Source organism: Anabrus simplex, chromosome 2, assembly GCF_040414725.1.
Source record: "Anabrus simplex isolate iqAnaSimp1 chromosome 2, ASM4041472v1, whole genome shotgun sequence".
Classification (NCBI taxonomy): domain Eukaryota; kingdom Metazoa; phylum Arthropoda; class Insecta; order Orthoptera; family Tettigoniidae; genus Anabrus; species Anabrus simplex.
The window spans coordinates 128,321,165-128,533,474 of record NC_090266.1 but is presented as its reverse complement, the minus strand read 5'-3'; the positions used below and the strand labels follow the sequence as shown (position 1 = coordinate 128,533,474).

Sequence of the window (212,310 nt, the reverse complement as noted above, 5' to 3'; positions counted from 1 at the left end):
CTCAGAGCTGCACGCCCGTAACCCCACCGCCACCTCGCCCGGTATAATTACACAGAAGTAGAAGTACGGCATGATTATGCAATTAAAAATAATTTAGTATTTGAATACTCACTAAGAAACTAACAGACACTAAAGAGACTGCCAGACTGAGGAATGCGCACGACAAGTGGGTGAATTATAACTCAGTGGCCACAACCTCGGCAAAAACTATATACCCCTACTACCCTTCCTCACGGCACAGGCAAAGTCTCCATTACTGGCCGTAGTGCTATACAAATTGGTTAGCAGCGACGAACAGCATTTTGAGCGTATTTCCGTCAATAATTATGTTAATAATTAAAGAAAATAAACGAAGGAAATAGCAGATAAGATAACAAGGTTTGTACAAACAGCTTTTTAAAATAATTCCTAGTTCCAGCTGGCTAATGTAGAATGAAAATGTAATGTGTACTCCACAAAGTGGAGGGGGGGCGACTGTCCCTCCTCGCCGCACCCCCTAATCGCCGTTACTGTTTGTAGACACGCCAAAGATGTAGAAAAGGAAATTGAATAATTTATTTATACACGTGTAGACATTCCACTCAATGGAAGGGTTGCATGTATGAAACAAAAACTAATACTGTTCGGTGAAGTACGTATGTAGAAGGCATACGTCAGTTTGGAGCTTCTGTTGCATTCCGACCAGATTGTCCAGATTAAAATAATGTCTGTGTATTCACCGCTGCTGATCACAGTAGCTACTGCCGATATGCAGACAGCAAATATAGTGCGGCTGTAGCACACACCAGCCTAGAACTATGCGGTCGAAAACGATGTTTACTAATGCAAGGGGTGCAATCGACCGGCAGCGCTGAGTAACATGCAGCGAGTGTGACTCTGTTTCTTATCTCTTCATATTCTGATGTAACCTACCCGCTGGCAGTAGTTCCCCTGTTAAAATCAGTTGGTAGACACCCCACACATCACTTATGCATGCGGGACATTTATAAGTAGAAAGTACGGCGTCCGTGAGCCACCTGGTATATACATACTGTATATGTACATGTACAATACTGTACTGTTTACCTTGCAGAACCTTGTCAATAACTGTGAAAGGGTGATATGAACAAGTGAAATGAATTATATGAATGTTGAAGTCCATTATGGACACCTTAATAGATCTGAGAATGTTTTCTGTACTCAAATTCAGCTCTGGTTACAAATGCTTTATCTCATGTGTCCATTCCTGGACTGATTTCAGAACACAAGCCTTGATTGTGGCTTGCTCACACAGACCTGTCTTTGAGGGAGAGATATATTTAGTGCTACAATGAACTGAGATAATTAAAGAGTTGACTTTGAAAAGAAAAAACCCCCCTCGAAAATACCCAAATAGGACTAACTATGACCCCAGCCAGCAGCTTCTAATTTGAAAGCCCTGAAGGTAATCTCCATTTGCATCACATGGCCTCACTATCTGTATTATGTCAAATCAGATTAAATATACCATTTTAACTAATTAAATAATTTTTACTGTACTCTATACAATACAATTACTAAAAATAGCATGTACTGTATGTATGTATACATGCATGATACGTACACATTTTGTGTTAAACTAGTGAACAATTGAATCTTGTGGCTGAATAAGGTTCTATGTTAGATCTTACTCCATGCTGAGTATTTGCTGGAGTAAAAGTCTATGGACTCTCCTACATGCTTTCCACAAGTTGTTTAGAGATATTCCGGCAGATGACTGGGCAATGCAGCTTTAATGCTCGGGTGAACATCAGATTTTCTTTGTGGAATATGCGTCTATGTGTGGCATTGTCCTTGAACCAGAACATGATGAGCATGTTATTTTAGTATCTTGTCTCTGAAATAAACAAAGAGGAGGTTTCAGACCCTGGAGGAGCTGTCCTGATCAGATCATGAATCTTAAGTTGATAATGGACTATAACAGGAGAAGAAACAGAGATAAGGTGATAACATTTGTAGATTTCAAGAAAGCTTATGATTGCATCCATAGAGAATCTCTGTTTAAAATTTTAAGACACCTTGGACTACACCCCAAATTAATAAACATGATAAAATTGACTCTCACCAACACCAAATCAAAAGTGAAGTTTAGGGGTGAAACATCAGAGACATTTGAAATTAAAACTGGACTACAGCAGGGAGATGGGCTCTCACCACTATTATTTAACTATGCTCTAGAAATGGTAATGAGGGAATGGTTTAGGAAATGTCCCCCCAAAATAAAGATTGGCCGAAAAATCAAAACAAATTGTCTGGGTTTTGCTGACGATTTAGCATTACTAGCAGTGGACATGTCGCTTAATTGCGGCCAGTATCCAGTATTCGGGAGATAGTGGGTTCGAGCCTCACTGTCGGCAGCCCTGAAGATGGTTTTCCGTGGTTTCCCATTTTCACACCAGGCAAATGCTGGAGCTGTACCTAATTAAGGCCACGGCCACTTCCTTCCCACTCCTAGCTTCTTCCTGTCCCATTGTCGCCATAAGACCTGTCTGTGTCGGTGTGACGTAAAACAAATAGCAAAAAAAAGCAGTGGACATAAAAGCAAAAACCCAGATATCAGAACATCAAAACATTGCAAATAAAATTGGCCTCAAAATATCATTTGAAAAAACAGAAATTATGCCCCAAAAACCAACACAGCAAAAAGAAGTCACCATAAATGGCAATAAAATCAAAATAGTAACTCAATTTAAATATCTTGGAGAAGTAATAACACATAACCTAAATGAAAAAATCTCAATCCAAATAAGAACAAATAGATTAGCTAAAGCACAAAAATTAACATGGGATATCTACAAAAAGAAATGTCTACCAATAAATACAAAAATAAAACACTACAACACAGTTATAAAACCGGAAGCTACATATGCAGCAGAAACACTCTTTTACCTGAATAAACAATCAAAGACTGACAGACTTCAGAAAATTGAAAGGAGGATTGGAAGAACCTGCATCAACAAAAAATACCAGAAAGATGGACAGTGGCGGTTAATACCTAACAAAGTCGTGTACAAAGAGCTAGAACCCATTACAGATACTATGCATAAGAGGAGACTGGGATTCTTTGGACATATCATGAGGATGCAGGATTCAAGACTTCTGAAACAACTAGTACAACACAATCTCGTCTCAAAAAATACCACAACAGGATGTAAATGGATCAGAGAAGTAAGAGAGGATCTGAAGGAAATAGGCCTTACAACAGAAGACACCACAAATAATTTAAAATTGAATACAAAACTCAAGAATACAAACCTCCACTTTACCCTTACACAAAACAAAACAACAACACGCACATTTTCAACTGAGGAAAGGGCACGAAGATCGGAGCGTCTGACGAAGTACTGGAAGGACCGCAAAGCCCGAACAATCCCTTCAAAGAGACCTAAACGACGGACTGACTAAAGTGATCCTACGTGGTCACAAAAGAAGAAGAAGAAGAAGAAGAAGAAGAAGAAGAAACAAAGAGTATTGCATTGCAAGGTTTTGTTTCTGCTGGCAATGCAAAGGGCTTATGTTTTAGAAATGAGTGATAATGAAAGTAATAACAGTGCTTTAGACAGTGAAAACATATAAATTTCACCTAATGATTTGTGACACGTTAACAAAGTGAAACGAAGGAAGGAGAATATGACCAAATGTGAGGACATAAAGTGGAAACAGTTAAGAAGTGCCCGTAACCAATGTATTAACAGGAAAGGTAAAGTTGTACAGGTCAGAAGTAAACTATACGGAACTTACAATTGTGGATGTAGAAGTCACGATGTAAAGTGGTCACAATAGAACAGAAACTGTCACTATATATAGACTATAATACACTTACAGACATGATGTAGGCTTTTGGACTTATGCCATGTCAAGAAAATAAGGTGAAATTCTTTACGTTTCGCAGAGGACAGATTGAATTGCCAAGGTCCTATGCAAACACAATATAAAAACCGTGTTTGGCACTGCCACTAAAATTGCTCACAGTCTGGGTAAAACCAAGGACAAATTGTCCCCACTTTTACACCCTGGGGTATACGAAATTCCCTGTACTTGTGGTAAGGTATACATTGGCCAAACATGCCGGTCCATTGGTACTCGTATCAAGGAACATGAACGAAATATTCGTCTCAACCAATCAGACAAATCAGCAATAGCTGAGCACGCTCTATCATTGGGTCACGATGTCGTGTTCCAAGATGCTCGAGTTCTTACCTACACTAGACCCTACAGGTCCAAGATTATACGAGAAGCTGTGGAAATACATAGAAATCCTAACAATTTCAACAGGGACACTATCAATTAAGTAATACATGGTGCAAGCCATTTACGTAGGTAGTTCCCTTCCCTGTCCCTTCACTATTGTTATTTTATTTTGGTGTTTTCCAAATTCGTACGTTCCTCATTGCCAAATGTTTCATTCCAGGCTTGTGTCAATGTCATACTTTTATATGCCCATACACCTGTTATGTTATGTGATCCTCTCAGACCGATTCTGATGGTTCCATCAGCTTCTGTTTCGAACGCTAGCGTTTTACCATGTCTGGGGAGCCATCTGGTGACAAATGAACGTAACTTCCACTCCTATAATAAGTTTAAATTCAAACCTCATTGTTTGAGAGGCCTTTCTTGTGAACAGTTGAAATTTTATTCTGAAGACGCAGAGCAAGTTCTCTGCAATATGTGAAGAATTTCACCTTATTTTCTTGACATGGCATAATCCCAAAAGTCTATATCGTGTCTATAAGTACGGGCCGTGAAAGCATCAATGGCAATATAATACACTTGGCTCCTATGATGAGCAGACTTTTTCTTATGATGTGTGTTAACTTAAAGGAAGTACTGTCCTTACGTTATATCTCTGCTGCTGCATGATGTTGCATTTCTAAGAAATATGACATTTCTCCATATTGTGGGACTCGGGAATAGGAACAGAAGCGCTGACAGCAAATAGACCTTTCACATTCTTAGAAATGCAACAGTTACACAGTGGCGGAGTATAATGTGAGGAGAGTAACTCTATGGAGAAGAGGCAAAACCAACACAACTTCACAAAAGCATGCAAGTTTTTCTTACTACTTGAATGGACAGGCAGTGTGTATGGAAACATTCTTGAATATGTTTCCTATTTGTACAAGATAACATGAAATATGGTGTCACCACTCCAAAAGGCAAGTGTGGCAAAAACCAAAATCGACCACATGTTATTTCTAATGATGCTGGCAATCTGGTAAGAGAAATATTAATAGCTTTTCCCAGGCAACCGAGCCACTATAGTAGAAGTAAGCCAAATAGACAATGCAGTAGATTTATTGGCATGTAAAAGAACTCTTGCGGAACGACATTCTAGTACCTCGATGTCTCCAAAAAAATTAAAAATTTAGTTAGTGGGTTGGAAAACAAATAACCTATCGTTGGTAAAAATGTATTGGTTATTCATTGAAAAATACCCGAATAATACTGTAAATTAAACATTATTATTTTGCTTTACGTTGGACCGACACAGATAGGTCTTATGGCGACAATGGGACGGGAAAGGCCTAGGAATGGGAAGGAAGCAGCCGTGGCCTTAATTAAAGTACAGCCCCAGCATTTGCCTGGTGTGAAATTGGGAAACCACGGAAAACCATCTTCAGGGCTGCCAACAGTGCGGGTCGAACCCACTATCTCCCGGATATCAGCACACAGCTGTAAACTGTACATTTCTTCTCAGTGGAAGTATGTAATTGCAGATGCATTTGTAACCAGAAAATTTTCAATAGCTGAAATGGAAAATAGAGACTTTAGAAACTCTGAGAAGATACATATTCATTAATATTATTATTATTATTATCTCTACTTACCAGATAATCTAGAAAATTAGGGAGATGTATAATAACTAATTGGCAGTGCTAGTGGTAAATATGTCTTAGTACGGAAACCAATTACAACTTACAAAACTATTTTAAATAACTGAGCAACCCTTAAGTTAAGCTAATACAGTAGAATCATTCTAACATTTTGCTATAGTTGTGGTGTGTAGTTTCCTTGCCCTTGTGATTTTGCATCTTCTTAAAATATACAGTGGTATATTGAGACATTTAAATAATTACAACCATTTTAATGCATTTATCTGTTTCATTTGGCCAAAAGCTCTTCCAAATAACCCAGCACACACACGTTACATCTTTAATTTGTAATTTCACCAGTGAATATGAAACCTACTTCTGTTACCACTGCAAACCTGTTCAAGAGACTGAAAAACTTTAAAATTTGAAACCATTTAAAAAATTTTTTTTATCTGAAGCCATCTCATTTCAGTTTCGACTCAATTAATTTATAACTGTTAGTTTACCAAAACTAATTTTGAAAAAATAAATGTATAAACTACCTGAAAAAGAAAACATGGTAACAGAATTATACATGAAAAAGAAACAGCTTTAACTTATATAAAATTAAAATAATTATAGATATTATGTATTGAAAAAAAGGTGGATCAATCACATTTCCCTCTCCTTTCAATACAGACCAGATATGAAGTTTTTAATGTTGAACAAATAAAATAGAATAACATGTTTCATTCTTGAAAGAACATCATCAGATTCTATCAAATCACACTCAAAAATATTTAGAAATATATAAACATTTATTTCTGTTTAAAATCAATCAATCAATCAATCAATCAATCAATCAATCAATCAATCAATCAATCAATCAATCAATCAATCAATCAATCAATCAATCAATCAATCAATCAATCAATCCTGATCAGTATTTAGGGCAGTCGCCCAGGTGGCAGATTCCCTGTCTGTTGCTTTCCTAGCCTTTTCCTAAATTATTTCAAAGAAATTGGAAATTTATTGAACGTCTCCTTTGGTAAGTTATTCCATTCCCTAACTCCCCTTCCTATAAATGAATATTTGCCCCAGTTTGTCCTCTTGAATTCCAACTTTATCTTCATATTGTGATCTTTCCTACTTTTATAAACACCACTCAAACTTATTCGTCTACTAATGTCATTCCACGCCATCTCTCCGCTGACAGCTCGGAACATACCACTTATTACAAGTGATGAAAATCATTTTTCGTCTGTATTGAAAGTTTCATAAACTGTATATAGGATAATATCTTTTGTTTATTTCCACCTATTCAATACATTACAAGAAGTTGGCATTTACTTTAAAACATTATTCAGATGAGACATGTTTCGCCTCTCACTGTGAGGCATCTTCAGTCATTATCAAAAACCTTATTATTTTACCAGGCATCTGGTTAAAGATATTCAAAAAAGTGTTTGATGATTATAAGAGAGGTAAGATTTACGTTAGTTATAAACATGTTCATGAAGTAACTAAAAATCTAATATATTGATAAAAACATATGTAGTTCTTTGTTGAATAGGACTTGTTTGATTGTACTATAGTAAAAGAAGGTGGCTTGAAGCCGTAGTCATTAATAGATGTCTAATACATAGTGGAAGGCATAAAATATCAGTTCTATGAGAATATACATTACATTCAAATGATACTAAAAACTAGTGGATTCAAAGGTAGTACATATAAAATGTTCAATGAAATAACTATAGATCTAATAAAATGATAAACACATATGTAGTTCTTTGTTAATTAGGACGTCGTAAGATTGTACGGCTTAAAGCCGTAGACATTAATAGATGTCTAATACATAGTGGAAGGCATATGAAATCAGTTCAATGGGAATATATAGATGCCTGGTAAAATAATAAGGTTTTTGATAATGACTGAAGATGCCTCACAGTGAGAGGCGAAACATGTCTCATCTGAATAATGTTTTAAAGTAAATGCCAACTTCTTGTAATGTATTGAATAGGTGGAAATAAACAAAAGATATTATCCTATATACAGTTTACATACCACTTAGTCGAGCAGCTCTTCTTCTTTCTCTCAATTCTTTCCAACCCAAACACTGCAAGGTAACGCTACTCTTTTGTCGGAAATCACCCAGAACAAATCGAGCTGCTTTTCTTTGGATTTTTTCCAGTTCTTGAATCAGGTAATCCTGGTGAGGGTCCCATACACTGGAACCATACTCTAGTTGGGGTCTTACCAGAGACTTATATGCCCTCTCCTTTACATACTTACTACAACCCCTAAACACCCTCATAACCATGTGCAGAGATCTGTACCCTTTATTTACAATCCCATTTATATGATTACCCCAATGAAGATCTTTCCTTATATTAACACCTAGATACTTACAATGATCCCCAAAAGAAACTTTCACCCCATCAACGCAGTAATTAAAACTGAGAGGACTTTTCCTATTTGTACAACTCACAACCTGACTTTTAACCCCGTTTATCAACATACCATTGCCTGCTGTCCATCTCACAACATTTTCGAGGTCACGTTGCAGTTGCTCACAATCTTGTAACTTATTTATCACTCTATAGAGAATAACATCATCCGCAAAAAGCCTTACCTCTGATTACACTCCTTTACTCATATCATTTATATATATAAGAAAACATAAAGGTCCGATAATACTGCCTTGAGGAATTCCCCTCTTAATTATTACAGGGTCAGATAAAGCTTCACCTCCTCTAATTCTCTGAGATCTATTTTCTAGAAATATAGCAACCCATTCAGTCACTCTTTTGTCTAGTCCAATTGCACTCATTTTTGCCAGTAGTCTCCCATGATCCACCCTATCAAATGCTTTAGACAGGTCAATCGCGATACAGTCCATTTGACCTCCAGAATCCAAGATATCTGCTATATCTTGCTGGAATCCTACAAGTTGAGCTTCAGTGGAATAACCTTTCCTAAAACTGAATTGCCTTCTATCGAACCAGTTATTAATTTCACAAACATGTCTAATATAATCAGAAAGAATGAATTCCCAAAGCTTACATACAATGCATGTTAAACTTACTGGCCTGTAATTTTCAGCTTTATGTCTATCACCCTTTCCTTTATACACCGGGGCTACTATAGGAATTCTCCATTCATCTGGTATAGCTCCTCCGACCAAACAATAATCAAATAAGTACTTCAGATATGGTACTATATCCCAACCCATTGTCTTTAGTATATCCCCAGAAATCTGATCAATTCCAGCCGCTTTTCTAGTTTTCAACTTTTGTATCTTATTGTAAATGTCATTGTTAACATATGTAAATTTTATTACTGCTTTGGCCTTAGTCTCCTCTTCTATCTCGACATTATCCTTGTAACCAACAATCTTTACATACTGCTGACTGAATACTTCTGCCTTTTGAAGATCATCACATACACACTCCCCTTGTTCATTAATTATTCCTGGAATGTCCTTCTTGGAACCTGTTTCTGCCTAAAAATACCTATACATACCCTTCCATTTTTCACTAAAATTTGTATGACTGCCAATTATGCTTGCCATCATGTTATCCTTAGCTGCCTTCTTTGCTAGATTCAATTTTCTAGTAAGTTCCTTCAATTTCTCCTTACTTCCACAGCCATTTCTAACTCTATTTCTTTTCGGTCTGCACCTCCTTCTTAGTCTCTTTATTTCTCAATTGTAATAAGGTGGGTCTTTACCATTCCTTACCACCCTTAAAGGTACAAACCTGTTTTCGCATTCCTCAACAATTTCTTTAAGCCCATCCCAGAGTCTGTTTACATTTTTGTTTACCGTTTTCCACCGATCATAGTTACATTTTAGGAACTGTCTCATGCCTGCTTTATCAGCCATATGGTACTGTCTAATAGTCCTACTTTTAAGACCTTCCTTTCTATCACATTTATTTTTAACTACCACAAAAACAGCTTCATGATCACTAATACCATCTATTACTTCAGTTTTCCTATAGAGCTCATCTGGTTTTATCAGCACCACATCCAGGATATTTTCCCCTCTGGTTGGTTCCATCACTTTCTGAATCAGCTGTCCTTCCCATATTAACTTATTTGCCATTTGTTGGTCATGCTTCCTGTGGTTCGCATTTCCTTCCCAGTTGACATCTGGTAAATTCAGATCTCCCGCTACAATCACATTTCTTTCCATGTCGTTTCCCTCATAGCTGACTGTCCTATCAAATAATTCCGAATCCGCGTCAGTGCTACCCTTTCCCGATCTGTACACTCCAAATATATCAAGTTGCCTATTATCTTTAGAAATGAGCCTTACACCTAGAGTTTCATGTGTCTCACCTTTAACTTTTTCGTAGCTTACAAATTCTTCTTTCACCAGAATGAACACTCCCTCTCCCCCCCATTCCTATCCTATCTCTACGATACACACTCCAGTGCCATGAGAAAATTTCTGCATCCATTATATCATTTCTCAGCCATGATTCAACTCCTATTACAATATCTGGTAAATATATATCTATTAAATTACTTAATTCTATTTCTTTCTTTACAATACTTCTACAGTTCAATACTAACAATTTTATGTCATCCCTACTTGATTTCCAGTTCCCTGTTCCCTTATCACCGCTCCCTAGGCCATCCCATTCTGGTCGGAGCCTGAATATGCCTAACAAAGGTTCTGGACTGGGCATTTTCAAAGATTTAACAAAAATTATCTCTGTACCTATAGGATATATTTGCATGATTCCTTTTTTCTTTGTGCTTGTTTGAGCATATAGAAATGAAAAATGTTGTTTGTTTCACATCAGCTAGCACTTGAGATTTTTAAATTGTTTATATATTATAATCATGTTTTTTTGGTTTTTTTTTCTATTTGCTTTACGTTGCAGGGGCTGCCTGGCCGAGGCGGTAAAGGTGTGCTCGATTCGCCCAGAAGGACATGGGTTCGAATCCCCGTCAGGAAGTCGTAAAATTTAAGAAATGAGATTTCCACTTCTGGGGGTGCATATGGCCCTGAGGTTCACTCAGCCTACACCAAAAATGAGTACCAGGTTGATTCCTGGGGACAAAGGCGGCCGGGCATAGAGCTAACCACTCTACCCCCATCACGTGCCGCGGTTAACAATGGTGGAAGCCTTTACCTTCCACTCTTCCAAGGGCCTTCATGGCCTGTACGGATGTGACTTTGTCTTTTGTTTGCTTTACGTTGCATCAACACAGATATGTCTTATGGTGACGATGGGATAGGAAAGGCCTAGGAATGGGAAGGAAGCGGCCGTGGCCTTAATTAAAATGTATTGGCTGCCGACTGTGTGGCTTGTGTCTCGAACCCACTATCTCCCGATTACTGGACACTGGCTGCACTTAAGCGACTGCAGCTATCGAGCTCAGTATATATATCACGTTTTGCGAATTTAAAAAATCTGATGGTGTACTAAGTACAGTTTTCTAAAATATAAGGTATGATCAAAAAGTTTCTGTTTGAGGGTGTTGCTGCAGTGGACATGCAAGCAGGGACATGTAAGTAAAGGGATTAGTGTGGCAGTCGTGTTATGCCGAGGTGTGTGCGTTAAATGTGGCCACGTGAACTATGGCAATGTTATTACCAAATACGTCCAAACCGGACCTTCGTGCTATTGTTCTGTTCTTGGCTGCCGAAGGACAAACACCGGTGGACATCACTCAGTGAATGAAGACTCTGTATGGGTAGCAAGTCTATCAAAAACCACCATTGTGGAATGGTGCACCAAGTTCCTTGCCGGTTGCGTTTCGACACAAGACCTCTGTCGGTCTGGGAGGACAGCCTCTTTCCATTACGGACAACAAAAAGTGGGCAGTAGATGAGGCAATTAGGGTGGACCAGCGCATAACAATTCGTGCGCTAGCAATGGATCTCGACATCAACTTTGGCAGTGTGCAGCACATTATCCGGCAGGAGTTAAGCTACTGGAAGGTCTGCAGCTAGTGGATACCCCGGGCACTGAATGCCGAACAAAAAAAGCACACCGGATGGCTGTTTGCCTGCAGCACGTGATGCGTTTCAATGTGGAAGGCAACATATTCCCGGAGTGCATTTTTGGAGGCAACGAAAGCTGGTGTCATCACCGGGAACTGGAATCGAAAGCGTCAATGATGCAATGGTGTCATCCATTGTCCCCTCGTCCAGAGAAGTTCAAGAGCCAACTACCAGCAGGAAAGGTGATGCTCACCCTATTCTTTGATTACCGGGGCCCATTGCTGATTGATTTCAAGGAACCTGGAGTCTCCAACACTGGGGAGTGGTACTGCACAACACTGTAGAAATTACAGCGGGCAATTAAGACAAACCGTCTGGGAAAACTACTGAAGGGGTCCTGCTGCTTCATGATAACGCCCATCCCCATACCGCAAAGGTTGTCATGCAGAAGGTACGCCAACTCAAGTGGAAGGCACTCGAGCACCCATCCTCCCCATGCGATAATCATGCCTACGGTTCTCTCAAAAAGGCCTTGAGAAGTCGATACTTCCTGTCGGACGAGGATGTGCAGCAGGCGGTTACGGGCTTCTTCACACAGCAGGGCATGGTGTTTTACCACATAGGGATCTTCAACCTAGTGCGGTGGTGGATGAGTGCCTCAATGCTCACGGCGATTTTACCTGACTGGCATCCCGATTCAGGACTGTACAGCTGTTGAACGGAAATGTTTTGATCGCCCCTTATACTATTATATTTACGCTATTTTGATCATGTAACATGTGCATTGCAATTTCAGTACAACAACACTAATGAAAATGATATAAAAATAATAACTGTTCAATAATAATAGTAATAACAATAACAAAAATGGAAGCTTGTATGAAATTTTATTTATGTATTTTTATGTGACGATAGTGGCTTGGAAGGTGATGTTATTGAAGATGATATTGAAGGTTGTAATTATAATTCTATGCACAAACAGATATATTATTATTGTTATTCTTGACATGGCATAAGCCCAAAAGCCTATACAGTATCATGTCTAGATATATTATTGACATCCGAAAAAACTTCTTACATTTCATTATAACTGGAATTCATTTTACAGCCTATCACTATGTTACCGTGCATTTCATATTTGCGTGAATACGTTAGAATGTCTACATATTAGTAAAGTTTTTCTGGTTTTTTTTCTGGATATGAGGGATTACGATTACATAAAAAATTGAAAATATAATTTTCATCAATCCCTTGTTTGCCATGAGAAGCCATATTTTAGAGCACATTGAGTGACAGCTATGAGCTTACATCTGGGAGATAGTGGGTTCAAACACCACTGTCGGCAGCCCTGAAGATGGTTTTCCACGGTTTCCCATTTTCACACGCATGCTATAACCCACCCCCGTCATGGCTACGTCAATGACATGCTGTGTTTTATTTTTAGTGCTTCCCTTGTTGTTATTATTATACTAAAACTGATAATCAGCATTTAATAGGCTGCCCATTATACTGGTTATTCTCCATTACTATATGTTATTTTCCGCTTCTGCTGACACTTTTGGAACTGTACTTGCAGTTTTATTATTGTTATTATTATCACCATCATAAATTTTTCGAAAATCTGGTTTGGAAAATTAGTTTTGCCTTGCCTATATACACTGACTGACAGAGCAAATGCAACACCAAGGAGGAGTGGTTCGAAAGGGATGAAAGTTGGGGAAAAAACAGAGATGGCACGGACGAATAATTGATGTTTATTTCAAACCGATATGCAGGTTACACAATGCGCACGGCACCGACTCAGTAGGATGTAGGACCACCGTGAGCGGCGATGCACGCAGAAACACGTCGAGGTACAGAGTCAATAAGAGTGCGGATGGTGTCCTGAGGGATGGTTCTCCATTCTCTGTCAACCATTTGCCACAGTTGGTCGTCCGTACGAGGCTGGGGCAGAGTTTGCAAACGGCGTCCAATGAGATCCCACACGTGTTCGATTGGTGAGAGATCCGGAGAGTACGCTGGCCACGGAAGCATCTGTACACCTCGTAGAGCCTGTTGGGAGATGCGAGCAGTGTGTGGGCGGGCATTATCCTGCTGAAACAGAGCATTGGGCAGCCCCTGAAGGTACGGGAGTGCCACCGGCCGCAGCACATGCTGTACGTAGCGGTGGGCATTTAACGTGCCTTGAATACGCACTAGAGGTGACGTGGAATCATACGCAATAGCGCCCCAAACCATGATGCTGCGTTGTCTAGCGGTAGGGCGCTCCACAGTTACTGCCGGATTTGACCTTTCTCCACGCCGACGCCACACTCGTCTGCGGTGACTATCACTGACAGAACAGAAGCGTGACTTATCGGAGAACACGACGTTCCGCCATTCCCTCATCCAAGTCGCTCTAGCCCGGCACCATGCCAGGCGTGCACGTCCATGCTGTGGAGTCAATGGTAGTCTTCTGAGCGGACGCCGGGAGTGCAGGCCTCCTTCAACCAATCGACAGGAAATTGTTCTGGTCGATATTGGAACAGCCAGGGCGTCTTGCACATGCTGAAGAATGGCGGTTGACGTGCCGTGCGGGGCTGCCACCGCTTGGCGGCAGATGCGCCGATCCTCGCGTGCTGACGTCACTCGGGCTGCGCCTGGACCCCTCGCACGTGCCACATGTCCCCGCGCCAACCATCTTCGCCCCAGGCGCTGCACCGTGGACACATCCCTATGGGTATCGGCTGCGATTTGACGAAGCGACCAACCTGTCCTTCTCAGCCCGATCACCATACCCCTCGTAAAGTCGTCTGTCTGCTGAAAATGCCTCCGTTGACGGCGGCCTGGCATTCTTAGCTATACACGTGTCCTGTGGCACACGACAACACGTTCTACAATGACTGTTGGCTGAGAAATCACGGTACGAAGTGGGCCATTCGCCAACGCCGTGTCCCATTTATCGTTCGCTACGTGCGCAGCACAGCGGCGCATTTCACATCATGAGCATACCTCAGTGACGTCAGTCTACCCTGCAATTGGCATAAAGTTCTGACCACTCCTTCTTGGTGTTGCATTTGCTCTGTCAGTCAGTGTACATATTGTTGCAGTTTGTTACATGTGAGTTTGTTCAAATTACACTATCATTTTCATTGTTATTATTGTTACATTATTATCCTCATTTACATTGTTTTAGAAAAATATTTAAGGGTTTTCTAGAAAGCTTTTAATGGGCTGGCTAGTTTTCCTTAAATTTTCCATTACCTATATAAATTTGTTTACTTGGAACTGCATTCGTAGTTTTATCATTATTATTATTATTGTTGTTGTGTATTTGAGATTAAAGTTATGTTAATGATTTGACTGAGCAAAGTATGAAATCCTGTAAGACATTTTTATTAATAAATGATAACCTATTAAAATGTCTGGAGTGGCTAAGTAAATTCAGAGAATTTACTACACTCCATTTATTGCAGATAAGAACATCCTAAACCACATTCCAGACCTTCATGTCAGAATAACCTTCTGTGGGATTCTTTAAGCGTTAATGCAAAAAGTATGGAATGTTGTCCAGAAATTAAGTAGTGCAAATAGGGGGAGTTTCTAAAATATGTATGGTCATTCAGGTTGTCTTGGTTAGTCTTTTTGCGATATAAATTTCAATACTTTCTTTAATATATAATTATTTGGTTTTATTTTCGATGTGTAAAAGTTTTAGATATGTGTTGATGATGTCTGCGAGTTGTCGAGTGTGTTCGATAAATGCTGTGTTTTGTATCTAATTGTTTGTGTTCTTTGAACCTGGTGGGGAAATTACGTTTTGTCTGATCTATATATTTGGCATTACAGTTTGGTTCTTGGCATTTGAGTTCTTAAATTCCTGATTTACAAAAAGGGTCTTTATTTAGATTACATTTACCATTTTGTTTTTGTAATGTGTCGTTTCTTCTGAATACTATTTTAAATCTTTCCTTTTGGAACACATTAGTTATTTTGTACTTTTTTATTTTTGAACAAAATTAAGAACCACATATTTATTGTTTACGGGTAAGGGTTTGTTTCTGTTTTTCCATTTTTTTTTTTTTTTTAGTAGCTGGTATACTGTGTTGGGAAGATGGTTGTTTTAGAAAGTGATTTGTTTTATTATTTGTGTTTTGTTGTAAAAATTAGTTTGGCTCTGGTATAGTTTTACCTCTGTGTATCATCGTGTTCGGTCCTGCTAATTTGTGAGAGGTTGGTGGAATCGTCTATTGTGCGGTGTGTGAAGTTTGAGTAGGTTTCTATTTTACGGTAATTAAGTTATTTATTTTTCAGGTATAATTCTGTACCATATGTTTTCTTTTCCAGGTATCTACTGTAGTTAATTTACTTATTCAAAATTAGTTTCAGTAGACTGAAGAACATAACAGTTATAAAATAAAAATGAAATGAAAATGGCTTCCACTATAACAAAAAATATTGGCTGAGTGTGTGTTTTTGGTGAAAAACTGCTGGATATCAAACTTCCTCACTGCTACACAAAGGCCATTTTGAAGAGAATACAATGCATGCATTCCTCTGAAGGGAGATTCAAACCCGACCTCATTTAGGAAGTTGGTAACAACAGGTTCTTTGGTAAGTGATACTGGCAAGCATTGCACATCTCGTTTGCAAACAGCAGAAAAAGATGTCTGGGCTCGTTGAGAGCAGTCTCCTTGTAAAGCATTATGTCATTTGCCTCGGGGGACAGGTTCTTTTTGCTTACACTATATGTAAAAAAGTGTCAAAAGTAGCCAAAACACACGCTTACAGGATTACTGTTGTTCATGCGTTGCCAGAGCCAGATTAAGAAAACAAAGTTTGTTATTGCAGGGGTTCATGGATTTCACAGGATGGCTACCTGACATCCTAAACATCACCTGGTTTATAGAGGCAGCCTGGTTCCACCTCTCTGTATTTAAGAATTCCCAGAACTCATATATATTCCTTTTTTAATTTTTTTATGGGTACATACATCTTAATTAGAGACTATTTCACTGCTAACAAGTTAGCAAGGTGCTGCGACTAATCAAGTGTATTGTGGCTTACTCTGAAACTTACCGATTCCTACCTGCATTAGGGTGGGAATGAGCAAAGGGGCTGCTGTGCTGAATACTTTTTCTTGTCTCCTTGCCTGTGCAGATGTGTGCAACAATCTTTCACAGAATAAAACTGGAAGAAACTGAGAAAGCTATTCAACACGACCGGCAACACTTTGTTGAATACATTTTCTGTCCATAAACCCTATTTTAAGATGAAATTCAGGAAACCTAGTTATTTAAAATTATGAACGGCTGCAGGGACATAAATGCATATTATTAAATTGCTTCATAAAAATGTTATTTGGCTTTACATCCCACTAATTACTTTTACAGTTTTCGGAGATGCCGAGGTGCCGGAATTTAGTCCCACAGGAGTTCTTTTGCGTGCCAGTATATCTACTGACATATTTGAGCACCTTTGAATACCGCCGGACTGAGCAAGGATCGAACCTGCCAAGTTAGGGTCAAAAGGCCAGCGACTCACCATCTGAGCCGCTCAGCCTGACTAATTTGATTCAGTTTCAATCTCAATTCAAATGATTATATATTATTATGCAGTTGACTATCTTCACATTGTAAAATTCTTCATGAAGTTCTTGAGTGATTCAAAACAATTTTCAAGATGATGATCCGATTCTTATGTAGTACTCAGCGTAGAAATGGTTGACTGATCAGTTGTGCTGCAGTCTACATTACTATTTCCATCAGAAGATATTTTATCCTCAAAAGCACTGTTAATGAGCATATGTCTCACTTTGTTCAAAGTATAAATGTGTCCACTCATTTCCTTTTTGGAGCTCACACACACTACGCAAAACAATACATATTCAAACTTGCAAATTTACTAATGTACAGACAGACCATGTGCTCATAAGCATGGGCACAAAGAGGCTGGAATACTTAAGAAGTGACAGTTTTATGACATCACCTGATATACTGTACATGGAATAAATTATTATCTATATCACTGGATGTAAAGATTGATTCACTATTGTGGTTTACAGCAGGCAAAGCGGAAAGGATGTACAGCTATCACAGTGGCTCTTAGCATGGAAAGCATATTTTCCTTGTGCCACTCTACTGACACATAGCAGTAGAGTAGCTGAAGGTGATGAGCCACTATAGAGTGGTCCAAAGCACTTACAGCACAAATATCATAACTCACTACAGTGGCTTGCAGTAGTGAAAGGAAATTTTCCTTACATATTTCTAACATGAATGCAATATTGGGTTGTATAGTGAAGTTCTGAGAGTTCTCTGAGGACGGAATTAAACAACTGTATAATGCTTGAGGTAAAACCTATTCATGCAAGTATCCTATATTTTCAAGACTTAATACACTTTCTATCAAATTTAAAATTCTACCCATATAGAAAATGATGTAAACCAGGAAATTGTCCACATGCTTTTTTTTTTTTGCTAGGGGCTTTACGTCGCGCCGACACAGATAGGTCTTATGGCGACGATGGGACAGGAAAGGGCTAGGAATGTGAAGGAAGCGGCCGTGGCCTTAATTAAGGTACAGCCCCAGCATTTGCCTGGTGTGAAAATGGGAAACCACGGAAAACCATTTTCAGGGCTGCCGTTAGTGGGATTCGAACCTACTATCTCCCGGATGCAAGCTCACAACCGCGCGCCTCTACGTGCACGGCCAACTCGCCCGGTCCACATGCTTTCTGACTGTAGCAATCACATTATTTTCTGTTCAAGGAAGCATGCCAACCAAAAACATATTATTATTATTATTATTATTATTATTATTATTATTATTATTATTATTAGTTTAATATTCCTTCAATTACTATGGATTTTAAGAGATGCCAGGGTGTCAAAATTTTGTCTAGCAGTTCTTTTACACACTGAAAGCCAACTAAATGAAGTTATCACATTAAAACACCTTCAAATGCCACTGACCTCAGTTGGGTTCGAGTCTGCAGTCTTGGGAACAGAAGGACCTATGATTAACCCATGGTGCCAGTGAGGATGATGGACCATAACAATGAAATATCAAGTTAATATAGTGGCTAATTCTATTTACCAGATTTGACTTCAGCTGTTGAATGTTTTGAAATATCATAACCAGTTGGATATAATATGCATCCAAAATGATCAGTAATGAATGATTCTGAAATTCCACACAAGACACAGAGCTTAACCTCCTTTCTGTCAATATTATGCAAAACACTCTCAAGCCACTGACACACGGACACACCGAAAATTGCTTGCCTCTTCCTCGTAGTTGGAACTCTTGTTCCATGGCTGTGCAGAGATAACGATTGATACATTGTGACAAGGACAGAATGCAAACGTGAGTACAGCTATCAAGGGAAAATTTATGGTTGCATTGTTCAGACAACAGTTAGGCACTGTTGTTTGATCAGTACAGTGATGAATTTAAGAGCAGCACATACCTATAAGATCTTTTTGGAAATGTACACATTATGTGACCTGTATGGAGAGGATGCTACATTACAAACCCAGGTTTAAGACTGACACAAGTGATTCAACAATGGCAACATTTCCAAGGAAGACAATCAATATCCTAGCAGATCCACATCAGTGCAACAAGTAAACACGATCACCACAGTTGATACTGAAATCCAACTAGACCCACATACAGGTAACAGATAAATTGGTACACTTGTTTAAGTACATCTCATAGTTCATATATGCCATTCTCCATAATGGTTCAAAGATAAGCCCTATCTGGCAGCATGCTATAAGGACATTTACACAGAGCAACAGGATCAGTGAGAACTGGTTACTGATGACTTTAATGACAAGGTGCGCAAAGACCAAATATATTTTGAAAGGAGTGATTACAGGTAAAAAGTACATTTTGCTTTCCTTACATCCTGCAAATCCAGAAAGTAATCATCAATGCAGAAATCTTCAAGCTCGCAAAAACAACAACATTTTTGTGCCGAAAGATCGATAGGAAAGATTATTATTAAAGGAAGCTAAGAAAGATCAGCTGGTCTGTACTATTTGTGAAAAAATATTAATTAGGAATTAATTCATCACACAGTGATTATTATCATACATAATGATTTATAATTTTGTGTGGCTATTGCTAGCCTGGTTTGGCCCTTTTAAGGCAGATCATCTGCCAAAGATGGGAGGCACCTGCCATGTATAGGTAACTGCGTGTTATGTAATGAAGGATAGTAGTGTGTGCAGTTTATAAGTTGCAGAGATGTTGCGGGCAGCACACGCACCCAGTTCCCGAGCTGAGGGAATTAACCACAAAGGTTAAAATCTCTAACCTGCTGGGAAATCGCACCTGGGGCCCTCTGAACCAAAGACCATTACGCTGACCATTCAGCCCCATAAATGCCATCACAAATACTTTATACATGCAAATATTTTTTTCAAAATTTGGCGGCGTTAATTTGGGGTGTGAGTATTATTTGCTTCAAGGCTGGTACAGTACTCCCGAGATACAGAAATCTGGAAGTTGGTATTTTTCCACCCACTCTGTTGGCAACTCTGTTACCACCACAACCAAGAAGCGTGCCACACAAATATTATGACATCAGTTTAAGTAGTATGTTTAGGATGGCTGGTGTGAGATCTCATTATAGGTCATTCAAGGCTAAAGAAAAGCTCCACGTTATTGAAGAAGCAGAGCTAACAGGCAATCACACTGCACGAAGAAAGTATGACGAGAGCAAGAGTTGCAGTAAGTGATTTGAGGAAAAATAAAGCTCATCTTGGACAGACCAGGTATCCTCAAAAAGTGAAGTCTCCAGACATTGAAAATAGTATATGCAAATGCGACTGAAAAGAGACAGTTTGGATGTGTGGACACAAGTGAAATGCATCAGTTGAAAGCTAAATTACGGAGTGTAAGGCTAGCTGTGGATGTCTCACATGTGTTTATTAATGAAAATATAAACTAAAATTGCACTCTATCTTCCAGCCAATTATGAAGAAAAGATTGTGAAGTTCCACAGACATTTTATCAGTTTTTGCCAGAGAAATTCAGATTTACACCAATAAATTGGTAATGCAGACCAGATATTAGGATATCTTGAAATGCTGCTGGACTATACTGATGAAGATTATGACAAGACAAGTTGCTTCATAATTTTATAATTTATTGTAGTAGTATTTATGGTTTTCAATATAAATATTTAAAGAAGCTACACAAACACATTTTTTTTTTTTTAATTTCCCCTCCCAAAATTAGGGTGCAGGGATTATTTGCATATATATGGTATTGGCTTAATTTTTACTCCACTCTATAGAAGAACAGCATCACTTGCCAAAATTGCAGTTTTGCTTATCCATACTTGAAAATCAATAAAAATAGAAAGTTTGTAGTGACTGTGACTGGACCTAGCTCTGAAAAAAAAAAAAGAGTGTCATCCTGCAGTCCTGTTTTCAAACAGTATGACTGCATACAGGGTACTCAAATAACACTACTCTGAGCAACCGAAGTGAAATACAGTACTTGAATGAATATTATTTATTTATGACAGGAGAGCGTTCATGTCGGGAAATAACACATCAATACAGTTCTGAGAAAATATCAGGCATATTATAACCAATTTACAAGGTGGAAGTGCAATACTTGAATGGAATATTAACTATTTATCACATGGTAAGATTCATATGTGTTGCCATACTTGGTTGATGCCCAATTTTCAAGGTGACAATGTCTATCAAAATGTAGGAAGTAAAACTTCCACAAGGAAAAGATTTTGGAAACAGAGGCATGTAACAATTCGTTGCCAATATATGCAAACAATTTTAGTGTTTTTGATATGGGTCTCTGATTATATGTAATCCCAAAATCAAATCAGCACTATTCAACTTGTAGCCTTTATCAACACCAGCATATTTTCAGAATGAATCATACTGGCTGTTAACAGTTAGCTTAGGGAAAAAAGTTATATTTCCCAAAACCCTAATCTGTTTCTTAAAAGTAAACAGTTCATCAGCAGTTAAAATGTGCATACAAAGGTATTGTTAAGAAGGATTATTATCCATGCACCAAGCGAGTTGGCCATGCTGTTAGGGTTGCGTAGCTGTGAGCTTGCCTTAGGAGATGGTAGTTCGAATTCCACTATTGGCAGTCCTGGAGATGGTTGCCCGTGGCTTCCCATTTTCACATCAGGCAGATGCTGGGGCTGTACCTTAATAAAGGCCACAGCCACAACCTTCTCAATCCAAGCCCTTTCCCACCCTTGCATCGCCAAAATCCTTCAATGTGACAGTGTAATGTATGGTTTCAATAAAAGACTTAACAAAAACAGATCTGCTACTTTTGCAGTATATAGCATGTATTGGTATTTTATGCACAGATTTTAGTACAATTTATATTTAATAAAAATTTCAGATACTACCTGGCCAAACATGGAGAAAGCAGCCCCACAAGCTCTTAACTTGGGAGCATTGGTTGGTAACCATGGAGCCCTTAGCTGAGTCCTGACATTGCTTCCACTTACTTGTTCCAGGCTTCTCGCTTTCATCTATCGTATCTGACCTCACTTGGTTAACTCTTGTTCTTATGCAATCCCTACAGTATTAGAGCATTCGAGGTCCAGAGTGTCTTTCATTTTCATGCCCTCCATGGCCCTTGACTTTCCTTGGGGGATACCTTCGATTTTCAAAGTGTTGGATCCCTTTCATTATTTTTTTTTGCTCTGATTAGTGTTAATAGAGGAAGGCTGCCCAGTTATACTTCCTCTTAAAATAATACTCACCACCACCACCACCACCACCACCACCACCATGGAGAGAGCAGATATGATATGTTAACAGACTGAGCATTAGAGCTCCAAGTACGAGCCATATGAAGTAGAAGTTATGCTGCACTTAGATGATATTTCTTTCATTTCTCAGGGGATATTTCCCCTAGGTTTCTTATTTTCCATTAAAATATACTCCTTCCAAACAAAATTTCTGAAATTTCCAGGCAGAAGTTTCTTCGGCAAAGCTTAATTATGCAACTGCTCTCTTATTACACATTTGTTCACATTTTAATTGAGGCTCCGACATGGAGAAGACAGTAAATCACAAAATATCAATTATTTTTCTCTTCATGGAAAGAACAGTAAATGATCAGGCTGATAGCATTGAATGAACAGCGGAATGGTTTAGGTCCTACGTGCAACAGAAGATGACATTTGCAAGTCAGTGATACTTGGTCCCTGGGGAAGGTTACTGTATCTGGGTTTGTTGATGTAGTCTTCGACTTTGACGCGGTGGTACTGTCGGTTTCTTATTGTTTCTCTGTTCTGTCAGTGAAATTTCATTCACCAAAATGCCTCCGAATCCAGTTCCATATAAAATAGTGTCTCCACAATAGTATTATTTTACTACCAACACATGACCTATTCAACCATGGTAACTTGTCAATGTGTTGGTCCTTTCTACTTTCCAGACTACATGTAAATGCCGATACTACTGTCGTGAACTCTTCGAGGCTGAGATAGATCAACTACACACAGAATTTTGTCACTATCTCCAGAAAATCAGGATATCTATCTGCTTGATTTGATTAACGTTCCGGTCAAGCGAATATAGCTGTGTAAAGGTGATGACCGCACACTGAGCAGAAGACAAGTTACTGCCACATATTCAATACCTTAAAAAAAAAAAAAAAAGGCCAATTTCACGTGTGCAGCAAGGCAAACATTGGTATCCTAGGCTCACATAGTCGACGTGTCCACACTATTATCGAAAAGCAGCAGGGTGGGGATTCTGTTTTCACAATCTCAAGGGAAAAATCTGATGGTGCATGCCCACAAGTACAAAATTAATACACTCAGCAGGACAAAGAACTCATAAAAGTTTATGTCAATTCGTTTACTACCAAAGAAAACCACTGTTCGTGGCCTAAATTGTCAAAGCGGTATCCAAGTCCAGATATCAACATCCAAAGAATATTCCATGCTATCATAAAGGCGAATACTGGCTTCAACATTGATCAGTGGTTTTACCACAGAGTGTTCAATAGCTTTCATTTCATCATCCACAGACAGAAACTTGTGCGATGTGTGATATACTTTAAAATAAATGTGGCAAAGGGTAGTGATAAATTCCAACTGATTGTAAAAAAAACCATGAATAATGCTTTTGCCTTTTACATCCCAGTAACTACTTTTAAGGTTTTTGGAGATGCCAAAGGGCCAGAATTCAGTCCAGCAGGAGTTCCTTTACGTGCCAGTAAATCTACCGACAAGAGGCTGAAATATTTGAGCACCTTCAAACACCACCGGACTGAGCCAGGATCAAAGGAAAAAAGAAAAAAAGGAAATTGCTCTTACAACATGCCGAGAAGGTAGCAAAACATCTTGACAACAATAATGCTAAATGTCATAGGCCTTCAAGTACGAGCACTACTGTGTGCAAGGATATGAAACTTTAATATGTTTTACAGCCGTCAGGTTTCAAATTACAACCTGAGCACTTATGTTGGTGATACAGGACAGAGTTTTATGTGCATGTGGCATAAAGGAATTTCTGGACGTGGGGAAAATGAGATAGCTTCTTGTGTTTTGAAAGTTCAGTATCATTACAAAGAGGAGTTTGACTACATGGTGTGACAACTGCATTGGACAAAACATGAATCACATGGTTCTTATGGTGTTGGTGTATCTTGTTGGAAAAAAACATCCACTTAACTTTTTACAGTAGAATCTGGACACACTTTTATGCCGAGTGATCGTGACTTCAACGTAACTGAAAAGAGGTAGAAAGTTTGCCCAACAGTGGTTCTGGAGGAACCTGTGTTAGGCATTTCTTTCCATTTCAAGTTATTTTGATGACAAAGGAGGATTTTTTTTCTGAGGAAAGAGAGATTATTAAACACTGCACCTCTCTAAACCAGCACCTAGTCATGGATAAATATTTCACGAGCTGTGTTATCACTGATCATTCAATGAAATGGAGGAGTGGAAGGATCACAACATACCTCTTTTTTTTCTTAAAAAGGACAATCTCACAGTGGTGCCAAGAAAAAGAACTTACTGGCTATGTTGGATTATTTAGATGAGAAATACCATAAGTTTGGGGTGTAAGGAGTAGGTTGCTTGATGATGATGCTTGTTGTTTTAAGGGACCTAACATCGAAGGTCATCAGCCCCTAAGGGCTAGGTTCTCCTACTCAAATGTCAACCTCACCTACACATGGTGCACCCTGCTTTCAACTGATGAGACTCCGGCAACCGAGTGACTCCCGGGATAAGGAGTCCCCCGTCTGCTATGCCAACGGCTCCCTATGAAGGTGGATGAGCTGGCAGGGGCTGGGGCACTCTCTTGCCCTTGAGGTGGAAAACCACCTCTAAAGGCAGAAGAACCATATATGGTGAACGGCATAGAAAGTCCTTAACGGTGGACCAGGCGTAGGGACAACTAAAGCTTCCCTGCGAATGAAGGCTGCAGCAGTCTCAGAGCCTCCAGTCCTCGTAACTCTCATGCCACTGGGGACAGGTTCTGAATCTGTTAAGAAATATGCGATTGTTGATGTGCAGCAACATTCCCACACTAAAAGATGTCACTCACAAGCGTCTTCTGAAGAACTCAGCACATACACTACAAGTCCTGCGCTGATTGAGGAGTTGTGATGGGAGCAGGATTGTGTAGTCTGGGAGCTCCTAGTGACAAACCGTCATGTAGGCGACAAATATGTGATAGCCATTTCGCTTGAGGAGAGGCTGTAAAGCAACTCGTGTGCTGCATTCATGACTGAGCAGGCCTATTCGGGAACCACTCTGTTCATCCTGAACGGGGAGGGGGCTATAAAAGGTGCCCTAAACATAGTCAGCCTCAACACAACTTGACTGGGAAAATGCGCCCAGAGGGTACACCATAAGCGGTCAGAAGAAAATAAAGATGAATTTTGCAACCTGGACCATCCGTACCCTATTGGAGAATGATGCAGCTAATCAGCCAGAAAGGAGAACAGCTATCGTGGCTCGTGAACTAAAAAGATTTAACATCGATATTGCAGCACTGAGTAAAACTAGAAGGACAAATTAAAGAACAAGGAGGCGGACACACTTTCTTTTGGAAAGGTAAAAACATTCATGAGCCCCGCATTCATGGTGTTGGTTTTGCCATTGCAAATGACTTGTTCCTCACCTTGATAAACTTCCTACTGGCATAAATGAAAGACTCATGAGCTCACCAACAATCAACGAGTTACAGTAAATAGTGCATATGCCCCGACCCTTAGTTGTGAAAAAGATGAAAAGGAAGCATTGTATTGCCAACTCGACATACTGCTAACAAGAATATCTCAAGCTGACAAAATCATTCTCTTCGGCGACTTCAATGCACGAGTTGGTAGATACTCAATACTATGGTCCAAAGTAATTGGAAAAGAGGGAGTGGGGAATTGCAACTCTAATGGAACCCTCCTGCTCACGAAGTGCTCAGAGCACAATCTAGTTATCACTAATACCCTCTTCAGACAGAAGGATAAATTTAAAACATTATGGCAACATCCACGTTCAAAACACTGGCATCTAATTGATTACATAACTGGACGTGCCCGAGACCAACACGATGTGTTAATCACAAAGGCTCTAACAAGTGCTGACGACTGCTGGACGGACCACCGGCTTACACAGTCGATGATGACCCTTCAGATCCACGTGCAGCGAAGGAAACAGAAAACTTATGAGACCTAAAATGAACATAGACCATCTTAAGGATTACAGCACTAAAGCAAAATTTCAACAACTCCTGGGTGATAAACTGCCGGATGAATACCCTGAAAGAACTGAAGAACACTGGGTAACACTGAAGACTGCAATACAATCAGCTGGTGAAGAATCAGCTGGACACCGTAGGGTCAAACACCAACACTGGTTTGATGAAAATGACCAAGAAATTCAGACTCCAATAGACAAAAGGAGAGCAGCACACCAAGCTTGGCAGATCAATCCTAGTTCACTCTCTAAGAAACGAGAATATCAAGAAGAAAACGCAGATGTAATAAGGAAGTCGTGAAGAATATTGGATTTCTCGGAAATTTCATTTAAGTTTAAATTAGGGTTAAAAAACTGATCAAGCTGTATAAAGCAATTTTTGGTGACGTCCAGGAGAGGGCCTCTTCCTAATGTTCTAAGGATCTCCAAGTCTTGGTCTACTGTAGTAAAAGTATGTTTTGCATTTTCCGAGAAATCCAATATTCTTCACGACTTCCTTATTACGGTTCTTAAACATGTTAAGTTTACGGAAAAGCGTTCGATCTTCCACGCATTACATAACACCCTACCTTGCCACACGTTCCCACCACATAGCCCTCCAGACCCACCCCCAACACCTCCCCCGTAGGCGTTTCCTCTCCAAGCCTCTCCCCTCCCTTAACCACCTTTATTCGCTAACCTGCTTCAGTCGCCAACTCCTTCCCGGCACGCTGCAGCAAGGTGAGTCTCCATTCTTTGATTCTCTATATCCATGCTTCATTTGACTTACCCTCTACACAACTCCACACTCAAATCAGCCCTCTGTTTTCTTTAGGTTTTACGTTCCGATTGAACCGAGGAACCTCGGTCCTACACAATACAATAGGACCTACATGCACATTCTAATACCCACAGCACAACTTCAAATTAAGAAGACCATGCCACCAGCAGTGACCGGAGTATTCCTCAGTACCGTATTATGAACAAGATTTTAACGTGTTCACAATTTTTTATCATATCAAAGCATAAATTCACATAAAGTGCTCCAGCTCATGTACAAGACTAATTCGCCGCTAACGCGTAGCTATCTGTAGACATTTTGCATGAACTATTTTAAATGTGACAATTTACGAATTTTATCTAGTCTGTGTGTCTTGTTGCTATATGCAGATCTATTCACTTGTTTGGTTTTATCTATGGCTGATGATGACATGTTATACGTGTCGAAACCGGTACCATTATAATTAAAATGTTGTAACATAACCTATGTGCAACAGTTGTGTATTGAAAAGGTGGATTCTATTATATTAAATTACTTTTGTAAGTCTCATCTTGGTGAAGTTCCTTCTTTAAGAAGTTGAAAATGCTATTAAACAGCTCAAAAACAATAAAGCTGCCAGATCAGATGGAATTCCTGCTGAATGTTTCAAGGAAGGTGGACAAATTCTTGCTGAACATACACTAATGTTCAAAGGCAAAATATGGAACACTGAAGCAATACCTCCTGATCTCAGAGATGCTCTGATGTTTACAATCTTCAAAAAAGTAGGCAGAAGTGACTGTGGTAACTACTGTGGAATAACCCTTCTGTCTATTGCTGGAAAAATACTTGCTCGAATTCTATCCAACCGCCTGATGCCTCTCGCTGAAGACTGCTTACCTGAAACTCAGTGTGGATTTCGACCCAATCGCAGCACAACAGATACGATTTTCTGTGCTAGACAAATGCAGGAGAAATGCAGAGAACAACTTCTCCCTCTGTACATGGCATTCATGGATCTTGGCAAAGCCTTTGATTCAGTTAAAGAGATGCCTTGTGGAAGTTCCTAGCAAGGCTAGGCTATCCTCAGAAGTATATACATATTCTTAAGATTGCTGCATGATAATACGAAGGGCATGGTTCTTGTCAACAATAACCCTGGAGAAAATTTTGAAATCACAGTAGGTGTGAAGCAAGGTTGTGATAACTCCCACTCTGTTCTCAATATTTGTTGGGACTAAACTTCATCTTGTTGATGGGGAAACTACCAAAAGGCATAGAAATTAAATACAGGGCTGATGGAGGTCTATTCAATCTCAGTAGACTACGAGCCAAGACCAAAAAATCCACTACATCCACAATTGAACTTCAGTATGCTGATGACAATGTTGTTCTAGCAAACTCAGAACAAGATTTACAAGCAATCTTAAACACATTTGATGAAGCGTATACAAGTATTGGTCTAAGCCTTAACATCCAGAAGACGCAGATCCTTCACCAGTCTGCATCCAATTCCACCTCTGTATGTCCGACAATCACAGTCCAAGGCAAAGTTCGGAAGAACAGAGAACATTTCCCATACCTTGGCAGTCATCTCTCAGCAAATGCAAATATTGATGCTGAGGTTCAACACCACCTCAAATGTGCTAGTATGGCTTTTGGTCGTCTTCGGGTAAGAGTCTTTGATAATCTTCATATCAGCAGTCAGACCAAGCTTTATGTGTACAAAGCTACCGTTACACCATCTCTTACATATGGATGCAAAACGTGGACTACCTACAGAACGCACATACGATGCCTGGAAAAATATCATCAACGTTGCCTGAGAAGGATCCTGAGGGTGAAATGGCAAGATCGATGCACTAACATCAGTGTTCTGGAAGAAGCTAACTCCACTACCATTGAGGCCATGATTATCAAGCAACAACTCCGCTGGACAGGCCACATCGTTTGCATGCCTGAATTCCTTCTCCCAAAACAAATTATGTACTCCCAGCCAGAGGATGGAAAACCACAAAAGCATTACAAGGATGCGCTAAAAACCAACAAGAAAAAGGGTCAAATCAAAACAAATAACTGGGAAACTATTGCACGCAACTGCACAGTTTGGTGTCGTAATGTCTGGGAAGGAACTCAGCGCTTCGAGCAAGAAAGGCGGAGAACAGAAACTGACAAGCGCAGTGCAAGAAAACAACGGAAGCTCTTTCAGAAAAACCAAACTACACAGCCAGTGCCTAACAGAACAAATGTGTGTCAAAAATGCAGAAAAATCTGCGGTTCTAGGATTGGCCTCTACAGTCACTAAAGATCTCATAAAAACTAACATTTTTAGGAAGACAATCATACTCGTCAATGAGAGATAGCTGATCACATCACAGTAGGTTTACCCATGAAATCTGTGCATGAATGTTCATGATGATATGATCTGACAAGAAACTGGTGTCGGCAGCCTTAAAGATGGTTTTCCGTAGTTTCCCATTTTCACACCAAGCAAATCCTGGGGCTGTGCCTTAATTAAGGCCACGGCCGCTTCCTTCCAACTCCAAGGCCTTTCCTATCCCATTGTCGCCATAAGACCTATCTGCGTCGGTGTGACGTAAAGCCAATAGCAAAAAAGTTTTGTTACAAATTAAATGTTTATAGGTATAGTCGCCACGTTGCTAAAAGAATGGACATTTTTTGTTTATACAGTTGAACCTACCCTAACGGACACCCTTATTCAGCGGACACCTCGCCATACGGACAATTTTCCTCGGAACCGATTTTATTTTACATAAGACAAGTGTTAAATTGACCTCGTTTAAGCGGACACTTAACACGTTGCAGGGCAATTTATTACGCCGGACCACATCATCCTTTCTTTTAAAACCCTTCTTCAGACATAAGGGAATCCGTTTTGAATGTTTGTACTATTTCAAGTGCAAGGGGAGGGAAGGTACATCGGAATGCAGTTCTACCTAGTGGTGTATAGGCCTATTCCGAGAATTCTAATTGCCCAGAAATGCTGCCAGAGACTGTTGACTCACAAGTTACCTGGAGATTTTCTTCCCTTCTTGCATCATTCTATTCATAACTCTGATTGTCGCTGATAAGGTCAAGCTCAGGCAGTTAACTTGAGAAGGAAAAGACAGTACAGGCGCTAAGTAGAGAGACAGAAATACCATAGCATTTCGGTTGTCTATTAAAGTCCGGCTCCATGACTAAATGATTAGCGTGCTGGCCTTTGGTCCCAGGGGACCTGAGTGCGATTCCTGGCAGGGTCGGGAATTTTAACCTTAATTGGTTAATTTCTCTGGCACGGGGACTGGGTGTATGTGTCGTCTTCATCATCATTTCATCCTCATCACGACACGCAGGTCACCTACGGGTGTCAAATCACAAGACCTGCATCTGGCGAGCCCAACTTGTCCTCAGATGCTCCCGGCACTAAAAGCCATACGCCATTTCATTTGTCTGTTGAACATGAGTAATAAGGGACGATCGTGTTTAGATCTCGAGGCAAGAAGAAATGTGATTATAGAAAGTGACAAGGGACTTTCAGTGAGAAAGCTTACCGAAAAATTCCACTGCGGGAAAACTCAAATAAACACTATTGTGAAGAATAGAACTGAAATGTTAAAGGAGTGGGAGGAAAATAGGAATCGAGGAGAGAAAAGAAAGCGGGAGTCAGTCTCTTCAGAAGTGAACGTTGCGGTATATGAGTCGTTCAAGTGTGCTCGAGTGAAGAAACTGTGTGTGAGTGGACCAATGATACAAGAAAAAGCTCAAGAAATCGCAAATAATCTGAAAGTTGAGAATTTTGTAGCTAGCAATGGTTGGTTAGATTGTTTTAGAAAACGTCATAACGTTAGTTTCTAAACAGTCTATGGAGAAGGTGGTGATGTGTCTGCGACTGAAGTAGGGGATTGGAAAGATAGTTTACCAGACATTTTGAATAGTTATGAACTGAAAGACATTTTGAATGTTGATGAAACTGGTCTGTTCTTTAGGGCGATCCTGAAGAAGTCACTAACTTTGCCGAATGAAAGTTGCAAGGGTGGGAAAATGTCAAAAGAAAGAATCACCATCATGTTTTGTTGTAATGCACTCGGTGAAAAGGAAAATCCTCTAATAATCGGTAAATCCTTGAGACTTAGGTGCTCTAAAAACATGGACATAAATTGTCTTGGTGTCGAATGGCATGCGAATAAAAAGGCATGGATGACGTCAGCAATATTCGAGAATTGGCTCTTAAGCTTTGGATTCCAAGATGAAGGCCAGAAACCATAACGTGATCTTATTGCTAGATACTGCTACGTGTCATCCAGAAATACGGCCTTCAAATGTAAAACTCTTGTTCCTTCCACCCAATACCACTTCTCATCTTCAGCCATTGGATCAAGGAATCATTCAAGCATTCAAATTAGACTATCATAAGAGGGTTTTACAGTCATTAGTGGCACACATGGATAAAGCAGACTCAGCTTTTGATTTGATGAAGAAGATCAATGTTGGCGATGCAATTTTGTGGACAAAGGCAGCCTGGAATGCAGTCAGCGAAACCACAATCAGGAAATGCTTTGCAAAATGCGGCATTGCTAATTCTACAGTTGAAGGACAAGCAGAGGTAGAGGTTCGAAATTAATATGATGAACGTCAGACTTTAGCAACAACAGCTGGATTGACGTATGATATTGAAGCCGAAGAAGAGAATATTCCTTGCTGTGACGATCTCGAGGGCGACTGGCAGTCCCGTTTCCAGGACACACTTTACGGTAAGCTTTCTATGTTATCAAGTTATACAGTACTTGTGTGTTGCACGTATCGTAAGATCCATGTTCGTTTGCACCTCAAGTCCTCATTCATTTTCTTCTTGTGATAGACAACATTTAATTCTTTTAAGCTAAATTTTCAGCTTTAATTTAATTCACTGCACTTTGTAAAGATTTCTAGCTATCCATAGCAGCCTTCATTAGTCGTACAAAAGGACCATTTTGAATTACACTTATTGTTTTACAGAGCCCGAATCAGGAACGAAAAGTGACGATGCCGGTGAGGCGGAAGAAGAACAAGAAGTTCAGTCAATGAAGTAGGGACTAAATACGCTTAAACAGATAAAGAATTTGTGTGTCACGCTGGACCGCAAGTACGGCGAGATCACTGTGGAGCCATTCAACAGACCTTATTCCGTTTTCGAGAATATCGCAGTTAAGAAAACATGTGCTAAATTTACACAGGCAAAGCTTCACGATTACTTCATGAAGCTGTAATGTTTGTAAATGATGTAAAATCACTTACAATAACTCTCCATGAAATACTAACACAGAAATGACTTAGAATAATAAAAATAAAGATATGTATGCTTATATTTAAGTTGGATGTTCTTTGATGTTAAAATGTTTCATTATCTCTACAAACTTGTATTAGTGGACACCTCTCGTAACAGACATTTTTCCTCAGAACCGACGGTGTCCGCAGAAGGGAGGTTCGACTGTACAACACAGTTTACTTTTATACTGATTGTGGAAGCGCTTTTGTTAATAAACTTACTGTTATTGTCTACTTTGTAAAACATTTTGTTGCTTCTTCTACACTTTCAGTCAATCAATCAATCAATCAATCAATCAATCAATCAATCAATCAATCAATCAATCAATCAATCAATCAATCAATCAATCAATCGATCAATCAATCAGTCGTCAATCAGTCAGTCAATCAATCAATCACTACTGATCTGCATTTAGAGCAGTCGCCCAGGTGGCAGATTCCCTATCTGTTGTTTTCCTAGCCTTTTCTTAAATGATTGCAAAGAAATTGGAAATTTATTGAACATCTCCCTTGGTAAGTTATTCCAATCCCTAACTCCCCTTCCTACTTGTTTTGACTTACAGATCAGATGGAATTCCTGCTGAATTTTTCAAGGAAGGTGGACGAATTTTTGCTGAACATACACTATTGCTCATAGTCAAAATATGGAACATTGAAACAATACCTCCTGATCTCAGAGATGCTCTGATAGTTACAATCTTCAAAAAAAGTAGGCAGAACTGACTGTGGTAACTACTGTGGAATAACCCTTCTGTCCATTGCTGGGAAACTACTCGCCAATGCCTCAATTGTATGTAATTTTTTTTTTTTTTTTTTTAAATTTCATTCCTTATCCTGAAGGGGTAAGGTGGGCGACTTAGAGGGTGATGCCCTCTCTCTGGCCAGGAGATGTGTGGTGATGATTTGAGGTGAGGTGAAGGGTGAGAAGGGATCGACTGTGGCCTATGAATAGGAACTGTTCCAGAATTTGCCTGGAAGTGAGAATGGAAACCCACAGAAAACCATTCTCAGGACAGCCAAAGGTGGGATTTAACCCACTTATCTCCTGAATGCAGAGCATGGCTCTAGAGCCACACTGCTCGGGAAATGTTTTATTGTTTACTAACAGCTAGGTTGCCTTACTTCCGAATTTTACCAAATTGTGTCATGCTTTTGCTGAATCTGATACTGTCCTCTCCAGACCACAACATTTCTCCTTAGCAAAAGACACACCACAAAAATGTAGATAAAATTGTATGCAAATGTTTAAGAGAGGTAAACAGGACATTCCGAGCTTTCACTACCTGGCCAGGTAGTATTTCTTGAGAATGGTAATGTAACTGATTATTGTCGAAGACAATAGAATTTTAAATCAAGAAAGTAATAGCATTACTTCAGGATTACATTAAACTAAAATAGAGAAAACTTTGACTTCAAAGAGAGATGAAGAAAATAATGAAACTTTTGAAAGACAAATGAGAAAGTTAATACAGATAACTCCAATTTAGAAAATTTTACTGCAAATAACACTATCTTAAAATTTGTACTTGAATATGTGTGTGTGAACATAAATTCAGTAAGTTTTTTAATATGTACCTCAAACTCCAGTTTTCAAAACAGGAGTCTTTATTTGTTTCCCCACAAACATTTTTTTGAATTTTACACATGAAATCCTTATTGAACTCTCAAATCAATGTATCATTTCCATCAATCCAAAAAAGGGAACCATGAACATTGTTAGCAAATGTATCAACATTTAGTAGAAATAGGAACAGAAGAACACAATAAATAACTTCCCAAATACAATATTTAATAACTTAACGAAATATTTCATCTGTATTCACAGAATTTAATAATTAAATAATAGTATATAAAATTACACATTTTTTCATTAGAAATAAAAAGTATACAAGTCATTACGTAGGGATATGTGTCTATATAAACTGCATAACATGCATAAAGCTATTCCATTCATCACATGCAATGTCATGTTCACTTCTTCTCCCTTAAACAACTCTTACTTCACAATGTACGCGTATGACTATATGACTAGTCAGAGCATTTATATCCAAGCAGGATGTTTATTGTAATAGCTGCTATCAAATCAGTAATAACATTTTATTTCATATATTTCTTCGCAATTCACTGCATCAATTTATTCCCAGTAAAGTAGGTAACGTGGACTGTTTTACAAACACCAAACAGGAAGATGGTAAACGAAAACTTACTCCTATGAATACAGTCAACTTGAGTATCAGTGGTACAAAATTCCCTGATTTTGATGTTATTGCAAGGTATCCACTGGGTTCATGTTTGCCACACCTTCAGTTAGGTGAGCTAGTTGTTATAGCAATGTTAAAGAAGATAAACTGTGAACAGATATAAAAATATGCATTATTACTCTGTTTTAAATTAGCACAGCTATACAGAATTTATTTCTGTGAGTGATTCCATATCACTGATAGGCTTGCAGCTTCTATACAGTAATTCACATAAGAAAAATTATTTGCAATATAGCCATTTATAAATGGCTTCAAAAGAGTTAAATTTAAATTTCATCTAAGAAATGCCTTGATATTAGTAAAAATTGACAATGATTTGCTTCATTATACAGAGGATTTTACAATGAAAAACTATGAACAAAATGTCTGCTTGATAGGCATTTTATGATTCAAATATTAAATAATTTTCTTCATATAAGATATAATTCTATAATGCTTGATAACTGACTGAAAGGCCACTAATGCCACATCAGTTCAAAATATAAAGAGTTTAAAAAAAATCTTAACCAACACAGTTTCCTAGATAACAAATATCAAGCCAATGAAAATTATTAATCCACTTATGCACTGTGTTATAATTATTATGGCACTACCCTTAACAGTAATGGAATTCACTGTGCTTGACCTCTAAGAGATATATGCTAATACATCAACTTTGCTACAGAATCTTTGGTCACAAAAACACTCCACAACTAGTTAAAGACTATTTGTATTTGTCATACAATATATTTATTTCAGGGATGGATGTGTCAACTACAGAGTCCTTCTTTCAAAGCTTGATAGAAGATTAGGCCCAAGGAAAAAGTTCTAAATGGAGTTTACAGGGCCATCGCTTAAGCTGAAGTAAAGCAGATCTCGCATAATACCAAAACATAATTGCACAAGTTTCTGCTGCAAGTTATTTCAATTATATCATTATTACTACTCTCCTATACTTGTTGGTTACTTTAAAAAATACCAGTCTGAAATACCACCAGGAAAGTGTAGACAATGTGGTGAAAATTTCATGTATGTATTATAATGTAGGTATGTAGAGCATGCTCAGCTAAACAGACCCTTCATATTACCTCACAGTTAATAAATAGTGATGGTACATTATTGTCTATTTACATAATGTGCATCTCTTAGTAAAGTTCACCTGCTTGAATTTAACAGACTACCAGTACTTCTGAGATTTATCTGAGCATATACATTGCATTAAATACATTTAAAATGCTATCAACTTTCTTCAAGTCAAGAGGAGGATCAATCACATCATACACACGGAACAGTGGTAGTAACAATTTCTGGAATTTCAAAAATACAGCACACAGTGAAATATATATAGTAAACAAACTATCTGAAGTCCAATACCACACTGTGCTCAGTAGTTAGGAACAGTCTTCAACATTTAATAGGTAACTCAACTTTTACCAATTACATTTTTCCAAATATAGTGTCATAGTTTTCATCACTGAATGGACTTTGGTTTCACTTTCACAACACTCACTGTAACTGCAGAACTATCCTCTCATTGTATAACTAAAATATAGAAAAAATGTATCGCTAGGCAAAATTTGATTACTGTTACACAATATCAGGATATAGACTGTCTAATTATGCAATATGCAGTAGCATCTGGAAAATAATTATGATAATGTGCCAATATCCACAAAAATCTTCAAGAGAATCTCTCTTCTCTCTAATGCTCTACTTTACCAAAGAAACTCACAAAACTGGACATAAAAATTCAACTCCTTTCTGAGAAGAAATTGATTTTATTCATGCAGAAATTATAAACAATGGAAATACCATATGTATCACATTAAAAATCATATTTTACCAGTCTCTGAGCCATTTGACCTGAGAAATGATATGTGATGAATTGAATACCTAACTTCAAATAGCATAACAAATGCAGGAGCCATGCCTATATCTAAGACATTCACATCATCAGTCACCAAGTGTACACAGATCAGAGACAACATCCAATCTGATATAAATAAAATACAGATCAGGAATCTTTTGCTGAAGGAAGGTAAGAAAATTGGCAGCATCTATAGCAGTATATACAATACAAAGTTCCTCATTGACTGTACATGAAATAACAGTTCTAACATTCTAATAATAATGTTTGTCATCATAGATAAAATAAAAGGAAAATTATAAGCCAATACATAGCCCATGGATGTACAAGTTATAATCAACTAACTTATGGTTAACAAATACTGAATTGCTTCTAGTCAGTAAATAGCCCATGGATGTACAGGGTCTTCCATATAAACCAAGACCGTCCAAGTGGTGTTTTTTACTCTCCGATACGTAAGCTGCAGTATTGGGGTGTGAGCATAGTTCTTGACCTTGCAAGCATCAGTCACCAGTCTGAATCTTGGCTATTAACAGGGTGAGACAGTTATCATTGAAACACCATATTTTGATATGTAAAAGTGATTTTAAGTACGAGTCGGCTCAATGGATACGCAATTTCCTGGTGAAGTGCCACCTTAACGAGCACAGATTCACATACTTGTAAATAAATTTAAAACTACTGGCTCAGTGCTCAATAAAAAAAACATGTGCGCACACAAGCAGTTTTAACAGAGGAAAAGCTAGATGACATTGGTGCATATCTTGAACAGTTACTGAGTAAATCACTCATAAAGTTAGCATAACAAGTAGGGGTTTCGGTTTCTTCTGCACACAGACCTACAAAGCTGTTGCACATCAATCCATACAGATTCACACGGGCCTATTGTTTAAAACCTGCTGATCCAGTCACAAGGGTGAGATACTCTGAGTGGTATCTTGCATCACTGAATGATCATTTATCCGACCCACAGCTTGTGTTCTTTTCGGATGGGGCCAGGTTTTATCTTAATAGTTCTGTGAACAGTCAGTCATAACTCTTGCTATTGGTGTGCAGAAAATCCTAATGGTGTTTATGAAGTCCCTCATTATGATAGGAAGATTGGTGTTGGGTGTGCTTGCTTCTTTTTTTTTTTTTTTTTTTGCTAGTTGCTTTACGTCGCATCGACACAGATAGGTCTTATGGCGACGAGGGGACAGGAAAGGCCTAGGAATGGGAAGGAAGCGGCCGTGGCCTTAATTAAGGTACAGCCCCAGCATTTGCCTGGTGTGAAAATGGGAAACCACAGAAAAAGATCTTCAGGGCTGCCGGCAGTGGGGTTTGAACACACTATCTCCCGGATGCGAGCTCACAGCCGCACGCTCCTAACCGCATGACCAACTCGCCCGATGCCCATTTTTTTCAAGACGACAGTAAATGCAGACAGGTACCAAGATGTTTTGATGCCGATCTTCCACTAGTTAAAATCTCGTGGGTGGTTTCAACAAGATTCAGCCTCAGCTCATACAGCAGAAGATTCCCTTCTTATAATCTTGTAAGTGTTTGAAGACAGAGTGATCAGTGCTGTTCTACTTCCTCCTTGTTCTCCCGATCTAACAGTGTGTGATTTTTACTTGTGGAGTAAACTGAAAGAAAAGTGTATCAAAAAAACCCTCAAACATTCGAGGAACTGAAAGAAAATGTCATGAATGAAATCAGAAACATTGCAGTGGCAGAACTCACTCGCGTCAGCCAGAATGTGGTTACTAGATACAATGCCTGTATAAACCAGGAAAGACAACACTTCTAGCATCTTTTATAAGGTAGGTTTTCATATAAGACTGTTTGGCTGAGGCAACTGCCGTAGCACAGAATACAAACACAGTGCATTTGGTCTTATTTTATATGGAAGACCCTGTATAGGTGTTATGAGAGCAAACTTGTGGTTAACAAATGCTGAAGGGGTTCTATCACGTGTACACTTAAAACATATTACCACTCTGAAGTTAAAACCTTTCTCTTTTATTCTTTTGTTTCATTGTGCACTTTATCAGGGATACAGGAGAAATAACATATTTGATACAAGATTTTTTTCCATTTCATAGAAGTAGGAAGGCAACTTCTCAGCTAGTCACATCTAAACAACATAAAAAAGTATCAGCCCAATTCTCAACAGTTCAATATTCTTTAATAACTTGGTAAAACTTATTTACAGCCCAGTATCTAGTGCACTAGTACAGACTATCAACTGGATATAGTGTTGTTAATTATGTTCCAAATTACGTTATCTCTAACTAATAAACATTAATTAAAATAATTAATGTATTTTCATCAAGGAATCATCTACAAGAGGCAAAATATCTACCAATATTTAAAAAAACAGCATTACTCTCAGGTATTATGCAAAAATTTATTTAATTTAAACTTCATACCTATGTCAATACTGAATGAAAGGAATGAGATACATGCACCACAGGCAAGAATGAATCAGGAACACACATGAAACAGCATTATGTCTTTACCAATGAAGAAAGATGATAAACATTCCAGAGATTTTTGACAGAGGAAAGAGTGGGCCCAAAGGTGGTTAGGAATGACCAATAAGGAAATACGGGCCAGGGATGGGCAAATGGAAGAAAATGAAGAAGTTCAGTTCTGGATCTTATTAATACTTATGCAGGGTGTATCAGAAATACTTGGACAAATAATGGAGCCAAATTCCTCACAGCAAAAAGAGAAAATGTCTTATAAACATACACCCTGAAATGCTTCCTTTTTGAGTTTTTATTTTTTTATTTTTACAATTATTGAAACGCAAGAGTTGGAATAATTCACTTTGTCAAATAATCGAGTGATGTTAGCGATAGCTGGCGCTGATGGGTGTATGGTTAGCGTACTGGACCCATAAGCCAATATTGTGGGGTTTGATTCCGACCGACGTCGGTGAAGTTAACATGGTGGCAAAAATATAATGTGCCAAGTTGCACAGGGTAAAACAGCAGTAGGCCATTCCTATGCAGCAACTTTAATTTGACAATACACCAACGCCCGCCCCCAGGTGTCGCCACTGTGGCTGTGCCTACATTAGGTGTTGGCTGGAAACACTTGCAAACGGCATCCTAAGCTATACACTATGACTACTACTGTTGAAACAAGTCAGTTTGCTGATGCACACATTGTATCCTAGGTGGTGCTGCATTGTCATGAGGAACTGTTTACATATGTCAGCTATCCATTGTGCAGGCCTGCAGTTGTGATTTGTGGTGCAACTATCACTCGTGTGAGTTGTGTACAGCTACTACTGTTACATGGCAGGATATTCATTGTGTGATTAGGTAGATATGATTTTTATGTAAGGTTGCATGAATGGCAATAGATGCGAGGTTGCACGTCTGTATCAAATGGGTTTTCCAGATTGCCAGGTCATCAAACATCTGCTGCTGTTTATTGCTGTGTTGTTGAGACTGGATCCTTAGTACCACAAACTGTAGATCAAAGAAAACCGAGAGTCTCTCATATGCCTGCCCACGAAGAACATGTTCTTCACATTATCGAAGAAAATCCAGGTACCAGAAAAGGAAAAAAAAAAAAAAAAAAAAAAAAAAAGACGACGATTGGCCCGAGCATGTTGTTCATCGCATGGTACTGCATGGTGGGTACTTTACATGCAGCTTCTCTATCTGTATCATCTTTAATGAGTGGATATCATCAGAGGATTTCTGCCAAAGGTTTTTTGCGGAAATGGCTGAGCCGCTGTTTGTGTCTTCAGTCTTGTTTACCTATGAGGCAAGATTTGGACGAATGATATTACAAATTTACACAACCAACATTTGTGAGCTGATGCGAAACCTCATGGTACAAGCTAGACACCAGCATCAATTTAAAATTGTGTGGGCTGGAATTGATGATTAATTTTCAATATATTTTTCATTCCTCTGAAAAGCTGTTACCAGTTTCTTTGTCATTCTTTGCAACTTCTTAAAATTCTTAGCACAAAACTAGTGACTGACTGGTAGGTCTGTATGTTCTCCCAGCACGTCCTACAGGCAATGTCTACAGACTTTACAGATAATTTACTTCCAGGTCTTCATCAGGCAATACAACAAATTGAGTGGTTTACACACGATTGGGGATCCATTACAGTTTAGTCACACTGTTCGCAATGCACTGGCCGATATCTACCATGACCAACGGATAGGTAGAGGAAGACCAGTTCCATGTCCCGACAGTTCGTCTGACCCACATCCTTTGTATTTCTACCTAAGGGGACACATAAAATCATTAGTTTATGCAATGGAAATTCCAAATGCAGAGTCGCTGTATCAACACGTTGTGAAAGCTCGCAAAACAATTCGACACCATGTGGTAGTCTTTGAACGGGAATGACAGTCTATGATACAAACCGTTCGCGCGCGTGCGTGCGCGCGTGTGTGTATGTGTAGGTAGACACACAAGGATATTTTGAACATTTTCTTTGAGTTGCTACAAGTTAAACACTTCCCATGAGCTTCCAATGTCAGACAGGTAATGTGTCATTGTAAAATGTTCTTTACCGGGCGAGTTGGCCGTGCGCGTAGAGGCGCGCGGCTGTGAGCTTGCATCCGGGAGATAATAGGTTCGAATCCTACTATCGGCAGCCCTGAAGATGGTTTTCCGTGGTTTCCCATTTTCACACCAGGCAAATGCTGGGGCTGTACCTTAATTAAGGCCACGTTCACTTCCTTCCAACTCCTAGGCCTTTCCTATCCTTTCGTCGCCATAAGACCTATCTGTGTCGGTGCGACTTAAAGCCCTTAGCAAAAAAAAGAATAAAAAATGTTCTTTCAACAATATCTTCTAAACAAAGCATTTAACCGAGCAAGTGGCTGTATGGTTTGGGTCATGCAGCTATCAACTTGCGTTCGGGAGATAGTAGGTTCAGACCCCAGCAGCCCTGAAAATGGTTTTCCGTGGTTTCCCATTTTCACATCAGGCAAATGCTGGGGCTGTACCTTAATTAAGACCACTGTTGCTTCCTCCCCACTGCTAGCCCTCCCCTATCCCATCGCTGCCATAAGACCTATCTGTGTCGGTGTGATGTACAGCAGATTTGGGAGCGAAAAAAAAAAGGCATTTATGAATGTATATCTGTAAGACATTTTCCCTTGTTTTGTTGTGAGGAATCTGCCCCCACCATTTGACCAAGTATTTCTGATGAAATGAAATGTCGTATGGCTTTTAGTGCTGGGATATCCCAGGATGGGTTTGGCTATCCAGGTACAGGTCTTTCTATTTGACTCCCGTAGGCGACCTGCGCATCGTGATGATGAAGACAATACATACACCCAGCCCCCGTGCCATTGGAATTAACCAATTAAGGTTAAAATCCACGACCTGGCCGGGAATCGAACCCGGGACCCTCTGAACCGAAGGCCATTACGCTGACCATTCAGCCAACGAGTCGGACAGTATTTCTGATAAACCCAGTATATGACAAATCTCTTGGGGAATTGTTCATAAAAGATACAAAGTGCAATGGCATGCGCTACTTGGAAGTTACTGCCAAGGCAGTAAACCAAATATACAGAATTTCAGTCAAACGCCCACAAATGCCATTGACCTCAGCTGGGACTGAACTAGCTATCTTGGAACCAAAGACAAACACTGACTGACTGTATTTGGCTTCCAAAAAGGAAACGAGTCCTTCATATATGGCCTTTAAGTTTTTTATATTGGAAAGGAACAATGTTGACCCCCATGCAATGCAAATGATTAAACCATTTCAAGAAATTGAATATTATTATGCAAAGCTTGAAATGATCACAATGGAAGATGTGTAAATAAAGATAAGACAGTATAGAGTGGCTCAAGCATGATTCCAATAGGATGATTCCACTTATTAAGTTTAATGAATTAACAGGTTAAAGAAAAAAAGCATTCTAAGTTATATAATATTATAAAACCTGAGCCACCAGGCTTTTATAGACATATTTTGTCAGCTCCAATGGTACAAGGATACCAGACACCTAAGGTATTTTTCAATATCACACAGTTAATTGCCTTATCTTTTCTAATTTGATACCCTCGTCTTTCGATTGATCATTTGACCCTTTTCTTTCTTTCTTTCTTTCTTTCTTTCTTTCCTTCTTTCTCTACAGGGTGGTTCAAATATACTGCACATACTGGGGTCCCAGTTTGTTATAATCTTTTAGGATCCTTTTCTCCTTTTGTGTTTTCTCCCACTAGTAGAAGTCATCAAACCAACACTACCCTCTTCAGTGGGCAACATTTTCATCTAACAGGTGGCAATGGGCCTATAGTTCAATTTTACAAATAATAACATTATTGGTATTGCGTCCCACTAACTACTTTCTAGGCTTTTGAAGATGATGACCTGTTCAATTTTATTATATACTTTCCTGATATTAACAAAGGTACTAAATCGACAGGGTTTTCTGAGTCTACTTCATACAGTTTTATTTTCCTGGTATTGCTGGAAGAGACTTTCCTTCCTTTCATCTTCACATAGCCCTAATTTATTATTTGGGAAGATAGTACGTTCGAACCCCACTGTCGGCAGCCCTGAAGATGGGTTTCCGTGGTTTCCCATTTTCACACCAGGCATATATACCTTAATTGAGGCCATGGCCGCTTCCTTCCCACTCCTAGACCTTTCCTGTCCCATTGTCGCCATAGGACGGTGTTGGTGCGACGTAAAGCAACTTACAAAAAAAAAATGTTCCAAGTTTGAGGATAAAAGATATATATATATTTTACAAGCTGCTTCATGCTACGCCGATACAGATAGGTCTTATGCAATGATGGGATAGGAAAGGGCTAGAAGTGGGAAGGAACCGTCCAGAATTTTCCTGGTGTGAAAATGGGAAACCACTGAAAACCATCTTTAGGGCTGCCAACAGTGGAGTTCGAACCCACAATCTCCCGAATGCAAGCTCACAGCTGCGCGTCCCTAACCACGTGCCCGACTCGCTTGGTAAAAAAAAAAAAAAAAAAGACATTTCCATTCCATCACTTTTTATCCTAGAACCCATGACCACAACCAGTGAATGATAACTGTGTAGTTAGCTTTTTTTTTTTTTTTTTTGCTAATTGCTTTACGTCACACTGACACAGATAGGTCTTATGGCGACGATACAAACTGTGTAGTTAAGTATAACAAAATAGTCATCAACAACTGCAGGAAAAATCAAATTTTCATAATTTCATCCAATCACCAATTTCAAAAATTTAGTTTCTGAAAATAAAATGAAGGAATAAACTATTTTTTTAAGTTTTCATAAACAAAATACAAATGTCAACTTGTGTACTCTCCAAATAGCTCCGTTTAGAAAAAGTCAACACGTCAACACTACCCTTTCAAGTGGGCAACATTTTTATCTAATAATACATTATACTTATAGGAACCCTCAAAACCAGGACATTATCGCAATGAGCCCAAAACCAGGCTGAATTTTGTCCTAAAGGAAATTTTTTCCAAGCCAGTGAATTTATTGATCTAACACTATTGTATTCAAACCCACTCAAAAACCGCAAAAAATAGGTCAGTATCATACTCCATGATAGAACTGGGTAGCAAGAATGAGATGGCAGGAAGTATAGTTTTCTCTCAGGTTTTTCCTCACCCACTGTAAGCAAATACTTCAGAATATTTACCAGTAGAAATGATTTCTGATGATACTGTTGAGTTACCAAAAGAAGATTATATACGGTAAGAACAACTATAATCGTTCTCAACTGCTCAAGCAGTTCAAAAATTTTAACAAAATAAAGTTGAAGGACAGTATAGAGAGCATTATTAAGGATCAAATTCTGAATGAAATAGATAATTCACTAGCAAATTCATCTTTTTCTCCATGAATGCAATATTTGGGCCTCAACAAGTTAGCTGTGAAATACTTAAACATTCTACCATCTACATAACAAAATTATATATCTATGCACGGCATATGTACTGTATATACAGGTGGATAATAATCAATTCCACATTCGGATTCACACTTGCCTGCGGAAGCACCATACTTTTATATGCTGAAGTGACTGGCATGGAAGTTGATATTCGAGTAGAAAGATCTAGGCCATTACAATATTCCTAAGTACAGGGGTCTCCAAAGTGTTTCTGCATATATTTCCACAAGGGTTAATTTTGGAAAATGGAGAAAAGAGATGCAGGAAAAGGAAAATTGAGCTTTTTAAGTTCAATTCATTTTCTGGAAAGTATTGGTAAGAAACAAACAAGTGTCAAATCAAGTCATGATATTTCTATTCCTTTCCAATACATGTATTATCCTTTTGTGTTTGTCTTGTGTTCCTAATCTTTCACTACATATTTTTATCTTCGTCTTATGCTTCTTGCCTTTTCCCGTACTTATCCAGTTTTCTTCTTATCCTACACTTCCCACATGAAGACTGAAGATCTGTCAAGATCACCCGTCAAATGAGTCTTGATCCCAGCCGTCCAGAAGGAACTGTGAAGCAGAAATGAGCTTGTTCCGGGCTGAGAAGGAATGGATGTGGAAGAACTGGGATTGAAGACATCAGTGTATGAAGATGTGGTGAATGTCCTTGTCTTGTGTCCTCTTTTGTTGATCCCTCTTCACACTCTAACCTGGCATTGTGTTCATCCTGTTATGTTCTTTTTCTTGTTCCTGTGACTTCATTTTCTGGGAAGATACCAGTGATATATCTACAGAAAACTATTTCTGACAAGTTCCACATTGGGAACTACGAATAATGATAATCGTTAGTAATTTGGCTGTATTGTGTGTGATTTTTCTGAAGGTATTCGAACACAGAGAAAAAATTCCAGGACAAATCCTGGAGCAACTACCCATCATACCGAACAATTATTCTTTCCAGTCAATTCTCAAACTGTGCCTCCTTTGCAATGACTATTAAGAAGCCACAAGGTTAGATGCTATAGAAAAGCTAGTCTGGAACTTTGTAAAGGGTTCATTTCTCACAGCCAGTTTTATGTACATTGCTCCACGATCATATTGATGATGATGATGATGATTGTTGTTGTTTTAAAAAGGCCTAACAGCTAGGTCATCGACCCCTAATGGTAAGAGGTGAACGAACGAAAATTAAAACTTCAAAATTCATCCACTGACTAGAATCTAAAACAAATAATGACGAAAAAATGATAGTCAAACAAAAATAATCAGTGGATCCAATTCACAAAGCCTGAATTACTGGGATGATGCATTATTATCTACGGGGGTCCAAAATCCAGGTCGCCGGCCCCTCAAAATGATACTAATCATTGGGAGGTAGAACCATGGTGTTCCTCCTATAGTGGTACTAAATCACAGGTAATGAAGACTCATGGTGGTACTAATCACAGGAAATGTAGACCTATCGTATGTCGCACACAATGCCGTCACTCACAGGTAACACAAACCCATAGTGTTCCGCGCATAAGGGTACTACTCACAAGCAACGCAGATAGTGGGACTAATCACAGGTGCCGGAATTCCCGTGGTGTCCCTCACTAAGGGGAACTTTTTTTTTTTTTGCTAGTGGCTTTACGTCGCACCGACAGGGAAGGCCTAGGAGTTGGAAGGAGGCGGCCGTGGCCTTAATTAAGGTACAACCCAAGCATTTGCCTGGTGTGAAAATGGGAAACCACAGAAAACCATCTTCAGGGCTGCCGACAGTGGGATTAGAACCCACTATCTCCCGAATGCAAGCTCACAGCCGCGCGTCTCTCAGGTAACGCACACCCATGGTTTTTGCCAACAGTAGTACTTATAACAGGCACCAGCCAAGCCCGTGTTTTATGTCACGTAATGGTACTAATCACAGGCAACGTACAACCATGGTGTTTCTCGTAAAGTGGTACTACTCATAGGAAGCGCAGATCTATAATGAACCCAGGGGAACTGACATATTCCAGCACAACGTTACGGCACATGGACATTAGTTTGCGTAGCCGAATGCCCGCTACCCCGCTTCGGTGGAATACACATGATCGTAGACCCTACTAACCACAGAACGGTGTTGTTCCTCACAAGAAGGCACTACTCATTGGTAACGTAGATCCATGGTGTTCCTCAAAGGGTTGTACTAACTGCAAGTAATATCGACCCATGGTGTCCCTCATGTAATGGTACTAAGCACAAGTAGTTTCATGGTTCTAATGTCATAATCACTTGGTTGCCCCTTTTAGTCACCTCTTATGACAGGCAGGGGATACCTTGGGTTTATTCTTCATCTGCGTCCCCTACCCACAGGGGGTACGATCAGATTAGCCAGTTCTTTCTTAATGCATGCTCCTTGGAGAAAGACTACAAATTTTCTTTTCCAAGAAGCACTCTACTAAATGAATTACGAAGAGATGTTTTCTGCAACTGTACGAAAACTAATCTGGTAATGAATGGTACAACAACTAATCAGAAAGAAGAAGGAACAGTTAAAATAGACTTACAAAGTTGCATATCTTTACAAATTATAACAGAAGATTTTAAACTCAAAAACAATTTTTCTTTCTAATGGGCTGTATAAATAACTAAATAAACAAACAACCCAACCTTCCCTCCTCAACAGAAACAGGAGTCCCTGAAGACAGTCTCGTACTACTGGGCAGTCATTAAAGTGATAATGTGATTATGAAGTTGGCAAAATACATTAATTTAGTAGCAGATAGGCTATATTAAGCAACTTGCTTGTCTTTTCCTTCCAATTAAAAAAACCCACACAAAAGCTGTATGTTGAATGTCACTTCAATTGCTCAAATTTAAGATGACCATGGTAGAATTCTGTCGTGAAAGGAGTTATTTAAAATGCTAGTAAATCCACAAATCCAGGTCTCGTGCATTCAAGCAATCATGTATACAAGGTGAGCATCTAAATAGACTGTGCACCCTGTCAAATACAATATGAGAGAGAGAGAGAGAGAGAGAGAGAGAGAGAGAGAGAGAGAGAGGAGAGAGAGAGGAGAGAGAGAGAGAGAGAGAGAGAGAGAGAGAGAGAGAGAGAGAGAGAGAGAGAGAGAGAGAGAGAGAGAGAGGAGAGAGAGAGAGAGAGAGAGAGGAGAGAGAGAGAGAGAGAGAGAGAGAGAGAGAGAGAGAGAGAGAGGAGAGAGAGAGAGAGAGAGAGAGAGAGAGAGAGAGAGAGAGAGAGAGAGAGAGGAGAGAGAGAGAGAGAGAGAGAGAGAGAGGGAGAGAGAGAGTGAGAGAGAGAGAGAGAGAGAGGAGAGAGAGAGAGAGAGAGAGAGAGAGAGAGAGAGAGAGAGAGAGAGAGAGAGAGAGAGAGAGAGAGAGAGAGAGAGAATATATATATACTTACAAGAATAAACATATCACATATTTTGAAAAAAATTCACAACAAAATGGTGTTTAATTTGACAGTTATGAGAAAAAAAATAAGCAAATTTAAATTTTATGCAACAACAGACCAGGTCATAAATATTGATATGCTTTGTAGTCCACTATTTCTGAAGATCAACTGAAAGTTCTTGATCACTACCCTAAGTTTGTTAAGATCTGACGGTATAAGCACCATGTGAATTTCACACCTTTGTTATCAGGAAAGTCACAAGGGAGGCTTTCACTCAAAATATTTGTAATCATCTGCTTCCCATTACCTGATCCACCACCATTCCATCAGATAAATGCACAGTGAGAAACTAAAAATCGTGAAGAAATAATAATAGTAATGTTATTAATTTTATGTGCCACTAACTGCATTTTCAGTTTTTGGAGATCCTGAGGTGCCAGAATTTTGTCCTGCAGGAGTTTTTACATACCAGTAAATCTACCAACACAGGGCTGACGTATTTGAACACTTTCAAATACCACTGGACTGAGCGAGGATAGAACCTGCCAACTTGAGCTCAGAAAACCAGCACCATAACCATCTGAGCCACTCAGCTCAGCATCATGAAGAAACTAAGCAGTAGTGACCTGTATGATGACCAACGGTCAATAAGGTCAATAAGGATAGTCCTGATAAAGAAGATGGTTTTCCGTGGTTTCCGATTTGCACACCTGGCAAATGTTGGGGTTGTACCTTAATTAAGGCCACAATTGCTTCCTTCCCCGTCCTGGCTATTATTTCAGTAGTACTGATCCCTTTTGCGGTGCTCATAAGTAACTGATCGTGTCAAATGAACATTCAAAAGAAAGAGAAGAGACATTACCAGCGAAGAATTGCACTTTCATTTTATAAATATCGATAATTTCTTTAAAAAGGAGTTTAAAAAAATTGTACTAAGTGTGCGATTTGCAAATACGCTGTAGGAAAATACGTGCCATCATTGCTGTCCATTTCACATTTTGGCCGCTGGGACGACTGTTTTATGTCGTTATAATATGCTCAAATTATCGGTTAAGAAAAGAATGATATTACAAGATTTTAGAATCATTCCGTATTGATGGTTTTCACTTCACAAAGGAAAAATTTAATGTATCTTCCTAATTCAATACAAAACATAATTCCATCATTAGATGGATCAAAGTGAAAAGAATGATGGTAAAACAAAAATTACTTCCGGAACATTTGTCAGTATAATAATTCACTTGCATTTGCGTCCATTCAAGTGGATGTCATAAATGTTAAAGATTACATTTTCTTCTTTTGGTATTTGCTTTACGTCGCACCGACACAGATAGGTCTTATGGCGACGATGGGATAGAAAAGGCTTCGGAATGGGAAGGAAGCGGCCACGGCCTTAAGGTGTGAAAATGGGAAACCATGGAAAACCATCGTCAGGGCTGCCGACAGTGCGGTTTGAACCCACTATCTCCTGGATGCAAGCTCACAGCTGCGCGCTCCTAACCGCATGGCCAACTCGCCCGGTAAAGATTACATTAAGTGGTAAGTAAGACTGTCTAATACTGTACTCATTTGTGTATTCCTTAGTTCACCAGGGGGCTACTCCACCACATACCTTTTTTTTTTTTTACTAGCTGCTTTACGTCGCACCGACACAGATAGGTCTTATGGCGACGATGGGACAGGAAATGGCTAGGAGAGGAAAGGAAGCGGCCGTGGCCTTAATTAAGGTACAGCCCCAGCATTTGCCTGGTGTGAAAATGGGAAACAACAGAAAACCATTTTCAGGGCTGCCGACAGTGGGGGTTCGAACCTACTATCTCCCAACTACTGGATACTGGTCGCACTTAAGTGACTGCAGCGATCAAGCTCGGTACCACATACTTTATGAACATGCGAGATTTCTCGCATGGGTCACCTATTTTTTTTTTTTTTTAAACACAATTCAAAAGGAAATAGCTGTACAGGTATACAGACTGTTCTAAAATTTCAAAGTAATTTACCAAAATAAGATAATGCAATCTGAATAGACAAATTACCTCAACATGTTCTGCAAAGTCTCAGTAAACTGAGCAGTCACTGTCAGAAACATAAGGACAATTTGTTAATGTAAGTCAAACTGGTATTGGGACTGATATTCTACCAAAATGCACACTTGTATTCTTTCACAGTGGTGAATTAAAATGAACAGTACCACTGCTACTTCTCTACTCGGAGTATCTATGAAAATCACTATACCACATCAAACTTCCACATGATTTATCGAAAGTGAGAACATTGTAACAAGTGGTGATAAATATACCTATCTTCTTCAAAGCACACAGGGCAAACACAGGACACAAATGATGAAAAGATGGAAAACCTTTGAATCGTGCACCTCACATTGAAATGGAACATACAAATAAATTCCCGAAAGATTACCAGAAATAAATAGGGCTGCCTTTCTGGTAATTGTGGTATAAAAAAATAATTGTATTTGTGGTGTGGACCAGCTTCCCATTAGATGGCAGAAAAAAATTCACAGCGAATATACCAATAATCTGTAGGTATTTTGATCACCATATCTAACCTACTAGTCATTAAAAAGAATGGTAATGTTGTAATGTACGATACTCATGAGACTTAATATTTTGTTCTATGTTCTAAATATTTTACTTCCTTTTACAAGCAGTATAAATATTACCCACATATTATACAATCAGGACTGCTAACTATCTTATATTTCAAACTTATTTTGATCCAAAATCCGGGCCCCATATAATATAGCATTTAACCTGTATTTGTCTTTAAAATAGTTTGTTCCTTTTCTTCTTCTTTCATTATTAATTTCCAATTCTCTGTTAGCTCTGACTGACTATGTATGTAAATGTAAAAGCAGCAAGTGGTGGAATATGGACTGGTGGTGGATATTTATTCATTTAGTTAGTGGTCATGATTGTAATAGAAATTATTAATTGAACATGAATAGTGACAAACTCAATGTCACCGCCAAGGAAGAAAACCAAAAATCTTGTGATTACTGCACTCACTAGGAGACTTTTTTTTTGCTTGTTGTTTTAAGGGGCCTAACATCGAAGGTCATCGGCCCAGAAGGATACCTGTTTTTTTTTTTTTTTTTTTCAATCTGCTTTATGTTGTACCGACACAGATAGGTCTTATGGCGATGATGGAATAGGAAAGAGCCAGGACTGGGAAGTGACTGTGGCCTTAAGGTACAACCCCACCATTTGCCAGGTGTGCAAATGGGAAACCACAGTAAAACCATCTTCAGTGCTGCCAACAGTGGGGTTTGAACCCACTATCTCCCGAGCTACGTGACCGAAACTGCACAGCCACTTGCTCAGTAGATTTATTCGTGGATTGGACCTGGTGGCAATACAGATTGTTTTCCACTTATAAAAACGTTAGTTATGTTGCTTACTCAGGCAGAGGTATGAATAGCTCTGCCATGATCTCAGCTATTATTCATCACAAAATGAATCAAATACAGCAGTTGCAACAGATACAGCTAATCACTAAAATAGGAAGATGTTCCTAGCACTGGAATTCAAAATACATTTTTAGATGTAACTGAACAAAACTATGAAACACTGGTTGTAATACATAGCTTGTTGACCAGTTCTCTTAAATCTAACAGCTTAGACATTACCAATTAATCATAGTTCCTATTTAGTAGACAATGCTAATGTAAACTTTGGCAATTACAATTGTCATGGAACTGTCAAAGGATGTTACAATAAAAATTCTATAGGCTAATTGATCCAATCATGTTTTTTTTTTTACATAATGCAGTGAATGTAGCACGTGAAACTTTAGAAAATTTAGTCTTAAAACTGTAGGGGTCATTTTTGCAAATCTGCAAAAAAGAAGGGATCTTCTGAAGTTATTTTTTTGAATTTTTGTATACAGAAGAGTGAAATCCTCAAGTATGTCCCTACTGGGTGGCTGTCACTAACTGGAGCAGTTGACAAAATCATTAAAATCTGGGATCCTATAAATGAATGAAAATTCACGGCCTGTTTCCAGTCACTTGACCGGGTCAGGAATGGAATGACAGATGAAATGAAATGATACTGAGAGTGTTGCTGGAATGAATTATGACAGGGAAAACCGGAGTACCAGGAGAAAAGCCTCTCCGGCCTCCACTTTGTCCAACACAAATCTCACATGGAGTGACTGGGATTTGAACACGGAACCCAGCGGTGAGAGGCCGGCGCGCTGCCGCCTGAGCCACAGAGGCTCGATCCTATAAAGAGTTACCATATTTCAAAAAGTATTAATGACTGTCTAAGAGCAATGGAAATTTATTTCAATGATTCTGATGATCCAGGTAAGAAACCGATGCTAGAGGCGTACTCTTTTTCTCTCACTCTGGTAACATGATTTTAAAATATTGTAAGAAATAATAATTTTCTGATTTAAGTATTATGCAAACTTTTGAAGAAATAAAAACTTAAATCAGCAAAATCAAAGAATAGCTGATACATTTTTTGGCAGCGGAACACAAAGTTTTAAGTAAACTGACATGTTCCATAACCACGAGTCTCACGTAAGAAAATTAAGTCTCCTTGTACTGGTGAAGACATTTAAACCAACACTTCAGATTTGAAGAAAAATTGTCAACAGCGTCTTGGATGCCCCTCATATTAAGAACAGAGCTTTATTTTTAAAAACTTCCATCATACCTTCTTAAGTACCCTGCCTGAAAGAATTGAAGCACTCAGAAGATAGGGTCAGATGTCAATGTAACTTCATATATGTACACACCATCAATGGGTATGTAAAAGGTTAGAGTTGCAATTCTCTGTGACAGGTAGAACAGCCACCAGAGTGCATGAGTATTGTTACAAGACCTGGTAAGACATATAAGAGGCGAGAACAGCATCAGATGTTGAATGATCAGTGTGAAGGACACTGAGATGCCATTTACTCATGTGAGACAGAGTTTGAACGGGGCCTCATTTTGGGTCTCCATTTGACTGGCTGGTCGAATTGTGTAATATCGAGATTTATGGGACATTTGGATGTGCATTGGAACGTGCAGGCAGGCATACTCGATGTCAAGGTTCGGGTCGACCATGTCTGATCTCCACAAGGGAGAATCCAGCACATCATAACCCTTAACATCTGTGCCTGCCATCTAAGGGCAAGTAATAGACTCCCCAGGGCAAAAGATCTTCATAGGTCGATGCCCCGAACAGATTTAAAAAAAAAAGACTCCCTGCAACATTCTGTGTCATTCTGCACCATTGGTCAGAGACTAGTATCAGTTGGACTAGGGAATTACCATCTCATGTGTAGGCTGCCGTTAACACCACAATGCAAAAAGGCTGTGTCTGGAGTGGTGCCATGACCGCCGAGAAGCATGGACTGCTGATGAACGGTGCCGCACTGTAATCAGCGATGAATCGCGATTCTGCAGTACCCCGAAAGATCATCTTTAAGTATGGCAGCAACATGGGGAGATGTCCCTTTCTTCCAATGTTTTGGAAACGCACAACAGTGTTACTCCTGGTGTCATGGTACGAGGAGCCATCGGGTATGACTTCAGGTCACAGCTGGTAGTGATCGACGTAACTCTGACGGCACAATGGTGCGTCACGGACATCCTGCGGCCTCGTGTGTTACCTCTCATGCGATAGTATCTTGGTGCTATTTTTCAACAGGATATCAAGGACCAGTTACAACAGTTGTGGGCCAGCTTGCCTCAGGAGAGGATACAATGGCTTTATGACACCCCTACGAACCGAATCAGTGCATGCATCCAGACCATAAGGGTGCAATGTCATAGTGATAAGTAGGCTTGTACTGCCAAGTTCTTTGTAAATTTGACTATTTTGTAATCACTGAAATTACATCACATACCCTCTCAACACATGAAGTTTCATTTTGTTTCCTCCTCTCCTCCTGGGTGCTGCAATTTTTTTTGTCAGGCAGTGTATATTCAAGTAGATATAGATGAAGATACCTTGTATAAGGAATTTTGTAGTTCTAAAGATGTACTGATAGATGTTATATCTCAGGAAGGGAAGACAGATAAACAATGGGTTAAGTTTTCATAGCTTTGGAAAAAAAAAAAAAAAGTGTGTAAATAATCTCTCTAGAGTAGCTGAATTTGTACTTGGTGTGTCACAAATGTGGAAACAGAAAGAATTTTCTCTTTAGTGATCAATAAGTGGACCGAGACACGTAACTGAATTGGTATACGCCTCATAAAAGCAGAGCTTCACGTACAGTAAATTTTACTTGCTCATATAAAGAGTGTTTTAAAACTTTTGTAAAAACAGATGAAGCCACACAAAGAGAGGTGCATTCTGTTAACAAGTACCAACAGCCATTTTAACAGGGGGAATAACAATAATATTGCTACTGGTTTTTACATCCCACTAACTACTTTTAAGGTTTTCAGAGATGCCAAGGTGCCAGAATTTTGTTTCACAGGAGTTCTTTAATGCACCAGTAAATCTAATTTGAGTACCTTCAAATACCACCGGACTGAGCCGAGACCAAACCCACCAACTTGAACTCAGAAGGCCAGCGCTCTACACCTGAGATACTTAGCACGGCAGGAGGCAGAATGTAAGGTAATTATTTTACAGCAAAAAAAATTGTGGTATAATACAATCAAGTTTAATTCTTAGAATAAAGTATTGATTCTTTGGGTCATTAGAGGACATACCCACCCAATATTTTAATTTCTGAAAGCTGGCGGCCTTATATTCCATTTATTTCACTTTAATTTTGTTATGCTTATACTTCTGTGCTTTATTTATTATTACTGATACACAGAAGATACTTCCCTTAATCTGACTGACTGACTGATTCATCATCGCAGAGCCAAAACTTCGGACATAAAGGAATGAAATTTTGAGGATACATTTATATTACACTGTAGGTGCTCGCTAAGGGAGGATTTTTGGATATTCCGTCGCTAAGGGGGTGAAAAGGGGTGTGTGTGTGTGTGTGTGTGAATATTTAAAATTAGTGTATCTATATCTCAAAACTTCAAAAATTTACAGATGTAAAAATTTGTATTTAGAATCTCCATTAAAAATAAAGAAATACGTATTTTTTTGTTTTTGGAAAATCCCAATAGGAGGGTTGAAAAAGAGCAAAAAGGGGTTGAATGCCTTTAATGAGGCTACTTATATTTCAGAAACTGAAGATATTACAGACCTGAAAATTGGTATCTGGGATCTCCTTTAAAAATAAACACACATTTTTTTTCTTTTCGGAAAATCCAATTAATGGGGTTAAACAGGAATGACAAATTGGGGTGAACTTTTAGAAAGACTATATTTACAGTATATCTCAGAAACGTAAAACATTACAGACGTAAAAATTGGTATTTGGAATATCCTGTAAAAGTAAAGAAACATAGGTGATTTGTTTTTGGAAATTCCACTTAAGGGGAACTAAAAAGGGGGTGAAATTTTAAAATTAGATTTTCTACAGTATGTGACAGAAATGAAAAAATGGTATTTTTTATCTCTATTAAAAATAAAGAAATGTGTATTTTTTTTGTTTTCGGTAAAAGTACTTGGGTGGGTCGGTGGGTGGGTAGGTGGGGGGTAAAAGTGACCGAGCATGGGGTTGAATTCTTTTAATTAGGTTCATGTTTGTGGGTTACTGTAGTCACGTCCTAGTTCGTGAACCATGGGCAACGGCTGAGTGGCCAAGTAAGTGGTCCTGAGAGTCGGGATACCAGTTGCTATGGAATGGGAGAGGGCATTTCGGACATATTCTGAGTCGTGGCCCTCCTTGTGCTCAGGTGGCTAGGACTATACAATTCACCGGTGGTCCATAAGCCGTTAGAGGAGAGATCCTCACTTGGACTATGTGCAAGTAGGGCAGCATCCTGCTTCATGAATTTACCGAGCTCAGAACACTTTAAGCAAGCCTCGGACCTATGGGAGTAATGGAGTCCCACTCCCATTTGACAGGCGAGGGACTCCTTGGAAACAACTTGGCGAACGAAATGGAATTCGATGGGGAGCTATCAATATTAATGGGACTTATGGAAGAAAGAAGGTAGAACTGGCTGAGTCAGCAAAGAGGATGCATCTGGATGTGCTAGGAGTAAGTGATATTCGGGTAAGGGGAGATAATGAGGAAGAGATAGGAGATTATAAAGTGTACTTGACGGGTGTTAGAAAGGGAAGAGCAGAGTCTGGGGTAGGGCTCTTTATCAGGAATACCATTGCACGGAACATAGTTTCTGTTAGGCACATAAATGAGCGAATGATGTGGGTAGATTTGTCAGTGGGAGGAATTAAGACAAGAATTGTGTCCGTGTATTCACCATGTGAGGGTGCAGATGAGGATGAAGTTGACAAGTTTTATGAAGCATTGAGTGACATCGTGGTCAGGGTGAACAGCAAGGATAGAATAGTGCTAATCGGCGATTTCAATGCGAGAGTTGGGAATAGAACTGAAGGATACGAAAGGGTGATTGGTAAATGTGGGGAAGATATGGAAGCTAATGGGAATGGGAAGCGTTTGCTGGACTTCTGTGCTAGTATGGGTTTAGCTGTTACGAATACATTCTTCAAGCATAAGGCTATTCACCGCTACACATGGGAGGCTAGGGGTACCAGATCCACAATAGACTATATCTTAACAGACTTTGAATTCAGGAAATCTGTTAGCAATGTAAGAGTTTTTCGGGGATTTTTCGATGATACAGACCACTATCTGATCTGTAGTGAACTAAGTATCTCTAGGCCTAAGGTAGAGAAAGTGAAATCTGTCTGCAAACGAATAAGAGTAGAAAATCTCCAGGACGAGGAAATTAGACAGAAGTACATGGATATGATTAGTGAGAAGTTTCGAACAGTAGACAGTAAGCAGGTTCAGGATATAGAAAGTGAATGGGTGGCATACAGGGATGCTGTAGTAGAAACAGCAAGGGAAAGCCTAGGAACAACTGTGTGTAAAGATGGGAAAAGGCGAACATCTTGGTGGAATGATGAAGTGAGAGCAGCCTGTAAACGTAAAAAGAAGGCTCAGGGAATCACTGGAGAGGTGGAGGGAATCTTTTGAACATCTTCTCAATGTAAAAGGAAATCATCATGGTGGTGTTGCAAACAGCCAAGCTCATGGGGAGGAGGAAAATGATGTTGGTGAAATTATGCTTGAGGAAGTGGAAAGGATAGTAAATAAACTCCATTGTCATAAGGCAGCAGGAATAGATGAAATTAGACCTGAAATGGTGAAGTATAGTGGGAAGGCAGGGATGAAATGGCTTCATAGAGTAGTAAAATTAGCGTGGAGTGTTGGTAAGGTACCTTCAGATTGGACAAAAGCAGTAATTGCACCTATCTACAAGCAAGGGAACAGGAAGGATTGCAACAACTATCGAGGTATCTCATTGATTAGTATACCAGGCAAAGTATTCACTGGCATGTTGGAAGGGAGGGTGCGATCAGTTGTTGAGAGGAAGTTGGATGAAAACCAGTGTGGTTTCAGACCACAGAGAGGCTGTCAGGATCAGATTTTCAGTATGCGCCAGGTAATTGAAAAATGCTACGAGAGGAATAGGCAGTTGTGTTTATGTTTCGTAGATCTAGAGAAAGCATATGACAGGGTACCGAGGGAAAAGATGTTCGCCATACTGGGGGACTATGGTATTAAAGGTAGATTATTAAAATCAATCAAAGGCATTGATGTTGACAATTGGGCTTCAGTGAGAATTGATAGTAGAATGAGTTCTTGGTTCAGGGTACTTACAGGAGTTAGACAAGGCTGTAATCTTTCACCTTTGCTGTTTGTAGTTTACATAGATCATATGCTGAAAGGTATAAAATGGCAGGGAGGGATTCAGTTAGGTGGAAATGTAGTAAGCAGTTTGGCCTATGCTGACGACTTGGTCTTAATGGCAGACTGTGCCGAAAGCCTGCAGTCTAATATCTTGGAACTTGAAAATAGGTGCAATGAGTATGGTATGAAAATTAGCCTCTCGAAGACTAAATTGATGTCAGTAGGTAAGAAATTCAACAGAATTGAATGTCAGATTGGTGATACAAAGCTAGAACAGGTCGATAATTTCAAGTATTTAGGTTGTGTGTTCTCCCAGGATGGTAATATACCAAGTGAGATTGAATCAAGGTGTAGTAAAGCTAATGCAGTGAGCTCGCAGTTGCGATCAGCAGTATTCTGTAAGAAGGAAGTCAGCTCCCAGACGAAACTATCTTTACATCGGTCTGTTTTCAGACCAACTTTGCTTTACGGGAGCGAAAGCTGGGTGGACTCAGGATATCTTATTCACAAGTTAGAAGTAACAGACATGAAAGTAGCAAGAATGATTGCTGGTACAAACAGGTGGGAACAATGGCAGGAGGGTACTCGGAATGAGATAAAGGCTAATTTAGGAATGAACTCGATGGATGAAGCTGTACGCATAAACCGGCTTCGATGGTGGGGTCATGTGAGACGAATGGAGGAGGATAGGTTACCTAGGAGAATAATAGACTCTGTTATGGAGGGTAAGAGAAGTAGAGGGAGACCAAGACGACGATGGTTAGACTCGGTTTCTAACGATTTAAAGATAAGAGGTATAGAACTAAATGAGGCCACAACACTAGTTGCAAATCGAGGATTGTGGCGACGTTTAGTAAATTCACAGAGGCTTGCAGACTGAACGCTGAAAGGCATAACAGTCTATAATGATAATGTATGTATCTCAAAACGGAAGATGTTACAGACGTGAAATTGGGTATTTGGAATCTGCTTAAAAGTAAAGAAACACGTATTCTCGGAAAATCCAATGAAGGGGGGAGAGGGGTGGTGGTGTGTGTTTGTGTGTGAAAGAATTGAAAAATAAATTAATTGAATGAGGATACTTAAATCTAATAAAAACTACAGTTGTTACAGATGAGAAAATTGGTATTTGGATCTCCTTTAAAAACAAAGAAAAACGCATTTGGGGGGGGGGGGGGATCATCTTGGGGGGATGGGAGTGAAAAAAGAGTTGAATTCCTTTTATGAGGAGACATATCTCAAGAACAGAAGATGCTAGAGTCGTGATAATTGGTATTTAGAAAATCCTTTACTATTAAGGAAACAAGTATTTTTGCCGGAAAATTCACTTAGGGGGTGGAGGAGATTGTGAAAAGAAGTGAAAAAGTGAATTATTTTTATGGGGATACTTACATCTCAAAACTAAAGGTAACAGACGTGAACATTGGTATTTGGAATCTCCTTTAAACAAAAAAGAAATACGCCTTCCTTTTCTTGGGGAGGGGTGGGGGTCAATCAACTTAACGGCGGTGGGGTGAAAAGGGAGTTGAAACCAATTTATTTTACTGTTCATAATGTACTTATTAGGAGCCTAGGTGGCTCAGGCGGCAGCTAGCCGGCCTCTCACCGCTGGGTTCTGTGGTTCAAACCCCGGTCCCTCCATGTGAGATTCGTGCTGGACAAAGCAGAGGCGGGACAGGTTTTTCTCCGGGTACTCCGGTTTTCCCTGTCATCATTCATTCCAGCAACACTCTCCAATATCATTTCATTTCATTTGTCATTCATTAATCATTTCCCCAGAGGAGTGCGACAGGCTTCTGCAGCCGGCACGATTCCTATCCTCGCTGCTAGATGGGGGCTTTATTCATTCCATTCCTGACCCGGTCGAATGACTGGAAACAGGCTGTGGATTTTCAATGTATTTATTCTGATCATAAAACCATCATTTTTAACCTTTCCTGGGTTTTTTCAAGAGCCATCTTTTCCTTTGGAGAACGTTCTTAGTAGTCTACAGTAGATTCTCCTGGCATATAAATAAAAATTTAAACACATTTGAAATAAACGATAGGAATGATATTGACGGTGAAATTGTTCACCTCTATAATAAGGTCAATAATGCATGGAAGTATATCATTCGTATCGCAAGAAATCCCGCGCACTTGCCTACGTGCGTAAATGGTGCTGGTCACATAGTCAGCAATAACAATGGCAGCAGATGTAATTCACCGCCAGGTAGCGGTCTTGCATCTTGCTGTGGGGTCCTGAACAACAACAACAACAACAGCAACAACAACAATAATAATTATAATGTACTGGACCGTCGTCAAAATGTGTGGACCGCACTGGAAACTGGTCCTGGCCGGGTAATGACTACGAATGCAGTCCGGCCACGGGTTCAGTATTGCCAAGGCACCCAAGACGACACCACGCCGGATCTCCTGAAGGATCGGATCCATATCAAAAATGCTTATAGGAAGAGATGGCAAAGATTTAGGGACCGAACTGACCGGGCGGAATACCTGGACCTAGCCCGAGAAGTACGAAATCGACTGCTGGAAAGAAAGATTGAAAAACGGTAGGAACTTTGCCATAATCTCTCAGAAAACGAGTCAGATCGCGAATTTCGGCGGATTATATATGAAACGTTAAGCATTCAGTAATAAATTTCAGTATAATACCGTAGCGAAGCACAGGTATCTTGCTAGTTTTTGTATAATTTACCTATAATATATAGCAATGTTAACCATTATTCAATCGATTTCTTTCCTAACTTGCTCTGCAAGAATCTCGTCAAATTAAAATTACTCAAACCTTTTATTATGATGTGCAGGCAATACAAAAATGCAAAACTGATATGTAAAATTAAAATGCAAAACTATTATTTATTATTTGCACTGTTTTATTAGTCTGGGTTAAGGTCATAAAAGTCTGAACTACACCCAAAATACATTAAAGGAAATAATATAAGCATCCAGTAAGCCAGATTTTAATAACAATATAACACCGGTTTTGACAAGATTACATTTTTAAATGCCGAACGATTCATTTTAATATTATATTTGATTACATGTATTCCAATTTCAGTACAATATATTTTAAAAGAAGTTACATTTCCACTTAATTGTAAATAAAAGTTTTCCAGGAACTTGAAATATTCTATCTGCAATAAAGCCTTTGTAATATTGAAACCAGTGTTCCAAGTTACCTCTACTGATGATTGCTTAGAGTGTTATGTGTTATGTGATATCCTCCATAAAGTCAGGAGACAAAAACTTTATACCAAAATATAAGACTGTTCTTAATGAATGATACCAAAAGGTCACCACAAACTTGAGAAAAGTCATATGCACTCAATACATAGACACTGCATTATAACTAAGGGTAGTAAATGTAGCCATTGGCAAATCATCCTATGATCACAATTTCTCCTTTCCTGCTGGTTATCATTCTCCAGCATATAACAATTTATTATATGAGTATTATTAAATAATTCAATGCTATAACAAAAATAAACTATAGAAACAAACAAAAACTTGCACAATACTAATAATTAATCAACATGAGGATCAACAATAAACTTTATTTTCAATAATTAAACAACTGCTAGTTGAGTCCTGTCAGAGAATGTTTCCTCACAGGTACCAAGTAATAGTAGTTTGCTGGACATCAGATACTCCTGACAGCCAGTCTAAATATTAGATACAATTTTAGTAACTTTCAAATTCCTAAATAATTAGGAACATATTCTTTCACTTGATGTCTATACACCTGTAGAACAAGTTCATATTATTTATGAAACAAGGAGAATGAATTATTGTTTAATGTATCAATGACAGTCTAGATCGTGTAAGTGCTTTCATGTTCATGCTAGAATGAAAGCAACTTTCCTTGTTGGCAAGTTCATTCTCTTGTAGCACATTTATGAGGCTTCACAGAAGGGAGCGAGTGGTTTAACATCGTACTAATTCGGATAGGTTTCCAGCAACAGGCTAGGAAAGAGCTAGGACTGGGAAGGAAGTGACCACAGCCTCAATCAAAATACAGCCCAAGCATTTGCTGAGCGTGAAAACAGGAATCTATGGAAACATTTTCAATGCTGCAACAGTGGGATTCGAACCCATCATCTCCCAAATGCAAGTTTATAGTTATATGGCCCATACCGCACAGTTATATTTTATTTCAACAAAGAAACTGATTCAAATCAAAGTTAATTTTTAACCTAAGTCTAAAGATACTATACTTCAAATGTCCCAGTATTAAGATGAAAATATAAATATGGAAATAATGTACTCGAAATGGAAATTGCAGCACGTTAGGGTAGGACGTGAAAGCAGAGCGGGAGTTTGGCAGTTTCTCAGTGCTTACATTTGGACAAAGATCGGTATAGTACACCTTGTGCTGAAATACATTAACGAATTAATAATAATGTTATTGGCTTTATGTCCCACAAACTACTTTTACGGTTTTCGGAGATGCGTCCTGCAGGAGTTCTTTTATGTACCAGTAAATCTACTGGCACAGGGCTGACATATTTGAGCACCTTCATATACCATCGGACTGAGCCTGGATCGGCAGGATTATACACGCGGCTAACCCATATACGCTGTTTGGGGAAGATTTTTAAGACTCTGAAACAAATGTGGAGATGATAAAGGCAGCTGGCTGTATAAATTGGTGAAACATACATGGATACAGAAATGTGTGCCAGAAAAATGGGGAAAAGGAATAATAAAAACAACAACAGAGCTTAAGAAAGGGGATGAGAAAGTATGTGATAACTACAGAGGATACACACTCATATCACAAGTTACAAAAATAATGCAAAGGATAACAGAAAGGAGATTGAGAGGAAAGGTAGAAGAACAACAAGAAGAGGAACAATGTGGCTTTATAAATGGCCGATCAATGGTGGACCCCATTTTTAATGTGATGCATTTGATGCACATTAGTAGTATGACAAAGATCTAGTGATGACATCTCAGCATAGTAAACGAATATGCTAGCATGCCTAGGGAAAAGGTATGGGAAACAAACCATAGTAAGAAAGGGAGTTGGCAAACAAACAACGGAAAATCTTTGAGCAATGCATGGTAAATGTTATCTGAGTCCAGGTCCAAGTTGGGCGCATAGAATGGTTTAGGAATGTTTCTGGGCTAAGAAAGGGAACGTGCACTTTACTATGTTGGTAGTGTTTTGGTTTGCTTATGATAAAATTAGCAACCTGTAAGGCCTTTGAAAACCCCACAAGAAAAACTTTGGATTTTTTTTCCTAGTGGCTTTACGTCACACCAACACAGATAGGTCTTATGGTGACGATAGGATAGGAAAGGCCTAGGAGTTGGAAGGAAGCGGCCGTGGCCTTAATTAAGGTACAGCCCCAGCATTTGTCTGGTGTGAAAATGGAAAACCATCTTCAGGGCTGCCGACAGTGGGGCTCAAACCCACTATCTCCCGATTACTGGATACTGGTCGCACTTAAGTGACTGCAGCTATCGAGCTCAGTAAACTTTGGATTATAAAGGAAATCAAAAGAAATCTGACAAACAATATAACTGAAATTCTGAAATGCTTAGGTTTGCCTGCTTCCACAATGAATGCCATAACTGAAAAAGGATATGTAAACAGGTACAAAACTGTGGGACAATTGCAAAGAAGAGAAAAACAGGGAAGGAACTGAGGTATTCCAATATGGAATCAGTCCTCTTTTCTTGGTATCAGCAAGCTCGGGCATTGAGAATTCCATTGGATGGTAACATCTTGTGAGGAAACCTCAAAGTATTGAGGAAAGAATGGATGTTGAAAACTTTTTGGCTTTGAATGGATGGATTTCCCAGTTATAGGAGTGTCATGGGCTGGTGTATAAAAAGCTCGCCAATGAGTGCTGCAGTTTATGATTTGGCTGTGGAGAAGTTGAAAGAAAATCTCCCAAAGCTGGCTGAAAGATATAAACTGACGGACAAATAAAATGCAGATGAAACTGGCCTATATTTTGACTGCTTACCGGATTGCACACTAGCACTTAAAGGAGAAAGTAGTCATGGAGTAAAAGTTCGAAGGACCACATGACTGTTTTGTTTTGCTGTAATAATAATACGTTGGACAAGCGTATATCTGACATCATAGGTAAACCAGGGAAAGCAAGATACTTTAAGAACATCAAGAAGTTACCAGTGCAGTACTATGCAAACACCAACGCCTGGATGACCACAGAAATATTTTTTTAAAACATTTCTTCACAGACTGGATGCTTCTATGGGTGCTAAGGCGAGAAAGATAGTTTTGTTTCTAGATAACAATGCCACCCAACCACAAGAACTTTCTTCCTTATGAAATGTGAAAGTTACTTTCTGTTCCTCAAACTGAACCAGTGTCCCCCAGCCTCTAGATGAAGGGGTGATTGTTTTGAAGGATACTACTGCAAATAGCAAGTGCAAAGGGCCGTGTGTATGTTGGATGCTGGGAAAGAAGTGAACATGGATTTCAATATTTTAGAGCCAATCTGCTTTGTCAGTACGGTTCCATGTTTTGCCTGCCTCGGTTCAAAACTGTTTTTTTTTTTTTCATAAGCATGGCTTTGATGAAGGCAGAGTCTCAAATAATAACAGAACTGCCAGCAAAGAACTTATCAGTGAGGAATGAGAGAAGCTTGCACTAATGGATGTTAACTTTGACACGTGCACAGCATAGGTAATAAATTTCATATTATTCCGTATTGAAGAGCAATATAATGTAAAACAAAAGCTACAGGTTTCCACCTATTCAATACTATTTATTGTAACCTTAAAAAATTTACATATATTTTTCTAGTATGATGTCTCCAGCAAGACCGAAACTAGTTTCATCAAATATATGTAACTTTTTTAAGGTTATAATAAATAGTACTGAATAGGTGGAAACATTCAGCTTTTGTTTTACATTACGTGCACAGCAGTCGACAATGAGCTTGCCACTTGTGGTGTAATGGCCATAGAACTGTGTGACAATGCTACTACTGTAACCAGTGCAAGCACCAGGCAGGACATAGCAAAAAGAGGGGGAAGACAATGAGGAAATTGAACCTATGCCTACGTTTAACAAAGAATTATCTGCCTTTGACAAAATTCGCACCTACATACATCTCCACATGATACAGACGGGGGCGAATTACAGACGGTTTCAAATGCTCAGGGAGCACTGTACTGTGTTAAGAAAAGACAGAACACAACTGACCATTAAGGACTTTTTCACTAGAAAGGAACTATTCTGTAGCTGAGGAAATAATGTCCTATAATACGCAAGATTAATAGATGTTCTTGTATACCTTTTTGGCTGTATGCAGTACATGCATGTTATGGTGACACATTTTTCCGAGCTTGTGGCTATCTCAGTATGATTTCTTCTGTGATTTTGTGTGTGTTAGTAGTGTCACCTTTGCATTTGTGTGTGGCGATTTATTGTTCATACAACCGGAACTGTTACGACCTCCACATATTTAAATATTTTCAGTGATATTTCTAACTATAGGTAGGTTCAGTTGAATTGCACTAGTAATTGTGCCTACCGTGCAAGCCACATTTCTCGCCCGTTTATCAGAAGAAAAAAAAAAGGAAAAAAAAGAATGGAAGGTACTGAGGCCTAAAGTTTTGGACAGGGTGGCCTTGAAGTTGATGAGAATCAAGGGATATGAAAGAATATCAACTTTTTTTTTTTTTTTTGCTAGGGGCTTTACGTCGCACCGACACAGATAGGTCTTATGGCGACGATGGGATGGGAAAGGCCTAGGAGTTGGAAGGAAGCGGCCGTGGCCTTAATTAAGGTACAGCCCCAGCATTTGCCTGGTGTGAAAATGGGAAACCACGGAAAACCATCTTCAGGGCTGCCGATAGTGGGATTCGAACCTACTATCTCCCGGATGCAAGCTCACAGCCGCGCGCCTCTACGCGCACGGCCAACTCGCCCGGTAGAATATCAACTAACCAGAAAGGAACTAGGCAGGGTTGCAGTTTATCCCAATGAATTTTAATGTTTATATGAAACAGACAGTAAAGCAAATCAAAGAGAAATTTGGAAACAGGAATTACAATTCAAGGAGAGGAAATCAAATACAAAATCTGTGGAATTTACTTTATCTGAGTCTGCATAAGATCTGGAGAAATTGCTGAATGATATGAACACAGTCTTGGAGAAGGAATACCTGATTAAAATAAATCTAAAACAGAAGTAATGGAACGCAGTCTAATGAAGTCGGATGACGCAGAAAATGAGATTTTGTGATAAAAATTATTGAAGTAAATATATACCGTTATCTGGATAGTTTAAAGTAAAGAGGACATTAGATATTAATATGATTCGGGTTAAGTTATTTAGTAGAATATTTTTCAATGAGCAAGGCTGATCAAAGCTGCTGACCTGAAAGAAGTCTTCAAGGGAAAGTGACGAAGTTTCCCAATGGAACTGAATGTAAAATATACAGTTCTTCTTTAACTCATTAAATTTATGTAGGAGTTTTTGTAAGATTACAATATACACATTTCATTATTGTAATGTCCAGCCAAATTGTTGATGGCCTTAATTTGTTCCCAGATTGTACGCTTTTCTTCTGTACCTCCAAAAACAGAGAATTGACGTTCTACGCTATATTTAAAAAAAAAGAATATTGTATATTCTATCGACACAGATAGATCTCATGGCAGTGATAGGATAGGAAAAGACTAAGAAGGGGGAAGGAAGCAACTGTGGCGTTAATCAAGGTTCAGCCCCCGCATTTGTCTAGTGTGAAAATGGGAAACCACGGAAAACCATCTTCAGGGCTACCAACAGTGGGGTTCAAACTCACTATCTCCTGAATACAAGCTGACAGCCCACTTCATATGTTTGAACTATGTTACTGTATTGAATTGTTCAATCATTTAATTATCTGCAGTGTTGTGGCACTGAAGAAGCCTTTAAACAAGGCTATATAAAATGAAAAGTTTTGTCTGTACATTGCTCAGAATTGGGAAAGAAAGGTATATCTGTATTGGCCGTGTCCACAGTAAGAAGGAAATGCAATTTTTAATTTTCCATCATGTCTGTCCGTCTGTAGGTAAGTATGCGCATCACTAGAGAAATGCTAAAGAGAATTTAATGAAAATCGGTATGTAAAGTCCAAGAATAATGCATTACAATCTAGACTAGAAATAACTTTATTTATGCTGGGTGAAATGGTGGTTTAGGGGAAGGCCTAAAAGTTAATCCTCAAATAGCTATGTTATTATTGGTCCTATCAATAAACACTCCATAACAAAAGTTATGGATAATGCAATTTACGATCACTTAGGTCTTACACAGTTTTATCGTACCAGCTATGATAGAGATATTAATAAATTTAGATCTTTATTTCTTAGTCCATATCAACGCTGAAATACGAAAAAATGACAGAACAGAATTTAATGCAAATCAGTATATAAAGTCTGAGAGTAAGGCAATACAGTCTATGCTATAATATATTTTATTCATGCTGGGTGAAATGGTAGTTTAAGGGAAGGCCTAGAATTTAATTCTCAAATATCGATGTTATCAGTGACCCTATCAAATCATACTACATAACAAAAGTAGTAGAGAATACAATTTCTGATCATTATGTCTTATACAATTTTAGTGCTCCAGCTATGATAACAGAGATATTAATATTTTAGACTTTCGTTGCTTTGTCCGTGTCAATGACGAACATCGCTAACATGGAAATATTGTTTAGTCGTATTAACTGGCGATGGTGTTTTTGTAATGATTGTATTCATGTGAAAAACCTCGTCCTCATCAGCCCATCGCGGCAAGAAAATTGCAAATATTACTTTCTTTTTTTTTTTTTTTTTTTTTTTTTTTTTTTTTTTTGTAATTTGCTTTACGTTGCAGTGACACAGAGAGGTCTGATGGTGACAATGGGTTAAGAAAGGGCCAGGAGCTGGAAGAAAGCGGCCGTGGCCTTAAATATGGTACAGCCCCAGCATTTGCCTGGTGCAAAAAATGGGAAGCCATGGAAAACAATCTTGAGGGCTACCAACAGTGGAGTTCAAACTCACTATCTCCTGAATGCAAGCTCACAGCTGCACACCTCTAACCGCATGGCCAACTTGCTTGGTAATATGACTATCGAAATGAGAGAAAGTCATGAAAGAACGTCATGAAAGGAGGGCTCCCTTTACATTGGATGCCCTAACATCACAGCCAAAAGTAAACTAGATGTGAAGGGCTACAAAATCGAAAGTCCATAAAAATTGAGCAACAATAACACTACGTTGACTATTGTTTGTTATAACGTGCTTTATCTCTTCTGTTGCCACTGATCTCCAATAAGTGGTATTACTGTTGCATGTCAAGTAAAGCAGCCTGCCTCAATACTGGCAGGAGGTAGCTGAAGAGTTAGATAACTTCCATTTTTATCATGCCATTACCCTGGTTCATAAATTTTCTGATAACTACTGGTCCATAACACACTGGTTCATCATAGTATTCCAGCTATGAAATCTCTACTCTGAGGCACTGATTGAAATAAACAGGTGTGCACACTTCATGGAATACGGAAGAGGAGCGTTCACGACTGTCTATGGCCTGGTCATTCGAGCTCTGGAACTGGGAACTGTCAGAAAGGCAACATAGAACCATTAGTTAAAAGTGAGAAAATGTGCCGTTTTTCATTTGATCAAGCATTTTATACGATAGCATTGCTTTTAGCCGTGACATCCAGTCAGTTAGTATTGTATTCCGACAAGAGTACTGACGTCATTGTAATGACCTATGTCAAGTTCAGTTTTCTGTTACAGCATCAGGGGAAAATGGATAGGTGGATTTTAATGAAACTTGGTATTATAGGTTGAGTAAGAGTTTAGCTATATATTGTCCAAAAGTTTCTTCAGGAGGGTGTGCTTCAGAAGGGGCCTACAATAAAACTCGATGTAACTCTCTTACAGTTGGTTTTACAAGGAAAAACATCACAACAAATTTTTGTTCTGTACCTTTTTTGGGATATAGTGAAAAATAAGGTAAACATCAGTGGCAGTCACATGACAGTGCTAAGTAACTGTCCCATCAACGATGGGTACTACAGCTAGTAAATAATAAGTATGGGATAATATTGATTGGCTTTAAGAATTTTTACTATTAACAAACCCTGAAAGAAAGATAATAGGAACTACAATAAACTTGCAAATAGACTCAACTGTACAAGCAATATTCTACAACAGGTGCTAGAGTACCAAACTCAAGAGGTATAAACAAGTACTATGGTAGAACAAGGACTTTAAGTGATATTTCTCAATTAAATTGCAAGTATCTCTACTAAAAGTTTAATTACCTAAGGGAAAGCACAGCTGAGATTTGAATTTTTTAGTCCTAAAATGAAAAATTAAACCTTCCTCCTCAAAGGGGAAGAGACAAACACTTCACTTTTTAATTACAGAAAAAGTGAATATAGATAAATAGATTTATGGTTTCTCTTAGACGGCAAAGTTAGCGACATGTGCCCATCTTATTCATAACCAGTGAATATAGACAAAAGAAAAATACTACTCAACCACAACCTAAGTCTACTTAACCTGATTCAAGCCAAATGAAAACTTGATGATAAAAAAGCTACATTTAGGGCTGACGTGTAGCTGAAACCTCACAGAAACCTCCTGTGTGATGACTAGACATCGGATTTATATGCTGTATAAATCACTAATATAAGCATGCAACTATGCTGCAAAAAGTGGTGAAATATGCATTTAAGTATTAATTTATTTTCATGCTATTTAACACTTGTATGAAATGCAAACATAACATTCCTTTTTACAAGACACACGTGATTCCACCAAACCAATACATAAATGGCCATGAATAAACAAATGAATGAAAAAATCACACTACTTGCAGCTGCGGCTGTTCCACAAGCACCAGCAGTGCATAGGTTGTGAGACATATCAATCTATCAGTGTTCACTGTTAAAACAATATGCACGCTTCTCATACATAACAGTCAGTGTGTTAATGCACATGATAATTCTAACAACTTGTTTTACGTCACACTGACACAGACAGGTCTTATAGAGACAACGGGATAGAAAAGGCTAAGGAATGGGAAGGAAGCAGCCGTGGACTTAAGGTACAGCCCCAACATTTGCCTGGTGCGAAAATGGGAAATCACAGAAAACCACCTTCAGGGCTGCCGACAGTGGGGTCCAACTTGTGAAATTTATAACGTGCAAAGTGGGGTCCAAACCCACAATCCTCCCAGATGCAAGCTGCAAGCTCACAGTTGCGCGCCCCTAACCGCACGACCAACTCGCCCAGTAATAAACATGATAAATCAATGAGTAAGGTTTTAAGAAAACCATGTAAAAAAAAACCCACAAACGTGAAGAAACACTCTTAAATACACATTCCTCTCTTATATTACACTGCACACCCTATTCTTCCTGTCCATAATTCGCTTTGCAGTATACTAAAACAGTCTTCTCCAAGTTTTCTAGTTTAAATCTATGGCCTTTGTTAAAACTAGCTTCAATACGGAGAATGATCTATCTACATCTACAGATGTGACAGGACAGAACTTGAATTTGGGAGTGAGTACAGACGTTAAACATTGTGTTAGGTCCACATTATCAGTACCAGCCAAATATTTGTTTATAGCTATCATGATGTCGTAGCCCGGATTTAACACCTGAGAGGTCGCGACAAAAGAGTTTCATGATGGGTCGCACACGGTCGATTTGACTAGGAAGTATAAAATAATAGAATATTTTGTAGCAACACACATTGTTTTTTAAGGAAGAATATGTCCACGAAACAAAATACCAGTTTTTCTGGCAAGAAATAATGTATTGTGTAAGAAAAATATATCCATGAAACAAAATACTAGCTTTTATATCAAAACAAGCTATATTATTAAAGGAAAGCATATTCATGAAACTAAATATCAGTTTTACAGCAAAACACATTGTATTATTAATGAAAAATATACCCATGAAAGAATATTTATAAATTTTCTTGCATAACACATTGTATTGTTAAGTAAAAACATATCCATGGAACAAAATACACAGCAAAACACGTATTATTAAAGAAAAGTATATCTGTGAAACAAAATACTAGTTTTTAATGCAAAACACATTGTATTATCGAAAAAAAAAAATCTGTGAAACGAAATACTAGTCTCTAGCAAAACACATTGTTTTATTAAAGAAAAGCATATCCATGAAACTAAATACCAGTTTTTGTAGCAAAACGCATTGTATTATTGAAGTCATATATACAAGAAACTCGCAAAACACTTCTATACCAACAGCAAAGACCACAAACGGCGAACATCAGGAGTCGCGCATGGTGTAAAGGACCGGGCTTACTGACAAAGCTTTGGAGTAATTGACGGGTGATGAAAGGGGGGAACAGTGAAGGTAAACATGTGTAGTGGACGAGTCCATTGAAAGGTACAGGAAAGCAGGAAACTTTATACCGCAAAAAACTATTCCGAAAGAATAAAAAATGTATGTGCCCAGTCTAAAAGACTGTGACCCAACCCCTCACGGGTTAAAGACAGAGTCTAAGTTTCCTAGGATACCTTCCATTTCATCTTCACGTTCTCCATAATGTTTGGTGAATCACCAAGATGCAATCCATGTGTTTCTAGCTTCTTGACTGATTGTGGTGTGATTTGGAAGTGTGTCTTGATAAGTGCCAGTTCTCTTTAAACTGTTTCATCGCCGAAAGAGTTCATGGCATTAATTACTGTACATTTTGTTGAAGACTGCTTGTAAAACATGTTAAAATATGCATAATTCAAGTCAAAAGCATGAAAAATAAATCAAATTTGAAATGTATCCACTAAACTAAAAAATATGCAAATATGCATATATATCCACTATTGAAATTAATATTTTGTCCAATTTCACCTTCAAACGCATTTCCTTGTCAGTTCTGGAGGTCTACATAACGGCAAACAAAATATGCATTTGCATACAAGTCCGATATCTAGTGACGACGAACGGTTATGGAATATTATTCAAACTCCACGACAAACATATTCTATTTCCATGACACTAACATTTTTAAATAGGATAAGTATTTTGAAGAAATGTTAGTGATTCCTAAAGGGTTTCACTTCAAAGCCTATCTTCTAAAATTTATGGAAAGTTTCATCTCAAAGGACATATATATGTAGACATTTCATTTAGGAACAAATTATCTGATACCTCGTGCAATCACTTATTAATGAACACTTCTTCTACAAGTATATAAGTCTTCAGATAAAATAATTTGTGTGTTCACAGGCAGAAACCAATAAACTAGCAACCACAAGGACAGTCTTATACTGGTACTATTTATGTATTGCAAGTAAGAATATTTTTTCATTCATATTTGAAATTTTGATACTTGAGAGTATTAAACTTGAAACTAAACAGAACTGTGATCAGTTTTCAGAGAGAGCTTAGTAATACAACTCTCCAAAGTGACATATTGTACATCTAAAATAAATAGACAGAAAATAGTTAAGATACCATTATATAGTTATGAACTGCCTTTCATGTACTTTCAAAGCTGAGGTAAGAACATTGATATAGAGAGACTGGTGTATAGCCCAGTGTGTTCACTATGTAACCTTCTCAAAATTGTCATGTAAATCAAGTATTTAAATGAGATTTTACAAATATAAATAACTGTCAGTAAGAAGAGCAATTATTGCCATAATAGGACACTTCACACACTAGTGAATGTCTATATCACAATTACAAAGCAGGTCACTTTCTATATTTAGGTACTCTTAAAACAAAACAAGAACAAATTAAAAAAAAAGTTTAATAAAAGAGATGGAAGTCTGATTATGCATGAGGATAATATACATAAAAGAGGATGTCACTTCCAGAGCATCAGATTCATTATTGCATAAAGCTGGAAACAGTAGGGCTAAAATGACAAATGATCACAATATTATCAGTTTTTAAGGTAAAAACCAGCACCAACAAGTTTGCCATAAACATAAATGTTACCTACATTTGCAAAGGTTCTGCTATGAAAAATTTCAACATTCCAAATTATTATTAGTAATGCTGAAGAATGCTGTGGGTGAGAAAATTAACAAGTACAAATTACTTGTAACATACGAAAGGATGTTCATTATTGTTCCCAAGCATGCATTTTAGAAATGTGAAACTGAGAAATGCTTTTTTAAATACTACTTTTTAGGTTATGCTACAAAAACAGTGTCTAAAACGCAAGTTGGTTACAAGGGCTAATCAAAACTGTAATAGGCCTCGTGGAGAATTCAGCATCATCTTTCATGTATATTTACAATGCACATGCCTCCAGCTCTCTCTTATTATTGTACAATGATCAGTCTAGATTTGTATACCACACCTTCATTCGTGTTCAGAAATTTTATTAGATAACACAGATGCTGTATTACAGGTACAACTCCATCATCCTCACTGCTGAAAACAAAAAGTCTTAAAAGCCAGCACAGGGATAGTTTTTTGAATATTACTTCAGAATTCAAAATTCTAATAACACTTTAAAATATGAAAGTATTCCTGCCTTGAGTTGATCTCACTGGTAAACTCAGTGCTCATTGGCTTTCAGTGATGTGTAATGGTTATTATTCTTGGAAATGGGGGAAGAAATTAATCTCCAAGTTTGCCTGCCCATGGCTGAATTGGTAATTAGACAGTCTATATTCCACAAACATCATTCATGGACTGCAAAAACAAAATAAAACAATATATGGGTCACACGGCACTTACATGGTCCTTAACTGTGCCCAAACTGTTTCTGCTGGCTGCACAACTGCACCACATTACACTCATGTTGATCCCTTAATCACACAACACAATGTTAACAGCATCCGTACCAGAAGATTTTTGTCAATTTTTTCTAGTACCAGAAATCTTACTAGAGATGCTACAATTACCCCAGACTTCATTGCTTGACTGCATCTACATAGAGAAAACTTCAAAGAGAGGTGCCCAGCGCCACAAGGCCTGGGGGAGACTTGCTATACCACAGTGCCACCTCCGACAGCAGCAGCGGTAACAGTTGTTGGACTTGATGGTATATGAGAGGCCAAGCCCTGAAACAAAGTAACTGGGTGAGAAATTTCCTTAAAATTTCCATATAAAACAAGAAAAGAGATAGCCAATTAAGTAATATGATTTAGAAATTTCCATACCAAACCAGTAATTTTACTTCCTGTTGACAGCTGTAGTTAAATCATATTTAGGAAAACCACCTTTGTACTATAGTTACTTTTCAGATTATACTTAAAATATCAAATTTTTGGTCAAGTCCATTATTCTCCTACGTAACCTATCCTCCATTATTTGCCTCACATGACCCCACCAGCAAAGGTGGCTTGTAAGTACAGCTCCACCTATCGTGTTCATTTGTAACTTAGCCTTTATGTCCTTATTCTGAGCACATTCCTGCCACTGTTCCCATCTGTTCGTACCAGCAATCATTCTAGCTACTTTCATGTCTGTTACTTCCAACATATGAATGAGATGCCCTCAGCACACCCAGTTTTCACTCTAGAACAGCAAAGAATGTCAGAAAACAAACTGGGGTAAAGATAGTTTTGTCTGGGAGCTGACTTCTTTCTTACAGGATACAGTTGTTTGCAACTGCTAGCTCACTGCATTAGCTTTGCTCAGCCATTATTCAATATCACTTATTACACTAATATCCGGGAAGATTACACATTCTAAATATTTGAAAGAAACTACCTGTTTCAGTCTTATTTTCCTGACCTGACATTAAACCCTCTAAGTTTCTTCCTTACTGACATTACTTTAGCCTTGGAAATGCTAATTTTCACATCAAAATCACTGCACCTATTTTCAAGTTCCAATATACAGCATTACACTACAAGCTTTCAGCACAGTCTACCGTTAAGACCAAATCGTCAGCATAGGCCACACTGCTCACTGGGTTTCCACTCAAACAAACCCTACCAGTCATTTTTACACCTTTCAGTAAATGATCTATGAACAAAGAAGGTGAAACTACCTTGAACCAAGAACTCATTCTATAATTTAATTTTCACTATAATATATAAAAAAAACTGCAGAAAGTGCTAGTAGCTAGTAAGACATGTTTGTGAAATTAATAACTGGTTTGATAGAAGGCAGTTTGGGTTTAGGAAAGGTTATTCCACCGAAACGCAACTTGTAGGATTCCAGCAAGATATAGTAGATATCCTGATTCAGGAGGTCAATTGGACTGTATCGCGATTGACCTGTCTGAGGCATTTGATAGGGTAGATCATGGGAGACTACTGGCAAAAATGAGTGCAAACTGGACTTGACAAAAGAGTGACTGATTGGGTGGCTCTGTTTCTAGAAAATAGAACTCAAGAGAATTAGAGTAGATGAAGCTTTATCTGCCCCTGTAATAATTCAGAGGGGAATTCCTCAAGGCAGTATGATTGGACCTTTATGTTTTCTTATAAATATCAATGATATGTGTAAAGAAGTGGAATCAGAGATGAGGCCTTTTGCAGATGATGTTATTCTGTACAGAGTAATAAATAAGTTACAAGATTGTGAGCAACTGCAAAATGACCTCGGTAATGTTGTGAGATGGACAGTAGGGAATGGTATGATGATAAACAGAGTTAAAAGTCAGGTTGTGAGTTTCACAAATAGGAAAAGTCCTCTCAGTTTTAATTACTGTGTTGATGGGGTGAAAGTTCCTTTTGGAGATCATTGTAAGTATCTGGGTGTTAATATAAGGAAAGATCTTCATTGGGGTAATCACATAAATATGATTGTAAATAAAGGTACAGATTTCTGCACATGGTTATGAGGGTATTTAGGGGTTGTAGTAAGGATGTAAAGGAGAGAGCATATAAGTCTCTGGTAAGACCCCCAACTAGAGTATGGTTCTAGTGTATGGGACCCTCACCGAGATTACTTGATTCAGGAACTGGAAAAAATCCAAAGAAAAGCAGCTCGATTTGTTCTGGGCGATTTCCGACAAAAGAGTAGCATTACAAAAATGTTGCAAAGTTTGGGCTGGGAAGACTTGGGAGAAAGGAGACGAGCTGCTCGACTAAGTGGCATGTTTACATTCAATTTACAAAGTATACATTTATTATTCACCTATTCAATACCTACCTAGGTATTGTGAAAATTGATGGTCAAAGCCTTGAAATTGTGGACAGTTTCAAATATCTTGCAAGTGAATTAATGCAGAATACATGGCTGGACATGGAGATCAGCAAGAGGTTGTAACAGGGCAATGGATTCTACCAGAGTGTTAAAAAACTACCTAGGTATTGAATAGGTGAATAATAAATGTATACTTTGTAAATTGAATGTAATCACTGTTGTCAATACGGACCAAAAAATGAGACTGATGACTTGTAATAAGTGGTATGTTCCGAGCTGTCAGTGGAAAGATGGTGTGGGAGGACATCAGTAGACAAATAAGTCTGGGTGGTGTCTTTAAAAGTAGGAAAGATCACAATATTAAGATAAAGTTTGAATTCAAGAGGACAAATTGGGGCAAATATTTGTTTATAGGAAGGGAAGTTAGGGATTGGAATAACTTACCAAGGGAGATGTTCAATAAATTTCCAATTTCTTTGCAATCATTTAAGAAAAGGCTAGGAAAACAACAGATTGGGAATCTGCCACCTGGGCGACTGCCCTAAATGCAGATCAGTAGCGATTTATTTTATACCCTAAATGCAGATCAGTAGTGATTTATTTTATAAAGTAGCAGAAATAATTGTCGGGAAAATGCCGCAGTAAAGAAATGGTTAAAATCATTTAGGATAGGCTGACAGAAGAAATATCGAAGCATGATAGTAAAAAGTGTACACTTTAATTCTGGATTTTAAGAAACAAAGATTTGTCTGAATAGTTCCAAAGAAGGACTGATGCATGCAGGGCCAAATTTAACTGCCACAACACCTTTGGGCCCAAAGAATTTTCCACCCCCTTCCCCAAACTTGATGAGCCTTTATTGGAATTACTATCCTTTTTATATAAAGAATAACGTAACACCTTCAAGGTAAAATATCTACTAGTATTATTACGACCACCACCACCACCACCACCACCACCACTACTACTATCCCCCCAGCTCCAAACAGGTCAGGGCATTTTGTAACACTTTTAACACCTTCCTCTCCTTCCACCATTCATCTTCTATCATTCTGTCCCACTCCACATTTCTTCTTGCACTCCTCTTTACTGAATCAATCCACCTTGTTCTAGGTCTCCTCCTCACTCTTTTTTCCCTTGAACATCATCTCTATTATCTGTTTGTGTATTCTTTCCTCTTCCATCCTCTTTATGTATCCATAAAATCTTAGTTTATTCCTATCAATTTTCTCATTTAGGTTTTCTATTCCAACTTCCTTTCTAACATATCTGTTTCTCACTCTGTCTTTCCTCATCTTTCCCATCATACTTCTTAGATATTTCATATCACTGGCCTGAATTCTACTCTCCTCCTCACTTGTCATTGTCCAGGTCTCAGCCAAGTAAGTCAATATGGGTACATAATACGTTTTGTACATTATCTTTACACTTACTTGGTATTTCCTTATTCCAGACAAGTTTTTTAACACTCTGGTAGAATCCATTGCCCTGTTACAACCTCTTGCTGATCTCCATGTCCAGCCATGTATTCTGCATTAATTCACTCGCAAGATATTTGAAACTGTCCACAATTTCAAGGCTTTGACTATCAATTTTGACAATGCCTTTCCCTAGTCTTTCTCCTCTTGATATCACCAGGGTCTTACTTTTCTCTTGCACCGATTTTCATACCAAACTTCTCAATTTTCTCATTCAGTGCATCAAGTTGTTCTTGTACTGCTTTGCTGTGCATTGCTCAGACCACAATATAGTCTTTCAATAGTTAATAACTTCATCTTTCTATTCCCATGCGCTTCCTTTGTCTCTACAAATTTGTCCATAACCATTAGAAACAAAAGGTGACAGCACACTACCCTTAGTCCAGTTTCATTTCTAAACATTCTGTCTATCTAACTGGAGTCTGTACGCTGCAGACACAGTTGTTGTACGTTGCTCGCACCATTTCTATACTTTGTGTTCCCAATCTCTTTTGGGCTATGGCTTCTCAAACAACTTTATATAGCTGACAAAACTCCTTAACTCAAATAGCAATGATGCAAATATAAGTCTAATTACCAGTATAGTGGCTATGTTTTGCTTTTTCATTAGCAAATTTGTCTACATCTTTATATTCTAACTTTACAACTAAATCCCTTTTAACGGCAAACACTACAAGATGCACCAAGAATTTTTGACTTTGAGATTAACATACATAATTTTTAACCCTCATACGGGCTGAGAAGAACCTTTCAGCAGTAGAATTAGTAGCAGGAATAGAAATCCTCGGAGATTTTTGCTACCAGAAGTTTGTTTAGAAGTGACAATCACTGCTTATTTTTTCTTTCTTCTAAGAGAAAGGATTTCAGAAGGATACATTCTGTTCCAAATGTTTCTTGTGTTTTAATCTCCATACAAGGTGTAGCAGTAAGGTATCGCCAAACTTTCAGGACACATTCCTCACACATAGAAGAAAATATATGCACAAGGGTCCAGAAAATCTTTATTTCCATGCCAGAACTAGTTTTCTACAACTCTACATAATATATTAACCATGGAAAAACACAGGAACAAAAGGTATCAGTATACCAGATGAAACACTTTCTTACATGAAATGTTCAAAATTCCCTCTGTTAGTATTGATTTGTGCATCAACCTGCGATCACACTGAATACTGGATTTGATGATGCATCCCTAGAGTATTGTGTATGGTTTTGCAGCCTTCCAAAATACGGGCACAAATACTCTGCACCTTGTATCAGGTTTGATACGCAAGAACTTTCAAATACCTCCACAAACAACAGTCTAGTGAGTTTAGGTCCAGAGAGCGTAGAGGCCTGGGAATTTGTCCACCTCTACCTATCCATTGGTCACTGAATCTGTTATTTAGAAGCTGACGGACATTAACACTGAAATCAGGAGCAGCATTATCGTGCATAAAGTACATGTTTTGTCACACTAGTAAATGAGACATCTTCTAGCAGAACAGGTAGAGGGCTCTCCATGAAAGCATGCTTAGTTCGTCCGTTGAATCAGGGTGAAAAAACACGAGGCCCTAACAAACACTGCACATAATGAACTTCACAGTTGGTTCAGTACTGACTTGTAACTTGAGATACCAATTAGCATTGAAATGGTGAACCAGTATGTTTCTCTAGAGCAGGGCCTCTCAAACGCCCAAAATCTCACGCGTGCAAATCGAGGCGCAAGAGCTCTGTGCACTGTGCATCGTTCCCGCTCGGCTCGACTCGGACCAACGCTTCGTCTCTGGGCTACTCGGTTAAGCTCGCCTAAGCTCGGCTCTACTCGGCTCAACTCAGCTCGGATTTGGAGCGCGACGTAGCAAGTGTGGAAGAGGGAGACAGGGGGAGTGAGCGAGATAGGCGTGAGGAAAGAGAGAGTAAGCGCTAATGCTCCAAATCGAGGAGTAGGGGGTCAACCAAGCCAAGTCGTCTTTTGCACCGTGCACAGTGCATGCACCCGGCGCATGCACTCTGAGAGGCCCTGCTCTAGAGAGTTATCTCAAGTAATAACAAACAGTCTGCAACAATACCGACCCAAACATTGACAGAAAATCTTTGTTGATGATGCACTTCAACAGCTGCATGAGGATTCACATCAGCCCACATGTGCCAATTGTAAAAATTTACAATCTGATCACGTTGAAATGACACCTCATCAGTAAACAGCACAGCTGCACTAAAATCAGGGTTGACACATTGTTGAATAAACCATTCGCAAATGTATACATGTGCAGGAAAATCAGCTGTTCATAGTGCATGCAGACACTGTAAATGATATGGATACAGAAGGCTCCCATGCAACACTCTCCAGTCATGCGGTTAACATTACTACCTGAAGCTAACAGTCTTGCGATGACACTAGGGTTGTAAGCTGTCTTAGGCTGACACTAGGGTTGTCATGAACTGCATGAAGAATTGCCTCCTCCAGTTGCAGTATAAATGCTCTGTAGGATAAAATTTGGATCATAATTTTCATTTCCTGGTTCAGTTTCAGAAGCTTTATTGAAGAATTTCTTGTGCTTCTTAATTGGTTTTGGATCTACTTTCCTCTGTTCCTACCACTTGTTGAATGTTTTGAATATTCTTTTTACCAACACTTCTATAGACATTAAAGGATAGTTTCATTTCATTCAGGAAAGCAATTAGAGAGTTGTACAAGTTCACTAATGTACCAACATCCATTTACTCAGACTGTAATTTTGCACCGACAGCGCTGAATCTTTCCACAATAGCTCCTTCTTTGATTCTTGCTTGCGGGTCAGAATATACACTGAGCAGCCAAAAGTCACGGGAAGGGGTGTTCCATTAGACAATGTGCCATGTATGACCCCGAGTGTTGCAGCTAGTTGCGGCGTAACTGAGCAGTCTGTCACAGACACCAGTAAATGCTTACAATGTAGTGATTATTTTAATCCACCTATTCAATAAAAATTAGTTTTGTGTTGCTAGTTCATAATACTACAACACGAATTTACAAGGACATGTTTCGCTTTATTTATAAGCATCTTCAGCCTACATAATTGTCTCAAGGTTAAGACCTGTCATATATGGATTGTTTTTACAAATTTTTTTCTTGAGTATAAATCCATGTTTAGTAATAATATGTAAAAAACATAGGAATTATGTACACATTAAAAGTATGACAATATGAATTACAATGTTGAATTGAAGTAACCCTTAATTCTAAAATACACTGACGTCCAAAACATAGTAACAACAATTAAAATTTTTTTTTGGTTAAAATTGTTTTCACAATTTTAATGTTGAATTGGAGTAACCCTTAATTCTAAAATACATTGACGTCCAAAACATAGTAACTACAATTTGAAAATTTGGCTAAAATTGTATTCACAATGCTGTGGTTGATTGAATTAACTGTAATATGGCTTTAAATTTGAGTCATAAATATAAACTGAAGGTTAAAATATAGGAGCCATTTTTTCAAGAATCCATTGATTTCTGGAACACAGTAACTTCCAATATTGAGAATTTGGTTAATAATTGTGATCACCAATGCAATTATTTAAAAACAACTATGATTTGACTGCATGTGTAATTTGAATCAAAATGATATTCCAAAAATTAAAATCTTGGAACCGTTGGAGACCAGCTTCTAGAAATTTTCGAGGCTTGCTGCAGTTTGTATTAATGTAGTTGTAGTTAAGGGGGGGGGCTTCTATCCAAATCTTGAGTAGGTGTTTATGTTTCTTTCAAGGTAATAGAATGAGTGAAGCATCAGGAACAAATGGAAATTAACTTGAATACTGTTATGTGTTGTTGTGCTTGTAATGTGAGTTTGATGTTATATTTTTTCACATACCCCTTTGACTGCTGCTACAAAGTCTTGTGGTCTTTCTTACGTTACTGTGACTAATGTCTGTTGTGGTTCTACTCCTTGTGTTGTACGTGTGGAGGGGCTGTTGTGAGGGGCATGTAGGGGGTTGAGGGGGATAGATGTTAGGCGGGGCGTTTGCTATTGGCGTACCATGTGTTGGGGAGTTCTTATCTGTTGTCGAGGTGGGGGTATGGGGACGATCCTGCGGGCGGGACGTTAAGCTTTGGCGTGTTATGTAGAGGGGGATTCGTTGTCGAAATAGTTTCTGTTGTGAGTGTTTTTAGATTAAATATCCTAAAGAATTAGCTTTTATCTGATTTGAAAGTTTGTAACAATGCTGGCAACTGTTCTATTAACGAGCTCTTTATTTCGGCCACGTCGTTCAAATTTTTTTCTTTATTAAAATATTGATCCAAATAAATATATATGTTTTCAAACTCTGTCATTAGCTTCCCCTTTTCGATCCTTTTGATTATTGTAAGGTCTTTGTCTATTGAGGTATAATGATGGCCAGTTTCTTTAATGTGATTACTCACTGCGGAGTATTTATTATGCTTTAAGGCGTTAAAGTGTTCCATGTACCTGGTTAGCAAGCTGCGGCCAGGTTGGCCAACATATGAAGATTTACATTGTGTGCATGTTAGTGTATATATTCCGGAACTTTGAAATTTGTTATTGTAGGAATTTACCGTGTTATGATTAAAAAATAAGTTTTTATTAGTGTTATGTGTTTTAAAGGCTACTTGCATATCCCGCTTTTTGAGTGGGTTTGCTATTTGGCGGATCGTTGAACTGGTGTTAGTAAAGGTTGCGTATTTTGATTTTTTGGTCTTTTCCGGTGCGAGATTTGTGGCTAATTTGAGCTTTACTTTGTTGATTCGATTCACCATCTCTGCTTTATATCCGTTGACAAGTGCTAGTTCTTTTATAAAATTTATTTCTTTCGTGAAATTCGCGGGTGATAAGGGTATCTTATGAGCTCTGTAGATCATACTGAAAAAGGTTGCTTCTTTGTGGGATTTCGGGTGGAGTGAATAATTTCTTACTGTTATTGATGTGTGTGTCGGTTTTCTGTAAATTTGATAATCGAATTTATAATTTAAGCGTTTTACAGTAACGTCCAGATAATTCGATGAGTTGTCATTCCCGTCTTCTTTGGTAAATTTTATGTATCTATCAATGCTATTTAAAAATTCTAGGATTTTTTCACTGTTATTTTTTTGGTTGTCTTATTACAAACGTATCAACAAATCTCAGCCAAAGACAGATTCCTTCTATATTCGGTTTAATTATTTTATGTTCTATGTTGTCCATATAAATATCTGCTAATATTCCTGAGCTGGGGTCACCCATGGCTAAACTCAACTGGTGGTAGATCTTATTGTTTAAAGTGAAATAGTTACTATTTAGTACGAATTTAAGTAGTTTAATAAATTCATCTATTTCTAGCTTAAGTTAGGCCCTACTATGTTTAGAAAGGTTTAAGTTAATAATTTCAAACGTCTCTTTAATGGGGATGTTTGAATACATATTGGTAATATCAAAAGAGCTCATCCTGCGGTGGGGTTGTAAGTTGAAGTTTTTTAATCTTTCGCAAAATTCAATAGAATTTTTTTTTTGCTATTGGCTTTACGTCGCACCGACACAGATGGGTCTTATGGCGAAGATGGGACAGGAAAGGGCTAGGACTGGGAAGGAAGCGGCCGTGGCCTTAATTAAGGTACAGCCCCAGCATTTGCCTGGTGTGAAAATGGGAAACCACGGAAAACCATCTTCAGGGCTGCCGACAGTGGGGCTCGAACCCACGATCTCCCGAATACTGGATACTGGCCGCACTTAAGCGACTGCAGCTATCGAGCTCGGTAATAGAATTTTTAATTGAGGAGTTACTCTGAAACTTATAATGCTTTTTGAGGAACTGATGTATAAATTTTGACATTTTATATGTTGGGCTATTTCTGCTATTTATGATTGGTCGAATGGGTGTGTTGTTTTTGTGTACCTTAGGCAGTGCCTTTGCCTTAGGCAATGTTGGATTCATGTTGACCATTTTTTGTTGTCCTTGCTCATCAAATAAACAAGTTGTTTTTTTAAGGATTGTTTTTAGATTCCGTTGAATTTTAGAGACTGGGTCTTTATTTACTATTGTATAAGATTCATTAGAAAATAATTCTTCAGTTTTATTAATGTAGTCACTTTTATTTACTAGGACTATTGTTTTGCCTTTATCCACCTTAGTTACGATACGTTGTTATACCTTATTTTTGTCTTTAATTCTTTTATTTGTTTTAGGAGGGCTTGGTCGGGATTGGTTTTCATTTCTTTTACTAAACTTGGGAGTTTCTTTTTTATTTCATATTTAATGTCATTTTGTATTTCTGTCGGCAATTTCCCTATATTTACTTCTGATTCCGCTGTTGTGGTAAAGTAACGGACACCCGTGTCGTGAAGATGGCAACACGTTACAAGTTAACTGATTTTGAATGTGGGATGATCATCAGCACACGGCGCATGGGTCATAGCATTGTGGAGATTACATGCGAATTTGGGTTTCTGAGTTAAACGGTGTTGAGGGTGGATCTTCAATATTGCAGAGGGAAAGTTACCACCTGCGTAAACCGCGCACGAACAGATCACAGGAGTTTAACGAAAGGACATCTAGTCGCCTCTGCAGAACCATACCAGGTGCTCGACAGGCTACTGTGACTTTAAATGTTGGGAGTCAGGAACCCATTTCTACCAGGACTGTAAGGGGGCAACTGCACCGCATAGCCTTCACCAGCCGATGACCAACTCATGTCCCTTTGCTGACATCTCGACACAGGAGCTCAACGACATGCATAGACTCGCGAACATCGGCAATGGACCATAGAACAGTGGCGGCGTGTGGTACAGTCCGATGAATCCCGGTTCCAGTTATATCGAGCTGATGGGCGTGTGCGAGTGTGACGTAAGTACCATGAAGTTATGGATTCTTGGTGTCAACAAGGTTGCATCCAGGCGGGAGGCGGCTCAGTTCTGGTCTGGGCAATTAGGCCCCATTGTCTGGCTGCAAAGAGTGCTGACAAGTGCATGTTATGTGGACATTCTTTCAGATCATCTGCATCCCTTTCTGGCCCTAGAGTACCCTGACAGAGATGCCATGTTTCAACAGGACAATGAACCATGTCACCGCTCTTTGGTGGCACGCAGGTGGTTGGAGGAGCACTCCAGTGAAGTTACGACCATGGATTGGCCTTCCAGATCCCCTGATCTTAATCCAATTGAGCATTTATGGGATGCTATTGATATTGGTGTACGCTCCATGAATTCCGCACCAAATACACAAGACCAATTGTGGGTAGCAGTGCAAGGTGCGTGGGTCCAGATCCCTCCAGAACGATTCCAATACCTTGTAGAGTTGCTGCCTCACCATATTGCTGCCATTTTGAGGGCTCGCGGAGGAGCAACTCGTTATTAACATCACACGTTCAGTGTCTTTCCATGACTTTTGGCCACTCAGTTTATGTCAGACATATTGGCAGCATTGTTACAGATTTGGCCCCTACAATTGCTTACACCTAGACCACAGCATGAGAGGAAAGTATTTACAGCATTAGTCAGATCTTTTGCAGTATGTCCAGGATTTTTCATGAACTTTAAAATACATTCTTCAAGAGACCGCTCTTTATTCACATATCCGAGAATAAAGCTCAATATTAATAATAATAATGTTATTTGCTTTACGTCCCACTAACTACTTTTTAAGGTCTTCGGAGACGCCGAGGTGCCGGAATTTAGTCCCGCAGGAGTTCTTTTACGTGCCAGTAAATCTACCGACACGGGGCTGTCGTATTTGAGCACCTTCAAATACCACCGGACTGAGCCAGGATCGAACCTGCCAAGTTGGGGTTAGAAGGCCAGCGCCTTAACCGTCTGAGCCACTCAGCCCGGCAAGTTCAATATTAGTCGTGTGTGATGTCAGATGTGCAATCTACAATAACTGAAGAATATTTGGATTCCTTCACTTCTCTTACTATTTCAGTGATCACTTTACAAATAAAATTAAAAAAAAAAAAGTATATTATCGTCCTTTAATACATAAAATATTGAAAAGGAGGATAATATAAGATATTTTTATTCGTAACGTGATAACAGTCAATACGGAATGAGATTTATAACATGCAATATTTCAGCGGTTACAATTTTTGCCATAATCTGAATGAGTTCCTTAAGAGTCCCAAAAGGTAAATAACAAGTCTTCCCTTTACTGGGATTTCTATTTTGGGAATATGACTTTTCAAGAATGGGTCAAATTCAGCTATAAGTTCTTGACACACTGCAAAGTTTCCATCCCCGACAGGGCCAAATACTTCATCTTCACCCAGGAATGCTATTCCACAAGAGGAACAGTTTGACTACAGCCATTACTCTCTGGAGTACACATCTCCAATATTTAAATTCTTCAAACTGAGAAAACTGAGAGTTGCAACTGAGCACAATTCACTACTGCGTCTTTTAAACATTAGGCACACAAATCACGATGAGAGTGGGAATTCTCATGTTGCATCACCCGTTAATTTCCATTCTTCCAATCAGTGAAGCCAGTTGTTGCAAATTGGGATGTTCCTCCAAAATGTTTACATGGAGCACAAAAACAGACTCTTGGCTGCAGGAATAAACCAGATATTAATGTTTCATAATGTCCCCATTTAAAAGCTTTCTTTCAACAGTGCTTTTGTCAGGAATTATTGTTTGTCTGGAAACACCCACATAGATTCATAGAAATTGCCCTTACTTCTATTTCACTCCAATTCTAGCATAATAATCCCTAGTAACTTCATAACTCAAAAATAACGGTCATAGTTTGGTTTAAAAGTATCTTTTGTTTTGGTACTATTTACAATTACACTTCCAGTTTCAACAGAAGACTCAAAAGAAACAACTAAAAGTGGGTGTATACTTGTCAGGGTTTTCTGTAGCAGTACCATCATTTTTATTTTTGTTGGCTGCATGAGAGGAAGTTGATTTATAGTTTGTTTCCTGTGGAAACAAGAGTCTAATTTTTGTGTCCAAGACAATTCACCTTCCCTCCTCCTCTTGTCTGCTAATGTGCAGTATTTTGCATCACATACATCATTTTTGACCATCCATGTTATATACGTAACAAGAAAAGCACTTAACGAAACTCATACATACATTATCATTATAGACTGTTATGCCTTTCAGCGTTCAGTCTGCAAGCCTCTGTGAATTTAAAAAACGTCGCCACAATCCTCGATTTGCAACTAGTGTTGTGGCCTCATTTAGTTATATACCTCTTGTCTTTAAATCGTTAGAAACTGAGTCTAACCATCGTCGTCTTGGTCTACCTCTACTTCTCTTACCCTCCATAACAGAGTCCATTATTCTCCTACGTAACCTATCCTCCTCCATTCGCCTCACATGACCCCACCACCGAAGCAGGTTTGTGCGTACAGCTTCATCCATCGAGTTCATTCCTAAATTAGCTTTTATATCCTCATTCTGAGTACCCTCCTGCCATTGTTCCCACCTGTTTGTACCAGCAATCATTCTTGCTACTTTCATGTCTGTTACTTCTAACTTATGAATAAGATATCCTGAGTCCACCCAGCTTTTGCTCCCGTAAAGCAAAGTTGGTCTGAAAACAGACCGATGTAAAGATAGTTTCGTCTGGGAGCTGACTTCCTTCTTACAGAATACTGTTGATCGCAACTGCGAGCTCACTGCATTAAATGCAATAAAAACTTTCCAGTCTGTCAAACACACAGCAATTACAATATAAATTATAACACTATAAACATACTTGCAAAATACACACTAATATACAAAGAATGACATGTTTTGTTCTACAAGAACATCCTCAGATTCTATCAAATCACTTAAAACATGCTTATATATGTACAGTATTGTTTACGTTGTGTAAACTTGTCAATGATAGACATGACACACACTTCAGGAATCGCTCATGCTGGTGCCTCTGTTGATTTAGCAATTTTCTCTCTTCATCTAGCGGGGGTCTCATCTATTTTAGGTGCTGTTAATTTTATTACTGCAATTATCAATATACAAGCTCCTGGAATGTCACTAGATCAAACACCTTTATTCGTGTGAGCCGTAACTATTACCGCTCTTCTCCTCCTCCTCTCCTTACCTGTATTAGCAGGTGCTATTAGTATACTACTTACTGACCGGAACTTAAATACCTCTTTTTTATCCCGCCGGTGGGGGAGATCCTATTCTCTATCAGCACCTCTTTTGATTTTTTGGGCACCCTGAAGTATATATTTTAATTCTTCCAGGATTTGGAATAGTCTCACATATTATTAGTCAGGAAAGAGGAAAAAAGGAAGCTTTCGGTACTCTAGGTATAATTTATGCAATAATGGCAATTGGTTTTTTAGGGTTTGTTGTATTAGCACACCATATATTTACTGTAGGAATAGACGTAGATACACAAGCTTATTTTACTTCTGCCACTATAATCATTGCTGTTCCTACAGGAATTAAAATTTTTAGCTGACTTGCCATACTACATGGAACTCAATTAACTTACAGTCCAGCCTTACTTTGAGTATTAGGATTTGTCTTCCTCTTCACTATCGGTGGTTTAACAGGAGTTGTATTAGCTAACTCCTCAATTGATATTATTTTACATGATACATACTATGTTGTTGCCCACTTCCATCTATGGGGGCAGTATTTGCAATTATAGCTGGATTTATTCAATGATATCTTTTATTTACAGGGTTAACACTAAACCCTAAATGATTAAAAATTCAATTTACAACTATATTTGTAGGGGTTAACTTAACATTCTTCCCCCAACACTCCTTAGGGTTAGCTGGTATACCGCGTCGATATTACGATTATCCAGATAGCTATACGTCTTGAAATGTTGTTTCAAGACTATTATTATTATTATTATTATTATTATTATTATTATTATATATTTTTCACTAATTGTAGTTACAATTTAGGGATGGTGAATGGAGAAAGGGCATAGCCTCACATACACAAAAGTGCCTCCATCACCACTTAAAATTATAATATACAAGTATACAATTACATTCTACATGGTGTTCTTATATACAGTTACCGTATTTACATAGGCATATTTACATAATACTCAAGATCTGATCAACATTCAAGTAATTCATTATCTGAGAAAGTATAATTTCAAACCGAACTGTATTATTTCCTATAAATATGGTAAGTTCATTAGAATGATACCAATCCCATCCTCCTGCTGAACATTCATATTCCGAATTACCTATATTAACGAACTTCTAATATGGCAGAACAGTGCGGTAGATAGATAGATAATGCCTTTATTGGTGGCGAAGTTAGGGCTCGAGGCCCTCTCTTACACTTAACCACTAGATGAGTATACATATACATAACTTATAATTTCGAATACAAATAAAACAAATACTACTAATAGCAATAATAATAATAATAATAATAATAATAATAATAATAATAATGAAAGAATCCTTAATTTTAAAATACACAAAATAACGTACACTTAAATGATGTAACTGCAGTAATCCATTCATTCATCCCATTCATTCCTTCATTCACTCAACAATTATCCAGCAAGTCAGCGGGATCTACCCAGCAAATGCTCCCGGCAAGCCACTTTAAACTTGCAATGAGAAGGATTTTCTCTAATGTTCGCAGGTAGCGAATTCCATGACCTAGACACAGAGATTATGAAGGAGCGGTTGTACACAGCAGTGTGGTATATTTAAGCTCTACATATAAAGTTTACCCTTTTATTAGACATACCTGCCAACCCTTCCGTTTTACCCGGAAACTTTCCGTTTTTTAACTCGTCTTCCGATTTTCCGATTTATTTTTAATTCTTCCTATTTTTGACCAATATAACCTCCAGTACAGTCAATACTCTTTCCCTAGGATAAAGGATACATTCTTATGTGCTTGTGTAATTTACCCAACCTAATTTTTCAAGCATTTTTATTTTATGCTGTATTTCGTGAGTCCGTCGCGTTCGTGTATCGTGTTTCCAGCTCTCTACAGCAGCATGTGTGCTTTACGGCTGGGGATTCGGGACGGCAATCGTCCTACAAGCAAGAGAGGCTAGCGACTCAGTTAATCGGGTCGAAAGAATGAGTTTCTTATCGTGTGGTTCGCACACTATTAACATCGTTTCTGTGCGTAATTTCGTTGGAATTGTATGCCACGTGTTTTTTCTAGCGGTTATATGCTTTTCTCCGTGTCAAAGTTGTATGTTAATAATATATGAGCATGCCGATCTGTCTTGTACGTGCTAGTTTCGCGTATCGGTACTTCACTGCATTTTTGTTTATTCTTAATAATTTTAATGAGTTGAATGTATTTCAGGGAGTTGTGTTGGTGACAGTTTCTGGTATTTTCTCTTCACGTTATGGCTACAAAACATAACAAACGTTATCACCAAGTGTTCGGAGATACCTATAAAATTAAATTTCCATTCATTTTACAGTCTAATAAAAGAAAATATTATGCAAATCACCTCGGGAGATACATTTCATTTCGAGTTATCGACATTTCGAAATATAGAGAATACCGTTTTTGAGCATGTATAGCACATAATTCAATCAAATGTATCTACGGGCCTTTACTGAATGCGTTATGTTTAACGGTGCAGGTACTTAAAAATATACAAAGAAACTCTTTTACAGCATCACTTTAATTGTAACCCTTATTATAGTAAGTTTTTAGAAGACAGGATACAGTACATACAGTAGTGAAATAAGAAACATGGCTCCGTTAACACGTTTGGAAAATATCCGTTAGTCTCTTCTGTTTATTGCGGTTAACCTTTCCTCCCTACACGTTGAAACTTCGTCAATACCACCCAGCCGAGTTTCGTAAATGGAGCTTGTCATCCGCGACTTCTGGTCTTGCTTTCGAACGTGACCGGTAATTAATTGACACCCGAGAAACGGCGAGGCTTCGCCGATTTGGCGATCACTAGAAGTTCGAGTTTTTCGGTTCCCGTAATATTAGTTTCCAGCTTCACCGGAACCCTTACTTTACTTGTCAACTGTTTCTCACAAACCGCAAATGCCGTATTGCGCAGTTGATGTTGCACAAAATTCGAGTTACATAGTATTTTTTGCTTCAAGGGAGGAAATGTTTGCTTCGAGAAATTCGTTTAACCTAATTTCTAGAATAGTGAAATAAATACACGGAAGAATAGGACAAACGGCCGGAAAATCTAAGTTCGAGATAATGAAAATTCGAGTAGAGTTCCGAGATATCGAGGTTCGACTGTATTATTATTATTATTATTATTATTATTATTATTATTCGTATGAATGTGTCATAAATTAGAGTGATTGAGGTACATTTTCGCCGGCCCCGTGGTGTAGGGGTAGCGTGCCTGCCTCTTACCCGGAGGCCCCGGGTTCGATTCCAGGCCAGCTCAGGGATTTTTACCTGGACCTGAGGGCTGGTTCGAGGTCCACTCAGCCTACGTGATTAGAATTGAGGAGCTATCTGACGGTGAGATAGCGCTCCCGGTCTAGAAAGCCAGGAATAACGGCCGAGAGGATTCGTCGTGCTGACCACACGACACCTCGTAATCTGCAGGCCTTCGGGCTGAGCAGCGATCGCTTGGTAGGCCAAGGCCCTTCAAGGGCTGTAGTGCCATAGGGTTTGGTTTGGTTTGGTTTGGTTTGGTTTGGTTTTGGGGTACATTTTCTTGTAACCATTTTAATGTTTTTTAGTTTAAAATTTTAACTTTAATGATCAAATCACATTGTAACTGTAGGTATGCATGCCTTTCATCCTGTCTTTTTTTCACTTAGACCATGGCGCAATATATATGATGAAATACAAGAATTAAAAAATCTTCCTATTTTTGATTTCTAAAAGTTGGCAGCTATGTTAGAGCATGGCTACCTGATCGAAATTAAATCTACAAAATAGTGCCTCCCCTTTTACTAGAACAATTTTTTTTCATGATCATACACTTTTTATTTTATTGATAATTACTATTCTAATAGCCTATATCATAGGAAGTTTGTTATTTAATAAATTCACACACCGTTACTTACTTGAAGGACAAACAATCTAAGTAATTTGAACAATTCTCCCTGCAATTACACTTATTTTCATCGCTCTACCATCCCTCCGACTTCTTTATCTTCTTGACGAATCTATAGACCCACTTATCACAGTAAAAACTGTCGGACACCAGTGATATTGAAGTTATGAATATACAGAGTTTGTCCGACTCGTTGGCTGAACGGTCAGCGTACTGGCCTTCGGTTCAGAGGGTCCCGGGTTCGATTCCCGGCCGGGTCGGGGATTTTAACCTTAATTGGTTAATTCCAATGGCACGGGGGCTGGGTGTATGTGTTGTCTTCATCATCATTTCATCATCACGACGCACAGGTCGCCTACGGGCGTCAAACAGAAAGACCTGCACCTGGCGAGCCGAACCCGTTCTGGGATATCCCGGCACTAAAAGCCATACGACATTTCATTACCACTCCTTATGAATTTGACTCATACATACTCCCTTATAACGAAATACCTGTAGACAGTTTTTGGTTACTGGATGTGGATAATCGAACTGTCCTTCCTATAAATACACCTATTCGGATTCTAGTTACTGCTGCTGATGTCCTCCATTCTTGGACAGTCCCAGCCTTAGGAGTACAGGTTGATGCTACACCAGGTCGATTAAATCAAACAAGTTTTTTTATAAACCGACCTGGGTTATTTTATGGTCAATGTTCAGCAATCTGTGGAGCCAATTATAGATTCATACCTATAGTAATCGAAAGAATTAATATTAACTCATTCATTAAATGAATTAATAACATAATAAACTCACCATCAGATGACAAAGTAAGTACTGGTCTCTTAAACCATTTTATAGTAATTAACACCTACTTCTGATGAAGAAATTAGTTCATAACATTAGTATGTCATGCTAAAATAATTAAAAACTTTAATATTTCTTTATTCCTCAGATAATACCTATACATTGATTAATTTTATTTTTTATATTTTCAACCACCCTTATTTTATTTGCCATTATAAACTATTATATTTTTATATATAATATTCCCACACCAACAAATAAAACTTCACTAACTTCAAACTCCATAAATTGAAAATGATTAATAACCTCTTCTCAATTTTTGATCCTACATCTAGCATTATAAATTTATCACTCAACTGATTAAGAACATTCCTTGGGCTTCTAATACTTCCTCTCCTTTACTGATTAATTCAGTCACGTGTTACTGTCATTTGATTTTCAATTACAAATACCCTAAATAATGAATTTAAAACCCTAATCGGGCCAACTAGCCACAACGGAAGAACTTTCATCTTTCTTTCATTATTCTCACTTATTTTATTCAATAACTTTTTAGGATTATTTCCTTATATTTTCACAAGCTCCAGCCATTTGGTATTAATGCTCGCATTAGCACAACCTTTATGATTATCTTTCATATTATATGGATGGATCAACCATACAACTCGTATATTTCGCTCATATAGTCCCTCAAGGAACGTCACCAGTCCTCATACCTTTTATAGTTTGTACTGAAACAATTAGAAATATCATTCACCCAGGAACGTTAGCTGTTCGTCTAGCCGCTAACCTAATTGGAGGTCACCTTCTCTTAACTCTTCTGGGACCCCCGGACCTTCTTTGGTACTCTCAACACACTCTATCCTACTTATTGCTCAAACACTTTTAATAACATTAGAATCAGCTGTAGCAATTATTTAATCATATGTCTTTGCTATTTTAGCCAGCATTTATTCTAGAGAAGTAAATTATGGTAACACACTCAAATCACCCATATCATCTAGCTAACCCAAGACCTTGACCTTTAACTGGTGCCATTGGAGAAATAGCAACTACCATAGGAATAATTAAGTGATTTCACCAATATGATAATTCCCTTTTGTTTTTAGGATTAGCTGTAATTACTTTGACCATAATTTAATGATAACGTGATATTGCACGAGAGGGGACATATCAAGGCCTCCATACTTTGCCAGTAAGTAAGGGGTTACGATGAGGTACAATTTTATTTATTATTTCTGAAGTATTTTTCTTTATCTCCTTCTTCTGGGCTTTTTTTCCACAGAAGCCTTTCGCCTAGTATTGAACTAGGAAGACTTTGACCACCTTGCCATGCTCCACAAAACAATACCTTACAGCCAGGTATATTACCAACTAAACCTTTATTCTTTACCGTTGAAGTATACAAAAGAACATCGATGGATTCCCGTTCATATTCAGAACACAAACGGAAATGTCCAAACAGGGGCGAAAACAAAGTGATAACAGTCCCCCAGGGTGGATTTTTATCACAGTTGGAGAGCTTCAGTATGATGTATGTCCTCCACGAGCATTTATCACGGCTTGGCACCTACATGGCATGCTCCGTATAAGTCAATGGAGATCACGTTGCGGTATCAGGTCCCATTCTTCAACGAGAGCCTGTTCGAGGTCTTGGAGTATCTGTGGTGGAACAGGACACCCACTAACACTTCTGTCAAGCCTATTCCACACATGCTCGATGGGATTAAGGTTGGGACCCACTGCTGGCCATTTCATCTTTATTCTTTTTCCAAAATGGCGCCCGGTTATTTATTTATCGTATGATGAATCTATGTACACACATGCATATAGTTCAGGATAAATGTGCATAGTCACAAGTCCGTGCAATACTATAACTCTAGGTCTAGCATTTTGACCCAATCAACTGCTTCATCCGATGTGCGGTGAATGTCCATTAGCGTTCCTTTGAAAGCTCGAATTGGGCAGTCAGAAACAATGTGGTGGATTGACTGAGAAGAGACGCCACAATCACAATCTGCAGAGCTAGTCCAACCCCATTTGCACAACAAATAACCACATCTGCCTTGTCCAGTTCTTATTCGATTGATGATTCTCCACTGTCGTCTTGGAAGATCAAATCCTTGTACTCGTTTGGAAGGATTCTCAACTAGATGTTTGTTCACTACTGAAGACTGATCCCACTGGGCTTTCTATGAACTGTTAACATGAAAAGAGCTTCGTTCAAGATCCATTGTTGTACACCAGGGTGGTTTCCTTGATTTCAGTCGATGTTCAGTGTGCGTAATATCTTGATGGATGGGTAGTTGGGGGTTCTGCTGAATGTTCTTCCAAACCTTTAGGAGAGCTTCTGATCGTCTTAGGGCTGGAGGTGGAATATTGCTGAGAACAGGAAACCATAGTGTGTTCGTGCTCCGAATGCAACCCGTGATTATGCGCATTGCCCGATTGAATTGTACATTGATCTTCTTTGTGTGAACACTATTGATCCAAGAGGGGCAGCAGTATTCAGCAACAGAATATGATAAGGCTAATGCTGTTGATCTTAGAACATGAGTATTGGCTCCCCATGATGTACCAGCAAGTTTCTGAAGAATATTATTTCTAGTTTTTACTTTAGCAGCTAAATTTGAGAGATGTTGCTTGAAAGTCAAAGTTCTATCAAGTGTTATTCCCAAGTATTTTGGTGTACTGCAGAACGGCAATACTTGACCTCAGAATTTTATTGTTGGTTTGTAATTAGACTGTCTGTTGTGTAAGTGGAATGTAGATATAACTGTTTTTTTGAGGATTTAGGTGGAGGCACCATTTCTTGAAGTATACATCCTAGGCTTCCAGATCAGTGGCTAAAGTAGTTTCAGCGTCATAAAAGTTGGAGAACTGAGTCACCAAACAAATGTCATCAGCATAAATGAATTTTCTTGATGATGTGTCTGGGAGGTCATATATGTACAGACTGAAAAGAAGGGGGATGAGGACTGATCCTTGAGGTAAACCATCGTTTAATTTGAACACTCTACTTCTGTCATTATCAGCGTAGATCTGGAAGTACCTATTACTGAGCATATCGCTTAGTAAGGCCGTAAGTTTACGACATGGGATCACACTAAAAAATTTTAGGAGGAGTCCTTCTCACCAGACAGTATCATAGGCAGCTGATAGATCCCAAAAGGCAGCCTCGCTTACTGATTTCCTCTCATATCAATTTTCGATATATGTGGTGAGAGACAGTACTTGATCATTACAACTTCTTCCAGGTCTAAATCCTGCTTGCTCTATAGGAATGTAGCTGTTGATTGTTTCATAAATTCTATTGTAGATCAGTCGCTCAAGGAGTTTATATGTAACACTTAGAAGTGCTATTGGACGGTAGCTTTCCACTTTAGATGGATCTATTTGGTTTCGGTATGGCTATTATCTTTGTTTTCTTCATCAGAGGTGGGATGTTTCCAGTTTGCAGAATATTAGTGAAGAAGTTGGTTAACCATTTTATTGTGGCTGGTCTGCAATGAGCCAAAAATTCAGGATAAATTCCATCAAATCCTGCAGCTTTTCCAAGTTCATACTTTTTATTGCGGCTTTAGTAGTGTTTTATCCTCCGAGTAAATTAACCGTAAAATGTGACGAAAAGTGCGGAAAATGTCGAAGATTAGTGAAAAATGGAATATTGTGTGATTCATGTGATCGATGGTGGCATTATAAGTGCGGAAATTGCCCTAGAGACGTAAAAACTAATGAAAATGTTGACTGGATTTGTGAGCAGTGTGTCTGGAGTGTTGTAGTTGGCGACAGCGTTGACGATGAAGCACCGAAAACAATCGATGAGGAATACAAAAGTGCATTAGAAATTATAAACATTCTACAAAAGGACAACGAGGCTCTTAAAGTTGAAAATCAAGAATTAAAAGAAAGACTGCGATCGTTAGAATTTGGGACTGACCAATCTTCGAGTGATATACCGGTACCAGTAACAAACTCGAGCACATGGTGTCAAGTAAGTTCATGGATGGCTGGCTAAGAAGAAATCTACAACTGAATTTCTGGAAATAAACATCAGAAATAGGTTTTCTGCCCTAAATAATTTAATTCTGGAAGAACGTGATCACGTGCGTGAAACCAAATCATCGCGATCCGCTGCCGTTGCCGTGGCGAGGTAAAAATTTAGGCCTAGATTTCAGATTCAAGATCCAGTTAGGCCTAAATCAGCAAAGGTAGCTGTGTTTGGCGATAGCCAAGGAAGGGGAATTGCGGGAGTGATAAACGACAAGAATACAGCAGCAACCGGAGAAATATATCCAGGAGATTCTATCAGCAGTGTCCTGGAAAACGCAGAAGAAGCAACTAGGAGCTTCGTGAGCAGCGATGCAGTGCTTAACATTGGTGCGACGAACGACGTAGCTCACGACGACGCCAAGAATGTAAGATCACAACTTAAACATACACTAGGGAACCTGACCCACACTAACGTCTTTGTAGTGAACGTGTCCCACAGGCATGATTTGAGTAGAGACTCGTGTGTGAACATTGAAGTGGACAAGGTTATTACAGATATTGTTAAAATTTGTAAACATTTTCGGAATACTAAGGTTATTGAATGCAGCAGTTTTGAGATATACTGTTATACAAAACATGCCCTCCATCTAAACAATTCAAGTAAACGAAAGATAGCAAATATTGTTCTAGATTTTATTAATCTTAAAATATGTACTGTAAAACAGGCAACTCCCTTCAGTTATAATACTGACCAGAAAACTAGTAGAAAGAGCCAGCTGTACTTCAAGCTGGCTTAGTCAACTAGAAAATGAAACTCAGGAAAGTAAGGAATTTCAAGTTACCCAATTGCAACAGTCAAGTTTTAGGGAGGAAGGGGGTCTGAGATTGCTCTTGGTAAACCGTCAAAGTGTAGTAAATAAACAATTAAAATTCAGCACACTGATGGAATCTTACGAGACTCATGTGGTGATAGGAGTGGAATCGTGGTTGAGAGAAGGGGTGGGTAATAGAGAAGTATTTCCAGAAGGGTACACAGTCTATCGTAGAGACCGAGGAGATAAAAAGGGAGGGGGGGGGGTGTTTATTCTAGTGAAGGAAACTTATTGTTCACATGAATGGTTTACCGATGAAAGGGATGAAATATTAGGGATAAAATTAGTTTGTGATAATATGAAGGAGGTGGGAAATATAGGAACATACAGGCCTGGAAGAGAGGAAAGACACATGGAAATATTTGAGAAAATAATAGATTATACTCATAAAAACAATAATAATGATATGGTAATAATTGGGGGAGATCTAAATTTGCCTGCAGTTGAATGGAATGGAGCTGGAAGTGAAGCCCACGAACAGAAACTGGCAAATAAGTTAAGATGGGAGGGAGGATTTACACAAGTAGTACAAGAACCGATCCGTCTCAATAACTTACTAGCTGTATTCTTGGTTAAACCATGGGAAATTGTTGATAAAACTGAGGTAATTGAAGGAATAGGAGACCATAAGGCTGCAATAACGGATGTGTAGGACTTTTACCAAAAAGGCTTAATAAGAGGGTTACACAAGACAAGAAATTGTACAGAAAAACTAAAGTTGATGAATTTGGGACTTACCTTATATCACAATTCAGTTGTTGGATAAGTGAAGGGAGTAATGTGGATACAATTTGGGCTAAATTCAAAGGAATCATTTGGGAAGGAGAGAAGAGATTTGTACCTGTTAAGAGGGTAAAATGACCTCAGACCCTGTTTATTATACAAGGGAAATAAGAAAATTAAAAAGAAAATGTAGAATAGTAAACAGGAAAATCAAAGAGGGTAGGGAGAGTAGAGAAACTAGAAAACAGCTAATGAGGAAACTGAATAGAGTGAAAAGGGAAGCAAAAGAGAATTATATGAATGGCATACTTCAAGAGGGTAATGACCACAAAGGGAAATGGAAAAAGCTGTATTCATACATCAGGAATCAAAAAGGAAAAGGAATCCAAATTCCCACAATGGTGGGAGAAGGGGGTGAACACTATTTAACAGATACTGAAAAAGCAAACCTATTTAGTAGGGAATTCAGAGATTCAGTAGATGATTGTCAGGAGTTGGAAACCGAAACAGAAGATAGAGAGGGAGAGACACAGAGAGAAGTAAGAAGCTTCTCATTCACAAATTAAGATATTTTCAGAGAAATCCAACTGCTTCAGCAAGGAAAAGTAGCTGGAAGTGATCAAATTACTGGGGAGGTATTAAAGACAATGGGGTGGTACATAGTGCCTTATTTAAAATTTCTCTTTGACTATGTCATAAATAATAGTGTAATACCAAAGGAATGGAAGGTATCTATAATAATACCAATTTATAAAGGAAAGGGTGATAAAAGGAAACCACAGAACTACAGACTAATCAGCCTGACCAGTATAGTTTGTAAAATACTGGAGAGTTTAATATCAAAGTACATCAGAGGGATATGTGATGATAAAAATTGGTTCATGAGGAGCCAGAATGGATTTAGAAAGAAATTTTCTTGTGAGGCACAACTGGTGGGATTTCAGCAGGACATATCAGATCAATTGGATTCAGGAGGTCAGTTAGATTGCATAGCCATAGATCTTTCCAAAGCCTTTCATAGAGTGGAACATGGAATATTATTAAAGAAATTGGAGGGAATAGGATTGGACGTAAGGGTTACACGTTGGATAAAAGCATTTCTAAATTCAAGGGTTCAGAAAGTCAAAGTAGGAAATAATGTTTCACAGGAAGTGAAAGTTTGGAAGGGAATTGCACAGGGTAGTATAATCGGTCCGTTACTTTTCTTAATATACGCAAATGATTTAGGGAACAATATAACATCAAAAATAAGATTGTATGCAGATGACATAATTGTTTATAGGGAAATAAATAACATTGAGGATTGTTCAGAATTACAAAGGGACCTTGAAAGTTATCCAACAATGGGTTGAAGAAAATAATATGAAGGTTAATGGAGGCAAATCAACTGTTACAACTTTTACAAACAGGAGCTTTAAAATTGAATTTGAATATACTTTGGATAAGGTAGTTATCCCAAAAGATGGCAAGTGCAAATACTTAGGCGCGAGATTTGAAAGTAATTTGCACTGGAAGGGTCATGTTGTTGACATTGTTGGGAAAGCATTCAGATCATTACATGTCATAATGAGGCTACTTAAAGGATGCAATAAAGAATTAAAAGAAAAAAGTTGCTTAAGTATGGTTCGTCCATTATTGGAATATGCAAACAGTGTTTGGGATCCTCACCAAGAATACCTAATAAAAGAAATAGTGTGCAGAGGAAAGTAGCAAGATTTGTAACAGGGGATTTCAGGAGAAAGAGTAGTGTATCGAAATGTTAAAGGAACTTGGGTGGGAAACTTTAAGTAAGAGAAGGGAGAAAACTAGACTTATAGGATTATATAGAGCCTATACAAGAGAAGCAGCATGGGGAGATATCCGTGAGAGGCTTCAGTTGGAAAATAATTATATCGGCAGGACAGACCACAAATATAAAATTGGAAGGAATTTTAGCAGAAGCGATTGGGGTAAATTTTCATTCATTGGGAAGGGTGTGAAGGAGGGGAACAGTTTACCAGGGGTAGTGTTTGATCCTTTTCCAAAATCTGTACAGATATTCAAGAAGAGGATAAACAGTAACAGAGAAAATAAAGTGTTAGAGGGCATTCGGCCAGTGCAGGTTATTGTAAATAAAAAAAGTGTGTGAATAAATTAATTCCATGTCCTGGTCTAAGGAGTTTGGACAGCCAAAGTAGCCTGTAGGGGTGAAGTACAGTGGGGACTTCGAGGGGCCTGGGACCGCTACGGTAGCTGTGAAGGCCCTTCAGGAACTCTGAAAAGTGGTGGCAAAAGGCACTCTGGTTAAGACGCAGCAGGTTGTTATGCTATTTAGGTTCCAAAATGGGTAAAAAATAAATAAATAAATAAATAAATAAATAAATAAATAAATAAATAAATAAATAAACAAATGCAATGTAAATTTTAATCTTATACCAGTTGTATATTATCATTTGAAGTAATTCCACATACTGTATATCAGTTGACTATATTTGTAAGTAGTACAGGAGATATTATAAGTAGAATTTTGTAAACAATATAAATTTATTAAGGATGAGCTGTGTGTTTAATAGAAAAAAATTCTTAGCGTAAATTGTATAATATTGTTTTATAGAAAAATTTTCTTCTCTTGTTAATTTAATATTTTGTGCTTGACAATAATGTATTTTAGTGTACCATTTGCCACCAAGGTAGACACCTCATTTGCAAGTAAAGAGATTTTGATTTAATTTGATGTCCAGTTCTTGCAAGACAGCTCTGGTGATGTACGCTACATGAGCCCTGGCATTGTCGTTCACGAGTACGAATTCAGGGCCAACACCGTGTGCAGCAACCAATATATGCCGTAACAGTATCTGCTCGATGTACCCCTTAGCATTAAGATTACCACGGACGACGACAAGATCTGTACGGCCATCAATACTGATGCCACCCCACAAAATCACAGAATCTTGTCCGAATCTGTCAGCTTCATGGACAACATATGGTATGTACTGCTCAAAACAGCGCCTCCATACACATTGACGTCCATCACGCTGTGTCAGAGGAAATCTGGACTAGTCTGAACAACACAGGTCTCCATTGGCAAACATGCCAGATGGGCAAACAGAAGGCGAGCTGCGCGATGTTGCTGCATTAAATCGGGCACTTGAACAGGACGTCTGGGTCGTAAGGACATTTCTCTTAACCACAGACACCCTGACTCCAGTGACCCTCCCGAGGTCTTGTTGCAGTTCTCTGGCAGTTGCTGAACAATGCCGCAACGCACAGATGGTCAGATATCGGTCATCCTCTGGGGGGTGTCATGCATCTACAAACTTGTCCAACCCTTCTCGTGAACTGGCCTGTCTCACTGTAGCGATTCCACAAGTGTTGAATAACTGACGGAGAGACATTGAGATGCACAGCAACACAACGAAAAGTCCATCCTCCTTGGATCCAAGTGATGGCCCTTGTGACTTGAACCTGGTTAAGATGTCTCATGGGATGTGCTGGTTTACGTAAAACATGCTCAAATGACCGCAGTAATCTGTGTACTTCACAATGACACACGGACGCACGGCTGTTCACTTTGTTTTGAAGGGTCACCTGACAGTTTAATGCATGGCTACACCTACAGAGGAAGTATAACTTTGATTTGACATACCCTGAGTAGCTAAGGTCTCAGACGTTACAAAACATGTTCCCCTAATTGTTTTGAACTGTGTATTTTGCAGATGGTGCATAATATTGCCAATTTTATTTACATTACATCGTCACTCAGTGCTTCGTAAAACTTATCTCTCACACACACACACACACACACACACACACACACACACACACACACACACACACACACACACACACACACACACACACACACACACACACACACTCACTCACTCACTCTCTCTCTTTTTCCAAGTGCTAAATCTACCCATTTCATTAGCTCATTTACAAGCCTAACAGAAACTATGTTGTGTTCAATAGTATCTCTTATGAAAAGTCCTGCCCCACACTCTGCCCTTCCCTTTTTAACACCCATCAACTAAACTTCATAATCTCCTCACTCTTCCTTGTTTTTCCCCTTACCTGAACACTTATCTCCTAACACATCCAGATGCATCCTCCTTGCTGACTCAGCCAGTTCTACTCTCTTTCTTCCATAAGCCCCATTAATACTGAAAGCTCACAATCAAATTCCATTTGTCCCTCGCCTGTCAAACGGAAGAGGGACTGTTACTCCCATAAGTCTGAGGCTTACTTAGAATGTTCTGACAGTGCTGGGTAAAGTTCTGTGAAGCAGGATGCCAACTACTTGCAGAGATGCCCAGTGAGAATCTCTCCTCTAAATGGGTTAGGGACTCCCAGTGGATTGTATAGTCTTAGCTGCCTCAGCACAAGTAGGGCCATGACTCAGATGATGATGATGATGATGATTGTTGTAGTTCAAAGGACCTAATACTTAGGTCAACTGTCCCTAATGGTACGAGATGAAACAAAATAAAATGATAGATTATAATTTACCTCTGACTAGGAATTAAAGCTTTATATTTTTCTCTGACAACGCATGGTTCCATTTACGCGGGTATGTTTCGATGCAAAATAACAGATACTGGAGTACAGAGAACCCCTATCGCATATACGAAATTCCTCTACATGACAAACAGATCGGAGTATGGTGCGCACTGAATGGATACAGAATTATAGGACCTATCTTTTTTTTTTTTTCAGGGCACAATTAATGCACAAAGATACAGGGATACTATACTCCAAACATTTTGTGACGAATTGACAGACACTGACTGTCGAAATGGATACTTTCAGCAAGATTCTGCCACCACACATACAGCTAATAAGTAAAACACTTTCAAGATTAAAATTATTGTGTCTACCTTTTCAATACAAATATATATTTTTAATGATTAAATTCTACACGAATTAAAAACACCAGTTAGGGACATGTTTCACCCTAGTTATGGGCATCTTCAGCCTAATACTAAATCTTAAGGTCAAGAATTAAAACTATATACATCAGAACTTAGTAGTAAACTTAACTTAATACTAAATACAATGGTCTTATGCTTTTTACATAGTTTACAATATGTACAGTATGTACAATATGTACATTAACTTTGCCAGAATTTACGAACAAAGAATTAATTTATTTTATAATGACTAGACATCCAAATTGTAGATTGGATTGATCACAGCGTGAAATGGGTTTCTCAAAATGTATTGACAAGAGATTTATCACAGCGCGAGTTGGGGTTTCTTCAATTGTTATGGTCACCTGAGTCGTAAGTATTGTTACAAAACCGAAAACCTTGGTTGAAGTCGTTATTAGGGTATGAGTCTATTTGAATATTCCTTTAGAAAGAAGCATGGTTATGTATTAAGGTTGAAGAAAGTATGTTGGAAACTATTGCTGATCGGATAAAATTTTTGTTTGGAATAATACGTCATTCTTGTTGATTAACTTCCCTTTGGTGCATTGTTCAACCTTGGGAGGAATATGAGTTGTCTGTAACTGGATAAGAGAAAAAATGGGGAATTAGAATGATGAAAGTGGAATCCAATATGATAATTGCAGAGCGAGTGTTTATCACGTGAACTTACTTGTCTTGTTGACTTAGCTGGGACCAATTGTTCCGGTTGTGTCTGAACGACTAAGCTTGCTACTCCTAGTGTAGTATTGATGCTGTAACGGAGGGGTGGAGCGTGGAGGGGAAGGGGGAGTGAGTTTCAAATCGTGTGTCCGTGTTGTAGCTTGAGAGGCGTATTCGAATTGGATTGGGTGGGCCTGGCATTAGGCGTGGCTACTGGAGCGCATGCATTCTGTGATTTAAACATACTGGGAACTTTATTCTGATTTACGGCCTGGATTAACCTCGGAGTTATCTCATATAACGGATTTTTGTTATCAATGACATCGTGAAGATTATTATTTTTATTATACGTTTGTTCCAAATAAATGTGTAAGTTCTCCGTTTCATTCAATAATTTCCCTTTGCCTAGGCTTTTAACGATCGTCAAATCATTCTCTATTGAGGTGAACTTATGGCCCGTTTCAGTCATATGCTGGCTCATGGCCGAATGCTTGTTATGCTTGGAAGCATTGTAATGTTCCAAATAGCTTGTGTAAAAGCTCCTCCCTGTTTGTCCAAAATATGTGAACTCACATTGGGTACATTTTAACCTATGAACACCAGATCCTGAGTAATGTTGATCTTATTAATTAACCGATTGATTACATTTACCTTGAAGCCATTGAACCGAGCTAGCTGTCTTATGTAATTCAGCTCTGGTTCTAAACTTTTTGGCTAAAGAGGAATTTTTAGTGCGCTATATATTAGACTATGATAGGCACAGCTAGTTTTTGGGTCTTAGGATGTAAAGACGAATCTTTAAAAGTTATGGGTGAATGAGTAGGTTTCCTAAAAATTTGAAATTCAAAAGTGTTATTCAAGCGTGTAATTGTTAAATCTAAAAAATTTAAAGAATTATTGACCTCATCTTCTTTGGTGAATTTGACATTAGGATCTATTTCGTTCAGTGAAACTAATATATTGTGACTGTCAGCAATGTCCTTATTGATGATCACGAAAGTATCGTCAACAAATCTTAGCCACAAACTAATGCCCTTTACTTGTGAAATTTTAGTATGTTCTATATGGTCCATGTAAATATCTGATAGAATGCCAGGTAATTTCTTTTTCTACTTCGAATCTAACATCGTTTTGTATCTCAATGGGGAGTTTCGAAATACTGGTTTCTACCTCTGCTACTGTATTGATGATGTCTGTTGTTTTATTTCAGCTAGGCCAATTATACTTTAGGCCCTTATCCAAAATCCTAATTTCCTCCTGAGAAAACTGAACGTTCGTCAAGTTGACTACTGTGGATGTGTTGACAAGTGGGGATGCTGGTTTTTGTGAAACCTTGTTATGTGTGGGAGATCGTATCTTAGACTGTACTAATTGTGAGAGGTTTTTTTTTTATCTAGCGTTGCTTGCTTCCTTCCTAATGCAATATTCAATTTAGACAAATTTTGGGCCAAAAATAAATGAACCTTATATAATTGTAAATTTAAGAGGGCTTTCTTTTTGTACGCTGCTTTAATTTCATTTCTTATCCAAATCTCGTTGACCGTGTTCTGAATTCTATTCCTATTTGTTATGCCCTTCCTCTGTGTGGGTCTTAGACATTTAGGAACCAATTTTTGCTCAAGACATTGTTTTAAATAAGCTATACCTTTTGTTAAACACTTACGACTCAGGCGACCATAACAATTGAAGAAATCCCAACTCACGCTGTGATAAATCTCTTGTCAATAACATTTTGAGAAACCCATTTCACGCTTTGATCAATCCAATCTACAATTTGGATGTCTAGTCATTATAAAATAAATTAATTCATTGTTAGTAAATTCTGGCAAAGTTAATGTACCTATTGTACATACTGTACATATTGTAAACTATGTGAAAAGCATAAGACCATTGTATTTAGTATTAAGTTAAGTTTACTATTAAGTTCCGTAGTTTTAATTCTTGACCTTAAGATTTAGTATTAGGCTGAAGATGCCCATAACTAGGGCGAAACATGTCCCTAACAGGTGTTTTTAATTCATGTAGAATTTAATCACTAAAAATATATATTTGTATTGAAAAGGTGGACACAATAATTTTAATCTTGAAAGTGTTTTGCTTATTGTATCTTCAATACGGACCAAAATGAGATTAGTTACTTGATAGCCAACCAGGCAAATTATCGTTTAAACAGATATTTGAATCTTAAGGTCAAAATAGGCAATTTAACAAAAGATATAGCTTATTTAAAACAATGTCTTGAGCAAAAATTGGTTCCTAAATTTCTAAGACCCACGCAGAGGAAGGGTATAACAAATACGAATAGAATTCGGAACAAGGTCAACGAGATTTGGATAAGAAACGAAATTAAAGCAGCATACAAAAAGAAAGCCCTCTTAAATAAATGGAATTCATTCCAACTTCATGTGGACTATAAATTGAATATTGCATTAGAAAGGAAGCAAGCAACGCTTGATATAAAACTCTCACAATTAGTACAGTCTAAGATACGATCTCTCACACATAACAAGGTTTCACAAACACCAGCATCCCCACTTGTCAACTCATCCACAGTAGTCAATTTGATGAACGTTCAGTTTTCTCAGGACGAAATTAGGATTTTGGATAAGGGCCTAAAGTATAATTGGCCTAGCCGAAATAAAACAACAGACATCATCAATACAGTAGCAGAGGTAGAAACCAGTATTTCGAAACTCCCCATTGAGATTCAAAACGATGTTAGATTCGAAGTAAAAAAAGAAATTACCTAAACTGGCTGAAGAATTAAATGTTAATTTTGATTTCAATCATAAAAAACAAATTCAGAAATTAAAAACAAAAATAGACAACAATAACATTATTGTTACAAAGGCAGATAAAGGAAGTTCCACAGTCCTACTAGACAAACAGTTTTACACTCAAAAAACAGAAGAATTTTTTAATGATACAAGTTATTCTATAGTTAACAAAGATCCCACTGTAAAAATTCAACGAAATTTAAAAACTTTAGTAAAAAGTTCTAATTTTCTTTTCAACGAACAAGAACAACAAAGACTTTTCAACATGAACCCCAGCATCTCTACCGCCAGAGCTTTACCTAAGATTCATAAGGAGGACACCCCAATGCGTCCCATTATAAATTGTAGGAATAGCCCCACCTATAAAGCATCGAAATTCATTCATAGGTTTTAAGAAAATATTATGTTTTCAACAATAAATCCCCTTTAAAAAATTCAATTAATTTCTGCAAAATATTGAAGAAATCTGAACTGCAACCCAACCATATTTTATGTTCTTTCGATGCCACAAACATGTTTCCAAGCATTCCTACTAAGGAAACCAATAAAATTAACCATGATAACATCAATAAACACAGCAGCCTTAGTAAAATGGAAATTGAAGAATTCATGAAGATTTTGAATTTTGTTCTAAACAATAATTACTTTTCCTTTAATGGTAAATATTATCAGCAGAAAGGCCTAGCCATGGGAGACCCTCTACCTGGCATTCTAGCAGATATTTACATGGACCATATAGAACATACAAAAATTTCACAAGTAAAGGGCATTAGTTTGTGGCTAAGATTTGTTGATAATAATACTGTTATTTGCTTTACGTCCCACTAACTACGTTTTAAGGTCTTTGGAGACGCCGAGGTGCCGGAATTTAGTCCCGCATGAGTTCTTTTACATGCCAATAAATCTACCGACACGGGGCTGTTGTATTTGAGCACCTTCAAATACCACCGGACTGAGCCAGGATCGAACCTGCCAAGTTGGGGTTAGAAGGCCAGCGCCTTAACCGTCTGAGCCAATCAGCCCGGCAAAATTTGTTGATGATACTTTCGTGATCATCTATAAGGACTTTACTGACAGTCACAATATATTAGTTTCACTGAACGAAATAGATCCTAATGTAAAATTCACCAAAGAAGATGAGGTCAATAATTCTTTAAGTTTTTTTAGATTTAACAATTACACGCTTGAATAACACTTTTGAATTTCAAATTTTTAAGAAACCTACTCATTCACCCATAACTATTAAAGATTCGTCCTTACATCCTAAGACCTCAAAACTAGCCGCCTATCATAGTCTAATATATAGGGCACTAAAAATTCCTCTTTTGCCAAAAAGTTTAGAACCAGAGCTGAATTACATAAGACAGCTCGGTTCAATGGCTTCAAGGTAAATGTAATCAATCGGTTAATTAATAAGATCAAAATTAGGCTATCTTCCAACCTAGTGTCTGAGAAATCAAAGATCAACAGCTACTCCACATTTACGTATAATAGCCCGGCTATACATCATATCACTAATATTTTTAAAAAACACAGCGTCAACATAGCCTTCAAGACAAATAATAATCAGAACATATTCCTCAACCACAATAGAGTCAATAATAAAAACATCATTTACTCAGGATCTAGTGTTTATAGGTTAAAATGTACCCAATGTGAGTTCACATATTTTGGACAAATAGAGAGGAACTTTTACACAAGATATTTGGAACATTACAATGCTTCCAAGCATAACAAGTATTCGGCCATGAGCCAGCATATGACTGAAACGGGCCATAAGTTCACCTCAATAGAGAATGATTTGACGATCGTTAAAAGCCTAGGCAAGGGAAATTATTGAACGAAATGGAGAACTTATACATTTATTTGGAACAGACGTATAATAAAAATAATAATCTTAACGATGTAATTGATTTAAAGTAATAAACTTCATGGTTGGGTTCCGTATTGAGTTAAGACTTAACTTAAAATGAATACAAGATTTATTGCTCCACCTTCTCAATACTTCAAATCATTCAACACTTAACAAAACATTACAATATGATAGTGTCAGGTACTAGTTTCGGTCCATTTTTTGGGCCATCATCAGCCTAGCCGAAATTGGAAGTAAAAGACATAAACTAAATTAAAATGGATGAACAGGAGGATTGATGGTAGCGGAATGACATACAAGTAAAAACCTTATACATAAGTTACAATAAATATGACAGAATATGTTAAAATTAACAAATGAATAAAATAATTGTGATGTCGTTTAAAATTTCTTGATGCCAAAGTCTAGGTTGACGGTTGGACTCGTGTTGCACATTTAAATTCAAGTGAAGTCTTAGTTTTCTGGAAAGTTCTGGAGTCAAGTTCCACGATGGCGCAGAGGGAATTGTCCAATATGACCAATATAGACTTGACAAACTGAGAAAGCTGGACTTGTTGTATGTAGCTTAAGCAAATGCTGTGTTTAAAGGAAGTCTCAATTCAGTCGGAACCCAAAGAACCTGAAGAACAAAATTAGAATTAACTCAAAAAATCTGATAAAGTACTAAATGTGTGTGCGTGCGTGTGTGTGTAATAACGAGTTCTCACCTTGCGCTTGTTTGGAATGAGCTGTTGAAAGGAGTGCAACAGACATAGTGAGCGTCAAGCAGCGTAGATCAGCAGGAGAGGTGAAGGGATGCGGAGGGGAAGGATGACGTGAGTGTGGAAGGAGACAGGGAGGGAGGGAAGGGGAAATGGTTCAGGACGGGTTAGGAGAGAGGGAAGTTAATGGAATTTGAGATGGAAGGGGACCCTTAATTGATTTAAAGAAAGGTTTATTAACAGTTCATTTGTTTTTCCTATAATAGGAAATTAAAAGATCGAATAAAATGTTGGGTTTCTCGGTAATTTCGTTAAGATTGTAGTTGGCATTGAAATATTGATCCAAATGTATGTAAAAGCTCTCAATTATGTTGAGTAGAGGTCGCTTTTTAACTATTTCTAGTATGTCCATGTCTGTTTCAATGTTCGTGAAACTATGGTTATAATCGACCATATGTTGGCCGATGGCTGAAAATTTGTTGTATTTAGCTGCGTTAAAATGCTCAGAGTATCTGATATTGAAACCCCTACCGGTCTGCCTTATGTAAGAAATATTTGAACATGTGCTACATCTGATTCTGTAGACCTCTGATTTTTAGTATCTGTTTATTAATTAATATGTGAAGTGTTATGTAATATTAACTTTGCCAGAATTTATGAACAATGAATTAATTTATTTTATAATGACTAGACATCCAAATTGTAGATTGGATTGATCACAGCGTGAAATGGGTTTCTCAGAATGTATTGACTAGAGATTTATCACAGCGTGAGTTGGGGTTTCTTCAGTTGTTATGATTACATAAAATAAATTTCATTGTAAAGCCCGTATTGTCGTACGTATACTTTTTAACCTCAAAGAGTATCAATTGTTATGGTCACCTGAGTCGTAAGTATTGTTACAAAACTGGAACCTTGTTGTTGCTGGTTTTGAAGGCTATTTTCATGCCTTTTTTCTTTAAAACATTAGTAATTATGTGAATTCCATTGACATAGGTAAAAGTGGAGATAGAGTCGTGTTTAGATGGTTCTTTTTTAAGTGTGGTCTTAGGTCGGAATTTGTGTTTACTAATGATATTTTCTATGAAGTGATTATTGTAGCCGTTGAATCTAGCAATGTGACTGATAGTATTCAGTTCCGTGTGAAAATCTTTTTTGTTCATGGGTACGTTAAATGCTCTATGTACGAGACTGTTATAAGTTGGTTTTTTTGTGGTTTGTCGGATTGTGACGGCCGATTGGGTGGGTTTTCTATATATCTTGTAGGTTAAGGATTCCTGTTGTCTAGTAATGGTGAGATCCAAAAAATTGATTTTATTTATCTATTTCTGACTCCAAAGTGAACTTAATGTAAGGATCAATGTTGTTTAATGTTTGTAGTATTAGAGTCTTGTAGATTCTCATTAATAACTACAAGGACATCGTCGGCGTATCTAGCCCAAAAGAGGATGTTATCGAATTTATTGTTGATTTTTGTATTCTCGAGAAAATCTAGATATATTTCCGCGAGAATCCCAGAAGCCGGTGAACCTCGTTCCAAATAAGCGCAAGGTGAGAACTCGTTATAACACACACACACACACACGCACGCACGCACGCACGCACACTTAGTACTTTATCAGATTTGAGTTAATTCTAATTTTGTTCTTCAGGTTCTTTGGGTTCTGACTGAATTGAGACTTCCTTTAAACACAGCATTTGCTTAAGCTACATACAAGTCCAGCTTTCTCAATTTGTCAAGTCTATATTGGTCATATTGGACAATTCCCTCTGCGCCATCGTGGAACTTGACCCCAGAACTTTCCAGAAAACTAAGACTTCACTTGAATTTAAAAGTGCAACACGAGTCCAACCGCCAACCTAGACTTTGGTATCAAGAAATTTTAAATGACATCACAATTATTTTATTCATTTGTTAATTTTAACATATTCTGTCATATTTATTGCAACTTATGTATAAGGGTTTTACTTGTATGTCATTCCACTACCATCAATCCTCTTATTCATCCATTTTAATTTAGTTTATGTGTTTTAGTTGCAATTTCGGCTAGGCTGATGATGGTCCAAAAAATGGACCAAAACTAGTACCTGACACTATCATATTGTAATGTTTTGTTACGTGTTGAATGATTATAAGTATTGAGAAGGTGGAGCAATAAATCTTGTATTCATTTTAAGATGTAATTGATAACAAAAATCCGTTATATGAGATAACTCCGAGGTTAATCCAGGCCGTAAATCAGAATAAAGTTCCCAGTATGTTTAAATCACAGAATGCATGCGCTCCAGTAGCCACGCCTAATGCCAGGCCCGCCCAATCCAATTCGAGTAACGCCTCTCAAGCTACAACACGGACGCACGATTTGAAACTCACTCCCCCTTCCCCTCCACGCTCCACCCCTCCGTTACAGCATCAATACTACACTAGGAGTAGCAAGCTTAGTCGTTCAGACACAACCGGAACAATTGGTCCCAGCTAAGTCGACAAGACAAGTAAGTTCACGTCATAAACACTCACTCTGCAATTATCATATTGGGTTCCACTTTTATCATTCTAATTCCCCGTTTTTTCTCTTATCCAGTTACAGACAACTCATATTCCTCCCAAGGTTAACAATGCACCAAAGGGAAGTTAATTAACAAGAATGACGTATTATTCCAAATTTTTTTTTATCCGATCAGCAATAGTTTCCAACATACATTCTTCAACCTTAATACATAACCATGCTTCTTTCTAAAGGAATATTCAAATAGATTCATATCCTAATAACGACTTCAACCAAGGTTCCAGTTTTGTAACAATACTTACGACTCAGGTGACCATAACAATTGATACTCTTTGAGGTTAAAAAGTATACGTACGACAATACGGGCTTTACAATGAAATTTATTTTATGTAATCATAACAACTGAAGAAACCCCAACTCACGCTGTGATAAATCTCTAGTCAATACATTCTGAGAAACCCATTTCATGCTGTGATCAATCCAATCTACAATTTGGATGTCTAGTCATTATAAAATAAATTAATTCATTGTTCATAAATTCTGGCAAAGTTAATGTACATATTGTACATACTGTACATATTGTAAACTATGTAAAAAGTATAAGACCATTGTATTTAGTATTAAGTTAAGTTTACTATTAAGCTCCGATGTATATAGTTTTAATTCTTGACCTTAAGATTTAGTATTACGCTGAAGATGCCCATAACTAGGGCGAAACATGTCCCTAACTGGTGTTTTTAATTCATGTAGAATTTAATCACTAAAAATATATATTTGTATTGAAAAGGTGGACACAATAATTTTAATCTTGAAGGTGTTTTACTTATTGTATCTTCAATACAGACCAAAATGAGATTAGTTACTTGTAAATTGTAACATATAGCTAATGACGCATTAAACTTAATTGAGGACATTTTTGAAGACCGTGTTATTAGTACCGACTTATGGCCGTCACTGTTCCCAGATGTAACTGTTTGTGACTTATTTATGGGGGAGCTAAAAAATAAAGTGTATGCAAGAAACCCTCATATGATGGACAAAGTGAAAGAAGATATCCGGAGAGAAATAGCCTCAATCATGGAAGACAAACTTATGCATGTGTGTCAGAGTTTTCTAAGATGATGCCAGAAATGCAGGAGGAGAACATTTCCAACATCTCCTGTTATAAGATACGAGCTTATTTCCTTAATTCTTAATTATTAATTTTCTAAATTTTAATTGTTATCTCAAGCCATGCTTGGATAAAGCGAGCGAAGTGTTGTCAGCGTTGCTACAACACGGAGTGGGGAGTGATGAGTAAATGGGAGGCACATAAGCTGAGCACGCCTGCTGGCCAACCGATGAGAAATACTCTCTGTATTAGCTCAGATGAAAAATCACTTCTAGAGGAAGAAGGCAGAAAGATGGCAGGGATACATTCACAGACTGTTTAGAAGGAAAGTTACTTGAAAAATAAGGGATTATTGATTCTTTTGAAATGGGAGACTCAATATTGAAGACTTCAATAAATAATTGGATGTTGTTGTGTATCAGTAGACCAAGTGCCAGAAGTTGGTTTTGATATATTCTTGTTTAACTTTTGGTTTTTGTGTAAATTTACGCAAACATAATTGTGCTAAATCTGGTATTCCTAGTGTTGCATGATAATAGAAACTTCTGTCCAATTTTCAACATTTTCATATCCATAATAGATTTTTTTTAAATGGCACTGAGTATGCTGAAGCAATTTAACGTATTTAAGGTCATGAATCATTAGATCAAGCACCAGAAGTTGGTTTTAAAATAGTTGCGTTTGACTTTTGCTTTATGTGAAAATTTAAGCAAATGTAACTTTGCTAAATATGGTATTCCTGGTGTTGCAGGATAATAGATTGTACCTTCTCTCTAAATTTCAATGTTTTTATACTCACAGTACATATTATAATAAAATAGAAGTACACAGTACATAGGTTTTAAAAATGGAACTTAGTCTACCGATGCTATTTAAGGTACAGTATTTCTCACACGTAACGAAAAAACAATACCATCATCAATAATACCTTACTGTTGAGTATCTGCTGAGTAAGACTTGAAAAATAATGTGACTGCAGTCGGTATTCAAACCCGAATCTCCTACTGTCTGGGAAGATGCACTAAGTCCTTGAACAACCACGAACCACGTCACAACTCTGAAGCAATTCAAGTCTTAGATGGAGAGTCTCTAGAAGGGGAGCTATTCCCTAAAGTCATTTCTATAACCCCTTACTAATTTGAGGAATTTCATTTGATCCGAGGCAAATATATACAAATGTGAAGAAACGAGCCATTGTAGTATACACAATGCAATATTCATGATTTCTTTATGGATTTTTTAAATTTTAATATTTTAGCTAGTTGCTTTACGTCGCACCAACACAGATAGGTTTTATGGCGACGATGGGACAGGAAAGGGCTAGGAGTGGGAAGGAAGTGGCTGTGGCCTTAATTAAGGTACAGCCCCAGCATTTGTCTGGTGTGAAAATGGGAGACCATGGAAAACACTTTTCAGGGCTGCCGACAGTGGGGTTCGAACCTACTATCTCCCGAATACTGGCCGCAGATTTTTTTTTTTTTTACGTTATGCCCTGACAATACAGTACTAATAACACATTTTCAAGTCTGTGGGTAAGTTCTGTCTTACTACACATGCATTAGGTGCTAAGGAGAATGGCAGTCTCCGAAACTTAGTAAGGGATATGAAGATCTGAAGAAATACAGCAATTCAATCAATCAATCAATTAATACTGATCTGCATTTAGGGCAGTCGCCCAGGTGGCAGATTCCCTATCTGTTGCTTTCCTAGCCTTTTCCTAAATGATTTCAAAGAAATTGGAAATTTATTGAACATCTCCCTTGGTAAGTTATTCCAATCCCTAACTCCCCTTCCTATAAATGAATATAAAAGAAAGTAATGAATTTAATTTATTACTTATTTCAGTCAAAACAAAATACTGGATAAAAATATGTGATTGAAAAAACTTATTTGCTCCCATAAATTTGCTCAAAATACTGGCAGGGAATAAGAGTGTTACGCTCAGTTCATTCAGACTTAAAATCAGGATCTCCATTGAATCCATCTATGTCGTCCACGATGTTACAATCTCCTGAGAGTTTCTAGTAAAATTGTTTGCATCTTCAGGTATTCACTGAATCAGAGACTTAGGGTCACCTAGTTTAGCTTCAGAGATAAGTTTCCCCATTCAGCCACAAAGTTATTAATGCCTGATGAAAGGGAACTCTAGACTCCCGTGTCCATCCCAGTCTCGAATTTTCTATATTTACTTCTTCAGATTCACTATCAATTTAGTTTTGAAACAGACAGCAAACAGCCGTAATTTCAAGAGCTGGATTTCCTTCAGTTTTAGAAAGATGATCTCGCAATCATTCACATCCACTTTGCGATTCATGATAATGTTCCTTGTCCTCCTCCTTACTTTCGGAAAACATTGCTGAACTTCATGACTTGATATACCACTCAGTGTATCACCACATCAATAACGTAGCACTACTGAAAATGGGGCTCCCTCTCTGTCATCCATGACGCAATATGAGGAATGTGGCACTTAGTTTAATGATGTAAACTAGGATGTTGCATAAAATCTTGATTTTTTTTTTTAAACGGCACTTAGTCTAATGATGCATAACTGCATTCAATTGATAGATTTTAATAAGAATAAAGCACCTACAACTGATATACTGTCAAACTGTACAGAGTCGGCCTGGGGGGGTCTAGAATCTAATGCTGTGTATACTTTATTATTGTACATGTTTTGTTATACAACTGTCTTTTGGAGGCCACCAGTTGACTGACACGACTTACCCTTACCATATGACATTCACGCAAGTGTAATGAACTAATATAAATTGAAAACAATATTCTTTAACCACGGGTAAATAATGTGAATATTGATTATTATTATTATTATTATTATTATTATGACTTGTGAGTAATGGCTATCGTGTTACATACTATCCACTTCCTATCCGTATCGACTATATGATCCAATTAATTGAAGGAACAAGAATCCACCTGATCGATACTTTCACTTTTATTTAGCCTTAGGCTGTTTCAATAGACATTAGATTAAAAGTTCAGAACATGTTTCGAATGCACTGCATTCATCATCAGCTGCTTACATTTGGCAAAAGTAAAATTAGCTAAGAACAGTCTCACAATTTTCTTAAAACCTTAAAAACAAGTGTTAGTAATGCATGTGTGAATGGATGTGGAGGGGAGGGGAGGTAGAGGGGGGGATGCATTGAAGGCGATTGTTAGTTAAACTATGACTTATTATTAAAAATCTTAATGTTAAAAACACTGATGGACTAAAATATAGTTCACTATAAGTCTTGTGAATTTTCCATAAGTTCGTTGATTACTGAAGAACTTGTATGCACTATGTGAAGTATTTCTGTTGAGCTATTGGTAAAAAGTTTCCTTAAGAAGGCATCCGGTGTTTTCACGTCTCTTATCTCCTGTTGGGTGGAGAGGTGTGGCTTGTTTCGAACATGAAGTTTGCTATTTGTAGTTTGAATTGAAAAAAGTTGGATCGTCTGTATCACGACCTGTAACCGGCAGGAAAAATGCGGCTATTAGTTGGAGTTTGAAAAACGTAACGGATAATAAGTCTTTGAGTGTTGGAAAGTGTGGAAGTATGAACTTACCCTTGTCTTGCGTGTTTAACTTCCCGTGACATGAAATTATTACATTCGACCAAAAAGGGAAAACTGATGAATGTATGGTTTAATAAATAATAAATAATAAATAATAAATAATAAATAATGTTTCTTTCATTTAATGAGTGTATTGATCAAGGCGGATTTAAATAAACTATTATAAATAGTTATATTATACATTCAGACCAGTCAATACGGACCAAACACAATATTAACCTATCATGGTTAAGTTTATTAACAGATACAATCTATGACGAAGGGAAAGTTGACGAGTGTGATAGACTGTTGAAATTGTTTCAAGTTATAGGAGGGATATTGATGCAAGTGCAATAGATTGATATAACTTGGAAACGATATTCTTTAACCCATGGGTAATGCAAACATTGATTATTATTATTATTATTATTATTATTATTTACGTAGTTATGTAAAGACTATCGTATTATTTGTGAGGTTATGTCATGAAACGTGCTGTATATGAGTTTATTTAACTCATTGCGGACCGTGGACGGCGTAAGACGTTTAATGTTCTGCGCGAAGCAATGCTGTTTATATTCGTCATCTATGCATTCTTACACCTTACAGCGTTACTGGTTGTAGCAGGAAGTTGGTTGACCTTTTTGAGATAACCCTCGCGTTGAGTGAGCTCATGTTTATCTTAGCTGTTTTAGCGGGAATATCTCAGCACTTCCTCGTGCGTCAAGACGGTACTTGAGGTTCCAATGCAGTGCGTGTCGTTCTTGCCGAGTGTAGTATAATGGTTTATAAAACAAAATTTCTTACGGAAGATTAATTATTAGATATTGTTCACAAGGATTCTTGTGATGAACTTATTCCTGAAATACTCAGATAGTGAAAGTGAGAGTGACGAGGAAATTCCGATCCCCGAATCCGATAGGCCTATGGAGAAAGTGAAGTGCCTGATGCATATCATCCTAGTTATTGTCCACCCGTTCCACCATTTACAGAGAATTCAGCTATAAACGTTCAAATAGAAAATAAGCAGGATATTTTGAGTTACATGAGCGTTTTCATGAAATGACGAATTTCATCAGTATGTGTGTGAGCAGACCAATCTATACGCGAGTCAAGTGATAAGTGCGGTGCCCCGGCCTTTCACAAAGATCTCGATCATGCAAACGTGGAAACAGTCCAAAATCCTGATATAAAATGTACTGGACCGAAAACCCCGTTTTTCATACTCCGATATTTTCTAATACAATGTTCCGAACACGCTTCCTTCATATTCTTTCATTTCTTCACTTCGGTGACAGTAATCATTATGCCGAAAATACAGATTGGCTGTGTAAAATTAGACGTATTTTGGAACCTGTGACACCAGATATCACACCCTAAATATTTACTAGAGGTAAGCACAAAGTATCATTTTTCTAACATTTATAGTTTAGGAGTATTTGTAAGTTGTATTAAGTGATGCACGTCAAGAGGGCCGGGCATGAAAATGGCTGGTCAAGGCATTCAAGTGTCCCGCTCAGAAGCAGGTACCGAACGTGTTAATGTAAGAACACATAACTAATAGTATATTGTGTTGTTCGAGTCATCAGTCCATAGACTGGTTTGATGCAGCCCTCCATGCCACCCTATCCTGTGCTAACCTTTTCATTTCTACGTAACTATTGCATCCTACATCTGCTCTAATCTGCTTGTCATATTCATACCTTGGTCTCCCCCTACCGTTCTTACCACCTACACTTCCTTCAAAAACCAACTGAACAAGTCCTGGGTGTCTTAAGATGTGTCCTATCATTCTATCTCCTCTTCTCGTCAAATTTAGCCAAATCGATTTCCTCTCACCAATTCGATTCAGTATCTCTTCATTCGTGATTCAATCTATCCATCTCACCTTCAGCATTCTTCTGTAACACCACATTTCAAAAGCTTCCATTCTCTTTCTTTCTGAGCTACTTATCGTCCATGTTTCACTTCCATACAATGCCACGCTCCACACGAAAGTCTTCAAAAACATCTTTCTAATTCCGATATCTATGTTTGAAGTGAGCAAATTTCTTTTCTTAAGAAAGCTCTTCCTTGCTTGGGCTAGTCTGCATTTTATGTCCTCCTTACTTCTGCCATCGTTAGTTATTTTACTACCCAAGTAACAATATTCATCTACTTCCTTTAAGACTTTGTTTCCTAATCTAATATTTCCTACATCACCTGCCTTCGTTCGACTGCACTCCATTACTTTTGTTTTGGACTTATTTATTTTCATCTTGTACTCCTTACCCAAGACTTCATCCATACCATTCAGCAACTTCTCGAGATCTTCTGCAGTCTCAGATAAAATAACAATATCATCGGCAAATCTCAAGGTTTTGATTTCCTCTCCTTTCCAAATTTCTCTTTGATTTTCTTTACTGCCTGTTCTATGTAAACACTGAAAAGGAGAGGGGACAAACTGCAGCCTTGCCTCACTCCTTTCTGGATTGCTGCTTCTTTTTCAAAGCCCTCGATTCTTATCACTGCAGATTGATTTTTATACAGATTGTAGATAATTCTTCGTTCTCGGTATCTGATCCCTATCATCTTCAGAATCATAAATAGCTTGGTCCAATCAACATTATCGAATGCCTTTTCTAGATCTACGAATGCCATGTACGTGGGCTTGTCCTTCTTGATTCGATCCTCTAAGATCAGACGTAAAGTCAGGATTGCTTCACGCGTTCCTACATTTTTTCTGAAGCCAAATTGATCTTCTCCCAACTCAGCTTCAACTTGTTTTTCCATTCTTCTGTAAATAATACGTGTTAAAATTTTGCAGGCATGAGATACTAAACTAATGGTGCGGTAGTTTTCACACCTGTCAGCACCGGCTTTCTTGGGAATAGGTATAACAACATTCTGCTGAAAATCGGATGGGACTTCTCCTGTCTCATACATCTTGCACACTAACTGAAATAACCTTGCCATGCTGGTTTCTCCTAAGGCAGTCAGTAATTCAGAGGGAATATCATCAATTCCAGGTGCCTTGTTCCTATTTAGGTCACTCACAGCTCTGTCAAACTCTGACCTCAAAATTGGGTCTCCCATTTCATCAGCATCAACAGCCTCTTCATGTTCCAGAACCAAATTATCTACATCTTTACCTTGATACAACTGTTGGATATGCTCCTGCCATCTTTCTGCTTTGTCTTCTTTCCCTAGAAGTGGCTTTCCATCTGAGCTCTTAATATTCATGCACCTGATTTCCTTTCTCCAAAGGTTTCCTTGATTTTCCTGTATGCAGCATCTACCTTTCCCAGGACCATACAGCCTTCGACATCCTTGCACTTCTCCTTCAGCCATTCTTCCTTAGCTACCTTGCACTTTCTATCCACTTGATTCTTTAATCGCCTGTATTCTTTTCTGCCCTCTTGTATTTTCGTCGTTCATCAATCAGGTCTAGTATCTCCTGAGTTATCCACTGATTCTTAGTTGATCTTTTCTTCCTTCCTAACATTTCTTCGGCAGCCCTACTGACTTCATTTTTCATGACTCTCCACTCTTCCTCTATAGTGTTTCCTTCAGCCTTTTAGTTTAGTCCTTGTGCAACATGTTCCTTGAAACAATCCCTCACACTCTTTTCTTTCAACTTGTCTAGATCCCATCTTTTTGCATTCTTTCCTTTCTTCAATTTCTTGAACTTCAGATGGCATTTCATGACCAACAAGTTGTGGTCAGAGTCCACGTCTGCTCCTGGGAAAGTTTTGCAATCCATCACCTGGTTTCTGAATCTCTGCCTAATCATAATGAAGTCTATTTGATACCTTCCAGTGTCTCCAGGTCTCATCCACGTATACAGCCGTCGTTTGTGGTGTTTGAACCAAGTATTGGCAAGGACTAAATTATGATCTGTGCAGAATTCAACCAACCGACTTCCTCTTTCGTTCCTTTGTCCCAATCCAAATTCTCCTACTGTACTACCTTCTCTTCCTTGGCCTACCACTGCATTCCAGTCTCCCATCACAATTAGATTCTCATCACCTTTTACATATTGTATTAAATCTTCTATCTCCTCATATATTCTTTCAATTTCTTCATCATCCGCTGAACTAGTAGGCATATAGACCTGCACTATTGTGGTGGGCATTGGTTTGGTGTCTATCTTGCCGACAATAATTCTTTCACTATGCTGGTCGTAGTAGCTTACCCGCTGCCCTATTTTCTTATTCATTATTAAACCAACTCCTGCATTTCCCCTGTTTGATTTCGTGTTGACAATTCGGTAGTCGCCAGACCAAAAATCCTGTTCTTCCTGCCAACGTACTTCACTTATACCAACTACATCTAACTTTAGCCCATCCATCTCCCTTTTCAGATTCTCTAACCTACCACAACAATTCAAACTTCTAACATTCCACGCTCCGACTCGCAGAATGGTAGTATCCATCTTCCTGATGATCGCCCCCTCTCGTGTAGTCCCCACCCGGAGATCTGAATGGGGGACTAGTTTACCTCCGGAATATTTTACCCGGGAGGAAGCCATCATCAGTACATCATTCATACAGAGAGAGCTGCATGTCCTCGGGAGGTAGTTACGGCTGTAGTTGCCCGTTGCTTTCAGCCGTGTAGCAGTATCAACACAGCTAAGCCATGTTGAGTATTATTACAAGGCCGTATCAGTCAATCATCTAGACTGCCGCCCTTATAACTACCGAAAGGATGCTACCCCCCTTTCGATGAACCATTCGTTAGTCTGGTCTCTCAACAGATACCCATCCGATATGGTTGCACCTGCGGCTCGGCTATCTGCATCATTGGGACACGCAAGCCTCCCCACCGCGGCAAGGTCACATGGTTCGCAGAGTATATTACCTGTATATATGATGTATAATCCAATGTAACACTGTTCAACACACTGTAATATCCAGAATAACGTATCTTTAGCACTAGATAGTTGTAGAAACTTCATTATATTGTAGCCAGGCTATTGAGATCTCGATTTTACAAGGAAAACATGTTATGTATATCCTTCTAGAAGCCTGGCCAGGCAATATACAGTATATAAAGAGGCAGTCTTGTGAGTGAGAGTTGAGTTGTTTTGTTTTGATGAGACTTGTGTGGAAGTCGTATTAGCCATATGGTTGAAGTCAAGTATGTGAATTGGTTTTGTTGGGTTGGTAGTTGACATGCATTTGCTGCAGTCTCTTCTTATTCTTTCGTAGTAGGGTTTTGTTTCATGATGGCAGTTGATTAGTGCGCGTGTGTAGAGGATATAAATAGAAATTGTGTAATCATTTGTAAATAAACTACTGTACGCAACTGACAGCATTGTATGTGCGTCTTTGTGAATGTATCAACTGGCCACATCGCCCGCATATAACTTGAAACAATTTCAACAGTCTGTCACACTCCTCGACTTTGCCTTGGTTGTAGATTGCATCTTCTCTCTTCCTCAATGTTGCTGGATGTGCTCTCCTCCTCTTGACCGGATCGTGCCGTGTCGGGGGTCGGTGTTGCTTCGCTGCCAGCCTCCTCCACGATGATAGTCTATTTGTTCTCATGATGACCAGATTGTGCTGTGCCATTAGTAGCCTCTCCTATAGGTGGACCCATGGCAGTACCAGGCTTACTCTGCATGCACAGAGGTTGTGTGACTCGCCGCAAATCCGATGCATGGACCTTCACAGGAGGGCTGGTCTTTAGTAAGTAGACCCCATGGCCCAGCTGCTTATCTACCTGCACGGGACCAAACCACCTAGGTGCGAGACCTGCGTGAAACCCTCCGATCTTATTATTGACTGGGTGGTTATGTCGCAGTACTTGTTGGCCTGGTAGGAAGGTCTGGGTCTCTTCGACATCTTGAGCCTTGGCCTGGGTAAGGATCTCTTCTCGGCCAGTGCTTGCTTTTCCTTGATGTCCCGCTGTTGCTTATGCTGCCACTCTGCCAGAGAAACAGCTGCTTCATCTTGACCAAAAGTGGGTGGTGGACGAATCTCCATCCCCGGTGCCGTATAGCTGTCGACCAAGGAACAGCTCTGCTGGGGAATAGGCAGTGACACGGTTGACACGTCGTCGCAGGGTAAAGAGCGACTGCAGTATCTGACGGTCCCACAGTCTATGTTCTTTGTCTATTAGGTGGACCCGTAGCATCCTTTTTAGCTCTTGGTTCCATCGTTCCATTGGATAGGCCACTGGGTTGCAGATAGGGGTGGTCCAGTGCTCCACACCCCATTCTGTCATCATTTTCTGCCACTTCTTTAACATGAAACGACTCCAGTTGTCTGACAGAATGCACCGTGGATAATCGTAGCAGCTGAATACCTCATCTTGTAGAAGGCTGGTGATGCGTCCCGTCGTGGCTTCTGGTATCAGAAAGGCCTCAATCCACCTTGTAAAGAGGTCGGGGATTACTAGGAGTCCTGTTTTTCCCCATGGTGTTCTAGGGTAAGGACCCATCAAGTCCAGGACTATGACCACCCAAGGGCATTGCAGCCGTCTTCCTCGCTGACTGAAATTTGCCTTCCCATTGCTTGCCTTGGTGCAGGCGCAGATGTAGCACTCCTTCACATAGTCCAGGATGTCTTTCCACATGTTGAACCAGAAGAATCGTCGTCGGATAGACTGATTTGTCTCTTCACATCTTGGATGTCCGTCGTGTGCTGTCTAGGGATCACCACTACTGCAGGCATGTCAGAGTGGTGCGATCTGTACATTAAGAGTCTTCCGTGAACTCGGAAGTTCTCGTAGCACATCTCGAATTCCCTGCGTCATGATCCTACAGGGCTTGTCTTGTTCTTGCCAGTGTTTAATAACTTCCAGATCCAGTTCCTTCTTGATGGTCAAAAGGACAGGTTCCTTGGGCTCACTCCTAGGCCGGAGTCGCTGGCGTCCGTCTGCAGGCACATCTTCCATTGAGGGTCGGGATGGGCTAGACTGGGAACGTTGCCTTAATGCATTGGAATGCTACCTCTTCCTTGCTGGTCCATTGGAACGGGAGATAGACAGTCTGCTCCTACGTTCGTCGATCCTGGGATGCAACACACATTGAAATCAAATTCTGTGATTAACAGGGCCCATTGCATCAATTTAGATTTAATAATAATAATAATAATAATAATAATAATAATAATAATAATAATAATAATAATAATGTTATTTGCTTTATGTCCCACTAACTACTTTTACGGTCTTCGGAGACGCAGAGGTGCTGGAATTTAGTCCTGCAGGAGTTCTTTTACATGCCAGTAAATCTACCGATACGAGGCTGTCGTATTTGAGCACCTTCAAATACCACCAGACTGAGCCAGGATCAAACCTGCCAAGTTGGGGTTAGAAGGCCAGCGCCTTAACCGTCTGAGCCACCCAGCCTGGCAATTTAGATTTTGAGCCAGAGACAGAGTTCAACCATTTGAGAGCGATGTTATCACTTTAGAGCTGGAAATTTCTTCCCTCCGAGTAGCCTCTGAATTTGCCCATGGCCCACACCACGGCTAAGGCTTCCTTCTCGGCAGTGCAGTAGCGTTGTTTGGTGGGAGATAGTTTTCTGCTGCCATATTCGATGATTTCCCTTCTGCCATCACTCTTCTACTGGAATAACACTGCTCCTAGGCCGGAGTCGCTGGCGTCCGTCTGCAGGCACATCTTCCATTGAGGGTCGGGATGGGCTAGACTGGAAACGTTGCCTTAATGCATTGGAATGCTACCTCTTCCTTGCTGGTCCATTGGAACGGGAGGTTGTTATGGAGTAGATCGGTCAGTGGTATTACCTTCTCTTCGAAATGTGGCACGAAGCTGCTATATCATCCACACAAGCCAAGGAACTGACGTACTTGTTGCTTGGTCCACGGGCGCTCAGCTTCTTTGATAGCTCGATTCTTCTCCGGTTGCCTTTCTAAGCCTTCAGATGTTAGGACATGGCCAAGATATTCTACGCGGGACTGGGCGAAATGGCACTTCTCCAGTTGGCAAGTCAGTCTATGAATCTTCAGTCGTTCCAGCACTTTCCTTAGATGTGCAAGGTGTTCTTGAAAATTCTTGCTGTGATTTAAGATGTCGTGGAGATATACTTGGCAGAAATCTCCAACATATCCTGACAATACCTTATCCATCAGTCGCTTGAAGGTTGCAGAACCATTCTTCAATCCAAAAGGCATTACTGTAAACTAGTACAATCCTCTCGGTGTCATGAAGGTGGTCAGTGGTCTAGAATTTTCCTTGACCTCCACTTGCCAGTATCCGGAGTTGAGATCCAGCGTGCTGAAAATCCTAGACCCACTTGTTTCACCGAGTCTTTCAGGTCAGGCATGGGGTAGGCGTCACTACATGTCTTCTTGTTTAATCTGCGGAAGGCCACACAAAATCCATACTCTCCATTCTTCTTTTTTGGAAGGAAGATAGGTGAAATCCAACAGGATATAGAGGGCTCAAGACCTTGCCCTTCCATCTCTTGAATCTTCTCAATTACAAAGTTGTGCTTATCCGGGTTGATTGGATATGGACGTTGCTCGATGGGTGAGGAAGTGCTGCATTCAAGAGTGTGCGTTACGGTGGTAGTCCACACTATTTTATTTGTGATGACTTCCGGAAAGTCCTTTAAGGCGCGTCCCATCTCCTCTTCTTCGCTTGGTTGAAGATGCGTTAACTGGATATCTCCCAGGTCTGTCAACTTCCGCATCCTTGCGAGTCCGGAGATTTCCATCATGCCAGGTGACCCTCAGACATCTGTCTTTTCCAAAAATGACTTCACGAGCTGCATAGTCTAGGATCACCTTGTATTCAACCAGAAAGTCATGACCTAACATGATATCAGGTATTAGGTTCTGAATCACTGCAATGTCAATTACAATAGGCAGGTGCATGCATTTAGCGGTTAGGTTAGTCTGTCCTTGAATGGAATAGATTATGCCCTCCGCTGCTCCTACTACCCTTCCGAGATGGTGAGACTTCATAGGCGGCAGTAATCTGGCAACAGTCCCATTGACAAATGAATGGCTTGCTTGGCTGTTGAGTATGGCTGAAAAGTTCTTATTGCCTATCCTCAAGATGATAGCTGGGTGGGATTGGCCTGTTCTGCTCACATTCTCACCATCCCCCTCCTACTTAACCAGGGTTGCTTGTCTGTTGTGTCTTGAGGCACATTCCTGTTCCCGGTCTCATCCCCCCCCTCAATCCAGAATGGGCTGGACCTAGTTTTCTGATATTAGGGTTGGGCACTTGTTCTTCAGGTGTCTCGTTCTTTCACACTGGTAGCACTTCTTAACCAAGCTAGTCTCTTCCGTAACTTTGCTCTTGTGTTCCTCTTCCAACTGGGCGATGATTCTACACAGATCATTGAAGGATCTCTGTTGTGATACTTTCACTAGGGGTTGAATCTTATCATGTAGCAGCTCTGTGATGTCTGGTACTTCTGGAGGACGAACGTGCTAGCTTTCATGCCAGTGAGTTGTGTCTCAGTAGCTTCCTTTTCACAGAGCCCTTCACCCCTTCGGAATTAAACCTAGCAAGGAATTCCCTCTTGAAGTCCATACAGTTTAAATTTAAGGCCTTCAACTTATTCCACCAAGTAGCGGCTTGCCCCTTTAACTGCGGTGTGATGAGTTGAACAAAGATGTCCTCCTGTAGATTAGTCCTTCCTAGTAAACTGACCGATCCCTCGATGAAGCTAGTCAGGTTCTCTTCCAGTCGCCCGTGGAATTCCGGAAGGCTCTCTATAATCTAGGTGTCCTGTATTGCCGGTTAGGTTTGACGAGGTCAGGGGCGTGGCGATAGGTCCTGTTCAAGTCTATCTTCTACTGCGTGAAGGATGCTTTCTCTTATATTCTGCACATCTCCCTCGGTGGTCGAAAATCAGTTTTCTAACCTTTCTTCAACAGCAGAAACATGGCTCCTAAGATTTCCCTCAACGGCAGAGATACGGTTTTCGAAATTTCCCTCAATGTTAGAAATCCTCCCTCAACCTGTTGTTTTATGCCAGAAACTTGGATTTCCACATCCTCCTTGAGGTTTGAGATGTCCCCTTCCAGCTGGCACACCCTACTATCGATCTGTTCAACCTGTCCCAGTTTAGACCTAATGTCCAATATCAGCTGTCATTTTTTCATCTACGGTTGAAATGATTAATTCTAGGCATTGTTCTACTTTGTAAACCTGTGTGTACACTTGTGATATTTGTCTGGTTAAAACTGTATTAGCTTGAGAAATTTCGTCTGAAATGTTGTCATTTACTTTCAAAATTTGGTCTGTAATCTGTTCTGTAAGGCCACAATTGACATCTGAAATTTTGTCACCGAGTGCCTGCATCATGGTCATTAAGTTAGAACACATTTGGTAACATTTACCTCCTCTTCCGTGGTAGTCCGATGTTTCATCCACCTCGATAAAGAACTTTTCGGGATCTTCTCCTTTTTCAATACGTTCTTGTAACTTCAGTGAGTGCTTCTTGCCGTTCGTCGGAAAATTTCTCTTTGAGAGTCAGTCCGGGTTGTACGGACAAATTTTCTAGTATCACTTGCATTTTGTTCTATTTCGCACTTACACTCGTATTCACTTGAAAATTATTCTTACGTCCTAATCACTGTCGCCAGTTGATGTATTCACAAAGACGCATACAAAATGTCGTCAGTTGTGTACCCTAATTTTATTTACAAACTGTATACATTTATCACACAAACATCAATAAACCACCATTTTGAACAACTGCCTATCACAAAGAATAAGAAGACTGCATCAGGTGCATGTCAACTACCAATGTAACAAAACCAATTCACATACTTCAAACACTTACTACGATGACTTCCCCACAAGTCTCATCAAAACAACTCCTGTTAAATAACAACTCAAGTCCACCATCAAGACTGCCTCCTTATATGCGTTGCCTGGCCAGGCTTCTAGAAGAATATAACAATATATTTTCTTGTAAATTCTAGAGTGCCCAATAGCCTAGTTATAATGTAAAGAATATTCTACAACTATCTAGTGCCAAAGATACATTATTCTGGATATTACAGTGTGTTGCACAATAATGTAGTGGATTATACATCATATATACAGGTAATAATAAATTATATACTATTAATTACATGTTCTTACATTAACTAAACTCATTAATATATATATACAGCACATTTCATGACATAACCTCACAAATAATACAATCGTCCATACATAACTATGTAAATAATAATAATACTAATAAATGGATGTAAACACTTCATAGCCATACCTCACAAGTCATGAAATTAATACTAATAATATTTGCATTATTTACCCATGGGTTAAAGAATATTGTTTTCAAGTTATATTAGTTTATTACACTTGCGTTAACATAGAGGTACAAAGTGTATTGTTCGACCGTAACGATGAAGCAGTCCAGGCAGCCAACAGTAAAAATAAGAACGTTATGTCCAACTTTTACCAATTACGCCTTGTTAATGATAATGATGCTTGTTTAAAGGACCCTAACATCGAGGTCACCGGCCCCTAATGGCACGGTATGAAATGGCAAAGTAAAAGCCCAAAAAACATCCACCTACCACAATTCAAAACGTGAGGGCGAAGAATGAATGCATGGATATGAATTTAAAACGATCAGGGGAAGCAACTCACAGTCTCTCACATGCACAGAAGCGGGCGTAGAACAATAATATTACTGACCAAGAGACTGCTTCTATAGCACATTACTGAATCGATGATACTTGTAGTTGAAAGGGGTCAAAAATCCAAGTCAGCAGCCCCTCACAATGGTACTTATCGCTAGAAAAGTAGAACCATGGTATTTGTAATGTTGCAGTACTAATCAAGAGTAGCGTAGACTCGCGGTATTCCACACATTATGGTACTACTCACAAGTAATGAAATTCGCACATGTATTAAAAACCTTCGGTGTTTCGCACATTGCGGCGCCATTTACAGGCAACGCAAACCTATGTTGTTCATCACAGAAGTGTACTAACCACAGGGACTCGTACTATCCCTCATATAGTGGGCATTAATCATAGGCAAGCCAGAACCATGGGTTCCATCATCCCATGGTGTCGCTCATATAGTGCTACTAATCACAGGTACTGTAAAACCCATCGCTCTCTCGGTTGCTACTAATCACAAACCTATTTGGTACCGAACATAGTGGTACTACGCGCAAGTAAAAGCGTCCCATGGTGTTCCCCGCGTAGTGGTACTAATCACAAGTAGTTTCATGGTTCTAATTTGATCATCCCTTGGTCGTCCCTTTTAGTCGCCTCTTACGACAGGCAAGGGATACCGTGGGTGAATTTTTCACCTGCATTCCCCACCAACAAGGGATAGGCCTTGTTAAACCTGATTAAAATTTTTTAAATGCATATTTTTTTCCCCAGAATTTTATGCTTAAACAACATTACTGCAAGATATTTTTTCCTTATTGTCCAAATATTTCACAAGGTAAAACTGTACTACAGTACAAAGTCGGCTGTCTATATGGCAACACAGAGTGCAATGCTTTTGGCGCAAAATGTTTCTGCCACATACTTCTTGAATGAATATGAAGTCAATGATAATGATATCAAGGACGGTAATGTTTCAAAACCATTGATAATTTTTGAAATTTTGTTCAACATGTATAACTTTATACAAATTTCATGAAGATAAAGTAAAAATTATACTCCCTCATCAACAGGTAAACTTTACAGACATCCCCAGTTAAGAAAGTCTTAGTTGCAATATTTCACTCTCATGTTGGTGAGATGAAATTGCAGCAGCATGAAATATCGCTGCCAATTCTCTGCTACCAATCATAAAACGTAACTAGCACACTGCTCCTAAATTATGTCAATGCTGTTGAGTTTGGTTTGAATTGTGTCATCACTTTACTTTTCTGTCTGCTTTTCTTATATATGGTAATAATTAATAACTTGCTTTACGTCGCACCAACATAGATAGGTCTTTTGGTGACGACGTGATAGGAAAGGTCTATGAGTGGAAAGGAAGCGACCATGGCCTTAATTAAAAGACAGCGCCAGCATTTGCCTGGTGTCAAAATGGGAAACCATGGAAAACCATAACCAGGGCTGCCGACAGTGGGGTTCGAGCCCATTATCTCCTGAATCCAAGCTGATAGCTACGTGACCCATAACCATGTGACCACTTGCTTGGTTCAAGCTTTTCTCTAGTACCTCCCCTGTTCAGGGGAACGTTCCTGCTCTCTGTTCTGTCCTAAACCAAGAACATCAGCACCAGGTGTGCAAAGTAAATCTTGATTCTGTGGAGGTGAAGTGCCCTTTGCCGTACATTTACAATGGCACCAGTGGTTTCAAAACTGAAGTGTAAAATGCTCCGCTACCAGGAGAGGGAAGATGTTGCCAACAATTATGAATTTATTAAATGAGAGGCAGAAGAGCGAATAGAATTACTAATGAAATATATCAGTAAGAGAACTCTCATAGCCATGGGAGTTGCAGAGTGGACAGTGAGAAAACTTGTGCCAGAGAAGCCTGACATTGATACTGGTGACGAAACAAAATGTTTGTTTTGTACTCTGAGAAAATCTAGGATGATGCCTTCGCCAAAAACTACATTAATACTTTCGATGAAGATGTTCTGCGACAAATGGTGAAAAATTTCACAATAACGGAGGGAGAGAGACCTTCCTTGAAGAAATTATAGCGTAAGCTCACTGAAGATATAAATTACAGTGGGAGTAAAGCTAGTTTAAGGCCAAATTCTAAAAAAAAAAAAAAAAAGAGGTTTTGTAGGAAATTCAGTACCAGCATATACAGTACATCAGGGCTTTTCTAGAATACAGAGCACAAGGTAGGCCTATTTTGTATGTTGATGAAAAAGACACCCCTCTCTCTCTTTCTCTCTCTCCCCCCCCCTTACCGGCCTGAGGGCATGTGACGGCCTCTCCCTCTATTGTGCTTCTCGTTTAATGTTTCCGTGAAATTTACAGAAGGCGAAACTAGAATGTTCATATTCCGGTTGCACCCTAAATATGCTAGTGCTTCATCACCAAGCATATAAAAGGAGGCATGCCACGAACAGTAGTAGTGTGTTGTTGGAACAAAGCTGCGAGTGTTGAGAGTATAATGATGGTGGCGGTGGGCTATAGTAGTAGTATTGCTGGAGCAGAGTTGTGAATGCTGTGACAGTGTTGTCTTGTTGAAATGTTGAAGCATTGTTGAGTGTGTGTCCTTGTGAGGAGTGTAGGAAAGCTGAATTTGTACTGTGTTATTATCAAGTGATACATGTGGAATAATTCAGTGTGTGGAGCAGCAATTATGTGAATTGATTGTTGTGAGTTATCAGCCTTGTCTGAAGTCAAGTGTAAAATCATTGCAACACACGAATAATCAACAGACTTGTGTTTGAACCTGTGTGCATGTAGCTGCTATCTAAAGCAAAGGTGGTGCATGCCAAGTGAAAGGCGAGGCTGTCAATCAAGATTACCAAAGGGTCGCTTGGTCAAGGTAAATGCCAGCAAGCTGAAGACCCACTGTGAGGACTAGGGACTTCGTAAATAGCCACTAATTAGTTAACTGTTATTTTCAAGTATAACTGTGTGTGTGTGTGCTAGCATCACGCATAATCTCTCTAGGTTCCTTCTATTTATCAATGTCCACATGTCCCCTGCAGGCGAAGTACTAGAAGTCCTGGTACAAATTATTAACATGCGCTCAGGAATGACATTAGGCTAGGTCTGTTATTCACATGCTGCGTGGTGAATGGTGACTGTGCTATGCCGGTACTCGATAGATACATTTAGTGTTTGGCCAATCTGAGAACCATTCTCACCTGACCAACCAGTACTACCTGACTCTGACAAGGAAACTGGAAAATGTACATGCTACTGTCTGAAAGAGATTGAGAACAAAAATCGACTGAATAAAGGCACGATATGCCCAAGTGGATGCCACCGGATATCATGAGTATAACCCCGTAAGGATGAGGCGCTTGTCTCCCAAACTCCAGAAGGCATGGGAAGGTCCTTATTACGGTTTGAAAGTTATCGGCCTTCTCTGGAGGTGAGTCAAGCGTACAGTCTTCGTGCTGTGTGATAGTCAACAGATGTGTTACAAACCTGTGTTCATATACAAGGGTGGGATCAAATATAAACAGGATTTTATTTTTTATTTAAATTAGTTTGTTGAAAAAAACCCAGGCAATTACAATTTATTTTTCCACATAGTTTCCTGCTTTGGAAATGCATTTGTCCCAGTGTATGGGCAGCTTTTTGATCCCCTCATCATAAAAAAGAACAGGATCTTGTCACCAGCCAGTTGTGCAAGGAGTCTTACACACTTTCGTCATCTTCAAATCGTTGCCCTCCTAGAGCTTCTGTAAACGCTCCGAACAAATGGAAATCACAGGGCAAGTCCGGGCTGTAAGGAGGATGATCAAGTGTAGTCCAGTGCATTTCCTGTAGCTTGGAGACAGAGCTGCAGTATGGGGCCGCGCATTGTCGGGGAGGAGGATGACATTTCGAATCGATTGGTTTAGTCTTTTGCGGCGATACGCAACCCTTGCCTTGTTCAACTACTCACAGTAGTAAGCAGATTGATTGTGCATTGCTCATGCAAAAAATCAAACAGAAAATGCCTCGCTGATCAATAAAAATGGTTGCAAGAACCTTGCCAGCTGACAGTCAAGTCTTGGCTTTCACTGATGCTACCTCCCCATTCCTCTGCCACTTCTTACTGGCTTATTTGGATTTTGGAGTGTAGTGGTGGACCCATGTTTCACTGCAGGTGACGAGACGATCCGACTCAAAAATGCATCACCTTCTTCCGCAAACCTTGGTGTAAGCCTCTGACAGACCCCCAAATGTCTGAAGTTCACATTTTCGGACAAAAGGCGTGGGACTCATCTGGAACACACTTTACAGAACTGTAGGTTGTTTGTGATGATTGCTTGACAGCTCCCATAACTGATTCCGACTTGTTCGGCAATTTCTGATACTCTTGCCCATCGATCGTCGTCAACAATGTCTTTAACTGCATGAATGTTTTGTCTAATGCTTGTCCGAGGACGGCGATCGTGTTGCTGATTTTCCACATGTTCTCGTCCTTCTTTGAACTTTTTATGCCAGGCAAACGTGCATCCTTGACAACGTTTGATCACCGAACTGTACAGTCAACCTCTGGCAAATTTCCGCTGCTGCAACGCCTTCACGAGCAAATAATTTTATAATTATGTGTTGCGCAGTGGAGGGATGCACTTGTTGCTCTGACATTGTTAGCGTTACTGACGAAATGGTGGGAAAATCTAATAGCACGCTCTCCCCACTCCTAACGGTCCCGCCTAGGCATAGCGGGAGTGCGGGGCCAGTCCTACCAAATGTTCATGTTCAGGAACAAAAATCCTGTTTATATTTGATCGTCCTCCGTAGCTGCTATGTAAAATGACGGTGGTGCATATCAAGTGAAAGGTGAGAGCGGTCAATCAAGATTACGGAAGGGTCGCCCATTCCAGTTAAATACCAGCAAGCTGGAAACCTGTTGTGAAGAACAGGGACTTTTTGGTAGCAACTAATTAGTGAACTATTGTCATTCATTTACAAGTGCAACTGTGTGTGTACTGAATGTGTCATCCTTCATTAAATTAGATCAATAAACAGAGTTTTATTCGTAACATCGTGAAACACAGTAAATTCAAGTTGCTCCGTTTGAGACACCGAATGTTCCAAGTGGAGCAGTGGGAATGTTTGGATGATTATGAAGATTTGCGCTTTGTAATTAATGTCAGCAGTTCTTGACAGCTGACTTGGAGATTGACAATGCAAGGGAGGACATGGACTCATCTGTAGTGGAAAATGTTGTATGATGCCTAGCGAGAAGAAAGTGTGAACTGGTATTCATGACTCATGCATGCTGATTCTAGCGTCTATAGTTTACGTTCAAAGTCAACCTTAAGTGGTATGTTATACGCAGAGCTCTTTAAATTTGTCAGGCAGAATTTTCTATCTTCAAACCAACTCCTAATTTGCATTGTGTTCAGGGCTAACATGTCTATTGTGTGTTACACATTTAGAGTTGTACATTCTTGTTTAATGGGACACTTTGGAGTAACCCTCTAGCTCGCCACCAGGTGGCAGGATGGTAGTACTTTTAAAATGACAATATGTGCACGGTCGGACCTGCCCCTTATTTTTGCCATCACCTGTTGCAAGCATGGTCACAAACAGTAATGTGATCAGTGATATTGACTGCAATATTCAGGACTCGATGTGCCATCAGTATAGCACCTTATAGAATTAAGGGCCGGTTCAACCATCTACTGGTAAAGTGGCTGGCAGCTGCCCGGGAGGTAAACTACCTGGAGGTGTAAATCGGCTGGTACTTTGGCTTGCGTCCAACCACCTCCGCGCAAGCGCTAGGTAGCTACCCAGAGCTAGACACCGATATACGAAGTTGGCTAGACTGATTTTCAGCGACTTCTCGCTTTCGAGTGTGGTGCTATCTGTTGGTAGATGTATGAAACTCATTTCGATTGTCTTATTCCCCTGTGCTTGCGTCTGCTGATTATCACCAAAAAGCCAATAAGGGAGTCTTAAGAGTAATGGACAACGATTTATGTCAAGCTTTCGTGATTTTAATCTATGATCTTCAATATCAATACCTAATTGGGATTAAAATCTCGAGATTACATTTTCTTACGCCAGTTATAACCTGTCATGTAAGGCAGCGTTTTTGAAAGGTATTCTCGTAGTATATCGGTCAAGTCGCTCGCTCCGTAATAGAAGGTACGCAGGTTTTCATCGTATTTTTATTTTAAATTTAAAAATGTATTTTCGTTCCCTGCCATTGTTCTTAACTCTCTTTTACGCGCTTCCACACACACACACGCACGCACGCACGCACGCACGCACGCACGCACGCACACACACACACATATCTTTATGGACTTATTGCCTTTGAGCATTCTATCTGCAGGCTTCTGAGAATTGATTAAGTATCTCCACGATGCTCTATTTGGAACTAGTTCTGTGACCTCGTTTAGTTCCACATGCTTCCATTTATTGATAAAGCATTTCATTCTAATATTTAACTTTATGAAGATAAAGCTGGAAAGTACTGTAAATGTAAAGAACTAATCGGGATAAATATCCATTCATAGGAAGAGGAATTCGGGAATGGAATAATTTCCAATTTCTTCGAAATAATTTACAAGAAGACTGTGTAAACAACTAATAAGGAATCTGCTACCTGGGCGACAGTCCCATGTGCTATTAAACATAACGCTTTCTATAAGTAGGTAGCATACATATAAAGCAATTTCCTAGTAGACATAATGTTGTGATTAAATATTTAATTGAAATATATTATTAACAAAAAAAACATATGAAGAGAGGCATACAGATTAACACAACGCTAATAATAGAAACAAAAAAGATTCATCATAATAAAGACTCGAACTTGCATACCTCGCATTACGAAGTGAGCATGTTGGCCATTACGCTACGAGAACGCTTGAGGTAGTTTGGATACATACATTAACTTGTACCTCGTGTCTGAAAACTGAAAAAAGTAGAAAATTTAAATCCATTTGAAATGATTTCCTAATAGATTTTGATTTTATATCCTTTTAAAGTTTCTTTACAAAAGCTTGACGTATAAAATGTATTCCCTAAGCTACCGATGCGAGAGGCTGGTAGGGGTAGCGTGCCGGCCTCTCGCCCGGAGGCCCCAGGTTTGATTCACGGCCAGGTCAGGGATTTTTCTCTCGACCTTAGAGCTAGTTCGAGGTCCACTCAGCCTACATGATTAAAAATGAGGAGCTATCTGACGGTGAGATGGTGGCCCCAGTCTCGAAAGCCCAGAATAACGGCCGAGAGGATGCGTACTGCTGACCACACGACCCCTCGTAATCTGCAGGCCTTCGGGTTGAGCAGCGGTTGCTGGGCAGACAAAGGCCCTTTCAAGGGCGTTAAGTGCCATGGGGTTTGGTTTGGTTTAGAGGCATTTAAAGTAAGTGAAACTTAGAGCAACTAATTTCAAATGCTATCATTCATAAACATTTTGGTCCATCACAGGCGCAGATGGTAGTGATTTCGACAGATACAGCACCTCGTACTCACAGCGTAATTCATTCTTATTCACGACATCATTACTCTTTGAAGGATAGTGCTTGTGAAGAGATGTATTATCTCAACACTCAACGAGGATTGAAGAAGCAACATTTGTACAACAAATTGCAACAGACAGCATATGGATAATGCACAATATACAGGTCAGATCTGTCGTAGTACGATATCCTGTCATAAAACCTTCAATTATTATGTTTAATATATTTTAATTATATTTTATTAAATATTAAATTTTCTTTTATTAAACGTTGAATATGACTAATACAGGGTTTCCCTGTAAATATGTATTATAAATGTGTATAACCTCAAATACATATTGTGTATAGTCTAACCTCAAAATCTGTATAGTTGGAAGCTGTAGAAAACCCTATAACGTTCATATATTAGGTGTATTCTGCTATAATTTGGTATATATGGAGGGTTCTAGATACTTATGGTAAGGTATATTATCCAGATAAGTGTAGAGACATTAAGAATGTTGGAGAGATCTCCATGTGTATTGGTAAACAGTAATCAACAAACATTGCTGAGACCAGATTAACAATCTCTATTTATTGGTAATTGGAATTCCTTCCTACTGTGTTTTAGGTATTGTCATTTATTTTCCTCCTGACTTAATTAAATAAAGGATGAAAGAAAAAATGTTAAATCCTTCCAAGTATGCCAACAAATGTGTTTTCATTTGGGTATATGTTACCCTTAATTATGATAAACTTGATGTCATATGGATTCATTTATAAGCCCTCGATAATTTACGTAGTTGAACGTCCATCTGATCACCCAAACCAACATGTGTACATCCAGGACAGACTCTTGCAATCTATCGAATGAGTATGTAGTCTGAAACTGAACCCCAGAACATAAGAATAATGAAAGTATATACATTTATTTATATCGCATACAACGGGTGCAGTATATGAGCTAGGATAACCATAGCCATCTTAGTGAGAAGCTAGTGACTATGTTACTGGGTTATCACTCCCCCTACATAATGAACGCACGACCATGTATTTCCAGTAATAGAACTGTACACTTACATATCATAATGACAAAGATCAATTTGACAAGTATTTGTGTTATGGTTAAATGAAGGAGTTCAACACATTACAAGATACATGTAATTTATTTTTATAGCTAAATGTGAGGGTCAAGGAGCTGTGTCAGACCATTTTCACAGCATACCATGTTTCAAAAGATAGATGTAGTTATTTCTTAGTGAAGAATGCAGAGAAAGACATAACAAAAATGGAAATGTCTTCCATTTGTCATACTATTAAATAGTGACAATTTATAATGCTGAGTTGTGTAAGACATACTTTTCTCTCTCTTACCTTACACAGAGCTTCTAGAGCTTCTACATTTATAGATGTACCAAATGAACTGCAATAATTCTCCTCAATGATCTAGAACCATATTCGTGGAATTAATCCAAAAGGTTCCTTTCTTTTAGTTTCATGTACAGCTTCTAACTTACTAATTCAATGTACTAATCTAAAGAGGAGTCCAGAAAAGTGTAGACACTCTTTGATAGTTAATATCTTTGGAACAAAATAACATATCGTTGCAATTCTTACGTGGTAGTGTAGTCCATTGTTTTCTCAACAGATGATGGTCATGTGAATGGCAGGACGATCTTGGTGCGTGTTTTCCAGCAGATGACAGTGCAGAAATGACTGAAGTAAGACTGTCATTTGAGCAATGCAAGGACGTATTGAAGTGGTACTGGAACTAAGAAAACAAGGAGGTACAACGGCAATGGCGTAATGTGTACGGAACTCTGCCACCAACACGTACAACAATTTACCGTATTCGGGATAAATTTTATGCCAACAGTAGTGTTCAGGATGTGCATAAGAAAAGGCCTGGCCAACCAAAAATATCAATAAGTCCAAAAACATCAATAAGTCCAGCTTCCAGCGCTGCTGTGTTGCAACATTTTACTAGGTCACCTAAAAAATTTGTGAATCAGAGTGCACATGAAAGCGGGGCAAGCCGATGAACTGTACGACGAATTCTGAAGGCTGCAAAATGGAAAGTGTACATTCCAAGATCGCTGCACGCTATGAACGAGGACAACCCGGATCGAAGGATGGAGTTTTGCAAGTGGTTTGAAGGAATGCTTCGCAAGGATGAACGGTTTGCAGGGATAGTTATCTGGTCAGGTGAGTCGCAATTCAAACGGACCAGTACTGTAAACCGCCACAACTGCGTGTACTGGGTTCCAGAAAATCCTCAGATTCGCATCGACATCTCAATTTATCAAATGTCAATTGGGAAGGTAATGCGAACGACAAAAAGCATGAACAACAAATGGCAAATAAGTTAATATGGGAAGGGCAGCTGATTCAGAAAGTGATGGAACCAACTAGAGGGAAGAATATTCTGGATATGGTGCTGATAAAACCAGATGAGCTCTATAGAGAAATAGAAGTAATAGATGGTATTAATGATCACAAAGCTGTTTTTGTCGTAGTTAAAAATAAATGTGAAAGAAAGGTATTAAAATTAGGACTATTAGGCAGAACCATATGGCTGATAAAACAGGCATGAGGGAGTTTTTAAAAACTAACTATGATTGCTGGAAAATGGTAAAGAAAAATGTAAACAGACTCTGTAATGGGTTTAAAGCAATTGTTGAGGAATGTGAAAATAGGTTTGTACCTTTAAAGGTGGTAAGGAATGGTAAAGATCCACTATATTATAACAGAGAAGTAAAGAGACTAAGAAGGAGGTACAGGTTGGAACGAAATACAGTTAGAAAAGGTTATGGAAGTAAGGAGAAATTGAAGGAACTAACTAGGAAATTGAATCTAGCAAAGAAGTCAGCTAAGGATAACATGACAGCAAGCATAATTGGGGGTCATACTAATTTTAGTGAAATTGGAAGGGTATGTATAGGTACTTTAAGGCAAAAACAGGTTCAGAGAAGGACATTCCAGGAATCATTCATGAACAAGGGGAGTGTGTATTCGAGGATCTTCAAAAGGCAGAAGTATTCAGTCAGCAGTATGTAAAGACTGTTGGTTACAAGGATAATGTCCAGATAGGGGAGGTGAGTAATACTAAAGAATATTAAACTTTACCTATGATAACAATGACATTCACAGTAAGATACAAAAGTTGAAAACTAGAAAAGCAGCTGGAATTGATAAGATTTCTGGGGATATACTAAAGGCAATGGGTTGGGATATAGTACCATATCTGAAATATTTGATTATTGTTTGGCTGAAGGAGCTATACCAAATGAATGGAGAGGTGCTATAATAGCCCCTGTGTATAAAGGAAAGGAAGATAGACATACAGGCAAAAAAAAAAATTACAGGCCAGTCAGTCTGACATGCACTGCATTTAGGAATTGGGAAGGCATTCTTTCTGATTATATTAGACATGTTTGTGAAATTAATAACTGGTTTGACAGAAGACAGTTTGGGTTTAGGAAAGGTTATTCCACTGAAGCTCAGCTTGTAGGATTTCAGCAAGATATAGCAGATATCCTGGATTCAGGAGGCCAAATGGACTGTATTGTGATTGACCTATCTAAGGCATTTGATAGGGTAGATCATGGAAGACTACTGGCAAAAATGAGTGCTATTGGACTAGAAAAAAAGAGTGACTGAATGGTGGCTATATTTCTAGATAACAGAACTCAGAGAATTAGAGTAGGCAAAGCTTTATCTGACCCTGTAATAATTATGAGGGGAATTCCTCAAGGCAGTATTATTGGACCTTTATGTTTTCTTATATATATATCTCAATGATATGTGTAAAGATGTGGAATCAGAGATAAGGCTTTTTGCAGATTATATTATTCTGTACAGAGCAATAAATAAGTTACAAGATCGTGAGCGGCTGCAGGGTGACCTCGATAGTGTTGTGAGATGGACGGTGGACAATGGCATGATGATGTATGTATGTATGTATGTTTAGTCCTCAGCCCAAAGGCTGGTTGGATCCTCAACAGCTCCGCCATCAGCTGTCATAGATGGCCTAGGCATCACTGAAGAGGCGTACTAGGGAAATGAGGAGTGAGGTAGTTCCCCGTTGCTTTCCTCGCCGAGCCAGAAGTTGCTATTACATATCAGTCTGCCAAGCCCACTGAAATGCATGCACCAACCGACCCTATGAGCAATATTTTCACACCATTCATAGCAGGGACTGGCTGCAGAAGGAACGGCATTACTAGCATCACTCATAGCTCAGTCCCTTTCATTTTGTCAAAGCCAAGGATAAAGCTGAGACAGATCAATGAAAGTAACAAAATTGCTCTAGCCCATACCAGAAGACATAGTGCACTGTAAACACTACATCTTGCCAGCAAAGCAAACGGGGTTAAAAGTCAGGTTGTGAGTTTCACAAAGAGGAAAAGTCCTCTCAGTTTTAATTACTGCGTTGATGGGGTGAAAGTTCCTTTTGGGGATCACTGTAAGTACTTAGGTGTTAATATAGGAAAAGACCTTCATTAGGGTAATCACATAAATATGATTGTTAATAAAGGGCAACCGCCTGTTGCCATTTCTTGATGGATGCGGTATTTTTGTATCCGTCTCTTGGCACAGGCCAGAGCAAAGTGTAGCTTCCCCCGAAGTCCCAGTCTCATCCATGGCTGTAACAATATGGAAGCTGCTGGGGGTATGGGTGGTGCTGAGTAATGGCATTTGGAGCACGACTCGTGTCGAGTGTTATGAAAGGTGTTGCTCATAGGATCAGTCGTGCTGAAGTAGCACCTTCTGGTCCAGTGAGGAAAGCAATGGCAAACTACCTGACTCCTCATCTTGCCTAGTACGCCTCATTTGGGCTCGGCCATTGGTTTTTGCGTTTTCCTTATAACTGCATAGCCTTTGGTGGTGCTATTTGTGGATCCAACCAGCCTCTGGGCTGATGACCTAACAGACAGACAGAATAAAGGGCATAGATCTCTGCACATAATTATGAGGGTGTTTAGGGGTTGTAGTAAGGATGTAAGGGAGAGGGCATATAAGTCTCTGGTAAGACCCCAACTAGAGTATGGTTCCAGTGTATGGGACCCTCACCAGGATTACTTGATTCACGAACTGGAAAATATCCAAAGAAAAGCAGCTCGATTTGCTCTGGGTGATTTCCGACAAAAAAGTAGTGTTACAAAAATGTTGCAAAGTTTGGGCTGGGAAGACTTGGGAGAAAGGAGACGAGCTGCTCCATTAAGTGGTATGTAATTGGTATATTCCGAGCTGTCAGTGGAAAGATGGCATGGGAGGACATCAGTACACGAATAGTTTGAATGGTGTCTTTAAAAGTAGGAAAGATCACAATATGAAGATAAAGTTGGAATTCAAGAGCACAAATTGGGGCAAAGATTCATTTATAGGAAGGGGAGTTAGGGATTGGAATAACCAACGGAGATGTTCCATACTTTTCCAATTTCTTTGCGATCATTTAAGAAAAGGCTAGGAAAACAACAGATAGGGAATCTGCCACTTGGGCGACTGCCCTAAATGCAGATCAGTAGTGATTGATTGACAAAAATGTTAATCTACCCAGTGATAATGTGTGATGCAGTCTGTTATCGCCTGGTTTGATTGGCTCATTCTTCTTTGAAGGTACCGTAACTGGTGAGGTATCATCATACGCTACAAACATCTATTTTACCAGCTATCCGAGAGGTGTTTGGAACAACAAGATGGCGCTCCGACTCACTACCACAGAGATATCAGAGTCTACTTAGATGAAAATCTACCTAGACGATGGATAGGTCGAAGAGGAGCTGTTGAGTACCCACCACAGTCTCCAGACCTTACACCTCTTGAGTTCTATCTATGGGAGACATTGAAAAATGAAGTTTATCACCAGAAGCTTGCTACAATGAACAAGCTACGAGAAGCCATAGAGGTGTCTTGTGCGGCTATCACACCGGCAACACTGACAGCCGTAGTTTGGTTAGTAGTTCAGCGTCAACGTTCTTTGGCTGCTTGGCTGCTAATGGGGGGTCACTTTGAACAAACAAAATAACCTCCCCCAGCATGCAAGAATTGTAACAGTATGTCATTTTGTTCCGTTAATATTGACTATCAAAGAGTGTCAACATTTTTCTGGACCCCTCTGTATTCTGATGTAGAGCAATACATAATGGCTGGTAAAGATATTTCATGTTATGTCTGCCATCATTTATCCCAACAAATGGGTTCTTACAGTTTAAACAGAAAAGCAAATTATGCAATTTTTAATCTTACACAATGCAAAGACTGGAAAAGCCTACAGCTGGGATGATAGCACTTGTGGCTTAATTTAGGTAAACTGCCTGGTGTGAAAAGGGGAAAACACAGAAACTATCTTCAGAACTGTTGATGGTAATATTCACACCCACCACCCCTCAAATGAAAGTTTACATGTACATGACCCATATTGCATCATCAATTCACTCAGTGTGGAAGAAATAAATTCAGGTTATGTGAAGCTAGAGCAGAAATGTTCTTATCTAATTCAGTCTGAAAGCAAGCATTTTGTTAAGAAAACTATGCCAAATATTAAATTGTACTACTAACTATACACTGCATTTCTATCTACAACCACTCTTATGCATTTTTCTGCTGCTAGGTCATGGAATTTCATCCCTCTCAACATTGGCAACATGGCTTCCCTTAAGAAATTTAAGGTGGAGTGCTGAAGGCACTTGCTTGATTCATCAAACTGACTTGTGGGATGACCAAGGTATGAATGTGTGAGAAAATGGTCAATTAATTATTCAGAGCTAGTGTAAATGGGCAAACATTTGTGTATTAGATTTCAATTACATATTAGGTTCAGTTTTAGAGTTAAAGTAAATGGTCATATACTTAATTATGTATTAAGGGTTAGTTTCACAGTTACAGTCTTTTCAGACTACTACTACTACTACTACTACTACTACTACTACTACTACTACTATCACCACCACCATCAGTTGTTGTACTGTGTAATCTGATAGCTTAGTCAAATTATGAAACAGTGGTTAAGTGTAAAGAAGGACCCAGAGACCTAACTTCACCACAAATAAAAGCAATCTAAAGTCTAAAAGAATTTGACACTTTCATTCACAATGACTATAAAGAAGATCTTCTACATCATAGTGTGATGAGATGGCCCTCACTTTGTACAGTGACAGATTTAATTATTAAGGACTGTCTCATCAGTCAACTTTCTAAGCTGAATGAAACTGCATTCTGGTTCATTCGTTTTGTCCTTCCTGGAGGACTGAATGAAGGCTTTGCACACTGATAAGTCCTGACATTCGACTTATATAAGGACTCTTATTCTTATCTAAATCTGGATGACATAACAAGGAAATCTCTAACAAGACTAAGACAGTAGGAAAGCTTAAAACATTATGGTTGAAAAACACATGAAATGACAATATATGCTGGAAAAAAAAAAGAGAAAAAGAATTAAAGTTTTAGGGAATTGCACACTTGTTTCTTGAACAGAGCATCCAGTATTTAAAGAACTACGATTTTATTTGGAGGTTGTAATCTTCAACAAAGCAAAAGCTTACCAGGTGAATCACTGAGCATATAAAACTGCTGGGCTATGAAAATGGGTATCTGTAAAAAATACTACATTAAACACTTCTGAGAAATTATGAACCCAAAGTTAGTGGATCCTATTCTGGCTCAGTCTGGTAGATTTTGCTGGCACATAAAAGAACTCCTGTGGTACAAAATTATGGCACCTTGGCATCTCCAAAAACCATAAAAGTAGATATCAAGACATAAAACCAAAACACTATTATTATACACTTCTAAGGGCCTGTACTATGACTGTCAGATAAACAGCCAGATACGTAGGCTGCAGTTTTGCACACTAGAAGTTAAATATTTTCTTGCATACTACCAACGGATTTTAACGGTGGGATTGTAATGCAGAAGATGTAGTAACATTTTTATTGGGTTGGTAATAAGGTTACTGAAAATATAGTGAAATTTAGCGCGGAGGTATACGTGTTCCATGGTGTTTTTGTTTGTTTAGCTCTATTCCTTTTGAAATTGTATTACTAGAATCCAATATCAGACTCTTATTAAGCTATAATGTGGAAGTCCAGGTCAAAAACAGAATTAGGACTGAAATATACACATACGAAGAAATGTTAAAATTAATTAACTGTATAATGAAACTGAAACTGTTATAGAAAATAAAAAGACTGAAAATGTAACCTGGACGCAAAAGTTAAGATTCAGGTTATGTATCATTTTTGTCTAGTACTATTTACGAGGTTGCGCGTTACGACGAAAGTAAAGTTTATATTCGTAATTAATGCCACTGATGCAGCGTGGGATCATTAATTTTATTATTAATTCAATTTATTGTTTGCTCATTGAATAAGTAGTTAGTTTCTTTCTTTTCAATACGATGTGAGAATAGTAACTGGCAAGCATTTATCTCACTTAGCGTAAATACTTATGTAGCAAGTTGTTATGAAGTAAAAGAAATATAACCTCCTTAACATCCTCATTCGACGGACGAATTGCCATGAACAATGTCGTATACCTTTACTCCATATGTGCGTCGCGGATAGATTTGGAATAGAACCCACACTTTTGACACGCATTTTAATGATTAGGAAATGTGTACTATCACCTCTAGTACCCTACCGACTACCATTTACAAGGTTAAAAAATGTTAGACTATTGGGACTCGAACGCACGCAAAACTGTTCAATAGCAAACTTTGATGCCCTAACGATCACGGCTACCCATGAAGCTTACGGTTAACTGCTTGTGTACTACTGATATACTCAGTAGCAACAACTTGCTAGCTTGGGAAATTTTTAAGAATTCTGTGATAGCTGGACAGGAAGAATGACATACTTTATAAATATATACATAAATTACATTGTAACAATTTAATTTCGCACAGCATCATGCAGATGTAGATTCATCTTCATGAGTAGCCATCTTGATTCTTTACAGTAGCGTCCCCGATAAGAGCGTTAACAGCCTCTCCAACTTCGGCATAGCTTTACTCGAGAATATTTTCCCAGACTGCACATAAATGAAAGTCGTAGTACGCAGTTTCAACCGAACTTCCAGATAAATGTCCAAACTGCCAAATAAATTTATACCGGACTTTTATCTGGCTGTTGTAGTACAGGCCCTAAGGTAGCAATTATCAAAGCTCAGCCATAAAGCATAACATCATATTAAGTACCTGAATTTGCTTCTAAATAACTGAAACTTTCTTTGACAATTGCTACTGGAAAGGCAGGAGATAAGTTGCCATACCTACGATTGGCATTATACCTATGTACTAAAGGGTCTGTAGCACGAAAAAAAAAAAAAAAAAATTTTATTTTTTGCTAGTTGCTTTACATCACACCGACACAGATAGGTCTTATGGCGACGATTGGACGGGAAAGGGCTAGGAGTGGGAAGGAAGCAGCCGTGGCCTTAATTAAGGTACAGCCCCAGCATTTGCCTGGTGTGAAAATGGGAAACAATTATTAAGATATATAAACCACTCATTCTACATTCACAAAACAAAATTAAAGGTACTCACCATCTTTCCTGGCCTGGCCCATGTGTATACATAACCATCTTGACAGGCTGTCACAAAGCAATCTTCCCTGAACACGAGAGCTGTTAGGCGTTCATGGGCAATTTTCTTACAAATGAGGGGTTCAAGAACAGGACACTCATCAAACCTTGGGCAGGCCCCAGTACCAATGAGTCTCATGGGATCATCCGAAGAGGAACGGGTGGTAGTCCCACCGCCTCGACAAGATGTGGAGGAACTGTTCTTCTCGCCACCCCCCGTACTTCCCCCTCTCGATGCTAAACTGAAGTTACGTTTGTGAGTACCGCTCCCGTCTTTACGGTCACCAAAACCAAGTCCAGCTAGCCTTTGGGTAAGAGACGGGGCCGTCGCACTCAATGTGGAATTATTGTGCACATTTGTCCCATGAAGGTGCGTGAGGTTTCCATCAGCAAGGCATTCTTTATCTTTATTAGGAACAGCATTGGTCTGTAGAGATGATGAGACATTATTGCATCTAGCTGTGCAGTTCAAATGATGAGCACCACCTGGAGCAGTTCCATTCACACTAAATGAACCCGAACCTCCTATGCCACTAGTCCTCGATTTACTGCACATTGGCTGCTTCAACACATCTTCTGTTATATCCCACAGACAGAGTTGAGTATCCTGACCCACTGACCCCAGCCTGTAGCACGTTGCAGTTGTCATACGATTGAAATCCGAACCAGATGAATTCCTGTTCGATGCTTGGTTAACCGAATTCCTGCCGACTAAATTACGTTCACTGCTACCACTGGACAATGTGCAGTTATGGATGGGATTATTCGTATGATTTTGCATCTGTGGCTGAATTTCATCATCTGAACCACCACTGAAGTCCACTGTACTATCAGGCTCACTGTACGAAGTTGTGTACGGATCAAAAGCGACAACACTAACCCAACTTCTATGTCCTTGTCCTCTAGCAACAATTCTCCTTTCATGAAAACTCCACACTGTAACCAAATCATCCTCTCCTCCTACAACAACATAACGACCATCAGGTGACCAGCACACACACAAGAAACCACCAAAATAACTCCTTGCAGAACCCAACAGTTCCATTGTATCATAATGGAATACTCTAAGAAATCCATCCTGGGATACAATTGCTAGATGCACACCACATGGAGAAAATGCAAATTCGTTAATACAACATCCCTCGGAACCAATAACCCACCGATATAAAGGGTTTCGCGTACTCTTTGTCTTGCACGTGTGAATCGCAAACCCGTCACCTTGCTTGAAGGGTTGATAATGAGGTGGAGCTGTACCACATGGCAGTTCTTCATTGTACAGGTATAACTGTCCACTGCTGTGAGAAACCAAGAAGAGGTTGGTTGAGCCTGGTACCCACCTGATGCAGGTCACTTTCGTCTTGTCAATTAATCTCTGAGGAATACAATAATAAAGAGTTAATTTATAATCTCAGATTAACAAGTAAAATAAACATGTAAAAAAAAGGCAATAATAATAATAATAATAATAATAATAATAATAATAATAATAATAATTATGAGGAGGTAGTGGTGGTGGTGGTTTGCACAGGCTATGCAGTTTCAAATACACACAGCTGAAACTTCAAGCAAACGTACTTAATATTTATCTAAATAAAATTATATCTGAAATCTGGTTATTGTTGAAAGGGGAAGTACAACCAGATAACCATCACTACTTTTTGGGTATCAGCTATAACTAAAGAATCCAACTTAATATAAGATCAACATTATAATTAGTTTAACAAAGTATTATTCCAAACCTTACATAGTTTAGGTCAGGCAGAGAACATTGCATTTTCTCATGCACTTTGAAAGTGCATAAGAAACAATATTGAGGCAACACCCCTTAGTCTCACTAGCAATGTTTATCTCTTTACCACTGTCTGTCACACTGCTTGTTGCTATTTCTTGATGGATGAAGTAATTTTTTATCTGCTTCTAGGCAAAGGCCTGAGTAAAATGAAGCTTCCACCAAAGTTCCAGTCCCTTTTATGGCTGTGACAGTATGGAAGCTGCCGAGATAAGCATGTTGCCGAATAATGACATTCGGAGCACGACTAGTGCTGCATTAGCAATAGTCTGGTCCAGTGAGGAAAGCAGTGGAAAACTATGTCACTCCTCATCTTGCCTAGTACACATTTTGGAACCACCATAGGTTTTTGTGGTTTCTCTAGAATTGTGTAACTTTGATGGTGTTATTTGAGGATCCAACCTGCCTTTGAGCTGATGACCTAAACGACTGCCTGTCTCACGCTCTCGCTTAGTCCGCTTCTTCCTCTCCTGCACTCACCATCACAGACAACTGTACATGTGACGGTGCAAGGCCCTATTTGAGAGGAGTGTGTTGAAGTACAATGCATTTGTATTGACAAAAACATAACCATTTACATCAACTGTTGTAATCAGGTTCTTTTCTCTTTTGCAGCCTCTGCAACAATACCAGCGACGTAAGGAGCAACCGTCCAAATGACGAAAACCCTGAGAATATGGTTCAAATTAGCATTGGAAATGTTCACAATTGCAATTTAGTTTTTGTACAACTGAGAACAGAAAAAAAAAAAAAATCTCACACATACAGGTTGAACCAAACATAGAAATCACATTGGATGCTTCCCTGTGGAATTCAGGAAAATCTAACTTCTGAAAGTTGTCATAATATTCAGGCGAAGTGTGTAAAACATTTTTTGCTGATCATTGCATCGAAGATCTTACTTCTACCTGCAAATGTGGTGGCACACATTTTGCTTCTAATGAAAAGGGTTCCATAAATGTGTATACTTTTGAGTCGTGCCTTATCGAGTTGACACCGTCAAGCAGAGTGACAGTCTTATAGCACAGAGCCCTGGTTACTCTGCACACTGCACTGCTGTGTGGGGGTTTGCACACATGTATCTTCAAATGTTTATGAAGTCCTGTGTAGACCATTGATTCCCTCTCTACCAGTAGTTTAGGGTGAGGGTATATGTACCTGGAGTTTCAGCAACATGTTACTGATCATTAACAGTGCATTCTGGATAGCTGTACTCTCAGTCATAGGGATCAGTCATTTTGGGATAAAGTACTGAAAAAAACCCCTTGTACTCCAGTTTTCAAGTCTGTCCTTGTCTCCTCTTTCTGCTGCTCCCTCTTCAGACACTGTCCTGTCTTTATGTTCACCCTATTTTGTGCTTTTTTCCTTGTTCCTTCTACCATCTATATATGACCTATTTTGGTATTAACCCACCAGTGGTCGTTATATGAGCAACATGCTCATGGTCAATGAAAATCATTTGCTCTTTTATACAGCATGTAGTTTTGAACCTGAACACTGTTGTACCTTCGCACTGCAGTTTTGAGAGAAGGACGAATGGATTAATATGCACATCTGTGACCTTGAGAAGGGACAGGGAGGGAGGGATTATTAGCGACTGTCAACGGTGAGCATTTTGCCTCAAGCAGGACCAGTCACGTTAGCGCTAATTTCTGTGTGTTATAGTTTCGCTATTGTCGTATGTTGTTTCATATTTGAAACAGTTCTTTGCAACTTATTGTATTAATGTGTTATTTAATTAGTGTGTGACGATGGCTTGAAAAAGTCGTGACATTTAGCTTGGTTTGATGAAATTTCTAGTGATCAACTTCCAGGGCGAAAACAGTATCTCGGACTGCGACAGTCAACACAGTGAACGTAATACGGATACTGAACACTCCGAGCCAAAAGAACTTGCTGATGGAACCGTACCTGGAGAGCAATCTGTAGCTGACGAACAACATATGTTGGAGGTAAATGAGAATTTCATGTTTAGTGACAATGTTTATATAAGGGAAAGATAAGGTGACAAAGTGGGGCAGACATCCACCAAGAAGAAATCCACGCTCATGTACTTGTGCTGAAAATATAGTGACTCATCCTAAAGGGCATTGTGAAAGATGCACACACTATCTTAGAAAATTGAGAATTGTTTTTTCAGACACAGTTATAACCATTTGATATTTATTACTATTTGTTAATTTTATTTGAAAGTTTTAGTGTTCTTTATAACTATTTGAGATTTATTCTTATGTTCATTTAATGTGTTAATACATTTGCATTTGAAATCAGTTGGTATTTATTATGTAAACATGTCATATCATACCATGAGCATTTTGCTCAACGTGCAGCCACTTTTGTTACTTTCGTCCTAGCGACCACTGGCGGGTTAAACATACCAGAAGTGATCCAATCCAATGTTAATATGTTTCAGTTAATAATCATTGTGTTGTCTAAATGGACAAAACTAACATTCACCATGATAAAATTATTGGTTTGAATATGCTTCCATTTGTTTTAGGAGTAATTTGTTTGTTGGAGCTCACTGCCAGTAACATACTGTGAGAAGCAAGAAATAATGTACCATGAATTCTAGGGTCAGTTAACATCCAATCACTTTCCAGTAGCACAAACTAGTATAACTCTCTGCTGCGTGAAGTGAATATATTGGAATAAAAGAGAAAACCAAACACACTACAAACATTATGTTTGTGTATATATTATCTGGTGCTTAAATATAGGACTTTCTGGGGAAGTTTACAAGCTGTAAAAAGAAGAACAGTGGTAGAGTGGTAGTCGGTCATGAAGAGAGAGACTATGCAAGAGTTTGAGCTATGATAGAATGACCTAGAAGTGTGAAGGCACACATGTAAAGCAAAGGGAGAGAGAGGAGGGAGGAAGGAATTTATACATGCAAGAGAGCAGAGGACAGTGCAGAGTGGCAGTAGCTGAATACAAGTATCTAAAGCAGCAGCAGAAATGGGGGATTAGAAAGGAGGTAGGGTTTGACACTTTATGGCCAGCAAAAAAAAAAAAAACACACGACTTCTGGCATTTCAAATAATTTGTGATTTACTTAGAAATAAAATAATTAGTTCTTAAAACTCTTATCACTAACTCTCTACCTCTTACTAAAATGACTGTCTACAGAGGCACTTGCATTTAATTCTAAGAACTTTGTTGCGATAAGTATGATGGCTTTGGAAGTACTGGAGAGGTACCATCAGTACTGGCCAAGCCTCTGGTTCTGCTGTAGTAGAACAGAAAAAGTTACTTTGATTTATTTTTTCCCCATTTCTGATTCCATGTGATGTATATCAGTTACCAGAATGTAACTATTACAATTTTATATCAATAATTCAGTAACATCATCATCATCATCATCATCATCATCATCATCATCTTGAACCAGGTCCAGTTTTCTGGGTGCAGTGAATGAGCGCTGTCCACTTATGTCTGTCTATGTAGGTGTCTTCTTCCATAACCTTCTGCAAGTTCAGACATCACCCAACTAGATCATTTCTAATCTGATCGATCCATCTCTTCCTGGACCGACTTCTTCATCTTTTGCCTTCGAGTTCCTTCTCAAACCACACTCTAGCTGTTCTTTGTTGAGACGACCAACCCATTTCAGCCTGGCTTTGACACAGATCTCACTAAGAGGTACTTTCGCTTGGACAAGATGGCATATCTCGTCGTTTCTTTATTTTGCCCCTCCTTGTTTTCTGAATCATAGTTCTTACGAACATCATTTCCAATGCTTGTAGTTAGCTGATATTTCTGTTTGTTTCAATGCAGGTTTCTAAACTGTATGTGGTAACTGGTACAAAGAAGCTTGATCTTAATGGAACTAGCTTATCCCAAAAAGGTTTCTCACAAGATGATAAAAATATGCTCCACTCTGTACTCTACTAGCAATTTCTGAAGATGATCACTATTGTTACTACACTGCCAAAATGGCAGAACTGATGTACTCGTTCGTACTTCGATCCATCTAGAGTGATGTTAGTACAGATGTTTTCTCGACTAAAAGGCAACACTATCGTTTTGGACTTGTTTATCTTGAGACCAAATTGCTTGAATATAGCATTCCAGCCATTCAGCTTCTTTTGTACTTTGGCCTCATTATCACATCATCATCTGAAGATGGTTTTCTATAGTTTCTTATTTTCAAACGAGGCAAAAAGTTTAACGCACACCACAATTGCTTCCTTCCACTGTCGCAAAAATAACTGTCCAAGTTGGTGCGATGTTAAACTGCCAGGGGGGAAAAAAAAAAAGCAAGCAAGTTGCCAAATTGCTCTAATTGAATAAGTAACTAATAATAACAAAATGCACTACTAAAATATCATACACACTTATCTTTGCACAGAAATCACAGACCACAGCTGGATCACAAGCACATCATCTAGAATTCTGTAGACATTCAGCTTTCTTTAAGGGCAGTTTGGGATGACGCTTCATAAAGTTTATGTTTCTGCATGTACATTTCAACAATAAGATTTTTCAATTCCTGCTTTTCACAAGGGTACCCAATTTGGGATGTTGCTAAGTTGCTAAATGGCAAGTGACTATTTCCTGTGTGACATCATGTTTCAGAACTGGAGGTTGTCCAGTAATTTTTCAATGGGCACTTTTCTTCCCTTTAGGCAATGGTACAGAACAGAAATGGGAACACATTAATTTCCCTTCGCCTGCTGGATATACAAATGTAGTTCGCAGTTAACAATATGGTTAACTGCATTCTAGTTTATAAGAAAGGTCCTTATTTTTTATCATATAGGTTCTTGGTATCATGTTCCTGTTAAAAAATAAAAAGTATATTAAGCAAAACCATCTGCCAAGGATCTATCAAATATGCTTATTTTAAAAAGTAGGCCTCATACCTAAAGCAGCTGTTTAATCTTCCTATATTATTATAACGGGAATGTTGCAACTTACCTTCCCTTAGTATGGCTTATACTTGTGCAAAGATTTTGTGGTGACAAACATTCACTTTAGTCTTGAACACGAGAAATAAAAGCTCACAAAATCCAACAGTTCTACATGTGGTGCAAAATTATTGGAGGGAAAGATAACTTCATCAATCAATCAATCAATCAATCAATCAATCAATCAATCAATCAATCAATCAATCAATCAATCAATCAATACCTGCATTTAGGACAGTCGCCCAGGTGGCAGACTCCCTATCTGTTATTTTCCTGGCTTTTTTTAAATGATTTCAAAGAAACTGGATATTTATTCAATATCTCCCTTGGTTAGTTGTTCCAATCCCTAATTCTCCTTCCTATAGTCCTCTCCGTGTAAGGACGTACACTAAGGGTGCAACCTTACCCTTTCTCCCCTGTAATATTAAGGTATTGATTTATAGTGACTTTTCTTGCTGTTGGGTCTTTTTCAGTGTCGGTAACCATACAGTTTAGGGACCCTACTTGCCGATACGACGTCTTACTGTTACCGTTAATCTGGCACGTTGGCAACGTTCAGTCACTGTTCTAGCGTGAATTGTGTGTTGCCACCGCATTGCCTCTAAAGTCACTAGCGATACATTTGCGAGAATATTTAAAGCATATTTTCTTTTTCTGTGGGATTGTAAATCTATTTGGCTAATACCAGGTAAGTAGAATTGTGGCATGTTCGGATAATGCATTTAATAACATAGTTTGTGTGAAATGATGTGCACATCATTTTATTAATTACGTTCCTATTTCGTCCCATACTTATACGAACAGAATTCGATTGGGATGTCTAAGAAGGAAGAAAAATCTGCAAAAACTCCTCCGAAAAGGAAACCAAGGTTACGTCCTTTACAAGCTTCAGGTCAAGAAATGCTTGTACATTGCTACGAGCAATTGAAACAGGAAGACGACGAAGAAGGTATCAGTCGTAGTGATACGAAGCTAATGGCAAGAGTTTCATTATTAACTGGGGTAAGTGTTCGTTTTTATCTTGTTTCTATGATAAGTTTCTGGCATAATGACAATCAGTTGAAAAGGAGCAGTATTTCATTCTGAACCTAACCTAACCTAACCTGATCATGTAGGCCTAGGCCTATACCGGTACCATGTCTTGTGTCGACTTCGATACGGTTCGTAGACTTAACCTTTGTGTATTCATGTTGACTTACGGTATATGTGTATGTAATATATTTCTGTGTGTGTATTCTTACAGTGTAGTTTCGGTTTAGTCCGAAAAGTAATAGGAAATTTCAAGAAGGGAGTTGAATTTTCTACACCAGGTAAACGCCGAAAGCGTGAACATCCAGTGACCGGCATAGACAGTTTTTCTAAGGAAGCGATAGCAAGGTTTATTTATGATAAATTACATAAAGGTAAGGTGACTTCATAAGGAATCTATTGCAACATTATTTATAGAAATTGGCACGCAGGTGAGATAAGCTCCCAGAAATGTTTTGTGCATGTATTGTCATACAGCTCTTTTGAGTCCCTTGTAACTCTCTTTTTTCTTCCCACAGGAGAAGTCGTAACTGTAAGAAAGGTTTTCGACCACATGAAAGCAAATTATGACACTTATTTGTACAAGGGCTCCGAAACATCATTAAGAAGAATTTTGAAGGCCATGGGGTTTGTGTGGAGTAAAGGTGATCCCTATGCGTATGTTAGAGAAAATGAAGACATTTGTTTTAAGAGATCCTGTTTTCTGAGGGAATACATGCGTAATAAGGACAGTGAGAAACCAAAACCTGTTGTTTTCTTGGATGAGACTTGGATTTTTATGAATGGTGAATATATATGTTATATATTACATTTTATATTTAAAAAATCTTGGAATAATTTATCTTCATCAGGTGTCTTTGGTTTCAGTTGTGCATTTGTCTTTCAGGGTCACCCACATACTCCTGGAATAAACCACACAAATCTGGACATGATGTTCAAGGAGTAATTCGTCGACCTGTGTCTGAGGGAGGAAGACTGGTTATTGTTCATGCTGGAACGAAGGATGGCTTTGTACCTGGTATGTTCTTCATTTTATTGTAGTGAGGTGATCTCTCTTTACATAGTTATGAGGGTATTTAGGGTTTGTAGTACGGATGCAGGGGGGGGCACATAAGTCTCTGATAAGACCCCAACTTAAGTACAGTTCCTGTGTATGAGACCCTCACTGGGATTGCTTGGTTTGAGAATTGGAAAAGTTCAAAAGACAGAAGCACGATTTGTTGTGGGTGATTTCTGACAAAAGAGTAGCGTTACAAAAATTTTGTCGGGTTTGGGCTGGGAAGACTTGGGTGAAAGGAGACAAGTTGCTGGACTAAGTGGTATATTCTGAGCTGTCGGTGGATAGGTGGTGTGGAATGACATTGGTAGACGAATACGTTTCAGTGGTATTTTAAAAGTAGGTAAGATCACAGTACAGTGATAAAGTTGATGAAAAGTGGGGCAAATATTTGTTTTTTTTTAAGAAGGGAGTTAGGGATTGGAATAATTTACCAAGGGAGATGTTCAATAAATTTCCAAATTCTTTGCAATTATTGAAGAAAATACTAGGCCTATCCCTGAAACTACATCTTCTGTCCTAAGTGCAGATCAGTGGTGACTGATTGATTGAAATTGACTGGCACTAGGTCGGAAGTGGCATTATAACTTACCGCTCATTGAGCTCTGTACGTGGTTTTTGATTTTGACTTCTCCACTGTTATTAAAAAGACTTGCAGGTATTCACTTTAGGCCAATGATTAACCTTAGAGAGGTATTTCAATCAAAAAACTTACTCAGTGTATTTTCATATAATATTACTGGATATTTGTATCAGTAAATTACTTGTATTGTAGGCCTATTTATTATGTTTATTCTGCATTCGACAATCTCCACCTGAATCAGTGCTTGATACCTGACTGTTGAACACCTTCCAAGCTTCTTATTTCTTACTGCCTGATATAGGTTCAGTGTTCGCAGCAATTACATTTGTTCTAAGGTATTGAAATGGGTGTTTATACTTATATCTTTTATGCAAGTGATCGTGGACTTCTAATCCAGATATAGGCCTACTAATGGAGATACATTCATGAGAGATGTTACGATAAAGTAGTGTAAGTAGTAATTAATTGACTTCATCATCAGGTGACTTTGCTACACAGTAGTTGGTTTTACTTAAAATCAGACAGCTTTTTGTATCATTCAACAGAATCACATTTTTTATTAATAGGCCTATACTTTTTTTAGAACAAATAACTTCATACTAAAACTTAAAATTCTTACAGGTGCTGATTTGATATTTGCTACAAACTTGAAGAGAAATCAGGATTACCATGGTGCTATGAACAGCGAGAAATTTCAGATGTGGGTGAAGACGCAATTAATCGTAGGATTAAGAAATATAGGACCATGTGTTATTGTAATGGATAATGCACCATATCACTGTAAGCTTGTTGAGCATCAACCAACAACGAAATGGAGGAAGGATCAATTAGTGGTAATTATACTTAATTGAATATTTCCTTCTACTGAATGATGTTTAATGATGTTACAGAAATTAATTTTTATTTTTCCTTTAATTTACAGTCATGGTTAAGACAGAATGGAGTTTCTCCACCAGAAAATGCCACAAAAGATGAGCTGCAAAGGTTGTGTAATATGAATCGAAGTCACTTAAAGAGGTACAGAAGCACGTAAACATAAGTTTAGGTAATGTTGTTTACACTCGTGTATTTGACTTTCATGTATGCATAACAATATTTCTCTGTTTCTTTAAAACCAGGTACATTGTTGACGAGATGCTGCACAGTGAAGGCCATACTGTCTTACGACTTCCTCCATACCACTCATTTTTCAATGCCATCGAATTTGTATGGTCTGTGGCAAAACAGTATTATAACAAAACAGTGGCTTCAAGACCTGGTCACGGATTGGACAGAGCTACAGCTGTGTGGAAAGAATCTCTTGATCAGGTAGGCCAAGTGGAAATGTTATTTATTGGATATATGCAAGTGGAGTTTATAATATACTTGTCAGGTTGTGATACTTCAATATATCTTATAGGTGACAGCAGAGATGTGGAGAAATGAAGTAAAACACACTGAGAAGAAGATTGTCGAGTTCTACAATAATGAGGTGAGAGGTCTTCCTGAAGTGGAGGAACTAGTCATTCATCATGGAAGCAGTGAATCGGAGGAGGAAGATGAAGAAGATGAAGAAGAAGAAGAAAGAAGAGAAGCCGAGGAGTTAGCTGTACCATTGTAAGAGCCATTCCATGAGATTAAGAATGTTATAACTTTGCTGGGAAATAATACATTTCTGATTGCCCCGTCCTTTCTGATATAACGAAGTTACATTTCAAAATTGTGGGAATTGTGTATCTACAAGTTACAGGGCGGTATAGATGTGCAGGTGGGGATCAGTGTCCAATCGGAGTGGAATTATCTAGAACTGCTGTGGCGCAATGTGATGAGGAGCGGGCAAGGGGGGGAGAGAGAGAGGGAGACAGCACTCTGTCACCAATACACGATGTAAACATTGTACGCCTGTTAAAATACTGACATAACTTAAATTTTATACACTATCTAATGTAGTGTTGGCTACTGAATGCATGATTCGAGGCAGTGTATCGATTCATTCAAGTGTCCGAGTGAATCGATTCACAGGAAAGGCGAGCTCATGGCACACGATTCAGCTTACTCCCAGCGGACAGTGCTGAGTGGCGCACTCACTGGACGTTGACGGGGAGCCGAGCTTCCGCTGCAGCGAGACAGTGTATCATGGCACATCGAAAGAATCGTGAACGAGCGCGGCTCAGTGAGACACATGATACACACGGCTCCTTATCGGCTCACTGGACACGCGGAGAGCCGAGCTTCCGCTGCAGCGAGGCATACAGTGAATCATGGCACATCGAAAGAATCGTGAACGAGCGCGGCTCAGTGAGACACATGATACACACGGCTCCTTATCGGCTCACTGGACACGCGGAGAGCTGAGCTTCCGCTGCAGCGAGGCATACAGTGAATCATGGCACATCGAAAGAATCGTGAACGAGCGCGGCTCAGTGAGACACATGATACACACGGCTCCTTATCGGCTCACTGGACACGCGGAGAGCTGAGCTTCCGCTGCAGCGAGACATACAGTGAGCCATGCTAGACTGAAAGAATCGTATGCTATAATGGACTCTCGAGCTCAGCTCATTTGAAAATAATACCCATTTGCATTCACTGTCCTCTTCTTACAGGGAGATTTAAATAATAGATGGATTTATTTGCAGTGTTAAAAAGGTAGTCACAACATAATTCTGAAGTAGCTAGTAAGTAGGTAGGATATTAGGTTATACTATTTATTAGTTTAATGAATCTTAGTATTATAACTTAGTTGACATTTGACAGTTAAACTCGACTCTAGCCTGCCCTATGACTATGAGTCATGCTCATGAGTCATGGCCACTCAAAAGTACCTGTTTTATATTGGGAAGAACGGCTCAGTATTCTCTCAGTTCATATGTCGCATCGTTGCACAAGACTTCAATCATATGTGGACAGACGCAATAACAGTATGTTGAATCAGAAAACCAGCGGGCTACTGTACATGTCGGGTAGCCTATACAACATATGACGATTTAAAAAAATCCTCAGCTGATAGAAAAATACTTTTTTTAAAAAGACTGAGCGAGTTGTCGTGCGGTTAATATCGCGTGGCTATGCGCTTGCATTCGGGGGATGGTGGGTTTGAATCCCACCGTCGGCAGCCGTTAAGATGGTTTTTCCGTAGTTTCCCCATTTTCACACCAGGAAATGCTGGGACTGTACCTTAATTCAGGCCATGGCTGCTACCTTCCTAACCTTTCCCACCTTGCGTCGCCGGAAACCTTCGATGTATTAGAGTAACTAACATTTTTTCTAAGAAAGGAGTTCATAGTATGAAGACCAGATGGCAGCTGCGAGCACTGAATGCTGTTGCTGCTGTCTTACCAGCACATACTACACAGATGCAGTAGGAGCGGTGACCAATGAGCCATGAATCGGATCACTGTATCGATTCAGTAACGTGAACGGAATCAAATGAATCGATTCAGTAAAATGAATCGAATGTCCCATCACTAATCTAATGGTTTTCCACAGTTCTCTGAAAGTCACAACTCACGTATACTGTATATATATAGAGAGAGAATTACATATAAAAATACCTGTGTCCACAATAAGTAGCCCACATATTAAATATAAATCAATTTGCTTTACGTCGCACCAACACAGATAGGTCTTATGGCGACAAAGAGGATAGAAGAGATAGGAAAGGGCTAGAAGTGGGAAGGAAGCGGCCGTGGTCTTAATTAAGGTACAGCACAAGCATGTGTCTGGTGTGAAAATGGGAAACCACCGAAAACCATTTTAACGGCTGCCGACGGTAGGATTTGAACCCACCATTCCCCGAATGCAAGCTCATAGCTACGCGACCCTAAACGCACGGCCAGCTAACTCGGTCATCTTTGAAAATGTCTTTTTCTATCAGCAGAGGCTTTTTTAAAATCGTCATATTTTGTATAGGCTACAGGAGATGTACAGTAGCCCACTGGTTTTCTGATTAAACATCATTTATTTAATCTATTGCATCAGTCTACTTACATACTCACTGTCCACGTACATCGGTAACCTCGTGATTCGATTATTGAAGTATTGTGCAATGATGCGACATACAAACTAAGAGAATACCGAGTGGTTCTTCCAAATATAAAACAGACAATTTCGAGTGGTCATGAGCATGACTCATAGTCATAGGGTAGGCTAAATAATAATGTTATTGGCTTTATGTCCCACTATCAACTTTTAGGTTTTTTTTTGAGACGTCGAGGTGCTGGAATTTAGTCCTGCAGGAGCTCTTTTATGTGTCAGTAAATCTACTGACATGAGGCTGAGCACCTTCAAATACCACCGCACTGAGCTCGGCCCTGCCAAGTTGGGTTCAGAAGGCCAGCGCCTCGACCGTTTGAGCCACTCAGCCAGGTGTGGAGGCTAGAGAGCTGAGTTTAAGTAATTGTCGAACGTCAACTAGTTATAAAGATACTGATTGATTAAACTAATACAGTAATTAGAATAACCTAATTGACTACCTACTTACAACCTAGGTACTTTGGAATTGTGTTCTATCTTTTTAACACTGCAAATAAATCCATGTATTGTTTAAAACTCCCTGTAAGAAGAGGACAGTGGATGCGAATAGGTATTATTTTCAAATGAGCTGAGCTCGAGAGTCCATTATAGCATACGATTTTTTCAGTGTACCATGACTCTGTATGTATTGCTTCAGAGGAAGTTCGGCTCCCCGCCAATGTCCAGTGTACCGATAATGAACCATGTGTGTGTTGTGTCTCACTGATCCATGACTGCGTACGATTCTTTCAGTGTGCCATGATTCACTGTGGCTCGCTGCAGCGAAAGCTCGACTCCCCGCCAGTGTCCAGTGTGCCTATAAGGAGCCGTGTGTGTCGTGTGGCTCACTGAGCCGTGATTGTGCATGATTTGTGTGCCGTGAGCTTGCCGTTCCTGTGAATCGATTCACTCGGACACTGAATGAATCGATACACTGCTTCGAATCAAGCACTCAGTAGCCTACACTAGTAGAGGTACATAGTACATTACCATTAAGATAGATAGCATTGCAAAGTAATTCGTCTTTACCATAATAACAACAATAATAATAATAATAATCGTATGGCCTCAGCTACCATGTGCAGACATTTCAAGTTGACGCCATCTGGCTGTCTGCTCGTCAATTTTGACGTTCCGTTATACTCTAGGCCCACTAGATGGCAGACCGAGTAAACCGAAACTCTCTTGGGCGTCTGTGGCTGAGATTTAATGAATTTTGTCGGGTAAACACCAAATGTGTCACCAGAGATCTTTTACATGCCGACATCGTACGACATGAAGTGTCGAATGGACTTTTTTCTGCCCTTCAAAAATCCGACTACCTCTGCCGGGTTTGAACCCGCTATATTGGGATTCGGAGGCCGTCACTCTACCACTGATCCACAGAGGCAGCTGTCTTTACCATGAAATACATCGTCGTCGTACATGACTGAATTACTATCAATATATCTTAGAGAAACTGTAATGTACATGAAACCGAAATTGAGTTAATTTCCACGATACATTCTTCCTATATAAAGGAGACCATGTAGCTTATCCACCTTCATTTCAGCCACATAAATATTCAGCAAAAGTTGCAAAATCACATTAAAGGACAAATACAATTTTTTAAGTAGAAATAGTCTGGAACATAGATTAGTGAGGTTGGACATCATGCCCGTCATCATTCAGGAGTCGCTGTTGAACATACTGTACTTGTCAAAACTAGTAAGTTTCTATTTTACACAATAATAGTGAAATGTTGATGAAGACGACATACACCCAGCCCCCGTGCCAGAGAAATTAACCAACGGTGGTTCAAATTCCCCACCCTGTCGAGAATCAAACCCACACCCTGTGACCAAAGGCCAGCACGCTAACCATTTAGCCATGGGGCCAGACAATAATAGTGAAAAAGCATGTTCACTGCAGCTATTGTTGACAGGATATTTCTTCTCTTTAAAGAACAATGAGTACCACGAATTAATATCCTGTTTTGTTGATTCCTGTAAACTTTGTATGTACGGTTTTGGTTCGCCAGTTCCTAGCGTATCTACTGAATGAAAACTTTGTAGACCAATGGATTCAGTTTTATGTTTATTGCCTTCAGTCGTCACGACAGTTTTTTCAATGACAACAGTCGCTCAATTACAAATCCTGTCAAACCTAACCTAACCCTGCGACAATCAGTGGTTTTCGATGGATCACTACCTAACCGGTCATTATAATTTGTTTTCGGTGGATCACAACCAAACCTGTCCCTATCAGTGGTTTTCGGAAGAATACAGTGGTTTTGTCACAAGTCAATACAGACTCTTGAATCAATGTGTGAAAATGGGAAAGTGTAGAAAACCCTCTTCAGGAATGCCAATCTCTAAGTCCATAGTCTTTTCAGCGTTGTCACACAGCTGAAATTCACTTTAGAAGTAATTGTAAAAAGTCGTATATAGGCTCTACAGATACATAGTACATTACCAATTCCATCTCGATTGCTATGATACGCACACTGCATAGCGGTTTTGCTCTATAGATAAATCATATTATAGTGAAAAAAAATTTGTTTAAAAAAAAAATCTGTCTGGCATGAAGGTCCAGAAGGAAAATACTTTCATTGAATTCTTATTTATGTGCTCACCACCCTAGTAGGTTTAAATAAACCTTATAAATACGTTGTAAGACCCATTCTCGAATATGGATCTGCATGTTGGTTTAATAAATTCCCTAGAGAAAGTTCAAAGAAGAGCGATGCGTTTCGTAACTGGGAATAGAAGGAATACCATTAATTGGGAAAGTCTTGAATCTAGAAGAACTAGAGCTCGCCTGTGTGGTCTTTATAAGAGCTATACGGGAAGGGCTGCTTGGAGTTGTATTAGGAATAGGTTATAACCTCCCTCATTGTATCACTATTTGCAGCGATAGCCAGGAAGCGTTAAAAGCACTATGTGCAGTTAAAACAACATCAAAAATGGTATGGGAATGCCAAAGGATGTTAGATCAGCTGTGTGAATTTAGCTCAATTACCCTATTACGGGTCCCTGGGCACACAGGTATCAGTGGAAATGAAGAAGCTGACAAACTAGCGAAACAAGGCTCAAAAGGTCCTTTTATAGGACCAGAGCCCTTCCTGGGAGTGTCACTCCGAAGCGTGAAACTGGTAATATCCCAGTGGACAAACCAGTCTCACTTAGACATTTGGAAGAGGTTAACTATAGCAAGGCAGGCACGTGAACTTATCAAAGGGCCTAGCCAAAGTTATAAAAAGGTCCTGATAAATTTGAATAGGACCAGAATGCGAATGGTAGTTGGACTGTTGACAGGCCACAATACCTTACAGAGACACCTACACATCATGAAAATCAGTCAGGATCCGATGTGTAGAAGATGCGGTAGGGAGGAGGAGACGTCCGCGCATGTGTTATGTCAGTGTGAGGCTCTTGCAAGCACTAGACATCGATACCTTGGCTCACATTTCGTGAGCCTGGAAGACATCAGGAATGCCAACATCCGGGCACTGGTATCCTTTATAGGAGCACTAGGTCTGGACTAGGCAAACCCGTTTAAGGGACACAAAGGGTCTTCACAGACCTACGTGTGGAGCCCTGCGAAGGCAGGGTTCACCCATTCTTTATCTATCTATCTAACCTCCCTCATACTTATCGAGAAATTATCATAAGCATAAAATTAGGGCCAGAAACCAGCATACGGATGTGGGCAAGTTTTCCTTCGTCAACAGGACCATAAGGGATTGGAATAAATTACCTGCGGCAGTCTTTGATAGATTCCCTTCTGGTATCAAGTCATTTAAGACCATTTGTGTAAAATGAAAAGTAAAAGTTGTAAATTACGGGCACTGAATTTGTGATTTTCTGCTTGGTTTCGATTGTGAAACTGGGAGGCTTTTTCTTGTGGTTTTCTCTTTCCAGGGAAGTGCTTGCTGTACTCATGTTTTTGTAATTGTTGTTGTTCTTGGTTAATTAACAATGTTTTTAACTTTATTTTATCATCACTTGTAACGTTAAGCTAGTAGTAAGCTCAATATATAGTTTTGTAAGCCATAGTAGCAAGTATTGGAAATAATTAAATTGTGTATGAAACTGTACATGATGCTGGATTTAGAATGACTAGTAGTATTTCTTGTAATATTTTTTTCCATGGAATTCCTTTTTGTACTTGAGTTGTTGTAGTTGTTGGGTAGTATGATTTAACTTTATTATCACTTGTAGTGTTAAGCTAGTAGTAAGTTCAATCTATAGTATTGTAATTTGTAGTGTTAAGTACTGGAAATACTTAAGTTGTGTGTGAATATGTATATAATGACACTGGATTTAGAAAGTTTAATTAGTAGTATTTCTTGCTTGTTGTAATGTTGTTGTTGTTGTTGTAGGGTAATTACGGTTTAACTTCACTTTATTATCACTTATAATGTTAAGCTAGTAGTAAGGTCAACCTATAATATTGTAAGCCAAATTGTTAAGCACTGTAAATACTTAAGTTGTGTGTGAATTTGTATATGATGTTGCTCGATTTAGAATATTAAACTAGCAGTAATTCTTGTTATATTTTCCTTCCATATATCTGCTTCTTGTACTCTTGTTGTTTGTTTGTTTGTTTGTTTGTTGTAGTTGGGTAATTATGTTAACTTTATTATCACATTACTGTAAGTGACCGTTGCCACTGGGGTATTTCCCATTTGCAATTTATTAATAATAATAATAATAATAATAATAATGAGTGACAGAGGTTTAACGTAATTTGGAAGGAATGTTTTGCGTATGATAAATGAGTACCAGTTAACTATTGGGGGCAAAGGCGGTCATGCGTTGAGCTAACCACTCCAGCCCACCCCACCAAGTGCCAACGTCATGGATAGTGGAAGCCTTCACCTTCCCCCTTTCCAATGGCTTTCATGGTTTGTACGGAGATGACTTTGCTTTTTGCTTTTTAAATATTAGTATTCATGTTTATTATGTTTGTTTATTCATACCCCTGCTTTGTAATTCAGTGACCATGGAATGGCTCTAAATGTTGTAAATTATATTTATATTTACTTGTATTTATTTCCTTTTTCCTTATTGCACACGTTTGTTGTTGTTATTGTTATTACTACTACATATCGCTTAACATGTAAATAAACTAATATTTAATGCAGTAAATAATGCTTATCTCTTCGGATTCATTTCTTCGTTGCATATTCGTTTTGCTATGACAACATGACTTCTTTATGATATAAATAAATATAAAATAAAAGTATTTCTTCCCAAACATATTTGTTATACGTGCACCAATCAGAGAACCAACTAGGGAAGTACCTCTTACTAAGGTGCATAATGTTTTTGCATACATGTATAATTGAAGAATTGAAGATCCATATACAGGTAAGTGGGTCGCCCATGTGGTAGGCCTATTACGCGTCATAGGAAACTGAGTGAACTGGCTGTGCAGTTTGATCACATTGCTGTTAGCTTGGTTTCAGGAGATGGTGATGTATTCGAACCCCACAGTTGGCAGGTCTGAAGTTTTTTTTTGCCCGTCATTTTCATTTCAGGCTAGTGCTGTGTCTGTACGCTTATTTACATCTTAAATCCTAGCCCTCTTTCCTATCCAATTCTTGCATCACAACCTGTCTTCATGTGATTTAAGCCAATATATATGTAAAAATCTGGTAATGTTGTTTGACTCATAGTGCTCCTGTACATTGGTTTCCGTAATGTTGAAAGCTTGAGATACACCAACTTGTAAGCTGAAAATATGTTTAAAATGCCAAATGCCGAAAACCATAAAAGTTCTTAGTGGGATGTAAAGCTGTTAGCATTATTATTAAAAGGAAGGACATATGTCTTATGTGGTAAGTCCTTGAACTTGCAGAAATCGCAATGAATTATTCAATCTATATTCCCTCCCCCCTTTCTTTAAGAATGCAGTTATAGTAATGCATACATCAGAATCAGAATAAAGGCAGGAAATGTTTAACATTATTTTAAGCGAGTGAAGGAGAGAATGTATGACTAGCTCAGGTTGGCGGATTCGAGTTCGGCGGTATTTGAAAGTGCTCAAATACTCCAGCCTCATGTCTAGATCTACTGGTACATAAAGAACTCTTGCGGGACGAAATACTGGCACCTCGGTGTATGTGAAAACGATAGAAGTAGATAGTAGAACTAATATTCAATTCTGCAGTGAGCTTGAAGCTGACCTAATTTCCGTTCACGTAGCTTGGCACATTAGTATTCCTATATGTTTCCTGATAACCGTGAAGATATAACCAGCCTGCAGGCTGAAAATATGCCCAATCTCTCTCCTTAGGCTACGGGTTACCGGTATTGAAGAGAGAAGGAAATGTTCGCGCAAAAGAAAGGGAAGTCATTGGACTTTCGAAAATCACACTGCAAAGACTTATTAAACAAATTGCATCGTTTAACACGCCCCTATTTTCAAGAATATGGTTATAGTACGCCTACTGCATATCAAAATAAAGACAGATATATGTAACATTAATTTGAGTGAGAAAGGGTGTTTATTTCCTAAATTTCTCATTGAGCGTGGAAACCGACTTAATTATGAATATCTTGATTTATTTCATCTTAACTTTTATCATTTACTAGGGTAGGGAAACATTTATTATCGGTGTTTACATTGAGGTTAGTTTGTTTGGTTATGTCTGGTGATTTTAATATGTAACCAGGCAGGTTGGCAGCAGTGATCAGCCATTACAAAAAAGAGAAAAGAAGAGCATCGGGCGGCGATATTTACTTTCTGGGGTATTTCGTTACGTGGCTATTACTATATAAATTAATATTTGGCCAAATTTGTCCTCTTGAATTCCAACTTTTATCTTCATATTGTGATCTTTCCTACTTTTGAAGACACCACTCAAACTTATTCATCTACTAATGTCATTCCATGCCATCTCTCCATTGATAGCTCGGAACATACCACTTAGACGAGCAGCTCGTCTTCTTTCTCACAAGTCTTCCCAGCCCAAACCTTGCAACATTTTTGTAATGCTACCCTTTTGTCGGAAATCACCCAGAACAAATTGAGCTGCCTTTCTTTGGATTTTTCCCAGTTCTTGAATCAAGTAATCCTGGTGAGGGTCCCATACACTGGAACCATACTCTAGTTGGGGTCTTACCAGAGACTTGTATGCCTTCTCCTTTACATTTTTACTACAACTCCTTAACACCCTCATAACCATGTGCAGAGATCTGTACCCTTTATTTACAATCCCATTTATGTGATTATCCCAATGAAGATCTTTCCTTATATTAACACCTAGATACTTAGAGTGATCCCCATTACCTCATCAATGCAGTAATTACAACTGAGAGGACTTTTCCTATTTGTCAAACTCACAACCTGACTTATAACCCTGTTTATCATCACACCATTGCCTGCTGTCCATTTTACAACATTATTCAGGTCATTTTGAAGTTGCTCACAAGTAAATTATTTATTACTATATACAGAATAACATCATCTGCAAAAAGCCTTATCTCTGATTCCACTTCTTAACTCGTATCATATATATATATGAAAACAAAGGTTCAATAATACTGCCTTGAGGAATTCCCCTCTTAATTATTATGGGGTCAGATAAAGCTTCGCCTGCTCTAATTCTCTGAGATCTATTTTCTAGAAATATAGCAACCCATTCAGTCACTCCTTTGTCTAGTCCAATTGCACTCATTTTTGCCAGTAGTCCCCATGATCCACCCTATCAAATGCTTTAGACAGGTCAATCGCGATACAGTCCATTTGACCTCCCAAATCCAAGATATCTGCTATATCTTGGAGGAATCCTATAAGTTGAGCTTCAGTGGAATAACCTTTGATGATGATGATGATGATGATGATTGTTGTTTAAAGGGGCCTAACGTTGAGGTCATCGGCCCCTAATGGTACGCAATGAGACGAAATGGAATGACAAATTAAAAGTCTCAAATTCTCCACTGACCAGAATTCAAAGCGTGAGAATGGATGGACATGAATTTAAAACAATCAGTGGATGCGACCCGCAATGTTTTACATTCACACAAACTGACGTAAAAGAATAGGATTACTGACCAAGGGACTACTGCTATAGCATAACACTGAAACGATGATGCTTGCAGTCTAAAGGGGGTCCAAAATCCAAGTTATCAGCCCCTCATAACGGTACTGATCGCTAGGAAAGTAGAACCATGGTATTTGTCCTGTTGCGGTACTAATCAAAAGTAGCAGAGACTTGCGGTATTCCACACATTATTTTCTGTACTACACAGTGTTGAATAGAGCTGCCAACCAAGTCATAAACCATGTTTACAATTACCACTTGTTAACTATTTCCATTCCTGTCCCTACATCAACTTTCAGGTCACTTCTTTCAATCCTAGGCCCAAATGATTAGATACACTTCTACAGAAGCTAGGAGCACATGATTATCATAATGGAGATACCCGAAAATTAAGTTTCTGACAATATGATTCAATATATATCATTCCTCAAAAGCAGCAAATTCTTCCTCTCACTTTCCTGCAACATACAGGTTACATCCGAGCGAGTTGGCCGTGCGATTAGGACCACGCAGCTGTGAGCTTGCACATGGGAGATAGTGTTGTCAGCTCTGAAGATGGTTTTCCATTGTTTCCCATTGCCATACCAGGCAAATGCTGGGGCTGTACCTTAATTAAGGCCACGGCCGCTTCCTTCCCATTCCTAGCCATTTCCTATCCCACTGTCGCCATAAAATCTATCTGCGTCGGTGCGACATACAGACAATTGTAAAAAAAAAAAAAAAAAAAAAAAAAAAAAAAAAAAAAAAAAAAAAAACCCAAGGTTACATCGAATGAAGAAGTCGTGGGAAGATATCAGCAGTAACCTGGAAATGCTAGGTCAAGTAACAGGGAAACCTTTCTTGACAGTAATAAAGAATCTCAGAAAGGGAGGGGGAAAAGGAAATGAGTAGTGTTTTGGGTAAATCACAAAAACTTATAATAGATCCCAGGGAATCACTGGACAGATGGCAGGGATATTTTGAAAATCTCCTCAAAGTTAAAGGAAATCTTTCTGGTGATGTCACTAACAACCAAGCTCAAGGATAGGAGAACAATGACAAAGTGAAATTATACTTGAGGAAGTGGCAAGCATGGTAAACAAACTCCATTGACATAAACCTGCAGGAATAAATTAAACCAGACCTGAAGTGGTGAAATACAGTGGGAAGGCAGGGATGAAATGACTTCAAGTAATATAATAACATGGAATATCAGTAACATACTTTCTGCAGTAATTGCACCTATTTATAAGCAAGGGAACGGGAAGGATTGCAACAACTATTGAGTTATTTCATTGATCAGTATAGCAGGCAAGATGTTCACTGGCCTTTTGGAATGGAGGGTGCAATCAGTCATTGAGAGTAAGTTGGATGAAAACCAGTGTGGTATCATACCACAGAGGGGCTGCTGTCAGGCTCAGATTTTCAGTATGCTACAACAGAAATGAACAGTTATGTTTGTTTTGTAGTTCTAGAGAAGGCATATGACAAGAGTGCCATGGGGAAGGATGTCAGCCGTACTTGAGGACTATGAGATTAAAGGTATATTATTAACTGCAATCGAAGGCATCTGTGTTGACAATTGGGCTGCAGTGAGAATTGATGGAAGAACGAAGGTACTTAGGCCTACAGGGGTTAGACAATGATGTAATATTTCACCATTGTTGTTCATAATTTACACGGATCATCTACTGAATGGTATAAAGTGGCAGGGAGGGATTCAGCTAGGTGAATATGTAGTATGTAATTTGGCCTATGCTGACAACTTGGTCTTAATGGCAGAATGTGCTGAAAGCCTACAGTCTACCATCTTGGAAGATGAAAATAGGTGCAATGAGCACAATATGAAAACTAGCTTTTCCAACAGTAAGGCGATGTCAGGTTGGGAATACAAAGGTGGAACAGGTCGATCATTTCAAGAATTTTGGCAGTTTATTCTCCCAGGATGGTACTATAGTGAGAGATTGATTCAAGGTGTAGCAAAGCTAACGCAGTGAGCTCGCAGTTGCATTCAACAGTATTCTGTATGAAAGAAGTTGGCTCTCAGATGAAACTATCTTTATACCAGTCTGTTTACAGACCAACTTCGCTTTATGGGAGTGAAAGCTGGGAGGACTCAAGACATCTTATTCATAAGTTAGAAGTAACAGACGTGAAAGTAGCAAGAATTATTGTTGGTGAAATTAGGTGGGAACAATGGCAGGAGTGTATTCGGAATGAGGAGGTAAATGCTAAGTTGTCTATAATTATTTGTGATATACGATGGATGAAGCTGTACGCATGAACAGGCTTCATTAGTGGGGTCACGTGAGGCGAATGGAGGAGGATAAGTTACTTAGGAGAATAATGGACTCGGCCGTGGATGGTAAGAGAAGTAGAGAGACCAAGACAACGATGGTTTGAATACTTATTGGACGCACATGGTCGGCTGTTTGCGCAAGCAGTCGTCAAACAGGTGAGTGCACTAGCGTGAATGCAGGCAGGAGTAGAAGGGATATGTCAACAGACTTACTTACGTAAATTTGGATGAAATTACCACGTGCACATCACCAAAGCTTGACTGTCACCATTTGACTGAGTCCTTACTTACGTCTGTAGAATTGCCCTACACTGGTTAAGACTACAAGCGATTCATGAATTCGTAATATTTGACGTTAAATATTTAAAGTAGGACAAAATCCATAACCTATAATCAACAGTGTGCATCAGTTTTGTTATTTTATGGATGAAAAGAACAATATTTACGCCTAAACTCAGCTGTTTTGACAGTGTATTAAGATTTCATTTCCATATGATACAACATATGATTTTAAGACATTCAACAATTTGACAGATTTTAAATGTATTTATACAGAGACTTACTAATGGCATTGTATTTTAAAATATTAGAATAAGGTTTTAAAGTTTCAAACTCAACAAATAGTCATATTATTTCCAATAAGACGACGTAATATATAAACGCTTTTTATTTAAGAGGTTTTTTTAAACAAATTTTGTTATGGATAAGTTTGTTAACGGTAAACCATAAGTGTAAATACTGGAACAATGTTACCAATTTAACCTTGTAAGAATATTTATAGTTGAAGATGTTCAAAATATGAACAAAACATGTCCTATGTTTTAACAATTAAGCAATAAAATAAGGATGAGATCCTAATTTTATAATTGCTTTTAATGTATTGAATAGGTGGAAATCAAAGTTTTATTGTTCTCCACTTGTGGGGTCACGGGTGTGAACTGTGTTGCACATGTGGATTTGGCTCTGTTTTACAGCCGGATGCCCTTCCTGACGCCAACCTTATATGGAAAGATGTAATCACAATTGCGTGTTTCCGTGGTGTTTGGTAGTGTAGTATGTTGTCTAAATATGAAGAGAAAAGTGTTGGAACAAATACAAACATCCAGTGTTTAACAAGACTGGGCGAGTTGGCCATGTGGTTAGGGGCGCACAGCTGTGTGCTTGTATCCGGGAGATAGTGGGTTCGAGCCCCACTGTCGGCAGCCCTGAAGATGGTTTTCCGTGGTTTCCCATTTTTACACCATGCAAATGCTGAGGCTGTTCCTTAATTAAGGCCACGGCTGATTCCTTCCCACCCCTATCCCTATAGGTTGTCAAGCGGCAAGCATGGATCGAACTGGGCTAGACATAGTGAACTATAGTGACAAACCATTAAAAAAATAGCTTAATAAAGTAATGGGATTATTAGTACTTCAGTTATTCATGTAGCCTATTTATTGGAAGTGAAAGCATTTGGGAGATAGTGGGTTCGAACCCCAATGTCGGCAGCCCTGAAGGTGGTTTCCCATTTTCACATCAGGCAAATGCTGGGGCTGTACCTTAATTAAGGCCACGGCCGTGTCCTTCCCACTCCTAACCCTTTCCTATCCCATCATCGCCACAAGACCTATCTGTGTCGGTGTGACGTAAAACAACTTGTAAAAAATATTTTAACCGAGCTCGATAGCTGCAGTCGCTTAAGTGCGGCCAGTATCCAGTATTCGGGAGATAGTAGGTTCGAACCCCACTGTCGACAGCCCTGAAAATGGTTTTCTGTGGTTTCCCATTTTCACACCAGGCAAATTCTGGGGCTGTACCTTAATTAAGGCCACGGCCGCTTCCTTCCCACTCCTAGCCCTTTCCTGTCCCATCGTTGCCATAAGACGTATCTGTGTCGGTGCGACGCAAAGCAACTAGCAACAAAAACACGTATACAATAATTTAAAAAAATAAATTGTGACAAATCATTCTCCTCTCTCCAGTATGATTCAGCATCTCTTCATTCTTGATTGAACCTACCCATCTAACCTTGAGTCCTGGGAGCATCATATCTAAACAATGCATCTCAGATGAAGATGTGGAAAACAGGCTTGGCATTTGGTCTGCTAACCAAGCGGGTCTTTAGGGGGAAAAACCTAACAGTTAATACCAAATGCATGGTTTATAAAGCAGTCATTATTACTCTATGCATGTGGAACCTGCACCCTGTACCGACGTTACATCAACCCCACCAAGTTGTGATCGGAGTCCATATCTGCTCCTAGGAAAGTCTTACAATTCAACACCTGGTTTCTGATTCTCTGCCTAATCATGTCTAAATGATACCTTCTAGTACCTCCAGGTCCTGTCGACATTTGCGGCCACTGTCTGTGGTGTTTGAACCAGGTATTAGCAAGGGCTAAAATATTATTTGAGCAGAATTTCACTAGCAAATTTCCTCTTTCATTCCTCTGCCCCAGTCTGAATTCTCCTACCACAATTTCTTACATTCCAGTCTCCCATCACAATTAGATTCCCATCTCCTTTTGCAGTGTATTAAATCTATCTTTTCATATATTCTTTTGATGATTTCTTCATTGCTGAACTAGTAGGCATACAGAGCTGCACTGTTTGTCGTGGGCATTGTCTTGGTGACTTACCTTGCCTTACGCTGGTCATAGGTAGCTAGCCAGGCTGAGTGTCTCAAAACAGCTGAGATGCTGGCCTTCTGACCCCAACTTGGCAGGTTCAATCCTGGCTCCGTCTGGTGATATCTGAAGGTGCTCAAATATGTCAGCCTCGTGTCGGTAGATTTACTGGCACGTAAAAGAAGTCCTGCGGGACTAAATCCCGGCACCTCGGCTTTTCCGAAAACCGTAAAAGTAGTTAGTTGGACATAAAGCAAACAATATTATTTATAGTAGTTTACCCGCTGCCCTACTTCATTATTTAACCAACTCCTGCACTTCCCCTGTATCATTCTGTGTTCGTATTTCTGCAGTCATCCTACCAAAAATCCAGCTCTTCTTGCCAACGTACTTATATCAACTACATCTAATTTAATCTATCCAGTTCTCTTTTCAGATTCTCTAACCTATCACAACAATTCAAAACTTCTAACAGTCAATGCTTCAACCCACAGAATGTCTGTGTTAATCTTCCTGATGATTACTCCCCCCTACTACCCCTCGAGTAGCTGCCTTCAGGAGATCCGAATGGGGGACCGTTTTACTTCTGGAATATTTCACCCTGGAGGAAGTCATTATCAGTACATAATTTTTTTAAAATTTGCATTACGTCGCGCCTTAAGGCGACAATGGGATAGGAAAGGGCTAGGAGTGGGAAGGAAGTGGCTGCAGCCTTAATCAAGGTACAACTCAAGTATTTGCCTGGTATGAAAATGGGAAACCATGAAAAATCATCTTCAGAGTTGCCGACAGTGGGGTTCAAACCCACTATCTCCTGAATGCAAGCTCACAGTTGTGCGCCCCTAACTGCACATCAGTACACCATCCATTCATTCATACATACAAAGATAGCTGCATGTCCTCAGGATTTAGTTACAGCTCTAGTTTTCCATTGCTTTCAGCCACGTAACAGTGTCAACATAGCTTAGCCATATTAAATATTACTACAAGGCCATATCAGCCAATCATCCAGACTGCAACTTATGAAAGGCTGGTACACCCCCCTTTTGATGAACCAATCATTAGTCTGGTCTTTTGACAGATGCCCATCTGATATGGTTGCACCTATGACGTAGCTAACTGTTTTCTTGTGATGCAAAAGCCCCCCCAACTGTAGCTATGTCACATGGTTCACAAGGGAGGATGTAGCATGTATGGTTTTTATGAAGACGTTTAAAAATAAGAAATCACGGAAAACCATTTTTAAGGCTGTTGGAGGAGAGATCCTCACTTGGACTATGTGCAAGTAGCGTAGCATCCTGCTTCATGAATTTACCAAGCTCAGAACATTTTAAGCAAGCCTCGGACCTATGGGAGTAACGGAGTCACACTCCCATTTGACAGGCGAGGGACTCCTTGGAAACAACTTGGCGAACGAAATGGAATTCGATGGGGAGCTATCAATATTAATGGGGCTTATGGAAGAAAGAAGGTAGAACTGGCTGAGTCTGCAAAGAGGATGCATCTGGATGTGCTAGGAGTAAGTGATATTCGGATAAGGGGAGATAACGAGGAAGAGATAGGATTATAAAGTGTACTTGACGGGTGTTAGGAAATAAAGGGCTGAATCTAGGGTAGGGCTCTTTATCAGGAATACCACTGCACGCAACATAGTTTCTGTTAGGCACATAAATGAGCGATTGATGTGGGTAGATTAGTCAGATGGAGGAATTAGGACTAGAATTGTCTCCGTGTATTCACCATGTGAGGGTGCAGATGAGGATGAAGTTGACAAGTTTTATGAAGCATTGAGTGACATCATGGTCAGGGTCAACAGCAAGGATAGAATAATGCTAATGGGCGATTTCAATGCGAGAGTTGGGAATAGAACTGAAGGATACGAAAGGGTGATTGGTAAATGTGGGGAAGATATGGAAGCTAATGGGAATGGGAAGCATTTGCTGGACTTCTGTGCTAGTATGGGTTTAGCAGTTACGGATACATTCTTCAAGCATAAGGCTATTCACCGCTACACATGGGAGGCTACAGGTATCAGATCCATAATAGACTATATCTTAACCGACTTAGAATTCAGGAAATCTGTTAGGAACGTACGAGTAGTAGATCTGTAGTGAACTAAGTATATCTAGGCCTAGGGTAGAGAAGGTGAAATCTGTCTGCAAACAAATAAGGGTAGAACATCTCGAGGACGAGGAAATTAGACAGAAGTACATGGATATGATTAGTGAGAAGTTTCGAACAGTAGACAGTAAGCCGGTTCAGGATATAGAAAGTGAATGGGTGGCATACAGGGATGCTGGAGTAGAAGCAGCAAGGGAATGCCTAGGAACAACTGTGTGTAAAGATGGGAAAAGGCAAACATCTTGGTGGAATGATGAAGTGAGAGCAGCTTGTAAACGTAAAAAGAAGGCTTATCAGAAATGGCTCCAAACAAGGGCCGAGGCAGACAGGGATTTGTACGTAAATGAAAGAAACAGAGTGAAACAAATAGTTGTTGAATCCAAAGAGAAGTCATGGGATGATTTTGGTAATAACCTGGAAAGGCTAGGTCAAGCAGTAGGGAAACATTTCTGGACAGTAACGAAGAATCTTAGGAAGGGAGGGTAAAAGGAAATGGACAGTGTTTTGAGTAATTCAGGTAAACTCATAATAGATCCCTGGGAATCACTGGAGAGGTGGAGGGAATATTTTGAATATCATCTCAATGTAAAAGGAAATCATACTGGTGGTGTTGCGATCAGCCAAGCTCATGAGGAAGAGGAAAATGATGTTGGTGAAATTACGCTTGAGGAAGTGGAAAGGATGGTGAATAAACTCCATTGTCATAAAGCAGCAGGAATAGATGAAATTAGACCGGAAATGGTGAAGTATAGTGGGAAGGCAGGGATGGAATGGCTTCGCAGAGTAGTAAGAATAGCATGGAGTATTGGTAAGGTACCTTCAGATTGGACAAAAGCAGTAATTGCACCTATCTATAAGCAAGGGAACTATCGAGGTATCTCATTGATTATTATACCAGGTAAAGTATTTACTGGCATCTTGGAAGGGAGGGTGCGATCAGTCGTTGAGAGGAAGTTGGATGAAAACCAGTGTGGTTTCAGACCACAGAGAGGCTGTCTGGATCAGATATTCAGTATGCGCCAGAAAATTTAAAAATGCAACGAGAGGAATATGCAGCTGTGTTTATGTTTCGTAGATCTAGAGAAAGCATATGACAGGGTACCGAGGGAAAAGATGTTCGCCATACTGGGGGACTATGGAATTAAAGGTAGATTATTAAAATCAATCAAAGGCATTTATGTTAACAATTGGGCTTCAGTGAGAATTGATGGTAGAATGAGTTCTTGGTTCACGGTACTTACAGGGGTTAGACAAGGCTGTAACCTTTCACCTTTGCTGTTCGTAGTTTACATGGATCATATGCTGAAAGGTATAAAATGGCAGGGAGGTATTCAGTTAGGTGAAAATGTAGTAAGCAGTCTGGCCTATGCTGATGACTTGGTCTTAATGGCAGATTGTGCCGAAAGCCTGCAGTCTAATATCTTGGAACTTGAAAATAGGTGCAATGAGTATGGTATGAAAATTAGCCTCTGGAAGACTAAATTGATGTCAGCAGGTAAGAAATTCCACCGAATTGAATGTCAGATTGGTGATACAAAGCTAGAACAGGTCGATAATTTCAAGTATTTAGGTTGTGTGTTCTCCCAGGATAGTAATATAGTAAGCGAGATTGAATCAAGGTGTCGTAAAGCTAATGCAGTGAGCTCGCAGTTGCTATCAACAGTATTCTGTAAGAAGGAAGTCGGCTCCCAGACGAAACTATCTTTACATCGGTCTGTTTTCAGACCAACTTTGCTTTACGGGAGCAAAAGCAGGGTGGACTCAGGATATCTTATTCATAAGTTAGAAGTAACAGACATAAAAGTAGCAAGAATGATTGCCGGCACAAACAGGTGGGAACAATGGCAGGAGGGTACTCGGAATGAGGAGATAAAGACTAATTTAGGAATGAACTCGATGGATGAAGCTGTACACATAAACCGGCTTCGGTGGTGGGGTCATGTGAGGCGAATGGAGGAGAATAGGTTACCTAGGAGAATAATGGACTCTGCTATGGAGGGTAAGAGAAGTAGAGGTAGACCAAGGCGATGATGGTTAGACTTGCTTTCTAACGATTATAGATAAGAGGTATAGAACTAAATGAGGCCACAACACTAGTTGCAAATCGAGGATTGTGGTGACATTTAGTAAATTCAGAGAGGCTTGCAGACTGAACTCTAAAAGGCATAACAGTCTATAATGATTATGTATGTATGTATGTATGTATGTATGTATGTATGTATGTAATGTAATAAAATTGTCTTAAAATCTTCCTTCCATGACATATCCACGCAATTTAAACAATATCGCTCAATCACATACTGGTACAATTCAGTTTCATTGTGTTTGGTTTATCTGCCACATTGTGAGGTAGAGGAGAAAAGCAACCAGGCTTCCCTAGCATGTGTGGAAAATCAAAAGGGGAAGTTACTGAATTGCAAATGATTGAAAAGGCATTTACCTTGCACTATGCTATTTTTAATACATGCAATTACCCTACATTAAACTGCTCATGGTTTGGACACAAAGGCTGAACAGAAGCATGCATGGATACAGATAAGTACACAGTTATCAGCAATCTTATGCTATGTCTGGTTTCCATCATCCAACACAAATGTGTGTCCAGCAAAATCACTAATGTACTGCACATTTCTTGTGCAGCAACACCAAGTACATATGGGCTTCCTACAAGTAGAACTGATGTCACAGATGCAGTACAAACTTTGCAACACTAAAGGAATGTCCAAAATTTCAACTTCCCAGAGGGCAACATGAAACAAGTCAGATGACAGTAAAATGGACCAAGTAGCTGTGGGTTCTGAGACCCTTACTGTACATATTGTCCATTTTCGTTTTAACTTTTTAAGATTATTATATGCATTAACATTTTTATAGGCCTAGATTTTTCATACATGGTTATACTGTTAAATAAACGTTGCTGAATATCATGATACACCCAGAAATAAAAACGAAGTGGCATTTTAAAAATTAGGTATCTGAAAATGATGTAGGATATATATGTACCCAGCTTAATATAGTACATACAGTGTTTAATTTTCTCTGTGTTTCTTCTGGAGTTGGGCAATGAACTCATAAAACCGCATGTGGACAGAATAAGGAAAACGAAGGGGGGTACCACCATGATCTCTGACTGCAATGAAGGAACTTCTAGGAGCTGAACATGTGGCAGAGAGCATGGAAGTGTTGCAAAACAGTCAAGCATTGGACACTGTAAATTGTGTGTGTGCGAAAGAATGACAGAAAATCAAGAAGGAGGTGTAATAAGTGCTTGTGCCTTGTTTGTAAGGAACATTCAGACACAAACTAAAACAAAATGCAAGTCCTGTTCGGGAGTACTTGACTAACATAGTAACTGAAATGAAGGGACTTATGAAAACCCAACTTGTGGAGAAAAGTATGGTGGAAACAAGTTCTACCATTAGATTGTGAAATATACGTCCAAACAAGAGACAGGAAATTGGAAAGAAAAAAAAAAAAAATTTAGTTCTTGTGCTTTGCTTTTAAAGAACATATGGACACTATATCTGAAAAAAAAAAATCAAAACTTGTTCAGTGTGACTTAGGCCTGATGATGACTGTAAAAGTATTTCGCATCATAAGCATGATTAATTTTGTCAGTAGTTGACAATATTTGAACTTTTAAAATAAAACATGGAAAAATACACAATATTCTGTCTGGGTACATTTGTACCCCACTTGACAATCCATGTGTGTTCTTAATCTTGATACTAAGAAGGTTAATACATGAAATGTGGATAGGTGTGCATACAAATATGCTGTAGTTTTTGCAATAGTGGCTAACTGAGTATTCCTGTTGCAAAACTTTTCTATACATCTTATTAAGATAGCTGGTTCTTTCATGTCTGTACTATTACGAAGGCAATGCTGCTTATGGTTTTAGGAGTGAATGACTGTGAAAGCAAGGAAGTATTCAAAAACTGAATCAACAAGACACATGTCAGCAAAGTTTACCAAATCAGTCTGCAGAACTTAATAGGTTCAATGCACATGTTTTTTTTTTTTTTTAATTGTAAGGAAAATCTCAGAAGCAATACTGCAAATCCAGATAAAGAGCATGACCTCACTGTTTCACACATGTGATATATCACAATTACACAGTGATGTTACATCATGTTCATGAATATTTTGATTTACAGCATTCTGTTAACAAGACTATGTGAAGTAAAGCTCATGGAAATTGATGAGAACACTCAGATGCACGGGAAGGGAATAGCACAGCGTGGAAGAGCAATGCAGTAGAAATGGAGAAGCATGTGATGACAGGCAATTCAGGCATGCATGGGAGAGTGTGTGAAGGAATTGAAAAAATTAGTTGAATTATTTGTATGAGAATGTATATAGGCCTATATATATATATATATAAAAACTAAAGATGTTACAAACGTGAAAACTGGTATTTGGAATCTCCTTTAAAAATAAAGAAACAAGCATTTGGTGGGGGAATCAAATTGGTAAGGAGGAGAGATGAAAATGGAGATGAATTCCTTTTACGAGGATGCACATATCTCAAACGATAATTGGTATTTGGAAACACTCTTAAAGAAACGTGTACTGTTTGTTTTTGTAAAATTCACCTGAGTGGGGAGTGTGATAGGAAGTACATACATACATACATACATACATACATACATACATATATTATCATTATAGACTGTTATGCCTTTCAGCGTTCAGTCTGCAAGCCTCTGTGAATTTACTAAACGTCGCCACAATCCTCGATTTGCAACTAGTGTTGTGGCCTCATTTAGTTCTCTACCTCTCATCTTTAAATCGTTAGAAACCGAGTCTAACCATCGTCGTCTTGGTCTACCTCTACTTCTCTTACCCTCCATAGCAGAGTCCATTATTCTCCTAGGTAACCTATCCTCCTCCATTCGCCTCACATGACCCCACCACCGAAGCCGGTTTATGCGTACAGCTTCATCCATCGAGTTCATTCCTAAATTAGCCTTTATCTCCTCATTCCGAGTACCCTCCTGCCATTGTTCCCACCTGTTTGTACCAGCAATCATTCTTGCTACTTTCATGTCTGTTACTTCTAACTTATGAATAAGATATCCTGAGTCCACCCAGCTTTCGCTCCCGTAAAGCAAAGTTGGTCTGAAAACAGACCGATGTAACGATAGTTTCGTCTGGGAGCTGACTTCCTTCTTACAGAATACTGTTGATCGCAACTGCGAGCTCACTGCATTAGCTTTACGACACCTTGATTCAATCTCACTTACTATATTACCATCCTGGGAGAACACACAACCTAAATACTTGAACTTATCGACCTGTTCTAGCTTTGTATCACCAATCTGACATTCAATTCGGTGGAATTTCTTACCTACTGACATCAATTTAGTCTTCGAGAGGCTAATTTTCATACCATACTCATTGCACCTATTTTCAAGTTCTACGATATTAGACTGTAGACTTTCGGCACAATCTGCCATTAAGACCAAGTCGTCGGCATAGGCCAGACTGCTTACTACATTTCCACCTAACTGAATCCCTCCCTGCCATTTTATACCTTTCAGCAGATGATCCATGTAAACTACAAACAGCAAAGGTGAAAGATTACAGCCTTGTCTAACCCCTGTAAGTACCCTGAACCAAGAACTCATTCTACCATCAATTCTCACCAAAGCCCAATTGTCAACATAAATGCCTTTGATTGATTTTAATAATCTACCTTTAATTCCATAGTCCCCCAGTATGGCGAACATCTTTTCCCTCGGTACCCTGTCATATGCTTTCTCTAGATCTACGAAACAAACACAACTGCCTATTCCTCTCATAGCATTTTTCAATTACCTGGCGCATACTAAAAATCTGATCCTGACAGCCTCTCTGTGGTCTGAAACCACACTGGTAAAGTAAAAAATATGAAATACTTTTACTGGAGAAACTTATATCTCAAAACAGAGGGTTACAGATGTGGAAATTGGTATTTGGAATCTCCTTTAAAAATAAAGAAACACGCATTTTTTGGGTAGGGGGAAACCAATTTAACGGGCGGAGGTGGAGTGAAAAAGGAGTTCAATCCTTTTCATGAGGATACTTCTCAAAAACTGAAGATGTTACAGACATGAAAATTTGTATTTGGAATTTTCTTTTAAAGTAAAGAAACACGTGTTCTTTTGTCTTCAAAAAATCCACTTAAGGGGGGGGGGGTGAATGAATTGAAAAATTAGTTCAATTCTTTGTTTGAGGATACTTATATCTCAAAAACTAAAAATGTTAAAGACGTGAAAATTGGTATTATGGAATCTCCTTTAAAAATAAAGAAACACACACTTTTGGGGAGGGGGGAATAAACTTAACAGGTAGGAAGGGGGTGAAAAAGGAGTTGAATTACTTTTATGAGTATACTTATATCTCAAAAACTGAAGATGTTACAGACGTGAAAATTAGTATTTGGATTCTCCTTTAAAAATGAAGAAACACGCATTTGATTTTTTCCTTCGGAAAATCGACGTAAGGGGTGTGCGGTTGAAAATAAGTAAATAAGGAGTTGAACTATGTTTATGAGGATACTTTATCTTAAAACTGAAACTGTCACAGACATGAAAATTGGTATTTTGAATTTCCTTTCAAAATAAACACGTATTTTTTGTTTTTGGAAAAAATCCAGTTAAGGGGCTGAAAAGAATTGGAAAAGAGGTTAAAATTTTAAAATAAGTACCGGTATATCTACATTATATGTCAAAAACTTAACATGTTAGAGACAAGAAACTTGGTATTTGGAATGTCCTTTAAATATACTGGAACCTGTAGCTCTTTGTTTTCGAAGAAGGCACTTTTTTCTTTTTTTTTTTTTTTTTTTTTTTTTTGCTAGTTGCTTTACGTCGCACCGACACAGATAGGTCTTATGGCGACGATGGGATAGGAAAGATCTAGGAATAGGAAGGCAGCAGCCGTGACCTTAAGGTGCAGTCCCAGCATTTGCCTGGTGTGAAAATGGGAAACCACGGAAGACCATCTTCAGGGCTGCTGACAGTGGGGTTCGAACCCACTATCTCCCGGATGCGAGCTCACAGCTGTGCGCTCCTAACGGTACGGCCAACTCACCTGGTGAAAAGGCACTTAACAGGAGTAAAAGTGAAAAATAGTTTAATTATTTGTTATGAGGATACTTATATCTTGAAAACCAAAGATGTTACAGACATGAAAATTGGTATTTGGAACCTCCTTTAAAAAAATAAAAAAACATGTATTTTTGTTTTTGGAAAATACACTTAGATGGGGGTGAGGGTGGGGGAAGGACTGATGAAGGGGTTGAATTATTTTTATGGGGATACTTATGTATATCTCTAAGACTGAAGATGTTACAGATGTGGGAATAGGTATTTGGAATCTCCTTTAAAAATAAACATATATATATATATTTTTTTGACTTGACAGAAGACTGTTTCCCACATGTACAATTCTATGTCACATGGTCGTCTTAGCCCCAAAACGTAATACCACAAAGATGGTTTACAAAGAACTTCTGGGGTAAATGAAACTTAATTTTTGGGTGAGTTTTTATACTTAAGGAATTTTCAGATAATGTCTTAGTACAATGCCGAGGAACGATTACTTTGATCAAATTACAAAATCCATGCGAGCGAAGCTGCGGGTAATTGCTAGTTGCATAATATGATAATACGATAGATAAGCTTATCCCTTTTCTCTACTGGGTCGAGTATGAAGTGAGATGAATTTTCGTAGCGAGATTTTACGATCTTATGCCCTTCCTAACATCAACCTCATCAAAGGAATTAATGAGATGAAAGGAATGACAGGATAGGAGTAACTAATGATGATGATGATGCTTGTTGTTTAAAGGGGCCGAACATCTAGGTCATTGGCCCCTAATGGTATGAAATGAGACGAAATGTAATGACAAATTAAATGTCCAAAATCCTCCACTGACCAGAATCAAAACATGAGGACAAAGAACGAATGGATGGATACGAGTTTAAAACAATCAGCGGATCCGACCCGCAGTGCTCCACATTCACAGATTCAAACGTAAAAAAATAGTATCACTGACCAAGGGACTGCTTCTAAAGCACAATACTGAATCGATGATGCTTGCAGTCTAAAGGGGTCCAAGATCCAAGTCAACGGCCCCTCAAATTGCACTTATCGCTAGGAAAGTAGAATAACGGCACTTGTCACGGTGTGGTATTCCACACATTATGGTACCACTCACAGGGAATGAAATTCACTATTTTGCTTTATGTCGCATCAACACAGATAGGTCTTATGGTGATGAATGGGAAGGAAGCAGCCAAGGCCTTAATTAAGTTACACCCCCAGCATTTGCCTGGTGTGAAAATGGGAAACCACGAAAAACTATCTTCATGGCTGCCGACAGTGGGGTTCGAACCCACTTTTTCCCGGATGCAAGCTCACAGCTGTGAGACCCTAACCGCACAGCCAACTTGCCCGGTGAATAAAATTCACACATGTAATAAAGACCTATGGTGTTTCGCACATTGCGGCGCCATTTACAGGCAACGCAAACCTATGGTGTTAATCACATAAGTGTACTAACCATAGGGACTCTTACTATCCCGTGGTGTTCCTCATATAGTGGGTACTAATCACAGGCAAGCCAGAACTATTGTGTCGCCCATATAGTGGTACTAATCACAGGTACTGTAAAAGCCGACAGTGCACTCTAAGTGGGGGGCTGACCGCACGGTTCTCCTGCGTGCTACTAATCACAAACCTATGTGGTACTCAACACAGTGATACTACGAGCAAGTAAAAGCGACTCGTGGTGTTCCCTGCGTGGTGGTACTAATCACAAGTAGTTTCATGGTTCAAATACAATCATCCCTTGGTCATCCTGTTTAGTCATCTCTTACGACAGGCAGGGGATACCGTGGCTGTATTCTTTGTCTGCATCTTCCACCCACAGGGGGTTGTGTGTTTGGTCCACGAGAGGTATTACATTTCCCTCAAGTCCGCCAGCAAGCCGGTTAGGACCCCACTATCCGCCACCTGGGACGCGCCATGCAGGAGTATCACCTCTCCCCTGCTACGCCAGCATAGTACGTTCATGGAAGAGTAACTAAAACTGACTATATTTACTTTATATGTACGCCTAAAAGTCGTATTGACCATTTATTGCCTTATTACATTTAGAAATACTGCCTCCCAACTAAAATAGCCAGTATAACTCAAATACACTTGTAAGTTTGTTAAAGAATAGTGTAGAATATTTACATGTATAATTTATAATAGTAGATTCTATTGCAGCTAATGGCCATACAGATGTAAGTTCATGTTACGAAAGGTAATATCAAGTAAATTGCGTTTTTCATATTTAGTCCATTTTTTGTCTAACAGAAGTCTGTTAGTGAGGTTCCTCTGTTTTTGCACCACATTACATGGTATCGGTTGCAATTTGAACCACATAGCTTGCACTTGCACTTGTCCTCTGGGTTATGGTATTTCTCTGTTGTGCGTATTCGGCGGTGAAACCCATGGGACGCTACTCTAGTCATGATACGTCGTAGGTCGTATATGGCTTGAGCCCAATCCCTGTAGATCATTGCATCCGTGGCAAAGAACTCCAGCCATATCTCCTGTTCTTCTTGGCGAGTTCTCTCAGTAGATCTTTGTAAGCTTCGGTGGCTGCCAAAAGCACGTCTAGGCGAAGTTCATCCATGAAGAAGCTGTTCCTTTGTTAACACGTAGGTGAGGCGTGAAGGTTGTGTTCTTTGATAGACTTAGAACTCTTTTCAGGAAATTAACTTTGACTTTTTCTATGTCTTCTAGATTTTTCTTGTTAGATTCTCTAATCCATACGTCATAATTGGTCCGATCTTCAGGCGGAATATGGTCATCGCCATTTCCAAAGATAGTTTTCTCAGATTCTTTATACTATTTGCTGCCGTCCTGGCTGTTGAGGCGCCTTCTCTGGTATGTAGGTCGTATGTGTCCCCTGCAGCATGATTCCTAGGTATTTGAAGTTTGATACGTTTCGCAGTGGATTTCCTTTATACAGGATGTAGTCGTTCCCTGCCAATCTTCCGCCCCTTCTAAATGTCATTTTCACCGTTTTCTTCTCATTTAGCTTCAAGTTGTTTTTTTCAGCCCATGCTACAAGTTTGTTGAAGGCTTCTTGGGCATTTTGAAGTTCTTGGGGTACTATTACCATATTGTCTGTATAGGTGTATATTTTGACATTTTCTGTTGCTATTTCTTCTGGTACTGCTGTAGTGGCTATTATGAAAAGCAGGGGACTCAAAGGGTATAATTTATAGCTCCTTATAGCCTAGAAGCCATGTGTTCATTGCACAAAATTTGAGGTTATCACATATTGGACCCCCCTTACTTTTTTTGGCTGTCAAAGTGAAAGAAAAAGGGGTCTAATACGCGAGTACATATGATAGTGTGAGTGAATCTTCTGACGAATGTAATGACGACTTAGTTCAACCTCGTTAATATTAGAGGAATAATCTATATAAATGGTCATCAAAACTCTGAGTCCCCAAGCATTCTCAGACACTGGAACTAACATTTAGAGACCCCAGATTTATGACGCGCAGCTCAAATTGGCAATGAAGTTGATCCCATACCTCTATGGAATCTTCTCATAACGATAAGAAAAGCAGCTCGATTTGTTCTGGGTGATTTCCGACAAAAGAGTAGCGTTACAAAAATGTTGCAAAGTTTGGGTTGGGAAGAACTGAGAGAAAGAAGAAGAGCTGCTCGACTAAGTGGTATGATATTTATTACATGTAATAATAAGTGGTATGTTCCGAGCTGTCAGCGGAGAGATGGCGTGGAATGACATTAGTAGACGAATAAGTTTGAATGGCGTTTATAAAAGTAGGAAAGATCACAATATGAAGATAAAGTTGGAATTCAAGAGGACAAACTGGGGCAAATATTCGTTTATAGGAAGGGGAGTTAGGGATTGGAATAACTTACCAAGGGAGACGTTCAATAAATTTCCAATTTCTTTGAAATCATTTAGGAAAAGGTTAGGAAAGCAACAGATAGGGAATCTGCCACCTGAGCGACTGCCCTAAATGCAGATCAGTATTGATTGATATTGACTGATTGAGGAAGGGGAATGGGCTGGGACTGAGAAGGAATTGGCCATAACCTTGATTAAGGTACAGTTCCAATATTTGCCAGGTGTAAAAATACGAAACCACAGAAAACCATCTTCGAGGCTGCCACTTGTGGGGTTCGAACCTACCATTTCCTGAATGTGAGCTAACAGCTATACAACCTGTACTGGATAGCTAAGAAATTGAAGTACTTAAGAATGGAATATGTTTTAAGGGTAAACCCCTTCTTTTAATTATTTACTCACAAATGGCAATGTTGATACACAGTTTATCAGCAGACTGGCAACAAACTTAGAGATTATAATTTTGAAAAGTAAAAAAGTATTACTCACTCTCAAATGTGTGACTGCTGGTAAAAATGAAATGTTGTTTAGAGGGAGATGCCAATTTTGGATGTATATCTCCTCTAAAACATCTCAGTAATATAATTATTGCACACAGTAAAAATGGTACCATAACAGTACCCAGTCGTCTCATTTTACTCACTAATGCTTGGTAGTGCAGTTTGATGTATTCGTTAGCTTACAAAGAACAAGTTTTCAAGATAACATTGGAAACCTGAATACATCAATTTAGTAGTCTATATTAGCTTGTACCCCAAGATATAAACGTAACATGCTGTTTCATTTTGAAAATCAGTCACATTCAAAGTAATAAAAAAACTGTATGTACAGCTTTCAAAGCAAAAGAATTTGAAGATTGTTTGCCTACTAGCTAGTACTTAATTAGAACCATTTCCATGTAGTATATCAAAGAATCTAATATATGTTATAATATTATGTACTAAAATGAATGTAAAACATATAGAAAGAACTACCAAAGTTTTAGTAAACATGACAAGTAGCCTAAAACGAAAATTAAGTGTTCAACTGGACAAACTCCTGTGGTCTTAATAAAGCTTTAGACAGAAACTTTAAGGCCTATATGTTGCCACCGTTTGGAGAGAGGAAGAATGCAGATACACCAGTAGAATCCATTATCTTTGGTATCTTACGTGCCAAAAAGTCACGGTTACGTAATTCTACTTTCCTTTATACATCATAGCATTGAAATCGATGAAAATTTCAAAAGAGAATGTTAAGAAAGGAAATAATGTGAGTTGGAGTTTCTTTAATTCATTTTTCAGAGACAAACATTGCCAGACATTATGTTTACATCTTGCAGTAATAAAGCTTGCAGAAATAAATAAATAAATAAATGCATGTTACCCATCAAATAAATGTTATGGACATAAAAAGGAATGATGTGTGTTAACAGAGACACATGGAAAACCCACAATGAAACCTTCAAATTGTGAAGAGAATACAATGAGGTTAACTAACATTAGATATTGAACTTCTGACAGCAGATTTTTGGAGCAGGAACTGAGGAAATAGAAGAACCAGAACTTAGAAAAAGGAGGAAACCTAGCATATACAGAAATGCTGAACAGAAACTATGCGAACTGAGGAATTTTTTTTTTTTTTTGCTAGTTGCTTTACGTCGCACCAACACAGATAGGTCTTATGGCGACGATGGGACAAGGAAGGGCTAGTTAAGGTACAGCCCCAGCATTTGCCTGGTGTGAAAATGGGAAACCACGGAAAACCATTTTCAGAGCTGCCGACAGTGGGGTTCGAACCTACTATCTCCCGAATACTGGATACTGGCCGCACTTAAGCGACTGCAGCTATCGAGCTCGGTACTGAGGAATTTGACAATATACAAGTCATATTCTGTTGTTTATTCTGACACTTGTACATTTATTATTAGAAAATATTAAAAGGTTATTATATCAAGTATGTAATATGCTGTTTTAAAACAAAAATTTTAAGCCAATTTTGTTTGAAAATTTTAGTGTGCAAAATTTAAGAATATAAAAGAGTAGGTGACCATATATAAGATTCTGAGAATATTTCACTTACTGTTGTTCTTAGAATAAATTTAATCTTAAAGAAAACTTCAAAAAAATTCTCTCTTGTAGGTTTATCAGATCATCATCCATTTCCCTCTGGCCAGGTTGGGATGTTTATGGCACCTCTCCTTTTCCTCTAGCTTACCACCATTGTTCCTCCTTAACTGTGTTCCAATTCAGGTTTCATCTAATTCTACTATTCTTGATAATTTTCTACCACCTTAGTCTGGTTCTCCCTCTTGTCCCTCCTCCTCCTCCTATCAGCTTCCATCATCTGCTTTGGCATCCTCCTCTCTTCCATCCTCTTAACATGTACAAACCATCCAAGTTTATCTCTCTCCATTCTGTCAAAAAGGTTTTCCATTCAGATTTTCTTCCTGATGTCCTCATTTCTTATTCTGGCCTTTCTTGTCTTTTCTATCATACTTCTTAATAATTTAATTTCCCTGGCCTGGATTTTATTCTCCTGTCTTTGTGTCAGTGTCCAGGACTCTGCTGCATATGCCAATACTGGGCAGCAGCACATCTTATGCAACACCTTACCGGCACTTCCTTCCTCCACACCAGGTTTCTCACACTCTGGTACAATGCATTTCCCTGTTGACTCCCTTCACTGATCTCCATATCCAGGCTTGCATCCTGCATTAGTTTGCTTCCCAAGTACTTGAAGCTCTCCACAACTTCAAGGTTTTGTCCCATTATTTTTAAAATTCCTTTCCCTTTCTCCTCTAATCAACACCATTACTCTTTTCCATGCTGATTTCCACTGCATAATTTACAATAATCTCAATATGTCAAGTCGCCCTTCTGCTTCCTCACTGTTTACTCCCCACACCACAGTATCATCTGCAAACAACATCACCTGTCCCCATATTTTTCTTTCCTCTAGGTTTATCAGATGTTCACAATAAATTCTTCCACCCATTCTGGCACCATAAAGGAAACCATGTTTATTGTATCTTTCACACCCTAATTGTTTTTTTTTAATTATATGCTAGTTTAAGCACATAAATGCTCGTTGAATTCCAAAACTGAAAAATATTCGATTTGTAAGTTAATTACTTTTAGTAATTTTCATGAAAATTTTAAAAAATTGCACTAAGTAATATTTAGGTTTTATAAAATAAAAACAATAAAAAATCTTTTCAGTCCACAGAAAGAATATGCATGGGAATTTATTTACTTTCTCCACAAAAGTAGTTTGCATCTTCACAGTTAATATCAGAAAAAGAAGAAACCAGAACTTTTGAAAGGTACACTATTCCATTTTCGTTTAGTCACATGGGTCATATAGCAGGAAATAATATCGCTATTGTGGCAGTCGTCAATGAACAACATTGACATCACACAACCTTTCCCCACTCCACTGTTCTCCAACCAGGATATTGATGGACAATATTATTTTATATCATTACCAATATAACGAACGCTTAACGCACAAACCACGAGGCAGATAACATTATTGTTGGTCATAATGCCTCCGGTAAGACCACACAACCCCTCACCCCCCAGCTAATGAACACCAAAAGTTACCGATAGCGATAGGTTGGATACTGATTCCCCAAAAATCGCTGTTGGTGTTAAAAGTTAGGTTAGAGTTCAATTAGGTGACACAGCGACCTTAATACTCATTACTGTCAGAGTAAAAAGTACTGATAGAGAGGGTTAGGTTACCGTTAATGACATAATTACTAAAAGTGATGGTTAGATTACTGCTGGTGACAAAACTGCTGATAGTGACTGATTATATTCTATAACTGTTAGGTTCATCAGTCTATTGAAGATTAATAAATCTTCCAGATATAATCTGTTAGTTCATTTATATTTTTTTTTCACTTATTTTCTAAAAATATTTTATCCTGAATTATTTCTAAACAGACTGGAGAACCTAACAGCTATACAGAGCATTTCAGAACTAGGCCTATATCAACAAAAAAATCAGGGATGATCTTCGTATTACGTCAAGAATAATGGTCCAAAAAGATTGGCAGAGAAAACTGTTCTTTTAGAGGAAATGAGATTACTTTGTCACTTTGTTTGTGGTTCAAAAGGACGAAATTGCTGTATTGGCTATGCCAGAGAGCCAGCCGCTGCCTGTTGCTGTGCGTCAGACGAGGGAATGGAAGGGAGGGGAGTGGAAGTGGAAGACAGAGAGGTCAGTGCGAATGCACAAGTTTCTTGTTCATTTCGCATAGTCATCTCTCAGCCCCAGTAGGCAGTGTACAGTTTGTTCTGCACAAATTGACTACTAGGTAGAAAGAGAAGATGAACTTGCACCAAGATACAGGGCAGCTTTCCAGGTCGTTCGCGACACACCACATATCCTGAACATAGTCTGAAGGTCACTACTACACTGTTGTGAACTGTGCATCAAAGTAAGCGGGGGCATAGTGAACATCTATTGTAATCAAACCATTGGGCATATTGTTTTTGTTCAATATTTCATTCCATTTACGATTTTGCGAGTGAAGGAATACACAACAGTGGGGTGGCAGCGATGCATCTTCGAGCATGTTAAATAATAAAGAACGTTACTGTGACCAGCAGATGAGAGGAGAAACGATCTGGTGCATTCATTGACCGACAAGTGTGTCTTATCATACACCCCACTTCCCCCTTCTCCCCTTCTCTTCTCTGAAGCACAGCAGTGGGTAGTGCTCTGGCATAGCAAATAACGGTGAGTTCGTCAATTTGAATTGCATGCCCAGCAGTTACTAGTAACCTAATTTTCTCAAAGAGAAACATTTTCTCCGCCAATCCGATTGCACCACCGTTCTTAACATAAGAAGAGCATCCCTGATCTTTTTGTCAGTATAGTTTCGATATACTCTGCAGGTTAACTAAGTAGAAACTGAAGAGAAATGGCTTCCACTAGAACAAATTATTAAATTCTTGTTTAATGTAAAGCACCGTTAGTCACAGGGTTATGTTAGAATTCAGTTGGGAGCAACCTATCATCATCGTTTAAAGATTGTCCAGCTCCACGGCTAGATGGTTAGCGTACCGACCTCTGGTCCAGGGGGTTCTGGGTTTGATTCCTGTCTGGGAATTCATCTGGCTTGAGGACTGTGTGTGTGTGCGCGCGCGTGTGTGTGTGTGTGCGCGTGTGTGTGCGCGCGCACGTGCGCACTATCTTCAACATTAGAATTCATCATAGGTAGGGTCCCATCCTCACAAACATGCTGGTCACCTGTAAGTCATCAGTTCAAAAGACCTAAACCAGGCATCTCCAGAGGCTGTATACCATTATTTTATTATTATTATTATTATTATAATTATTAAAAGACTGACTGCTTGCAGAATGAGTATCACCACATGTTGGCAGCCCTAACAGTGCTCCGTGCCATAGGATTGCTGGATGGAGGAAGCCTGCGACATTATTGCTGATACTGTGCTATCTGCTGGGTCAGCACTTTCACAAGTTTTATTTACAGACTAGGACCGGGGATGACAGACAAGGATTAAAAATAGGGTAGCTGCACACCATTTGATATGTGGGAATATGGAGGAACTACCACATCACAATATCTTATGTGTGTACTGAAAATGGCTTTTCTTACCACTATGTACTACAGCTCCCACTTCTTTAAGTCTAACCATTTAGCTATGAAATTAGAACAAGAAGTCATAAAACAGAAGTTTTTAGAGGAAGGCTTGAATTCTACAAGAAGAAGAGTAGTAGTCAAGTGAGTCTTCTGAACCATGCTTTATCCTCTCTGATAAAATTGGCAAGCAGGTTGCATGACAGTTAATTAAACGTATTTCCTTCTGGTTTCATATTTCCCACTGGACAGTTCAAACCATTAGCACGTTTGTGTAGGCTTTGTTCTCTCTGCTAAAACGGGTTAATGTTCCAATAATCACCACGGAGCTGCAGCAGTTGGTTGTGAAATGTTGATATATATATCTTTTCCTATCAATAAATGCAAACAGTTTCATAAATATTGGTAGGCCTACGTAAAGTAAACCAATTACAGTGTTCTCCCCAGAAATTTTCATCAGCCAGACGGCAGGAATGAGTAGTCGGGTGGGGTAAACTACGTAAAAAATACAATTTCTATTTATTCCCCTCTGGGCATTAACAATAATATCAGGCAATAAACATTAACTATATAATTTAACTATTTTAGTGTTACTGTCACAGATAAGACATAACTGAGTATTTGAACTTCTAGTGTTCTACTGCTCGTTCATAATCATGTAACACTGCGGTTTACCACTTGGTTGCTGAGGAGTGCCGTACAGGTTTGAAACGTCATGTGGAATAGAGTGCTTGGATGAGATTTCACGTTATTCCAGACACCGCTCGCAAACGACAGTCAAGCTAAACACTTAAACACCGAGCTCGATAGCTGCAGTCGCTTAAGTGCAGCCAAAGTCCAATATTCGGGAGATAATAGGTTCGAACCCCACTGTCGGCAGCCCTGAAAATTGTTTTCCATGGTTTCCCATTTTCACACCAGGCAAATGCTGGGGCTGTACCTTAATTAAGGTCACGGCCGCTTCCTTCCCACTCCTAGCCCTCCCCTGTCCCATCGTCGCCATAAGACCTGTCTGTGTTTGGTGCGACGTAAAGCAACTAGAAAAAACAAGAAACACTTAAACTCCGATCCAATTGAGGCAATTATGCTGACAATAATGAAAATTTATCATTTAAATAAACAGTTTTACAATACTTAAGTTTTAATATGGAGCACCCAATGACTCAAATATGTAGGTTATTAATATTATGTAACTAGCCCATATCTAAGTTATGTTAGCCTGGCGGCCTGTAAAAATGGCAGGGCACCGCCCATTGAAAAGGTCCTAGGGAGAACACTGACAATAATTTCAAAGTGAGGTGAAGTTGTGAAACGTCCATAAAACAGAAGAACTTAAGAAATGTGTGTCTTTCAATAGTTAAAATGATGTGGAATTACAGTTAAAATTAACCTATTATAAAGGCAAAAAACTGAGAAACTTAATCAATCAATCAATCAATCAATCAATCAATCAATCAATCAATCAATCAATCAATCAATCAATCAATCAATCAATCAATCAATCACTACTGATCTGCATTTAGGGCAGTCACCCAGGTGGCACATACCCTATAGGCCTATGTTGTTTTCCTAGCCTTTTCTTAAATGATTGTAAAGAAACTGGAAATTCTTTGAATGTCTCCCTTGGTAAGTTATTCCAATTCATAACTCCCCTTCCTATAAACGAATATTTGCCCCAATTTGTCCTCTTGAATTCCAAATTGATCTTCATATTTTGATCTTTCCTACTTTTAAAGACGGCACTCAAACTTATTCGTACCGAGCTCGATAGCTCAGCTCATGGCGATGCACTGCTGTATATCAATACATGTAGTTCAGCTACTAACTCACAGATGCCACTTGTATGCATTCTGAGTTGAAGTTTAGACATGTGGCTTCGGTTATTTCCCATGTTCCAGGTTATCACACACTTCTGGAACAAGAGATAAATGAATCTTTGTTCATATTATTTTGCCCACGTCAGTTGCAATCATGATGTCAAGCAGATGTGTTGGTGTTGATGAAGATGAAACATGAAAGCTAATAGATAGTGTTTTAGAGAGTGATTATGAAGACAGTGATGTTTGTGACGACGAAATAGACCCTGAAGGTTTTAGAGTTCGAGTGATGCGTGTAATAGTGCAGATGACACGGAAAGTTATACAAATGATGACGGTGGACCAAGTCCTTCGAAACGAGTTCGTACCTCGGCGCAGACTAACTTGAATGACTGGAACTGGACAAAAAGTTACATATGTTTCGTGAATACAGCGGGGTTAGTGATAACTTATTGAAAAAGTCTGATACGCAGCCACTATCTGAACTAGCAGTTTTTTGTGAATACATGAAACCTTGGTTTGATTTATGTGTGAAGCGGAAAGATAACAATGATGTTTGCTTTCTCACCACTAAACACAAATCAGCTGACATGACGGGGACAGGCAAACTCAGACGAAAGAGAGGACAAACCCCTAGGGAGGAAGTGATAAATCCCAAGTGTAGCCTTGAATACCAGAAGGGAAGGGGTGGGATTGACCTTCAGGATCAGGTGACAGCTCTGTTCCCTGTCATGCGACACACAGTAAAAGGATATAGAAAAATATTCTTTTACCACCTAGATATATGCATTTTCAATTCCTTCACTGTGTATCACAATATCACTGCTAACAAAAAGACGAGCTACACTCACTTCAGAACTAGCATTGCAAAGCAGCTACTTAAAACTGTTCAGCTGCCGGAGTACTCTGTTCGAGGTCGACCTTCAAGCAAACACCACACCTATCGGATTACAAGCTAAATCATAGGCCCACTTTCCCATGCATATTCACCCAACAGCGAAGAAAACAAAAGTCATGAAAAGGTGTGTTGTATGCTACAGCTGGGGTAAGAGACGTGAAAGTTGCCGGCAGTGCAAAAAGTGTGGTGTAGCACTTCACTTAAGGTGTGCCACACTCAGCAGACGTACTAGAAAAGCTAATAAATTATGCATGCAAATTTTCACAAAGGAATCTTTACTGGTTGGTTTTGTATGATTTTTTAAATAATACTGTGCAGACGACTACCGTAGTGCGGGATTTAAATGTGTTTTTTCAGTAAACTGCTAGGGTATTTAAATAGGATGGGAATGGGTTAAAGACTCCACTCAAACTTATTAGTCAACTGATGTCATTCCACACCATCTCTCCACTGACAGCTCGGAACATACCACTTATGATATAGATGTTGATTCCCATAGGGAACCTGAAATATTTGCCCCGAATGAGTAAATGTATATATACATACCACTTAGTCGAGCAGCTCGACTCCTTCCTCCCAAGTCTTCCCAGCCCATACTTTGCAACATTTTTGTAACGCTACTCTTCTGTCAGAAATCCCCCAGAACAAATCGAGCCGCTTTTCTTTGGATTTTTTCCAGTTCTTGAATAAGTGATACTGGTGAGAGTCCCATAAACTGGAACCATACTCGGGGTCTTACCACAGACTTATATGCCTTCTCCTTTACATCATTACTACAACCCCTAAATACCCTCATAACCATGTGCAGAGATCTGTACCCTGTATTTACAATCATATTTATGTGATTACCCCGATGAAGATCCTTCCTTATATTAACACATAGGTATTTACAATGATCCCCTACAGGAACTTCACGCCATCAACGCAGTAATTAAAACTGAGAGGACTTTTTCCATCTGTGAAACTTACAACCTGACTTAACCCCGTTCATCGTCACATCTCACAACATTATCCAGGTCATTTTGCAGTTGCTCACAATCTTGTAACTTATTTATTAGGTACTCTGTACAGAATAACATCTTAAAAAAGCCTCTCCGATTCCACTTCTTTACACATATCATTGATATATAAGAAAACATAAAGGTCCAATAATACTGCCTAGAGAAATTCCCTTCTTAATTATTACAGGGACAGACAATGCTTCGCCTACTCTAATACTCCGAGTCCTATTTTCTAGAAACATAGCCACCCATTCAGTCACTCTTTTGTCTAGTCCAACTGCACTCATTTTTGCCAGTAGTCTCCCATGATCTACCCTATCAAATGCCTTAGAGATCAATCGCGATACAGTCCATGTGACCTGAATCCAAGATATCTGCTATATCTTGCTGCAATCCTCCAAGTTGAGCTTCAGTGGAATAACCATTCCTAAACTCAAACTGCCTTCTATCAAACCAGTCATTAATCTTGCAAACATGCCTAATATAATCAGAAAGAATGCTTTCCAAAGCTTACATGCAATGCATGTCAAACTGACTGGCCTGTAATTTTCAGCTTTATGTCTATCACCCTTTCCTTTACGCACAGGGGCTACTATAGCAACTCTCCATTCGGTATAGCTCTTTCATGCAAACAATAATCAAATAAGTACTTCAGATATGGTACTATATCCCAACCCATTGTCTTTAGTATATCCCACGAAACCTTATCAATTCCAGCTCCTTTTCTAGTTTTCAACTGTTGTATCTTACTGTAAATGTCGTTGTAATAGATACATTTTAATACTTCCTAAGTACTAGTCACCTCCTCTATCTGGACATTATCCCTGTAACCAACAATCTTTACATACTGCTGATTGAATACTTCTGCCTTTTGAACATCCTCGCATACACACTCCCCTTGTTCTTCAATGATTCCTGGAATGTCCTTCTTGGATCCTGTTTCTGCCTTAAAGTACATATATATATATTACACTTCTTTTCACCACCAAAATTTGTATGACTGCCAATTATGCTTGCCATCATGTTATCCTTAGCTGACTTCTTTGCTAGATTCAATTTCCTAGTAACTTAACTAACTTAAAAAATGCTATTTATTCGGAGCGTCGACCTAAGAAGATCCTTACCGAGCTCGATAGCTGGTCGCTTAAGTGCGGCCAGTATCCAGTACATATTACAAGTGATGAAAATCCTATATACAGTTCAGTATCCAGTATTCGGGAGATGGTGGGTTCGAATCCCACTGTCGGCAGCCCTGAAGATGGTTTTCCATTTTCACACCAGGCGAATGCTGGGGCTGTACCTTAATTAAGGCCAAGGCCGCTTCCTTCCCAGTCCTAGCCCTTCCCTGTCCCATCGTCACCGTAAGACCTATCTGTGTCGGTGCGACGTAAAGCCAATAGCAAAAAAAAAAAAAAAAAAGAAAAAAAAAAAAAAATCTTTTGCACCTCCTTTGCACCAATGTGAGGAAAGGAACATTCAGGACGACGCAAACACACAGTCCCCAGGCCAGAGGTTTTAATTATTTACAAAAAAAAAAAAAAAAACTAACCGGGCCGGGAATCAAACCCGGGGCTGCCGGGTGAGAGGTGGACGAGTTGCCCCCTACACCGCGAATTTCCTAGTAAGTTCCTTCAATTTCTCGTTACTTCCACAGCAATTTCTAACTATTTCTTTCCAACCTGCACCTCCTTCTTAGTCTCTTTACTTCCCTGTTAAAATATAGTGGATCTTTACCATTCCTTACCACCTTTAAAGGTACACACCTATTTTCACATTCCTCAACAATTGCTTTAAACCCAGCTCAGATTCTGTTTACATTTTTATTTACCGTTTTCTACCGATAGTAGTTACTTTTTAAAAACTCCCTCATGCCTGTTTTATCAGCCATATGGTACTGCCTAATAGTCTTAATTTTAATACCTTCCTTTGTTTCACAGTTATTTTTAACTACCACAAAAACAGCTTGGTGATCACTAATACCATCTATTACTTAGGTTTCTACACAGAGCTCATCTGGTTTTACCAGCACCACATTCAGAATATTCTTCCTTCTAATTGTTTTATCACTTTCTGAATCAGCTGCCCTTCCCAAATTAACTTATCTCATAGGTGCTTGAGCTATTTCTTGAAGTTTTCGGGGAGTTAATCCGCGCGTCTTTAAGATTTGAGAGGAGACATCTTGGACGCAAAGAGGGTAAGCTGAAAGATATCATGCCTGATTCACTTAAAGATACAAGCAGTAACAATAGCCTCCAGCGCTGTGGGAAATGTAGCGGAGATTTTGACAACATAGGTAGCGCTGTTTGCTGTGAGGGGAACTGTAAACTATGGTTTCACAAAGAATGTACACAATTGACTTCTACGGAATATAATGCGTTGAAAGTGAAGAAAGGCAATCTGTTATGGATGTGTAATATCTGTAGAACCCAACTAGAGTCCTACGGAGTGAATACGTCCCCGCCAGAAGATCGTGAAATAATACAAATCGTAACAGAGAACAAATTGTCTTGTGAATCCTTGAAAGGGAAGTTGGAAGAACTGAGTGAAGTCCTTATGTCAAAAATGTCCCTTATCCTCGAGGCACAACTCCAACAAACCGAATGTCTATCAACTCACAGGAAAGAAATAACTTACGCAAATCTTACCTCTACCCAGACAGCCCAAATCCAACCTGAGATGAAAAGTCGCAGGCAGCTTTCGTCAAGAACAGATAGATCGGTAGATACCCAAACAGTAATAATAAAAAATAAGGAGCGAATACAACATTCAGAAGGTAGTTTTCAAAATAGAGGATACGAACATACATCGTCCGAGAAAAGGTATGATCAAGGCGGGGAACAGCAACAACTGAGGGAAAAGAGACATGGTATAGGTACCAAAAAGAATGTTGGGAAATTATGTGCAGCAGAACGTCTGGCATGGTTCTATGTCGGAAAAGTGAACACGGCTGCAACAAGAGAAGACTTAATATCCTACCTAGAAGAAAACGGAATTGCAGACATCAGGGAATGCACACTCCTGAACTCCAGGTCTACAACAACGAAAGCTTTCCGAATTGGAATTCCGTTTTCCGACAAGGATAAGCTCGATAATGAAGATTTTTGGCCAGAAGGAGTGACTTTTCGTCCCTATAGATTCTACTAAAGATAGAAGACATGGAACAATAATAAAAGACATGACAACAAGCAAGACAAATGATGCAGGATCTGACATAAAATGCTTAGTATGGAACGTAGAAGGACTGGAAAGTGTACTTGGAGCACTGCCATTCGACATTTTTTCTATGTATGATATAGTGTTGCTTTCAGAGACTCTTGCAATCAAGGATCCATGTATTAATATGAGACACGCAGTTCATGTGCTAGCTACAAAGGGTGATTTGGGGAGGCCAAAGGGTGGTCTTTCTTGCCTATTGTCAACGAGAATGTCTCCTTTTAAGCTATTATATAAGTCGGACAATGTGTTAATCATTCAAACAGTGCTTCTCGCAGTTATGTGTGTGTATTTTCAACCTGAGTGGAAAGACTATGACATTATTAGTGAGCTGATGTCAGGGCTATCCAAAATAAGGAAAGCAGATCATCTTATTCTTGCTGGCGATCTCAACTGTCGGATTGATATCTCAAATAAAAAAGCAGATGCTGTAATATCCTATTTGGAGTCGGAAGGTTTCTCACTACTCAATGAACGGACCGAGAAAACATACTTTTGCCCCAGTGGAAGTAGCACGATCGACCTGATTTTCAGTAACAGGATTGGACCAAGAACAATAAGACCCTCAGTATTAAGAGATGTGGCAATTAGGAAACACATGCCTGTAGAAATTACTCTCTCAGGCTTCATCGACCCACCTATCATCATCGCCCCCCTGAAACCACCGGTGCGGAAACTGGATTTGTTCAAACTGGAGGCTTACTCTGATTCGGTGAAAGCGATTATGGAAATAATACATCTCGGCGACCTGAATGGATCCCTTCGAGCTATAGAAGATATCATCAAGGATTCTGTTATACCAAGAAGTTTGCAGGAAAGGAAAGCTAAGCCCTGGTTTAACCGAACTTGCTACATTAAAAGGAAAGAAACGTTACGGGCCCTCCATCAAGTAATGGAAAGCCAAACTCAGGAAAGACTCACAGAATATGCAGTAAGAAGAAAAGAATACAAAAGGGTAGTTAAAGAAGCAAAGAAACAGTTCCAGAAAATATCCGAGGAAAATCTACTAAAGAAAGCCGAAGAAGAGCCTTTTTCAATTCTGAAGCAGAGGCAGCCGAAATTCACAAGACAGATCCCATTGGAAGTCTGGGAAGATCACTTCACCTCACTACTCCAAGCAAAAGAGACGCGAGACTTGATCGACGAAGACGGCAATGACAGAGCTCCAATCAAACTTTTTACGACAGATGAATTAGAAGACATCGTCCGGAACAGTAAAAACGGTAAAGCAGGGGGACCTGATAATATATTTTACGAACATATTAAAGACAGCTGGGCTATACTAAAGGACTCAATTACAGAACTCTTGAATCAATGTCTCAGACAAGGGAAAATTCCAGATAAGTGGAGAGAATCAACTATAAAGGTGATGTATAAAGGCAAAGGAGATGTGAACAACCCAGATTCATACCGAGGAATTGCTTTAGAGTGTACACTTTTGAAGATATTAACGAAGGCTCTAGCAAACCGTCTGAATGTTCTACTAGATGACAAATTACCGGAAGAACAATTCGGGTTCAGAAGAGGTCGTTCAACTTTGCAGGCAGTACATTGTTTGATGGAAGACATTCAAGAGGCACTTAAAGTACAGAAACGAAAATTGTATGCAGTGTTCGTTGACTTTCGCAAAGCATTCGATTCTACAAGTAGGAAATTGATCCTCCAGAAATTAAGAGAGATTTGCGGTGAAAACTGTTACATAAAATTGATAAAAAATATATTATCGGAAAATTATGTAAGAATTGATGATGACTTAACAAAGTCTAAGCCAATCCTACAGACTATAGGAGTTCTTCAAGGAGATCCTTTGAGTCCACTATTCTTTAATGTCGCAACATATGACATAACGAAAGCCATCGTTACAGAGCAGACAAGTATCTATCTATACGCAGACGACATGGTTATTGTCGCGTCTTGTAGAGAAGAACTACAAACAGCACTTGATAGACTGTCAAAATGGTGTGAAGAGGCCGGTTTGGAAATTAACAAAGAGAAAACAGTAGTGATGGTTTTTAGAAGAGGAGGAAAACGAGCGGCTGCAGATACTTTCTATTTTGAAGATTCTCTTCTAAATTCTGTGAACTCTTTCAAATACCTTGGAATAACTCTCCAAATGAACGGCAAAACATTCTCAGCTCACGTGAAAGAAAGATCTCTTGCAGCAATAATAGCAATAAATGATATAGAGCACATCGATCAATTATCAATTGAGACAGCAATGAAACTGTTTCATCTAAAGATTACTCCAATTGCAACTTACGGTTTAGAACGAATATGGACCTTCTTGAAAAAGAAAGACCTAAAGGAATTAGAAAGGGTTAAAGCTACCTTCCTTAAACGAATCCTTTGTGTGTCTAAATACACGCCTTCGAGACTTGTTTACGAACTGACAAGAGAACTGTTTTTCATCGAAGACCTACGGTTTTCTATGACCCTGCAATCGACGACAGAATACCAAGACTTCCTGCATAATTTGAAATTTAAAAAGACCGAAATATGGAGCGACTTCTACACAACCGACGCAATGACTACAACTGACTGGCAACAAAGTTGTTTTGAACTGAGACACGCGGTGACCCGTGCAGCGGTCCACGGATTTCACCACAAGGCTTGTGCTACTTTCACGATCCGAATAGTGACTGTGTATGTCGATGGTGCAATAGACTTTGTGGCCGTTACCACGCTTTGGAGTGTCCAAAGAGAGCCTACTCTCTGAAAAGTCTCTGTAGTGAATAGTGCTATGTATTCTATTCTTTTATTTGACCATTGGTTGCAATAAAGATTTATAAATAGCTGATTATCTTATCAAATAATTCTGAATTAGCATAAGCGCTACCCTTTCCCGGTCTGTACACTCCAAAGGCATCAAGTTGCCTATTACCTTTAGAGTTAAGCCTTACACCTAGAATTTAATGTTTGTTATGATGAATTTTTTCGTAGCTTACAAATTCCTCTTTCACCAGAATGAATACTCCCCCCCTCCTAGCTTTCCTATCCTATCTATATGATACACACTCCAGTTCCGTGAGAAAATTTCTGCTTCCATTATATTATTTCTCAGCCATGACTCAACTCCTATTACAATATCTGGTGAGTACATATCAAATTACTTAATTCTATTCCTTTCTTTACAATATTTCTACAGTTCATCACTAAGATTTTTATGTCATCCCTACTTGACTTCCAGTTCCCTGTTCCCTTATCACCGCTTACTTGTTGTTGATTATGCTTGTTGTTTTAAGGGGCCTAACATCGAAGGTCATCGGCCCACACACCGCTCTCTAGGCCACCCCGTTTCCCTGAATGTACCTCCCTATAACCCTTCTAAACAAATTTCCTAACTTATATGTACCACTGCGGTTTAAGTGAAGGCCATATGAGCGCAGATCCCAATCTCCTACCCACCCATTAGGATCTATAAATCTCACTCCCAGTTTCCCACATCCCCACTCCATAGTCTCATTTAAATCCTCAATCACCTTCCAGTCAGTATCCCTCCTACACAGTATTCCACTGATAATCTCCACTTCCTTAAAGTTCACCCATGCTGCATTTAGCAGATCATACACAACCCCAACTATGTTGGTACTTATACCTGCTTGTCTTACGTTGTTAGTACCAACGTGAAACACTACCACCTTCTATTTTCCCCTCCACCTTCGCTTCTACTTTCCTCAACATCTGTCTTGACCTAATTCCTGGATAACACTCTACCCTGGTTCCCTTTCCTCCACACACTTTCCGCACGTGTCTAACAATGGAATCCCCCATGACCAGAGTCTCAACCCTACCCACCTCATTTGATCCACTCCCCTCCTGGTCAGTCCTATGTTTCCTGACAGCTGCAGAAGCTACTTCGCCCCCCTTTTTCTCCATCCCATGAACCTGTTCCACCTGTCTTTCCCTATCCACAACTCCACATTTCCCTTTCCTACCTTTTCTCTTGTTCCCACTTCCCCACTTCTCAGCAACAGTTCCCTGTTCCTCATCTTCCCTCGGTTGTTCAACCTGCAGTGACTCGTACCGATTTCTCACAGACACCTGTCCTGAATTCTGATCCTGAATGGAGCCCTTAGCCTGCAATCTCTTTCCCCTTAAAACACTAGACCACCTGTCTTCTACAATTCCCCCCTTTCCTTCCCATCCCCCTTTTAGACCTACTGTATCCTGAACATTGTTTGAGGGAGGCCTACTTTCCTTTCTGTCCTCTGAGAATCCTAATTATCTCCCCCAAACTCTATAACTCCTCCCGCATACTCCTTAATGCCTGGCCTCACCCACAGTTCCTACAATTGCACTCCTTAGCCATTCTTTACTGAATAATGAAAAGAAAAGAAACAATGAGATAACTTATTCTGTGAAAAATAAAAATAAAAGGAAAGAAATATTGTCTAGCATAGTTCACAAAGATCACACGACAATAAGGTAATTAATATAGGCTACTACTGCACTACAATATTACTGTACTTAGTTATAAGATTTGTTTTCCTACAACACCCTAACAGGATGTAAATTGCTTTTAATTACTGAAAGCAGAAAATAATACACAAGAATTACATGATTCTAAACTGCAGTTAAGTCTACCTTAACTACTACAACAGAATTCTAGTAAGAGAGTTACTATATAGTATACCACAGATATTATACTACACAAATATTTCAAAGTAGTAGAATAAACACACTAATTTCTAATAAGTTACTACAATACACTACAATATTTTTTAAACTACGTTCAGACGTATCCTAATTACAATAGGTTACTACTAAGCACAAATATAAACAAAAATTCCAATTAGGCCTAGAGTAAGAAATTCACAAGAACTACTCAAGGATTACCAACAAAGTTAAGCGCATAGACAGATTAATATTAGTACTACTTTATCCTACTATGCTCCAATAGAAATGGAACCTGCCGTTTGATTAAATGCTAAAGTATCGAAAGGGCTACCGTACACAAATACACACGAATATAACAGGCAAGGTACGGTAGTATCTAATATACAGTATCTACACCACAATTTTCAACTGAAATGTGGTTATGTGATTATTACAGATGGTGGATTACTATTATATTCCCTACTCCGCGGGACGGAGAATAAAAGTGTCCTTAAATGCTGAAAAATATGAGATGGTTTAAAATAATTTCTCAACAATACCTCTGTCAAAACTACGCCAGGGACTTCAATTGCAATTATTGGGATATAGGAACTTGATTATTATTAGCTAACCACTCATAAATATGGAAAGATCGAGGGTGTGAAATATAAATTACGGATACTTTAACTGCCTACTCAGAACTACAAATGATCGGAATACAAAAATCAGCTGTTTTTTATTTATATTTTCTTGATACCCTACACCCTTTGTTCACGATTGTAGCCAACAATGCCAATATTTTAATACCAAGAGCGACAATAAACAATAACAATACAATGACAACTATTTTGCCAGTGAAATACTGTATATTCTGTTGAAATCCTTTCTTTAAACAAAATTTACAACAGTATTGCGTTATTTAAAAAAGTTACTACAGTCGAACTGCTATTTGAAATACCCTGTTAATTGCCAGCACTAATATAACCACTGCCGAAGTTAAGACTCTTTTTAATATCCCGTTTTTGTAAGTATTTTATCAACAAACCTACTGATATTTTAATAATAATAATGAAAATGCTATTTGTTTTACGTCCCACTAACTACTTTTTAAGGTCTTCGGAGACGCCGAGGTGCCGGAATTTAGTCCCGCAGGAGTTCTTTAACGTGCCAGTAAATCTACCGACACGGGGCTGTCGTATTTTAGCACCTTCAAATACCACCGGACTGAGCCAGGATCGATCCTGCCAAGTTGGGGTTAGAAGGCCAGCGCCTTAACCGTCTGAGCCTCTCAGCCCAGCAATAATAATATTAAAAAGAGATATTTCTTCTTTCACGCAGACCTAAATGCAGCTTGTAATCTAGTGAATACCTATGGAACTACTCAGTGTGAAAATTGTAAATAAATACCACTAATCGCGGTTACTACAAACACTAAACACCAATAGGCCTAAATGTGTACACAAAATTTGCTAAATTTCTACAACTATTAACTACTTTATCACTGGGATAATACAGAGCTCTTGGAATTCTAAGAATTATGATTCATCATACATACACGAAATTAGTGTAAAAAGAGTCTTCAATTTATTTTGGTATTTTCCCTATAATTTGCCATTCATTTCCAGCATGAAAAAATATATAACTTGGACGTCTTTTTTAAAATTGTAAACTCGATTCTGATAGGATTATGGAAGTGCGCGTTTTACAGGCAGGATAGCTTGGTAACATGTTTTCACAAAGGAGAATATGGTTTAGAACAATGCCAATGTATGTGAAGTTTTCTAAATGGAATGTTGCATCCCTGTACTTTGGAGTCCACATAAAACTGAAATATATAGGCCAAGGGATGTTCAGAGTACTGTCTAAACTGAGCAAGTTGGCAGCATGGTTCAGGTTGCATAGCTGTGAGCTTGCATTCAAGAGATGATGGGTTTGAATCCCACCATCGGCAGACCTGAAGATGGTTTTCCGTGGTTTCCCATTTTCACACCAGGCAGATGTAAGGCCATGGGCACTTCCTTCCAAAACCTCGCCCTTTCCCTTTCTTGTGTCGCCAAAAAACCTTTGACGTGTTAGTGCGATGTTAAACCACTATGAAAAAAAAAAAAGAAAAGAAAAAAAAGACTGTTGGGTTGCATCTGTGTAAGGACCAAAATACGAGTACAAATGTGCACTATATAAGGATTCATATCAATTTCAGGAACACCCAAATTCAATCAATCAATCAATCAATCAATCAATACCTGCATTTAGGACAGTCGCCCAGGTGGCAGATTCCCTATCTGTTATTTTCCTAGCCTTTTCTTAAACAATTTCAAAGAAACTGGATATTTATTCAATATCTCCCTTGGTGAGTTGTCCCAATCCCTAACTCTCCTTCCTATAAATTAATATTTGCCCAAATTTGTCCTCTTGAATTCCAACTTTATCTTCATATTGTGATCTTTCCTACTTTTGAAGACACCACTCGAACTTATTCATCTACTGATGTCCTACCACGCCATCTCTCCATTGACAGCTCGGAACATACCACTTAGACGAGCAGCTCGTCTTCTTTCTCACAAGTCTTCCCAGCCCAAACCTTTTGTAATGCTACCCTTTTGTCGGAAATCACCCAGAACAAATTGAGCTGCCTTTCTTTGGATTTTTCCCAGTTCTTGAATCAAGTAATCCTGGTGAGGGTCCCATACACTGGAACCATACTCTAGTTGGGGTCTTACCAGAAACTTGTATGCCTTCTCCTTTACATTTTTACTACAACTCCTTAACACCCTCATAACCATGTGCAGAGATCTGTACCCTTTATTTACAATCCCATTTATGTGATTATCCCAATGAAGATCTTTCCTTATATTAACACCTAGATACTTAGAGTGATCCCCATTACCTCATCAATGCAGTAATTACAACTGAGAGGACTTTTCCTATTTGTCAAACTCACAACCTGACTTATAACCCTGTTTATCATCACACCATTGCCTGCTGTCCATTTTACAACATTATCCAGGTCATTTTGAAGTTGCTCACAAGTAAATTATTTATTACTATATACAGAATAACATCATCTGCGAAAAGCCTTATCTCTGATTCCACTTCTTAACTCGTATCATATATATATATGAAAACAAAGGTTCAATAATACTGCCTTGAGGAATTCCCCTCTTAATTATTATGGGGTCAGATAAAGCTTCGCCTGCTCTAATTCTCTGAGATCTATTTTCTAGAAATATAGCAACCCATTCAGTCACTCCTTTGTCTAGTCCAATTGCACTCATTTTTGCCAGTAGTCCCCATGATCCACCCTATCAAATGCTTTAGACAGGTCAATCGCGATACAGTCCATTTGACCTCCCAAATCCAAGATATCTGCTATATCTTGGAGGAATCCTATAAGTTGAGCTTCAGTGGAATAACCTTTGATGATAATGATGATGATGATTGTTGTTTAAAGGGGCCTAACGTTGAGGTCATTGGCCCCTAATAGTACGCAATGAGACGAAATGGAATGACAAATTAAAAGTCTCAAATTCTCAACTGACCAGAATTCAAAGCGTGAGAATGAAGAATGAATGGATGGATGGACATGAATTTAAAACAATCAGTGGATGCGACCTGCAATGTTTTACATTCACACAAACTGACGTAAAAGAATAGCATTACTGACCAAGGGACTACTACTATAGCATAACACTGAAACAATGATGCCTGCAGTCTAACGGGGGTCCAAATTCCAAGTTATCAGCCCCTCATAACGGTACTGATCGCTAGGAAAGTAGAACAATGGTATTTGTCCAGTTGCAGTACTAATCAAAAGTAGCAGAGACTTGCGGTATTCCACACATTATTGTACTACTCAGAGATTATGAAATTCGACATATAATACAGACCTATGTTTTTCTCACTTTGCGGCGCCTTTTACAGGCAACGCAAACCTATGGTGTTCATCACATAAGAGTACTAACCACAGGGACCTTCCCCTATCCCGTGGTGTTCCTAATATAGTGGGTACTAATCACAGGCAAAGCAGAACCATGGTAGCTATCATCCCATGGTCCTGCTCATATGGTGGTACTAATCACAGGTACTGCAAAAGCCGACCGCACGGTGCTTATCACAAACTTATTTGGTACCTAATATAGTGGTACTACGCGCAAGTAAAAGCGACCCATGATGCTCTCTGCGTGGTGGTACTAATCACAAGTAGTTTCATGGTTCCAAGACAATCATCCTTGGTCGCCCCTTACGACAGGCAGGGGATACCGTGGGTGTATTCTTTGTCGGCGTCCCCCACCCACAGGGGGTTGTGTGTTTGGTCGGCGAGAGGAATTTTACTTCCCTCAAGTCCGCCGGCGAGCCGGTTAGGACCCCCCCTAACCGCCACGTGGGAGTATCACCTCTCCCCCTGCTACGCCAGCTTAGCAGGTTCATGGGGAATAACCTTTCCTAAACCCGAACTGCCTTCTATCGAACCAGTTATTAATTTCGCAAACATTGAATATATCGTAATCAGAAGGAATACCTACCCATAGCTTGCATGCAATGCATGTCAAACTTACTGGCCTGTAATTTTCAGCTTTATGTCTATCACCCTTTCCTTTATACACAGGGGCTACTATTGCAACTCTCCATTCATTCGGTATAGCTCTTTCATGCAGACAATAATCAAATAAGTACTTCAGATATGGTACTATATCCCAAGCCATTGTCTTTAGTATATCCCCAGAAATCTTATCAATTCCAGCCGCTTTTCTAGTTTTCAACTTTTGTATCTTAATTGTAAATGTCATTGTTATCATATGTAAATTTTAATACTTCTTTAGCATTAGTCACCTCCTCTATCTGGACATTATCCTTGTAACCAACAATCTTTACATACTGCTAATTGAATATTTTTCCTGTTGTAGATCCTCACATACACATTCCCCTTGTTCATTAATGATTCCTGGAATGTCTTTCTTGGAACCTATTTCTGCCTTAAAGTACCTAACTTATACATACCCTTCCATTTTTCTCTTAAATTTGTTTGACTGCCAATTATGCTTGCCATCATGTTATCCTTAGCTGGCTTCTTACCAATTAAGATTATGATGAAGATTACCGATGAAGATTATGATAGCAATAAAGGCTGACATCAAAAGCAGCACAACACATATTCTATTCTTCCCCAAGTTGTTAAAAACAGAACGGTGAATCTAATATCAACTTAAGTTATTAAATATATTTCTCATGCAATAAACAACATGCTTTCAGACTATAAAAATGTCTTCAAATTGGTACTAATATGAAGCATGGAGATAAATTCCTAGAGTAGCTGTGCAATAAGACAGAAGAAAAAGAAAGACAGCGGCCAACGTGACCATCGTCATCTCTCTTGTCCAATTTCATCTCTGATTGGGTTATGGATCACTGCCTACCTTCCAGCATTCTTCATCAAAGACATCTTGAAAGTATCAACTGTGCAAATTTTGAATAATCAACACTAGAGGAGAATGTAAATTTATACCAAGGTCCTTTTCTCATTACACATTAGGAATTTGAAACCATTCTCCAAAAAGATACTGCTGGAAAATTACAACAGTACTACTATTGTACGCGCACTTTTTAGTGATAGATTTTTGTATTTGGTTGAGGAGTAAGAAGGGAGCACTGCCGGTTCCGGTAGTACTGCCAACTGAATGGAAATGAAATCTGAACTGAATCGATAATATGATCGATCGATATGAATTTTCTAAACCTTTATTATCTTACGCCAACAACTGTGTCACACACACAATATATAATACTATATATAACATTTCCCGATGTGAAACGTTTTCCTAGCATGAATTCTATAGTTTGGTTTTGCTGTGTAAACAACAGTACGAGTACTTAAAGTGTACACCAGATGTCGCACAGCGATGATAAGCGATTCTTAGTTTGTGTTTCAAAGGTTGCCAATACGAATCTCGAAGATAACCGAAGTCGACCGATTCAGCACTAGGGTGTAAATTTATCGCTAAAAAGTCTTAAAACAAAAAGTGAAAAGTAATGGCTCTTTTATAATGTAACTGAATTCGGAATGAATACCACGGTATGCGCATATCATTAATAATAATAATCATACAGCCTAACTACCGTGTACAGACATTTTAATTTGTTAAGCACTGGAAATACTTATGTTGTGTGTGAATATGTGATGATGCTGGATTTAGTGTGTTACACTACCAGTATTTCTTGTGATATTTTATTTCCATGGAATTGCTTGTTGTACTCCTGTTGTTGTTGTTTGGTAATTATTTGCCACTGGGATATTTCCCAATTGCGATGTATTTGTTCAAAATAATCTTGCTGGCTGCTCATCAATTTTGACATTCTGTTTTCCTCTAAGCATACTAGATGGCAGAGTAAACTGTATCTTTCTTGGGCATCTATGGCCATGTCTTAATGAATTTTGTCCAGTAAACATCAAATGTGTTCCAGAGATCTTTTGCATGCCGACAATGGAGTGTCAAGTGGCCTTTTCTCTGCCCTTCAAAAATCCAACTAAGTTCCCTCTGCAAATCTGAACCCACTATGTTGGGATCTGGAGCAAGAAACTCTACCACTGATACACAGAGGCAGCTATTTAGCAGTTATAACTAATCATACAGCCTAAAATACAAGATGTTTTTAATGTGCTTATTACAAGTCAAACTGAAATGAACAATGACGACGTATAAGATGACTGTCCAGTGACATTTAAATGAGAATGAAATTCACTTGAGGTCACTGAATTTGCTTTTTGTCAGGTGGTTACATAATTAATTTTAATCATGATTCAGATAAAAAGATTCAATAATTTCACATAAATCAAATATACACCCAGAGCATATTTACTTGATTAAGAGTCTCTCCTCCCATAAGCAAAGGAAGGAATCAATGCAGACAGGTACACCATGGATGTACCAGCATCAATTCTTCAGATGTTATAACTTAATGTGTGTTAAGCATTTAGCCTTTGTATGTGAATTGTAAATATGAACAATGCAAACACTTCTCAATGAAACCAAATTCCAAAGGGCATATCCTGTGTAATGGGATCATTATTTCACACAAGTAAAACTATAAATATCACAGTGAAATACCAATAACATACCTCTTCATTGTATAATTTGCTAAGTTCTTTTTTAATTGGATCTATAAGTTGGATCTGTCCAGTTGAAAAACCAACTACAAGGGAAACACTGTCAGGTGTCATCGTGACCATGTTGAAGTCATGACAGGTGGGATTCGTGCCTTTATACATCTTCTTATCAACTGGTTTCGTAAGATCAGCTGCCTATAATAGCAGAAAATCATCATTGCAACACCAAACATAACCTGGGTAAAAAGGATTTCAGACTTCTCTGAGGTTAGGTTGAATTTAACAGAAGTACAAACGCTCGATGACAATGCGTTCCAATGTAGATAAATTATCACTTAGAGTAGGAAGTAATGTTTCTTCGTGTACTCGCTGCTTACCTTTTTTACACCTTTATAAACATAAACATACAGTTCTCTACCAAAATTAAAACAGATCCTATCACCATTGCCGCTTGGATCAGGTAATGTAACGAAAGACACACGAACAGCCGCACTTCCTTGTGTGTTAGTATAACCGACCCTATTGGGCCTCGAATATTCTGAAAGAGTCATTAGTCTATACGTTCCTTCTCTTGTTATGAACTGTGTTTTTAACTCATCTTTTCCCCCACCATCTTGCACCGCCATTTTCATTCACCCAAACAGGGAAGGGGGCAGGTAAATTGTCGTTTGTCTTCTGTTCTTCTGCGCACGCAGCATTAGAACCGGAAATTCCTCTGTACAGCTGATAGCTTAACATTCTGTGGTGATAGAAAAGAAGTCAAAAAGGGAGTTTGAAGACGATGCTTTCTTGTTCTTCGGTCAGCAATTGCTTGTGCCCCAATGTTGAAAAATACGGAATAACATTGTGCCAGGAGGACATATCCCACCAGCCGACACACAGATGTGCTCCACAGTTAACATATGACAATTCCTTCGATTTCTAAATCTTTTGAAATGATTGGTGCAAACGTATATGAGAAAGAATATATTACATTAGAAAGAATTGCAGTTGTGTTTCGTGTGAAATATGCATGTTTTGTGGACGAAGCTGAAATGTGTTCAGAAGCGGGGAGGAGAAGAAAGTAAGGTTGACTCTCACGGGGTGCCCTTGGCTTGGATATCATTACCTTATGCTGTTAAGATTGTGAAACATTCGAAACTGAGAGATCATACCCATGTTTTTTAAATTATTATTATTATTATTATTAACAAATACATCACAGTTTGGAACTATCCTGGTGGCAATGGTCACAGTTGTGTAATAATAAATTAAAAATATAATTACCCATCAACAACAAGCAATTCCATGGAAAGAAAATATTACAAAAAACACTACCTGCATCAATACATACAAATTCTCACACAACTTAAGTATTTCCAGTGCTTAACACTGCAGCTTACAATACTGACGTGACCGATAGGAAAATGTTTAGGTGGGTGCAAGTGATAAATGCGTGTGGAATGTCAGATTATTGGTCTCTTTCCATGTATACCTTATTGCTGTTGGTCTGTTATGGTTAGATTCTCATGATTAACAAGTCATTGGTCTGCTTAAGAGATTATATTTCATTCAGGTATATGTTGAGACTTCTTTTTTCCCCCACTTTCTTCTCTCAACACTACAGTATTACATTTTCTTTCAGTCCAGCTTGTTCTGTTTAATCATCTCCGAAAACCACATCTCGTGCTTTTAGTCTGTCCTCTTGTTTTCCCAGATTCATGTTTCGCTTCCACATGTCAAACCATACACGAGGCTTAACAAACTTTTCCCTGGTTTCCTGCTTTATATTGATGTCATTGTTTCCTTGTTATTGGCAGCTAGTGTTTCAACATCAGTGGGGACATCAAATAGTAGTCATCTCATCTGTTGGGCCCAGCTGTGCGTAGGCCTTTATCTTCTTCATACCCTGGGTAGCTGAAGGTAAAGGGCTCTTTGGGCTACATGGCTTTCATCCTTTTCTTTCACCTTCTCAAGCCATGTTACCAGTGGCATGCCATCAGGGTGTCTAGGGGATTGGGCTAGTCCCCTGACATGTTAATTAAAGTATTTTGCAATAAACATACACGAGTAAAAATGCTGTAGTTTATACTTATAAATTTTCACCATAAAATAACATTTGGTACTACTATTCTCACATACCCCCTCGCCCAGGCGTTGACTGTGATCGCTGAGTGAGGATCAGAAACGTTTGGCCCTTCTCGGGGGAAAGGAACAAGCGAAGCTGCCTAGTCCTCCTGTCGCGTTGTTCAGGCGCCACGCTCGGGCGTTCCGTCCGAAGTAAGAAACTTATTTTTGATACAGGCCAAAGGCAGGCATTTATACAAGTGGAGGCACATGCTTCTCCTAGTGCACTGTCACTGCATTGTCTTACATAGGAGGCTTGCAGTGGTGTCTCAACGGCATACTAGCACCAGCGTCTGGGAAAGGTGCAGCATTCCAACTGATGAGCTCGCTGCTGCACTGGGGCAAAGCGCTGGTAATTTCATGAGTGAAAAAGCCTAAAGACTAAGAACTTGAATGTTTTAACATTTGCAATTGATGAAATTAAATTATTGTTTCCTTCTAGGAAACTTATTTTTTTGAAATTAAATTTTTGTTTGCTTTTTACCAGTGGCATTTTTAAGGTTATTAAGCTTATATTAATGATATCAACACTGAGAGAGATCTAGTGAAATGTGAAAGTGTTAGATTATCTATATAGTTCGAAAGTGACTCAAAGTGTAAAGTATGGAAGGGGATTTGGTTGAGAAATCTGGTCCCTGCTGCAGAGCGATGGCTCAAGCAGTAGCATTACTCCTTGTAGCTTTACGGCAAGCGATAATGCGAAAATACGAGTAGGGACCGGCAGTCTGAGTGCTGTATTCCCAATCAATTATTCATAGTATCATTTGGAGGCCTCAGTTTTGAAGAAAAGCAACAAATAATAACCAAAGGTAGGCTAACTCCAAGAATTTCCATAAAGACAAAATGAACGATCATAATCTTAATTTCAAAATGGACTATTATGTTTCTTCGAATCAAGAAACAAACTCCATTGTTGGCCTTGCGTTCTGTTCGAAACAGAAAAGGGCGTGTGGAATAATGATGGATTTTGTGACATTAGTAACGTTCACAAGGCCAAAGCACTCCACGAAAAGTGTCACATTCATCGAAAAATTTTGGCAGAACCAGAATTAATCTTTAGTTGAGTGAGCAAAGATTAGATGTTTTAAAACAATGCAGAGTTTAATTCAAACCAAGAACTAATGAAATGATTGACTGATGTCTGCTGTTTGTTAGCTAAACAAGAGCTGCCATTCAGAGGTCATAACGAGCGGGACGATTCTGTCAACCAGGGAAACTAAATTTAGCTAATTAAGTTACTTTCTAAATATGATAATAAATTGTATTTTCATCTTCATAGCACGGGAGTGTTTAAAGGATCATCCAACAGGTTTCAGAATGATGATATTGGAGGTGTTAGTGTCGTAATTCCGGATAAAATTAAGTCTGAAATAAACCATGCATTTACATTGGATGAAACTACGGACATTGCAAAGCTCTCTCAACTTTTAATTGTCATTCGATACATGAACGGTAGCACTATTCAGGAGCGATTCATTGATTTTACAGATGCCATTAGTGATCGCAATGTGATTGCTTTAAGCGATCGTGTTTTTCAAATCTTCTCTCCCTTCAATTCTGAGCAAAAGCATATAACACAATTTTATGATGGAGCTATCACTTTTTCTGGACACATAAACGGATTACAATCCCTTGTGAAAAACAGGTGCTCCCCTGTACTCTTCATACACTGCTATGCTCACAAATTCAGTCTCGTTCTTTCCAAGTCTGTTACTCACATCAAGGAATGTAAGGTATAGTTTAAACCATTGAGTAGCATTCCAAATTTCTTTTCACATTCGTCGAAACGCGTTAACCCATTTGCTGAATTTGAAGTAACGACACGATTTCCAAGTATTGCCAATACAATATGGAATTTCAATTTCAGAAGAGTGAATGCAGTGAACCCCGGTCTAGAAAGCCAAGAATAACGGCCGAGAGGATTTGCCGTGCTGGCTACACGACACCTCGCAATCTGCAGGCCTTTGGGCTGAGCAGCGGTCGCTTGGTAGGCCAAGGCCCTTCAAGGGCTGTAGTGCCATGGGGTTTGGTTTCTTTTTAATGCAGTGAATGAAAACCAAACACGGCTCATAGTTTTCTAAATTTATTTTGAGGTTATTACCGAAGATCCAGATGGTTGGGATACTGACGCTTTCCTTACTACAAAAGGGTATGTATTGTCATTTTGCATTTCTACTGAAAGTTTTCTGCCACATATTTTTTGTCACGGAGACACTATTAAACATACTTCGGAGTAAAACGTTGGACGTGAAATACTGCATCAAGAAAATAAGAGACAATATCTCACCTTAAATATGCGAGAAACTATTTTGAAGAGACACAGGCCCTACAGGAAAGAAGAAGATGACACTGTGGAACCTCCTAAGAAAAGGCATCGAGAAGATGACCCACTAAGTCAAAAAATGAAATATGTGCTTCCCTACAATGAAATTAGGTTTTGATACTGTAGTTGAACAAAAGGAGGTGAAATTTCAAGATTTCAGTGGTTTGCAGATTCTTGAGCTACTGGATTCAA

The 212,310-nt window shown here is 38.9% G+C and overlaps 1 protein-coding gene across 1 annotated transcript; it reads right to left on the bottom strand.

Moving 5' to 3' along the window:
- Positions 1 to 72,882: 72,882 nt before the first annotated feature.
- LOC136862698 (WD repeat-containing protein 20) lies at positions 72,883 to 208,321 on the bottom strand. Its single transcript, XM_067138903.2, has 4 exons — positions 208,067 to 208,321; positions 207,702 to 207,884; positions 144,104 to 145,513; positions 72,883 to 73,673 (listed from the first exon to the last, which is right to left on the bottom strand). The coding sequence occupies exons 1-4, from the start codon at positions 208,319 to 208,321 to the stop codon at positions 73,599 to 73,601; spliced, it is 1,923 nt and encodes a 640-aa protein (XP_066995004.2). The 3' UTR covers positions 72,883 to 73,598.
- Between the last annotated feature and the right edge of the window lie 3,989 nt (positions 208,322 to 212,310).

Excerpts from the sequence above, each read along its gene's own strand:
- LOC136862698 (XM_067138903.2), bottom strand. The coding sequence starts at position 208,321 with ATGAAAATGGCGGTGCAAGATGGTGGGGGAAAAGATGAGTTAAAAACA. Across the intron at positions 207,885-208,066 it reads TTTATAAAGGTGTAAAAAAG|GCAGCTGATCTTACGAAACC; the intron begins GTAAGCAGCGAG and ends CTGCTATTATAG. Across the intron at positions 145,514-207,701 it reads GCAAATTATACAATGAAGAG|AGATTAATTGACAAGACGAA; the intron begins GTATGTTATTGG and ends TGTATTCCTCAG.